The sequence below is a fragment of the Alnus glutinosa genome, chromosome 9 (genome assembly GCF_958979055.1).
Source record: "Alnus glutinosa chromosome 9, dhAlnGlut1.1, whole genome shotgun sequence".
NCBI classification, from domain to species: domain Eukaryota; kingdom Viridiplantae; phylum Streptophyta; class Magnoliopsida; order Fagales; family Betulaceae; genus Alnus; species Alnus glutinosa.
The window spans coordinates 28,879,228-29,138,115 of record NC_084894.1 but is presented as its reverse complement, the minus strand read 5'-3'; the positions used below and the strand labels follow the sequence as shown (position 1 = coordinate 29,138,115).

General features: G+C 37.6%; 18 protein-coding genes and 1 long non-coding RNA gene across 30 annotated transcripts; 9 read left to right on the top strand and 10 right to left on the bottom strand.

Moving 5' to 3' along the window:
• Positions 1-9,823: 9,823 nt before the first annotated feature.
• Positions 9,824-23,164, bottom strand: LOC133877344 (CBS domain-containing protein CBSX3, mitochondrial). Its single transcript, XM_062315609.1, has 6 exons — positions 23,008-23,164; positions 22,204-22,466; positions 21,952-22,033; positions 10,474-10,547; positions 10,282-10,342; positions 9,824-10,181 (listed from the first exon to the last, which is right to left on the bottom strand). Exons 2-6 carry the CDS (start codon positions 22,459-22,461, stop codon positions 10,039-10,041), a joined length of 618 nt encoding a protein of 205 aa, XP_062171593.1. The 5' UTR covers positions 22,462-22,466; positions 23,008-23,164; the 3' UTR covers positions 9,824-10,038.
• Positions 23,165-27,450: 4,286 nt separating this feature from the next.
• On the top strand, positions 27,451-45,265 carry LOC133878170 (uncharacterized). Its single transcript, XM_062316679.1, has 20 exons — positions 27,451-27,627; positions 27,935-28,047; positions 28,183-28,258; positions 28,389-28,531; positions 29,377-29,463; positions 30,817-30,900; positions 33,822-34,029; positions 34,778-34,863; positions 35,020-35,251; positions 36,113-36,236; positions 36,784-36,920; positions 37,556-37,664; positions 39,943-39,985; positions 40,180-40,351; positions 40,934-41,004; positions 41,131-41,224; positions 42,360-42,572; positions 43,723-43,932; positions 44,120-44,518; positions 45,002-45,265. The coding sequence occupies exons 1-20, from the start codon at positions 27,610-27,612 to the stop codon at positions 45,125-45,127; spliced, it is 2,745 nt and encodes a 914-aa protein (XP_062172663.1). The 5' UTR covers positions 27,451-27,609; the 3' UTR covers positions 45,128-45,265.
• Positions 45,266-56,980: 11,715 nt separating this feature from the next.
• Positions 56,981-67,541, bottom strand: LOC133878068 (calcium uniporter protein 6, mitochondrial-like). The gene is made up of 2 exons (XM_062316558.1): positions 66,935-67,541; positions 56,981-57,666 (listed from the first exon to the last, which is right to left on the bottom strand). The coding sequence occupies exons 1-2, from the start codon at positions 67,370-67,372 to the stop codon at positions 57,181-57,183; spliced, it is 924 nt and encodes a 307-aa protein (XP_062172542.1). The 5' UTR covers positions 67,373-67,541; the 3' UTR covers positions 56,981-57,180.
• Positions 67,542-70,153: 2,612 nt separating this feature from the next.
• Positions 70,154-91,959, bottom strand: LOC133877394 (bifunctional bis(5'-adenosyl)-triphosphatase/adenylylsulfatase FHIT). Of its 2 annotated transcripts, none has more exons than XM_062315675.1 (5): positions 91,787-91,959; positions 91,569-91,679; positions 75,953-76,099; positions 70,589-70,687; positions 70,154-70,488 (listed from the first exon to the last, which is right to left on the bottom strand). In XM_062315675.1, the coding sequence occupies exons 1-5, from the start codon at positions 91,916-91,918 to the stop codon at positions 70,468-70,470; spliced, it is 510 nt and encodes a 169-aa protein (XP_062171659.1). In that variant the 5' UTR covers positions 91,919-91,959; the 3' UTR covers positions 70,154-70,467. The 2 variants fall into 2 exon arrangements, with proteins under 2 accessions (XP_062171659.1, XP_062171658.1); XM_062315674.1 differs by having other exon boundaries at positions 70,154-70,492; positions 91,787-91,954.
• Positions 91,960-94,596: 2,637 nt separating this feature from the next.
• Positions 94,597-96,916, top strand: LOC133876995 (uncharacterized). Its single transcript, XM_062315226.1, has 3 exons — positions 94,597-94,948; positions 95,506-95,738; positions 96,496-96,916. Exons 1-3 carry the CDS (start codon positions 94,676-94,678, stop codon positions 96,689-96,691), a joined length of 702 nt encoding a protein of 233 aa, XP_062171210.1. The 5' UTR covers positions 94,597-94,675; the 3' UTR covers positions 96,692-96,916.
• Positions 96,917-98,064: 1,148 nt separating this feature from the next.
• LOC133877266 (sister chromatid cohesion protein SCC4) lies at positions 98,065-114,228 on the top strand. The gene is made up of 12 exons (XM_062315507.1): positions 98,065-98,463; positions 98,646-98,787; positions 98,871-98,987; positions 99,319-99,820; positions 100,163-100,201; positions 100,347-100,468; positions 111,285-111,431; positions 111,710-111,799; positions 111,899-112,023; positions 112,892-113,097; positions 113,566-113,690; positions 113,811-114,228. The coding sequence occupies exons 1-12, from the start codon at positions 98,087-98,089 to the stop codon at positions 113,994-113,996; spliced, it is 2,178 nt and encodes a 725-aa protein (XP_062171491.1). The 5' UTR covers positions 98,065-98,086; the 3' UTR covers positions 113,997-114,228.
• A 129-nt stretch (positions 114,229-114,357) lies between these two features.
• Positions 114,358-115,668, bottom strand: LOC133877267 (NAD(P)H-quinone oxidoreductase subunit N, chloroplastic). The gene is made up of 4 exons (XM_062315508.1): positions 115,135-115,668; positions 114,909-115,025; positions 114,742-114,827; positions 114,358-114,592 (listed from the first exon to the last, which is right to left on the bottom strand). Exons 1-4 carry the CDS (start codon positions 115,597-115,599, stop codon positions 114,529-114,531), a joined length of 732 nt encoding a protein of 243 aa, XP_062171492.1. The 5' UTR covers positions 115,600-115,668; the 3' UTR covers positions 114,358-114,528.
• Positions 115,669-118,857: 3,189 nt separating this feature from the next.
• LOC133877523 (ABC transporter B family member 25, mitochondrial) lies at positions 118,858-146,975 on the top strand. The gene is made up of 20 exons (XM_062315858.1): positions 118,858-119,520; positions 119,625-119,831; positions 119,916-120,102; positions 120,304-120,365; positions 120,585-120,628; positions 121,100-121,202; positions 121,430-121,537; positions 121,912-121,995; positions 122,119-122,179; positions 123,683-123,828; positions 123,928-124,044; positions 124,574-124,659; positions 126,003-126,091; positions 133,783-133,838; positions 134,544-134,624; positions 134,739-134,804; positions 134,912-135,004; positions 141,075-141,139; positions 145,869-146,004; positions 146,433-146,975. The coding sequence occupies exons 1-20, from the start codon at positions 119,176-119,178 to the stop codon at positions 146,574-146,576; spliced, it is 2,280 nt and encodes a 759-aa protein (XP_062171842.1). The 5' UTR covers positions 118,858-119,175; the 3' UTR covers positions 146,577-146,975.
• Positions 146,976-148,406: 1,431 nt separating this feature from the next.
• LOC133876966 (uncharacterized) lies at positions 148,407-152,221 on the top strand. The gene is made up of 9 exons (XM_062315186.1): positions 148,407-148,754; positions 149,165-149,207; positions 149,336-149,414; positions 149,714-149,759; positions 149,854-149,952; positions 150,255-150,323; positions 150,414-150,660; positions 150,862-150,980; positions 151,175-152,221. The coding sequence occupies exons 1-9, from the start codon at positions 148,407-148,409 to the stop codon at positions 152,219-152,221; spliced, it is 2,097 nt and encodes a 698-aa protein (XP_062171170.1).
• A 6,089-nt stretch (positions 152,222-158,310) lies between these two features.
• LOC133877157 (uncharacterized) lies at positions 158,311-161,070 on the bottom strand. The gene is made up of 3 exons (XR_009901667.1): positions 160,551-161,070; positions 159,880-160,135; positions 158,311-158,640 (listed from the first exon to the last, which is right to left on the bottom strand). It is a non-coding gene; the product is annotated as an uncharacterized LOC133877157 (long non-coding RNA).
• Positions 161,071-171,666: 10,596 nt separating this feature from the next.
• On the top strand, positions 171,667-175,925 carry LOC133878628 (uncharacterized). The gene is made up of 6 exons (XM_062317204.1): positions 171,667-172,164; positions 172,291-172,467; positions 172,738-172,869; positions 173,141-173,317; positions 173,806-173,970; positions 175,392-175,925. The coding sequence occupies exons 1-6, from the start codon at positions 171,862-171,864 to the stop codon at positions 175,659-175,661; spliced, it is 1,224 nt and encodes a 407-aa protein (XP_062173188.1). The 5' UTR covers positions 171,667-171,861; the 3' UTR covers positions 175,662-175,925.
• A 235-nt stretch (positions 175,926-176,160) lies between these two features.
• On the bottom strand, positions 176,161-180,035 carry LOC133878627 (uncharacterized). 2 transcript variants are annotated; one of them, XM_062317202.1, is made up of 8 exons: positions 179,311-180,035; positions 179,150-179,226; positions 178,894-179,062; positions 178,703-178,791; positions 178,447-178,611; positions 178,247-178,324; positions 177,278-177,392; positions 176,161-176,693 (listed from the first exon to the last, which is right to left on the bottom strand). In XM_062317202.1, exons 1-8 carry the CDS (start codon positions 179,819-179,821, stop codon positions 176,650-176,652), a joined length of 1,248 nt encoding a protein of 415 aa, XP_062173186.1. In that variant the 5' UTR covers positions 179,822-180,035; the 3' UTR covers positions 176,161-176,649. The 2 variants fall into 2 exon arrangements, with proteins under 2 accessions (XP_062173186.1, XP_062173185.1); XM_062317201.1 differs by having other exon boundaries at positions 177,278-177,381; positions 179,311-180,032.
• A 7,135-nt stretch (positions 180,036-187,170) lies between these two features.
• Positions 187,171-191,099, top strand: LOC133878221 (uncharacterized). Its single transcript, XM_062316754.1, has 2 exons — positions 187,171-188,329; positions 190,949-191,099. Exon 1 carries the CDS (start codon positions 187,381-187,383, stop codon positions 188,320-188,322), a length of 942 nt encoding a protein of 313 aa, XP_062172738.1. The 5' UTR covers positions 187,171-187,380; the 3' UTR covers positions 188,323-188,329; positions 190,949-191,099.
• Positions 191,100-191,985: 886 nt separating this feature from the next.
• LOC133878614 (KH domain-containing protein At3g08620-like) lies at positions 191,986-197,176 on the top strand. The gene is made up of 7 exons (XM_062317179.1): positions 191,986-192,436; positions 192,551-192,639; positions 192,945-193,096; positions 195,034-195,150; positions 195,360-195,476; positions 195,640-195,783; positions 196,735-197,176. Exons 1-7 carry the CDS (start codon positions 192,357-192,359, stop codon positions 196,879-196,881), a joined length of 846 nt encoding a protein of 281 aa, XP_062173163.1. The 5' UTR covers positions 191,986-192,356; the 3' UTR covers positions 196,882-197,176.
• Positions 197,177-198,680: 1,504 nt separating this feature from the next.
• On the top strand, positions 198,681-202,478 carry LOC133878227 (putative B3 domain-containing protein At5g58280). The gene is made up of 8 exons (XM_062316761.1): positions 198,681-198,856; positions 198,950-199,085; positions 199,242-199,307; positions 199,400-199,495; positions 200,227-200,285; positions 200,369-200,528; positions 200,709-200,915; positions 201,809-202,478. The coding sequence occupies exons 2-8, from the start codon at positions 199,011-199,013 to the stop codon at positions 202,196-202,198; spliced, it is 1,053 nt and encodes a 350-aa protein (XP_062172745.1). The 5' UTR covers positions 198,681-198,856; positions 198,950-199,010; the 3' UTR covers positions 202,199-202,478.
• Positions 202,479-203,446: 968 nt separating this feature from the next.
• LOC133878629 (large ribosomal subunit protein uL16) lies at positions 203,447-205,869 on the bottom strand. The gene is made up of 4 exons (XM_062317205.1): positions 205,754-205,869; positions 204,357-204,858; positions 203,860-203,941; positions 203,447-203,715 (listed from the first exon to the last, which is right to left on the bottom strand). The coding sequence occupies exons 1-4, from the start codon at positions 205,761-205,763 to the stop codon at positions 203,647-203,649; spliced, it is 663 nt and encodes a 220-aa protein (XP_062173189.1). The 5' UTR covers positions 205,764-205,869; the 3' UTR covers positions 203,447-203,646.
• A 1,237-nt stretch (positions 205,870-207,106) lies between these two features.
• Positions 207,107-218,136, bottom strand: LOC133877437 (probable LRR receptor-like serine/threonine-protein kinase At1g06840). 4 transcript variants are annotated; one of them, XM_062315741.1, is made up of 21 exons: positions 217,862-218,136; positions 217,426-217,576; positions 216,879-217,032; positions 216,231-216,302; positions 215,987-216,058; positions 215,617-215,760; positions 215,431-215,502; positions 215,268-215,339; positions 215,018-215,092; positions 214,376-214,444; positions 214,134-214,202; positions 213,889-213,960; positions 213,599-213,685; positions 213,273-213,341; positions 212,583-213,082; positions 211,806-211,964; positions 210,514-210,797; positions 209,388-209,439; positions 208,491-208,741; positions 208,144-208,278; positions 207,107-207,585 (listed from the first exon to the last, which is right to left on the bottom strand). In XM_062315741.1, exons 2-21 carry the CDS (start codon positions 217,532-217,534, stop codon positions 207,241-207,243), a joined length of 2,862 nt encoding a protein of 953 aa, XP_062171725.1. In that variant the 5' UTR covers positions 217,535-217,576; positions 217,862-218,136; the 3' UTR covers positions 207,107-207,240. The 4 variants fall into 4 exon arrangements, 3 of the variants coding, with proteins under 3 accessions (XP_062171725.1, XP_062171724.1, XP_062171723.1); XM_062315740.1 differs by having other exon boundaries at positions 217,924-218,136; XM_062315739.1 differs by lacking the exon at positions 217,862-218,136 and adding an exon at positions 217,703-217,853.
• Positions 218,137-237,790: 19,654 nt separating this feature from the next.
• Positions 237,791-248,412, bottom strand: LOC133876975 (probable LRR receptor-like serine/threonine-protein kinase At1g06840). Of its 7 annotated transcripts, none has more exons than XM_062315196.1 (22): positions 248,016-248,409; positions 247,568-247,757; positions 247,030-247,183; positions 246,383-246,454; positions 246,145-246,216; positions 245,775-245,918; positions 245,593-245,664; positions 245,427-245,498; positions 245,177-245,251; positions 244,550-244,618; positions 244,310-244,378; positions 244,065-244,136; positions 243,775-243,861; positions 243,451-243,519; positions 242,758-243,260; positions 241,973-242,131; positions 240,794-241,077; positions 240,196-240,247; positions 239,272-239,522; positions 238,904-239,038; positions 238,455-238,532; positions 237,791-238,329 (listed from the first exon to the last, which is right to left on the bottom strand). In XM_062315196.1, the coding sequence occupies exons 1-22, from the start codon at positions 248,151-248,153 to the stop codon at positions 237,985-237,987; spliced, it is 3,162 nt and encodes a 1,053-aa protein (XP_062171180.1). In that variant the 5' UTR covers positions 248,154-248,409; the 3' UTR covers positions 237,791-237,984. The 7 variants fall into 7 exon arrangements, with proteins under 7 accessions (XP_062171180.1, XP_062171182.1, XP_062171183.1 ...); XM_062315198.1 differs by having other exon boundaries at positions 247,997-248,407; XM_062315199.1 differs by having other exon boundaries at positions 248,059-248,407.
• An 8,672-nt stretch (positions 248,413-257,084) lies between these two features.
• Positions 257,085-257,726, bottom strand: LOC133876964 (uncharacterized). Its single transcript, XM_062315185.1, has 2 exons — positions 257,495-257,726; positions 257,085-257,407 (listed from the first exon to the last, which is right to left on the bottom strand). The coding sequence occupies exons 1-2, from the start codon at positions 257,724-257,726 to the stop codon at positions 257,085-257,087; spliced, it is 555 nt and encodes a 184-aa protein (XP_062171169.1).
• Between the last annotated feature and the right edge of the window lie 1,162 nt (positions 257,727-258,888).

Here is a 258,888-nt window from a genome sequence, read left to right as displayed (position 1 = left end):
TAAACCCTAAACCCTAAACCCTAAACCCTAAACCCTAAACCCTAAACCCTAAACCCTAAACCCTAAACCCTAAACCCTAAACCCTAAACCCTAAACCCTAAACCCTAAACCCTAAACCCTAAACCCTAAACCCTAAACCCTAAACCCTAAACCCTAAACCCTAAACCCTAAACCCTAAACCCTAAACCCTAAACCCTAAACCCTAAACCCTAAACCCTAAACCCTAAACCCTAAACCCTAAACCCTAAACCCTAAACCCTAAACCCTAAACCCTAAACCCTAAACCCTAAACCCTAAACCCTAAACCCTAAACCCTAAACCCTAAACCCTAAACCCTAAACCCTAAACCCTAAACCCTAAACCCTAAACCCTAAACCCTAAACCCTAAACCCTAAACCCTAAACCCTAAACCCTAAACCCTAAACCCTAAACCCTAAACCCTAAACCCTAAACCCTAAACCCTAAACCCTAAACCCTAAACCCTAAACCCTAAACCCTAAACCCTAAACCCTAAACCCTAAACCCTAAACCCTAAACCCTAAACCCTAAACCCTAAACCCTAAACCCTAAACCCTAAACCCTAAACCCTAAACCCTAAACCCTAAACCCTAAACCCTAAACCCTAAACCCTAAACCCTAAACCCTAAACCCTAAACCCTAAACCCTAAACCCTAAACCCTAAACCCTAAACCCTAAACCCTAAACCCTAAACCCTAAACCCTAAACCCTAAACCCTAAACCCTAAACCCTAAACCCTAAACCCTAAACCCTAAACCCTAAACCCTAAACCCTAAACCCTAAACCCTAAACCCTAAACCCTAAACCCTAAACCCTAAACCCTAAACCCTAAACCCTAAACCCTAAACCCTAAACCCTAAACCCTAAACCCTAAACCCTAAACCCTAAACCCTAAACCCTAAACCCTAAACCCTAAACCCTAAACCCTAAACCCTAAACCCTAAACCCTAAACCCTAAACCCTAAACCCTAAACCCTAAACCCTAAACCCTAAACCCTAAACCCTAAACCCTAAACCCTAAACCCTAAACCCTAAACCCTAAACCCTAAACCCTAAACCCTAAACCCTAAACCCTAAACCCTAAACCCTAAACCCTAAACCCTAAACCCTAAACCCTAAACCCTAAACCCTAAACCCTAAACCCTAAACCCTAAACCCTAAACCCTAAACCCTAAACCCTAAACCCTAAACCCTAAACCCTAAACCCTAAACCCTAAACCCTAAACCCTAAACCCTAAACCCTAAACCCTAAACCCTAAACCCTAAACCCTAAACCCTAAACCCTAAACCCTAAACCCTAAACCCTAAACCCTAAACCCTAAACCCTAAACCCTAAACCCTAAACCCTAAACCCTAAACCCTAAACCCTAAACCCTAAACCCTAAACCCTAAACCCTAAACCCTAAACCCTAAACCCTAAACCCTAAACCCTAAACCCTAAACCCTAAACCCTAAACCCTAAACCCTAAACCCTAAACCCTAAACCCTAAACCCTAAACCCTAAACCCTAAACCCTAAACCCTAAACCCTAAACCCTAAACCCTAAACCCTAAACCCTAAACCCTAAACCCTAAACCCTAAACCCTAAACCCTAAACCCTAAACCCTAAACCCTAAACCCTAAACCCTAAACCCTAAACCCTAAACCCTAAACCCTAAACCCTAAACCCTAAACCCTAAACCCTAAACCCTAAACCCTAAACCCTAAACCCTAAACCCTAAACCCTAAACCCTAAACCCTAAACCCTAAACCCTAAACCCTAAACCCTAAACCCTAAACCCTAAACCCTAAACCCTAAACCCTAAACCCTAAACCCTAAACCCTAAACCCTAAACCCTAAACCCTAAACCCTAAACCCTAAACCCTAAACCCTAAACCCTAAACCCTAAACCCTAAACCCTAAACCCTAAACCCTAAACCCTAAACCCTAAACCCTAAACCCTAAACCCTAAACCCTAAACCCTAAACCCTAAACCCTAAACCCTAAACCCTAAACCCTAAACCCTAAACCCTAAACCCTAAACCCTAAACCCTAAACCCTAAACCCTAAACCCTAAACCCTAAACCCTAAACCCTAAACCCTAAACCCTAAACCCTAAACCCTAAACCCTAAACCCTAAACCCTAAACCCTAAACCCTAAACCCTAAACCCTAAACCCTAAACCCTAAACCCTAAACCCTAAACCCTAAACCCTAAACCCTAAACCCTAAACCCTAAACCCTAAACCCTAAACCCTAAACCCTAAACCCTAAACCCTAAACCCTAAACCCTAAACCCTAAACCCTAAACCCTAAACCCTAAACCCTAAACCCTAAACCCTAAACCCTAAACCCTAAACCCTAAACCCTAAACCCTAAACCCTAAACCCTAAACCCTAAACCCTAAACCCTAAACCCTAAACCCTAAACCCTAAACCCTAAACCCTAAACCCTAAACCCTAAACCCTAAACCCTAAACCCTAAACCCTAAACCCTAAACCCTAAACCCTAAACCCTAAACCCTAAACCCTAAACCCTAAACCCTAAACCCTAAACCCTAAACCCTAAACCCTAAACCCTAAACCCTAAACCCTAAACCCTAAACCCTAAACCCTAAACCCTAAACCCTAAACCCTAAACCCTAAACCCTAAACCCTAAACCCTAAACCCTAAACCCTAAACCCTAAACCCTAAACCCTAAACCCTAAACCCTAAACCCTAAACCCTAAACCCTAAACCCTAAACCCTAAACCCTAAACCCTAAACCCTAAACCCTAAACCCTAAACCCTAAACCCTAAACCCTAAACCCTAAACCCTAAACCCTAAACCCTAAACCCTAAACCCTAAACCCTAAACCCTAAACCCTAAACCCTAAACCCTAAACCCTAAACCCTAAACCCTAAACCCTAAACCCTAAACCCTAAACCCTAAACCCTAAACCCTAAACCCTAAACCCTAAACCCTAAACCCTAAACCCTAAACCCTAAACCCTAAACCCTAAACCCTAAACCCTAAACCCTAAACCCTAAACCCTAAACCCTAAACCCTAAACCCTAAACCCTAAACCCTAAACCCTAAACCCTAAACCCTAAACCCTAAACCCTAAACCCTAAACCCTAAACCCTAAACCCTAAACCCTAAACCCTAAACCCTAAACCCTAAACCCTAAACCCTAAACCCTAAACCCTAAACCCTAAACCCTAAACCCTAAACCCTAAACCCTAAACCCTAAACCCTAAACCCTAAACCCTAAACCCTAAACCCTAAACCCTAAACCCTAAACCCTAAACCCTAAACCCTAAACCCTAAACCCTAAACCCTAAACCCTAAACCCTAAACCCTAAACCCTAAACCCTAAACCCTAAACCCTAAACCCTAAACCCTAAACCCTAAACCCTAAACCCTAAACCCTAAACCCTAAACCCTAAACCCTAAACCCTAAACCCTAAACCCTAAACCCTAAACCCTAAACCCTAAACCCTAAACCCTAAACCCTAAACCCTAAACCCTAAACCCTAAACCCTAAACCCTAAACCCTAAACCCTAAACCCTAAACCCTAAACCCTAAACCCTAAACCCTAAACCCTAAACCCTAAACCCTAAACCCTAAACCCTAAACCCTAAACCCTAAACCCTAAACCCTAAACCCTAAACCCTAAACCCTAAACCCTAAACCCTAAACCCTAAACCCTAAACCCTAAACCCTAAACCCTAAACCCTAAACCCTAAACCCTAAACCCTAAACCCTAAACCCTAAACCCTAAACCCTAAACCCTAAACCCTAAACCCTAAACCCTAAACCCTAAACCCTAAACCCTAAACCCTAAACCCTAAACCCTAAACCCTAAACCCTCAACCCTAAACCCTAAACCCTAAACCCTAAACCCTAAACCCTAAACCCTAAACCCTAAACCCTAAACCCTAAACCCTAAACCCTAAACCCTAAACCCTAAACCCTAAACCCTAAACCCTAAACCCTAAACCCTAAACCCTAAACCCTAAACCCTAAACCCTAAACCCTAAACCCTAAACCCTAAACCCTAAACCCTAAACCCTAAACCCTAAACCCTAAACCCTAAACCCTAAACCCTAAACCCTAAACCCTAAACCCTAAACCCTAAACCCTAAACCCTAAACCCTAAACCCTAAACCCTAAACCCTAAACCCTAAACCCTAAACCCTAAACCCTAAACCCTAAACCCTAAACCCTAAACCCTAAACCCTAAACCCTAAACCCTAAACCCTAAACCCTAAACCCTAAACCCTAAACCCTAAACCCTAAACCCTAAACCCTAAACCCTAAACCCTAAACCCTAAACCCTAAACCCTAAACCCTAAACCCTAAACCCTAAACCCTAAACCCTAAACCCTAAACCCTAAACCCTAAACCCTAAACCCTAAACCCTAAACCCTAAACCCTAAACCCTAAACCCTAAACCCTAAACCCTAAACCCTAAACCCTAAACCCTAAACCCTAAACCCTAAACCCTAAACCCTAAACCCTAAACCCTAAACCCTAAACCCTAAACCCTAAACCCTAAACCCTAAACCCTAAACCCTAAACCCTAAACCCTAAACCCTAAACCCTAAACCCTAAACCCTAAACCCTAAACCCTAAACCCTAAACCCTAAACCCTAAACCCTAAACCCTAAACCCTAAACCCTAAACCCTAAACCCTAAACCCTAAACCCTAAACCCTAAACCCTAAACCCTAAACCCTAAACCCTAAACCCTAAACCCTAAACCCTAAACCCTAAACCCTAAACCCTAAACCCTAAACCCTAAACCCTAAACCCTAAACCCTAAACCCTAAACCCTAAACCCTAAACCCTAAACCCTAAACCCTAAACCCTAAACCCTAAACCCTAAACCCTAAACCCTAAACCCTAAACCCTAAACCCTAAACCCTAAACCCTAAACCCTAAACCCTAAACCCTAAACCCTAAACCCTAAACCCTAAACCCTAAACCCTAAACCCTAAACCCTAAACCCTAAACCCTAAACCCTAAACCCTAAACCCTAAACCCTAAACCCTAAACCCTAAACCCTAAACCCTAAACCCTAAACCCTAAACCCTAAACCCTAAACCCTAAACCCTAAACCCTAAACCCTAAACCCTAAACCCTAAACCCTAAACCCTAAACCCTAAACCCTAAACCCTAAACCCTAAACCCTAAACCCTAAACCCTAAACCCTAAACCCTAAACCCTAAACCCTAAACCCTAAACCCTAAACCCTAAACCCTAAACCCTAAACCCTAAACCCTAAACCCTAAACCCTAAACCCTAAACCCTAAACCCTAAACCCTAAACCCTAAACCCTAAACCCTAAACCCTAAACCCTAAACCCTAAACCCTAAACCCTAAACCCTAAACCCTAAACCCTAAACCCTAAACCCTAAACCCTAAACCCTAAACCCTAAACCCTAAACCCTAAACCCTAAACCCTAAACCCTAAACCCTAAACCCTAAACCCTAAACCCTAAACCCTAAACCCTAAACCCTAAACCCTAAACCCTAAACCCTAAACCCTAAACCCTAAACCCTAAACCCTAAACCCTAAACCCTAAACCCTAAACCCTAAACCCTAAACCCTAAACCCTAAACCCTAAACCCTAAACCCTAAACCCTAAACCCTAAACCCTAAACCCTAAACCCTAAACCCTAAACCCTAAACCCTAAACCCTAAACCCTAAACCCTAAACCCTAAAACCCTAAACCCTAAACCCTAAACCCTAAACCCTAAAACCCTAAACCCTAAAACCCTAAACCCTAAACCCTAAACCCTAAACCCTAAACCCTAAACCCTAAACCCTCTAACCCTTAACCCTAAACCCTCTAACCCTAAACCCTCTAACCCTAAACCCTCTAACCCTAAACCCTAAACCCTAAACCCTAAACCCTAAACCCTAAACCCTAACCCTAAACCCTAAACCCTAAACCCTAAACCCTAAACCCTAAACCCTAAACCCTAAACCCTAAACCCTAAACCCTAAAACCCTTAACCCTAAACCCTTAACCCTAAAACCCTAAACCCTTAACCCTAAACCCTTAACCCTAAACCCTAAACCCTAAAACCTAAACCCTAAACCCTAAACCCTTAAACCCTAAACCCTAAAACCCTAAACCCTAAACCCTTAAACCCTAAACCCTTAACCCTTAACCCTTAAACCCTTAACCCTAAACCCTAAACCCTAAACCCTAAACCCTAAACCCTAAACCCTAAACCCTAAACCCTAAACCCTAAACCCTAAAACCCTAAACCCTAAACCCTAAACCCTAAACCCTAAACCCTAAACCCTAAAACCCTAAACCCTAAAACCCTAAACCCTAAAACCCTAAACCCTAAACCCTAAAACCCTAAACCCTAAACCCTAAACCCTAAACCCTAAACCCTAAAACCCTAAACCCTAAACCCTAAACCCTAAACCCTAAACCCTAACCCCTTAACCCTAAACCCTAAACCCTAAACCCTAAACCATAACCCCTAACCCTAAATCCTAAACCCTAAACCCTAAAACAATTGCGTTTTGCGTAGTACGTTTGTGTATCTGATTTTGGAGGACCAAAAAGCTTTTAAACTCTGATCTCTGCATCTTCCAAAATTGCAAACTCTTAGGTCGTCGTGATTTTGTTTCGTTTGACGAAACAAAAACCTATATCAGCCAATTTATTGACACCCAAACACAAACTAACGTTCAATTGCGTTTTGCGTAGTACGTTTGTGTATTAGATTTTGGAGGACAAAAAACTTTTAAATTCTGATCTCTTCATCTTCCAATATTGCAAACTCTTAGGGCGTCGTGTTTTTGTTTCGTTTGACGAAAAAAAAATCTATATTAGCAAATTTGTTGATGCCCGAGCACAAACTCACGTTCAAATGCGTTTTGCGTGATACGTTTGTGTATCAGATTTTGTAGGACCAAAAAGTTTTTAAAATCTTGCATCTCCATCTTCCAATATTGCAAACTCTTTGGGCGTCATGATTTTGTTTCGTTTGACGAAAAAAAAAAACTTATATAAGCTAATTTATTTACGCCCGAACATAAACTCACGTTCAATTGCGTTTTGCGTGGTACATTTGTGTATCAAATTTTGGAGGAGCAACAAGCTTTTAAAATCCAATCTCTCCATCTTCCAATATTGCAAACTCTTAGGGCGTCGTGATTTTGTTTCGTTTGACAAAAAAAAAAAACCCTATATCAACCAATTTATTTACGCCCGAACACAAACTCACGTTCAATTGCATTTTGCGTGGTACATTTGTGTATCTAATTTTGGAGGACCAAAAAGCTTTTAAATTCTGATCTCTCCATCTTCCAATATTGCAAACTCTTACGGCGTCGTTATTTTGTTTCGTTTGATAAAAAAAAAAAAACCTATATCAGCCAATTTATTTACGCCCGAACACAAACTCACGTTCAATTGCGTTTAGCGTTGTACGTTTGTGTATCAGCATTTTTATCTTTACACATTTTGCTCCCTTCCGTCAGTCAGACCCGTTAACATGGACGAAATATGCTGGTTTTGGACGTTAATTTTGATTAAAAGATAAAATGCCCTCAATTGATCCAAAAAAAATGGTTTATTAATTTGGTTTAAATTTATTAATAAAAAATATTAAAACTAATATATTTAATTAAAAAAAAAAAAAAAGCAAAAAAAAGAAATGGGGTGGCTGCCGGAGGGGGTGGCATGCGATCCACCCCCAGAGGTGGGTCCGGGCACCTCTGGGGTGGCTCACAGCCACCCCAGCTTTTCTCTAGGGTGGCCGCACGGCCACCCTAGGTATTTCCAGAGGTGGCTACGAGCCACCTTTAGGGGTGGTTCGCAGGCCACCCCAAAAAAACCGCTTTTCTCTAGGGTGGCCGTGTGGCCACCCTAGGATTTTCCAAGGGTGACCGTGCGGCCACCCCGGCCTAAGGGGTGGCGGTTCGGCCACCCCAGTTTTTCTCTAAGGTGGCCACGCGACCCCCCAGGTTGCGAGGTGGCTCGTAAGCCTCCCCCTTCGGCAGCCCCCAATATTCTGCCCTCAATTGATTTTTTTTTTTTCTTTTTAAGTTGAGGGCATTTAGGTCATTTTTAAAATTGAGTGAAGGTATTTAAGTATTTTCACGAGTTAGGCTAACAGAAAGAGGCAAAATATGTAACTATGGTGGTTGGATACTCTTTTTTGGTTAAGTTGGTAGTTCATGGGGAAAAAAGTAATTACCCATTTTCTTTTCCTTTTTTTTTAACTTCATGCTCCTTTTGAGAATAAGATTTGTTTGGTGTCATTTTCTTGCTTATCTTTTGTGCATCTCTTTTGCAAATCTATCATTAAAAATTTGCACATCTCTTATACAAAGATTGAATTTGCACATTTTTTGTACGAAGACGGACAAGAGATGTTCAGACAAGAGATGTGCAAGAAAATTAAACCAAAATAAGACATGGAGTCAATGATTTCTAAAAGGATATGAAGAATTTTAAAACTTCATAGCATTCTATACACTTATTCACTATAGTATGTTGATTAAGGCATCGTTCGGCAACCCCCTCCCTTTCCATTTTCTTTCTTTTCACTTCTCCCAAAAAAACATTATCACATCAACAATTTTTAATTACTATTTAAATAAAAAAACCACTACAATAGAAACTTTTTTTCCACTTTTCCATAGAAATTTTTTCTACTTTATATCACATGAATCACTTCTTACGACCACTCAAAAAAAAAAAAAAAAATTCCCCTCATACTTGAGGGGAGAGGGTTACCGAACGGGGCTTAAGATTTTTTTTTTTTTTTTTCAAATTTATAGAATCTTTGTATACTTCAATGAAAATGGAAATCCAAATTCAAACATTGGATAAAAACACTCACTACTCAACTCCAAAATTGAAACTACGAACGAGAATACACGGGGCAATGCTTCTGGAGATGCGGGCCCAATAGTTTCAGGCACAGATGTCACAAAATCAATATCACCAGTGAAGATGATTTGAGGTGTGTATTGAGTCACAAGGACTCAAACGTCATTACAGGGGTGAACAGAGGGAGGAAGATGCAACAGAAAAGCCTCAAAACATACACAAATAAAATACAGAGAAGCAGAAAATAACCCTAAAATACACCATCGATGGCGGCCAAACCACCGTTAGAAATTGGTCAAAACGGAGGAGGTTGGTGGAGAGCAGCAGCAACAAAGAGAACCTACAGCGGTGCGTGAAGATCCGAAGTTGAAGCCGTTGCCGGAGGATCGAATCTGGAGGGCCATGGAACCTGGTGGAGTGGATGTTTGTGTGAAAAGTCCTCCTAAAGCTAGTAGATCTGATTTGAAAAAAATCAGATCTAAAAACTTCAAAATACCGAGAAAACCATGACTTGGAACGGGAGGAAGAAGGAAAGACCAATCCAATGAGAGAGGCCGTCACCAATGATGTAGAGGGCAGATAATTGCTCCTATGCTAGCCGAAGAAATAGTTTGACGGGGTGGTTTCTACGGGAGAAAACTCCCAGTAGGTGTTGTTTGTTTAGTGGAGAAAAAACGTGGTTCCTCCCATGGCTAAAGAACCAGCAAAGGGGAATCAGTGAGAGGAATATTCTAGAGAGATGGGAGAGCATTTTTAGAGAGGGCAAATCCAAGCGTCCTTTCTCTCTCTCTCTCTCTCACACACCAAAAAAAAAAACTTTTTTTGTACAGAATAAGATAGAGATGGACAAATAAAAAACTAAAACAGTTTCCTAAGATGATGTGCGGAGTTGGGACTCCGCTGCCTCGGAAATCAAACTACCAAAAAGCATCTACCGAATCATTCGCACCATGTGCTACGTTATCACAACAGAAATTTCAAGCAACATTCGAGGGCTTATTATTAGCTTGTAGACCTTATGCTGGTATTTGGTATCATCCGTACATCCACATCTGAAACACAACCAGAAAACAGAAATTGCACACAGCACACCATATTCACAAAGGTACTCAAGCCTTTTACTGCTCAAGGAGCAGGTAATATTTGACAAAGCCAACGCGAGAGTGTTTCATCACCATTGTCATCATCATCTAGTAACCTCCTTGAATATAAGCATTCAAGCGGTCTAGCTCCTCCCGATGCTCACTCACCACAGCACGGACCACATCTCCTATGGACACCATGCCTATCATCCCCTTTCCATCAATGACAGGGATGTGCCTGATCCGATTATCTGCCACCCAAATTGAGTTCCAGGCTCATATTATCTTGATATGAGAGAGAGAGAGAGAGAGAGAGAGTATCCATCAATAATGAGAAGCAGTATAGAGTACCTGTCATCAGTTGCATTGCCCGCAGAACTTTGGTGTCAGGTGTGACTGTGATAAGCTTGTTCTGCGGTCACCGTATATAGCATATGCCATCAAAAATCGTTTGACAACAGGAAAATGTAAAAGAACTTTGATAGGCACTGGACAAAAACCCAAGAATGATGTTTTCTAACGGAGGGGCGAGAAGACTTATACCTCTTCAGTCATGATATCCCCAACCTTGGTTGACTTGGATGATCTTCCCTGTACTATGATTTTCCTTAGGTAATCTGAAAATCACCAAATAAAGGACACGATTAACTAAACAAGTACAAATATATACCTTCCAATCATTGTCCACACGGTATGTGCAGCCACTTGTGCTTTTTGCATTACATTTAAGGGTAACGTATATGTTCCAGCAATAAATAATTGAATAACCATGATAGCACATGAATTACCAAGCCCAGGAAGTAGCTCTGCACATCCAATTCTTTCCCTTTTTATTTTTATTTTTTTTTCTATTCAAATATGGGAAAAAGGGAACATCCAATTCTTTCCCCTTGTTTGGCAGTGAACATGGTAGTTTTTGGAAAGATTCCAGTGAAATCACAGATATCCCTCATGGCACCAGCCATTGTACTATGGAGTCAATTTTGGACTTAGATGAGATATGCAAGTCATCTCAACTAAGCCTGACAATTGATCACAGCCATGGGAAATCTGACATCTCACACTGAAGGTTTTCGAGAGATATAGAAAGAGCTCATTATCTTAAAATCCTTTGAATACCCAATCATTCCTACTTAGCTGCAAGCTAAGTTGACTATTACACAAACATTTTCATTGTTAGGTTACACAGGCACCATGATGTAGGACAACGGCAATGACCATTTATTGAATTACAAAAATGACTCATAAAAATTAAATAAAACATAAACTAATAACCCAATAAAAACTTAAATAAAATTAGAGGACCCTATTACCACGTGCTTGTAGAATTATATCACTCACCACACCGTCGTCAGGTGTATATTTAATTTAGGAAAAAATACATATAACTCCCTCAAATTACCACTACATTGTCACTGTGCTCTCCAAACTACTAAATTTGTCAATGTCCCCCATGACAAAATACCCTTCATAAATTTTTACTTAATAAAATAAAAACCAAGGGGGTGGCTCAACATGGAATACAGTGCCTTTACACCCAACTCTACCACGAAAGGAAACTTCGGTACTGACACCGCCATGGAAATGGATTTCATGGATGAACTTTTGTTTGAAGGATGCTGGTTGGAGACCACTAGTGTCTTCAACCATTTGCCTCCGGGTTCCATGACTTCCATGCTCTCAATGACCCTTCACCTTATTATTTGCCTACTTTGGACTCTAACAGTACTGGCCATCTTAATATCAACCATCATCAGCAAATATTTCAAGAAACGAAGGAATGAGCTTTTCCTGAATTTGAAAGTATTCTAGGTGAGGGAGGGTTTGGCCAAACGGCCAATCTAAAAGTATTCCGGTGGCCTAAGCCCCAAATGGCCTAGGGGTGGTTCAGCCACCCCTAGGCCGGCTAGAAGGGGTGGTCGAGCCACCCCCTTGGTTTTTTCATTATTTTCATTTTCGCTTTTATTTTATAAGGGTATTTTTGTCATATTGAAAAAAAAATTTACGTTCATTTTTATCGTTCTACTGGCCTTAGAGGGGACATTGACAGATTTTGGTAATTTGGGGGCGACATTGACTCAATTAATAGTTTTTTTTTTTTTTTTGGAGGGGGGACATTGACAGTATAGTAGTAGTTTAAAAGGTATGTGTAATTTTCCCTCTTAATTTATAATCAATGTACAAATTACAAGATAGATATAAAATGAATAGGGATTGAGTTTTAATGAAATACAAAATACAATTGTTGTTTAGTTCCTTGTGAATGAATAACTCTATCTTGGTATAAAGTTTTATCTTCATCTCCTCTTCTGGTGTTATCCTTCAATGACATTTGGTGATGATGTTTGTGATTATCTCTATCATAATCTCCAATACACCCCGCAAGCTTAATTGTGGGGAATGCTCATTAAGCTTGTCATGTAGTAAGTGAAAATGATGGGAAACAAGTAGTTTAGTAAATGTGTCATCTAGTTGGTCTTTGGATGAAAGATACTAAACCATCAATGCACGAGAAGTGACTTTGTCACAAACAAAATGAAAATCGATTTCTATATAAAACGCCCGGTTGGTGGTGAAATATGTTGCCCCGATGTTATCACACCAAAGAATAGGTGGTTGTGGAAGGAAAATGCCATGTTCTAGTAACAGTGATTGGAGCCAGATAATTTCTGTAGTGGCGTTTGCTAGTTCATGGATTGGCATACTTCATTTACTGCAAAAGAGATCTCGGGCTTAATGAAGGATAATGGTGACTTTATGGATGACCCAACACTTTATCGAAGTACTGTTGGGCCCCTTCAATACTTATCCTTCTTTATGGGTTGTTGACATGGGTGAGGTGACAGGCTTGCCATTGAGCATATTTGTGCGGCCCAACAAGCCAATTACATACCACTTCCTAGGAAAAAATGCAGAGGACCAAGGTCTTTAACAGCAAAGTCCACATGAAGCAACTGGAGAAAGGAATCCACTGCCTTCGGCTTTGTGTTGATGATCAAAATATTGTCTACATAAATCAGCACATTAGTGACCTTAGTAGAAGTCCGAAGGATGAAGAGTGAAGAATCTGATCGTGAACCCACAAATTTGAGCTCTAGAAGTCGACTGCCCACTCGTGAAAACTAGCCACGAGGGCCTTATTTCAAGCCATATAGAGCTTTATGTAGTTTGCACACGTGTAGGAAATCGAAGCTGGATAAATCCAGGAAGCTGAAACATGAAAACTTCCTCTCTGTCAAAACACCATGGAGGAAGGCGTTTCGTATGTCAATTTGCCGGATTTCCCAACCTGAAGAGACTACAAGTGAAAGAACCATACGGATGGTAGTGGTTTGGTCACTAGATTGTAGGTTTCCCCAAAATCCAATCTACGCTATTAAAGAAAGTTCTTGGCCAGTAATTGGGCTTTATGCTTTTCAATCAAACTATTGGCCTAGCGTTTTACATGAAAAACCCATTTGCATCCCACCATGTTTTGAGCTCCAGAGGCTGGAACGAGAGTCCATGATCTATTTTTTAGCAAGGCATCGAACTCTACATTCACGGCATTATGCCATTCTTGGTGCTTGAAAGTAGAGGAGAAAGATGTCAGTTCTATGAGAGTTGTAGAAGATTTCGTTAGTAGTGCTCTGGGGGGTGGATATCTCATCATTCCGTTTGTGAAGTTTTTGGGTTTGTGAATGTCGTTTTTGGACCTTGAAACCATGGGGTGAGTCGAAGAGAGTGCATCCGATTGATATATTGAGGATGGCACAATGACTAGTGGGTGTTCGGTAAAATGTTGTAGAGAAGGATTTGAGCTATTTGGGGAAGATGAAGTGGGTGAGATAGTTGAAGGACACGTGGATGTTGACTGCTAAGGAAGGGGGCAGAGGTAGTATCGCTAGGAAATAGGGTAACGAAGCAATGTTGGAGATAGGTCATGGGTGGGCTTATAAGTTGGATTGGTTTCAAAAGGGAATAGTCTCATTAAACATAGCATATCTAGAGACATAGACACGACAAAGGACCATGTAAACACTGATAAACTTTGTGAGACAAAGTTGTACCCAAGGAACATGCACTGGGTTGAACGAAAGTCCACATTGTGCTTGTTGTAGGGCCGCTTGTAAGGCAAACGAGCGCAATCAAAAACTTCTAAAAAGAAATAATCAAGCCTAATGTTGTATAATTTTTCAGGTAAGGATGGTTCATTCCCTTGGAAAAGTATTTGGAAGGTTATGGCCCCTCCTCGCATTGCTTTCTTCTTATGGACAACAGCAATCGGTAGAATCCTCACCGCAGATAACCTCAAAAGGTGGGGTTTCAATCTAGCTAACTGGTGTTGCCTTTGTAAAAAGAATGAGGAAACTATTAATCATCTTCTCATCCACTACGAGTATACTGTTGATCTCTAGCACTTGGTTCTTAACATTTTCGGGGTTTCTTGGGTCATGCCTAGTAACATCCTAGAGATTCTTCATTGCTAAAAATTTCAAGGGCAGGAAAACCCCAAAGAGGCAATCTGAAAAGTTATTCCTGCTTTTTTAATGTGAAGCGTTTGGAGAAAAATGAATCGGCGTCTCTTTAAGAAAAGTGAGTCCAATGTGCTTTCTAAAAATCATCATTTCTGAGATATCTTTTGGATTGGGTTATTGTAAATGTTCCTAATTTTGACTTAGAGAATCTGGTAGATTTAATTTGTTTTTCTTTTTAAGTACATTCAAAAGAAATTACAAACAATAGAAACAAATACAAGAAACATAAAATAAATACAAACTTAACAACTGCAAAACCCAAGCTAGACAGACAACGAGAACCTCTAAGTACGGAAAGGAAACCAGAAAGATTGAAGTCACTTGCGAATAGAGCCAATGAAAGCCGCGGCGCACTATGATGAGTAAAACCATTGGGAGTAAGAGAACCCTAAAAACTCAAATCTAAACTAGTTTCCAAGGAAACCAAGTAGACTAAGAATCAGAACAACGGAAGAGATATCTCCTACACAGACAAAGAGTCTAAATCCCAACAGGTTTGGATTAAGCAAAAACACAAAGACAACAACAATAAATAATAGAAAAACAAAATAAATAGCAGGAAAAAAAAAATCTCCAAGCCTGAAAATCAGCAGCACCAGAAGCGGAAGTGGCGAAGATGTGGAGTCGTGTGAGATTAATGTGTTGTCGAGTGAAGACCAACAAGTTGAGCGAGAGGCAGCAACAGGGTGTGGGGAGACCGGAGACAACGGTGGAGAGGCAAATGGGTTGGCAAGGCTGCCAAAGGGAGGCAGATCGAGCTTCAAAGAAGCTCCATGACAGATCCAAATGGAGGAGGTGTCCCGGCGGATTGGGGAAAGTGGTAGTGCGTCGGTGAAGGGGCTAAGACTGCGATTTCTAGAGGAGATTGTTTAAATTGTAGTAGCCTTTAGGGTATTCGATTCTCTTGTATACTTTTTCGTGTACAAGAGCTTTGTCCTTTTCTGTTAATAAAATTATTATTATTCAACAAAAAATAAAAAAGAGAAATGCTATTTAGTATTGGTGTGGGAAGATGATTTATTAAATAACATGCAATTAGAAAAGCATAGTCAACAAATTTGAAAGGAATGGAGGAATGGGTGAAAAGAGAAAGGATCGCATCCACTATGTGGCGATGTCATTGTTCTACAAACCCATTTTGCTAATGGGTATGGGGACAGGTTATTCTATGATTAATGCCCAATTATAAGAAAAGAGATTTTAATTTGAAAAATTCTCCCTCGCCATCGGTTTGAGTGAATTTGGTTTTAAGATCAAAGAAACATTCAACATGTGCACGAAAATGTTCAAAAAAAAGTAACTATAGCACATTTTCAAGGAATGTGAAAAACCCACATGAATTTTGTAAAACCATCAACAAATACAACGTAGTAATAATTTCCAGAAATTGACGAAATTGGGGATGGACCCCATGAATAAGAAAATAACAACTCTTAAGGACGCATAGACCTAGAATTGGAACAAATGAAATGGGAATTGGTGGCTTTTTCCCTGCTGACATGCAGGAAAAATCACCAAAGCATTTTTATTTTATTTATTTTTTTATAAGTAATAAACTGGTATTATTAAAAGCGTAAGACGCCCCTAAGTATACCAGAAGTATACAAGAGAAAGTACCTAGCTAGAAAGCGAAAAAAAAAAAATGGCCAAAAAAAAAAAAAAAACCACCAAACAAACCCACAGGGACCTAGGCCCTAAAGCACAAAACCCACAAAGAGCATTCAAAGCAACAAAAGAAAAGCTCAAACAAACCCACAAAGACCTACCCTAAAACTTGAAACCAACAAGGAGCATTCAACGCTACAGAACTTGAGCCTTTCCTTTTCTACTCCTAGGGGCACGCTTGCGTCGCCATAGTTGATGAAGCTCTCTAGATTCTGCAACTCTCTCCTCCCTTTAATCTTAAGACGCTTACCCTTATTAACCCAATGGAAATCCTCTTGAATGGCATCCAACAACGCGAAGGACGTATCTTCATCCTTAACACCATCCGACACCCAATCCAAGGGCATGTCAGGAGGAAAAACACCCAAGGGGTAAGGAGAATCTCCTTTCTCCCCAACCCAACCTTTAGCCCCCTGATCCCACACAACAATCTCCTCAGAGGTGCCAAAACCTACCGGTCACTCCTGAGATTGGATCAAGCCATCCAATCTGAAGATTACACCCTTATCAACGATTGAAGAAGTGCAGCCACTCAAGGGGGAGGGAACACTCAAGAGCAGAAATCCTTACTAAAGAAAGCTAGACAGAGGAGACTTACCCACCCCCCCACCTAGCTTAAGCGAGGACCGTACCACTGTCCCGCCCAAAGCCTGAGAAGAAGCACCCAAACAAGATGTCGTCGGAGCATTGATAGCTATCACCGCCTCATCAAACAAAGAAACATCCATCTGAGTAGTTTTTTTTCTATCTCCAGTGATATGTCATGACCAATTTGGACTCAGACATGTAGATGGGAGCCCCAATCTCCAACATCACCGGAAGAGAAAAGCGAATCCTTTCTCCCAACACAGCCACCCCCAAAGAAGATAACTCAAACCCCTTAGAATCCAAAACCGAACCCCAAAAGGGAGCACTCACATCTGCTGGAGGCAAGGCAGCCACCTCCGGCTAAAGCCCATCTTTTTTTTTTTATAAGTATATTCAAAAAGTGCAAAGGAGCGCAATCTATAGTAGACAGGACGTATACATGAAGCCCCTAATTCAAAGAAAAAAGAGAGCACCTATCTATAAATTCAAAATAAGAACACTCATGCATAAATTGAATTTTCTCTCTCCACATAAACAGCCTAGCATCATTTTCTTCAAGTTCATCAAATCAGTCTCACAATTTTCAAAACAGCGTGCATTTCGTTCCCTCCATACACACCACATCAAATACAATGGAGCCATGCGCCAAATCAGTATCAAATTCCGATTACCCTTTTGCCCCCTCCAACTCCCCAACATATCTTTCACCGATCGCGGCATTACCCACTCCACCCCAAACATTTGCAGAAGCGTCCTCCACAATTCTATAGCAACCATACAATGCAGAAACAAATGGTCAATAGACTATCCAGAAATCTTACACATATAGCACCACTCCATCACAATAATGTTTCTCTTTCGTAAATTATCCAAAGTTAAGATTTTCCCTAAAGTTGCCGTCCACACAAAGAATGCCACTCTCGGGGGGACCTTAACTTTCCAAATACTTTTTCACGGAAAAGAAGACTGAATAGGACTAGATAAAACCTTATAGTAAGACTTTACCTGAAAAGATTTCTTTCGCGCTGGAATCCAACACATTTTATCCTCTCCCTCACTTCTAAGTTTAAGAGTGTACAACATCTCAAAAAATCTACTAACCGCTTCCACCTCCCAATCATGAACTGGGCGAGAAAACAAAATATTCTACAGAATTGTGCCATTTTGTCTCTGCATATTCTCCTCCACCCAAGCATCCTTGCCTCTAGCAATTAGAAACAATTCTGGAAAAAGAGTCTTCAAAGGAATCTCTCCACACCACACATCATGCCAAAATAGAACTTTCGAACCATTCCCGATCTCATATCTCACATGAGCTGCAAAAGCATCCCATCCCCTCCTAATACTCTTCCAAACTCCAAACCCAAAAGAACCCCCAACCTCCTTAGAGCACCAAGCACCCCCCATACTTCAATATTTGGAATCCACCACCTTTCTCCACAGAGCATCCCTCTCCAAAGCATATCTCCATAACCATTTACCCATCAAAGCTTTATTGAACATAACCATATTTCTCACTCCTAGTCCCCTCAAAACCTTTGAAGAACAAATCGTATGCCAATTAACCAAATGAAATTTAAATTCATCTCCAATTCCTCCCCAAAGGAAGTCTCTCTGAAGTTTTTCCAAACGATTTGCCACACCCACTGGAATAGGGAAGAGAGACAGAAAATATGTAGGTAAACTTGAAAGAGTACTATTAATCAAAGTTAACCTCCCACCCTTAGATAAATACAACCTATTCCACCCCGCTAATCTAACTTCCATCTTCTCAATAACGCTATTCCACATATGAGCGTCTTTATACTTAGCACCCTACGGCAGACCCAAATACTTTAACAGAAGTGAGGCCACACCACACCTAAGAATACTAGCCAACTCCTCCACATCCCCTACCTCACCTACCGGAACCATCTCAGATTTAGACAAATTAATTCTCAAGCCCGAAGCTGCTTCAAAACAAAGCAGCAAACACCTCAAGTCTCGGATTTGGTCAACAATAGGATCACAAAAGATCAACGTATCATCTGCAAATAAAAGATGGGATACCATCATAGCATCTTGCGTACTCAATCCCACTGAGAACCCCGATAGGCGCCCACTATCCACCATCGCATATATCATCCGACTAAAAGCCTCCATCACCAACACAAACAAAAGCAAAGACAAAGGATCCCTTTGTCGAAAACCCCGTGAGCTACGAAAAAACCCTGAAGGTGACCCATTGATATTTATGAAAAAACAAACAGTAAAAATACAATGAGCAATCCAGCCACGCCATCTCTCCTTAAATCCGCATCTCTTCAAAACAGAAAGCAAAAACTCCCAACTTACATGATCATACGCCTTCTCCAAATCCAACTTACAAATAATGCCCGCCCATCTTGCTGAACCAAAGCCCATCATTTTTATTTGTTGAAGGTAGAAGAACTAGGATAGGACAGATTGCACTGTACGAAGAGTTCGATAGCCCAACCAAGAGTGCCAAACTGCCTTGGACACACGTTTACTGGATGAAACTTCTTGAGATGGGCTATATGGAGCCTTATTGGAAAAGATGAGTGGGTACGACCCATGTTCACTCTAGGACCAGCACGACTCGCGAGCCCAACTTGAAATTAGTGGGTTAAGGTTTAGTACACTAGAATTCATGTCAAGATAGGTCGAATTGATTGAACTAGATACATTGGAACACGTCTATTAGTGTGGAGAGTGAGAAAAATAGGCCAAAGCCTAAGAATAAATGAGATAGTTGAAAATTTTAAATTTGATTGTTGTTGCTTTAGAGTTATTTATGGTGTTTGGGATACTCCTATTGTGGTTAGTTTGGTATGTATTGTTAATTTGTATAACTCAATTTCTCTTAGTTTGGTTTGTATTGTAAATTTGTATAATTCATTTACTTTTTTGATAAGTAAATCAAGTCTTATTGATAACATCATGCGCCCTTTAAGTACACCAGAAAGTATGAAAAAACAAAGCTAAAATATTCTGCATGGAACTCTCCAAGTCCTCAAAACACCTATTATTTCTTTCCTTCCAAACACACCAAAAAATGCAAATCGGCACCATCTTCCAAATTGTAGCACACCTCGGCCTTCCAAATTTCCACTAACAAGCAAGCAAGTCGATAACTCTTCTAGACATAACCCAAGACAAGCCAGATCGAGTAAAGAGAGCATTTCACAGAGCGAAAGCCACATTGCGGTGAAGCAGAATGTTACGGGCCTATGTTTGGGAACAGGTGATAGGTTTCGAGTGAAGGTTTGGTGAGGGGCAAAGCCGCAGGATCAGTTTTCCTGAGCTTACCTATGGTGAGTGTAAATGATGTGATAATAAAGTATTCGACGTACCCTTGCCTCCTAAAACAACTACAAGAGTTGAATAATAATTTTCTGCATATTGTTTTATTCCTCAATACCCCTATTTATAGGGTTACATTGCTGAATATAAAATACGGAACGATAAATAAATATTGCTAAACCTAATGGGATATAATAATTCCCTTATTAGGTAGGCCAATATGACATGCCACGTCAGCCACTTGCTCTGAGGCGATTGTGCGAGGGTAAGCTATGCAAACTTTGCAAGGCGTGTGAGAGATTATCCACGTCAGCCACGTCTCGTTCGGACTTGCCGGCCGAAGCTTAGGGATCGGATTATCCAGGCTCTCTCTTTCTCATTCTCATTCTTGTTTGAATGATTCTCTCTCCTGGGTAATTGCGGGGTGGAGCAAGGTGTGGCGAAAAAACCTGGTCAAGGGCGTGGTAGGAGACGAGGGATATTAAGTGGTGCTATAGGGCAACGGGATCAAAATGAGATTCTGGAGTCTCAGCAATCAATTGTGTTTTATCGGGCTTGGGAGATCAGGCTTGTTCTGATATACAAGCAGTGAATGCGCCTGGTTCTAATACCAGAATTTCTGATTTGGAGGCTGAGGAGTTGAATGTTGAACAATTGGATGGAGATGGAATTGAACCCACGGTTCAAAGTGATCTAGGGCTTAATCTCCCTTCGTCTGAACATCCTGCTGGAAAGGAGGGTTCGGATGAGGAATTCCCTATGTTTGGCTGTCCTGCGAGGGATCTTCATCTTGGTTCTCCTTCTAAGGAGGCAGGGCCAGATTGGAGTAAGTTGTTTTCTTCTGACAGAACTGTGGAGAATCTCCAGTTCTTTGCTCCAAAGAAATCCGATGAGAAGATCATTGTGTCGCCTCCTGTGGAAGATGTTAAGGAAGGTATTGGTAAGTGGCACCCAAGTCTTGTGGGGCAGTTCCTTGATAAGCCACTGCCTTTCTTTTTGGTGAAGAAAGCCGTTATTGCTATGTGGAAGCAATATGGGGAGATTGAGGTCTATGCTCTGGAAAATGGACTTTATCTTTTTCGGTTCCAAGATGAGCTTCACTGTAAGGAAATCTTGGATACCAAAATCTAGCGTATAGCTAATAGGCCTTTAATCCTACGGAAATGGAGACCTGGAATGCAGATGATGAAGATAGCACTTTCATCCATTCCAGTGAGGATTAAGTTGTTGAATCTGCCGTGGAATACTGGTCCCCTAAGGAGGTGAGGCACGACTTGGGCCTCCCACAAGAGGTAATTTTCACAGGTTAACTTAATTGTGACAAGGTGTTGCAAATTGAAGAGGCTGGTGAGGGATGAACGAACTAGGTTTTGTGTTTCGGTGGTGTGGGTGGGAGAGGAAGAAGACAATGTGTTGAGACCTGTGATTATGGAGGGATGACATGAGTATTAGATGCTCCGATACCATAAAACGAAACAAGCACACTAGGTGTTTGGAGAATTTTATATCGTTGGGTGTATATTTAATTTATAATCAATGTACAGATTGCAAGATAGATACAAAATGAACAGATGTTGAGTAAAACACATCAGGAAACCTTTTACCAAATACACTTAAATCCTAGAAGAGGAATGCCTTAGATATGACACTGGAGAATAATATCAATGAAACCTAATGAAATATCAGCATCGCAGTTCAAAAAGGTTAAATCAATCGAGAAGATAAAATTTTAATAGAATCCAGAATATCTGAAAATTTTTACCTACTATATTCAAATCCTAGTAAAATTCACCTACTTCAGGCACAAGTGGACCATACTATATATTCTGTTATACCATATAAGAGAACAACCTCCAAAGGCAACCCTTCATATCATAATCTCTGATCACCAATATAGATCATCACATATCAAGTAAATGAGCTGAACAATGTTTTAAGAATCACAAACCCCTTTCCGTTATGATTCCTGCAATTGATTTCTGCTCTCCAGGTTTCACTACCACCAAGGCTCCAACATTGTGATGTGTCATCTGCAAAGGAAAATAACTTATTTAGTCTAGACATCTATCCTCTATGACAAAGCCCGTCAAATCATTTCAATACTTTTTTTTTTTTTTTTTTTTTTTACTTATCAAAAAAAATACTTGTCACCTTAAAAATAAAAATAAAAAGATTTGTCATAAAGCTCAAAGATACATACCGACTTAACCGCATCGTAAACTGTGTCATCCATAGTGCACCAAAGCCAAGAGCCATCAGCACTTCTACCTTTTGCTTTCAAGACGTCCGCAATGGTAGTGCTTTCAAAACCTTGCTCTTCTATTCGGGCAGATGTAACCGACTCGAAGCGTGAAAAGAAAACAGGACGCATCAGGGGATTCACCAGACGGAAGTGTTGCAAAACTGCATTTTTTACGACATTTCCATGTGATAAAAATGACTGAAGAGCTCCTTGCATTTTTCCTGTTTAAGGAGATATGTCATGCTTCATAAATGATCAATTTTATTTCAATCAAGCATGCCGGTGGTGGTTCTTAACAAATCTACGGTTAGGTAGAATGTTTTCGACCCTAGATACATTAAATTAAAATTTTGAAAAAGTAAAACAGAGATCTCGAATCTACCCGGGAGGTAAAGAGTATTTACACTCGTAAATCAGATATAACTTGGTCAAAGCTACTCAGCGATTACGAGTCACACCCCGGTTAACTAGAAATATGGGTAAACAAAATCTAGGGACATTTATTATTAGATACATGACAGGACGAGAAAGATGTAAGAAATAAACCTGTTAATTAGTTTATAATAAGTGAATTGAGACGACGAAATAACCATTCAAGATAGATTTCCTAAATGCGAGAAAACGAACATATGCAGCACGGGAGCCCAAAGAAGATTGATAGTTTTAAAAGTCAAGAAACATCTGCTGAACAACTCTCACAAATCGCAATAATAAGACAAAGAAAATGGGAAAAAAAAAAAAAAAAAAAAAAAAAAAACATACCTCAGGAGGCGATCCCACCAGAACTACTAAGTCCCACTTCTAAGTGAAGGTGCAGCAGCGGCCAATTCGGCTACAGATAATGAATGAGCCCTAGAATAAATACCGAATTTTACGTCTTTTGTTACCCGAAACCATTTCTCACTTCACACGTGCAACCCGTGGAAGCCGTTTGGCTTTACCCTGCTCCATTTGCATTATTTTAAGAAATAAAACATGTTTTCGGTGGACAAAATTTGCAAAAATTACATTTAAGCCCTTAAACTACCAGTCGTTTTGAAAATAACGACCAAACTATCAACCTTTGGACTATAACCCCCAAACTTTCAAAAAAAACCAATTTTATCGAAATATGTCTGTAATAACCCTACCATGTGTCATTATTCAATTATAAAAATTAAAAATTAAATTAAAAAATCTAAAAACTAAAAAAAATATATATATATATGCCTTGAGCCACCCCGTTTGGCTTAAGAGTGGGTTCGGCCACTCCAATAGCCCATGAGGATGATTCAGCCATCCCCAATGGCAAAAAAAAAAAAAAAAGGAGTTAGGATTTAGCCTTGAGAATGGTTGAACTACTCTCAATGGTCATGGGGGTGGTTCGGCCACCCTTAGACTGACCGATCTGGGGTGGCTGAACCCACCTTAAAGCCAAACAGGGGTGGTTTTGCCCTCGCAAGGACTAAAAACAAAACAAAACAAAACAAAATAAAACAAAAACAAAGACAAAGACCAAAAACAAAAATTTAAAAAAAAAATGTTAGGGTTTAGCCCTAGGGGTGGCCGAAACCACCTATAAAAACCTTAGGGTGGCTTAAGGCACCCCCATTTTGCTAATTGGGGGTGGCCAAACCACCTCCAAGGGCTATGGGATGATTCAGTCGCGCCCAAACCGACCTTGGGGGTAGCTGAGTCATCCCCATATATATATATATATATATATATATATATATATATATATATATATATATATTTAGTTTTTTTTTATATATACATTTTTTATTATTTTAAAATTTAATTTTATTATTTTTTATTTAAAAATGACGAATAATAGGGGTATTATAACTATATTTCAACAAAATTGGTCTTTTTGAAACTTTTTGATAGTTTAGAGGGCCACAATATAATGGTTAGTAGTTTAAGGGGCTACTTTCAAAACGGCTGATAGTTTTGAGGGTTAAAATGTAATTTTCCCATCAAATTTTAAGGGTTTAATACACTTTTGCGTAGTTTAAAGACTTTATTTTTTTTTTTTTGTTTCTATGTTTTATTTTGTATAACAGATGGTACCTCGTTTATGGAAAGTACTTTCATCCAAAAATTGATAGAAGTCCATATCAACCCTCTTAATAAACTAACACGTGTCCTATGTCATTTTAAAAATAAAATTAAACGATAAAACAATTCAAATATTAAAAAACTAGGAAAAAATTACTTTTAGAACAAAAAAAAAAAAAAAAAAATTGTGGCTCAAGCCACCCCATTGCTGGTAGGAGTCCGAACTAACCTCAATAACAAAATGAGGGTTACTGAAACTACCCCACAAGAGCCTTGGGGGCCACCCTTGTTTAATTTAAGAAAACAAAAAAAAATTAAACAATAAAACAATTAAAATATTAAAAATCTTGAAAAAAAAAAAAAAAAAAAAAAAACCTTTTAGACAAGAAAAAAAAAATGGTGGCTTGAGCCACCCCATGACTAGTAGGGGGTGGCTGGACCAACCCCAACGACAAAATGAGGATTACTGAAACCACCCGCAAGAGTCTTAAGAGCCACCCTTGTTTGAGTTGAGGGTGGGCGAATAGCCAAACCCTAAACAATTTTTTTTTTTTTTTTTTTTTTTTTGGGGCCTTGTTGGGATGGCTGCCATGGGATGGTTCGCTTACTCCTATGGCTTTTGGGGTTGGTTTCGACTACCTCAATTTTGCTCTTTAGGGTGGCCAAACCACCCGCGAGGGCCATGGGATGGTTCGTCCATCCCCAGTCCTGCTATGAGTTAACAGTTTTTTGAATAACTTCACTTAAGGGTACCAAAATTTCACCATTTTTGAAATAAGATACCTAAACTTCAAATTGTCTCAATTTAGGGCATTAATTTTTTGAAAAGTCTCGATTAGGGCTTATCCGTTAAAATTTTCCGTTAAATCCTATCAAAATTTCAAAATACCTATAATATTTTTAGGAAAAAAAAAAAGGAGAAAAAATTGAAGTGTTGGTTAGAATTTAACTAAATTTACAAAAATACCTATGCCTAAATCTTTGAAAGTTTTTATAATTTTTTTTTTTAAAAAATAAACACAACAGTATTTTGGGAATTTTGATAGGATTTAACGGAAAATCCTAACAGAGGATCTTCTAATTGAAACTTTTTGAAAAATGGATAACCTAAATTGAGACGTTTTGAAATTCAGGTATCTTCTCTCAAACATAGTAAAAGTTCGGTAGTCTTAAGTGAAGTTATCCTAGAGTTTTTTTTTTATTATTATTTTAATAAAAAAAATTAATTTTTTTAATTAGGCAATGGACACAAGTCAATTTTTAAAGGTCAGTGACTTGGACTTCCGTCAATTTTTTAACGGAAGTTAGATGAAAGTACCATATCTGTCTTTAGACATAAATGAGGTATCATCTATGATACAAAATGAAGCATAGGAGTCAAAAAAATAAAGTATTTAAATCACATGAAGCAAAAGGTTTTTTAACCCAAATTTTAATTCGCAGCTCCTTTTACGTAATTTGCTTGTTTAATGGTTTATTCATTTATTTTATTTCTTTGGATAAACTTTACTTATAACCCTTCATATTTCATCACTTTTGAAAAAAGGTACCCAAACTTTAAAAAATATCAATTTATGGTATTAATCTTTCAATTTTTTTTCAATTTTAACATTCCGTTTGAATTTTTTGTTAAATTCTATCAAAATTCTCAAAATACCATGTGTTTTGTTTTTTAAAAAAAAGTTATAAAAAAATTTCAAACATTTAGGCATGAGTATTTTTGCAAATTCCGTTAAATTCTGACTAATATCTAAATCATTACAATTTTTTTCCCTAAAAAAATTAAGGATATTTTGAAAATTTTGACAGGATTTAACGGAAAATTATTACGGAGGGTTGAAATTGAAAAAAATTGAAAGATGAATACACTAAATTGACACTTTTTAAAATTTGGGTATCTTATTTTAAAAGTGATAAATTGTAAGTAAAATTCTTCATTTTTATGTGAATCCTTCGCCAACAACTCGATTTTGTGTAGCTATTAGCTAAAGAAGATTGGTAAAACTTGAGCGTTGGTTGAATAAGTTAAACTCGTATTTTTGGGTCCAAACTTGATTAATTAATGGGATTAATGGTCTGTTTGAGTTTGCGATTTTAAAAAGTGCGATTTAAAATAATGATTTTAAAATGTGTGATTTGAAAAAAGTGATTTTTAAAAACGCAGTTAAGTGTTTGGCAAAATCGCAGTTTAGCCTTTACAATTATAAATTAGCCTTTAAAATTATGCGTTTTCAAAAAAGTACCATATTATCTGTGATTTGAAAAAGCAAATTTTATGCGTTTTCAAATCATAATTTTTAAAAACGCAGTTTCCAAAATATTTATGTTCTGCTATTTGATTTAAAATTCTATTTATTGTTTATAAAATCGCAATTCCAAACGCACCCTAATATAACCATAACAATTTAGGACCAATTAATACGCAGGGGCTTAAGAGTTTAATGATTTTCACAAATTAGTTGCTTTGAACAACACAATAAAATGAAATAAATGCAACAAGAAGATATTGCCATGATTGAGGGAGGACCCGAAACTTGTGCAACCCAGGCTCTCTTTCGTCAACAGACAAGCAGCTTTAAAGCCATGGGTAGAACCGTAGAACATCAGTTTCAGGTTAGAGAGACCCTATCTCGATGAAATCAATTAAGCCTAAAGCCATTTCTCTTTCCTTTTCAAGTTCCCCTACTACCGTATTAGAGTTAATATATATAGAGAGAACGCTTTAGCTACTACATCAAAGATGTTTAGCATGATTTTTCTGGCTATCAATAATTGCATGTGTTAGTTTAGCTCAATCTCAACCTTAGGTCTGGATAGAAGTGATTGGTACACAACAATATTGCATAACTTATGCACAACACAACATACATAGAATGAAATTCATATAGTAGGTCTAACACAAGTTATGCAATACTGCTGTACAAGAATATTTTTCAATGTCCGAAACCTCGGCGTATACTCAGCACATTGGTCGTGGGGCTGGGGCTACACGGCTAGTTCAAGGCAGCCAGTATATTATATGGGCATAACTGCATAACCCCAATTGTTAGCTGTAAATGTACTATATTGTAGGCCCAATTAAAATTCAGCCCAATTAGTGCTGCCAAGGCCCAGAGATGTCCTTAGCGAGCGTGAAGGGCTTCCAAGAAAAGGGCGGGAAAGCATGCAATTTTTAGCTCTGCTAATTACTACAAATGTCTCAGAAAAAAGAAAATGACTACCATTAAATGACCTTCTTTGGCTCGCCCTAATGTCCTACACCGATTGATTGACTGACCGACCGTCTCAACGGAAAAAGAAGAAGCAAAAAGAGACGCATGTAAAATGGAGTCTGTCCTCAAGGTAGTATACTCAACACTCGCCACACCCCTTTTCTCTATCGCTATTAACGATTGTTATCAAGATTCAATTTCGCTTCCCTGTTTCGTACATTTGGAATGATCATCTGGAGCAGTGGTCCATTGGAACTGAGTTCTCTAAAGCCCCATGTCCAATCCCACACCTTGTCTATTATGTTTTTTTTTTTTTTAATTTTTATTTGCTTAATTAAAAATTTGATGTCATTAATCGCATCTATGAATGTAAATGATTATGTCTTGTACCATTACTGAAGTCTGAAGTCATAGTACGGATCTCTCGGTTACTGCAGAAATATTTTGGGTACTCTGCCTTCCGCGAGTATCAGGAGGAGGTCATTGAGAAAATTCTACAGAAGAGGGATTGCTTGGTGGTCATGGCCACTGGCAGCGGAAAGTCCTTGTGGTAAGCCGCCCTCTTCTCTCCTTTCTACAAATTTCCCTTCCGTTTCATAGTGTTAAGTGTTCTTCATTGTTTTTTGTTTCAAAAGAAGATATTCATTGAGAGAGTTATGAATAAACTAGTTTGTTAACATGACAGCTATCAGGTCCCTCCTTTAGTTGTAAGAAAGACTGGCATAGTAATCAGCCCTCTCATATCTTTAATGCAAGATCAGGTAATCGACGAATCAATTTTTGTAAATTTTCATTTGCACTAGTCTCTATCACTCTATGCCTTCGCAGTTCTTCATACTTGATTACTATTATTCTTAACCAACGTATCTGTTTTGTAATAATTATAAACAGGTAATGACTTTGAAACAACGGGGCATCAGAGCAGAGTATCTTGGAAGTAATCAGACAAATCCCACTGTCCAAATCAAAGCTGAGAGCGGTCAATTTGATATTTTATTCATGACTCCCGAGAAGGCATGCTTAATTCCTACCAGGTGCTATTTTCTTAGCACAAATCAATTGGTTGTTATTATATTCATCTTTTTTTTTTTTTAACTAGGGGGGTTAATTGTAAATTATGTATATAACTCTTTTATTATAATTCACTATATCTTATATGATATGAGATCAAAAAGAAGAAATGAGAACATAATAATCTTGTGTGACTTGCTTCTTCCTCACAGATATAATTAGAGTGCACTATTTCATCCTTGTTGCACACTTTAACATATTCTCCGTGGGTTTTGAAGTTGCTTTTCTTGCTTTTGGCGTCCAAGATGGTCTCAAATTTTGGTTTATGTTCTCAAGAGTCAGGATTGAGAAATTACTACTAAAATCCTAACCAAAATAGTAGCCAAGTAAATGCATGATTATTTCAAGAATGTGATTTGTCCTACAAAGACTTTAAATTGTTTGCAGTCCCTCTTTCTGATAGAAACATTAGTACATGGATTGTTTTTGCTATGCTGAAAATCTTATGGCAATGACTTGGAGTTCAGAATTTGCTAGAGTAATTGTTTATCCTCTCACTTATTTCTTCCCTGGGTTTATTTTTCTTATTCTTCTCTTTATCCTTCTGCTGTAATCTTTATTATGGCTTGCCATTATGTTTTCTGAAATTGTAAGTGTATGTGCGTGTATTGTTGACATTGATTTTCTGGCTTGTCTTCTGGCGATTGAGAACCTAAGGTAAAGTTTATTCATGGTGGTGTGAGTTGATTTTGCATGGAAACTTGTAATCTATTCAAGTATTTATAGTTCTTGATAGATGGATATAGATTTATTAAGTGGCTAATTTCTTCTATTTATTGTCTTATAGAATTTTATTTCATTTTTGCAGCTTCTGGTCAAAATTGCTGAAGGTGGGAATTTCTTTGTTTGCTGTTGATGAATCACATTGCATATCAGAGTGGGGCCATAATTTCAGGTCATTAGTATTTTTGTTGTTATTTTTCTTCTTTTGAACTTGGTTCTTAGAGTCCTAGATTCTGAAATTTGTGAACCTCTAGCCTATAAGACTTGTTTTGTTCTAATATAATCTAGATACATAAAGGTAAGCAAGGGGGCTTGGGAGGTGTTTACACATGGTCTTGCTTGTGCTTAAAGATAGTTTAGGACTAACTTTCATGTGCTCATCATACTACCGTTTCCCCCTATCTTTATATATGACACATTGAGGGCGGGTACAAGTGGTAAATTAAGATAGTTTGAGGACTCATGTGACCAATGTTGTAGTACTTGGGTGTTCAAAGATTTCCATGGAAAGTACAAGGAGGTAAATCATAAGAGTAATTATACACTTCACACCCATTTATCACACCCATGTCACACTGGCTAACATGGTGTGTTATAAGTGGCTTACACTTTTGTTTTTTTAAAGTAATGTGATAAATTGGTGTGAAGTATGACATTATTCAAATCATAATCTAATTTTACTAAGCATCTTAGTGTCTTCTTACCTTTTTCGTTATCTTTCTTTCTTGTTATCTGTTCGCACAGTTGACCGCACAACAGTAGTCCGGCCAAAAATACTTGCAAAGACAAGAAACAAACATAGATGACTCACCAGAGGTATCGGCGGGGATCACTTTGATGCCTAAGTTAGTAGGATATTTTTGAGGGAAAATAGGAGGCAAGAGAGTGAGGGGGAAAGTGTGCATACTTCAGAATAGAGTTCGTCACCTTTACTTATAAGATTGCCTCCATTGTGGCAAGTGGGTTTAATATAGCAATGATTAGAGGTCAATGGTCTGATATGGAAAGTGGTGTATTTGCATGAATAACTTTCCTTCTAGAGATGCTCAAGCGAATCATTCCCTTATAGAGTCAACCTTCCTTTATTGGACCAAGTCCAAATAGGCAAGGCATTAATGCGGGGATACCTTTCCCTCTATGGTTTTCTTACCATATATCTATCGGGCAGGCGATTGACGGTCAAGGGGCCGTTGGTAAGTGAATCCCCTTGGGGGCCAACCGGTAGTCGGGGGTTCATTAGTCGATGAAGCTCCTAAGGGGCTGATTGGTGGTTTGGGAACTGTCGGTCAGTGATCTACCTTGGGGGAGGGCGTTTCGTTGGGCACTTGGTCCATCTTGAAGGTGGATAGGCCTTCCTGGGTCCGTCGGGTAACAACCTTTGTTGGGTTTGAGTACGCCCTTAGGACCTCTAGTAAATGGTATCACCATTATCTAACTTTAAAATATCATTTTTTTTAGTCTTTCTTTCTTCCCTATTTCTTTTTTTATCACCATATCTGAGGAATTATCATTTGTGGCTTATCAGGGTCGAATACAAGCAGTTAGACAAGTTACGTAATATTCTCTTAGATGTCCCATTTGTTGCACTCACTGCAACTGCTACTAAAAAGTAAGTATCTTCTCATTTGTTCTAAGTTGATGTTGTCATTTATATAACTATAATTATACTTTTCTTGTGGATTTGGCTGTCTTAGAATTTATGTAACTACTAGCAATTGTCTTTCTATTACTTTTGTTTGCTTGATCCACTCTATGTTCAACCGATAGGTTCTACATGTGGTATCACCATATTTAGTTTATGCTCACCATGCCTTGATGCTTCTATTGGACTCAAAATCTCTCTCTCTCTCTCTCTCTCTCTCCCCCCCTCCCTCTCCCCCTTAGAACTGGAATCAGAACTTGTAAGTTGATCCTTAATATTAGTTCGAATCACTATTTTCAAAAGTGTAAGTACAATGAGGAACAAGCATAACTTTTTCGGATCCGAGATTATAAAATGTTGGTAAGTAACATTAAAAATACTAATTAAAAAATTAATAAATAGCGAATAAGTCCATTAAAAATTTCTTAATAAATAGCAAATAAGTCCATTAAAAAAATAAGTATGAGGGAGGGAGGGAACATTGGCTGGCTGGATGGCAAAAGCTTTATTTATCTTAGGGTGGTAGACTGACTTCCTCTTGTATACTTTTGGTGTATTTAGGGGCGCCTTACGCTTTTAATAAGACCAATTTATTACTTATAAAAAAGAGAGTACGCTTTCCAATTTACCTACTTATTATTTGTCTCTTTTCCCTATTCCTGTGGATGTGGCTAATAGGCTTGAGAAACTTCATAAGGATTTTTTATGGGGTGGAATTGGAGATGAGTTTAAATTTCATTTAGTGAATTGGTCAAGAATTTGCATTCCGATGAAATCATGTGGTTTGGGAATTAGAAATTTAATTTAGTTTAATTGAGCTCTTCTGGGAAAATAGTTGTGGCGGTATGCTATGGAGAGAGAGGCATTATGGAGATTGGTGATAGAGACTAAATATGATAGTCTAAGGGTAGGTTGGTGCTCTAAGGAGGTAACAAGGCCATTTGGAGTGGGAGTATGAAAATTTATAAGAAGGGTTGGGAAATGTTTTCAAAATTTGTTAGATATGAGGTGGGTGATGGGTCAAAGGTTGGTTTTTTTTGCATGATGCGTGGTGTGGGGATAATCCATTAAAGATATCTTATCTGGACTTGTTCAGTATTGTACGTAGCAAGGATGCGTGGTGGAGGGTAATTTGTAGTTTCGAGATGGGAATATTCATTGGAATGTAATTTTTACTAGACCAGTTTAGGATTGAGAGGTGGAGGCGGTCTTTTCTTTCTTTGAGATGTTGTATTCTTTCAGAGTAAGACAAAGAGGTGTGGAAAGAATAGGTTGGAGGCCTTCTAAAAGGAGCAAGTTTGAAGTGAAGTCGTTTTATCAAGTGTTAAATAGTCCGTATGGATCCCCTTTTTCTTGGAAGAGTATTTAGAGAGTCAAGGCTCTCTCGCGGGTGACTTTCTTGTGTGGACAACGGATTTAGGGAAAATAGTGACGCTAGATAATTTGAGAAGGAGGAATGTTGTGGTGGTGGAGTGGTGTTGCATGTGCCAAAAGAGTGAGGAGTCCATTGATCACTTGCTGATTCATTGTGAAGTATCAAGAGAGTTATGGAGCTCTATTTTTAGTTTGTTTGGTGTAGATTGGGCTATGCCTAGATGGGTGAAAAATTTATTAGTGAGTTTGGGAGGTCAGTTAGGGTGTGGTAATATTATGAAAGTATGAAGGTTGGCTCCATTGTGCTTAGTGTGGTACCTTGGGGGAAAGTGGAATGCTTGGAGCTTTGAAAATATAGAGACTTCTGTGCTAGAGCTGCAGAGGATCATGTTCAACACTCTATATAGTTAGATATCAGCACATCATAGCTTGCTTGTTTCTAGTTTTAGAGATTTTTATTTTTATTTTATTTTATATTTTTTTTAAAAAAAAAAAAAAAAAAACTTTTATCCATCTTTTTCTTTTGATTACGGAGTTTTCTTATATACTTCCTATGTACTAGGGTTGCACCCCACTGCACTTATTTAATAACATTGAATTACTTATGAAAAAAAGTATATTATATCATGGTAGAATTAAATATTATAGCCTGAAGGATGGTACTCGGAGTGATTGTTATGCTTCTATTTCATTACTTGACCTTATTCTAATATTCTTTGATTTTCCGCCCATATGTTAGTTTAGCAATTTGCTTCTAATCATTATATACTGTCAGCAGTCCCAAGGGGCTGTACATTTTTCAAATGGCTCCACATAGTCTATAAATTATCAAATTGCTCTTTAATGTAATCTCCGTTATTAAATAATTTTCTCCATACACATTCTGTTTCGGTCTTTAATGGAGAATCGTGGCATGTAGGCGTAAGGCAGCATCAATGCCCGTATTTTCTCGACACATGTACTGAGCGTTAAGTTAGCTCCAATCACTTTCACCATATCATTTTAAAAAATCCCATATAATGTAAAAACTATCATGTTAGGAAGAAGAAAAAAAAGGTGGTTGGGAGGGGCCAAACACCCTCTCAAGCCTTTGGCGATGGTTCTCAACCTCCCCCAAAAAGTGGCTTTGGGATGACTGAACCATTCTAAAATTAGCCTTTGGAGGTGGCCAAACCACCCCCTTAAGCCTTGGGGGTGGTTTGGCTTAATGCCCAAGTGGCGGAGAGGGGAGACCCAACCCCTTTGCCACACTTTTTTTTTTTTGGCTCTTTGTTTTCTTGTTTTTTTGATGTAGCACTTTTTAAATGGCGTGTTCAAGGAAATGTTAGCATTAATGTTGTCTCAAACCTACATGTCATGTTTCTCCATTAAAAATCCTAATAAAATGATACGGAGAGAGTGATTTGATAACTAAGATTGCTTCAAAGAGCAATTTGATAATTTTTAAACCTTAATGGGCTATTTGAAAAAATCCTAAACTCCTGGAATCTTTACAATTTTTTGCATTGTGATAGGGTTCAAATTGACATCATCAGTTCCCTGAAGATGAAAGATCCCTATATTACAATTGGCTCATTTGATCGTGGAAATCTCTTCTATGGTGTCAAGCATTTGAATCGAGGTCAATTATTTATCAACGAGCTTGTGAGAGAAGTTTCGAAGTTCGTAGCTAGCACTGGTTCAACAATAATTTACTGCACAACAATTAAAGATGTTGAGCAGGTATCTTTTTTACCTGCCTAATGTTATAATTCAGTTGTGCTTAAAATCAAGAAAGGTGTATCTCAAGACAGTCTAGATTCACTACAATTTTGAACTCCCGATTTCTGTTACTCTAGAACTCCAATTAATTAACCGCTAAAGAAAAACAACATTTCTCTTTTGCTTTCATGAAAATGAAATAAATTTGTTTTACGGATCTTTGAAGACAAAGTCAAGACTCTTGATGTCCACCTGCGCTCTGTCCGACGGACATGACTTTGATCAGGCCTGTGTTACTGGGCACAACAAACTTTGTGAAGTGCTCTTATAATCTTATTTGAAGCACATTATACCAGTATTTATGTGACATGATTATGTATTGGACGTGTAACCAACAATGCGGGTCCAATGCAAGGCGAATATCAATTCATTGTTGTCTTAAGAATACTTTTCTTCATATGTTCCTGTTCTACATACTTTTTTAGCAATTAGCCATGTTTTCTTGTCCTAAGAAATCATGGCTAAGGGAATCTGACATCTATGCATGTGCCACATACTTGATGTCTGTATACTGGCATCAATGTAGCATAAGGATCGCACCGTCCTGTTTCTTTATTTCTTTACGAGGAAAGTGGTGATTTATTGCATACTTGTCTTTCTAGTTTGGGTCTTGGTAGAATTTAGCAGACTCTTGTTTTGTTAGTTAATGTATTTATTAATGAGTTTGGCTCAAGTCTTGTAATGTTTTCATGATCTTACTTTCCTTTAGATATTCAAGTCACTTCAGGAGGCAGGAATGATGGTTGGAATCTATCATGGTCAACTGGATAATAAAACTCGTGAGGAGAACCACAGGTTCTCAGCTCTATCTCATGTATATGTGGAGTAGCATATTTAGTTGGCTTGTGTGATCAATATGGTTGTTTAGTATTGCGCCTTCTCCTCTTTACCTTGGATTATCATGATTTGAGTCGATACATCTCATCCCTAGCCTTTTATTCTTTTTGTCAGATTATTTATACGAGACGAATTGCAAGTCATGGTTGCCACTATTGCTTTTGGCATGGGGATTGATAAGCCAAACATAAGACAGGTGATACACTATGGTTGCCCAAAGAGTCTAGAATCTTATTACCAGGAAAGTGGACGCTGTGGTAGGGATGGTATCGCTTCTGTTTGCTGGCTTTATTATACAAGAAGTGACTTTGCAAAGGCTGATTTCTATTGTGGAGAATCCCAAACAGTATGTAAATTTGTGTCTGTATTTATGAATTTCCCAAGCTTTAATCCTGTCAATTCCCAATATTATTTTGCCAGTATACTGGATATATTTTAGGTTATTTTTTAGTGAGGCTCCGTTTGTTTCGACGTAGAACATTTTTTTGTAAAGCATTTTTAGTATTTTCTGATGTTTGGTTGCACTTGGAAAACTTGGTCAACCATAAAACATTTTCGATCAACTGTTTACCACCCTATTATTTTCAGTAAAATGGTTTATTTTTTCTAGGGATATATTATTCCTACATCACATTATCCTACATCAATCCTACACCAAGATACATTAGATGTGAGACTCATGTATATGGGACCCACATATATGGGACCTATATGCATGGGTCCCACACCTTATGTGTCTTGGTGTAGGATTGATGTAGGGTAATGTGATGTAGAAAAATCATTTCCCTTTTTTTTAAGGCGTAAAACATTTTTTATACATAGTTCATCTCTTTAAATCCCCCTCCCAACGAACATCCACACCACGGTACTACACCCCAAAGGCCACCCCCTCTCTCGCCTGCACCAACCCCACCGCCCCCCCCCCCCCCCCCCACCAGAGCCACCCCTGCCAGCGGAAAATGTTTTCCTGGAAAATATTTTTACTGTGAACCAAACAGTGGAATCAAGGTGACAGCCAAATACAGAAAAATCAGTATTTTTCCCTGAAAATGTTTACAGCTGAAAATGTTTTATGTCAGAAAACGTTTTACGTTGAAACAAACAGAGCCTGAATTTTTTTGCTTTCTAAGCTTGCATTTTCTTCCAGACAATCCATTGTGAATTCTTTCTTTGTCTTACGAGTACTTTTTGGGCTGCCATTCACCAGGCAAATCACAGAAGAGCTGTTATGGAGTCACTCATGGCTGCACAACGGTATTGCTTGGCTACAACTTGCAGAAGAAAATTCTTGCTCGACCACTTTGGAGAAAAATCTGCAGCCGATAGATGTGGTTTGCCTTTTTGCTTGAAGAACTAGTTTATTGATATGCTGTATATCTTAAAGGCATATGCTTCTGCTAGTACGTTAAAGTTTTCTTTATTGTTTCCATTTGTGACCACTATCAAACTTTTGCCCACAACATGACCTCCACAGTGTCCATTTAGTTTTAGGCTAAATAATGAATCGGTCCCTGGAGTTTGGACTTTGAGCCACGTTTGGTAACAACTAAAGTTACAGCTATCTTATGATTGTAATAATTGGAAATAGGATGGTGCTGGTGGTGATAATGATCCTTGTGATAATGATATTATTTTGTATCTCTTAGCACCTATTGAACTAATTGGATTGAACTAATATTATTGTCAAGATAGTCGAAATTTTATATATATATTTCACTTTTTTTTGTGTCTAAAATAGTATGAATCAGAAAGAATAATCAAATGTAACTAATTCACAGCCTTAGCATCTTCTCTTCTACCTGAACAAATTGTCCATAACTCATGACTTTCTTAAAATTTTATCAATCATTCATTAGTTGATTTTCCTTGTGTTTGTAGGGAATTGTGATAACTGCACTGTGTCAAAGAAGGAGTGTGATATGTCTAGAGAAGCATTTCTTCTAATGGCTTGCATTCAATCGTGTAGGAGCAAAAGGGGCCTGAATATGTACATAGACATTCTTCGAGGTTCTCGAGTAAGTTCTTATGCGTTGAGAATAATCAGTGTGCTTTGGTAATTATCTACAGCACGTTTTTTCTTTTTCTTGCTTTCTTAATCTTAATTATCTCCTTGCAGACTCTATTCATGAGCAAAATTTTAAATTCTGTGCTTGTCCCAGACACTAAAATGAATGATTAGTTCATTTTGTGGCTTTCCTTGTGTGCAAATGGCTTTTAGGTCGTTGGATTTTGGCAAACAATAAATGCAAGTAGATGTTTGTATTTTCTGGTCAAGCAATGAATGTAAGCACTTTTAAGTGCATTGCTATATAGTTCTACATCATTGAAAGTATCCTCACCTGCCAATTTCTCCACATAATGCAAAGAGGAACTGCCCTCCAAATCTTACCAAGTTCTCGTCTTGCCATAGTCCAGTTCATTGTCATGATTTTAACATGTTGTCTGTCTCTGTCCTTCCAGTGGAGCCTCTTTTCCTTTAGCAGGTTAATCTATTGTTTGCATCTTGATGTTGGCAAGTATTTTGCAACACTGCAAAGGAAGTTTTTGGATCATGGATTCATGGGGTTCTCTGTCAAAACTATAACATTTGCTTCTCAATTTTTATACAGCTGTTTCTACTGATTTGATGTCTTTCCATTGTGGTTTACAGTCAAGAAAAATTCTTGATGCTCAATTCGACAAGCTTCCGCTTCATGGACTTGGAAAAGATTACTCATCAAATTGGTGGAAAGCACTAGCTTCCCAATTAATTTCTTATGGTACTTGAAGAGACACATTTTCTATTGATTATGGAGTATATATGTTGAGATTCTTGAGTTATGCATATCCTTTTCATATTCATGTAACCTACATTTGCATTTCAAAAACTTATTATTTATGCTCAAGTTAAATCAACTAAGCCATAAATTTGGTTCAGCTTTAGGGGTCTTCATCAATTAATCGGGTTGGTCACATGTATTCTCTAAAACCTAATTTTTCTTTTGGTATTAATTTTCAAAGTTCTTGACCATGGAAGGAAGGAAAAAAGAAAATAAAAATGATGGGACAAGAAGAGTAAAATATGTAGAAAATATCCCCTCCCTCACAACTTTTAACAAATTTTGTTTGTGAAGCTCAAACATACCGCGCTCACCTAAATGGCCAAGCCGCATATACCACAAAACTGTATCATCATTATTAGATTCTGCCAAAGTGGATGCTGCAACTCCACCTATAACTGTGTTCCTGAGTAACTTATACAAATTGACAAATTTTTTACCCTTCATTACCACTAAAGCACCTTTAGATGTTTTCATAACTCCACTAGAGTATCTTTCTCATAGAATAATGTCGTAACCAGGTGATCATACAAAGGGGGAAGCGATGCCAACAAAAGTATCACTTTATCTTCTTCTTTAATCTTCACTCCAAAGTTTAACAACTGTGTCTTCAACATGTTAAACTTGTTGAGATGCTCTAGCAAATCTGTATTTTCCTCCATCTGTAAACCATATAACTAACTTTTCACATACAACTTATTCGTTATTTTTTCCACCATATATAGACTGTCTAATTTCTGCGAAATTATCTATGCCTTCTCTTCATTAACCACATTATGAATAACTTCATCTGACAAATTAAAACGGATCGCACTAGCAGCCTTCACACCCATCTTCTGGGATTTCTTTACCTTCCCAATAACGCCTTGTAGACTCCTTGTTGAATCAAAAGATTTTCATCCTTCTTTGCCAAAGAGAGAAATTGTTTCTGCCATTAAACTTATCTACTTTATACTCAGTGCTCGCCATATTTACCGTAATCGCCAATCTAACTACCGAACCTAGCTCTGATACCACCTGTTGTACAAAAGACCACAATTATGGTAAATAAGACACCAATCACACAAGAACACCAAGATTTACGAGGATCCCTCAATGCGAGGTACATCCATAGGCGGAAGCAATTATAAAGAAATTCACTATCAAAGATGGAATATAAAATAGTAAAGAGAAAATCACTTAGAATCCAAAGCCTCAATACACCCAAATCCCACTATCACATAAAAGAGATTCTTCCCCAAATGAGAAAACAGAAGGACAAACTTCTCTTTTGCTAGGACAAATGGCAGTTGGTCTCTATCTTTTTCTCTCACCGTCACCAAGCAGCTCACTCTCAATTCTTTCTTTTCCTTGATAAAGAAAGAACAAAACTTGCATCGCTCCAAGAAGATAGAAAAAAAGGGCTTTCTATCTCTCTTGTGATCCCGCTATTTCAGTTCATGTAATTGACAACTAAGAGTGAGGCTCTTTTTCTTCTCTCTGCACAACTGAGACTTGGCTCCTCATTTTATATGATACTATGTTGGCGCACACTCCAATTCCAAGTAGGATACAAAGTAGAAAACATTTCCTTCTTATAGAAGGACAAAACACTGTGGGCCCACTGTGCCTTGATGCGGATGAAAGTCACACATCCAACACGACCAAATGAGGAAACTACCATTTTATTCATTCACAAATTTTTCCAATTAAATGGAGTGTTAATATGTTTCCTCCCCCCCTCCCCCACTAGCGACTGAAGTGTATTGAATCTGACGCATTTGATAAAAATATAGGGTGGGCCCATAGGTTAATTTTTTCCTCATTCTCCCCTACAATGAGGCAACATGGGAACAACAGTGCTGTTTTGACTTGGAAATGCTGCAACCTTGCAATTTCTATTCATGTTGCCGGTCAATATCTGATTCACTTTTGCAGATTTGATGGCTCTGAGATATATAAGATCCGTTATGCATCTGTACTCAATGCTGAGAAAGAAATACAACAATCTTGAAGAATAGTTTAAAAGGAGAAGGGTGTAAGAAAAATGTAATTGTAGACTATAGTGGTTTGTATGTCATATAGTGGCACATTTTGTAAGTTTAGTAATTTTTTTCTTCCCTTAAACTAGTTCTTCCCTTCTTGTCTGTTACATAGGCAAAAGCTACGCTGTTTTCTCTCTTGAATAATAATAAACTAATTGAGCAGCTAATAATGAAAAGTTACAACTATTCTACAGGTTACTTGATGGAGACCGTATTTGATATATATGTGACTGTAAGGTAGATTGCTTTCATTTATTCAGTTAGAGTGCAACCTACTCGATAAAGTTTCTAATTTTTCCATCTATTCAATTCCCAACATCTGCTTGTTATATGCCATCAGTTCTGAAGCCTTCCCTGTTGTACCTTATTAGTCAACCCCTTTTTTTTGGAACCTTCAAAGAGATGATTAAATCTATTTCTTCATGCATCAGTGTCAGTACAAAAGGAGAGCAATTTCTTAGTTCTGCTAGACCTGATTATCAACCACCCCTCTTTTTGCCGGTAACCGGTGAGATGGTTGATGATGAGGAACATACAAGCACATCTAGTGAAGTTGAAGAATTCAAAAGTTTGGCTACTTTGGAATTTGAGGGACTTTCACAGGTTGGTAAATTAATTGTTGTCCATTTTTTCATCCTCACTGATCGTGCTACTGCATTGTTGAATCGGCGACCAACAACCAGAGGTGGCAAAAAATTGGACTGAGTTTGGCCCAATGAAGGGATACCACTCATTTGGCATGCAATGATCTGATTGCTCATAGGCCTGATTTGACACTTTACTGTCGTGTGTGTGTGTGTGTGTGTGTGTAGCATTGCAACTGCTCAAGACCTCAAGTATTATTTAACCTCCACTTATGCACAGCGGGGATCCTGCTGTACGACAGCAGCACAAAACATTTCAAATTTATGGTTATGTGTAGTTGGTCACTCACTCTTAGTTTTTCATTTGGATCGGAACATCTTTCAGTGCGATTTAAATTCTTTTGCTTTTCTGCCTTTTTGGTTGCTTCCTTTGATAAAAAAGCCATTCTGACCTGAAAGTATTTGAAGTTGTACTGTACAAGATGACAACCTAGAAGAAGTTTGACACATCCCTGGCCTGAAGTCCTTCACATTCTTATTCTGCATTCATGGCCATTGATTGTTTTATATATAGTTTGCGAATGTGTTTTGTTCTATTCAGGTTGAGGCACAACTCTACCAAATGCTTTTAGAAGAGAGACTGAAACTTGCAAGAGGCATAGGAACTGCACCGTAGGTGTTTGTTTTATTCTTCAGGCTACCAATTCTTAGAAGTTTCTTTAATCTATAATTGTCGGGAAGTATTTATTATAGGGAATAATTTTATGTCACGTCTGTCATATACATTCCTCTTTGCAGATATGCTATATGTGGTGATCAAACAATAAAAAAAATTGCTGTAACAAGGCCATCTACCAAAGCAAGGCTGGCAAACATTGATGGTGTCAACCAGGTATGTCTTAACAATGGGGACAATAATGTATGTTTCTATGTGTTGGTTTATTTACTTTCAGCCAGTGAGTAAGGTTATGACAATTTGCAGATCTCTACTTGTATGATACTCCTTTGGCAGGACAAACACTGAGTAATGGCTTTTAGGATTATTTATAATGTTCCCACTTCCCAGTGGTTAAGATTCTAGTTTATGTCTTCATTGTAGACACCTTTATCTTAGTAATGGTGTAATGTCTTATAAATTTTCCTGCGAGTTCATACATTCATGATCAATCTTTCACTATAGTTCATGTTAATTTATGTAAATAAAGTATTAGACTACTGTCCACACTCCCAATTCAGACCAAGCATATCCTGGCTGTAGTTCTAATGTCCTGCTACCCCAAGACGATAGAATTGAGTCTTTTACTTGCTGGATGATCTTTAAGTGTACTCCTTTATCCCCTAGTGGCTTCTGGCCTAAATACATGTCAGAAGTTAGTTACAGAGCTGTGCCAATGCAAAATATAAGGAAATTTTGCCAGAATTTGTGATGTCATGATCAGTCAGGGCACAAGATAATTGCAAAATTACAAGATAGGTTTACCAGAGTTTGTGATGTCATGCAACAATCAGGGCACAAGACAATCATGTGTTCCTTTTTTCCCTCATATTATGTAGTTTATGTATTCTTTATGTTGTTTCTCGGACTTCTTTTGGTATGTTTATTTGCTAACTAATTGGAGTAAAATGGGGTTTCAACACATGATATAATTCATAACTGAAACAGAAGCATTCTTGGCTAGAATTTTCAATTTCATGAATGTTTGTCTGTCTCTTTACATGGCTAAAGGGATCAGAATCTATATAGGAGAGTGCAAACAAGCATGAGACTCCTGTCTGAGACTATTTGATCTGCACTACATGTTTATGGTCCTTCAGAATATTGTGTATATGCTTTTTCTCCACTGAAGTAACAAACAATTGCCTAAAGTCTGAATTCAATTCATTGGCAATGACATCTTTGTTGATACTGCAAGTTTATATGCATTTGATGAATTCAAGGGAATTTGTTAGAAAAGAGATTCTCAATTCAAATTATCTTTTTCCCTTTTGGTGTGGAAGGCTAAATCTGAACTTCAATAATTTTGCAGCACCTACTAGCGACACATGGAGATCATTTTCTTCAAGTTATTAGGAATATATCACAAGGACTAAACCTTTCGTTGGATGGGGGAGCAGACTTGCAGACTGCTGGTACAAAAAAAGTGTATTCACTACCCAACCCGCAGAAGAAGTTAACACCGGCAAAGGTTGAAGCTTGGAAAATGTGGTATGAAGATGGTCTCTGCATTCAGAAAATTGCAGTAAGTATTTAAATGACCATCTCTCTCTCTCTCTCTCTCTCTCTCTCTCTCTGTACTTGGAAAATGTGGCATGAAGACGGTCTCTCCATTCAGAAAATTGCCGTATGTATTTAAAGGACCATCTCTCTCTCTCTCTCACTGCTTGGAAAATGTGGCATAAATGATCATCTCTCTCTCTCTCTCTCAAAGTCAACGTTTCCTGGTTGTTAGCCACCGCCGAGGCGGTGGTTCTAGAGGAGGGGACAAAGGAGTTTTGGAGACAAAGTGCTGGTAACGGATTTTTAGTGGTGGTTCTTGGTGGTGACGTAATTTTAGGGAAGGTAGACGGAGGGGCCTCATCTTGGTGCTAGAAGGGATATATATGGTGGGGGCTGGAAGTCCTTCGCCACAAAGCTACAAGTGGTTTTGCAAATCTTCCGGTCACGACATGGTCGTGGGTCAGCTGGGCGTCATTGCGGCATTCCTTTAGCGTCGGCTGTCGGGCATGGGTCAAACAAAGTGGCACTGAGATCTCTGTTGGGGGGAGGGGGGGGGGGGTGGTATTTGTCATATGTGGATTGTGGAGACACTTGCGGGACCGAGGAAGTTTACGGCCTTGCCCTTGTCGTTGAAGGGCTCATCTAGTAATTTTGAGGTGCGTGCACCGATGGGACAAGATGTAGTTGGGATGTCTTCCCCCCCACCTTTTTTTTTTGAGCATTCCGAAAGAGAGCCATTTTCACATTTAGGTTAAAATGGCTAACCAAAACCTTAAAAACGTCACTCCATTAGATTATGCATTGTATGCTTGTTGGTGGACTATTGGTAGCACTCGGAATGTTGCTGTGTGGAAGATAATGTCTTTGTGCCTTTAGTGATGTCTATGGAAACTGGAAAGAAAGGAATAACAGTAGTCTTTAGGATTGTGAGAGGACATTGTGAAGGAGCTAAAGTCTTTTTTCTTCAACACTTTGTATTTTTGGACAACTGAATTTGTTTCTCCTTATGATTTCCTTTTCTTTCTTTCTTTTTTCTCCTTCTAGTTAGGTGTTTTTTCTTATATACTTCCCATGTACATGGGACGCCTTTTACTTTTAATAATATCTCGATTATTTATTAAAAAAAAAAATGCTTCAATCCTTATTATAACTTTCTATTTTTCCAATCATAGAACTTCCCTGGAAGATCAGCTCCTATCAGAGAACAAACTGTTTCAGACTATCTCCTAGATGCTGCCCAAGAAGGATTTCCAATTGATTGGAGCAGATATTGTGACGAAGTTGGACTGACACGTGAAATATCCTCAGTCATTCAGGGAGCCATTTCAAAGGTTGGCTCTACGGAGAAGTTGAAGCCCATTAAAAATGAATTGCCAGAAGACGTGAGTTTAATGTCCTTAAAATTTTGCATTTTTTTTAAAAATTATTTCTGAACTATTTTTATGATCAACATGAACATGTATTTGCAACGTATTTGAATATTGTGGCCGAGGCCTATAAATAGTTGTTGGTGAATTAAATATCACTTCATTGAGTTTTAAATTGACGAAATTTACTTCATAATTCCAGGTGAGTTATGCACACATCAAGACTTGTCTGATAATGCAAAACCTTGGGATCTCTTCAGAACTGATTACACCCAGCTGCCATAACACATGGAATGGGAATGAACTTCAGGACAAGGTGTCAGAATGCTCACTGATTCCCACCAGTACATGCCTCATGGAAGGACCATGTGAAGTTAAAACCTCATTCAAGAATTCAGTTGCTCATTGTTGCTTTGGAAAAAATGAAGAAACAGCTTCTGTTCCCTTCACTGGTGGCCAGGGACCAAAGCTATCCCTAGTCCATGATGAAGATCCACTCTTAACAAAACGCCAAAAAGTTAGTAGTCCGAAGGAAGTAAGTTTCATCTCACTGAAGGCAACGGAGAGTGCAATAGTAGACTGGCTTAAGAACTATGATGGAGTGAGTAATTTTTTATAAAGTTTTCTTGTGCTGTCTCCTTTTGTGTTATTTGTTATAGGAATAATTGCACCACTGGTTCTTGGGGTTGGCCTAAATTATGAATCAGTCCTTGTGGTATAAAAAATTCATGGAGGGTCCTTGTGGTAAACCATAATTACAAATTACTCCCTAAACTCGTTTTCCGTCCACTAAATTAACAGAGTCCGTTAGTGAATTACAATATAAATGATATTTAGAGGTTATTTTACTATTTATATAACGTGGTTAACTAACAAATTCTGTTAATTTGATAGACGGAAAACGAGTTCAATGAGTGATTCGTAATTATAGTTTACCATAAGGACTCTTCATGAACTTTTTGTACCACAGAGAGTGATTCATAATTTAAATTAACTTCAGGGACCAACTTCAGGGACCAGTGGTGCAATTATCCCTTTGCTATATTGCAAGACAAAAAACAATACTGATATGGGTGTATTGCAGGTTACTCTATCCGATATTCTTGATCACTTCAATGGATCAAAAGAAGAATCCATGGTTGATTTACTCGGTTGCCTTGAAGGCAACTTTGTTATATATAAAAAAAACAACGTTTACAGGATTATGTAACCAAGAGATGCATCAAATTTCTGAGATGAACTCTGTCTGTGAAATGTTATTGATAACTTGACATAGGGTTTCAATGAGCACTATATGCATGTGTTTGTGATATTCAAAATACAGCTCTTCATGGACGAATGGCTGAAATTTGCCAATAACTTATATAAATTTTCAGAGTAATTCTACTCGGTACTCATTCATCCCTCGTGTCTACCTTTGGGAAAAAAATAAAAAATAAAAACCTTCGTTTATACGAACCCAATTTCATTTCAATTTCTCCCAAAATATTTTTGCCCCCAAAAGCTTTCCGCCTTTCCCTCCCTCCCTCCACCCCATCGACAGCCACCCACTAGCTACCAATGCACCGGTTTGTCCATCTCCGGCCAAAGGGTACAGTGCGTTCTCTATTCACCATATAGCTCTGATGACTCCAATGACCCATCGACCGTTCCGCCACGACGTGCCCAGCTGAGCCACCACCATCGCTGAAGAGCCAAGCCAAATCACCACCACTGCAGACGACTCCGACAACCTATCTACCGCAAGGTCTTCTCTGTTTTGTTTTGATTTTCCTTCTGATTTTCTCTTTATATAGATCTGATTTTTTGAGTTGTTTTTGGATCTTGTTTTTTGAGTTGCTTGATTTGCGTTGGGTCTGAAATTTTTATCTATATAAGAGTAGTGATATAGATTTGAAAATTTTGATGGTTTTTTAAGTAACTTGAGAGATTTTCCATTGTTCCCTCCATTGCTATGGCCGATGGCTACTCGATGTGTTAATGTTGAGAGAGAGAGAGTCCTTGTGCTTTAGATTGTTTATCTACCATTTCTACCCATTTATAATATTTTGTACGCCATAGTTCCACATCAATTGAAAAAACACCAGAGATGGAGGGCTTTTATTTTCGTTTGGGATGAAAAAATATAAGGGAATATACAGGCTACTGATTTTCGGTTTAAAGATGAGGTGAATGGGTAGAGTAGGTCTCTTGCTTTGGCCAAATGGCCAAGCTAGGCTTGAATTTGGAGTTTTTTATTTTGGTTGTCTCAAATTTGCATGTGATGGTGACAATCATTTTCTAGTAGTTGATGTGTTTGGTGATTTGCTTGTATTTTTATTTTGGTTGTCTTAAATTTTTATTTTGGTTGTTGTTTTACATGTTTGTTTGTGTAGCTGATCTGTTTGATGATTTGCTTGTATTTTTTGCTTTTGGGTTTCTTCTATAGACAGTGGTTTGGGTTGTTGGTTTTGTTTAATTTGGAGACTATCTAATTTGCTATTTGACTTATTTTTGGTTTTGAAGAAACTTGTATTGCTTCATTCAAATGTATTTGGAATATGTGCCTGTTTTTCGATGAGTGGAATGGAATTAGTAACATTTATAGAGTTATTATTTTTTTCCTTAGCTTGTAGGACATGATAGTCACTTGTTCTCCAACGTGTTCTTTTTACTTGTGATGGCAAAAACAATAAATTTATTATAGTAAAGAAACAAAATGTGAACATGAATAAGAGAAAGAATTGTAATGATTATATTTCCTACATTAGAGATATTTGCTAATATAGCATCTATAAAACCTTCAGTTTCTCACATTTTCACAAACCCTATGACTTGCCCTAGCTACCTTTGTCCTTCTCTCTCATTGTTTAGACCAATCTTCAACCATAGTAGTATCCTCTACAATTTTTTTTTTTTTTAAATATTCTATTTTAGATTCTCAAATTATATGAATTTAAGTTATTTTATGCATTGAACGACATTAAAAATGCTATATATGAAAAATGTGACATGTTACTAATGAAAATTGAGTATATTTTTATCATATTCTTACACTTTATGTTGTACAAAGGTTTTGAGCAAAAAAATGTCTTTTGGTTTAGTAAAGAAGAAGTGTCTCTTCAAAAGCGAAGAAAAAAATCTTTTGGAATGATTTTTTTTTTTTTTTTTTTCCTTGGTAACATGTCATATCTTTAATAGATAGCATTTTTTACACCGTTCTATGTAAAAAAAAAAATTGCTTGAATTTACGTAATTTGTGAATCTAAAATTTGAAAATGTAGAGGATCCTAATCCTAACCTACTAGTCCTTCGCTTTCTCCTAGGCCTAAGGTTATACAGCCACTCATCAACGCTTTTTCAAAAAAGAAAATTACGCTTCTCTTCGTTGAAAACCCACGTCTCAGGTTACACTTTGCCACATTTTTGGTCCCAGATCTAGGATGAAGACGAGTTCTGATGCCTCTGCCAGTAGTCTACCTGATTCCTCCAATGTTTGGGACACGGAGGCGAGCAAAAATTACCTCTATTAGAAAGAGGTCGGTCATGATTTTGGGACCTGGATCCTCTCCAGTTGAGTTCAATTGGTGAGGATCCTATTGCGTGATTTTGACTTTCCAATAGGGGCAGATCGAGGTAGAAAGCAGAAAGCTCATTTCGACCCCCACTTCCAATGCCCAACCCTAAATAACCGAAAATGTGCTGGTCGGTGCATATGTCACATAGTTCCAACTTAAACCATTATTGTAACGCCCCGTTGGGGTATTATTACAATTATGAATTGCGAAACCAAAACTGTAATTGGTCATTCGCAAGCCAGTCTCCTCCCTTATACAATATTACAATGTATAGTGCGAGATTCTTCATTATAATTTAATTTTAGAATTTAAATACATTTTCATTGTATTTTTTATTATAGGTTAAAAAATGCTTGTCAAAAAAAAAAATTATCATACATCTTTCAATAAAAAGACAATAAAGGTTAAGACCCTTAATTTTATTTTAACCCAAAAAAAAGTAAATTTTTTTTTTTTTTTTTAAATATTTGTTCATATAGGTGTAGTTTATAACGAAAAGAAGTATAAAAAAAAGAAAAAAGAAATAGCAAAAAGAAAATCTAAATTCCAAATATTATTAGAACATAGGTGTTGTAGTTTTTTCAATGGTCAAAATGGTGCTGTAATTTTTTTATTTTTTATTATTATTTTTTTTACAGCAGTTAAGCCAAATCTTACAAAATAAAACAAAAATTTTCACTCAACATTTAATGCAATCAAATAAATCCTCTCACATACATGTTAAAATCTCCATTCTCATATCAGTAGTTTAAAATGAAAATAAGTATAGAGAAAAAAAAAAAAAAAAAAAAAAAAAAAGTAGAGCAAGAAGAACACCTATAGATTATGATTATCAAAATATTAATAAAACAATTTGCAGGAGTTTATAATATTATTGGTGTGATACATATTACATTGGGTTAAATACAATTCATCCCCCTTGAAGTTGTCGGCCATTTTCAATTTGGCTACCAAAGTTTAAAAAATTGCAATGTACCACCCCAAAGTTGTAAAAATTTTCAATTCAGGCACTCCGTCTGGTTTGACCGTCAAACCAGACGGAATTTTGACCGCTCCAAAACGACGTCGTTTTGGTGAGGGCAAAACAACGCCGTTTTGGTGAGGGCAAAACAATGTCGTTTTGCCCTTTTAAGAGGTGAATTAAAATCTTTAGAAACTTTGTGGGGGTAAATTACAAATTTTTAAAAATAATTGTTTTTTTTTTTAAAAAAAAAACCTTTAGGGGTGGCTGGCCACCCCCAGAGGTTGCCTGGGTTGGCCGCGCGCCACCCCTAAATTCCTTTTAGGGCTGGCCGAAGGCCACCCCCAGTCATAGTGGGTAGCCGCCCACCACCTCTAGCCACCTCTGGGGGTGGCTGTCAGTTGTGTAGCCACCCCTTAGTATTTTTCTTCCTTTTCTTTTTGATTTTATTTTTTAAATAAATATCTTTGTTTTATTTTTTTTATTAGATTTTATAATTTTTTATTTTTAATGGATACGTGTCAGCTTTCCATTGGATGTCCCCAAAAGCGCAAAATGACGTTGTTTTGGAGTGGTCAAAATTTCGTCTGGTTTGACGGTCAAACCAGACGGAGTGTTTGAATTGAAATTTTTTGCAACTTTGGGGGGGTACATTGCAATTTTTTAAATTTTGGTAGCCAAATTGAAAATGACCGACAACTTCATGGGGGTGAATTGTATTTAATCCCATTACATTTCGATACAAATAAAACCCATATAATTCTGAATATTCTAAAAAAAATACATAACAAACTAAACAAAATGGCTAAAAATCGAGTAAATCGTATAAACAAAATCAAAAAAATTCCATAAAACATTCAAATGAACTAAAAAATAAGACACTTAATTTTAGTTTAATCCATATAAATTAAAACATGTTAAAATTTTTGTGCCCATATGAATATTTTATAACGAAAAAAGAAGTATAAAGAAAAAAAAATAGCAAGAAGAAAACATGGTTTAATCTAATTATCAAAGTATTAATAAAAAATTAGCAAGAATCTATGATATTGTTAGTGAAAATACTTATTATATTTAAATACAAATAAAACCCATGTAATTATAAACATTTAAAAAAAAAATACTAAAAAAACTAAACAAAATATTTTTTTACGAATACAAAATAAAACATAATCTTTCATTAAACATTTAACGCAATCAAATAAATCCCCATGTCATGTTCAAGGCTTAATATCTCTTTGGTATTTCAAAAGTATTTATATTTCTTTTGTGGCACAACAATTAAATAAATTTTTGCCTTGTTTTGCTTTCACAAGCATAAAAACAATTTCAAAAAATAGCTAAAAATAGAGTAAATCACATAAATGAAAAAAAAAAAATTCTGAAAAAACATAAGAATCTTTATCTTAGGTTAATCCATATAGATTAAAACATGTTTAAATCTTTATTCTCATAGGTATACATGGTTTCAAATGAAAAGTATGAAGAAGAAAAATATCAAGAAGAATACATATATAGTTTAATCTAAATATCAAAGTATTAATACAAATTGTAGGAATTTTTGTGTGATACCTATTAAATTTTAATACAAATAAAACACAAATAATTCTAAACATTAGGAAAAAAAGATACAGAGAAAAATAAACATTTTTTATGAAAATTTATTCTCATAGGTAGACATGGTTGAAAACGGAAAGTATAAAGAAAAAAAAATAGTAAGAAGAATATCTAGATTCTAATTAAAAAAATGCATAAACACGAAATCCTTCAACCTCCACAAAAAATAATAATAATAATAATAATAATAAAAATGAAGAAGAAGAAGAAAGCAATGTCCTTCAAAAAAACAAAACAAAATTATGCACTTCAACACTTTGTTCTTCTCTTGAATGTCGCTGCTAGATGCTCTTGATTTCACAATTCAATATGTTTCAAACTCTAAAGAGAGATAAATGTATAAATAACCAATCTAATAGAGTAATATGATTTTTAAGCTTACTTCTACGGTTTCTTTAGAATTAATGCATACAATATCTGTATGGTTAATTATTGGTAGTTAATGTAGTACGTTCTTAGTTTTAAATTTTTTCTCTCTATAATTTTGGAGAGTAGTAAATTCTGAAACCATAATATTGTACATTAAAGTTTTAAACTTAATTAAATCCCATATAAGGAAATTTTTTGAAACAAGATTTTGGAGAAAAAAAAAAACTGACCACTTAGAATTAAAACCTTCATTTTTTTAACAATGTTATTGGTCCATGTAGACAAGGGTGGGATAGGAGTGGGATGAGAGTGTATAGCCAAGCATTTCTCATTAATTAATGTATATTTTTAATTTTATTTTTTTAAAAAAATCTCACAACTTAATGCGGTTATAATGACACTTAATGATATAATGCGACAAATTCCTTATTTTGGTCTCATGAAGATTAATACCCATGAAGATTAATGAAGATTATCTTTGTAGTTTGCAGGTGTTCTGGACCCAGGTTTTTGTGCTGCCTAAAAAGATTATTCATCTTTTAGAGCAAAAGCTTAATAGATTTCTTTGGTATGGCTTGGATGTTAAGGCTAAAGCAAAGGTTTCTTGGGAAAAAATATGTGTCCCTAAGAAGGAAGGGGGGCTGGGGCATCAAGAGGCTTGAGGTTTGGAACAAAGCTTCTATGATGATCCATATCTGGAATTTATTTGTTAGGGCTGGCTCTCTTTGGGTTGCTTGGGTGGAAGAAGTGTGGTTGAAAGGGAGAAGCTTTTGGCAGATTCCTATTCCCCACACTTGCTCTTGGAGTTGGAAGAAGATATTGAAACTTAAGGGTGATGCTAAAGACATTCTTAGTTTCAAAGTTGGGGATGACAGGAAAATTTTCCTATGGTTTGATTCTTGGCATCCAGCAGGGTATCTTCTTGATTAGTATGGTTACCGAACTGTTTATGATGCTGGTAGAGATATTGGTCCTAAGCTATCTTCCATTATTAGGAATGGTGAATGGTATTGGCCAAGTGCTCGTTCGGACAACCTTGTAGAGATTCAAAGTAGGCTGCCGGAGGTTGTTATTGGTGGAGATGATCTTCCTGTTTGGAAAGGCAGCAAAGGGGTCTACTCTTGTGCAGAAACTTGGGATCAACTTAGGGTAAAACTTCCTGTTGTGGAGTGGCACAAAGTGGTGTGATTTTCCCAAGCCATTCCTAGGCATGCTTTTATCCTATGGTTGGCTCTAAGGGATGCTCTAGTTACAAAGGAGAAGATGTGTTCTTGGGGTTTCTCTGGTCCTAGTGTGTGTATGTTTTGTTATGGCTGCATCGAAAGCAGGGGACATCTCTTCTTTGCTTGTAGTTTTAGTAGACGGATATGGCGGGCATTGATGTCTATTTGTCTCATTCCAAACCCTCTTGTAGATTGGGAAGAGGTGATTCGGTGGGTTGTTAAAGATTTGCAAGGTACAAGCTTGAAAGCTAATGCTTGCAGGCTAAGCCTTGCAGCAGTTGTATATCACCTATGGTGGCAGAGAAATGCCCTTCTGCATGGCAACACTCCTAGAATAGAGGAAGATATAGTGAGCCAAGTCAAAAGGCAAGTTGGGTCTAGGCTCCTGGCAAAGGGATCAAAGCAAAGTGTTGGAAAGAATCTTGCTCTTGCTTATAACTGGAATTTATAGGGACTCTTTGATTATTAGTTCTCTTGGGGCTGTTTCTTTGTTTGGTACAACAATTTGTCTTGCTGTTGTTTGAGGGGTTTTGTCCCTGAGTCTTGTTTTCTCTGTTGTCTTTGTGCAGCAATCGTTGTTTTTTTTGTGTGTTTTGTTGGTCTTAGCTAGGAGGTATGTTCCTAACTAGTTGACTTTTTCATCCAGATTTTTCTGGAGTGTACTTTTTTTTTTTTTTGGAGTGTTTGGTTTATAAATGTTTAGTTCATCCAAAAAAAAAAAAAAAAGAAGATTAATACCCATGCTCTTTTTTATTAAAGTACAATAAATTTATTAAAATTATAACAAAACTGGTTCAACCTTTAAAATTCACCAGTTTTTTTTTTTTTTTTTTACTTACAAAACCGATTCAGTGTTCAAAAGTTATGGGTTCACGCCACGTGTCATAATTCTCCATGGCACAAAGAACATTGCATGAATATATAAATCACATAAAATTTTACTATCAAAAGAACCATAATTTTAGTTTTAATCCATAAAAATTAAAACATTTAAAATATTCTCATGTGTGTAGTTTAAAACGGAAAGAAGTATAAAGAAAAAAGAAAAATTGTAAGAAAAAAACTTGGATTTTGATTATGAAAGCATTAATAGTAAGATTAATAGTAGTTCTATATATGATATTGTTTGTGTGATGCGTATCTATTATGTTTCAATAAAAATAAAATTCATATAATTTTTAACATTAAAAAAAAAAATGCATTTCAAATTTAATGCTTAATTAACTCTGTAGTGTTTTAAAAGCATTGCTATTCCTTTTGCGCACAATAATCAAATAAAATTTTACATTTTTTGGCTTTCAAAAGCAGAATAATACTTCCTAAAAATAAGTGAAAATCGTATAAATCACATAAAAAAAAAATATCCCATAAAACATTCAAATGAATTAAAACATAAGACCCTTATATTTTAGTTTAATCCATATAAATTAAAACATGTTAAAATCTTTGTTCCCATAGGTGTAGTTTAGAATAAAAATAAGTATGAAGAAGAAAAATAGCAAGAAAAAAACCATGATTTTGATTATGAAAAAATAAAATAGAAAATTAGCAGAAATTTTTTATATTGCCGATGTCATATCTATTATATTTCAATCCTATATAATTTCAAACATTCGAGAAAGCAAATGAACAAAAAATTAAATAAATAAATAATTAAAAAATCTCATAAACATTCAAATTAAAAATTTCTCAACCAAAAATTTCACAAATAAAATGGAAACATATTTAGATTTCAACCAAAAATATAAAATACTAAAGAAACATTTGTCTCCACAAAAGAGTCATACTTGTATCATTAATATATATATATATATATATATATATATATAAAACCGGTTCAATACTTAAAGAACCGGTTTAGTTACTAAAAACTATAGGTTCATGCCACGTGTCATCATTCTATGTCATTTTAAGGAAAAACTCGGCTTTTATATATATATATATATAATTACAATGGGGTCCAAAACCTAGTCTAAATGTCGAACAATCGTGAGCTGATCAAGGTTGTGCGTCAAGTACAATTCCTTTTCTAGGAGCAGATTTAGCATTATACGTTAGATTTGAATACATTTTCTAGCTGATACCCTGTAATTGGTTGGATTCTATTTCAAACCCAATCTATTTACTCCATGTGTCCACATAAGAGGATGTAAAAGTCCACATAAGCAGATTTAGCATTATACGTTAGATTTGAATACATTTTTTAGCTAATACCCTGTAATTGGTTGGATTCTATTTCAAACCTGATCTATTTACTCCATGTGTCCACGTAAGAGAATGTAAAAGTTTATGGGCCTTACTCACTCTCAAAAGACACCTTAAGAAATGAAAGTTGTCCATAACTTATAAACTTCCTAGGTCAATAATCTCTTGGTGATGTGAGATATTTTAACACGCCTCTTTACGAGTGGTATCTTTGGCCAAACATGTGCTCAACAACGGGAGGAAAATGCTCCAACATCGTCCAAGAAACCTGCTTTGATACCATGTAAAAGTCCATTGAGCCTAACTCGCCATCAAAAGACGCTTTGAGAGATGAGGGTTATCTATGACTTATAAACTTCCCAATTCAATAATCTCTTGGCAATGTATGACACTTTAACAAAGGAATCCCTATTAAAATGGCATACCGGTATGACAATTAGACAACATATTTAGAACTTGGGGAATAACATTCATATTGTTGAGAGAAAAATACATATACCCTCAAATTATTACTTCATGTTTTAAACATCTCATTTAATTTGTTTCCGTCTCTCTTGTGCCTCTCTAGGAAGAGTACAGAGGTGAGAAATATAGTTTTACTGCAAGCAAATAGTAATTAAGCAGATGCAGGGTGAGATGGAATTCAAGGCTGTTAGTATTTTGGACTCATTCTGTGTTTGGACAAAATCACTTAAGTGTAAAGATGCTGTAAACATGAATTCCACTATTTGACCTCTGCATGTTCATACAACGTGTTCATTCTGGAGGTGGTCGGCCTTGATCTTAGACATGATCTTAGACAAAATTCCGGAATCTATCTCGGACATGATCTCGGCTAAATACTGCGAGGAGCCAAAAGGCTCACCTAGTGTTGTTCGTGAAACATCATCACTCTTATAGCTGAAGAGTAAAACAGAGCTGTGACCATCTGATGGTGGGACCCAACGGATTTCCGGGCAAGTTCAACTCCCATGCGGGGAGGTCGACGAGCAAAGTGTGCAATTTGCATTCTGCATGCATTGTATTCGTGCTTGGTCCATTCAGTGACCTCCCCGGCCAAAGGCAGAAGAGTGTACAACTTTGGCCAATTCCTTTTTGGATACTCAACCCCAAGCCTTTAATAGCCACTCACACGCATCCACCTTTGGGTTCCGGGGTCTAATCCAAGGTCTCCGGACCCCAAACTAGCGATTTATCTTGAACACGAGTTTCCTGCCATCATACGCGCGCACCGTTTCATGGTGAGGTGCAATTCAGCCATATCTACATCCCTCTTCCTTCTTAAGAACACTGGACTCTTCACTCCCCAAACATCAAAAGGCCGGAATAATACAAAGTGACCGAAAGAGAAGGTCGGTCGATGCTCAAGAATGAGTATCACCACAGGTCCGAGGTCCAACCCCCCAATTCCAAGCCTTCGATCACCATGGAGCACACCGAACTAAATTTCCTTTCCGCACTGTGAAGAATGTTTCGGAACAACGTATGGAAGCGGGCCTTAGAGCTGCTTTCCACGGGACCCAAAGATCTTTCTTTTCCCCAACCCCACTGAGGGGGTCGTCATTTTCACTCGTGTGAGTATGGACAGAGATTTATCCGACCTCGACATGAGGGGCACTTCTTTTTTTTTCGGAGCATGGTCTCTCCTCAACCTTTCCAGACCGCCTGATGGACGGCCCACGATTCTCTGATTAATCTAAGTCAACAGAAGGCATAAACCGTTTATTAGTACGATGAAACAGGCTCTTTGGTCAAAGAAGATGTACAATTTCTGACAACCCACTCCTTGCTACGGGGGAAAGTGCTCATCCCTATTTTTCATCTTCAAACTCAAACCTTTATGAGTTAAGAACTGGCTACAGAACCATGTCCGGAGTGAAACGTTGCTTCGTAACCCATCTCCTTTCCTTTGTCATAAATGATGTTGTCAGAAAAACATCATTTTCCATAAAAACCGATAAAGCAAGACCCACTCTTCTCCACGATTTTTCCTTTTCAGTAATAATGCTTCTCACAACTTCTTTTCAATCTGAAAGGTGGCCATCTCTCAACCTTATGATTCTTGACAAAGTCACTTTCAAGACAAATAAATAAAATGCAAAGTACTTTTTCTTTCACACATGCGGAGCTAAACATCAATGGCACTTGGTACATAACTCATGTGAATTAAAGAGAGTTTTTCATCTCTTTCCAGGAAGTTGTTTCTTTCTACAAAGGTTATCGAAAATTCAAATGCAAATTTCTACATCCAAACCATAATGAAAAATAGGAGACTCATCTCCCATCATATGTGGTCGACCGTCAGCTGACGCTGATGAATCCAGGTTTTCAAGCCCGTTGCTACACATACGCATACTTGGCGAAAGTCGACTTTGCTTTTGGTTTGGTTGCTAATAGGAGGCCACATTAGCTTAGATCTTCGTAAAACCACAACATGCGAGTACAGATATGTTGCTCTTGAGTTCAGATCTATCACATGTGGATCCAGATCTGCTCCACTCGCCCTCTCTCAATGAAGGAGGCCTCTTACCATCCGTCACCATTCTGAGGTTTTGTTTTTGTATGAACGACCACATCGTTCCCACAGACGGCGCCAATTGTTGATACAAATTTTTGTCCGATAACGTGGCATCATCAGAGACGTCCCTTCGCCTGTGTCTTGGCCTGCAAAACAGTAAAGACTCGCTGGGGTTGGCCGGCAGAGCCTCCTCCGACGGTCAAGTCAGTCAAGTGTCTAAAGAAGGGCGAGAGAGAGAAAGAGAGAGAGCTGGAAAAAGAAGTCCGTCTCAAATAGATTCTTATACCCACTTTTATACCCCTATATGCTATATGTTCATTTTGTCCCTGTCAAGCACAATGCTCCATGTAGACGTCTAATATCGTCTCTGACTTCACTTGACTTGGTCTAATAAATACTGAAGGCTGCTAGTGACACAGGCTCAAGATCCAAGATTCAATCCGGAGTCCGGGGTCCGAAGACTAATTTGAAGAGCAAACCTGGCCCCACTTTAAATAGGGGACAAATATTCCCCAACGTATGTGTACTTTTCCATATTATTAATTGGACTAAGTTTTTCTCCAAACTGTGTTAGAGGAAGCTCCTCCAATCTAATCTATAAAAATTGACAAAGTTAAAAGAACAAATACATTTTTAATAAAATTTCTTTTAACTTTGTTATGCAATTAAAAAAGAGGAAGGGGAACAGATTACACGAAAAAAGAGAAAGTAAAATGTTGGTCCCCTGCATACATGAAAACAAGAGGGGCCAGATTACAGAGAAAAAACTCCAAAGATGTCAACAACCCCCCCTTAAAAAAAAAAAAAAAAATGCTAGTCCCCATGTAAAGCATCCTCTAGTTTTTCCAGTCCCACCCGATTTTTAACGGAGGCAGTGGCATCAAGAGGTGTTATGCATTTATTTTGTAACTCTTTGAATCTTTCAATATCAAAATTTTGCTTCTGAAGCAGCTTCCTCTGCCTTGAGAGAAACAGTCTCTTCATCAGGTCTTGGTAAGTTGGGTCTCTTGAAGTAACTAGAAAGTAGGCATAACTTATGACTATGCCAGTGGTTGTTCCGAAAAATGCAATGGGTTCCATTATGTCCCATGAAAATTCCCAGAATGTAAGACGGAAGAAGAGCCCAACCAGTACCAAAGCAAACCCTAACCCAGACCAGAGGATGCGCCGGACCTGTTTATGTGCCAGCACATCAATATCTTCCTTCTTCTCCTGCAACCTCTTTAACTCATCCCTCACGGGGTCATCATCTTCAGAAGTCAGAGAAAGGGGCACTGCTCTTCTGACCAGATCCACCACCTGAACAAATAAGGATGACGTGGAGTAACACCAGTTAGTATGATATGGAGGCTTAATAATCCAAGGCATTAAATATAGATAACTAAAATGTATGTTGACAAAACCCTTATCACTTGCTCAAATTCTAAATCCATTTCTTTTTCAAAACCCACACCCACAACAGGGACCTGCTAATAAGAAAAAGGAGCAAACACCTGAAAATTGACAATTCAGGTTGCTTCTGGCTCACACAGGTTAGAGCACTAGCAGCAGATTCCCAACCATTTTCTCTATATTTAGGGAATAAAACTACTTTTTGCTTCCCTATAAAAAAATACCCCACAATAGATTCCCTTACATTTCCCTATATCAATTAAAAAAAAAAATTTTTACTCTTATTTTATTTTTTCTCTCTTTCCTACTTTTTCTCTCTTCCATATATCAATTAATTATACTTCTTTTATATTAAAATAATACATAGGGAATGAATAGTAGACATGTATACATAGGAAATTACTATTCATTCCCAACCCCCTCATCTAAATATAGGGTATCTGCTGTGGGACGTTTTTTGATGTTTTTCATGAAATTTTCCCTAAATATAGGGAAGGGAACCATTATAGGATAACTGTTACTAGTGCTCTTATGGTTGAACCAGCAACCTGGGGAAACGTGTATTCAATTTGACTAACAATTTCCATCCCCTTGTGTAGGAGCTAAGCATAGTCTACAGCTCAGAAGCTCAACCCACAGGTAGCACTCAATATGCAAATCCCTGGTATGTATTCCACCAATACATCAAGACCAACTCCAGATTGGTGTCAATCTGAAAATGAGGCAGCACAAGAAAATATTCTGGACTAGGCAAAAGCAGTACGCATGCTAGGAGACCAAAACAGTGTCAAACACTGCTTGGTAGTTCATCAATAATTCTCTCTAGGAAACTAAAAATGACCTCCCAGTGCTAAGCTAGATTCACAGCTTTAAGAAGAGCTCTTCTCTGCTAAAGAACCTTTAGATATACCCCAAAATTTGGAGTGGAACAACTTTGTTGCAGTAAGGATAAAGCCCATCCTCATACCAATTTGATGTAGGCTGCAGCCTGCATGAAAGCCCAAATTTTGGTATGCAGCTCGGTCTGGTTGGGTTGTTTTGGGCATTTTTGAAACCAAAGAAACCTTGGTTCAGTTGCAAAAAAAATAAGACCCAGAACCAAAGCAACCTTCCATCCTTTCTTACATTCTCATGCCTCTGCCTAATATACAAGTACACATATAGATATGGTCCCATTTGATTTCAAAAGGCACGTATATTAGGAAATGAGTCATACAAATAAAACTCTACAAATTAGTAAGTTCAAATAGGAAGTGAGTCATACAAATCAACAACGAAGGATTTTAATTAAGTGAAATACATCAAGCTCAACTTTAAATGAAGACCATTTTTTTTTCCTTCCTTTCTTTTCAAACCTTCCAATTTTATGCTTGGCTTGGAATATTGTGTAGATACCCAATCTTTTGTTTTATACACATCTCATGATATATATGAACAAGTTCCCAATCTAAATTTTTAAGAGGTAAGTTTGGCATTGATGCACTAAATAATTGGCAATTCTTGAATAAAGAAAAGCAGCCAGGCGTTGAGGTATGATCAAATAAACAACAAGCATATAATTCTTTTGGCCCCGTATAAAGCTAAAGAAAAATATATAGTATTACATGTAAGCTGATAAGCAATGATTTTATGGAAAGGCAATGCGCAAAAAAGCAGAAGTCCTAAACTACAAAAGTGCATTCCTGTTACGTATATATGTAATTTCAAATAAATGACAAGCATATAATTTCACATAAATTTTGCCCCAATATAAAGCTAAGAAAATGAGTGTTTTAATAAATACAATAAACATAAAAAAGAGAAATCTGCAACCCTCTCTCTCTCCCAAACACCCCTAGGTCTCTTTTCTGATTTTGTCTAGAGGGAGGGAGGGCTCCCTCCCTCCTCTCCTCCTCCTCTTCCGGTTCTCTTCCTGTTTAGATCTAATGGTTTCTCTTCTTCCTTTTGGTCTTTTTGTTTTGGGTTGCCCTGCTTTTGGGTTAGATCTACGGTGGTTAGGTCTTCGTCTACGCTCACGCATCCTGTCAGAGGCCTCACCGGCTTACTCCGGTCTGTTCCTTCGTCGATGTTTCTGTGGTTGGCCGCCGCGCTGGTGTGCGTGGCTTTTGCTTCTTGGGGTGTAGATCTACGGCTTTTGGGCCCTCCTACCGTGCACGCGCCTCACCAATGGAATCTCCGTCGTCATCCGGCTCTTCCCCACCAGAGGCGCTGCCGCGGGTGGCTGCCACGCACCGTTCCAGCACGCGTGGCCGAGTGTGTTCCAGAAGATGTGGTGGTAGATCTACGGCGTTTGGGTCCTTTTCTCCACACCCGCGCCACTCCGTAGGCTTCATTGGCAGAATCCGCGTCTCTCCGATGTTGTCTCCGACGGTTTCCGTGCCGTGCCAGTGCATGGCGCCACTGCAGTTTTTTTTTTCCTTTTCTTTTTTCCTTGTAGTTCTGGCTTTTCTTATGTATTTTGGACTTGCTTTGTATCTCGGCTTCAGTCAGCTAGGGTTCTTGGGTGTTTCTCGTGGGCTTGGGTTTGTGGGTTTTTTTTTTTTAAAGGTTGTTTGGGTTTTCTTGTGGGCTTTGGGGGGTTTGATGGGTTGGGGTGCCTTAGGTGTTGGGCGTTTGTTTGGGGCTTTAACTGTTTTTTGGGTTTGTTGTGAGTCTTGGGTGTTGTGGGTTTTTAAGTCCTTTTGGGCTTTTTGGGTTCTGTTTTGTGGGCTGGTTGGGTTGTTCCTGTGTACTTAGGGGCGCCTTATGTTTTTTTATAAAATTCTACTTATAAAAAAAAATAAAGCTAAGAAAGATATAGTATTACATGTTAGCCGACAAACAATGATTTTATTAAAAAGGCAATCCCCACAAAAGCAGAAGTTCTTAACTACAAAAGTACATTCCTATTACGTTTATGTGTTTATGTATGTATTACAAATGAAGCCTCTGACTTCAAATAAAGTACTAATAAACCATAGAAAGAAAATGTGCCTCATAATGCATAGCAAATGACTTATGAAAATAAAGAAAGAGGGTGCAAGGTCTTCTCACTGATTTCCACCCTACTAAGCCAAGTTTCCAACCGCCTTACTGTTACGTGCCTACGTAACGTGGGATGAAAAATTAACGAGAGAATATATATATATTTTTTGTATTGGTAATAAACGAAATAGCATTAAAAAAGCGTAAAGGCGCCCTAAGTATACAGGGAGTAAACAAAAAGAGCACCAAAAAAAAAAAAAAAAAAAAAAAAAAGAAACCCGAACAAACCCAAGAAAGACTACATTAAACCCCCAATCTCTTGCCTCGCCCTGCTAGAACCCACACCCCCAGCATCGAAATTGATCGAGCATTCTAGATTCTTGACCTTTCTATTCCCTTTTTTCTTAGGAGTAGAGACCACGTTCTGCCCCTCATCCACCAAAGTCAAGAAATCCATAAAACCCTCCTCAGACCCCATGAAAGAAAACTCCATCGTGCGAAAACACGACCTAGCAACTTGCATTGCCTTGGAGAGAACAACAACCCCTCCCTCATGACCATCCCCCTTCGAAGTAACACGCAACTTGCACCACTAATCCCTCCAAGACATCCCAGGTAAAAACTTGAGAGAACATCCACCCAAACACTGAGGAGAATGGTCTTGGAGGAGACAAAGCCCAATTAAACCCACCAAAAGGCCTCACCAAGGTAGAGGCAGCCGAAGTATCACCCAACACACAGCCAACATCCAGCTCCAACCCACCGGGTCAGATGAGAAGGGATGAGCCCCACCAAACCCTGCAAGATTCGAGCCATTCAAAGCAAAACCCGGAGACTGATAAACCTCCTCCATCGGAACAGAAGAGTATACTTGCGCAAGAGACACCGGAGAAACGAATTTTAGTAGGATAATTCGAGGAATCCTAGGCCTCCATAATTTAGGGTAGTTTAAGGAACCCTAAGCCTACCAACAACAAATGTAAACATTTGATAAATTGACTCCTTGATTCCTTTATTAACTTTACGGTGTCTTTTAAATAGACACTAACAATAAGATAAGATAAATAATAACCAACTAATGATAAACCAAATTTTAAAATAAAACTAAGTTTAATCCTAATTGATAACTAATAATCCTTATTAACTAGAATTCTACTTCAACAAATTCTAATCCTCCTAATTCCATAGGTAACACTAAGATTCAACCCCTCTTAAATGGACCTTGCCCTCAAGAAGTTGAGCTTGACTTGAACTTCTCTTGCAGATACCCGCATATCTTTTCTTGAACAAATCATATTATCAAACTTGTCTCACTTGCATGTGATATATGGTGAGCACTTTTTTTTTTTTTTTTTAAGTAATAAACTGGTCTTTTTAAAAGTGTAAGGTGCCCCTAATAGTGTGTTTGTTTCGAATAATATTCTACTTTTTTCAAAAATAAATCATATTTTATTCAACTTTTTCAAAAAATTTCAAATTTTATCTCACAAAGTCAAACCTCGTAATTCGCGTAGTGAGTTCGAATAATATTCGGATTCAACACCCAAACAGACCATAAGCACACCGGAAGTATACAAGAGGAAGCACCTAACCAGAAAGCGAAAAACGAAATAGCCCACAAAAAGAAAGAAACCCAACAAACCCTCAACAGCCAAAAGCCTTCAAACCCGAACCTTCAAACTCGAAACCCACAAAAGGCACTCAAAGCTACAAGAACGAAACCCAAACAAACCTACAAACCAAAGCCCTTAAACCCAAATCCCACAAGGAACACTCAACGCTCCAGCACCTAAGCCTATCCTTTCCTTTGCACCTCTCTCTTCCCTTTGATCGTCAGATGTACGCCAGGTTGACAGACACTCAAGGAGTAAAAAACCATCTCCCCAGACGAGCCAAAACCAACCGGCCACTTCTGAGATTGAGTCATTCCATCCGACCTAACATTCGCCCCCTTTTTAGCAAAAGGAGCAACGCAACCATTCCAAAGGGAAGGAGCAGAACCATCAGAAAACCCCTTGGATACCAAATCTAAACACCCAGAAGCAGAGGAATGGGGCCCAGAAAGTGCCAAACCAAGACCAGAGGAAGGTGGTTTTCCAGGTCCCTCTAAGACAAATAGATCAGCGGCCAACAACATGGAGCCGACGTCTTTATGATGGACACCACTCGCAGACTCAACCACTGTAAGAGCAACAGGCACTGAGCTAAAAGAACTCGACTTGAGAAACCCCCGCCTGAGAAAGCCCACAACAGCTTGTTCGCCTTGACCCACAGCCAGATTCGACTTCATCAAGTGATCCCTTCCTTCCAGCAAGGCCAAGTCTGAGCACCCAAGGGGAACACTCACTTCAGAAGAAGAGGCAAATGCAAGGGACCCATAAAACGCCGTACAAAGGGAAGAGGAAGAGATTGCCGGCAGCAACTCACCTTGAGCTGTAGAAGCAGATGCCAGAACAGAAGCGTTCGGCCTAGAACAGTTAGTAGATCCCTCGAAAACAGAGAGATTGGCGGCCATCAAGTAGGAACCAGCGCCTTCAAGAGGACCGGAGCGCTCATAGCTGGTCGAAAAGTTGACTATAGTCGTCCCCTCCGGCTGTTCAAGACCCGAAGAAGAAGAAGGAAAAAAAAAAACTCCTAGCCTTCTCTACTTCGTTTAGAGAGGACCCTCCCTCCTCCTCTTCTGGTTCCCTTCCGGTGTTGGTTCTTTGGTGTTCTTCTTCTTTTCTTAGGTCTTTTAGTTTTGGGGTTCTCTTCTTGTTGGGTGTCGATCTGCAGTGTTTGGGTCTTCTTCGGCACGCATGCGTCCCGCTCTAGCCTCGCCAGCTTGTTCCGGTCCTTACCATCGATGCCGATTCTATGTTTGGTTGCCGCGTCGTTGTGTGTGGTTGTTTGGTTCTTGCGCTTCTTGATTTGTAGATCTACGGTGTTTGGGGCCTCCTACCTGTGCACTTGCCTCACCGGAGGACTCTCCAACGTGGTCCGGCTCTTCCCCGCCGTCAGCGCTGCTGCAAGTGGCTGCCACGTGCTGTTCTAGTGCGCGTGGCCGAGGGAGTTTCTGAATTTTGGGTGCTAGATCTACACCGGACCTCTTCTCCACACACGCGCCTCTCCGGTGGCTTCTCTGTCGGATTCCGCTTCTTCTAGTGGTATTTCTGGTCGGTTACACGCCATGGTAGTGGTGCATGGTTGGCGCCGGAGTCTCAGCTTTTTATTTTATTTTATTTCCCTGTAATTTTGGCCATTACTCTGTTTTTTGTTTTTTCACTGTAGCTCTGGATTTTTTTTTGTATTTCGGGTTTGCTTTCTTGTTTGTCGGGTTTGCTTTGTATTTTGGGTTGTGGGGGTTTTTTTGGGACGGTTGTTCGGGATTCTTGTGGGTTTTGGGGGGTTTGTTGGGTTGGGTGCTTTCGGGGCAGGTTTGGGTGCTTGATGGGGGCTTCTTCTGTATTTTGGGCTTTGGGTGTTATGGGTGCTCCTCGTGGGTTTCAGGTTTTAGGGTTGATCCTTGGGGGTTTGTTTGGGTTTTTCTTTTTGTGAGCTAGTTTTAGTTGTTCCAATGTATACTCCCAGTATACTTAGGGGCGCCTTACAATTTTCAATAAAATTTTCTTACTTATCAAAAAAAAAAGAGGAAGCCCTTGACCTGAGACCTCACTCGTCTTCTTAGACTTGGGCTTCGCCACCCGGCCCAAACGGAAGCCCTTAGAAATGTGATTGGGTTTAAAGCCCAGCCCAAAACCAAACGAGCGGCCCATCAATGACCCGACCCACCAATCTCACTAGAAAGTTCTTCCACGTCCGCAAATTCAAACGAAGCAAAGACTTCCTTGTTGATCCTTGAACGCCTTGGGCAGAGGGAGAACGTGCTAAGTGACCCTTGCTTTGCAAACCCAGCACCAAGTCCTTACCCGACGTTGTCTTCTCCAACACTGAGCAGTACAAAGCCAGCGTCACCTCCTCCGAAGCTACTAGTCTCACTACCAAGAGAAAATCAAGTTCACGCCTCTCAATCGGCGAAAACTGCAACGTGATAGAACCCTTTGACCTCACCACCTCCGCGAACGACGGAAAAGCACCACCCAAAGAGGGCCAAGCCCCACCCGAGCCCTACCCATCATTCTTCTCCACCGGAGACAGCACACCAACGGGAGAAGACCCAAACATGGTTTCCAGGAAGACCAACACCTTGCACAATTCATCAGCCACTCTGTTCCATCCCTGCCCTCCTTGTCCCTTCGGGAACAAGATGAACCCTCTCTAACGTCCCACTGCATAAACTGCCAGCTCCATAAGTTGGCCATCCTTTTTTCTTTTTATTGTTTTTTATAAGAAAATTCTATTAAAAAAGCGTAAGGCGCCCTAAGTACAAAGGTAGTATACACAGGAACAACCCAGCTAACCCACAATAGAGAACCCAAGAAAACCCACAAGCACCTATGCACCCATAACTCCCAAAACCCACAAGAAACCCAAAATACAGTAGAACCCCCATCAAACGCCCAAAAGACAGTAGAAACCCCCCTCTCCCCCCCCCCCCCCCCCCCCTTCTTTCCTCCAAAAAAAAAAAAATACAATAGAAATCCCCAATTAAACTCCCAAACCAGTCCCGAAGCACCCCAATCCAACAAACCCCCCAAAACCCACCAAAAACCCTGAACAACCCTAAAAAAAAAACCCCACCAACAAACCCAAAACCCAAGAGAGGCACCCAAAACCCGAGCCAACAACAAACCCACAATACAAAGGAAATGCTAGAAATACAGGGAATTTTTTTTTCCCGAAAGGATTTGACAAAATCCTCGACCCCCTAAGACTGCAACGCCTCCTTCACCATTGCTAAAACCCAAGCAGTACACTACAAACCCAATCGCACAACCCCTAAGAGAAGAGGAAGGTTTTGGCCTCCACGGAGAAACACCTCTCCAAAGCCATCCCCTAGAGAACTCAAGAGAATGGAACCCTATCGTGACGCGCCTGCACGCACCACCTCTGGAGTGAAAAGAGTCTAGAAAAGTTGAGAGAAGAGAGAGAGATTGTAGCGCTTATTTCCCATGGCAAGACCACCTCTTTTCAATCTCAACAACAGGTTTTCTCTCCCATTAATACCAACGTTTTTTCTTCTTCCTAATAGCTCCTTATTTCCACCTCTCTTTTTTTTTCCATATCATTGTTTGTTGGAGAGAGTGAAACAAAACCTAAGTGTGAAACCCAAAGAACCTTTCTCCGTAGACACCAGCGCAAAGACCCGTGCTCGATGAATTGATCCTTCCAGATCCAGAACTCTGCCTAAATCTCTTTTCGTAAAGCTTGTTGCTCTGCACTCAAGGACACTCTGACATTCATGGCTGACTATGTGGTGATGGGCAAACTTGCCTTTGATACCAATTGGGTAGTTCAAGGAACCTTAAGCATCCCAACAACAAACTAAACGTTTGATAAATTAACTCCTTGAGTCCTTTATTAACTTTCCGGTGTCTTTAAATAGACACTTACAATAAGATAAGGTAATTAATAACCAACTAATGATAAACCTAATTTTATAAAAAAACTAATCTTAATCCTAATTGATAATTAATAATCCTTATTAACTAAAATTCTGCTTCAACACAAATTCTAATCCCCTACTAAGTCCATCCGTAATACTTGCTTCGGATATCCGGCCAAGGTAAGAACAAAGGGATCTTCTTAAATCTCAGTCTGACCAAGTGAGCACAGCCCTCTGCTCCAACCAATTGAACCCACCCTTAACGCACCCAGTAAGGAAATAAAACTTGTATATGCAGTCATAAAAAGAGGTAGACTAAGAATGAAAAACAACAGTTTTAACATCAACAGTCGATGTAAGGAAATCTAGTAAAGTTTGGGATGATATCAATCAATAGAAAATGAGGCAAAGATTCATTGTGGAGGTACGGTTAAGACTAAATACCAGAGGCCATACACTGGTACATGGGTTGGAGAAGGGAACGATAACATCAAAGTGGACAAAAGATGGATTGGAATATGCAATGATTTGTTCCAAATCTAAACACTTTCCTCCCTTTTAGGATATTGATGGAAAGCAGAAAGCAGGAAAAGAAAAGAAGAAGCATAATTAGTGGGAGCCCCGGCCTACACATTATCAGCCCCACAAGAGCACAAGTAAGTATTAGATTAGGCTGATTAGCTCGGGAAGCAGCGTAATAAAGAAGAAAGATAGAAGTGATCTTACTTTATCGGGATGAAGGTAGACCTTGTCGCGGAAGAGAAGGACGACACCTGCCTCGTCAAGGACTCGGGCGAACGCAACGGCCTCCTCGGGGGATCTGGCCACACCCATGCTCTTGCAGGCTTCGAGAAGCTCCGAGTATCCGATCACCTCCTTCCCCTCAATACCAAGCTTCGTCTTCAGCGCCTCCACGTTCACCAGTCTCAATAGCCTCTTCGCCTCGGCGAATGATATGCTATTGCCACTGCCAGATTTAGAGTCAGCACAAGACGATGATGATAGATATCTCAGCCATACGAATGATGATGATGCAGGAATAATAGCCCTCAGTCCCAAAATATGATGAGCATGAGGCTTCCTCTTCCTCCCATGGACTTGGCTGAAAACCGCCAACACGCTCTGCTTCACTGCACCTCCACCGCTACACCATCGCCTCCACATGGTTTTTTCGGTATTAAGATACAATTTCTTCTCAAACCTATTTTGCCACTGAAACTAAAATTAATTACTTTATCTATCTCTAAGGAAAGAAAAACACAAAAGATCGAGACGATCTCATCAGATTTCCAGTGAAATTGAGGAAAAGATGAAAGTGTTTTTCTTTATTTGCAACTACTTATTTACTGTTTTTCTTTTTCTTTTTCTATTTCTATTTCTAAGCTACTTTTTTTTATTTTTTTATTTTTTTTGTTTGACATTCTAAGCTACTAATTTAGTTATATTTAAATATACTGAAAAGTGAAAAGTGAGGCTTAACCGCTGCGCTCGGGCAACGCAAGGACCAAAGGAAGCAGCAAAGGCCGCACGGAGGGACCGCCAAGTCCGTTTTTACATTCTTCTTATTTAACTTTAACCCCGCCTTAAACACTTTTTAACCGTACGGGTTTCCTATCAATGCGTGTCTCTAAGTTCCAACCTACCACTAGTTCTCCGAGTAATTTTACAAAGTATATTAAGTATTTATCAAAAAATAAAATAAAATAAAATAAAATAGCTTTTAAAATTATCATTAAACGTGTGATCGATCAAATTATAATTTTAAAAGTCACTTAACTTTTTATGGACACTTAATATACTCTTAGAATTACTCTTAATTCTCGAGCGTAATAGATGTTCTATCCCAAAAGCTTCCTAAACGAAACAGAACCTGATAGGGACGAGGGAAATCCCCTCTCCCCCTCTTTCCCTATTGTCTCCACCTTCAGTCTCTTTTGTGTTTATCTTCTGTGTCTTTTTGCTTTGGATTTTGGATATCAGATTTGCATCCATTCATTCACCAGGCCTATGGCTCCGGTCCTAACGGGTGTACCACAAATGTCTCCTTTTAGTGTGGACAACACGAGTCACTGCTATAATAGATCTTATACCGTAGATCCATGATCTCTTGACTCTTTTACCTTTAGGTCTTTCATCAAATCTCTTATAATCTGATCTGGTTAGCTCCGACTTAGTACCCTTAAAATAGGTTTTGGTGGTATATGTTCAGTTCTTTTGTTGTACTTACAAAATAGAAAATAAAATAAATACCTACCTACCTACCTACCTACCTACCAGTAGAAAATGAGGGTCTATCTCATCTCTTAAAAAAAAAAAAAAAAAAACATCCCTACCTACAAAACTAAAGACAGTAAAGTCTAGGTTGAAGTGTCTTTTAATCTGAATCTATCGTTGATTTTTTTTTTTTTTTTAAAAAAAAAAAAAATTTGTTAAAATATGCATTTTGATAATTACATTGTCTAAAATCAAAATAATAGACTAAATTTGAGGAATTAAAAAAAAAATAAATAAATAAATAAAATACCTTTATCCTAAAAGCAATTCTCCGTATATTATTTATTTATCTTCTTTTTTTTTCTTTCTTCTATCCTATGGGCCCAAGTCGGTGGACTTGAAAAAAATCTTTTTTTTCAGAAATGATATGATGGTTAAGTTATTACCTTACCTACCTAAAAAGAGGGATCGCATTCACATTCACATTCAATACGGAGATCTCTTGAATATCTTACATGTCCCTATTATTGCATTCATATCTTCCTCCCACGCCAAATGCACAATAATCTATTAATTTGTAAATAATTGATGTCAGATAGAGGCCAACCTCTATCTGGCTTCTAGTCCTTGATTCGCACCAGTGCAACAAAATGCAAAATTAAAACTTGAATATCAAGAGACGAGTGGCTAGCAGAATTTCTCGAAATGTGGCATAAAAGCCCCACTAACCACTAAATCTGAATATATATAGTTAGATGTATCAATTTTAAATTTTGACTATAAAATAAAGAAAATCCCTCAACATAAAATAAAAAAAAAATAAAAAAATAAAAACTAGATAAAAGCATCAAATCTCCATAAATGGCAACTAGAAGAAAATGTATCTTATGCTCCGTTTGTTTCGGCGTAAAATGATTTCTGGAAAATGGTTTCGGTATTTTCCGGTGTTTGGTAGGGGCGAAAATAATGATCAACTGAAAAATGATTTTCGTTTGACTAAAAATGCTTAATAAATTTTGGAAAATGATTTACGCTTTTTAAAAGAGTAAATCATTTTCCGTAAATGGTAGATGCAGTTGATTCTTTTTTAAACAACGCAATCGACCTTTACATTCAAGCAGTTGACTATTGCCAAATTTCGACAAGTCAGATTCCGACTCCGGTCGATGCCGGGATTCGACAAATTAAGCCGGAATCCGGAGACGTCCGACAGATGTCGCCGAATTCCGGCCAGACTGGCCGGAACGGCCGTCTGGCCGGGATACTAGCCGAAGAGGCCGGATCCGGCTGTTTTGGCCGAATCTCCGGCCAGCTGGCCGGAAACTGGCCAGGACGACCTGTTCCCGGTCAACTGGCCGGGATCCAGCCGTTTTGTGCCGGATTCCGGCAAAGTTTGCCGGAATCCGGCGAAAATGGCTGGATTCCGGCAACTTTTGCCGGAATTTGTATATGCCAAATTTAAAAAAATATTTTTTATTATTTTATATTAATATTTTTTATTTTGTGAATAAAATTTAATTTTTTTAAATTAATATAATTAAATTAAAATATAAAAAAATATTTGTAATTTTCCTTACGCGCCAAACACCAAAAAATGATTTCGACGAAAAATATTTTTCTGAAAAATGACTTCCCCAAAACTATTTTACAACGGAAACCATTTTACGCCGAAACAAACGGGGCTTTATATGCAAAGGCATCCCAATCTTCATCCATCATAAAAAAATCAGATAGAAAATTAAAAATGTATATGCTGTAAAAGCTTTGGTCTTAAAATTCAAATAAGGTCCAATGGAAGTTGCCACAATACTGATGCATAATTTTTTTTGTTTTTGGATAAGTAATAGTAAACATCAAAGTTTATCTGGCAAACATTACAATTAGTTGTCAAACCAGATTGGAGATAACCTGGAAAAATTCAAACACACATTGCACTGCGAGTCGAGACTGAAATATTTACAAGAGCTTTCTTAATTCATCTGCCTCTTGTGACATCTCCTCAGGGCTTCTGTCCCTTCTTTCCTTATCTAAGTCAAGCTTTTGCTTCAAGTCTTTCTCCTTTTCATCTATCTAAACCATGGATAATAAGCAGCGAAAGGTAAGCATTCAAGTCAAGTTTAAAGCATTCGAATCAAGAGTAAGCACTGAAGCAAGTTTCCATCTTACAGCATCATATATCTCATCATTCCTCTCGAAGTCACCGCCTTTCCGCGGCAGGATATGTATGTGAACATGGGGTACTGTCTGTCCAGCCTGGGGCCCATCCTAAGTTTAAACAAAGATCGTGCACTTAATTTCAAAAGACAAATAATACATCATTACGTCAGTAGCGGTGATTGCAGGTAGGGAAACATCAAACATGAAGCACTTAGTTTAAACAAAGTTTTATGCTGTCCCCATCAAACACAATATAAAGCAGGGGATATCTGCTGTCATAGATACAGATTGTAACATAAATTACTGAACAATTGGAAACTGAAAAAGGTTTGAACATCTAAGGCCATGCCATCATACGAAGTTGTACCCTAGCTAGAGACAGATTTTGGAGAAGCAATCAACAGCACCAAGATGGTTTGAGCATTATGTACATTCTCGAGTGGTAAACAAGATCTAGTATATGCTTATAAGAAGTCAAGTAATCACATGGTCAACCAATGCTTCTAGTCCAGGATTTCCAGTGGAATGAGGAAAAAAAAAAAAAGAGGGAGAAAATACAGGTAGCCCCCAAACTTACACCCCTGTAGTACTTAAACCTACAAACTTTAAAAAGTGATACTCGACCCCCTCCCACTACCATTTTGTTACGGTTTTTTTTTTTTTTACATAAAGTAATGCATTCCATTAATAAGTTGAGAGGAGCGCAATCCTAGTACATAGGATATATACAAAAGATAACTCCTACTAATTGTGGAAAAAAAAAAAGAAGAAGAAAATCCACAAATTCAGAAAAATTAAAAAATTTAGAGAAATTTTACGCCTCTGTCCAAATATAAAACGTTTTGACCAAGATGTTCTTGAGCTCTTCCACCGCCGTCTCACGATCTTCAAAACATCTTACATTCTGCTCTCTCCATATGTTCCACATTAAGCACAAAGGGAACATCCTCCAACAGCTAAACTGACAGACTTCCTGATTGGCCTTACCAACAATCTAAGGCATAACTCAAATCGTATTCCATAATTCTCTTGCCACTTCACAATGGAAAAGAAGATATATAGATTCTCCGCTCCTTTTACACATGCAACACCATTCCACCACTATTACTTTTCTTTTCCTAAGATTACTCAAAGTCGAATCTTTTCAAGAGCTGCCCTCCACACAAAGAAACTCACTCTCAATGGAACATAGGCTCTCCAAATTCTCTTCCAAGGAAAAGGTGAACCCACCGAACTAGATAATACCTGATAAAACGACTTTACTTCAAACTTTCCCTTCTACCCACCAAATATGATCCTCACCACCTTGTCTCAATCTACAAGAAGACAACAAATCATAAAATGCAATCACCAAATTGACCTCTCAATCCTGTACAGATTTAATAAAATATTAGTTTTACTGAAGATTACCATCAGAAACCTGCATATTAACCGCAACGCATGCCTACTTACACAACAAACAATACTAAACAACTCCTGAAAAGATTCTTTCAATGTCTGATCCCCACACCATAGGTCATGCCAGAACCTAATCTTAGTTCCATCTCCTACTTCATATCTAACCAAACTTGAAAAAACTCTCAAGCCCCTCCTAATGTGTTTCCACACTCCAACTCCAAAAGGTCCCTCTATCTACTTAGAACACCAACCTCCGCTCATTCTATCATATCTTGTTTCCACGACCAATGTCCACAAAGCCTACCTCTCTGTTGCATAACGCCATAACCACTTACCTAGCAATGCTTGATTAAACTGAATTAAGTTTCTTACACCCAATCCACCAATTAGCTTCGAAGAACATATCTTTGACCAATTAACTAAATGGAACTTAAAGTCCTCGCTAATACCTCCTCATAGAAAGTCTCGTTGAAGTTTCTCAAGCCTATTAGCCACACCAATAGGAATAGGAAACAACGACAAATAGTATGTGGGCAAATTGGACAAAGTACTTTTGATCAAGGTCAACCTACCACCATTCAACAAATGGAGCTTCTTCCAACCAAACAACCGTCTTTCCATTTTTTCTACAATGCCGCTCCATATTGAAATAGACTTGGGGTCCGTTTGGGTTTGCGATTTCAAAAAGTGCGATTTAAAATAACGATTTTAAAATGTGCGATTTGAAAAAAGTGATTTTTAAAAACGCAGTTAAACGTTTGACAAAATCACAGTTTAGCCTTTAAAATCGCGAATTTACCTTTTAAAATTCTGCGTTTTCAAAAAAAATCATCTTATTTGCGATTTGAAAAAGCAGATTTTCTGCGTTTTCAAATCGCAATTTTTAAAAACGCAATTCCCAAACGATCTATGTTCTGCGATTTGGTTTAAAATCGCACTTATTGTCTACGAAATCGCAATCCCAAACGCACCCTTATATGGTGCACCCAAAGGAAGAACCAAGTATTTTATCGGTAACAAAGCCACCCTACACCCCATAATACTTGCCAAACTTTCTACATCTTCCACCTTACCAACTAGAATTATCTTTGATTTTGATAAATTAATCTTCAACCCCGATACCGCTTAGAAGCATGAAAATAGACATTGCAAATTACAAAGATGTTCACAATTAGCTTTGCAAAAGATCAACGTGGCATCTGCAAACAAAAGATGAGACAACCAATGTTGCATTATCTCTTGACCCCACCGAAAAAGAGATAAAAGACCCATGTTCACTGTAGCTGATATCATCATACTTGGAGCCTCCATAACAACTACAAAAGGAAAAGAAGATAACGGATTCCCCCTATCTTAACCCACGAAAACTACTAAGAAACCAGAGGGAGCTCCATTTATTATAACGGAAAATAAAATCGCACCATAAATAAACAATATGCAATCCACGCCCACCATTTCTCTCCAAAACCACTTCTCTTCAACAAATACAACAAGAACTCCCAATTCACACAATCATATGCTTTCTCCAGATCCAATTTGCATAACAAGCCAGGAACCCCTAATCTAAGGACCTCCCAACAAATCTAGAAAAAATTCCGAAGAAAACCCATCAGAACCCAAAGCCTTATCACCATTTAGTGTTTTGACCACCTCAAAAACCTCACTCTCCTCAAACTCTCTTTCCAACCAAGAGCCCTCCTCATCACCAATGAAATGGAAAGAAAGACCATCTAGCTTTGGCCTACAACTATATTGTTCTGAATATAGATGCGTATAAAATTGCACAATGTGCTCCCTTATTTCTGTAAGATCTAAAGATAAAGAGCCATTCACAATTAATGAATCCACAGTGTTATTTCTTCTATTTGAATTCGACAACCAACGAAAAAACTGTATTTTTATCTCCCTCTCTCAACCAGAGAGCCCTACATTTCTTCCTCAAACCCACTTCTTCATAAAGAAGCAATCTCTCCAACTCCCTATCAAGGTCCTCCATTTTCACCTATTCCTCTTCAATTAATATTCTCCCTTTTGCAGTGACATCAAGCACTCGAATACCATCCATTAAATCCTTCTTCCACTTCCCTACATTGCCAAAGATATCGTCATTCCATTTCTTCAAATGAGCTTTTAAAGCTTTCAACTTACTTGCCAAAACAAAACAAAACTAGGGGAACCTTGAAACTGATAAGACTTTCACCATACTTTTACTTGATCCACGAAGCCCTCAAACTTTAGCCACATATTTTCAAACTTGAAATACCTAGTTCTCCTACTCGAAACCCCACAATTCAGCATCAACGTAAAATGATCAAACAAGAGTCGAGGAAGTCTCCTCTGAACTACATCCAGAAAATGTTCTTCCCAATCAGGATAAAGTATAAATCTATCAATTCTTTACCAACACTGATCATCATGATTATTAGACCAAGTGAATTTGCTGTCCGCAAGAGGCCTGTCCATGAGCTCCTGTTCAAATATGAAATCTGGAAACTCCCTCATAGCTGGGGATAAACGGGTATCTTCTTATCTCTCACTCGGATAATGAATGGCATTAAAATCTCCCCTTATGCACCATGGAATCTCCCACCAGCACAAAACTCCAACCAATTCCGTTACGATTAACACCCTCCGTCAACATTTTCCATCAAATTGGACATAAATTGAGTCACGTGACCTGCACTTGACTTTTTTCAACAAAAACTCCCCAAAATACCCCTTTTGCTGAATTTGCTTTGCTGAAATTGCCCCTAAAAACTTTTAGAAAAATAAAACAACTGAAAAACAAAAATTGCAGGGTCACCCTAGAAAACGAAACAAGGGGTGGTGCTATGGGGGTGGTTCGGCCACCCTCGAAAATGGAAAGGGGGTGGCCGACTACTCCCACAACCCGAACTACTCCGAAAATGGAAAGGGTGGTTCGGCCACCCTTCATATTTTTTCCGTTATTTTTTTTTTTTAATAATGTTTAAGGGCATTTTGGGAAGTTTAAGTCAAAATAATTCACGTTATCCATCCAATTTGATAGAAATTGTTGACGGAGGGTGTTGACGATAACAGAGTGGTAGTTTGAGGGGGTGGAGCATCACTTATAAAGTTTGGAGGGGCTTCAGTGAATTTTCCCCAAAAAAAAAATCTAGAGGTCAAATGATTCTATTTAGGCTTGGAGGAAAACATAATGGTGAGCACAAGGATACAAGTTTCATAATTTTTGATAATGGTGGGCAGAATGTACTGTTAAGGCCCTTCATTTCCGTGGAAGAATATATGGTGTGCTAAGGCTCCGACAAGGGTGGCATTCTTTGTATGGTCTGCAACTTTAGAAAAAATACTGACCAATGACAATCTGCGAAAGAGGAATATTGTGGTTATTGAGTGGTGTTGTATGTGTAAAAAGAAGGGGGAGGCTATTGATCATCTGTTACTTCACTGCGACACCGCCCGTGAGCTTTGGAGCTTTATGTTTTCTTTATTTGGAGTTGAGTGGGTCATGCCACAATCGGTGTTAGATTTGTTGACTACTTGGGGTGCATCTTTTGGGCATGGCCTAGCTAAAAAAGCTTGGCGGTTAGTTCCTCACTGTGTTTTGTGGAGCATTTGGCGGGAGCAGAATGCGAGGCTTTTTGAAGATGTACAGACTGTAATGGTAGTGTTAAGGAAGCGTGTGCTTAACACGCTATTTCTTTGGTTAGCGTCCAGTCTTTGCCATCTAGGTGTTTTTACTTTTGTAGACTTTCTAAATTTATTACATGTTCCTCCCTTTTAGGGGCGCTCTTGTATACTTCCCGTGTATTAGGGTTGCGTCCCTCTGCGCTTTATTGATGAATTTGAAATTACTTATCAAAAAAAAGAATGTACTGTTAAACTGACACATTGTGTCGCAAAAATCCAACACCAACAAAAGAGAGGAAAGAGAAAGAATAGCTGATATTCAAATACAAATACGTGCACCAATTCTACTAGCAATTGTCTTACTTGGATAGTAAATGTGAGAGACGATGCTTTGTGGTAGTGCTCAAGCTGACTACCAACTTTCTGTGCTGTGAGCCACAAATCACTAATCTCATCAGCAGTGAGATCGACAAAGCGCTTAACTTCACGCCTTGGGCAGACAAGCACATGTACATAATGTTAAGTCAACCTTTGAATATTGGACTGCAATAAGATTATAAATCCACAAGAAAGTAGATTAAAATTCCAAATATATTGACATACAAGAATCTTGACCTTAATTCTGGAGGCATATCAGCATGAGCATGTACAAGGTCAACATGCATAATAGTTGGTGATGCTGTTCTACCAGCACTGTAAGGATGCAGATGCACGTAAATGCATGGACGGATCCAGCCGCCCACCCCGACCCCCTCCAAAGAAATTTGTTAAAAAATATATATTAGGGATTTTTTTTACTTTATTAATAATGCCCCCCACCCCCCCCCCCCCCCCCCCCAAAAAAAAAAAAAAAAAAAGTTAATGCAGTCCGGTCCCCCCCCCAAAATGAAATCTCTAGTTCCCACGTGTGCCTGTGATAAATCATATGCAGTGTACAGGTAGGGAGTGCCCAAGGATTCTGGTCAATATCCTATAGCAACAGATGTACATTGAACTATATGCTCCACTACTAGTACTTGTGCTTGCTCATATATGGAAGACGATCAACTTCTATTTTGAGCAGCTGAGTGCACATGCTAGAGAATGGAAAAATTCTAGACCTGAAAATATCAAGATAAAGAGTGGCGGGGCGGTGTTTTCTTCTAAAATCCTGTTGTTCATATTGATCGGTGTGCATGCAATGGCAGTCACATTAAATGTTTCAGAAAAAATTCTGAAGACAACTCCTTATGTATATAAATTTTCATATGCAAACTTACAAAGAAGTTCCTATCAATCAATTTGCTGAAACCATTGTGCAGGAGAACAATGGTTTGCATATCCCATCCTTAAATGCATTTATTGCGGAATGGCACATGATAACAAATTGCTTCAAATCCAGCATGGATGTGCCTTATTTTCCAAACAAAATAAATGCACTACAAGTAATTTACCTAATCTAAATCCATTCATGAACATTTAACAATGCTTGAATCAATCCCAACATAAAATTCTAATGTTGCGAAAGAAAGGATATGACCTGCAAAGGAAAAGAGAAACAAATCACAATGGGAAGACAGTGAGTATTTGAACAAGGAAACATAAGAACAGTGCAAAAAGCAATTAACCAAAAGTAATCCATGTTATATCAATAAGATATCAGGAGAGAAGAGCATTATATATTTTCAAAATAAGCAATGGATAAAATGGGGCAAAAACCACTTGGACAAGTTATAAGCAAATAAAGCATCGTTCATTAATAACAATCAAATTGACAAGGAGGGACAAAAGAGATATTAAGAAGAAAAAACACACTAGGGTTGGGTGTATCAGATGAAATCAGATAAGAATCTTACTGAAGATTGACTGCACTGTGGAGGAATGATCTCACACATCACTGTATGACGCACCTCTTATTGATATATCCATTCGCTTGACTCAAAGTAACGGCCTTGTGTTGTGTTTTGCTTGGAGTTTAGTGGGTGTTTCCAACTTCTTTATCTCATAGTAATTTCCAAGGTAGTAGTATTTAGGTTTAGAGGTGGCAACTGAATGGTATTCGGCACTACTTATCAGAAAGTAAAAGAATTAAGAGAAAAAGTGCTTGCCAAAAAACAAACATCCAAAAATGGACTTAAGAAAAACCCAGTTTTTTGGAATAGTGGCAGAAAGAAAAGTTTGAGAAGAGCTTAAGAAGATTATTTTCACTGCTCTTTCCCTAGTGGTGGCGCGTGGAGGCGCGTCACGCTAGGGCTTTGAGGGATGGATAGACGATTTTTGGTGGAGGTAAAAGCGTTTGTCTTCTCGGTTATTGAAGGGGCGTCAGTGCTAAGGGTGGAAGAAAAGCGGAAATTTTATTCCGGTGCGGTACTCCTTAGCAACCAGTGCATCGAATGGCTGGTTTCGACTATGGAGGTGCTGATGGGTGGTCATGGTCTGTCTGATTTTGTCAAATCGTTCAGGGAGGGGGCGAAGGTGACGATAGTTCGTATTGGAGGTAACACTAATGGCCGGTTTGTGGAGGCAACGGTCTATGGGGTGGGCGTTCAGAGAGGGTTTCTTCGTATTCCTGAGGGGCGGGGTGGATGGGGTTGGCTCAAGTTTATTAGTGAGCTGCATAAGGCTTTAGAATTTTTTGGTTCTTCGGTACGGTGCGGGTTCGGTGTTTCCTCACCGGATGAGAAGTTAAGGGGGAAGAAGGTGGGGGTTTGTTTGGGAAAGGCAGCGGGACCACTGTCTTTCGCGGAGGCGGTTCGCTCGACGCCAACCATCCCTGCTTTTGGTGGCCGGAATCTGGTCTCGCAGGAGGAGGTGGCCTGGTGCAAGGAGGAGCAGTTCCTGATAAAGGAGCGGTCTTGCGAGATTGTCCGGCAGGCGGTGGACTGTTCCGCCTGGGAGAAAAGCCTTTTGAATCCGGTGGGTAAAGACCACTGTGGCGATGGCTCCAATGTTCAAAAAGGCAGAGAGAGTGTAGTACAAGGGACTGCGACGTCTTAGTCTGCATAAAGATCCTCGAACAGGTTGGAGTTTGGCTGGATTGGGTGAGTGGGTCTAACGTGGGCTGGAGCATGATTTCTTCTGTTGGGCTGAAACTGGGCCGATGCAGGATCTCTTCGGCTGTGCTTAGAAGGCCACACTGCAGGGATGGTTCTAGGAAGTTGGGCTTTAAGCCCAATCCCAAGAAGGCTAAGAGGTTTTTCCCGGATTAGGTTTGTGGTCTCGACGAAGCGAGGTTAGACTCTGGAATGTCGGGTTTGGGCTCTTCGGCGCCGGAAGCCTTGGACAGGTTGACTTCTACTCTTCCGGTGTTCAAGTCAGGCTCGTTGTGGATGGGGGGTTCTTCTCCGGTGGAGAATCCGGCTTTCTCCGCTCAACCTGGTTTGGCCCGGCAAGATGGGTCTAGGTCGGAGGTGAAGACGACGACTGGCATGGGTGGAGGGCTGTCGGATACTGGCGAGTTCTCCAGCGCAAGTCCTAGCTTGTGCACGGCGGTGGTTGAAGATCCTTTTGCCTCAGTGTGTGCGGCAAAGCCCAACCTGCAAGCGGAAGTGTCTGTTTGTGACTCAACCCTGTGTCTGCTTGGGGGGCTGGATTCGGACTCTAAAGGATTTGAGTTTCCCTCTTTGGGGGCGGATGCGTTGGGAGAGAGGTTTCGTTTGTCTCTTCCGGTGATGGCGGGCAATGGGGCTCCCATTTACCCGTCCGAAACAAAATCAGTCATGAGGTATCAACGAAAATTGAAGGCAAAAGCGAGTAAGTTGGATATGTCCCTGATTGATGAGGCAGTGACAGCTTTGAGTTCGCCGATGACGAAGTGTTTGGGTACTTCTTCTCAGGCTATGGACGGGTCTGTGGCTCAGAAGTCAGAACCTGCCGATGCCAAGTGGGGGAGTGGGGCTACGGCGCGGGTTCCTTCTCCCGAGAGTTCCCTCCCCCTTGAGCGGCTGCAAATCGATGACCATTGACAAGGGTGAGACTCCCAACTCAAATGGATTGATCCAATCTCAGGAGTGGCCGGTAGGGTTTAGCCCATCTGGGGAGATTGTTTTGTGGGATCAGGGAGAGGAAGGAGACTTTCCTCACCCATTGGGCGTTATTCCTCCCGGCTTACATTTGGAGTGGGAGTCGGATGGTGCTGAGGATGAAGATTCGGCCCTAGCTTTGTTGGATGCCATTGAGGAAGATTTTCATCGGGGTAGTATGGGGAAGCGGTATAAGATCAAAGGAAGGAGAGAACTGCAGAATCTGAAGAGCTCCATAAACTACGACGGTGCGAGTGTGCCTTCTAGGAGTAGAAGAGGAAAGGCTCAGGTTCTGTAGTTTGTGGGTTGTTTGTGGGCTACGGGTGTTGTGTTTTAGGGTGGGTTTCTTGTGTGTTCCTTGAAGGTTGGGTTGGGGTTCTGTGTTCTTGTAGGTTTAGGTTCTCGTGGGTTTGTTTGGTGGGCTTCTTTCTTTCTTTTTTTGGGCTGTTTTTTTTCGATTTCCAGCTTTGCGTTTTCTCTTGTGTACTGCCGATGTACTAAGGGGCGCCTGACACTTTTAATAAAGTCAGTTTATTACTTATCAAAAAAAAAAAAAAAGGTTTAGACCCTTAAGGAAGACGTGCTTTGGAAGCCAGAGTACTAACACAAACAAACAAGCACATCGACTCTTTATCTCTTTTTCCACTCTAATTGGGACGAGTTAATCGATCGAAGCGGATAAAAAGGGAAAGAGTGTTAAAGTGTCATCTAAAGTGGACAGCAAGAGGGAGTTACAAAAGCCATCTCATGCAGAGACAAAGCATCTACTGAAGTTCAAAAACAGAGAATTGCAGATAACTCAACCTCTATCTGCTCTGGGACTTAGATCAGATACGAGAATGCTGCATTTGAATTGTTTATCCATTTGTTACTTCAGAATGTAGTTAGTCATTTGAATTTCTTTTACTTATCAGTATGTACAGCCTGTGTATGACTATCAGGTTCATCTTTGAGTGTTGTATATCACAATTGTAACAAAAAATTTGTATCAGTTGAATATAAATACAATAGCCACAGCTCTGTTTTCGATATCAACCAAAACAGTTTTCTCAAAACTTTCATGGTATCAGAGCCTTCCTAAAAGCCAACACTTTCCTATTCTCTACCATGGCAGTGTCAACTACTCCTTCTTCCTCACAAACTGTCACGTCCACCATTGAAGCTACCTGTATTCAATCTATCTTACCAAATTTTGCTCAGCTTGTGTCCATCAAACTTGATGGCAAAAATTACCTTGCCTAATTCTGTGAAGTCATGAGTTGTTGGGGATTGTAGATGGTTCTGAACCATGTCCTCCCAAGTACCAAACTGACAAAAATTCCTCTACCAGGAACTTCAATTCTGCCTGTGGTTTGGCAGAAGAAATACCAACATTTATTAAGTTGGATTATTTGCTCCCTTTTGCCCTCACTGGTTTCATCCATGTATAGGCTTTAAACTTCTAGACAGGCATGGACTACACTGTCCACACGGTATGCCTCTTAGTCTCGCTCATGAGTCTCTCACCCGAAGGGACAATTGCAAAGTTTGCAACAAGGCAGCAAAACATGCACCAAGTATCTCAATCAGGCAAACTTTGGGCAGAACAGCTTTCAGCAGTTGGACGACCTGTTGAAGAGGATGATCTCATCTCCTTCGTGATCAGCAGTCTTAGTCCATCCTATAGGCTATAACTCGTTTGTAATAGCATTTTCTTTTGCTGTTAGAAACCAAGAAATGATGTTTGCTGATTTTCAAGCTGAATTGCTCAGTGATGAAATTCTTCTTGAAAGTCAGCAACATCAAATTGCTCTACCAGAAGCTGGTTCCTTCGCCGTTTATACCAACTGACCTGCACCTTCAAATTTTTCACCTAGTCCTGCCAGAAAGCCTTGCTTCAACCAGAATTTTAAAGGCAACACTCGTAGTACACCTACAGCACCGAAATAGAACCCCTCACCAACTACTTCCTTCAAGCAGTCATCCAACAGCTCAAATGGAACTCCTTGAGGAGCTTGTTCCCCATGTCAAATTTGTGGGAAAAATAATCACAAAACTCTTGATTGTTATCATAGGATGGATTACTCCTATCAAGGACATCATCCACCTACACAACTTGCTGCTATGGTGGCTCAAATAAATGCAGAATTTGAGAATCAAGAATCAGTCTGGGAGAGGAAGCAGTTAAAGTAGGGATCATACTGCTAGTGAATGATTGTTCCATTGCTTTACCGGCAGATGCATGAGTTGGGACATAATAGCTAGGACCGTCATGAAACAAGAATCAGTGTTCACTATCTATGGAGTGGAGTAACCATCCTTAATCTCCTCTTCCCTATTTCCCCCCCTTTTTGCCTTTTTTTCCTTTCTCTCCAGCAGGAGAATCCATTTATTTTCTTGTATTGTTTATTATGATTGAGCATTTCAACACTGTGGCCATGAAGGGAAATTTCTCGACGACAGTTTGCCAATAGTGGTACCAATGCTCACATCACCTCTAATGCTGAGAATATCACAGCACCGAAGCTGTTTGCAAGTGATGACACGATTGGAGTGGAGTGACTATCCTTAATCTCCTCTTCCCTATTTCCCCCCCTTTTTGCCTTTTTTTTCCTTTCTCTCCAGCAGGAGAATCCATTTATTTTCTTGTATTGTTTATTATGATTGAGCATTTCAACACTGTGGCCATGAAGGGAAGTTTCTCGATGACAGTTTGCCGATAGCGGTGCCAATGCTCACATCACCTCTAATGCTGAGAATATCACAGCCCCGAAGCTGTTTGCAAGTGATGACACCATTAGAGTAGGTAGTGGTTCAGGTCTGTCCATTCAAAACACTGGGTCCTCTATTCTATATTCTAAAAAAAAAACATATTTCTTCTTAAAAATATTCTCCATTGTCCAGATGCTTCAGCAAATCTTATTTCCATTAACAAAAATTCTGCATTGATAATGATTGTTTCTTTGAACTAACCAGCAATGACTTTACTACGAAGGACAATCAAACGGGAGCGTGCTCCTACAGGGACCAAGTGAAAATGTCTTGTATCCTTTCCATCTTCATTATACTTTAAAAAAACATTTGGCTTCTTTGGTTGGGGTCAAGACTACCAGTTCCATTTGGCATCTTCGCCTTGGTCGTCCTTCAGATTTTATTTTCCAACTCCAATGAGCCTACAACAATTATCTCGTGTTGGCTCTATCAATAAAAGTCATGTATGCATGTCTTGTCAGTTGGGAAAGTCTAAGCAATTACCATTTTCCAATTCAACCAGGATCTCCACTTCGCCATTAGAATTAATTCACTCGTATGTGTGGACAGATATGTAACGACCCAGGGAAAAACTAAAGACACATCTGCGCTATCACCCCAAAATGACTAGTTAATTTGAAGCTTCCCTAGAATCACTTATAAAACCCAATTTCACCTAGTAAATAAGCGATGTGGAACTTAGCACTCATAAGTGAAAGAAATCTAAATCTAAAAGAAATAAAATGCGGAATAATAAAATAAAAGAGACAAGAGATTTACGTTGTTCGGTCTATGACCTACATCCACAAGATAAAGCCCAAAGGGCTACATTATGCTTTTATTGAATGAGTTGAATACAATGAGTGCTCCCTTATTTATAGAGACTAGAATAGAAATGAGTATTCTATCTTAGCAATGTGGGACAAGAGGATGAAGCTTTTATATAAGCCAATGGCCAAAGCTTCTCCTCACTTAGGCAATGTGGGACAACCAACATATTATCTCTAACATTCCCCCTCAAACTCAAGGTGGAAACTTGTGAAATCTTGAGTTTGCTTCTTGATGACGTCAGATTTGGAAGCATCGGCAGCTCTTGAACAGCAGCAACTTTTGGGCCGGAACGGGCCAACTATGACCTTACATGGAAGCCAACTAAGGGCTGAAATGACATAGGTTTAAAACAATACCACAAATGCCAAATTACAAATAATAGGCCAACTATGGGCTGAAATAGGCCTCGGTTTGAAACAATACCGCAAAGGCCAAATACAAATAATGGGCCAACAAAGGGCCAACAGAGTGAAAGGAGAAGAAAGATGGGGCCAACTATGGGCCAAAAAGAAGTGAGCCAACAATGGGCTAAATAAGGCATGGGTTTTAAAGAGTACCTCAAATGCCAAAAGAAAAGAGAGATGGGGCCAACTATGAGCCAAAAGAGAATGAGTCAACTATGGGTAAGAATAATATGAGCAATTTGGCCTCTTTTGATTTTGATTTTTTTTTTTTTTTTTTTTTGAAATCCACTGGATGGGTGAAGATCTGGTGCATGCAGGAGCACCTTAAACCTGTGAGCCCTCACGGCTGTGATTCGGTGTGGTGCAATTCAGGTGGAACCTCGGGCTGGGTTCCGGAGATCCGGCTGTATAGTAGCTGTCACAAGGAGACTTCTATCATAGACTTGTCACAAGGAGATCCGGCTGTATAGTAGCTGTTGCTCAAATACTGGAAGAGAGGAGAAGATGCAGGAAACATGGAGCGTGAATCAAGGGAGACAAGGCAAAACAAAGAAAGAGATTAGACGAAATAAGAGTGAGTGAGAAAGAGAGGAAGACTTCAAGCATTTTTTGTGCTTCTGACTTTGAGGAGATACTGACCAAAAATAAAACAAAGAAAAAGAGGAGATCAAAAGAATGAAGAAAAGATAGAAAAGAAGAGGGGCACTGAGCTGCCGACAGGAAAATAAAGGAGAGGAAGACGTGTTGGGCACGGGAGGGAGGGAGAACTGAAAAATTTTGGAGAGGGAGACTGGCATTGAGGGCTGGAAGGCATGGAAAGGTGGCAGAAATGAGACCAAGAAAAAAAAGAGGACGGTAATGGCTGCAGATGAGATAATGAAGAAAGAAGGTAACAAAGGAGGAAAGAAGAAATAAGTATTAGAAAACAAGAGGGAATGGCCTTCCTCTTTTTTTTTTTTTTTTTTTTTTTACTGTAACCGAGAAAGAGAAAGAGAAGAGATCTGGCAGCTTAGAAAAACAAGGAAAAGAGTGAAGACACAGAAGAGAGAGAAGAAAAGACAAGAGACTGGCTTCTGTAATTTTTTAATGAGAGAAAATATAAGAGGACAGCAAGAGAGAGAGAGAATCAGAACAGAGAATAAAAAAAAATGAAATTAGACAGAGAGGGAGAGAGTCTCAGATGGGGGGCCGAGAACAAAGAGAAAGGGCTTGTTGGCTGTTGAAAGCCGATACGCAGAGACGAGAGACTGAGAAAAGAAGAGACTTTGAGGAAGAGCTGGGTTTTTTTGATTTTTTTTGATTTTTTTTTAAATGGAGATTGAAAAGAAGAGAGGCTGAGAAAGAGGGATTACGTGTAAAGAAGAGAAGGAGACGTGAAGACTGAAAAGCAGACAACAGACATGACGCAGAGGAGAAGATAGTCGAGACGGTTGCTGCAGTGACTTGCATCTAGAGAAAAACTGAGTGAAATGGCGTTGGCCATATTACAGAACCAGATTGATTTTCAGAGATTTTTTGTTCTGAGCGGAAGGGAACACTTGAGGGCATATTTGGGACGAACGGAGGAAGATCTGTCTGATGGAGGGACTTTCGATGTGGTTGGAGGACTGTGGTGGTGCGTGGCTAAACGGACAGAATTTTTTTTTTTTGTTGTTGTTGGGTTCCTCTGATTGAACAGCAACATAAAAGACATTAGTAGCATGGGTTGGAGGAAAGTTTATCTCCAACTCATGCACACCACTATTTGACAAAACAAAAGAAAGAACAGAAGAAAAACAGAGAATGAAAATAAAAGAAATAGAGGGCATTGATCGATGAATGATATGGTGAACCATAAGAAAGAGAGAGTAAGAAGCCATGACTCAAAGAGACATGGGCAATACAGTACTAAAAAAATCCAAAAAAGAAATAAATAAAAGAAATTACAGAAAAATAAAAGAAAATGAGGGTTTCATGATTGTAAAACAATCTGAACCAAAACAAAAGAAAAATAAAAATAAAAGAACTAAAGAAAAGTAAATAAATTACAAAAAAAAAAAAAAATATAAAGGAAGAAAAAGACTTAACCCAGAATCTAATAATTGGCGTTAGCCTATTAGCTCTGATACCATGAAAGAAATCTAAATCTAAAAGAAATAAAATGCGGAATAATAAAATAAAAGAGACAAGAGATTTACGTTGTTCGGTCTATGACCTACATCCACAAGATAAAGCCCAAAGGGCTACATTATGCTTTTATTGAATGAGTTGAATACAATGAGTGCTCCCTTATTTATAGAGACTAGAATAGAAATGAGTATTCTATCTTAGCAATGTGGGACAAGAGGATGAAGCTTTTATATAAGCCAATGGCCAAAGCTTCTCCTCACTTAGGCAATGTGGGACAACCAACATATTATCTCTAACAATAAGTATATCTTATAAACCACACATACTTTATGTGGGCTACTCATCTTCCAAATATGGGACCGGAGTGTTATAGGACATCTCTTATACCCTCTCTAAGTGGTTGTCGTTTCTATGTAATCTTTATTGACAATTTTTTTTTTTTTTTTTGATAAGTAATGTCAATTATATTAAAAAGCGCAAAGGGGCGCAACCCTTATACACGGGAAGTATACAAGAGAGCTCCTAAAAGGGTCGGACAGGAAATACATTTAGAAACTCTACAAAAGTAAAGACACTCAAACTATGATGTAGCGCTATCCAAGAATATAAAGTAGTTAGCCACCCCTTCCGTAGCTCCACCATAGTCGTCTCTACATCTTCAAATAGACGAGCATTCCGCTCCCTCCATAGTCGTCTCTACATCTTATTGACAATTATAGTCAATTTGCTTTGTTGTGTCCTCTCATTCGCAAGTTTAAAGTTTTTCAATGTCTTGTGAAAGTTAAATTACTATAGGAGAAACAATTTTCCAGTATTGCTTGAATGATTTTACTTATGTAGACTTCTTAAATTTATTCTCTTCTCGTCCCATTTAAGAGCTTTCTTGTATAGTTCCTGTGTATAAGGGTTGCGCCCATCTGCGCTTTTATTGAATTGAATTACAATTACTTATCAAAAAAATTAAAAAATAAAAAAGAATTTCCCAATATGATTAAGCAACTTCAGACTGATAATGGGGTGAGTATGTCCCCAATCATTTTAAAGCCTATATGAGTCAAAATGGCATTTTTCACAAATTAACTTGTCCACATACCTCTCAGTAAAAAGGGGTTGCTGAGAGGAAACACAGATATATAATGGTAATGGCGTTAACATTGCTATCACAACCAGGTCTTCCTTCCAAATTCTGGGTTGACTGGACCAAGCACGACAATTGGACAACGTGGATCTCTCCCCGATCATTGGAATATCTATAAGACCATGTTCAAAAATAAAATCAGAAAACTCCACCATTGCCTGTGATGACCTTGCTTCCCCCCCCCCCCCCCCCCCCTCTTTCGCATGGAGACCGAGCTATGTTAAAATCCCCCCCTCGCATACACCAAGGCATCTCCTATATATTCATCAAACCAGCCAACTCATCCCAAAGCCTTCTTCTTTCACCATCATCATTAGGCCCATAAACACTCTCAAACGCCCAATCAAAATTCGTCGTCACACTTTGGAACGCACATGCTACCACATACCTCCCCACACACTCCTCAATCTTCTCGACCACTCTCCTGTCTCACATTAACAAGATACCTCCTAATGCCCCTCTCGAACCCAAATACACCCAATCCACATGAATACACTCCCAAACATTACGAACCTCCTCCCTAATAATTACCTCCACTTTAGTCTCTTGCAAGCACACAATATCAGCCTTCCATTCTCTCAACAACCTCCTAATCTTCGTTTTTTTCTCGAGCTCATTCATGCCTCGCACATTCCAAGAAATTATCTTGGGCTTCATAATTAATATTTACCATCCCTCCCCTTTCTAGCCAACCTAGACGACTGACCTCATTTCCCAGTGTAATTTACCGAACATTCCAATCTCTTCACTTCACGTTGTCCTTGATTCCCAAATTTTGCACTCAAATTAGTATCATGCCCCACTCCATTGGAATAATGATGTGATTCAATATCACTGAACAAAGCCAGCAATTTATCTTCAAAACCCACACAAGACAGACCTACAACATGACAAAGGCTGAAAGGCCTTTAACCCTCTCTACCACCCACTCTGTAGACACAGAGTTATCCCCTAATTGCTCCCCCAAAACTGCCAATGAATGGATATCCAGCATCTCGCTTCCCCCATTAGTGTCTTATGTACATATCACCACTGCTAAAGAATCATACCCCTCAACCACACCCTGTAAATCATCTTCACAATCCACATAACCCCTTGAATCTTGATCAAACTCCACAAATTTCAAAACAATACCAGTATTTTTATACCCTTCTAACCCCTTGCGTACATACAGTGAATCCATCTCTCCCAAACCAAATAATCCCACCCCGACATCTGCCTCCCTCGGACTCTCACTCCCCTGATCACCCTCATCCCTGTCATCACCTACACCAACACTCAAATCAAAAACCAACTAATACTCACCATCAAATCCGGCCTCACCTCCACTGGGAAACTGTTTCTCCATATTCTCTGTTTCCGCCACTCCATGCCTGCGCATATAGACTCCTGAAACCCAGGCAATGCAAGCTCCTCACTGGTCTTCCTCATGCCCACAGAGACACCATCTGTTCCCTCCGGCTCAAACCCGCTCTTGCCCAATGGCATCTCCTGTCGCATAGCAATAACACCCAGTGATCCAGAGCCTATATCGGTGGTCTCTGGATCTGTATCAGCCTCCGTCGTCGTCATCTCCACCCTCTAGATATGCTCTGCTGTCTAGCCCGGCACCCCGCCCCTCACTCTAGACTGGACCGGCTGCTTTAACTGAATCCAACGACTGTAGACTGTTATCGCTGGACTCCCATTGTTTAGTGGTGGGCTTCAATGATTTCTTTTCCTTTAGCCTTCTGCAAGCCTAAGGCCTACTCCTTCAGATGACCCAATCCCTTATTCACTCCCTCTCCCAACAAAGCCACTTCATTGTTTGCTGGACCTTGTCTTGGGCCTGCAGTAAACATAGCCTCATCCCTCAATAGGCAAAAAATCGATTAGACCCAGCCACCTCGCAACTTCATCTCTAATTGATATCAGCATCTGCTTTAAATTTTCCAGCTGTAATTTTCCTTCCACAAAACCATTTGGCGTGATTTTCACACCAACATTAACCAGGCGATCTCTTTTCACCAATAACGTCTCCTTTTTTGCTCTTGCCAAAATTGACAATGTTTGCTCTCTAGATATTCCTAAATTGCCCAGCTCGACTCTCCTTTTTCCAGATCATGACCCTGCCCTATCAGCATTGCCACAAATGTTCGGCCTAAATGGTTCGCCGGCTTCATCACCATCGTCAAGGCAGTTTGTAGCTTCCCATCTCCAGTAGAATCACAAATGTCCGACAACCACCATTGCCATATTCTGACAACTCCAAAAATCTTCCATGAGTATTACCTCGTCCTTGCAAAATATGCACTATAGAACCCACCTGGAAGGTTCTGCAAAACTCTCGCATCTCTCCACCCTGCCTCAATTCCTCCATCGATCTCCTAAACCATCCTACACTCAACTTATTCGAGAACGCTGCCCTGAAGAGACCTTTACTCCTCTCTACTAATCTTATGACATCCCCTACACAAAACTTAAATCGAAGCTCACAAGATTTAGCTTCTACGTAGAAAAATCCCACATAACCCATCAGAATTCGGATAATAGACCTACATTACACTCTTCACGCGCCACCCCTATCCTCACGCACTACTCATGAGAGAGAGTTTTGAAGTTGACTTTTTCAAAAAAAATATAGAGTGGTTTGCCAAACATGGCATAATAAGGAACAAGTGTTCCAAGTGTTCTAAGTCAAGTCCATTCTAATATCTCTTAAAGAGTTAGAATCCCAGTAAGAGTTATAGTCTTATTAGTAAGCCAGTTAGTCATAGTCATTGATAAGGAGATTAGTTAGACGTAGTTGGTGATAAAGAGATTAGTTAGACTTCTATTTGTATTTATATTCTCCTATTGTAATCGATGTCTTATTGTTCTCCTATATTAAAGGAAGAACTATCAATGAAGTGGTATGTTGAATATTATTAAGTATAGTACAGTTCTCTGTATTTGGGAGTTCATGTCTCACTCGAAATAACCAATTATCTTTTCATGTGTTTTGTACTAGTTGGTTCGCATCAATTGGTATCAGAGCCAGGTTTCCTCTTATTAACAAGAAATTTGTTAACCATAGAGGCCCGGTTTCCCTCAAAAGAAATTAGAGAAACCAAAAAAAATCATACAAGCACCATAGGCAAGTCCAAGAACAAAACTTGGGCACACCGAGATTTCTCACTAGAATCTCGTCCAGCAACACTTTCAGTCACAGCAGGAAGGCAACAAGAGGTGATGGAAGAACGTATGGGCCAGATGGAACAGACACCCAACAGGCCACGACAGATCGAATGACATAAATCTACGAACTTATGTGTAACCAACAGAGGGCACCACATTACATGGGAGAAAATTCACAAGGAAAAGACCAAGAGACAGAAGGAGAGAACTCAACGAATGGGGAAAGGCAGCAGCTAATCAAACACCCACATGTCAAATTCGATTTCCCACAATTTAATGGTGAAGAAGACCCAACTATTTGGATCTATCAAGCGGAACAGTTTTTCAGATTTCAGGGGACCCCTGAAGATGAGAAGACAACTCTAGCCTCTTTTCACCTAGAAGGATAAGCTCATATGTGGTTCCAAATCCTGCTACGTGAAGGGCGAGACTCGAGAGGTTAGGTGGGCAGAATTCATGGAAGAGTTGTTTACCCGCCTCAAGCCCAACCAATTTTATGATCCCTTTGGGGAACTAACCAGGCTGTAGCAAGATGGAAGTGTGAGAGAATATCAAGCCCGTTTTGAGTCCTTACTCTCCAATATTGGGAATTTACCCCAAAATCAATAGGTTAGTTATTTTATCAGTGGCTTGGAGGAGGTGATCAAATCTGATGTTATGGCGGGAAAACCTCTCACTCTAAAGTCTGCTAGTAGTCTAGCTCGACTATATGAAGCCCGGAATAGGGCCATTAGGAAGAGTAACCCATCGGAGGTCAAACCACTGGACAACCTGCAACTAGTATGCGCCATTTGGAAGAGTAACCCATCAGAGGTCAAACCATTGGACAACCTGCAACTAGTATGCGCCATTTGGAAGAGTAACCCATCGGAGGTCAAACCACTGGACAACCTGTAACTAGTAGGCCAATCAATACTCCCCATCAAGAGATTGACACCAACAGAATTAAAGGAAAGACTAGAGAAAGGCTTGTGCTTCAAATGTAATGACAAATATGGACCAAGACATCAGTGTAAACGGTTGTTTATGATTGAAGCTCACTTAAGAGAAGACGAAGATGGAGATGTGGTATAGGATGATGGGTATCCGCAAGAAATTTCCTTGAGGCCAAGGAAAAGTTAAGGGGGGAAGAATGATACGTTCATGACCCATGGAGTCTTGGAGTCCAATAAGGAAGTGTTCTAAGTCAAGTCCATTCTAATATCTCTTAAAGAGTTAGAATCCTAGTAAGAGTTATAGTCTTATTAGCAAGCCAGTTAGTCATAGTTGTTGATAAGGATATTAGTTAGACTTGGTGATAAGGATTTAGTTAGACTTCTATTTGTATTTCTATTCTTCTATTGTAATCGACGTCTTATTGTTCTCCTATATAAAAGGAAGAACTATCAATGAAGTGGTATGTTGAATATTATTAAGTATAGTACATTTCTCTGTATTTGGGAGTTCATGGCTCAGTCGAAACAACCAATTATCTTTTCCTGTGTCTTGTACTAGTTGGTTGGCATCACAAAACAGTTTTCTCAAACCTTTCAAAGAAGATTTAGAGAATAGAGAGGAAATGGACATTCTTTTTTCTACATAAAAATCAAAGAAGAGGTGGGAAGGCATATACCAGGGACGACAGGACGTAGATTAACCATAGCAAACGAAAGCTGGGTTGAGTAGAATACTTCATCGTGGCGTATCTTGTAAGGGCCGAACGTGTAGTGCTCCGAAGACATCTGAGTCCATTTCGCAGATTAATGCTATATAAATTGAATTGGACGTTGACGAAACAGCAAAACATTAAAGGAATAAAGCCGATTGCTTCGTTGATTATTCTACTTGCCTTGGTGGTGGTGGTGGTGGTGGTGATGGATGATGAGGATACTGGTCGGAGCCCTTTTGATATGCGTGTAATGAACCAGCCGGGTCTGGAAGCAAGAGAGGGCAACAGCGGCAGCAGCATGTGTTTTACCATATTATGCCTGGGTATTTAGAGGAATTACCTTTTCTCCCCTTCTTTCTTTCTTTTTAGGAAAAAAAAATTAAAATAAATAAATAAAGAGAGAGAGAAAGAAAGAAAGAAAGAAAGAAAGAAGCATAATCAACTAACCGCCAATATTAAAAGGGAAAATTGCACCGTTGGTCCCTGTGGTATTCCATAATTATTTTTTACTCCCTGTGGTTTAAAAAATTACTGGGAGATCCTTGTGGTAGACAATAATTACAAATCGATCCCTGGCGTCAAATTCTGTTAAATTTTTTAACAGATTCCGTCAAATGCCACGTCAGCGACACGTGTCATCATCTTATGGCGACACGTGTCCATCTTAATAAAAAAAAAATTATTAAAAAATAAATAAAAATACTTTTTTTTAAAAAAAAAAAAAAATCAAAAATCAAAAAAAAAAAAAGTGAACGGTTGGCCACCCATTTGGGGGTGGCCTGGCCGCCCCCAGCCACTGGGGGTGGCCGCGCGCCACCCCCAGAGGCCGCAAGGGGTGGCGCGCGGCCACCCCCAGTGGCCGGGGGTGGCGCGCGGCCACCCCCAAGCCACAGGGGGTGGCCCGATGGCCACCCCAGGCAACTGGGGGTGGCCGCGCGCCACCCCGGAGTTGTCTGGGGGTGGCGCGCGGCCACCCCCGGATCTTCCAGGGGGCCCCGAAGGCCACCCCCTGTGGCTTGGGGGTGGCTGGGGGCGGCCAGGCCACCCCCAAATGGGTGGCCAACCGTTCAGTTTTTTTTTTTTTTTTTTTGATTTTTTTTTTATAAGTATTTTTATTTATTTTTTAATAAATTTATATTTTTTTTATTAAGATGGACACGTGTCGTCATAAGATGGCGACACGTGTCGCTGACGTGGCATTTGACAGAATCTGTTAAAAAATTTAACAGAATTTGACGTCAGGGATCGATTTGTAATTATTGTCTACCACAAGGATCTCCCAGTAATTTTTTAAACCACAGGGAGTAAAAAATAATTATGGAATACCACAGGGACCAACGGTGCAATTTTCCCATATTAAAATAGTCCTATAAGTTTCAAAGTATACTAAACTGGCCCATCAATCTAATGATGTGCGACAAAAATGTTACTTTTTTCAATAATATTCTTATTCTCTTCAAATTAAAATAAAATAAAAAATTAATAAAAATTCAATTTTTTAAGCAAACAAAAAAATGTGAATTAGTACAAATATAATATATATATATATATATATATATAGTTTTCGGATAAATGCAAAATCAGCCATTATAATTAGCCTAAATCACAAATCGTTCATTGCAGTATAAAAATAATTTAGACGTCATCATAGTAGACCATAATAACAATTTAGTCACTATAGTCAAGACACTCGACATATTCCGTTAATGTTTATGTCAGCACAAATCAAATGATAACAAGTGTCACTCTTAGTAAAAAAAAATGCAAAATTAGTTCATGTGGTTTACCTGATTTACAATTAACTCTCTATGATATCAAAATAAACTCATAAGTTATTGTGGTATGCAAAAAATACAAATCACTCCCTCCTATCAAATTATGTAAAAAACACTTTATGGATTCTATTAGTGTGTCACGCCAACGCTAATAAAATGACGACTATATAAAACTAAAAGGTTAAAGAAAATGAAAAATGCAATAACAATCCCTGTAATTGGCCTAATTTACAAATAGCTCATTGTGGTATCAAAGTTAATTCAGAGGTTTTTGTAGTTGGTCTAATTTACAAATCGTTCACTATAGTCAAATTCTGTTTGCTGACACATTTTTTGAGGCTCCTATCCTACTAGAGTTTTTTTTAACTTATCCGCCTTTTTTTTTGGCCCCTTGTATGTTTTTATTATCATCAACCTAGCTTTCATCAGCCATTTACCTCATCCACCATGTCTTATGTTGAATCTATATAGGATCTTTAGTCGGATTTTTCAAAACTATATATACATTTCTTAGCCAGATTCAACATAACATGCGCCTCTCCATCATGTTTCCCGTCATCTTTTGCCTCTGTCGACACTAGTCGTGACTTCTCCAGACATTCACGCACCGGAGCTTGGCTTGCACGCATTATTGAGTTAATCTCACTCACCGATGTATGGTGGCTACGTTCTTCCTCCTAGCCTTCCCCCAATTTTGCTGTTAGTTGTTTGCGATAGCCCTCGATGTCCTTTGCTGGAGAGAGGTCTTCAAGTGCTGGCGCGAGGACTTCACGCGTTGACACTAGTGACATTCAACCATGCTTGTGGCCTCAATTCATCAATTCTGATGCTGTGATGATTTTGTTTTGCTATTTTTGTATTTATAGGCTTTTTGTTATTATGTTATTTTTTATTTTTCGTATCTTTTCAGTGCTTCCTACCGTTGTTATCCGACAGGTGTTTTGGTAGGGTTTGTCAGGACCCTATCCACATCTTGTTTAGCCACCTTTACTGGCAGCCTCGGTTATTGGCATTTGTACTAAGAATCGATAGGGTCACACAATTCATTAAACGCATTATCTCATAATTTATGTTTTATCTTATGCTTATTGTTGGATTATCCAGACTTAATTTATTGTTTTTAGTTGTAATTTTTATTCACTTGCCTATTAAAAAATAAAAAATAAAAAACGTAGATAACTGGATAAGATAGATTCTGTGTTATCCTATGTCTCTGCCGATTGGTCGTCTTTGTTGGCCTTTGGTAGGTAATTTTACTTGAGCGTCGGAAACTGTAAAGGAGAAGACGAGAAATATGTTTGGTTTGGCGACTCCCACTCTGGGATCTTGGTCTTCCATGATAATTCAGGTGTCCACTCGGACACAAACCCAATATGGTGGTGGTGGTGGTGGTGGTGGTGGTGCTGCTGCTATTGCTATTGGCAAAGGCTGTAGAAGCAGGAGCTCTTTTGGTAATTGCAATAAATGCAGGGGATTTTTCTCCTCCTCCTCCTCGTCTTCCTCTGTTAAGACAGCTGTCGCCGCCTTTGATTCCGACCACCTCAGTTCCTCCAATTCCGCGGACAAGGTTTCTTCTTCTACCCATCCTGCCTCTTACATGTATGGCTAATGGCCTAGTTCGCGTGTTAATATATTGGTACCTCTATTAGCTTTTTGTCAGCTCTGCTACCAACTGGCTAGTTTCTAGCTTTTTCATACATATACCTGTGGTGTCCGCAATGCTCGATCCAACAATAATTTCTCCCCCCTCATCAACTGCAATTAACACATGCTCTTTTGGGCACTAATGCCGCTTCCATTGCCTGTCTCGCTTATAATGCAAGTTTGCAACCTTTGTCATCAAACGAAGATGGCAACCTCAGGAAAAGAAAAGAAAAGAAAAGAAAAGAAAAAGGGATAAACGCTAACTTTTCATGACCCAAGATTGCAATGCTTGATGGGCAACTTTCATGTATTTGCCCTTCAAAAAATTCCAATCTTTTGATATTCTTGTATAGTTTGGCGAATTATTGTTCAATCTGCAGATCTGTTGAGCACCATACCATCTTACTCAACACGTGATTAATTTTGCTGCCTTTAATTTAGTTTTGCATTCTAATCTCAGTTGCTTATCTTTCCATACAGCAACAAGCCAACAAATATTATTTTGTTGTTGCAAACGCAAAATTCATGCTGGATGAAGAGGAGCATTTCCAGGAGCTCTTGTCTGAGCGGCTTCGTCTCTATGGAGAGCGTAACAAAGAGCAGGACTTCTGGCTTGTGATTGAACCCAAGTTCTTGGATAAATTCCCTAGCATTACTAAGAGATTACGAAGACCTGCTGTCGCTCTGGTTTCAACCAATGGTCCCTGGATCACGTAAGAACTCCACTGCTCAAACGTCTGCAAACTATTAGTTATGTTTTTCGGTTCTCTTTTCCCTGCCTTTTATTGTACTATTCTAAAAGTCTGAACTCACATCTATGGTTGACAATGCTAAATTTCCAGAATTGTATCACTGTAATGCTGTTTAACCCAAACTTAGCAAATATAGAGGTGCTTCAAACTCCAAGGGCTATTACAAACTAGAAACAGTGGGCTCTGAGTTTGTTTACCTGTGTTAGACCTTGGACTCGAGATAATTTTGATGTTCTATGCTCTTGCAGCATAAAAAATTCTTGGTTCTAATCTCCAGCATGCATATCTATACCTTTTTTCTTCTTTTTCCTTTTTGGCAGGACAGCAATTGACAATTTTGTTAATGCTTTTTCAGACTTGTTTTTTGTTTGATAAAGTGTTACAAAGGTCAAGAGTAGTTTTTGAGTGTTTAATGCTTTTGTGTTGTTTGTTAATGTTTTTGTTTTGAAAAGAGAAAATAAAAGGGAGAAGAAAAAAGTATTATCAAACAAAGCCATAGATTTCATGTTATTCTCAACCTTTTTCATTTGTTTTGCTGATGAAAGTTGGAGACTCCATTTTTCCAAACTATATATGCAATGATAAAATTGAATAACTGTGTTCAGTTTTATTTATAGATAAAACAAGTGCATTAAAAATGGACACACCCTTCAATGAAATAAAGGCAATATCTTTGTTGACCCACCACTATCTCTGCCCCTAATTGTTGGTTTGGCAGGTTCATGAAGTTAAGACTGGACCGAGTTTTATCGGAAAGCTTCGAAGCTGACAGTCCTGAAGAAGCATTAGCCTCTAATCCTACCAATCTAGAATTTGAAAAGCCAGAAAAATGGGTGGCACCTTACCCAAAGTATGAATCTGGATGGTGGGAGCCCTTCTTGCACCCTGGATCGAGAGAGGGGGTCAAAGTATAAAACATTTTTCCCTTTCTGCTAAGCCTTGTCTATTTTCCTTATCAATCTGGATTGTATTGCTAACTAGCATTTGAAATTGGTGAGGTTTGCAAACAACTTTGTAAGATAGTGCAGGCAGTTCATAATTTTATTTTGAAGGTTGGCAGCTCAGGAAGTAAGATCTAGGAGTTGCATTTGAGAATGTGAAGAGTGTTTAGTATAAATAATATGATGAAATTAGCATTATGTATGTTGAATCAATGTTCTGTATGTTGGAAATTGGCCTCAGGTGACAGGTCCTTTAGGTTCTACAATTATAAGGCCGCTCTAAATATGTGGCCTGCACTAAAAGCATCGAAGAGAATAATTGGCTTGAATACTTGATGCATTGTATTAAGTTGTAGAGTAATGTTTATTGCACAACTTTTACACAATTTTCAGTAGAGAAGATAGGAGCTCGAGTCTTATAACTTATCATGCCTACAAGGATGAGGAGATAAGTTGGCTGGATTAGATCAGGACCAAAGGTTTGAACCTACTTGAGATAGCTGCAGAGTCCACAATGGCTGGAATATTGAGTGAGACATAGGCAGTGGGTCACTTACTCTAACAGTCCCCCGGAAGCTCACGAGAGGGGCTGTCACCAGACAGTTGTAAGAGTACGTTTAACACTGCGATTTTAAACTAAATCGCAAAAAATATATTATTTAGGAGTGTGTTTATAAACAATTGTGATTTGAAAACAACGAAAAATTTGTGTTTTCAAATCACATACAAGGAGGTGTCTTTTTTTTTTTTAAAAAAAAAATCACAGTTTTAAAGGATAAACTGTTTTTTTAAAGGTCGAATTATAATTTCCAAATACTTAACTATGTTTTTAAAATTGCGTTTTTCGATCGCACATTGTAAAATCGCTATTTTTTTATCGCACATTTTGAAATTGCAAATCCAAACATATCCTAAATGTCGAGTGTCAGATTAAAGATTTAGGTAGTGTTGATACATATATGTATAAGACTATATATGTTAATTTTAACCCGACCCATTGAATTAAACAGATCAAATCCTTTAGCTATAATCCACTAAATTTATGTTGGGTTCGTGTCGAATATGTATGGGTTGTGTTTCATATCTTATAATATGCTGGGCCCACATCACATGGCCTAATGATCTTGCATCGATCGAACTTTTTTTCCAACCCACGAAAGATTAAAAGCCCAGTTGCTTACTTCACCACAGATTCGGAAAGAGGACATTATCATTATGGGTTAGACAGAACTCAGCCTGCCCCAGGTAGTGGGCTCTATGGGCAGAGTAACAAAGTGTAAGTCGGCCCAACTAAACTTGTGTAATAAGTTAATAACATAACAAAACAAAAACTCCTTCCGGAGGCCCGAGAGGGAGAGAGAGAGAGAAATGGAAGCAGTGGCGGAGGGACTCTGGGGGCTGGCGGATTACCACGAGAACACAGGGGAGATAGGAAAGGCGGTGAAGTGCCTGGAAGCCATATGTCAGAGCCACGTTTCATTCTTCCCCATCGTGGAGGTGAAGACTCGGCTTCGCATCGCCACACTCCTCCTGAAGCACTCCCACAACGTGACTCACGCCAAATCCCACCTGGAGCGTTCGCAACTGCTCTTGAAGTCTATTCCATCCTGCTTCGACTTGAAGTGCCGAGCCTATAGCTTACTCAGCCAGTGTTACCATCTCGTCGGGGCTATTCCTCCTCAGAAACACATCCTCAACAAGGCTCTTGACCTTACGGCTTCTGCTGCCGCCGCCAATCATGATCAGTTCAGCCCCTCCCTCTTTTGCTTGCTTTCTCCTTTTGGTCTCTTAATACTCATCAATCTATGGCGTTTCGATCTCATTTCAAATTTTGTTTTACCCTTTTCACTTATTTGATTTGAATTTGGTCTGATAGAGGTTCATTTTCAAATGGTTCACTTGACTTTCTATTCTCTTTTTATCGAAGGGTTTCAGTGAAGCTGTGGTCCTGTAACTTTAGTGCCCAGCTTGCAAATGCCTTGATTATTGAAGGAGACTACCAGAGTTCAATAGCTGCCTTAGAGTGCGGTTATGTCTGTGCAACCCAAATTTCTTATCCCGAGTTACAGGTTTTTTTTTTTTTTCCTACGACTACAAGTATTTATATTTTGGTCGCTGTTGTTCCACTCATCTTCCTGTTGCTGTGCATCAGATGTTCTTTGCAACTTCCGTCCTGCATGTGCACCTCATGCAATGGGACGATGAGAATTTGGTTGAGCAAGCCGTTAATAGATGTGATCACGTCTGGGAATCAATTGACCCCAATAAAGTAAGTGCCATCTTCTTTATTGTTGTATGTTACTTCTTCTAACTTCCTTATGCAGTAATGCACTTGAGAAAGATTTGGGCCCGTTTTGTTGCGTTCTTGAGACAATAGTTTTGACAGATAGTTTTTAGAGAACGGGATGAAATTTTGGGTACATACACAATTTCATTCACTTTTTTATTTTAAAAGTCATATGCAGAGGTATTTTCGCTTTGTTTTTTTTAATGACTGAAACTTTTTTTTTATGTCTCTTTGGACCATGTATCTCCTATTGACTTCTCATGATGCTAATACTTGTTTTTATTACTACACTCTTGCCTCCTTACACATAAAGATACAACAATGCCTTGGTTTACTCTTCTACAATGAGCTGCTGCACATATTCTACCGATTTCGTATATGTGACTACAAGAATGTTCAACAACATGTGGACAAATTGGATGCTGCTATGAAGGCTGATTTGCAGCAAACACGGCATATACAGGAGCTGTCAGAGGAACTAAATGCCTTAAACCAAAGTCTCTCCCGCTCTGACCTACACTACAGGGATAGGTCAGCTTTGTCTGAAAAGCAAGTACGCCTTCAAGCGCGGCTTAAAAGTATGACCAGATTGAGCTCAACTGGCAAACATTATCTGGAGCCGGCACATTTTGGAAATATGAGAGGGAAGTGGGAAGATAAGCTTGAGCTGGCACCGCCTCCTATAGATGGGGAGTGGCTACCAAAAAGTGCTGTCTATGTGCTAGTTGATCTTATGGTGGTCATTTTTGGACGTCCAAAGGGACTTTTTAAGGAGTGTGGAAAGAGGATACAATCTGGAATGCATACCATTCAAGGTTTGGTTTTTTGGACTACGATGCAGATCATATTTCTTTTCTTTGGTCTCGTATTTTTCACTTTATTATAATTTATGAATGCTGATATTAGCTGCATCTTTTTCTTGTTACCTACAAGGCCACTCAACCCGGATCAAGGCTCATATTGTAATTTGATTTCACTATTAGGGCATCTCTTTTTAAGTTAAATTGCTCTCTTCTAATAGTTATTTATATTTGAAGCATCAATTGTTTGCGTGTTGTTTAACTGAATTTAGCATTGTCTGGTAAATCTTTGTAAAACAAATTTCATAGTTGTTGGCAAACAATGCTTAGAAACTCGAATGATTATGTTTCCTGCAGAGGAGCTGGTGAAGCTTGGAATAACTGAAAGTGTGAGAGGTGAGCTTTATGTTTTGACAATGCCCAAAACAACATTATTTCAGTTCCTCTTTAACAGTAACTTATCAAAAAGAAAAAGAAAAAAGAAGTTCCTCTTTAACAGTAAAGTTACTTGTGCAATCATTGTGAAATATTTTTTGTGCAGAAGTGGATTTGCAACACTCTGCCATTTGGATGGCTGGTGTGTACTTAATGCTGCTAATGCAGTTCCTTGAAAATAAAGTGGCTATTGAACTTACACGGTCTGAATTTGTTGAAGCACAAGAGGTAGGAAATTTTCCTCCATTATTGCTATGATTAATTTGGTTGCTTCTCTTCTTTTGAAATTTTGCAATTTTATTATGAAGGGGAATGGTCTCTCTTGCGCATGCTATTTTTGAGCTTCTATTCAAATGCTGATGTGCCCTCTAGCAGGCATTCTTTGAGTTTGATAGTATAGGTATTCAAATACTTAATCTTGTGTTCTTGGGTTGCGCTTTGCGCTTTTTAATGATAATTCGCTTACTTATCATAAAAAAAGTATAGATATAATCACATCATCAGGTTAACCTAATTAATGTACTATAGTAGCAGAAAGTTTATGCCATAGTTTTCAATTTTATCTTCATTAAGCCTAATTATTGCTAATTTTAACACTAGCCATGGTTTATGCCACACACTATTGGGGTGTACTCATTGAGTTGACAGTGCAACTCTTATTATTAGGTCGTGTTCTTCAAATAATATTTTAGTGCTTGCACTTTTTGAACATTTGAATTTATTTTTTGTACTAACCCCAAGGGGTAGCTCTATCGGCTAAGGATCATGCTTCATGAGTCTATAATTGCTGGTGGGCAATTTTTTCTGGGTTGACAACTTATAATTTTAACTGTTATCTAAGTTGTTTGTTATACTAGTAACTTTTCGAAAACTTGTTTGCTACTAGCCTTTTATTTAATATGCACTATGTATTCTCTTCTAAAATGCAACCATTATGACATGTTCAGTTGAGAAAGAAGAAGAGAATGCCAATTACAATCAATTAAGTTATGGAAAGAAATCACAATCTCCAACATTAAGGAAACAAATCATAATCTTCAACACCCCCTCAAGTTGAGGCAAATATGTCTTGCATGCCTAACTTGCACAAGACTGAATGAAGAACACTACTAGACACTCCATTTGTCAAAATATCCGCAAGGTGTTCATTTGTCTTCATACATGGTGTGCAGATTATACATGCTTGAAGTTTTTCTTTAATAAAGTGCCGGTCAATTTGGGGTTCGATGTAACTTTTCTTCAGTCTTTTGGGTTTTTCGGGTGTTCTTCTTTTCTTTTTCTTTTTTTTCTTCTTTTGTTTTGGTGTCCTTTTTGTATACTCCATGTATGCTTAGGGGCGCCTTTTCGCTTTTTTAATGCATTTTGTTTACCTATCAAAAAAAAAAAGTGGCGGTCAATTTCGACTTGTTTGGTTCATTCATGTTGGATTGGATTGTGAGCAATATTTATTGTAGCTTTATTGTCACAATTTAGTCTCATGGAATCCATGGAGTCAAACTCAAGCTCTTTCAAAAAGGATCTTCAACCATAACATTTCACACAATCCATGAGCCATGGCTCTAAATTCTGCTTTTGCACTGGATTCGACAATTATTAAATGACAACTTATCCCAAAAGCTTATGTTTTTAGGAAGAGGTGTATTTAATTGTTTAATAAATATTTTAACACTCCCCTCACATGTAGGACCAAACAACACGTGCAATATTTTAATTGAAATGCAAGGTAAACTGTGGGAGTCAGGGTTTGAACTTATGACTTGTGCTCTGATACTAAGTTAAAAAAGGAGAAGAAGAATTTGGAGAAAGAAGAGAAAATTGGTAGAGAATATTGTCTTATTCTCCTCCATGATTTCACTGATACAACCACTGATTATTTTTTGCTACACCATGTAACCAAATTACCTCCCACAAATGTACAATAACTTGACATGGACTGCCGACCCGTAATTGATTTAGGCTAATCTGCATCTATATAGGCTTCTATGTTCAAATGATCATATTGAGAAAACAACAGTCCCTTACCTGGTGAGGATTTCAAGTAGTGAAGGATTTGATAAACCGCTTCCATATGAGGCTCTCGTGGCCAATGCATAAACTGACTCACCACACTTACCAATATATGCAATGTTAGGACGAGTGTGAGACGAATAGATCAATCGGTCAACCAATCGCTGATATCTACCTTTATCCACCAGATGACTATCATTACTTTCTCCCACCTTAACATTTACCTCCAGTGGATTATCAAGAGCTTTACATTCGAGCATTCTTGTTTCCTTGAAAAGATCAAGAATATATTTCCGTTGGGAAATCAATCTACCATGTTTTGACCTTGCTACCTCAATGCCCAAAAAATACTTCAAATTACCTGAGTCTTTTATTTCAAATCGAAGAACGCCGTTGCCTAGAGGAGGATGAAAAAGTTCAAAAGGTAGATATGGCGAGAGAGATGGAGAAGTCCTTTCTTTTTGAGAAAATGAGCCGGAGGCAAAAGTCTAGAGCTTTGTGGTTAAAGGAGGGGGATAAGAACACAATTTTTTTTCATAGGGTGGCCAACTCACACCGTAAATTCAATCAAGTGGATTCTCTGAATATTAACGGTATAATTTCCAGAAATCCTGCGGAGATTAAGGAGCACTTAGTTCATTTTTACAAAAATCTGTACTTGGAGAATTGTTCTTGGCGGCCTAGGGTGGAGGGTCTATCTTTTTTATCCATTGATGCGGATGGGAGCATCTGGCTAGAAAGAGCGTTTGAGGAGAAGGAGGTGTGGGATGTAATCAGGGATTTGAATGGAGATAAGACGCCGGGTCCTGATGGATTCACTGCGGCTTTCTTTCAGAAGTGTTGGGATTTTTTAAAAACTGACGTTATGGATGTTTTTGCAGAATTTCATGCTCGATGCAAGTTTGAAAAGAGTTTGAATGCTAATTTTGTCTCTTTGATTCCTAAGAAGACTGGTGCCATGGATGTGAGAGATTTTCGCCCTATTAGTTTGGTAGGGGGGATTTACAAGATTATTTCAAAGGTTCTTGCAAACAGATTTAAGTCCGTTGTGGGCAAGATTATTTCCAACACTCAGAATGCGTTTATTGGTGGTCGACAAATATTAGACTCTGTGCTTATTGCAAATGAATGTGTGGATAGTCATATTCGATCGGGGGAACCTGGACTCCTGTGTAAGCTAGATTTGGAGAAGGCTTATGATCATGTGAACTGAGAATTCTTGCTTTATTTGCTGCAGAGATGTGGTTTGGGGGAGAAATGGAGGGATTAGATACGTTTTTGTATTTCTACGGTGAGATTTTCTATTCTTGTAAATGGAACCCCGTCGGGTTTTTTTAGTAGCTCTCGTGGTTTGCGACAAGGAGATCCTCTTTCTCCTCTGTTGTTTGTGGTGGTTATGGAGGCTTTGAGTCGGATGCTGACTGCCGCATTGGAGCAGGTTAATTTGACAGGGTTCTCAGTGGGTTCCAGGGATTCTGAGGCCTTAGTTGTGAATCACCTGTTGTTTGCTGATGACACATTGATCTTTTGTGGTGCTCAAGAAGAACAAATTTGACATCTGAGATGTATCGTCTTAGGCTTTGAGGCAGCTTCTGGTTTGAGAATTAATTTAGGAAAATCAGAAATTGTTCCAATTGGTGGAGTAGAGGATGTCGAAAGGTTGGCTAATCTTCTTGGATGTCGGGTTGCTTCTTTGCCTATGACTTACTTGGGTTTGCCGTTGGGTGCTTCTTACAAGTCCACCTCTATTTGGAATGGTGTTATTGAAAAAATGGAAGGAGGTTGGCGGGTTGGAAGCGGATGTATTTGTTGAAGGATGCCCGGTTGACTCTTATTAATAGTACGCTCTCCAACATCCCCACATATTACTTATCTTTGTTTCCTATTCCAGTGAGGGTGGCTAATCGTCTTGATAAAATTCAAAAGGGTTTTCTTTGGGGTGGCATTGGTGACGAGACCAAATTTCATCTAGTGAATTGGAACAAGATTTGTACACCTTTGCATGCCGGTGGGTTGGGAGTTCACAATTTCATCCAGTTCAATCAAGCACTCTTGGGTAAGTGGTTGTGGAGATATGGTAGGGAGAGAGAGGCTTTATGGCGTTTGGTGATTGATACCAAATTTGAGAGTTTAAAGGGTGGGTGATGCTCGAAAGAGGTATTGGGTTCTTTTGGAGTGGGTGTATGGAAACATATAAGGAGGGGGTGGAAGAAATTTCGCAACTTTGTTCGTTTTGAAGTGGGGAATGGATCAAATATTAGTTTTTGGCAAGATTGGTGGTGTGGGGATAGATCCTTGAAACAATTCTTTCCAGCTCTTTTTAGTATAGTAAGGAACAAAGATGCAATGGTGGCGGATAATTTGGTGGTTCATAATGGTGTAATTCAGTGGAATGTTCTCTTCACGCGACAAATCCAGGATTGGGAGATGGATATGGTCTTTTCTTTCTTCGATCGACTATACTCCACTTCGGCTCTACATGGAGAGGGTGACAGGTTAGTGTGGAATCCCTCTAAAAAATGTGTGTTTGAGATGAGATCCTTCTACGAAGAGCTTATTAGGAAAGATGGCCCATGTGTTCCATATTTTCCTTGGTCTTACTCCTCTTCCAGACTCTCTCGTTCCGCTCCTTTCAAAAAACCCTTAGCCTACTCTGCTTCGCTTGTGAGGGAGGGAAGATGGATCCCATCCTCCCTCCCTCCTCCTCTTCTGGTTCCTCTCCGGTCTAGGTTCTCTTAGCTTTTCTTCTTCGCTTGGGTCTTTTAGTTTTGGGGTTTTCTTTTGATGGGGGTAGTTCTTAGTGGTTGGGTTTTCCGGCGCGGTCGCGCCCCGCTCGTGACCTCATCGGCTTGTTCCGGTCGTTGCCGATGTCGCCATCCCTATGGTTGCCACCTTGCCATTATGGGTGGCTGTTTTTGTTCATGCGCTTCTTGGGTTGTAGATCTACGGGTTTTGGGGCCTCCTCGCCGTCCACGTGCCTCTCCGGAGGACTCTCTGTCGTGGTCCGGCTCTTCTCCTCCGTCGGCACTGCTGCGGGTGGCCGCCACGCGCTGTTCCGGTGCGCATGGCCGTGAGTGTTTCTGTTTTTTGGGTGCTAGATCTGCGGCGTATGGGACCTCTCCTGCACACACGCGCCTCTCCGATGGCTTCTCCGGCAATTTCCGCTTCTTCCGGTGGTCCTTCCGGCTGGTTTCGCGCCGCTCCGGTTGCGCGTGTCTACACGCGCCGATGGCGCACAGGTGCACGTGGCTCCACGCGCCACTTTTTTTTTTCCTCTTGTAGCTCTGGCTTTTCTTTTTATTTTGGGTTTGCTTTCTTGTATTTGGGGTATTGTTGTGTGTTGGTTTTGGGGGTATTGTTTGGGGGTTTTCTTGGGTTTGGGGGTTTTTTTGTATGAGGGGGGGTTACTTTGTATCTTGGGTTTTATTGTATCATGGGGGGTTCTTTTGTATCTTGGGTGTTTGATGGGGGGTTTCTTTTGAATCTTGGGTTTTATTGTATTATGGGGGATTACTTTGTATCTTGGGTGTTGGATGGGGGGTTCTATTGGGTTTTATTTTATTATGGGGGTTACTTTGTATCTTGGGTGTTTGTTGGAGGGTTTCTATTGTATCTTAGGTTTCATGTGGGTTTTGGGTGTTGTGGGTATGTAGTTTCTTATGGGTTTTTCATGTGGGCTAGCTGAGTTGCTTCTGTGTATACTTCCTGTGTACTTAGGGGCGCCTTAAGCTTTTTTTAATGAAATTTTCTTATTTATCAAAAAAAGGCTCTAACAAGGGTGGCTTTCTTCGTATGGTCAGCTGCTTTGGGCAAAATGTTGATGCATGATAACTTGCGTAAGAGGAATGTTATAGTAATTGAGTGGTGTTGTTTATTTAAGAAGAATGGGGAGTTTATTGATCACTTGTTGCTTCACTGCGAGGTCGCCCGGGATATTTGGAGCTACGTTCTTATTTTATTTGGGGTTGAGTGGGTTATGCCACGAACGGTGTTGGAGTTGTTGAATAGTTGGGGGGCGGCGATTGGGTGTGGTCATGCTAAAGAGGCTTGGCGGTTAGCTCCTCTGTGCTTGCTGTGGTGTATTTGGAGGGAGCGGAATGCTCGACTGTTTGATGATGTAGAGACATCTATGGTGGAGCTACGGAAGCGGTTGTGCAATACATTTTTTTTTGGATAGCGCCCCATCATAGTTTGAGTGTTTTTACTTATGTAGACTTTTTAAATTTATTCTCTGTTCGTCCCTTTTAGGGGTTCTCTTGTATACTTCCCATGTATAAGGGTTGTGCCCCTTTGCGTTTTTTAATAAATTGCAATTACTTATCAAAAAAAAAAAAAAAATTCGTTGGCAAGAGAGTTTTTCAAGTTTTGTATCTACTTAGCATTGTTTCCTGTTATGACAATATTATCAACATACACAATTAAAGTGTTACCTTTCCTTGAGTGAAATGTTTGATAAAAAGTGTGTGATCAGCTTGACTTTGTTTGTAGCCTAATCTTTGCATACCATGGAAAAACTACTCAAACCATGCTCTTAGAGATTGTTTTAGGCCATACAAAACCTTCTTCAGTTTGCACAGTTTACCCGTAGAGGATGAATCTTCAAGTCCAGGAGGAACTTCCATGTATATTTCTTCTTATAGAACTACATGAAGGAATACATTTTTCACATCAAATTGATGCAGAGGCCAATCCAGATTTGTTGCTACAGAAAGTCGGACTCTAATTGAATTCATTTTTGCTATCGGAGCAAGTGTTTCTTCGTAGCCAATTTTGTAGGAGCCTTTTGCAACTAGTCTGGCTTTGTATCGTTCCACTAAACCATCGACCATATGCTTGACGGTGAACACCCACTTACATCCAGCTGCCTTCTTCCCATTAGGCAATTTAACAAGATTCCAAGTATTATTTTTATGAAAGGCTTTCATCTCTTCTTGCATCACTTTCCTCCTCTTTGGATCGCCAAGTAACTCCTATAGATTTCTAGGGATAGACCAAACAACAATTTGGGCATAAAGGAAAGATATGATGGTGAAGGGTGTGATAGGAAACAAAATGAGATATGGGATGGTGAGTGCAGGATCTAACTCCTTTGCGTTGTTCAATAGGAAGCTTCATATCATCGACAGATATTGAAGAGTTGAGAGCATGAATAGTTACTCATTACCTGTGCCAGGATCAGATGTTTGACAAGTAGTATCAGGGATAGTCTTACTTTTCTAGCGTCTGGGGTAAACTCTCAACTCTTCCATAGGCGGCGCATATGACTTATTAGTTGGAAACTCATTAGTAAGCGATTGTTGGTTCTCCTTCTCTAACACAAGAGCAGGAACAAGTAACAGACTAGAAAACTTTTCTTCACGCGGACTCTCCCCTTGAAAAGGAGGTTGGGTTTAGGAGAAATATGGTTGTGTTTCAAAAAAGTAAAATCCATAGAATCAAAATGTCTCTGCTACGGGGCATGATAACATTTATTCCCCTTCTGCATAGGAGAATAACCCACAAAGACACATTTGAGGGCATGAGGCTCTAGCCTCCCTGAGTTGGATCATGAATAGGGACAAAAAAAAATAAAATCCAAACACACTAGGAGAGACACCTTTTGAAGTAGAGAAAGGTGGGGACAACACCTCAAGGAGTGTTTTGAAATCTAAGACACGAGAATGCATCCTATTGATGAGGTATGCAACGGTGAGTAAAGCGTACCCCCAATAAGAGTTTAGAACATGCATAGCAAGCAATAACAAATGAGTTACCTCTAGAAGATGGCGATTTTTCCTCTCAGCAATACCGTTTTGTTGGGGAGTATCGACACAAGTGGTTTGATGGAAAATGCCATGTTATAGAAAATACGTATTGAGATTACCCGACATATACTTACCTCTGTTGTTAGAGCGGACAATTTTGATAGAAGTATTAAACTGGGTTTGAAACATTTTGTGAAATATCTTTTTTTTGATAAGTAAAAAATTCATTAAAAAGTACAGAGGGACGCAACCCTAGTCACAGAGAGTATACATAAGTGTCCCTAATCAGAGGAAAGAAACGAACAAAAAAGTAAAAAATTAGCAAACGACATACTACATAGGCTATGCGCCAACACCCAAACATATAACATATGAATCACATTTCTATAAAGAGCCCCAATTGGTACCTCCACATCCTCAAAAGGCCTAGAATTTCTCTCACGCCACAAACCCCACAAAACACATAAAGGAACCTGCTTCCAAATACGGTTAATAGTACCACGACCCAACAAAGTACCCCACCTACTCAATAAGTCCAAGACACTACTAGCCATAACCCACTCCACCCCGAACAAGCTATAAAAAGAACTCAAAAAAACCCGAGCCATGTCACAACGAAGAAAAAGGTGATCAACGGATTCCCAATGCTTCTTACACATAACACACCACTCTACCACCACAATACCACGCCTACGTAAATTGTCATGAGTTAAAATCTTTTCTAAAGCCGCAGTCCATTTTGTGAAATATCTTAGACACAAAGTACATCACTTTTATCCTTTTAACAAATAGGCTCAGGTGGTCCGAGAAAAATCATTAATAAAAGAAATAAACCACCGAGAACCAGATAATGAAACACATGTGAAGGGCCCCACACATAAGTATGAACAAGATGAAAAGGCTCAGCACTTTTATTGATGCTAGGAGAAAAAGACACACAATGGTCTTTAGCAAGTTCACAAGTTTCACTGAAACTTAGAAACATTATTATGCAAAAATAAAGAGGGAAACATGCGGTGCAATAACAAAAAAGAAGGATGTCCTAATTGCTAATGCCAATGCCAAAGCCAAATTCTTGCTACAGATTCATCCGCTCGAACAATGTGATAAGCCCGTGTGAGCCAACCTTGTGTCTTGGGCTGAGAATCCAAGTGGTACAAACCATCCCTCAACCACCACTGCCAATCATCCTCCCCGTGAGTAGGTCCTGAAAGAAACAATAATGAGAATAGAAAATGACATGACAATTCAACTCATAGGTAATATGCACAATGGATAATAAACTAGAGGCAAAATCAAGTACATGAAGGACATAAGACAATGTCATATATGGTGTGACAGAAATGGAGCTTTTACTAGACATTGGTGACAGAGAACCATAAGCCATTCTAACATTTTATTTGTTGAAACAAGGATTATACGAGCAGGCATTCAGAGTAGTGGCTAAATTGCCTGTATGAGTGAAGGAGGAAGATGCAGGAGCCGATATTTCCAATCGAGATAAGCCAGCGAAGTGTTTCTACCTCTTCCTTATTGAAGCCCTCGTATTAGCAGAAGGAGAACTAGCCTCTGGTGTGGAACCAGCTGCCTCTACAAAGAAGTATGATTGGCACAGGGCCTCTTTCCTCCACCTGAACAACCCCCACGACCTCGTGTACGGCGACCATGAAGTCTCCAACATGTTTCCCAAGTATGCTGAGACCTATTGCAGGTTATAAAAAGTTTGTCCTTGTCGTCTTATGTTGCATTGGTTACTTTGCCACCATCTCGACTCTTGAAAGCGCTTTCGAATTGTGTTGAGATGCACGTACTAGAGCTGATTGTGCATGTGAACTGGAATGGAGCATTGTTCTACGACGACTCTCCTTATTCTGAACATATGAAAATACCTCACTCAGTGACAGAAGAGAATCCTTGCCCAAAATCTAAACGCGAATGGGATCATACTTTGAGTTCAAACCAGCTAAGAACTCATAAATACGTTCCTCGTCTATCATCTTCTTAATCTTGATTGCATCTGTTGCACACTCCGTCTACAAATTCTGATAATGATCCAACTCCTACTACAAACCACAAAGTTTATGAAAATAAGTAGTTACGGACCAGTCACCTTGGATTGCTCCATGTATCTGTTGCTTCAATTCATAAATTTGTCTTGCATTTTCCATTTTTGAGTAAGTATGAGTTGTTGCATCCCAAACCTCTCTTGCCATACAAAAAAACAAATATCCTTGACTAATCTCCGGTAGCATAGAGTGTAATAACCAGGTTAGAATCATCGAATTCTCGGCCTCCCACTTGTCATAAGAAGGATCACCTTAGGTTTGGATGCTTTCCCATTCAGGTATATCCCATCTTTCCTCAACTCTTAAGGCTGGCTACGACCAACAAAATTAATTCAGCCCATCCAACTTCACAGTTCTGATTTGTAGAGTTTGATTTTCATTATAGGTCACCTGACTCTCTACCCCTTTCTTGTGAATTTTCAAGGTTTGATTTATCTCCGACATTTTAAAACCAGACATCCAACCAAAATTGCTCCACTAAACAACTGGGCTCAGCAAAATATTTAAACTAAACTACACAACACATATCATGTAATCAAAAAAGAGTGCAGCCTCTTTTTGTATATATTTTTTTAGGCCTACTCTAAACGACCCATCATTTATGGAGACTTACCTGTTGTGTGCTTCCATTTGAACGACCTGTCGTTTGGTTCTAAACTGAATGACATGTTTTTTCCATGCTATACGACTCATTCTGTTCTTACAAAACAACCTGTTGTGTTGTATTTCCTCTACCACCGTCGCACAAGTCTGCCGGAAAAACTCACCACTGCATCAGAAATTCACGTTTTCTTTAGAGATTGACTCATATTAGACCGCTGAGTCTCCTCACAGACTCACCCAAGATGCTTCAGGTTTTTCCAGAGAATCTCAAAAGTGGGTCTTTTGTGGCAACCAGCACATACCCAAGACCCAACGCCGGTAACGTTGCTATGGGCGACACATGCACAAAACAAAACAATCACAAAATAAAAAATAAAAGAAGAAGAAGAGAAGGCTGATTTATTTATTTATTTACTGTCATACGCATCATACATTTACAGAGAGGTTAGTATAGAAGAGAGATACACACTATTAAGGAAAGAAAGTAATGGCCAATTACAATCAAATAAGTTGAGGAAAGAAATCATAATCTTCAACATTTTCTTACTTATAAAAAAAAAACATTAAAGAAACAAATCAAGGAGTATCAAATCATAATGTTCAACATGTTCTCTCTGCTTGCAGGCTTTGGTGCAGATGAAAAATTGGTACATACGCTTTCCAACAATCTTACAAGCTTGTGAAAGCATTATTCAGATGCTTAGGGGGCAATATGCTCATTATGTAGGCTGTTATAGCGAAGCAGCTTATCATTATTTTGAAGCAGCAAAGGTACACTTTTAAATCTACAAGTTCCGTGGACCTCAATAGGTAATTCATTCGGCTAGAGACCACGTATCATGAAGCGAAGGTCAATAGTTCGAATCTCCACTTCCCCCTGCCCCTTATAAATAAATAAAAAAAAAAAGTCTACAAGTTCCGTGGTTTTGGTAAAGTTTAAAGCAGGCTGTGTCTATTGGTGTTTATTTGTTTTAGCTGGTGCTTGAAATCACAGATGAATCTTATTTAATAAGAAGTCCAAACTAAATGCTCCATTTGTATTTATTCAGCTCACAGAGAGCAAATCAATGCAAGCTATGTGCCAAGTATATGCAGCTGTCTCTTACATCTGCATTGGTGATGCTGAATCATATTCACAGGTGAAATATTTGGTGTAATTGCAATGTTGTTAATTTGATTGGTAACTTGAAATTTAATTTTGCAGTGGACCATTTTTTAACACTGAATGGTATGGGCAGGCACTTGATTTGATAGGACCAGTTTACAGAATGATGGATTCTTTTGTTGGAGTTCGAGAGAAAACTGGTGTGCTTTTTGCTTATGGCCTTTTATTGATGAAACAGCATGATCTACAGGAATCAAGGTAAATATTTGTACCATTAATTAACACCTGCCCCCAACAGAGTGGTTATCATTTTGCTATAAATCCGGAATACTTTTGACTTCCATATGGAGATACATCAATTTTTTGTTTTGTTTCCCATGGCATCTGAAATGAGTCAAATTCTAAGAATTCACCATGTGCTTGCGTAATATCTATGGAATATTCACACAATAATTTGACATGGTTTCAAACTTTTGTCAGTAAGTTTGTCTTAGTCTCTGTTTGTCAGACTGCTCTTTTTTTCTCTCATTGTCCAGAGAATCGGTTTACACCTCCAAATGCCATGAAGACCAAGGGGAACGAGTAATTCTAAATGTCATATAAGTGTCCATCAAGTATTCATAAAAAAATGAGGTGACTTTTAAAATTACCATTTGATCAAAATCACTATTTGGTCAATCACACGCTCCATGATGATTTTAAAAGCCACCTCATTTTTTTATGGACACTTATATGACATTTAGAATTACTCAAGGGGAACAAGCTTCCTTGGAGTGAATCCTCCAATGCCCTTGCTGGCTATCTAATGACATTGTTGGTTTTAACTTGTGGGTGAAAACACAATCATTTTCATAAAGAAATGATACAGAAAATAGAAATAATATAAAAGGATTGACCACTGTGCCTTGGTGATTACAACAATTTGTATGACAAATACTGGAATCCTCCTCCTTTTTCTATTTTGTTTTCCATAAAAACATTTCAATCTCTTTAGATCCTGGAGATAAGTCAGACACAAATCTATAAATTAATCTCACAGTTGTAGCTCTTGACATCAGCCAATATGTAATCAACTCTACCAACCACAATCCCCTCTCTCTACATTAAGATAACAACTATGGTGCAGAAATCGACTGGCCAAAGGACTGCAGTTGACTCATAATCATTTGGGGAATCTTCAACTTGTATCTCAGTATTTGACAATCCTTGGGAGTTTGGCGCTTGTCCTGCATGACACTGTACAGTCTAGAGATATCTTGAGATCATCTCTAACATTGGCAAAGAAGCTTTATGATATCCCAACCCAGATCTGGGTGCTTTCTGTTTTGACAGGTATATCCCATTCCTTATAATCTCTCACATTATTATTAAAACCAGTAAGCTAGTTATTTTCTGAATGCAACAAAGGCTCTCCTATCTTGTAAAATGCACATTTGGTACTGATTGTTGCTGGGTTTATGATGGTATCATCATTGTATGAAGGTTTTCTACTTTTTCAGCCTATAGTGAGCTGCCCGAAAGATCACCACAACTCCACATGCTTGTGCATATTTAAAAATGGCAATTCCATGACCTCCTCATCCTCCTAATTGATACATTAATGTGATTGGAATAGTATAATGGTAGAACAGGGCCAAAGAAGTATTAGAAGGGTCATATTCACTATTCTAACTCATCATGCAACATCTGAAAGTATTTTGTAGATCTTTAGTACCTGAACCATTAAGTTGATATAAAATCTTTGGATTGGCACGTTTATTTCATTTCTCTGTTCTTTGTTACTATTTACCGTTCTTGCAGCCTTGTATCGAGAATTAGATGAGAGGGGAAATGAAATGGAAAATGCTGAATATCAAAGGAAAAAGGTAGATGATCTGCAAAGGAGACTTGCTGATGCACATTCATCCATTCATCACATTGAACTAGTAAGGGCAGTCGTCTACTTTTGTGCTTTTAATCTCCTCCTAAGTATAGCTGACATATGACCAATGTTTTAGACCAGCGTACACTTGCTGCTTATTTTTTGTTATATACTTAATGAGCAGATTGACAGAGTAAGACTTGAAGTTCAGCAGTTTCAAGAACTTGACATCAAACATACAACCGGCCCTTCCATGAGAGTCAATCTTGACATCCCAGAGTCTATCGGTCTGTCTACCCCTTTACCTGCTCCATCATCATCAAGGCTAGTGGATTTAGACACTGGAAGACGTGGGAAGAGGAAAATCTAGTAAAGGTGATATATATATATATATATTTTTTTTCAAATGTTAGTGTTTTAGTTTTAATTTTATTTTTCAAAGGAAAAAGAACGACTAGTAGATTAGATTAAAGGAGGTGCACATGAGCACTCCCACCTCTAGATTGTAAAGTAGACAGGTGCAGCACGATGCAACATCCTTTACACTATTTGGGAGGATGATGTACAGTTATTAGATATAATGATGTTTGCTAATTTTACCATCTCTTGTAATCTTTTCCCTTGGAATAGATAGTGGCGTTCTTAGCTTTGTGCGCTTACAAATAAGCAACCATGCAAATATTTGTGTGTTTTGACTCGGCTGTTGCAAAAATGTACTCCAACAAGATCGGTTTGGGTGAAATTTGTGATTGATTTCTCTTGGATGAAATTTATTCTGTACTTTTTGCAACATTTGTTCAAGAAAAATAGAGCTTAGGGGCCTTTTCAGCTGAGAGGAAGATCAGAGTGAAGCTTGAAGGAGGATAAATGTGTTCTGACTTCGTCTATGTTGACTTGTGTTGTCACTCTCCCTCATTTATAGTTAGTCCCGCAATTTCTTTGAGTGGCTTCCACACAAACTTTCTCCTGCGAATAGATTGAGTTGTTGTCATAAACATAACATTCTCTGCTTTCATGCAGTAGGAAGAAGGTAGCAAAAGTATGGTGCCGTGGATAGGCTTAGGTTTTATTAACTTGTCTGTACGTGCAAAACAAACGAGTTTTGGATGACCTACCAGTTACCACATTCAGCAATGACCCTGACTCTAGGGCGCAGCGTGGGAAGCAAAGCGAGAAACTGCAATTCCGACTTGGAAAGAACCTGTGCAAAGGTATGCAGGACAGTAAGACTTGGTTGCAGCCTTGTAGGGTATATACTGAGGTTTTTGTTAATCATGATTACCTTGGCTTCAATTATCCAGACCACAAGTCCCTTGGCATCAGAAGGCAGTGCAGCGAGCCTATAATCAACCTCTGGTGGGAAATACCACCTTACAATGGGCTGTTTCCCTAAATGGGCCTACACTTTAACAAAGCAAATAGCAAAACTAGATATTTCAAGAGGACAAAAAGGAGATCGAAAGAAATTGTATGGATATAGTAAGGCTTTGGGCGCATAATGAACTCACAGGGCAAACGGGGTGAATCTTGGTGAGGGTGGTCTCAGGATCTCCAAGGCCTCGAGCAGAGAGGTCCAGGAAATAGTAGCCCTGGTATCTGAGTCGGTTAAGGTAGCGGCCCTCGTAGCCTCCCTCGTGTGGGGTGTATATGGCAATGGCTTTGTGCTCTTCAACGTCCGACAGCCAACGGCCCAGATCAAATTTCAACAAATCCCCTCCTATGAAGTCCCCAATGCCTCTGCCATTACATCTCACCATCCCAATCCTTCTCTTTGCCTTAACATATCCTCCTTTCAGTCCAATCGTCTTAATGTTTCTCTTTCCCAAAATCGTTATATCTATCAAGCAGTTCTTTCTTAGTCCTTGCTGCTTCTGCTGGAGATTGAGCGTGGCCGGCGCTCCATAGTTCAAACAAGCTGCAGTTGCCATTCCCTCGCTTTTGCGTTCTAGTGTGTCTAATCCAGAGACAAACATTGATAGTAGGGTAGAAGGATGGTCATCACATGAAATGAAATGGAAAATCAGAGTGTATGGTGGAGAAACGAGATAAGAAGTCAACACTCTTTCATATATATGTGGATCTGTAGGACTGTTGTGACATTTAAATGACTGTTGTGACACTTAAATGAAGGAAGCCGTACTATTGAAGTCTAAGCAAAGGCGGGGTAGTTGTAACTTATAGGCCCAAGTTCATTTTTACGGGATCAATTTGAGAAATAATCAAATTGGACATCTTGCTTTTCAAAAATATAGTTTAATCCATCAAGTGTAAACTTCCAACCCACCACTCAAAAAAAGAAAAAAAAAAAAAAGTTAAACACCTTTTTAGTACTTGTAATTTAAAGTTTTTATTTTTTGTCCCCTACGCTTCAATTCGTATTACAGATGGTATCTGTGCTATGAGAAAAGACAGAGATGATACCTCCGCTCAAATTTCCGTCCAAAAACTAATGGTTGTCCACGTGTCTACTCTCAGGTGTTGACACATGCCCCATGCATTAAAAAATTAAAAATAAAAAGCTTTAAAATTTAAAGAAAAAATTAAAAAACTAAAAAAAAAAAAAAAAAGCATTCAAATTTCTTTCTTTTTTATTTATTTATTTATTTCTTTAAAAGAAGAAGAAGAAGAAGAGGGGTAGAGCCACCCCCCTTGGCCAAAATGGGGGTGGCCTAACCACTCCCAAGGGTCAAATCCCTTTATTTTTTTTTCTTGCTCTTTTGCCCTTGAGGGTGGCCGAACCACCCCCGCCACGGGATGGTTCGGCCACCCCAGAGGGCCAAAGCCCATTATTTTTATTTTTATTTTTCTTGCACTTGTGCCTTTAGGAGTGGCCAAACCACCCCAGCCACACTCAAACCGGCCAAGAGGGTGGCTCCTCATTTTGATTTTTTTTTTTTTTTTTAAAGCTTTTAATTTTTTAAATTTTTTAATGCATAGAATATGTGTTAGTACATGAGAGTAGACACGTGTCAATACATGTTAATACCGTTAGTTTTTGGACAGAGGTATCATCTCCGTCTTTTCTCATAGCCTAGGTATCATTTGTGATACGAATTGAAACACATGGGACAAAAAATAAAAACTTGGGGAAACTTCACAAAAGGGTATCAAACTATCAAGCGTTTTCAATTAAGGGTACTGAAGTAGCAAAACTGTCGATTGAGTGTATGCATTTATCAAATCCGTGCAATGTCGGGTATTCCGTCAGGCTCCGCTGTTAGTTCCTGACGGCACCCATCACGTGCCTGTCACGTTATTTTTTAAGCAAATTTTCCCTTTATGCTCCTCTATTAAAAAAATATATTCATTTAAATCTATTAAAAAAATATATTCATTAATCTTTTATTAATCAATTAAAAACTGATCGAAAAAAAAACTGATCAGAACAGACCGTGATTAGGGATTTTGCCGTCAAAATCTTCGTTAAGAAGAGAGGGAGAGATCGTGATCGTGATTTTTGCTATCAATATCTCCGAGTTTTTGTTTTGGGCCATTTAGGGATTAGGGATTTTGTTGTTTAGGAATTGGGTAGTGGTTTATTAGGGATTTTTGCCGTCAAAACCTCCGGCCAATGATGTCTTTCAGCCACAAGGAAGACCCTGTTAATTTCCGTTGTTCAACATGAAATATTCTTCCAATTCTTAATTTCCGTTGTATATACTCTGTTAATTTGGTTGCTTTAAGAATGGGGTATATTCTTCCAACTCTTCTTTGGACGAGAATTAATAGATCATGTCTTTAAGCCATGAGGAAGACTTGTCCAACCTCGCCGGACCCAAAAAGCCCTTTCTGGTGGAGGAGTACACGTCAAATAAGCCAGATTGGGAAGCTTTGACCGGAGATTTCAAGTTCAAGCTTGAAGTTCCGGTCGCTATGCTCCCGGCTGAAATCTTCGGCACGGACCCATACCTGTTCTGTCCAAAAGTCCCGAGATGTTCAAGTGGTTGGAAGAAGCTTATGGGGTTGAAGAAGCTGTACCAGAACACTAACCCCAAAACTGAGAGCCACAAAACGATGTCGTGGTTGTTGTCTTCGAGCACGAACCCTAAGTCCCTGAAGTATTTCCTCCATAGGAGCTCGAAATCTTCATCATCATCATCCTCTGATGCTTCGTCGTCATCGTTCTCTGACCCTTCACAGATCTTCGTCGTCGTCGAAATCTTCGTCGTCATGGAAGGGTGTTCCACTGAAGAGGGCTTTTTGGGTCCGGCGGCTTGGATGGGTCGACAAGGGGCATCAAGTCTGATACCTTTAGTAAAGTTTGATACGATGATGTATTGAACGTGGGATATCTTTTTGTAGTTTTGTGTATTTGAGCATTTTGTTAAGGGGCATAATAGGAAGAACGCCCTTAAAAATCACGTGGAAGTCACGTGGCTCCACTTCTGTCAAGATTTAACATCGAAGCCTGGCGAAATATCCAACATTGCACGGTTTTGATAAATGCATACACTCAATCGATAGTTTTACTACTTTGGTACCATTAATTGAAAACGCGCGATAGTTTGATACCCTTATGTGAAGTTATCCTTAAAAACTGTAAACCACATGCACCAATGCCTTATTTAACCAAAAAAGAAAAAAAAATTTGAAATACAACCATTTCAAGTACAATGACACAGCCATTCTCTTATAGCCATACGTGATACATCTTATCTGTTTGCTAAATTAAACATAAAAAAATTCTCCCACAGACAACGTCGGACAAGGTTCCGGTTGTCTATATACATTTTTTTTTTAACGAGTAATGTTTCTTATATAATTTTTATACAACTATAACAATTTTTTTTTAAGATCAACTATTGAATATTTAGAGTTTATATGTAGAAAAACAAATATAATAATTGATCATAAAAAAAGAAGTTAAAATTGTGTAAAAATTATGTAAAAATTATATAAGAAACATTACTCTTTTGTTTAATAGGCTCTTGTTGACAAAGTTTAACCGTGTGTGTGATCATCTGCACGATTTCATCGCTTATACATTAATAGGCTTAAGCATGGTCGTATGTTATGGCGTCCACGTCGACGTATATACAGCCCAGCCCATAGGGTTGAGTTAGGCGGTCATATATATATATAGCCCAGCCCATAGGGTTGAGTTAGGCGGTCTATAGTCTATACATTAATGCATTTTCTTGGTAAAACTGTTTTTTTTTTTTTTTTTTTTTTTTTTTTTTTTTTTTTTAAAAAAAATTTAAAAAATTATAAAAGCATAGTTTGATTTCGTTGAAATTTGCAACCAGAAGCAGAAGCAAGAGAGTGTTTCGGGCGTCCAAAGGTTAATTATAACCCCCCGCCCTGGCGCCTATCCAGCCGAGGACTTACCAGGCTGTAGCCTGTGCCCTCTCTGCAGCACAGCACAGCGTGGGAAGCGCTGGGAAATGCTTTTATATATAAATAAATAAATAGTCCAGCTTCCGTTCTTTCTCTCTTTCTGCCTCCGTGTATCTGCTTGCGATTGAAATTTGGGGTTCACTGTCTTCTTATATCTACGAATTGGGAAGTGGTGGACTCAGTTGAATAAAAATCCCATAGAAGAAAAAAGAATGCTCGGTGCCGCTGCATCGCGGAGCTGCCTTAGGGCTCCTGGGCTCCTCCTCCAATGCAAGATTCTGTCGTCTTCGAGTGCTAGTGCTGCCACTCTCTTACGCTCCTACCGCCCTCCTCCTATTCCTCTTCTTCGTAATTCAACAATCAACAAACCAACTATCTCTGTCGATGCCACTGCTGGTGGTGGCCCGCGTCCTCTCTACAGCAACGCCATCTGGAATATTAGAAGACGAACTCATCCCAATCTCCTCAAGGCCTTCCTTTCCGATTCACCTTCGCCTTCTTCTGCTTCTTTTTCTTCGTCCCCCAGCAGAGCAGCCAGACCTTACCCTCAACATCCTGTTAGTCATCGTATCCAGCTTTTTTATTATTTCATCTCAACATTTCATGATGCTCAGCTAATTAATTATTACTGTATTGGGTACTCTATTTACTTGCCAAACAGAGTTCCATGCTGAATGGGCGCCTTCTGTTCTCAACCAAAACTGACACTACCGATTCGAATAAGCTTGAGAAAGCCAAGGGACCTCCCCAGAACGAAGTTGCCGACACGAAAATCTTCCGTACTCTTGCCAGTTACCTATGGATGAAAGATAACCTCGAGTTCCGGCTCAGGGTCGTCACTGCCTTGGCTTTTCTCGTTGGTGCTAAGGTTAGTGGTCAGTAATCACTACTCACTACTGTTTCACCCCGTTCCCTTCTTCACTGGGTCTAATTTTATTTGTCTCTTTTTCAGGTTTTGAACGTTCAGGTGCCCTTCCTCTTCAAGCTTGCCGTTGATTGGCTAACAACAGCTACTGGAAATGCTACTGCTCTAGCTTCCTTTACTACCGCCAATTCAACTGCGTTAGCTTTTTTTGCCACCCCAGCTGCTGTTTTGATTGGATACGGGATTGCACGCACGTGTGCTTCTGCTTTCAACGGTACTACCACATGAAGTAATTGCTGATTCTTGTCTACATGTCACTGTTCTATTACTACTTCCATCTTTAACAATATATGCATTCCCATTCCATGATATTAGAAATCATCTTCTGCAATTTCTTCTGTGATTTTCTTGGTGATTTCTCATCATCCATTCATTTCATTCTTTCTTGTAACTGGATGCAACTCTCTTGTGGCAGAACTGCGGACTGCCGTGTTTTCTAAGGTGGCTTTGCGAACAATTCGATCAGTATCGAGGAGAGTATGTCTCTGCAAAAGCTTTTTCATTTATTCATTGGAGTTTACAACATCATTGCATTATGCATGTCCAACGCTTTATTGCCCAATATACCATTGGCATTTATACATCTCTCTCGTTCTTCTTTTTCGTCATTTCATGTTTCCTACTAGTAAGATGCTTCAATAAACCCCAGCTAATTCCTTCAACATGACTGATGTAATCGTATCTAACTTTCTGCAGGTGTTTTCACATTTGCATGATCTTGACCTTCAATATCATCTTAGGTATTGCATCTAACTCATAGAGAATTTTGTTGTTTTTGTTCCTTTCTAGAAGTCTCTAGTTGTTTCTATGAACCAGCACCCTTGTGCATAATTAAGTGGATGCAATTTTTAATCTCCCCCAGTGAACTAGGTCATTTCTCGGTTATGTATTAGTCTGTTTTTGGAGTGAAAAAAAGATGCTCTACTTTAAATTTGCATTTGTTCAGTATGTTGTGCCAATACTCAAGTGCTCCAATAGTTTCAAAGTTATATCTCTACGCAATATCAATGAATAAATATAGGGTGACCGCCCTTATGCAATAGAAATGTTTGTGGTGATAGTTTTTTTGCAATAGAAACACTATGAGCAGCTAAGTCACATATGTTTCTTTCTCTCACTTGGTCACTTTATTTCCAGTTGAGAAATGGGTGTGTTAAATTGAATTCTTGTAACATATGTTTCTTTTTCTCACTTGGCTACTGTATTTCCAGTCGAGAAACGGGTGCATTAAATAGAATCATTGATCGTGGTAGCCGTGCAATAAATTTCATTCTCTCATCTATGGTGTTCAATGTTGTACCCACCATCTTAGAGGTAAGAGGATGTGGATTTGATTGTTATATAGCTACATAACATTTATGATGACACTGGATTTTGTACATCTGAATGCTTCTGTATGAATGGAATAGTGACACATGGATGTTTATAGCGGGCTACATTATGGCCTTTTTATTGGTTACATTTTCTTATTACGTTATCTTCCTCGCTTCTGCTTCTTTCTTCCTGAACAACTTCTACAGATTTAACATGTATCCTTCCAGATATCTATGGTATCAGGTATACTGGCATACAAGTTTGGAGCACCTTTTGCATGGATTACTTCACTATCAGTCGCTGCATATGTTATTTTTACATTAACCGTGACACAGGTATCATTTCTCATGCCAGGTCTTTATCAATAACATGTGGATATGGTTCCAAGAAATGGAACTTATTGTACCTTCATTTCCTTTCTTTTGCATGGATATATTAGTTCATTTTTGTAGGCATTGCAAAAACATCTTAAGCCATTTCACAATGTTTAAAAGTGTATGTGCTATTGTCTCCTGATGGTCCTATGAGCTTGAATTTATAAAATACTTTTTCAAGAATTTTTTAGGTTTTTTTTTTTTTTGGTTTGGGGGGGGGGGTTGTTGTTGGGGAGTGGAGTTTGGAATGGGAGTTCCCCCTCTCTCTCTGTCTCTCAAGAAGGTGAAACTTTCGGGCTTACCATTCTGAATTAGGGTTTCTTTGTCTTTTCCAGTGGAGGACTAAGTTTAGAAAGGCCATGAATAAAGCTGATAATGATGCAAGTTCAAGGGCAATTGACTCACTTATTAATTATGAGGTGAGGCTCTGATGAACTTTGTATGCCTGCATTTCTCCTTATCCGTTATTTGATGCCTTATTTTCTCCCATTCTAGCATTTTTTCTTTTATGTTTTCACGTTATGCTGTGTTCTTTTTTTCAGACCGTCAAATATTTTAACAATGAAGCTTTTGAAGTTGACAAATATGATGAGTACTTAAAAAGTAAGTTGTCTTGGTGTCACAGTAGTTTCTACTTTAAATTATTAAAGTAATTTAATAATTGGGGTTGCTGCCAAGCCCTTGTAAGCACTAGCAAGGGATGGGATAGTGTCTACGCCTGCTCGAGACGAGGTCTGTTAGCCTCTTCTTCGGCGTGGCTTCCTTCTCCCAACCAGCGCGGTCCTTCCTTCATCAGATGTGGGTGGGTCTTCGCTCTCTTCAGTCCAGTCTGTGCTTGGGTGCCCTCCTCTGTTGTCTTTCTCAGAGATGGGTGAATCTTCGAGGGGAGGTGGTTTTGAAGAGATTGGTGGTCCTCCCGGGGTAGTGATTGATCTTAGCTTCCATTTTCTAACTTTGGGGGTCTCCCACGAGGGGAATGTGAAGGGATTTTTAGACTTTATGGCTTAAATTGATGCGGAGTAGCGTCAAGAGGCTCCAGTCTCCACTTCTAAATTTAAAAGGAGTCGTGAAGTGAAGAACTTAGAGTGCACGATTAATTATGATGCCAGGGGTTTTGGTTCTAGCCGGGGCAAGGCAAGAGGGGCTCTAATGTGATGTAATAGTCTATGGGTTTTGTGGGCTGGTTATGTTGGGGTGTTTGGGTTTCCTCCTATTTTTGGTTTCACGGGTGTTTTTCCTCTCTTCCCTCTTTTATTTATTTATTTATTTATTTTTATTTTTTTCCCTGTTTTATTGTCCTTTTTGTATACTTCCTGTATGCTTAGGGGCGCCTTTACGCTTTTTATATACTTCTTTGCTTATAAAAAAAAATTATTAACACAATTGTATTGGGTATAAAGAGATGAAGCCCACTCGGTTCTGTGATAGTGAGGGGTGGATAGGCCTAGTTGCTGTGCCACCTCATTGAGAAGACATTTTTTCCTTCTTCATTCTTGGTTCTAATGCATGAAATAATTGGGGCCTTCAATGTGGACCACAGCCCTTATCATTAGGACAATTGACAAATTTTAATGAAAAACTACCATACCAGATTTCTCTCTCTCTCTCTCTCTCTCTCTCTCTCTCTCTCAAATGGACAATTGCCCACCTTATAGGCTGTCTTTTGTGTGCACAATACCCAGCTAATTGGGTGGGGTAGGCTGGGTTTGGTTCCCAATTTCGGAGCCTGTCTGGTTTTTGATGATTGAACACAAGGTTGCCCTTGTGGGGTTTAGGTTTAAGAAGCCCTGTCCTAATTCTGCTCTGTTGTCACTTCTATCCTTATATGGACTTGGAAATTGCTCCTGCTTCATGCTTCTAAGAGTTTAAAAGATGATCTTCTGTGACCAACCAATCGATTTCAATATGTGTCAGATTTTCTTTTTCTATCTAGCACTAATGTAGTTCAAGGGCCTTTTTAATCTTTAGCGTTTCCAGTTGTTTTTCTTCCTGATAGTAAGGCAAAAATGCAAGTTATATCCTTTCATTTAAACTATTATCATCAGAAATTTATCCTAATTGAATCTCAATGCTCTTTCTGTTGTTGTTGGGGATTCTATTGCTCAGGGTATGAGGATGCTGCTTTAAAAACGCAGCGTAGCCTTGCATTTTTGAACTTTGGCCAAAATGTAATATTTAGCACGGCTCTGTCAATAGCGATGGTGTTATGTTCACATGGAATAATGAATGGCGAGATGACAGTTGGTGATTTGGTAAAATATGTTCTTATGCACTTCCTTGTAATGAACTTTGTATGTTACTAAGTGATTGAGTGGTGGTCACACAAATTGTGGGTTAATGTCATGATACAGGTCATGGTGAATGGGCTTCTCTTCCAATTATCTCTTCCACTGAATTTTCTTGGCAGTGTCTATCGTGAGACCATACAGAGTCTTGTTGACATGAAGTCCATGTTTCAGTTACTGGAGGTATTTCTCAAGGGACTTCCTACAATTCTCGTGTAGTTTAATTTTCAATGGCTGTTATGGTTTGTTTTGGTTGTGTAATTTGTCTATTACATTGGACCTTCTTTCATATTAGTTGTGTTTATACCTTGTGATTTATTTTATAGGAGTTAAGATCCAGGATAAAATTGCTTTTGCGGCGACAAATGCTGGGAAAAAAGATTTCTGCTTATTTTGGCTACAAATGTTTTTCTTTACTCATTTCACTTTCACAAAGGCTTTGCACATCTGTTGTAACAAGACAGCAAAGACATATTTCATCAACTCTTCTAATGAAGACAGGAAAAGGAAATACATACTCTATTGTTAATTTATATTTGTATAATATGATGCTCATTATTCTTTTAAAGATAGATGGACTTTTTTCTCGCTTTACAAAAGGTTTTTTTTTTTTGTTTTTTTTGTTACTGTTCTTTGTAGTCTAAATTTTATTTCTCAATGTCTGTTTCAAAGTTTTCCCATGGCATTTTTTTTCTTACTATGTTTAATGCAGGAGAAGCCTGAAATTAGAGATAAAGATGACGCAAAGCCTCTTAAGTTGGATGGAGGGAGCATTCAGTTTGACAATGTACACTTTAGGTAGCTGATTTTATATTTTATTTTTCTGTTTTCCAGTTATATGGGAAGAGTTTTTTTTTTTTGATAGCTATATGGGAAGAATTTTACCTAGCTATTAATCCAATATATTGGTTTCTAGGCATAATGATTGAAATAGTTGCATAATTTGATGGTGTAACAAGAAGCAGAAGGTGGTCATCAGTTGGGATTTGTCCTATTTGAAAAATTATCACGTCACATATTTCAGACCTTCTCCTTTAAGCCATCTATTTCATACCTCTATCCCAAAAGTCCAAGCTAGATAGGAAGTAGGCTAAAAATATATATATCAAGCACTCACACTAACATCCCAAGACGAGCATACCTCACCTAATAACTGTTAAGAAATATGGCCCTTGCACATGGGTAATAGAAGAGATTATGGGAGTAAGTTGGGGTCACCGAAGCCTCATAGTCCACCAAGCTCTGGTTTTGTGTTGGTGATCATCATTGCCAAAAAAATTGTTGGGAAGTGTGCTAAGAATGCACATCAAGCACAAACTAACACTATCAAATGTTGGGTTGTGGATCTTGACTTGCAAGCACATGTACGAGATATTGGTAACCTTGAAGACTTTCTTCTGTGTCATGTTGTATATTCAGCCTTAACATTTAACAACTCTTTTATTTGTTACAAATAGACAGTCATAAATAAGCTCTTCCATTTACCTATTCAATATCTGCAATGTCTTTGGGCTGGATAATAGGTTAGTATTCTGCTTAAAGAGTGTATTTGTGTAATTTCTCAAGAGTTATCCTGTATAAGTTTTTTTTTTTTTGATAAGTAATTTCAAATTCATCAATAAAGCGCAGAGGGACACAACCCTAATACACGAGAAGTATACAAGAGCGCCCCTAAAAGGGAGGAGTAGGTAATAAATTTAGAAAGTCTACAAAAGTAAAAACACCTAGGTGGCAAAGACTGGACGCTAACCAAAGAAATAGCGTGTTTATAATTTGTAAGTTCTGCTTTGGGTTCTAAATATCCCTCCCACTCTTGGATTCATTATTGAGGTAAATTTTTTACTGATACTTATTTGTATCAACCTACAATGTTCTGCCTATTCCTGGATAACTCTGATAAGTAGAAGTGTTTAGATCTCTCTCTCTCTCTCTGACTCTGACTCTTGTTCATCATAAAGTACCATGGAATTTTCAACGTTGTCTATAAACAGTGTGCATGTTTCTGGTCTTTATGGACTACAAATGTGATGCATGATTACCATGGAATTCGATTGGAGATTTCATTTACTGTATTAATCTTATCGATAAGCTTACTGCATTACTGATTGCTAATGCATTTCAATTGTTTTACTTAAATGCAGCTACCTTAAAGAAAGAAAGATTCTTGATGGGATATCTTTTGTTGTACCGGCTGGGAAAAGTGTGGCTATTGTTGGAACCAGTGGTAGTGGTAAGGATTTAATGTGTCAGAACTCGTCATTTCTCCTGATTATCTGCTATAATTTTGAAATTATTAAGTAAGGATAAATTACAGTGAAATGTCTCATACCATGAATTGAAAATAGATAGCACTCGATTTCTAGTTTGTAAATGAACCCACGGGCTTTCATAATATGCTCATAGATCTTGGTTCAGACACTCGTTAAGGAAAGTAGATGGAAATTCTTTTCACTGCTGTCCCATGACCAGTTAATAGGTATTTACTTTTTTCTTTTTTTCTTCTTCCTATTTTCCAAATATATGTATCTGATTAACATAATAATGCCACTGACCCTACGAAAAGCAAAAAGGGAAAAAAATGAGGGAGAGAGAAACTCACCACTCTTCCTTCCCTCTCCACCAAGAAATAAAAAATCATGTGGATTTCCGAAACATCATAATCTTTTTCATGATTCACCAGATCCTGCCTCTTTAGTCTCACAACCTCTATTTTCTCTTTTTTCTTTCGATGATGATCTGGAACTATTTTTTTCACTATAAATTTCGAGGTTGTCCTTGAAAAATGCCTTGCTAAGTCAAGTGCAGGTATTTATTCTAGTTGCAACCAATGTAGGCTAGAGGGCTGGGGAATTAAGCCAACTGTCTTAGGCCTCCGAAGAAACAAGGCCCCCTAAAAAATAGCATAAAAAACCCCTTAAGATATAAAGTACCTTAAAAATAGCATTAAAAGACCCCTAAAAAAATAGCGTCTTTTTATTAATGGTGGCAAATAAAAATTAATTACCTTATAAGGTTAGATCATAAGTGTTGGCTCGATAAATTTTGAGGCCTAAGACAATAAATTTAAGTGAGGCCTTTTACTATATTTAAATATTAATTAAATAATCTTTATTTTGAATATATTATATTTTTTATCCAAAAAATATTTTTCTCAATTTTTGGAAACTAAAATTACTAATTAACTTTTTATATTCAAGTTTTTATTTTTTTTTCCTAACATCTACTTTTCAAATATAATCTGGCTAATTTACTTAAATTTTCTTGTGACATTGTCGATCTTTGGTAAGACTTTAACAATTTTAATTTTGAAAAACTTCTTTTTCCAAAAGCAACTATAACAAGTATTCTCAATAAAATTTTGCAAGTGATACATGAAGTTGGAAAAGAATCTAGTATGTTTATGTAATTTAATGTGTCAATTGGAGTACTTCCTTCTATTTGTAAAAATTCTTTTAAAACTTTTTATTCTGAAAATCCAAACCATCAAATAAATATCATGTTTGAGAAAACTTTCAAGATTAGGACAATTTTTTTGCAAACTATCATCGTCTAATGATTTTATCTCTTGAATTAAATAATTTAACCATAATTGGGTGCTTAATTAGAGATTATTGACTAACATTTTTACCATAATTGGGGACTTACTCTATCTTTGTGATTTTTCATTTTTCTTGCTCTTTCTCCCTTTAAAGCCTTACTTTCTTGCACCTTGAATTCTTTCAATCTTACAATTGGTAATTGTTTTGTTTTGTTTTTTGTTTTTTTTTTTTAATTTTTTTTTTTTAAAATTTTAAATTTTTTTTTTTTATCATAACGGGGCCTTAATTAGAGAGCATTGACTAATATTAAATAAAAAAAAGCCAAAGATATCTTCATATGTTGTAAAATTTTTAAACTTACATTGAATTGAAGAGATACCATGAAAGTAAAGAAGGAATATTTTTATGAAAATTATGCTAAATTTAATGTTTTGCTGTTTCACTTTTAAAGAAAGAATGATTTCTTATACTAAAGCTTTTAGGAAAAGAAAAAGAACAAAAAACTATTTCATTTAAAAGAAATTTTCTTCATGAAATGAAAGGATTTTTATAACAGATTTCAGGGCTCACTTTACACTATTTTTGAATTGATGTTTACTTACTGATTTGTGGACTCATCCTTCCACCTTTAAAATTTATTTACAGAGAAAATGAATAATGTCACCAACTATCAGGCAGTACTAGAATAGAAGCTTTGACTTGATGTCCTAGATGTCAATAAATTTTAATATGGTTGAAAGTTACATATTATTACATATAATTGAGATTTAGTGCTCTGGTGGATTGTACAAGGTGACAACAAGTTTTAAATTTTCTGCTGCTCTAGCTTTGTGAAATGTTTATTTGACTATTATTCTGCTGTGAAATAAGTACAAGTATACTTTACACCCTTGGGTTTTCTATTTATTTGGGATTAGAAGTCTGGGCGTGACAGAACCACCCCGTAGCCTTGAGAGAGTGTTCATCCACCCTAAAAGCCTTCAAGGGGTGGTTGCTCACCTCCAAAATGCTTAAGGGTGGTTGACTACCAACTCAAGGTTGAAGGGGCGGTTTGGCCACCCCCAAAATAGAGGGGGTGGTTGGCCATCCCAAATGCCTTCAAGAGGTGGAAGACCACCCCTCAACCCTTCAACTCTGTTTTTTTTTTTTACCTCCAAATTCAGAGCAATTTGGTATTCCAACTCTAAAATATGCACATGTAAGTCACATACGCTATTTTTAGTCATTTTTAATGCCAACATCTAAATGGATGGGCCAAATCACAATGAAATGGTATGGTAGTGTGGGGTTGTTTTTGCAAATAGTAGTTTAGGGCAATTTGGCATTTTGAGTCCAAAATATTCATGTATAGGTTGTGTGCTTCATTTTTCCTCCATTTTGACATCAACAACTAACATAAGCAGCCTTTTGCAACAACATGGTAGTTAAGGGGGTCAAGTGTCACAAATTGCAGCGTCGTGGTGTCTTTGCAAAATAAATGTCAATTTGAGGATGGTTAAGTATATTTTTCCTAATTTTAATTGAGAATATATCTAGACCATCAATATCATAATATACGCCATGTTTTAGAAAATTCTCATGATTAAGACAATATTTTCTAAAACTATATTTGAGGAGGGGGATGGTTCCAAAATTAGATTTTGGCATGACGTGTGGTGTGGGGAGCAAACCCTTAAGATAGCAATTCCAAAGTGATTCAGTATTGCTCGCTTCAAAGATGCTTCCATGGCAGATCACTTATAGTTTTCTAGCGACTATCATCAATGGAACGTTAGTTTTATCAGAGCGGCACGGGACTAAGAGGTGGATATAATTTCTTCACCATGTTTTTTCAAAATGTTGTATTCAATCAGATAAGACGGGGTGATGAAGACAAGTTTTGTTAGGCCCTTCCAATAGAGGATTGTTTGATATTGGATCGTTGTACAAGTTCCTCATTCCCCATAATAGTAACCCTTTCCCTTGGTGTATTTGGCATAATAAGGTTCTCTCAAGAGTTGTGTTCTTTGCTTGGTCGGCTGCTTTAAGGAAGATCCTCACTGTGGGTAACTTATGGGAACGACATCTCATAGTGGTAGATTGGTGTTGTATGCGCAAGAAGAGTAGGGAATCTATAGAGTAGGGATCTCTTTGCATGTTGGAGAGTGTAGTGCGGTACTTGTCAAAGTGTAGCAATGTGGAAGATGATCCTGTATTGCTTAATGTGGTGTATCTAGAGAGATAGAAATGATTTAGTGTTGAGGATTGCGAGAGAACGGTGGTGGAATTCAAGGCCTTCAAAACCCTATACCACTGGACAATTGCCTATGATTATCTTCATATCACTAGTTTTCATGATTTTCTTGATCTTTTTTCTTTTTCTAATTAGATGTCTCTCTTGAATACTTCCTGTGTATTTGGGTTGCACCCTTTCTTTCTTGTTTTCTTTATCTTCTTCTTTTTTTTTGTTTTTTTTTTATAAAAAAAAATTCAACATGGGACAATTTCTGTGTTCTATTCTCTGTCTTCCAATTTGTATCTATTTATGTAAGTTATACAATGCTTATATACCTATGTGGTTGTTGTGATTGATGCTTGAAAAAGCAATGCTTGCATCAGGCTCATAACTTCAAGTGGTGATCTTTTGGTCTCTCTCTCTCTCTCTCTCTGTGTAACGCCCCGCTTTTACAAAAAGCGTAAGTGAAAATTTTTCGAATTTCCACAAGACATTACTAACTTATCAGAGGTAATTATTGGCAACGGAATAAATGTAATATAAATTGAGAATAGGTTGACACCTCAGAGCTACTACTGAAATACCTCAAAATATATAATAAGCCAGTCAGCATAATTATACAAACAGTAATACCAGTCATGCCTCACAGGGCTAGATAATTATACAAGCCAAATATCTACATATAATTGGAGAATTATAAGTACTGTCTTAAGTTAGGCTAATGAACTACAACAGGGTAGTCCCAAAAGGTAGGCTATCCAGCCTTACAAAAACTGAACTAGGAACCATCTATGTGTCGGGATAGTCCTGATAATCCCCTTCTTCTTTATAGCCTGAACCATTACAAATACCATACAAAGAGAAGAAAACAACATAAACACTAAAGTGAGTCCGCTGTTTCCAATAATAATATGAGTGCTGATTTATTTAATTAATGCAACACAATGCAATGGCCATATAATCACATGTATATACAAAATATAATCTATGATCGCGAATCATAGACATAAAGTGAACATAAACGTAATCATAAGGCAATGACAGCTTTAAGTGTAGAGTTTTAAGTATTTCCCTTGGTTTCCTCACTTAACTTTTAATTATAATCTTTGGGAGCCTTGGCTCCTGGAAACCTTGGTTTCCCTGGTGACCTTGGTACACCAGTTTTTGTATTTATTATTCTTTTCAGGTACCTCCTCATTCACTGAGAACCTTGGAACTCATGTGAAGCCTCGCGTACCCACCGTGGATCTTGATCCAACAGCTTGTTATTAGACAGGTTATTAAAAATAATAAAATATGCAAAATCACATGCGCAAACAAGTAAATAAAACAGTAAACATAATATTATAGGAAAAGTCAACCAGCTTCGTCCCCAGTAAGTATAGAGATACTTACTAGTTTCTGCTCCAAAGTCTTTCTCTATAACTGCATAATTCCAATCATATAGTAATACTAAATTAGTGAAAAGATGCTACAATATGTTTACTATATTTATCCTTAAAGTATCATTTTAACCGTTGTCCTAATACTTCCGTTTTTGGTTCTCTTAATCAAGATATTGAATGCCATCTTAGGTTATTGAATAATGAAACTAAGACATCCTCTTTTACTAGCCATTAACTCCAACTAGTATGTTGATATATAACTCCCATTTATACCCATATGTAGCCAAAATAATACTTTCTACACACACACACATTAGCCATATACCCATATACACTCCCTTGCTTGTTTAAAGCTTCATGAGTGTAATTCTTTTAAGAGGAGAAACTATCCATGATCCTAGGGAACACATACTGAATTTTAAAGAGTAGAAATGAAGATTTACTTACCAAAATTCGCACCCAACAGGTTGGATAGAAGGGAGGGGTCTAACTCCAAAACAAAGTGCTTGAAATGAGTTGGAAGTTGCTGGTTTTTGAGCTAGAATCAGAGAGAGATTTCAGATGTTGATTTCTGGTGTTTTGTTGAGAAACAAGAGGAGATTTAAGGCTTCATTTCTGGCTATAAGTGCTGGCTTTCACAGAAGAATGAGAGAGATTTTCCATGGGAGATTCAGCACCAAAACAGTGAAGGGAAGAGGAGCTTACGTGAGTGGTATGGGGAGAGCTTAGGCTGGTTTTTTGATGTCCCATGCATGCTATATATAATAACTTCGAATGGCTGAGATCAATCCAGCACAAATTCTTCCAATGGTCGGATCTTTGACAGCAAGAGAGAGAAATATCCATGCAAGATCATCTAATATCCAAGATTAGATTTTCTTCCATATCTAGTGTCATGATTAAATTTTACCACCATATCTAGTTCAATTTCAACCAAACTAAGCTAACTTAGGCTAACTAAATAAGTTTCAATCATTTGGAGCCGTCCATAAGCAATGGGTTCAAAATCAAAGGTAGAAAATCACTTCTCTGCTGTTTACCCGTAAGCTGCGTCGCACTGGATAAAATTGCTATATCGAAACTTAGTCGATCGATCGACATCGACCTATAATCGCTCGATCGACCAGAAAGTCGCTCGATCGATTTCAACTTTACTGATCTATTTCTTTACATGCATAAATACATAATTTTTATTAGACTATATGGCAATTTTTAAGCCTTGTACTCATGCACATATCTTAATAACTTAAGTAGGGTGTCTTTCCCGGGTATTACACTCTCTCTCTGCGTTTGTGCATGTGCCATGTGCAAAAAAATGAATTGTTTAATTGCACTAAAGAAAGGAGTATTCACAAAACTATTGCATGATTGTTGGGCAAGGCACTTCAAAGTTGGAGAGAAACTTTGGAATTAGATACAAACACTGTTTGAGGAACAGCACTTATTCTAGCTCTTTGCAGCTAATGTCTTGGACCTCATTTGGCTTACCAGGAATCAAGCCATGTGACCCGTCCAATGCTTACCACCTTGCGGGGAGAATAAAAAAAGTCAATCTTGAACAAGTTAATGCATGGAAAAATCTGCATCCCTCCACTCGTGAATCTTGGATCTCTCCCCCCACGGCACACTCTAAAAATCAATTTTGATGTAGCTATTAGAGATAATTCTCTTTACTTGCTGCTGTTTGCCGTGATTTTAAGGGTTGCCCTCTCTATGCTTGGACTAAGATTTGCTCCCCTTGTGACCCCAGCACTGGAGAGGCTCTTTCAGGTCTTACGACTGTTTAACCACCTCTCTCGCTTCGGCTGACTGATATTATTTTGGAAGGTGATTCTCTCATTGCAGTCTTTGTGCTCTAAAATAGCAAACTCACAACGGATTGGAGAATCTCTTCCATCACTGCGGACACCCTTAAGCTGCTTTCTGCTCTGCCCAAGTGGTTGGTAGTGAAAGTTCATAGAAGTGCAAAATCTTATGCCCACGTCTTGCTAAATGAGTCACTCCTGTTCTTGTCTCTGAAAGCATTCCCTTGGACTCTCCCTTTATTTTGGATCTTTGGCTTGACTGCGTCAAAAATCCCCCATTGTAACTTTTCCCTTATCCACCAAAAAAGAAAGAAAGATGCAAACATTGTTTCGATTTCATCTCCTTTAGGAACTTTATTTATGTGGAGAACTCATGTCACGATCTAGGGAAAACATAGCCACATCTGTGCTTATACTCCAAGAAGATTAATCAATGTTATAATTGGAGTTCCCTAGAATCACTTACATAGCCCAATCTTACCTAATAAGGAACCAATGTAAGACTTAGCATCTATGCAACACCCTCATAATCCACCCACTCAATGTTAGATTTCTTTTTGGGGTTCACAAATCATTAATGTTTGAAAATTAGTGATGGAATTGTGTTTCTTATCAAATGTTTTTAATAAGTTAATAGGCCTTTTTTAAGCTTTGCATGTAATAACTGTTCAACTTCTTTCAAGTTTTTGTTCTCTTCAGTCCACATGTAGGATCTTATGCAAAAGTACTAATCTATTCACAATCATCATGTGTATGATCATTTACTTTGATTTTCATGATATACCTGAACAAGTGTTTCGTCTTTATTTATGAATGTAGCTTCGTGATTCTTCTAAATATTTTGAAGCCATTGGTTGGTGGATGTCTTTCAATTTTGTTTGTATTAGACCATGAACCATGTTATTGCACCATAGAATGCCTTTGTACTCTATCCCCTTGCAGCATCACTAAGTATCAGAACTGGTATCTGCTTGCAGGCAAATCAACCATTCTTAGATTGCTCTTCAGGTTTTTCGACGCCCAATCTGGAAGTGTAAGAACTGATGCTGCCATTCTCTGTATTTGTTTGCTATCGGCACAATATGGCTTAATAAATTGGCATCTTCCTCGTGAAGTACAATACTAATATAACTGATTCTTGAATGATATGTATAACATAGGTTTGCATTTGTTACATGCATCAGTACTGAATTCATTGAACTGTTTGCAAATTCTGATTAGTTAGACAAAATTGAAAATAGTTATGTAGTTTACCCCTTAATATAAATAATTAGGAAAGAAAAAAAAAAGATATTGGTAAATATTATAAAAGTAGACAGTTCTATTTTTAAGTACATGAAGTGAGGAGTAGACCTACACAATTGATATACAAGTAGATGATCACCTTTGTAGAATTCTATGTATTCTTAAAGCTTCAAAGGACACCTTTTGCTGGGTGCCAATTATTGCAGCTATCAGTAACTGATTCCTTTTTCAACCTAGAAACTTGTTGTGCAGGTATTTTGGAGGGTTTTGTCTTATCTAGCTTTATCTCTAGCATTGTGAAATTTGTTCAATTCTTTTTTCTCGTTCTTGTAATATACTTTGGTGGATGAAGACTTCAGAGGTTGCTTCAATGTGATTTGACAAATAATATTTTGTTCTCAGTTACATTCAAACTGGAAGTCATCTTTATAATCTACGATGAAATTTCAATCATTGTCTTGCTTCACCTCATGACCACTGAATTTGTTGACAGATAAGGATAGATGGTCAAGATATTCGTGAGGTAAATCTTGAGAGTATACGGAAATCTATTGGTGTTGTGCCCCAAGATACGGTTAGTTCAATTAAGCGATTTGGCTTTTGTTTGTCTAATTCTACTCTTATCTATATATATAAATAAGTAAATAGGTAACCCTTTTAAGACAAGCAACTTGTGTTTGATGGACAGGTACTTTTCAATGATACAATATTCCATAACATCCATTATGGTCGTCTTTCGGCAATGAAAGAAGAGGTATGTGATGAAATTGTGTTACTTCTTTATTTGTTTATTTGCTCTGCAAATTGTACACTGTTGAATGTTTGAGGTTGTTTTTATAGCCTAGTACTTTTTCTGTTAAGGTGTATGATGCCGCTCGACGTGCAGCTATTCATGACACTATCATGAAATTCCCTGAGAAATATTCTACTGTTGTGGGGGAACGAGGGCTGAAGGTGAGAGGACTACTTCAGTAATACATTTTTCTAACTATGGTGGTAACTGGTAAGACACCCCTCTTTGCCGGCTGGGCTGCTGGATAGAGTAGGGGGCTGGCTGTCCAAACATATGACTACTCCAGTGAATGCCAGCACCAGCTCTCAATAAGAAATGTGTCTGTGTATGTTGATAATAAGATTGTCTTTTTATTACTTTAAGCTGTATAGGAGTTTCTTTGTACTTGGCATAAAGATCCATCGTGTACACGGTGACATAGCTTTGAAAACTATTGTCAACATGTTTTTATAAAGTTTTTTTTTTCATAAGTAATGTCAATTCATTAATAAAGCGCAGAGGGACGCAACCCTAATACACAGGAAGTATACAAGAGTACCCCTAATAGGAACGAACGAAAAATAAATTTAAAAAATCTGCATAAGTAAAAACACTTAAGCTATGATGAGCCGCTATCCAAATATATAACGTGTTAAGCAAACGCTTTCGTAGCTCCAACATCGATGTTTTTACATCTTCAAAATGCCACGCATTCTACTCCCGCCAAATACACCACATTAAATACAACGGAACTAACTGCCAAACTTCCTTAGCTGGACCATACCTAAACGACGCGCCCCAGTTTGTCAACAATTCCAGCACCTTTCGTGGCATAACCCACTCTACTCCAAGTAAAGTTAGAATGTAACTCCATAGATCGCGAGCAACTTCGCAATGAAGTAGCAGATGTTCAATGGACTCCTTTTTCTATTTACACATACAACACCACTCAATCACCACGACACTCCTCTTTTGCAGATTGTCATGCGTCAAAATTTTACCTAAAATTGATGTCCATTCAAAGAAAGCCACCATTGTCGGAGCCTTAAGACGCCAGATACTCTTCCAAGGAAATGAAGGGCCATCTTTCCTATTTAACACTTCATAATAGGACTTCACTTCAAATAGACCCCGTTTGGAGAGGCTCCAAACTAATCTATCGTCCTCTCCATGTCGAATCGAAATAGAATAAAGCTGAGCGAAGAAAGAAAGTACCATCTCCATCTCCCACTCCGGGACTGGACGCGTAAAAATAACATTCAACTGAATAACTCCATTTTGAACAACCAAGTTATTTGCCACCATCGCATCTTTATTCCTCACAATACTAAATAATACTGGAAAAATTGTTTCAAAGATCTATCCCTACACCACCAATTATGCCAGAAACTTACATGTGACCCAACCGCAACCTCAAAACAAAGAAAGTTACGAAACTTATCCCACCCCCTCCAAATATGTTTCCACACTCCCACTCCAAAAGTACCCAACACTTCTTTAGAAAACCACCCACCCCTTAGACTCTCAACCACAACCATTTCCCCAGAAGAGTTCAATTAAATCGGATGAAATTGTGAACTCTCAACCCACCTCATTGTAATGGAGTACAAATCCTGTTCTAATTCACTAAATGAAATTTTGCCTCATCTCCAATGCTACCCCATAAAAAATCCATTTGAAGTTTATTAAGTCTATTAGCCACGCCCACTGGAATAGGGAACAACGACAAGTGATACATAGGAATGTTGGAAATAGTACTTTTAAGGAGAGTCAGCCGACCACCCTTCGACAAATACATCCGCTTCCATCTAGCCAACCGTCATCCCATTTTCTCAATGGCACCATTCCAAATAGAAACAGCTTTATAAGAAGCACCCAACGGCAAACCCAAGTATGTCATTGGCAAAAATGTGACCTGACATCCAAGGAGTTGAGCCAACCCTTCGACATCCTCCACCTCACCGATATGAACAATTTTTGATTTTCCTAAATTAATCTTCAATTCTGAAGCTGCTTCAAAGCATAAGAAGATACAACGCATATGTCGAATTTGTTCTGCTTGTGCACCACAAAAAATTAGCGTGTCATCGGCAAACAGTTAATGATTCACATCTAAAGCATAAGAATCCCTAGGTCCCATTGAAAACCTTGTCAAGTTACCTTGATCCATTGCCGCAATTAGCATTCGGTTCAATGCCTCCATAACCACCATAAACAATAAAGGTGAAAATGGGTCCCCTTGTTGCAACCCACGAGTGCTATTAAAAAAACCAGACGGGGTTCCATTCACAAGAATAGAAAATCTCACAATAGAAATACAAAATCGTATCCAAGCTCTCCATTTCTCCCCAAAACCACAACGCTGCAGCAAATAGAGCAAGAAGTCCCAATTAACATGAACATATGCCTTTTCCAAATCCAACTTACACAACAACCCAGATTCCCTCGATCGAATTTGACTATCCAAGCATTTATTAGCAATAAGCACTGAATCCAAAATTTGTCAACCGCAAATAAAAGCATTCCGTGTGTTGGAGATAATCTTGCCCAATACTGACTTAAACCTGTTCACGAGAACCTTGGAAATAATCTTATACATCCCCCCCCGCCAAACTAATAGGGCGAAAATCTTTCACATCCGTAGCACAAGTCTTCTTTGGAATCAAAGAAACAAAAGTAGCATTAAGACTCTTCTCAAACTGACCTCAATTATGGAATTCTACAAATACAGTCATAAGATCCTTTTTCAATATTTCCCAACGCTTCTGAAAGAAAGCCATTGTGAAGCCGTCTGGACCCGGTGCCTTATCTCCATTCATAACCTTACCACATCCCACACCTCCTCCTCAAACTCTCTTTCTAACCAAATACTCTCATCCGCATCAATGGATAGGAAAGATAGACCATCCACCCTTGGCCTTCAAGAACACTGCTCAAAATACAATTTGTTGTACTAATGTACTATATGCTCTTGTATCTTCACATGATTCTTGGACGTTGCACCATTTATATTCAAAGAGTCCACATGATTGAATTTACGATGTGAGTTGGCCATCCTGTGAAAAAAATTTGTATTCTTGTCCCCCTCCTTCAGCCACAAAGCTCGTGATTTTTGTCTCCTGTTCATTTCTTCAAAAAGGAGAGTTTTCTCCATCTCTCTTGACATATCTTTCTAACCCTTTCCTCCTCCTCTAAGCAACGGCACTCTTCAATTAAATTCAGCTCTCAAATACTCTCCAATAATTCATTCCTTTTCTTCCCTACATCACCAAACACTTCCTCATTCCATTTCTTCAGGTCCGTCTTCAAAGCTTTCAACTTATTAGCCAAAACGTAACTTGGTAATCCATAAAACTCATAGAACATCCACCAAGTTTTAACCTGATCAACAAAACCATCCGATTTCAACCACATGTTTTCAAATTTAAAATACTTGCTCCCTCCTCTTGGCGCCCCACAATCCAACAACAAAGGAAAGTGATCGGATAGAAGTCTCGGCAATCTCCTCTGTGTCACTTCAGGAAAAAGGTCTTCCCACTCTGGAGAATTAGAAATCTATCAATTCTAGACCATGTTTGATCTTCCTGATTATTTGACCAAGTAAAATGACCACTTTCAAGCGGAAGATCCACCAAACTCTGCATGAATATGAAGTCAAAAAACTCTTCCATTGCTGGAGAATAGCCGGCAACACCTCACCTCTCGCTTGGAAATCGAACCACATTAAAGTCTCTCCCAATAAACCATGGTATCTCCCACCAACTCATCAACCCAGCTAACTCATCCCACAGTTACCTCCTATGCCTGTCATCATTCGGACCGTAAACCCCCTCAAATGTCCATACAACTTTACCACCAGTATTGCACAGAGAACAAGCAACTGTATATCTTCCCATACACTCCTCAACCTTCTCCACCACCCGTCTATCCCACATTAACAAAATCCCGCCCGATGCTCCACATGCTCCCATATAGCACCAATCCACATAATGGCAGCCCCATAGACTCTGCACAACCTCCCTTGAGATAATTGTCATCTTCGTCTCCACCAAACATACAATATCCGCCTTCCAATCCCTTAGTAGCCCTCTAATCCGCAACCTTTTATTAATCTCATTTAGCCCTCTGACGTTCCACATTCAGATTTTAGGCTTCATAAAAAACGAGATGAGCCCCTTCCCCTATGTCGGCCTCTAATAGATTGTACCCCCTTCTTCTCATAATTAAGGGACCAAGCGGCTATTTAATTCCCGCTAACCTTTTGCCCCTGTAGACGGAATAATATTCGTATATTCTGCCATTGATTGATCTCGGGCAGCTTCAATGTCCTCAAATAATGCCAACAGTTTATCCTCATAACCTTCACAAGATAACCCTACAACTTGATAAAATCCCTTAACTCTTTCCACCACCCACCTAGGTGACACGCTAGGATGATGCCCATCTCCCACATCCACTACCAGAGGTGTGAGTAACAATGGTTCACAACCCTCCAAATCCCCCTTATATCATCTTCTTCATACTGTAACAAAAGGTCTTTAGGTAGATACTCCTGCATGTCCAAAGAATACTGATACAGTACTCCCTCCTTTCCCACCTCACCCTTGGATGTAGACCCAATCTCCATTCTACCACCACCGCTCTCCCGGAAAAAGCTCTCCACTTGCTTCCCCACTGAAATGACTTCTTCTGTGTTGCCTCCCACCTTGACCTCTACCAACGAACTATTGACTAGCTTGAGTTCTGGGACTCCACCAACGTCCAAATTTTCTTCTGCAAGCCTCTGATCGACAAACTCTGAACCAGACCAAGAAGATTCTGTCACAGCAATCAACGATGAACATCTGGAGAGCTGTGTAGCTTGTGGTAGTCCTCCACCAGCTTTCAACATCTCTTGGGCAGGTCCCTCTTCGACAACAGAACCAAACCCAAACATACCGGTGGCCTCATCAACTTCGTCTAAGCCAAACCCAAACTGGCGAGACGCTACTGCGGAACATTCTGAGTCCGACCCATTCTTTCCAACCACCAACTCCTCCGGCGATCTTCTGACTAACAACGAGACATTCTGTTCTCTTCCTCCATCACGCAATGCACCCTTAGGTACATGAACAATGGTCTCTGCCCCAACTATAGAGTGAACCATAGCTTTCTCCAAGCTCCGACTCGTTCCTGCTCCGGTATTGTTCATCCCCTGCAACATTGATAAACCAGGCCCGAAAATCCTGGCTTTTGACGATGTGCCAACTCATCCTGTCCCAACTTGGACTGTGAAATTGAAACATCCCCACACGGGCCTTTACCTTTAACCCCAAAAGGCCCATAATTTTTAGTCCCCTCTTCCGGTTCCAGATCAAATGCAAACTGGCCCAGTCCGAGATGCTCCATACACCTGTCCACATCCTTCCTGAGTGATAATAACAGATTTTGTAACGCTTGCGCAGTGAATGCTCCTTCAGCAAACTTCAACGTCTCAGACCATAATCGATCAGCGTGGTCTCCGGGCGCACATCTCTCATTCTTTCCAATCTCGTTCGAAACGCTACCAGGCTGGATGACGATCCTTCGCATGCTACCCTTGGTAAGTGACTTGTTTTCCTTTTCTACCCTCTGCCTTGCCACCACTTTTGCGAAAGTCCGATGGTCCTCCACCGGCCGCAGTTGCCCCTGAATAAGCCTACATTGCTGACCTGTAATTCCTGCCGGTGCAAAGTGTTTCACCAACCTCCTCAACTGCGAAATACATCTCCCCCATCCACAGCTTTCTCGTTCTTCTAGTATGAGTATATGGCTACGTCTCCATTCCTTGCCATATTCTGTAATCTCCAAAAATTGCTCCATTCAGCAAGACGAAAGCCCCCGTTCCCAACTCCCGATCGTAACTCAAAGGACTTCGATTCAACATAGAAATAACCCAAATAACCCATAGATAAAACTTACAAGACCAGTCTAATGATAGTTTTTGGATTGAAACATGATGAACTTTCAAAAACAGAAATGTACCCCAAATATTTATAAATACATTTGGTTAGTTTTTATAAAGTTCTAGGTGAGACACCACATAAGTAAATATTTGGTGAGCTCTTATGGAGTTTTACATCTACATGTGGCAAAGGCAATGCTCAGTGCAGACCTTTAAGGTTTCTAGAGAATTATGATCAAATAACTGCAATGCAAAAAAAAAAAAAAAAGTTTGGAGAGCTTGTCAGTCAACTATTGAATTTTCAGTGATTGGGTGCTTTTTCCATACAGTTAAGTGGTGGTGAGAAGCAACGCGTGGCGCTAGCTCGTGCATTTCTGAAATCCCCTGCAATTATGTGAGCATTTCCATTTATCTTTTCTTCTTGATTAAGAAGGACATTTGTATTAATGTATGTGTGCATGTTTAAGTACATATGAATGCATATTCAGTTACATAAATGCTTATTCTATAAATAAAATCTTGAGACTCATTCATTCTATGTACTCACCGGAGACCCATGCATTCTATGTGCTACCTGGAGAACTCATCTTTGATGATTCTATTAACCTATTGATTTTTTTGGAATTTTCCATTTTCCTTTATCATTCTTTGGAGACTGTTTTACAATACAATTTTTTTTAATGGTATAATCAAGTTATTTTGTTATGGTCTCTTTTATGGATATTGTTCAATTACCTCTGCCGATAGATCATTTTAAATTTTTGTTTTTCTTCCATCAAAGCTACTTTTCCTTATGGCCAATAAGCTTAGCGGCGCCCCCCCTCTCCCCCCCCTTTCAAGGCCCCCAAAATAAAAATGGGGGGGAGGGTGTGGTGATTTAAAATCCATTATATAATTTACCAATAAAAAATGTCATATTTTTCCGTATGGAATAAACACGACACTATATTATGTAGTGAAAGGTTAGGAGAAGCTCGTTTATGCCAAGCTATGATGGAGTTCTCTAACTTCATTTTTTATCAGGGCTTGATGGACCTCCCTTTTGTTGGCGGAAGTTTTACTTGGTCGAATAATCGGGATTCTTTCGCTTGGTCCAGAATTGATAGATTCCTTGTCTCTCCGGCGTGGGAAGCCCAGTTTCCTGGTGTACCCAGAGGAGGCTTCCTAGACTTTGTTTGGATCATTTCCCAATCCTCGTTGATTTTGGTGACTTTCTAAGGGTTAGTAGGTCCTTCAAATTTGAAATCATGTGGCTAACGTCTGAAGGTTTTGTGGACAAGTTGAAATAGTGGTGGGACACTTATCATTTCTAGGCCCTCCGAGCTTCGTTTTAGCCAGAAAGCTCGAGGCTTTGAATTTTTTTTTTTTTTGATAAGGCTTTGAAAATTGATTTAAAGAGATGGAATGATGAGGTGTTTGGCAGTGTAGAAAGGAAGAAGATCCTTTTGGAAGAGTTACGTGTTTTTGATGTCCTTGAAGAAGAAAGGACCTTAGGCGTTGAGGAGAAAATGAAGAAGGCATATATTGCAACTTCATTGACTCTTTGTTGATTGATGGTACAATTTCTACCAACCGGGCAAAGATCAGCGAGCGCATTGTCCAGTTTTATAAAATGTTATACACCAGACAATTTATTTGGAGGCCGTTGTTGGATGGTCTTTCCTTTGATTCCATTGATGAGGTTGAAGCGAGTTGGTTGGAGAGAAATTTTGAGGAAGAGGAGGTGATGGAGGTAGTGAAAGCTATGAATGGTGACAAGACGCGGAGCTCTGACGACTTTATGACGTTCTTTCAAGCTTGCTGGGTTGTTTTAAAAGAGGAAGTCATGAAGGTTTTTCATGACTTCCATGCTAAAGGTAAGTTTGAGAGAAGCCTTAATGCTACATTTATCGCCCTCATTCCGAAGATTCTAGGGGTGTTAACCTCAAGGACTTTTGCTCGATTAGACTTGTGGAGGGTATTTACAAAAAAAAAAAAAAAAAAAAAGGCCATTAGCAATTTTTTTTTTTTGGGCCATTAGCAAAAATTATTGCTAAGATTCTAGCAAACAAGCTTAAGGTGGTATTGGAGAAGATTATCTGTAAGTTGCAAAATGCATTAATTTGAGGTAGGCAAGTCCTAAATCATGTTAATATTGCCAATGAATGCCTTGATAGTAGATTAAGATTTGGAGAGTTGTCTGTTATCTGCAAAATGGATTTAAAAAAAGCTTATGATCAGGTTAATTGAAGCTTTTTGTTTTATATGCTAAGGAGGTGCAGCTTTTTTTTTTTTTTGGGGGGGGGGGGGGGGGGGGGAATGGTGCTACTGTATAGTTCATTATTTTTCATTGGTACGATTCTTGGTTTTGGTGAACGGCACTCCAACGGGTTTTTCTAGTAGTTCTTGTGGCTTGAGACAAGGGGACCCTCAGTCCCCTTTGCTGTTTGTCATTGTGATGTAGGCATTGGGTAAATGATTTTTACTGTTGTGAGTGGGGGTTTGCTGTTTGGCTTCTCTGTGGGTAATGTTGGTGGGATTGATTTCTCTCCCCTTCTATTTGCTGATAATACTTTGATCTTTTATGGGGCTAATCTAGATCATCAACGTCATATGCGTTGCTTATTCTTATGTTTTGAAGCTGTTTCGGGTTTAAAGATTAACTTGGTTAAGTCAAAACCGGCTCCTGTGGGAAATGTTGATCATGTGGAAGGGTTGGCTGGTATTCTAGGTTGTGGGGTTTTCGTCTTTGCCTTTGAAGTTTTTCGGCTCCTAGAAGTCCAAACATATTTGGGACGATGTTATTGAGAAGATAGAGCGTCGGTTGGCTAGTTGAAAAATGATATACTTGTCCAAGGGTAGTAGGGTTACTCTTGTTAAGAGCACATTCCCCAATTTGCCTACGTACTTCATGTCCATTTCTCTCCCTGGGAGTGTTGCAAACCGTATTGAGAAGATTCAATGTCTTATGGGGTGTGCTAGGCGAAGAGTTCAAATATCACATGGTTAGCTAGTCTAAGGTTTGTTCGCCGCTCTCTTGAGTGAGGGTTGGGGGTCGGAACTTGTTGATGTTCAATCGTGCTCTCTTAGGTAAATGGTTATGGCGTTGTGTATGAGAGAGTTTTGGTGGAGAGTTGTGGTGGATTCTAAATTTCGCAGTTCGTGGGGTAAGTGGTGTTTTAATAAGCCTTCTAGAGCATTTAGGGTGGGGTTATGGAAGAATATTGGGAGGGGTTGTGGGAAATTTTTGAGTCACACCAAAGTTGAGGTGGGAGATGGTCCCAAAGATAAGATTCTAACATGATCAGTGGTATGGGGATGTAGCCTTTGTTAAAGACATATCTAGCCTTCAGCTAGATATGCGTTCTATAGTTAAATCTCGTACTCCTATATGTTCTCAAGATAAAGATAAGACCTAAAAGATAGGAGCTAGTGATAAGATCCCTAGTTTAAATTCAAATACTAGATCTGTTTGTAACTGATTAAATCACATTGATTAATCAAATTGTAGTCTTCTATTCCTATTACGATTGTACTCTCCTAAACACATGTAACTACTTTCTAGTTTTCTATATATACAAAGAGCCTATACCAACATTTGGTAAGGTAGCACAAAATATACACTTAGTCTTCTAGTTTTTATAGCCTTGAAGGAAGCCTTTTTCCAAATTTATTCGGTATTGCTTGAGCAAAAGATGCCTCTGTTACGGCTCACTTGGATCTTTATGGTGGTTCCAATCAATGGAACATAAGCTTTGTATAGCGGCTCATGATTAGACAAAGATTTCCCCTAAATTGGATTGGAGGAACTTCCTCCAACCTAATCTTTAAATATGACGTCTCTTAACATGTGAGGATCACGTGCTTTTTTAATAGCATGTGAAATGCAGATGTTTTTTTAATAATTTGTTTTCCAACTTTTTCCCTGGTACGACAAAAAAATGTTTTTCACATGCTTAAGAGACAAATGTAATTTTTATAGATTAGGTTGGAGGAAAATTTGGAGGAAAACTTTGCCCATTGGGAGGTGTATGTCTTTGCCTCATTCTTCATGGTGTTGTATTCAGCTAAAGTGAGACGAGGGTTGTTTAAGGCCTGTTGTATTAAGCTAAAGTTGTGGTGGGTTTGCTCCAAAAGAGGGTTGTTTAAGGTTAGATCCTTCTATTGTGCCTTGGTTTGTAATGAAGGCTGTCGTTTTCCTTGGAAGAGTGTTTGTCGGACTAAGGTTCCCTTGAAGAGCAGCCTTTTTTGCTTGATTGACGGCTCTAGGTAAGATCCTTACCATAGATAACCTCAGGAGGCGGCACATTATTGTGGTGGACATATGTTGCATTTGTAAGAGGAATGGGGAATCTGTGGACCGGACCATCCTCTTCGTTATTTTGACGTGGCTTATGTCATTTGGATTGCCTTTTTCAGTTGTTTTGGACTATCTTGGGTTATGCCTAGACGTGTAGTCGACTTTTATGCTGGTTGGTGGAATGCCGGCAGTATGCGGAGTGTTGCTGTGTGAAAGATAGTGCCTACGTGCCTTTTATGATGTATACGGAGGGAAAAGAATGACAGAAATTTTGAGAACCGTGAGAGGACATTGAAGGAGATTAAGTACTTATTCTTCAAAACTTTTTTTTTTTGAACAACTGTTTATGTTTCTCATTTAACGAGTTATATTGATTTCCTTTGTTCTTTTTGCTCTTTCTAGCTAGATGCTTTTTCTTGTTTATTTCATGTGTGACGAGGAGCGCCTTACACTCTTAATGATATATTTTGATTACTTATCAAAAAAAAAAAATTATATGTACAAATATCCACGCTGCTGAGGAAAGGAAGGGCGATTATGTCATCCAAATTTGTTAGGTTTTAAATTTCTCTTGTTGCTATACTAGATGGTTTTTTGTGGAGCTTGCAGTAAATTTCTAGGCTGTGGCATTATATGCTATCACTGATTTTGCTTACATTCTAGCCATCAATAATTAACTTTAAGGCCTAATGAAGGATAATCATTGCATTTGATAGGGGGGCTATAACATAAAATCTTGGCCGAAATCTTTATTAACATGCTTCTCTCAATATAGAAAGGAGAAAAAGAAGTGGCATTTTTTTGTTTGTTTTTCAATAACATGAATTTCATTTGATGTCTTCAGGTTATGTGATGAAGCTACAAGTGCATTGGACAGCACAACAGAAGCGGAGATTTTAAGTGCATTGAAGTCCCTAGCAAATAATCGAACTTCTGTCTTCATCGCTCATAGGCTCACCACTGCAATGCAATGTGATGAGGTAAGCATTCTTTGTAAAAATTATGAGCAAAACATATGGCGCTGAATTTTCAAGGTTTTGTGTTGGAGATCTAGCTCTTTTAATGGCGTAGAGAAGGGTGGTACTTTATTAGAATATGTCCCACAAGTCATAGTAGTTTAGTTGCTTCTGTTGTCTTGTTACTTGGAAAATCATGCATTCTCATGAGCAGAGAGCATTGTTTCGCTAACTGTTTTTAGTGAAATTAATACGTTTTGCCTTTATTATACCCGTAGACTTGAAGGATAGCAGCGCTATTGGTCAGTCATGCCTCAATAAAGAAAAAAAAAATGGCACTTTTAGCATGCTACAAAGTTTTCTATTCATTCCCTCTTTGCCATATTGTTTCTTTCTATAGTCTTATATGTTCCTAAATGTTACTCATCCATCTTCCAAAAATGTAATATCAGATCATAGTTCTGGAAAATGGGAAGGTCATTGAACAGGGACACCATGAAGTTCTACTGTCGAAGGCAGGAAGATATGCACAGCTGTGGGGACAGCAAAATAACACTGTGGATGCACTTGATACAGCCATCAAATCTGAGGCATGATTGTCCCTCTTCTCCCCCTCTTCAGTTTTCTCAGGGTGAAAAAATGAGAGACATTGTAAAACGAAATGGAATTTATGTAGTTTCTTCTTTTGTCAATCTTACCCCTTGACTTCAATTCTTCATAAACAACGTTCAAGTTTGATATATGGTAAAGAAAATGCCTATTCTTTTGCATAGAAGGGGGAAGAAATTAACATTTTATGACGATTTACATCGAAGCAGGAAAGATTGGCACACTGGTTTCCGGTATGCACATGCAAGCAGGCTTAGCCGAAATGTTACCTTGAGGTATAATGGTGCCACTATATGCGTGTACATATATGTTTCTCGACTTTATAGTAAACTTGTTCAATCTTGTTATTCAACATTGAACAATCTTGAATAACATTGGCGAACAGATATCATGCCTGACCTTGTTGTTCAACATTGGGGATGCCAGATATGTTCAATCTTTATTGCAGTTTATCATAATAGTTTTGTCGTATCGATAACGACGCCACCATATGCATTGGCATTATACCAAATATGGCGTAATAATTTCGCATCGAACCAAAATGGAAGTTATTAGCATCTTTGGAGAGTTAATTCAACAACCATACATTTGTCAAATCGGTCGTTCCACGTAACGGCAAACCCTAGCATGGACTTGACTACCCGGGCGTTACTATTTAAAACCATTCTTAAGGAGCAAGAGTTGATCCAAGTATCCTCTTGAGTTTAGCCAATTTTAAGAGAGGTTCTGGCATGCGAAAGAGTGCGCTGGTTCTGCCTTCTTGTTGATTAGAGTTGATTTGGTAATTTGCCTTGCCTTCTTTTGCCTTTGCTTGTACCATGTACATTAATTACATGATGCATCGTTTATTTAACAAAAAGCTAAGCTCTCTCCCTAATAGTTGTTCCTCGTATTCCTTGTTGAAGTTGATCGTGTTTTTCCTATTTGTTCCCAGGAAAAGTCTTGATTAGGACACCCTGGCATAGTTTTGTATTTCAATCAAAATCAGTATATAAGTCTCAAAGCAGAGGCCACATCATTCATTATTCTAAATCACCTTGTCTAGAGCCTAGTTGTGCATACCAAAATTGGAGGTTTCTTTCTAATTTGAAGTTAATTCCCTTCTATAGATTTTGAAGAGAGCATTGTAGTTCATTATGATATAGTTTGCATGTGGAATTGCATTGAGGGATCGGACTACTTGTAAGAAAAATGTAAATGTGGCGCGTGCTTAGATTCTTCATGCTCAATACAAGCTAGATCAGAATAATATATATATATATAAGATACCCTCCTCATCATCAAAAACTGGTTTTTGTTTTTATTTTTTTTTAAAAAAAAAATTAGAAAATCTGTCTGCAAATAACCCTTTACACGCTGACATAGCACTGCGGCATCATCCGAACAACCAAATCTGGTTGTAATCACCAAATCAGACGTCGGGAGTGGTAGCGACCACCTCGAGGCCTTTAGGGGTAGTGACCACTTACATGTTAACGTGTAAAATGCGTGTAAGACTAGCATCCTTTTTTTGGAAGGTAACTTGTCTCTGAAAAAACATTTATAAAGTGAAGTTGTACTTTCCTGGTGTAGAGTAATAGGGCGTGCGGCCGTTACAACTGAATAGTGCATGTCTTAATTTTCTAATTAATTAGGAGCATCGTTTTGTCCGTACCTCTGGCTAGAGGTTTTAGGACATATACGTACATATTACATAGTAAAGAGAGCAATTTTTCTTTTTAAATGTTCTGTTAATTACCCTTAAAATACTCGATCTGGCAAACGTGAAAGTGTGTATGAATTGTGTTAAGTACTGATTATTTTGCAGTACTAGGTAGATGGGTGAGGAGGGAGGAGAAATAGTAGAAATGAGGAGGAGGAGTGCCCGAATATGGGCATTGGAAGAGGAGAAGGAGATGAAGAAGAAGAAGAAGACGAAGGAGGAGGAAGAGCAAAAGGCATGCGCCACCCAATCGAATCATGATGAGATGACGATATTGATAGGGACCGTCGACACTCTGGCATCAAGTGCAGGGGTCCCGCATTCTGAGCATTGCGAAGTAGAAGAGCATCGGGAGGAGCATGGTCTTACACTTACCCGAACACCCACTGTCAGGCAATACGACCGGAGGAGGGTCCGCAAGCGCAAAAGACTTGAAGACGTCGTCGTTACTTCTCAACAACAGGTCTCCCTCTCTCTTTCTCTTTCGCTGCGCTTTTCTCATCAAGATACTCTCATTATATAATTCTATACTTTCCGTGCACATCTTCGATATATATATACGTATGCAAACCTTTTATTTGTATGGTTAACTTTTTAATGGCGCCAATAACAAGTGTAAGTTTGGACACCCTACAACTTAATTGGTATCACTTCGATCCCTTAATTTATGCCATCATATATATATATATATTTCCAGTCCTTTCTTGCATTTTTTTTTTTTTTTTTTTTAAAAAAGAATTTCATTGATTGATTTTATTGACCTTTCCATGGAATCTGATAGCTAGATAGGAGGAGTAGTTGTTCTTTTTGGTAAATGATCAAATGCATTAATTACTTTCTCCTTTCTCATTTCTCATTTCCTATTGCATGCAGGAAGGAGAAAGCCAAAAACATGAAATTACTTCAATAAAAAATGGTGAGCCTGTTATTAATTTATAAAGTAGCTAGCTAGCTTATGTTCTGATCCTGTACGTTGTTCATTAAGCGGTTTACTTATATAAATTTAACTATGCTGCATGTACTTATATGTACGTATTATATTAGACCAAATCCCAATTTCTTCATCTCTGCAACGAATACCAGAAGTGCGGGCACTTGAGTTTGCGCTTGATATACTACAAAGGTGAACACTTTACCGTGCTCCTTTTTTTTTTTTTTTTGGGTGTGTGTTTGGTTCGAATAATATTCGGAATAATATTTTACTTTTTTCAAAAATAAATTATATTTTATTCAACTTTTTCAAATTTTATCTCATAAAGTCAAACTTCGTAATTCGAACAGTGAACTCGAATAATATTCGGATTCAACACCCAAACGAACCCCGCGCGGAAATAACCTCAAAACAATTTAAATATCATGCGGATATATTCTTCTCCTGGGACATGGTTTTCTCATATTGATTATTCTTCCCTGTTTAATTAGGAGAGACACACAAGAAATATTTGCCCAGCCAGTTGACCCTCAAGAGGTTCGTGCATGTTAACTATGATTCCTTTCTAACCTAGCTAGCTACGTGCATTAATGATATATATATAATGGATATTATTTCATGCTTTTCGAAGGTGGAGGGCTACTATAGAATTATTAAAGAGCCAATGGATTTTGGCACAATGAGGGCTAAACTTCAGGAAGGAATGTATACAACCTTAGAGCAATTTGAGGTTTGCTCTTAATTAATTAGCCACAATTAATTGTTGCCTTTTATATATGTTTCTTGTTTTATTTAATTTCCATGCCTTGTGCTTTCATTTTATGGATATAACTGTCCAAGTATGTAAGCATTAGGCAGGTACGTTGGTGCGTTGATGCGTTGATGCAGGCATCTATATATCTTTATATATCTTGAGGGAAAGAAATCAAGCGTACCTAGCTACTTTTCAAATTTGTAATATCTGATTATCGTATATATGAACTGTATACTAATTAACTGATCATCATTAATCTTTGAATTATGTACGTACAGCATGATGTGTTTCTCATCTCCAACAATGCATTGCATTTTAATTCATCGACTACCATATATTATAGAGAGGTACGTAGTACTTGACATAGTTGTTAATATATTAATTAGAAAGTAGATATATATATATAATCTGGTATATATATATATATATACATCCAGGCTCGTGCTATACAAGAACTGGCCCAGCGGGTTTTTCATGCTCTGAGAAGTGATCCGCAGAATTTTGAGTTGGAGTTCTCTCAAACAAGAAGATGCCCTGGTAGGAAACCCCACGGTGAAGCCACTAAGCTTGTTAGATGTGGAAGGGTCAATTCTGGCGTTTCACCAAAGAGAAACACCAAAACAGACCGACCATTTACTTCCACCCCTCATTTTTACCAAAGAGAGAAGAAGAAAGTTCCTTCTGGTAATTAAGAAATTAAGTCATTTTTTTTTCTTCTATTTGTTTCTTTTGCACTACTTAATTAATTTCTTATGCGTGATTAAATTAAATTAATTAATTATATTGAACCTCTCTTTCTCATCGATTCTTTTCCAAAACATTAACAGCACTGCGTGGAGGAGAAACAAGTAAGAATATTACTAAATTTTCCCTTGCTTTGAACAGGCTCTGGAGGTGGCTTCGAAACAGAGAGGCGCCGAACATATAGGCCTTGGACTTGTTATTCCAGTGAGAATGAGTCAATAGTTTCATCACTCTACAGCGCCCCAAAACCACTTATTCATGTAAGTACGTTTATTATGAAAAAAACAAACACATATGTAGGAGTTGGGAAGGGAGGGGAGAGAAAAAGAGAAAAATCGTCATGCAAAGAAAGTCTCAACTCTGAACTTGGGCATGTTATCTGCATACTGACAATTTTGCACTTCTTTTTCATTTCTTATTTTAGCTGATTTATATACGTCCACGTACGTTGTAGATTAATCATGGGGATCTTGGATACAAAGAAAGTCTGATGCGATTTGTTAAAGATTTGGGACCAACGGCGCAAATGGTTGCCAATAAGAAATTAGCACAATATCTGCAGATTGAAGCTTCAAATAGTCAGTCCCAGACTCCAAACCAGTTGGCAAACACTCCAAATTGTCTAGTTCCTGCACCATCTCTCACGCGGGCACCTGCTTATCTGGATGGTGCCTACAGAGGAAAGATGGCTTGCATCGATAGCACTTCCCTAAGAGACATGGTACCCTCTTCCGACATAATGGGATTTTGCGGCAATCTACAACGGGAAAAAAACGCTCACTTCAATAACATAAAAGATGTTAAGATTGGTTCTTCGGGAGAATTAGCTGCCAACACGCGCGCAAATATGGACATGTATGGTCGTTCTAAAGGAAAAATGATTTGCACTGATGACAATATGGACCTTCATGGGAATGGTCGACCGATTTGGTTAGGCGCACATTACCCCCTTATTGGAAATGAAAATATCAGTAGTCCAGCTGGGAATGGGAGCACAAACATGTGCAGCAAGTATAAGAGTACGGATATGATGGCAGAATCTAGGCAGCTATGTCAGCAGGTGCAGCCTGTTCAACTGGCCGCCGAATTAGAGTCGAGGCTGCTTGAGTTGATGTGTAGAAGCAACAATTATTCGAACACATCGTTCTTGCCTCTACAAGCCGCAAAGTTGTTGGGTCAGGCCACCACTTCCATGCATGGCTTAGGCTCACAGAATGAGGGTGGAGCTAACTCTGGACAGCCAGGTCAATCCCTGAAATGGAGCCGACCCACAATCCAGATGCAGCTTAACAAAGACAAACTCTTCGGCCAAGGTACGGCATTGCAGCAAGCATCACACCTTGTAACAGCTCATAACATGGCCCTGTTACATGCAATGAGTTTCTATGAAAGAGCTACTCCTGAAAGCCACCAAGCAGAGGCTAGTGCACAATGTTTTCGGGGTGTTCAAGGACAGTCCTTAACTGATACCAAACAGCTTGATTTGGCTCTTCAGCTGTGAGTCGAGCACAAATGACTCGTACTTTGAAACTTCAGATGAGAAGGACGAGACACACACATATATATGTGTATGTGTGTGTGTTTGTGTATCTTATAGCCTTTTTCCCTCTGTCAATGTAAAATTTCAGTCTCCCTTTGTTTCTGTCCAAATATCCTCTGCTTGCTTGCTTGCTGAGCGCACGGACACTCCAATTAAAAGGGTAGGTAGTATCTGAGAAGCTAAAACTGGAATGGGACAAATTTATCTGCCAGAAAAATTGTTCATTATGAATATATATCATCACATACACCCATACAAAATATGTTAGTTGTAAGTCAAAATATGCTAATTCAATGTCAAAACTAAGTTGGTTGTAAGTCTAAGTTTAGTGGTTAAAAATCGGGACTTTAATTAGTGTTCAATTGCACACTAAAAAGTAAAGAACATAAGTTGTCATTCCCAAGCCGATCAATAGCCGTTTGAATGTGGTCTTCAAGGCACTTCAAGAGCTGAGATCCAAGATAGCTCCGGTCACAGTTTTGATTGCAGGAAAATTGAATGGTGTCCTTCATGTTGTTGAAGTTCAAGTTCCCGAAAGGCTCGGTCGCAAAGGCGATCACAGCATAATCGAAAAGAGGTGTTTCACAAAAGCTACAGAGATGTCTGATTGCAAGCCCGGTCGAAGAGTGCTCGAACGCAATGTTCAGTTAAGTAGATTCGAGATGCTCGGTCACAACCGCAGTTGATGAGAGTTCAAATGCCACCAGAAAGAACCCTAGCTCGCATTCGAATGTGCCACTAACCCATTCAAATGTCGCTGCCTCTAATGGTGTTTTTTAGAAACCAACTTTCACCTAAACTTAATTGCAGTTCACTGTTTTAAACCTTACTGGCTTAGCCTTAAAACTTAAGTTTTCACCCATCTATATAAACTTAATTGACCCTGAGGTCAATTATTTTGTGGTCTTGGCAAGAACTTTAGCATCTTATGCTTTCGTTCTAAAACCTCTCCTAGACTTTGTTAAATCACACAAACAATCAAACCTCCAATCACCACCAGAGATTCGGGTTTCAGAGGAGACTTAATAGAAGATTTGCCAAAGTTCTGGAGCTACTGTATTATGAAACAAACGGGTTGTTTGTTGGGGTACACATAAGGTTTTTACTATAAATGTTTTGTAAGTGTAAACTAATTATAATTTAATCTTCTATAGTGAAAATTTTTTCTAGGGTTTGCTGCTTCCAGAGTGGTTTTACTTTTGAAGATCTCTTCAAAAGGTTTCCAATTCATCAACTTCGTGGCTGTAGGAAGTGCACAACATACCACGTATTTTAGATGGCTTGCATTGGATGGCTCACTCAATCTAAGATACCCATCATGGTACCCCCCACACTCTAAACAATGGTCGCGCCAGCTTCTATATATATATATATTGAATACCACCACACGGATCTAGTGTAAATCTATTATGTTGTAGGGTCAAGCTCAGGGGCGGAGTAAGCATCTGCAACTTAGGGGGCCAAATTGAAGAAAAAAATTTTTGGGAGGGCAAAATTTAAAAAAAAAAAAAAAAATTAGGGGTAAATTTTATTTATTTATTTATTTTTTGGAAAGCCTTGGGATTGAGAGCAAAATTGAAGGGAAAAAAAAAATTGGGAGGGGGGGGGGGGGTTGGGGTTGAGGAGCTTGACCCCTGGTCAAGCTTGTATATTATAAATGCACATGTTCATGCAAAAAAATTAAAAACATCGTCTTTTATTTTATAGTAACAATTTCAACGTTCAGTGAACATGTAATTTTTTTTTTTTTTTTTTGGATGAATTAAAGCTTTATAACCCAAACACAAAGTTTTACAACTCTCCAGTAAACATTAGATTCAGCATCCTAGCAAGGAACAAACCCCCAAGTAGGATAACAAACTCCGTTACTATCAAAACAACAAACCACCATCACCCAAATAAGCCCCACAAGCTAGAAACAACCGAAAAGGCCCTCCCAACATAAAGGTAGACTCTCCAGCAACCTTTCGTCCGGGAGGAGCATCTCAGCAAACGGAACTGGCATGCCCAATATGCTGATGGTTACCACCACCATGATTTTTATTCATAATATATCATAGTAAAGTCTTTCATATGCATATGACATTTGTATTCAAATTAAAACATGTGATTTCCACAAAGGAATTTAGAGAATATGTTCTTTCATTTAAATACTAGGGCTCACAATATATAAAAAACAATATTTTTTTCATGATTTATAAATATTCCTGCAACAAAATTTTCATTTGTCACTTTCACATGTGTTTACTTACCTTGCACATTAAAATCCTAGTACTCTGCTCTTTTGTCTGTAAATTTTGCCCTATCATTAGTCGGGTCCTTAATTATAAACCTAATCTATCCTTCCTAATCCCCAAGATTCGCCTAATTAAGTCCTTGTAAGTCTCATTAGTGTAATGCCTAAGGTGTAAAGGTGTATCCTTTGAATGACCTTCGACCGAGCCTCCGAACGGCACGCTCTGTTCAAGTTTCGTTCAAACGGGAATGATGTTCATGGTCTTCTTCCATTTTTTTCCTCATCCAAACTTCAAATTTTCTTACGTTTTTTGCCTCTCCAAGATTCCATAACACTAAAACCACCTTCGATCTGTTAACTCCCTAAGACCGTTTTAAGCCTAAAAATTTGAACCTTTTACATTCTAACTTCAAAGGTCCAAACTTTATCCTTCTCTCTTCATTTCCTTCAATAAAGTACTCACTTCCCAACAACCCATAATCTCAACACCTCGACTCACATGACACAAAAAAGCTCACCCACTTCGTACTCCACCAACTCCCTACAGTTCGTTTGTCAACCCAACCTTTTAAAGACTCGAGAGCTTTCATGGAAAAGCCTCACCTTTTCTCCATTTCTACCCCAACCATCACATAATCCACACACACGCCATTATCTCGAACACAAGTCCATGCATTCCAAAAATCATTTCAACTTCGTGAAAGGAAAAAGAGAAATGCTAGAATCTTATCCTTGAACTTTGCTCCAAGAAGTGGGACGGCACAAATGAGCCCCAAACTCTAAAGCCCCCTTTTTATTTCTCATTTTGTGGCCTATTCCGCTCTTCCAAACCATCTCATCTGAACGGGCTCGGGCTCATTCAAACAGGACCTCACTTAACGCATTACATGCCCTACACGTGCCTCAATTCTCATCTTGTTTGAACGAAGACTGAGCTCTATTCGAACACGGTTCCCAAGTGTGTACATCAAGGACAATATCGCACAATGTGCAGTAAAATAGATATAACATTTTATGACTATTAGACTTGCACATATAACACCAATCTAAAAAGGTTCTTTCTGAAGCGCACGACGTGAATACTTAGTGAAGCTTAATGAGTGCCGTTTTCATGCTCAAAATCTATTGTTTTCCTTTCCAAAACATTGTTTCTAGTGTTTTTCTGCCATTTTTAGGGAATACATCTTTACTTTGATACCTTAATTGCTCCAATAATCATTTGGCCAAGTATTTCCCTTTGGATACAACGTGTTTTTACCGGATTTATCATCATTATACTTGTTTTTACATTTTTAATTTAGGTTTTTGAAGCGGGGCGTTACAGTAGTGGCGTTGAATCCCTTGCTTTGTTGGCGGGCTGATGCTGTTATCTGATGCCGTGTAGCAGTACTATATGCTCATCGAAAGAGTAAAAAGTGTTGCATGATTCCTTAACGAGAATAATGGCACAATTGAGATGAAGTGGCAAGGTAATTATCCTTTGCACCACATCTCCCGTTGTTAAGCTCGGCCCTTCGGATCTGTTGTTTGGACCCAACTACCTGGCTTAGGTCTGCATTCTCAGCTTGGAGCTGGTCGAGTTGATGCTCAATACATCAATATGAATAGGTGAGGATTGTGAGTAGCAGCGAAGACACCCATAGGGCCCTTGCCCAAGCCTCAAAAAAAATAAAAAAAAAAACTTTTTAAGCCCAACCCCAAGTTAACCACCCCCCCCCCCCCCCCCCAAAAAAAAAAAAAAAAAGAACTCCCAAAAAATTTAATAGTAATTCGGCCTCCCAAAAATATTATATTGAAAATGTCTCACTACATAATTTTTTAAATAAATAAATAAATATATATATATATATATATATATATATATATATATATATATATATATATGAATTTTTTAAGCTTGAACTCAAAAGCTATTAGGCTAGCCACCAAAATTTCCAGAAAATAAATACATATGACGGTCCAATACCCTGAAAAAAAAAAAATTATATAGAATGGCCTCTCAAAATATGGTATGCTACGTTTTCACACTTTTCGCCTACTCATTATTGCTCTTCAAAGCTTCCTTCCATCTTTGGCAGCTCGGTTCTTCCCTTTCTTTTCAGTTCTCTCTTCGTGCCCCCACTTTCTTCCTTTTCTGTACGTGTTCTTTCTTTTCTCTGCAAGCAAAAAATGTAAAGCCCTAAAAAAATACATATTTTAGAGGACTAGAGCGCGGAGAAGACTCGGTATTCAACAAATCCGTTTCTTTTCTAATTCTAATCTTCTTCTTCTCTTAGCTAATCTTATTGTGTATATTATTTTCGCTAGATTATAGTTAGCTTTAACTACTTTAACTGTTAGCATGTAGCTATTAGACCCCCACATAGACCACGCCCATATGGACAGACAGCACAAAACTTAATTACTAAATTGCTAAGCTGGCTAAGTGTTTTATTATTTTGGTATATGCATGTGATTAATTAAAAGCAAATGTCAAGTAGTCCCGCTAATGATACTATCTTTTATGCGGTTGATTTTTATTTTTTTTTCAAAGCATATTATGTTTATCAAAATCGTATATATTTTATTATACTTTTGTATACTACAACATATTACGTTCTCACCATTTTTTCCTCAACAAGTTATGTTCCCGCATGAGTAGATATTAATTAATACCTTGGCAACGGGTTATATCATACAAAGGTTGAAAGGACCACATAATATAAAGTTGTTTCAGTCTGCTCAGAAATAATAGTATAATCCAGTCACTTTTGAGTTGTCTCAGGTGCCCATACTTTCTTTAGAAAATATGAAAAAAGTCGTCTAATTAACTTCTTCTTTCTCCTACGGAAAAGCATTTTAATCTCTTTTTATTTTAAAGAAATTTGACGTTCAAAGTTAAGCCGGCCAGAACACGTACATGAGAGATTTTACTTTCCATAATGATCAATTATCATGCCATGGGTTCCGTTCATCTCCGGCTGTGGGTCTAAATCTGATAGCATGCAACCAATTATCAAGAAAAAACCTCTTTGTATTTTAGACCAAGCGTTTTGTCTTGGCACCGAGAGTACTACAAATTACCACATGCAGTTAATATGAAGGCATCGGAGGAATGCAACGTTTTTAATAAGTGAATAAATTGTCATTCTCCTAACCCAGAAAAAACAACAGAAAACGAAAATGATAAGGGCAGGAGGCTTCATGCATTAAAATGACATCAACAACAGATTAAAAAAAGGCGTTTAAAGGCAGCACAAGATTTAAGTCCCATTAGATGGAATAGAAATAAAGAAACATTTCAAAGACAAGTCCTGCTTAATTGAACAAAACACATGCCCATTACTCGAGAAAAAGAATAAAAAAACCAGTTCAAGTGTACTTACATTCTTGATCCACCACAAGGAACCGGCTTATACTATACTTTAAAGCTGGTTTAAAGTAGTTCAGTTCTTTATGCACACGCACAGTCACTAAACAAATGCGCTTTTAAGAATTTAGCAAGGGGTTTAGCCCAAGAAAAGCACTGCTATTTATAATCACCACAAAACATATTGTTTATCGTTCACACATCAGGGGTTTGTCCATATAAAATGATATGTTCTATTAATTTCATACAAAATAGTGTGCTTTTTTTAACAAAAAAATAGCCCATGTAGAATAATAGACCTCACGAATGTCAACAAACCGGAGCTCCAGAGCTCCAAGTTCCAACCTCTGATTTAGATCTCTGCATTTTTAGCCCCACTGGACAAGAGGCGGGTTTATATATGATGTCAACACACCCCCACATATTTAATACCATGCGCTTGCAAGTTACAAATTAAACCTGGCCAAAAGAATAAAGACAAGCAGCTCCCATTCTCACAGATACTTTTTCTCCGAAAAATAAACAAATAAATATTCTTAATAATAGAGACAGGGTGATCTTTCATCAGCTTTTTTCACGGTGAGATACATAATTAAGTTCTCACTTCTCACAACATTTGACAAGATGTTACCTTTTTCCAGTGTTCAGGCCAGTCCCAGAGTTACTTTTGCAGAATTATATTGGTTGGAAATGAATCTCTTACGTAACTGATTTGACATATCACTTCTCCCCGGCCAAACACCAAAACCAACTTTGTCTGGGTAAGAAATGGGACTGGAAACCTCTTTTATTTTTCTGGACAGGAGCCATTCAAACACATTATTATATATTTTGCTTAATTCTTTTACCAAAAATGACCATAACCCAAATATTTGAAAGAGAGAAAAATTCATCATTCATGGCATAAAAAGATAGAAAAATTCTAGTCCACTCGGACTACTACCATTTTGCAGGGAAGGAAAACAGTTGAAAGGACAATTTTTTTTTTTTTTTTTTTTTTTTCAAGTAAAGGACAACTAACTAGATGTGCGAAAAACAAACAAGAAGTTAAAAAAGATGAACTGGAAACCACTCCTAGAACAGAAGAATTCCACCTACCAGCAAAAAGCTTTCATCAAGAGTTAGGCAACAAACTGTATTGGTGACAAGCCATGTTTATGGACCCAAATTAAACACTTGATTAACACAGAAACGAAACTAAATTGTAAAAACCATATCAAATGAACACAAGGATGAAATTTTTATCAATATTCTTAAGCAAATGGACCAAGTTAAGCTAATGAAGAAAACAGTGGAAGGGAGCTCCCTTCAGTCCAAGCACAGAAAAGAAAAGGATGAATTTTATCTCCCGCATCATTCACACATCCATAGTAGAAATATCCATTCCCTCTCTACTGTGTTTGAATGAATGAGTCGGCAGCTAATCCAAACCCTTCACCCATCCATGAGTGGACTGAAGAAAGCTCTCTTAAACCGCCCATAAACAGTACATTTAAACATTAATCTTCAACCCATCAACAGAAAAAACTGAAATTAGGTATTTTACGCTAATTCAGAATGAAAAAGAAAAATGTAATATAGTATTGTTATCAAGGACTCAAAATATATATATATATATATATATATATATATATATATATATATATATATATATATATATATACACACATAATAGATTAAGCCAGACACCATTCTATAATTGTAATATCTATCACAATTTATATGCTCTAATTTATACTGTAGTTTATGATCTGGGACAATCTGTATGCTTAATCAACTTTTCAATTAAAAGTACAAACAAAATCAGCTATAATGTTTGCTCCATTAGGCACTAAATTTATATCAGCCATTAGTGTTCATGCTTCTCGTCTAATCAAAGTAATAAAATAATTAAACGATCTGTTAATATGTTTGATTGAGAAGGCGATGCAATTGGTAGATTGAAATTATTAGGGTATGACGAGTATTGCCGATACTTACAGGAGAAAAGAATGCTTCATTTTATCAAAACCTGATACTTCCAATAAACAGTACCTTCTTTTGGGGAACACAACGCCTCTTCATGTGGCCTATCATGTAGTAGCATTAGCTCATTTTCACCTTTGTTGTGTTCCTCAATACCCTCTGAGATATCAAGAAAAAAGTGCACAACTTAGCAAATACCGGAAAGTAACACCAATTTCCCGGAAGTCCAAAAAGCCAAAGCCCTTGACCTAATTAAGAATCACGCTTTTGTTAAGTAAAGGAAAAATGCCTGCATGAACACTAACCCTAAGTATCAAAGCTTTACCTGCGTAAGAGAGAAATTTAACAACGATGTTAAAAGAAAGATACAACGCCATTTAACCTAACCAGCGCCGCTCAACACAAATCAGATCAAGCAGTACAGATCTAAAAAAGTAACCAACCCACGTATGATCATGCTTTCTCAATCCTAATTAACCGTTTATTTACAAGGCTACACTAAAGATTTTGGAATAGTGTCAGTGAGGACTCGTACTAATAATTAAGAACATGTCTTGAATTTTTTGCTCCCCCAAAACCTAAAATAAGATTATTTTCTTGAAGCAAAACAGAGGGATTATGAAGATTCAAAACAAAGGAAGGAGACATTCAGATTAAGTTATGTTCTCATGTATTAATCAAGGAACAAAGAATGAAAGAGCAAACCAGGAGGGTGATTACTACACAAGTACACAACTTACACTGCGGAACAGCTCCATTGACGCTTCTTTGCTTCTTCTTTTTGGGTGTTGCTTCTTCACTAACCCTAAATCCGATGCACTCTTAAATAAAAAGGAAAATGAAAAACACCCAAAGGATAATGACGATGCTGATCAGCTGCACTAGTTCTAATCTTCTTCTTCCTTACTATCTCAAACGGAAAAGGAAAATAAAAAACACCCAAAAGACAACTATACACAGAAGCAAAGAGCTCATAAATCATACGAGTAATAGGATACGAGGAAAAAAAAACAGTACATAATAATCTGCAAAAGAAAGGAGTTAAAAATTTCATTTGGGGGAGAGAGCTGCAGAAATTGCGAAGAGTAGTTTCAGGGAGAGGATATGTCGCTGTCCTCATGAGAGTCAGGGAAGGGAAAGCGATTGTGAATCTCTAATCTACAAATCTGGTAAAGCGCTACTGCTACTATATACATAGTAAAACAAGAGAACAAAAATAATAATAATAATAAAGTGGGATTTTTCTTTCCTTTCCTTTTCTTTTCTCTTTCACAGGAGAGTTTTTAGAATACTAACATAAGAGAAGGAATACGTGCATTTATCGTTGATTTGGATACCAAGCGCTAGCTCTTTCACACCACCACACAACGCGAGAATATCCAACAAATCTTGACTGTAGAGAAAGAAGGTGGTGGTGGGGTTTCTTTGACCATTAAGCTGCCTCTCTCTCTCTCTCTCCCTCTCCCCCCTTTACCTAGCAGTAGCGAGCAGGTAATCTACTGTGCTGCACTACTCAGTAGTCTCTGCCTCTCCGGTATTTGTAGAAAGAAGTACAACACTATATATAGGGTTTGAAGTCACTCTGAGTCATGAGGTAGCGAGACCGTGACACTGTGACAGCCTTGATCCTTGTGCTGATAATTTTTTCCTCAATTACTTATATACCCTAGCTATATTTTTTTCCATTTATACCAATTACACATGTCCCACGATTTTTTGAGCGCTAATTATTAGGGTAAGTCATTCGTGTTCGTGTGTGGTTTTACTTACGTGAGTAATAGATATAATAGTAAATTTCAATTCTATACGTCTAATTAAATAGGCAAGACTCTTTAATCTAAGTTTGATAATTTTTTTATTAGGTTTATTGTTCGTGTAAAAAATTATCATTTTTAAATATCATATGTCGAATTCGAATCGTGTCGAGACATGTCTATAAAATTATATAAATCAATTCTAATTTAATTTATTTAATTAAATGAATTAAATTTCTTAATCATAACTCATTATTTCATTTTGAATTCATATAAAAAACGCAAATCGTGTCAAAATTTGTCTGACTATATTGAATACTATTTACTTGGACTACTATTATTTACAACCTCGTACGACTATTATCACTTACACAACGAATCAAAATAGAAATTAACAAGCAGTTTTTTTTTTTTTTTTTTTTTTGAATAGACAAGCAGTTAACAATGCATTGAAAAACTTAGTTAAAAATATTAAAGAATGAGTAAATGGGAATTATTATTTTCAGCAATTTTTTCTAACCATTATTATTTTCAGCATATGAAATGACTGCATAAATGCTCCGGGTCACATAACACTCTTTAACTCTTAAAACACCATTAGCATTAACTTCATTAACAACATAAAATCATCACTCTGAAATGATAATTTCGATCAAATATGAAAATAAAAAAGATAATATTGTTTACTTTGATTAGTGATAATATATATGGTGATCAAAAGAACGGTAATTAATTTATTTGCAACATTTTGCACTTGGGAAAAATTTACTCATTGACAAATTAGGGCAAGCAAAAGTAAAAGTTTAGAATGCCACAGCGAATATACAATAATGGACCACAGTTGGCTTTCCTGAAATCACGAGAGCTCCTCAGAAGTAGCCCTCTGCAAGCTTACGCCAAGTGCAGAAATCCTTACAGACTGCTGCAGCATGTCTTCAAACCACTAAAACTGGACTAATGTCTCAACTGTTGGCCATCAAATGGGCTCGTTGTCAATAGCTCTAAAGAACAAAACAACTCGAGAATAGTTTTTAGGGATCTGCTTTTCGTTGTCTCCGATCCCTTGGCTGCTATTCATCATTAGCCATACATAGATGCGAAAGGAAAGAGAAAGACAAAAATAAAGGAAAGAAGATGGTAGTGTATAGGAAATCGAAGACTTCAATTTCTTGTCACACTCGAGAATAAGTGTTCCGATCCTATGATTAGATATTCCTAAAACAATGTAAGTTTTTTTTTGGTCAAATAAGTTACTATTTGAGGATGATTGATTTTAGGTTATTACCTAAGTTAAGTTTAATTACGGTGCTTGAGGGATTAAAATAGTGTTGGTAAATTCACATTATATTCACCATTTAATGGGAGGATAGCCGAACCCATTCTTTGAATCGTGCGCGTTGAAGCCGAATGTATAGAACTAGAATGTTTTTGGCAGCGTTAAGTTAGTAATTTGAAGTTGCCCATTGAAGTAGTAAGAGACCTCGAGAAGAGATAAAAACAACAAAGAAGATTAGAGAAACCCTAGACAAAGGGGAAAACAATAAGTTTGAGTCCCCCCAAAAAAAAAAAAAGAAGCCCAGTGCGGTGGTCACGACGGCTTAAAAGAGTTTCCGGATTGGGGTCTTATGCACAATTATGATAGTTCTTATAGCTAGCCAAAGTTATGTCTGAATTAATTACTGTCATTGCGTTGTATTGTCCAAATTACACATGCTTTTACTGATTCTTGCAATTCTTACGATGATATTTTCTATCAAGATATTTCAATGCCATATAACATTTATTCAGTATCTGACAATGTAACATCCACCAATTCTCTTGAATCGGGTTCTTACTTCCTTTGGTAAAAGGTAATCATGCCTCTTCCGCTTGTTTTTTGTAGACTTTAGATCGAGAAGGGAAACAATTAAGGCAATGTTGGCATAGGGAGCTGAGGCCCAACGAGCGAGATCCTTAATTGTTATAATGAGAAATGTTACATTATAAATTTTTTCTTCAAACGTTGATTCTCAAGTAATGTGTCATTATCTAATGAGATTTATCATTTTAAAAATATGTTATAATCTCATAAGATGATAATACATCACTTAAAAAAATTTGTGAAGTGTAGCATTTCTCTATTATAATTTCCAATGTGAGTAATTTCGTTCAATACCAAACCCAATTTTTTTAAAAAAAAATAAAAAATAAAAAAATAAGCATACGCAACTTGCGGTTGATAGTAAAACACTAGCTCCTCGGTTAAGGCCTAATTCGATAGTCATTGATTTCTCAAAATAGTTTTTCACAAAATTTCGTTATACCATTAACATACTTTAGTTTAGATAGGCATAAAGGAATTGTCTTGGTAGCAACCACCAAACCAATAGAACCAAATGCCAAACCCATAGCCAATGGTTGGATTATTTAGTTATGGGTAGCAATAACATTAATGTTTCTTTTCAAAGGATAGAACCAAAAATACGTAACTCACTTCAGCTTGTCAGAGATATTTCTTCTCTAATTTCATAAATTTTTAACAATATAATCATATATATATCTTGATAAAAATTAAACATGAGTATCAAAACTAATATTAAATATTTGTAATCATATTTTATCATAGTTCCATTTATTAGTTCTTAGATTCCACGTTATCCGTTGTGTCTAATAATAATTAAGACTTGATGAAGGTAGCTAGGTATATATATATATATATATGTACTTACCAGTTGGATGATTTGTTTGTTTAATATATAGCTTAAACTTTTAGAACAAATAATAATTTATCATAATTAATTTACTTTTGTAGAAATATATAGTAACTGGTCATCAATCAACTTGCACTATATATATATAGTTTTTGATCAAATGGCTTCAATATATATATACTAAAAATATTTTAATTGAAACGATATTTTTGCCATGTTTTATCCCTCTGGATCATCTTTTTGTGTACGATCAAATAAAGCGTGTGTCTACCTGTTTGATTGGGAGACCCACCTCCAGGGTTTCCTAAGAATCTAATTGTCTCATGTCTTTGGAAAGAAATTGATAATAAAGGCAGGGAATCATGTGTATGTGTCTTTGTGCGTATACATGTACCAACACCATGTTTCATCCTACTATTGATGCCAAACCTTTTTTGCTTATAGTTTACATCAAAATGATGAAGTTGCCACCGCCGTCAGAGCTATCCCATGTTTCTTTGTCTGGGAAAGAGGTGGCCACCACCATGCGCTCTACCTACCATTTTCTATTTACTTCTCTTACAATTTTCCCATAAAGTTGTGTAAACGCAATCATAATTAATACCACTTTATTCAATTAGCCAACTTATACAAAACCATGCAAATTTTATTTAGTACTGTATGCTTTTCATAATATATATATTTATATATATATATAGTCGCATTCAGCATTTAGAAGTCTATTCTGTCATGCTGTTGCGTGTGACTTTGGGCTTAATTAATCACACTGACGCGTACAAAAAAGTGAGTCAAATTAAGTTGGCTTCTAATTAGGTTAGTTTGGGTTTGCGTCTTATTCAAAAGGTGTTATAATTTGGTCTCTAAAATTGTAATAACACACCTTCTTACCTACCATTTGAAAACTTATATTTTTTTTCCTTCTCAAACAATAATTTTTTAAAAACAAACTCTCAAACGAGACATTTTTTATGATTTTGTTTAAAAATAAACTTTTGACCTACGAAATCGGAGGGTCAAACAAACTCTTACTCATGTTCTGTAACGACTCAACAAAAATGTTTGTAATGTGTACCTCATTATTTCAAAAGAATTAGTCAAAATTATAATTTTGGTTTTTAAAAATCACTTTTAAAGTTCAATCCTACCTAATAAATAATTAATGTAGGAGTTAGCATACATGCAACACCCAATAAGAAATTAATGTAGGATTTAGCACTTACGTGAGACTGGACTTTTGGGATGTCACAATTTTCACCTCAGAAAGAAGACTTATATTGAATGAGTGAATTATAAAAGTGTTGCATAAGTTTTAAGTCTCATATTGGTTCTTTAATGTGAGATTGGGGTTTATAAGAGTGATTATACAAAGCTCCAATTGTAACTAAGCTAATCATTTTGGAGTGATAGTACAAATGTTGTTATGGTTCTCCTGGGTCATGACAAATGGTATCAAAACAACCTAATAATATCATGCGGTGTTGTGATACAATAACTTGACTAATAATTTTAGAGTGATAATTCAGATGTAGCTAGCATTTTTCCTGAATCGTGACAAATGGGAACAACGCAACCTAGTAACACTATATGATAATGGAGTGTTGTATTGTGTGTTAGCCTTGACGAGGATGATGCAAAGGATTTGAGTAGAGTAGATTGTGACAATATAGAAAGTTAAGTCCTACGTTGAGTGAGTAAATTACGATGATGTTATATGGGTATCAAGTCCCACATTTGTAACACATTGATCCCTATATTAAGAAGAGATGAATAGCTCACATAGAGTGAGTGGTTTATAAAGATACTTATGGATGCTAAGTCTCACATTGCCTAGTTATTAGGTGAAACTGAAATTTATAATGAATTCTAAGGAAGTTTCAAATTGACTAGTCCTTTTGAGGTGATAGCACAGATATGGCTAACGTTTTTCTCTTAGTCGTTACAACATTAGTTCCTTACTAAGTGAGACTAAGCTTTATAAGTAATTTCGGAAAGCTTCAATTATAACATTGACTAGTTCTTTATAACAGGTTTTTTGGGGTTTTAGGGATTTTAGGGAGTGAATAGCGAATTGTAAGAGAGAGGATTGAATGTAATGAATCTGAGAAGGGAAATTGATACTGAATTTTTACTGAATATAAGGATAAATTGGCAAATTCGAGGATGCCAGAGCCTCCAATACACAATCAACTGATTATCCAAAAGCTGCCTTAATCTATTACCCGCTGGACTTATATACTGTCCATTAGGTATTACAAAACGCATAAGAAATGGAATAAAACGGCTAACCCTTACTGAAAGCATAAACGACATTACAATAGCATAAAACGCAGGAGGGTTGGACTCCTCAAAACGCCACCGTTTGAGCTTGGGGAAGGTTGAATCCAGATGGCACGCACCTCCTCTAAGCTCACTCTCTTGCTGCCACGTACCCCCTTATCTTCTGAACTCAACTATCACTTCCTCACCTTCTCTCTTCAATCTCGATCAAACTTCAAGCTTCCACCTTCAGACTCCATCCTCAAAGCTCCACCGGCCGTTTCAAGGAACAACGGTGACATTCTTTTAAAGTAATAACGCAAATGTGACTAGTGTATTTTTCTTAGGTCTTAATAATTATGGCACCCTGAAAAGAAGTCCCACATTAAATAAGCGAATTGTGAAGGTGTTGCATAGGTGCCAAACCTCATTCAATACGTGAGAATGATTTTAGGAAATTATAATTGTAATTTTGATTAGTCTTATGAAATTATAGCATAAATGTGGTTAGCTTTTCGTAAGTCGTAATTTCTCAAATTGATACCATAAAGCGAAAGAACACTTTATAAAGTATACTTCTACATGATTAGTTGCAGAAAAAACATGCAATTTTTTTTAAGTCAGGTGGCAAATTGCTGACGAGTTTGGTCGAAATTCAAGAATTTTTATTATTCATTGTTAATTTACCAAAATTGATGATTTGGTTATGTTAACAGATATTAGAATCACATGTTGGATCATTCAAATTATAGTGGCGGGTTATGATCAATTTGAGATAATTTGGTTGGTTATGCATGAAAATTAAGGTTTTAGGTTCTTAGCTTAATTAATTGTTTCAAATTGATAGTTTCATTCTATAAATGGAGGATCAAACTACTTGAATGAATATTTATCTTAGCTTATATATTATTAATTTGAATATAATGGGTATTTAGGGTTTCGGTTTTAGGTAAATTAAAGCTTAGGGATTTTGTAAAGGTGAGTGTGATTTACCAAAATTGATAATTTACACACGAATGGAAACCCTTAGTTGATGATTTAGTGCATCAAAAGAAACTAATCTAAAGCGATTTAGAATTAATTAGAGAAACCATATTGTGTGGGAAATTATGTAAAAAATACTTATTTGCATTATGATATTGATGTTGACTATGTCTTGATTTGGACATGGAAGATCAAGTTGATTTGACAGAGAAATTGTTTATTTATTGTACACACTCAGGAGGTAATTAAGTTGAATTAGTTAATCTAAAATTTTGGTTCAAATTACCTGAATACAAACTTTTGAAATGATACTATATATGAAAAAGAAAGGTATACTTGAGTACTTATATGTTTTCGTTATGTTTTAAGAAGCCAATCTATCTCATCCAACGAATAACACATATCTATCTTGCACCCTCTTCACTTGTTTATATCTCCCTTGAAAGGGATAGTGAAATCATGTTGTGTTCAAGAAGGAACAACATTTGCCAGGAGTTCTAAGAGAGAACTCCATTATTAATGGCTTCAAAGATCGAGGAAGATGCCCCTTCTTAGCGCAAAGAAGGGGTCATCGTCCTAGCTAGGTGACTGGACAACCCAATAATATGTGACGAAAATGTATGATAATGAGTATCATGTTCTAAGGATGTGATTTTAATGATATCAAAGCAACCTATTAACACCACGTAATGCTAAAGCACAACGTCATAGATTGTGACACTCCAAAAGTTTAAAGTCTCATATTAGGTGAGTAGATTGTTAAAGTGATCCATGGATGCTAAATTAATCTCATATTAATTTCTTACTAGGTAATATTGAAATTTGTTAGTGCTTCTAATGAGCTCCCATTATATATAACTTCAACTAGTCATTTTAGAAGAATAATTCAAATATTGCTAGTGTTTTCTTCAATAGTGATATAGTTGGTTCAACTAACACCATTCCCAGCTTGATTTAACTAGCTTTTTACTAACAAGAGCGATATAAAATGGGAAAATAAATATTAATTGATCATGCATTTATGTATTAATTTGCTTTTGCGGCGAAGGAATTGCGAGGAGCCTTTCATCTGTTATTAATTAAAGTTCGAGAATGCTTAGAAGAAAAACAAATCAATGTGTATTGCACGCATAATTTAATTTACATATGATTGGAAATTACGATCAAGCATACACTTAATTCATCATAAAATTATCTTCGGAAGAAATGATAGAATATCAAATCTCCAACTAGTGGTTGCTTGCTAAGAACTCCCAACACTTATATTAACTTATAATAATTTAGGGATATATGTCTTTTTACAGTTTTGTTTTTTTTTTTTTAAAAAAAAAAAAACTTTTAGGCTTTCATTAAACTCAATATATAAGAAACATCTCGAATACAATGCTTTGAATAAAATCAAGACACTTGCCCCTCCACACTTGTGCTAGAGATTGGTGAAGGCTAGGGCTTATTTTGCTAAATAATGAGCTGCTTCATTAGCTTCCCTTCTAGTATGCCCCACAAACCATGACATGAAATCATTCAACATAGTTTTTACATCTTCAATCCTCCAACAACATCCTTCATGATGCAAATCATGCACAATTTTCAAAACATCTCTCTTTACAGAATTTACCGCCTTCCATACTGCCATTGCCTTAGTTAGGTTAATAATAAAATGCATTGTGGTACAAATAGTTGCCAATACATTCCTTTCATAGTCTCTGGCTATAACACTCACACCCATATTTTTTTCCAATTTATGTAAATGCATCCCAATTTATTTATTATAAGCACTCTAGCATGTGGTTTTGTCCATCTCTACTTCTATTTTTTTTTTCTTCCAAATTATTCCCAAAGACATGTACTGTTTGATCAAATTCCTCCACTTAATCCTTAGCGTTTTTGACTAACTAGAATAAGATTGCCTCCATAGACTACAAAATTTCCACATTATCCTTCTAGCTATTGTTGCCACCAACTTCAATTCTTCTTCATCTAATCTCTCCATCAGTTTTCCATAAAGGCACATCAAATCATATCTTTTGATATTTTCTGAATTTTTCTATTACATTTCGTCCATACATATGTAAACAACAAGCAACTTCAAATGATATGACTAATAGTTTGTACTACCATACCACAAATGGGACAAAGGAAATCATGCACTATCTATTTTTTAAATATATTTTATTTGGTGGGTAATAAGTTGTTAGAAGCACTATCCATCTTCACCATCGGAATTGTCATCTTCCAAATTTTCTTCCACAAATCGTTGGAAATTGAAACTTTTGAACATTCTCCTTTATCTTGCATGCTTCTCTCCCTTTTGAAATGGTAAGCATTTTTTACTAAAAAATTCTCATTCAAAGCGCCTATCCACAGTAGTTGATATTTTTTCCCACAAGGACTTATGGCCAAATTGCATATTCTCGTCACTTCATCTGCATTGAAAATTTATTTTATTAGAGTAATATTCCACCACTTTATATCTTCGTCTAATTATTCCTTTACCCTTGTGTCTTTGCCAAGAATCCTAATTGATGAATATTGGACCGCATATGATATGGGACTCATAATCCATTTATACTACTCAATTTTAATTGTCTCCATTTCCCACTCTCCACACTAAACCTGCTCTTAAAATATTTCAAAAATTCTATATACTCCTCCATACATTAGGCTGCATGTAGCCCATATTTGCCTCCAAAAAATCCCTTTGTAGATAGTGTTTCTCCTTAAAAATTATACCCACCGATGTGTCAAGATGATGAAGCAAGTCTCCACCCTTTGTTCCGCCAACAAAATAAAGACAAAATAATTCCACCAAATTTGTATTTTGCTCAATTCCACCAAATTTGCTTTACAAAGCAACATATTGTCATCTACAAAAAAAATAAAAAAAAATAAATCAAATTAAATTAAATGGCTCAATGTTGTCCCACCCCTTGTAATAGGAACTTATCTTATTTTTCTGTCTTGTTTTGCCTTTTGAATAAGTGAGCTCAGTCATTCTGTACACAATATAAATGAATAAGGAGAAAAATAATCTCTTTGTCTAAGTCCCCTTGTTAAAATAATTCTCTCCTAAAGTTTTTCATTTATAATAACAAAATAAGTGAGTGACTTGACGCACATCATAATTTAATGAACACACCGCTCTGCAAAGCCAATCTTTTGGATTAATGTTTTCAAAATATCTCACTCTACCATATCATAAGCTTTATTCATATCCAACTTAAGCCACACACACACACACACACACACACACACACACACACACATATATATATATATATATCTCTTATTCCCCTTCGTTCTCGCATGATCGCATCTATAGCCCTTTATAAGAGTTAGAATTCGCATCACATGTAGAAGAAGTAGAAATGCTAGAGCTCACACACACACACACACACATATATATATCTTATTTCCCTTCGTCCTCGCATGATCGCATCCATAGCCCTTTATAAGAGTTAGAATTTGCATCACATGTAAAAGAAGTAGAAATGTTAGAGCTCATTCTAGTGTTCTTTTGGTGTTCATCTAGAATGACATAGTCATATAAATGTAATAAAAAAAAATTAAAAAATTGTATCCATATCATCTAGAATGACATAAATATAATTTTTTTATTACATTTATGTTATTCTAAATAAATACTAAAATAACACTATAAATAACACTAGAAGAAAATCTAAAATTCCTTCTCGAAGAAGTAATAGGGGACACCATTTCTTTAAGTAGTTGTTCCTTGCTAACTGCTAAGAAATTCAACGGCAGGAAACAACCTCAAGAACATATCAAAAAAACTGCCACGTGTAAAGACATTTATCCCTAAATTCATTATAATTTAATATCTATTATGTAAGTGTTAATTTAATGTGGTTCCATAATATGATAATAATAGTGAATATTTTTTCTTCATTAATATCAAAGACAACGAATTGAAGGGCCATGCTTTTTGATTAGTAGATGATGAAGTGGAGCATGGCCCGGCCCGACTCATGATTGATGAAGATCATCGAAACTGGTATGGTTTTCTTTTGGGCTTTCAGATATATAAAAACCCGACCCATCGAAGAGTGAAACGGCCCAAGAAAGCATTGATGGAGGACTCCAATGGGGGCAATAGGCCCAATGGAGGAGTGTCAAAATTCACTTTCATAAAATGATAAAAATGGGTCAACGGATCCCCAATGGAAAGGGAAGGGAAGCGGAAGGCGTCGGCGAGGCGCCGTGAGAGAGCAGCAATAAGCAAAGCGTGTAGGAAGAAGAAGAATCTCTAGATATTTTTAGTTAGTGATTTAGAAGAAGCGAAGCCGAAGGACGCCGCCGGCTGGGAGTGGGAGGGGGAGGTGTGGGGGGGTTAAATCATAGTAAAAATGTCGTATAGAAGGGGGCAGCAGGGTTCAATATCAAGGCATTCCGCCATCTTAGTGGACGAGGATGATGGTGACGATGAAGAAGAAGAAGAGGAAGAAGAAGCAAAACAAGGAATTGAGAAGCCTCAGGCTCTTCGTCCTTCATCATCGCTGGCGGCCAAGGCCATAAGAGCATCTTCCGCCCATCGCGACTCCTCCCTCTCCTCTGCTTACGGCCACTCTGCTCTCTCTCCCTCCTCCTCCTCCTCTTCCCGCTCTCTCAACCCAACTATCGGATCTTCTTCTCCCTCAGTCTCTCTCCAGGTTCTTTTCTTTTTTCTTTTTTCATCTGTGCTAATACATATCTTTCTACGGAGTAGAATACGATTTCATTTTATTATCTGATGGAGTTTCGTTCTATGCCAATTGGTGTGTCGTTTCTGACTGTAGGATTCAAAACCCTATGAGTACACATCAATGAAAAGTTTGAATGAATCCAAGCATGGGTTTTGGGGTGTTCTCGCTAGAAAAGCTAAAGCGATTCTTGACGAAGATAATGTACCTCAAGAAATTCAAACACCTGAAAGGACAAGGCCACACATACATGGTACAGAGACAATGGGCGAGGTGCGAATTCAAGATTGTATGTCAAAGTTGACTTTGTAAAAATAAGATCTTCAAAAGCAGTCCAAAAGTTCCTTGTTTTTTTTTCTCCTTTTTAAGGATGAATTAGCTTCATACATATGAAAGCTTAACATCACTATATCTTGTAGATTATTGTAGTTTCCCAAAACCTTGGTTTTAGTTTGATGTGTTGGTTGCATTGTGGTCAAATTCCTGTATCTCTGCTCACCTGTAATATGTGATGCCATTTGTGTTTGTGTCTCCTATTCGCAGTACCAAAATTCCAATCACTCAGACGAGAGCCGTCGAAAAATGGACAGTCCTAAACTACAACAGAAGAAGGGGTTGGGTGCCATTGCATCTTCTCTTAATTATATTGGTGGCACCATTGGTAATGCCTTAGAGGTTAGCATCTGTGGCAACTTTTTTCCAAATACTATTGAGTTTTTAATGTTTCATATTTTTTCTTATAATGGTCAAAGTTCCTGCTATTGATTGCCTTTCTTAAATATGAATACCATCTGTATGTTTGTTTGGTGATTATGAATATATTTCTCCAGGCAAACATTCGTCGTTTATGAATACCTCCTCCACTTGAACATGCAGTTTCCATTTATACATGTATATTTTCACTCCAGGAGACTATAGTTGTATCAATGATGTTTCTATTTTTTAGGAGGGTCTTACTATAATGGAGAGCCGGACTGCAGACATAATTCAAGAAACTCGCAAGCATATCAAGAAAAAGCCCAGTGGTTCTGAGGTACCGAGTCAGGCGCCAAATCATTCTAGTACATGGCAACAACCCCAGATGCAAACTGATCAAGAACTTCAGCTGAAGGCATCTCGCGACGTAAGGTGGCAGCTTTGTATCACTGGTTCATACAATAGAGTGCATGGATTGCTTTAAATTTGTGTATTTTTTTTTCTAGCTTAGAAGCAAGTCCACAGATTGGCTTTTCTACAGAAAACACCTGACCTTGATTTGTTCAGTCAACATGTAACAATTCCTCTTTATCTCGTATTATGTTTTCTGAATGTTGTGTACCTCCTCTGCATAGAAGTAATCAGTGAGCAGAAAGTATAGAATGACTCTAGAACCCAATGAACTGCTCTATTGAGTTTAATCATATGGGCTTGCCTCACTCCCCTAGATCTCGTGCCTTAGCTGTCTGTGACCTTAATGACATTGGCAAAGGAGAAACGAAGAAGGAAATGGAGGGAGGGGGTCGGGGACTTTGGAATTATTTCCAGAATAGCAGGGACATCCTAGTTGTTCTGATGTGAGAACTTGCTCTTTATGATAAGATTCATAATTTTACTTTTTGGGTTTCATAACAGGTTGCAATGGCCATGGCTGCGAAAGCAAAGCTTCTTCTTCGGGAGTTGAAGACTGTCAAATCAGATCTGGCTTTTGCTAAGGAGCGATGTGCTCAGCTGGAGGAAGAAAATAAAATTCTTCGGGAGAACCGTGAAAGGGGAAGCAACCCAGAAGATGATGATTTGGTATGAACTTTTTCTCTATTTTAGATTTTCATATTTCCTTTTTGATTTTGTAGCAATCTTGAAGACGATGATCTAAAACCGTTTTCTCCATTTCCTATGCTTTCTTTGTCTTTTGAAAAATTATATACAACTACCTCATTGAAGTATATTTTCAAAGAACCACTGAAAGATTTAGATATTGCAAGTTGCCGCTCCATTACTAACATTTATCATCACCTGTGAAGTTCCCTAGCAATGCCCAAAATCCAAAATTATTACATTGACATCTAAAAGTTAATATCATAATTCATTATTTAATGATTGCTTTGTTTAAGATTTTATAGAACCCAAAATTTTCTTATAAAAAAAAAAGATTTTATAGAACCCAAAAACCTAAAAGTGTTGATTTTGGTCCGTTTGATTTCTTTAAGTTTCTCTGTATCATAATAGGTTAGAATTCTTTACCTTTCACAGAATAAATAAAATCAAATGGTCTAACTAGTAAAAAGTACTCGTCAAGGGCTAATGAAGAAAGACAGGCGCCCTTAGTATGAGGCCAGAATAGTTTAGAACAGGTATTGGGCACTGCGGAGGCGTATAAAAAGCACAAACTCCTAGGTGAATACAACAGAGTCAGTCCCCACAACCGATTTGGGCACAAGAACCTGTCACCAAAAAATTTTGGAAGAGTTCCTACTGCCTTTCACAGAATAAATAAAATCAAATGGTTGAAATCAAGGATTTAAGTTGACTACTGTCTAGCAGAACCTTAGACAAACAAGTCATCAAGGTACAAGTTGTAATCGTATTTCTCTAACATCAAAGTGATGCTCTAGGATTTTGTAAATTTTTGAAAAGGCATACCTTAAAATTCATATTATCAGGAGAAAGAATATGTATTTTTTTACATCTGTAGGCTGTGTTTTTTAAGGCATATATTAGGAGGATGCATGTGACTATTCCCCCATTTTTTCAGGAAAAAGATAACACTACCATTTTACTGGCTTAAAGCGTATTCTCCTTTACTTATAGTTTGCAGTGCTTTAGAATCTTAGATATTAACACGCGTCTGTCTATAATCATCATGATAATGTTGAAACCTATTTATCAAAAGAAAAAAAAAAAAAGGGAATTGATTGCAACTATAGTGATGGCCCATAAGTGTCTTTAGCTAATTTGATTCTATGGAGATATAAACCAGTTATTCTTTCCATTTTGAAACCAAGATGTGGGCAATATATTTGCTTATGCAGCCTTCTTGATTTTGCTTCTACATCGGGCAAATTTGGTGAATTTTTTTTTTGATACTAAAAAAAATCATATGTTTTGCAGTTTTCCAATTTTAGATGTTATTTTCTATCAACAAGCAACATTGTGTTGACGCATTTCTATCATGTTGCATGTAATAACTCTAAACTCCGATGCCAATGATTCTGTGCCAGATTCGGCTTCAACTTGAAACACTTTTGGCAGAGAAGGCCAGATTGGCACATGAAAACTCAATTTTTGCACGGGAAAATCGCTTCCTGAGGGAGGTCGTTGAATACCACCAGCTCACCATGCAGGATGTTGTCTACTTGAATGAGGGCACTGAAGAGGTCACTGAAGTCTACCCCATCATGGCTTCCTCAGGATCGAATCTAAACTCTGTTTCCTCATCATCATCTCCACAACTACACTCTTCACTTCCTCCTGGGGTTGTCCGCAAGTGATGGAGGACATTGCCCATTGCACACAAAAGTTGAGGAGGTCTCATGAAATGTCACCCAAACTAGCTCTTGAAACCCCATTAGGGTGGCAAAAGATACACAAAGACACTAGGAATGCTTCTCTTTGATTGGAGATGTCCTGTATTCTATGTTTCAAACAAAGATTTGAAATGTAACAATATGATTTTCTTGGTTATTATTATTATTATTGTTATTATTATTATTATTAACTATTGTTATTGTATGATATTTTTGTTATTTGTGTTAGTCTTCCTCACTGTTAGCTGATATAAGATGTAATTTTATTTCTTTCACCATGTATTTTAAGCTCTTTGGCTGTCACCAATGATTGTTACTTAAGTAGTTCTTTCTGAAAGCTTATGCTTTTGTATCAAGTTGAATTGTTGATTCATGCGAGTGTTCCAACTACAGATGCTTTGTAGACAGTTTCTAGAAGTAAAGACAGATATACAAGGAAAATGCTTGTTCAAATGGAGAGAGATGCATTAATTTGTATGTTTGTATAAAGCTCTATATACAAGATGAGAAATGCTTGGTTGTACACTTCTATCTCATCACTATCTCACCCTTGTTTACGTGGACCAATAATGTAAGAGATAGTATAAAGAGTGTAGTGGGACCCTGATTTTTTTAACAATAATATTGGTCCATGTAGACGAGTAGAATAGGAGTGGGATGAGAATGTACAACCAAGCAATTCTCAAACAAGATATATAGACAAAACTCGTATGTGGTTTAAACATATAATGAATGGCCATGAGAATTTATACACCTCATGGGTACAACATAATAACAAACAGCAGTGGTGGAAACAAAGGGATTGTAAGTCAGAGCCTTCAACAACTTCTTAGAGCAAAATAATGTTTGGTTTCAGATGCAGATCCGGTCTCTTTATCAAGTAGAAGATCTTAAAATAGCTGCAAAAACAAACTGGTTGATCCATCACCATAAGATTTGATATCGGCTGGTTTTACCAAGGCCCGGCACAACGGGCACGTTCTTTCTCGCTCAAACCTGAAAACATGGTGCAGTAAACTCCCGTAAGAAACCAGCCAAAAACCAACATATGAAAAGAATAACACTAGAAAGATTAACAAGAGAACTCAAGGCTAAGCTTTTCAGCAAAGGCAGTGAAAACAAATCTTTTTTCTTCCTTTTTTTTTTTGGGTCTAAATCTTCACTTAAATATACCTGGTTCAGCTCAAACTTAGGTTTAAATCATTGAATAGAAACCAGATTCAACTCCCTCTAAATCCTCCAAATACAAGACATGTAGCTTGTTGTGAACTAAACAAATGTATTTCAGATGACTAAGAAATCTACCGCCTTGACCCTGAGATTTCAGACACTGAATTCTAATTACCCCAACGTTGTATAATACCACAAATAAGTTATTATGGTTCAGCAAATTTCTCCAGTCCAATCAGCATATTGTGTACATCAAAGTGAAAACAAGGAAGCAGATACAGAAATCAAAAATCAAAGGTGATGAATAGTCAAATTAACATCTAAACGCATGGAACATCAATATTATATAGAAGTATGGCGTAACAATAATATAGTCATCTGCAAAGAGAGAGCGGAGTGAAAGGTATGACCATTCTGATACGCAGTCTTCGCAGAATATGTGTTTACAGCGAAGCAAAATCGGAGCATGCATCTTCTCCTGGCAGATAGCACAGAGATCCCCTGCTGCATTGACCTGTAGTTCAACTGCTGACAACTTAGAATGTGTTGATACATCATATAAAAACAAACCAAAGAAACATCAGAAAATGATGGCACCATGCACTATGTCAATGTACTTCTTCATTCATTGAAGCAATCAAAGTCTCTCAAGAACGTATAAGAATAAAAGAACATGAACTATACAAGAATATTATCTATCTAATGTAGCTTATCAATTTGCGTTTCAAGTTCCAAATTCTTACTTCTAACTTCTTTGGGGGTATGCTTACTGGTCTCTTACTTTCTAAAGAACTTTTTGTAATTATTTTAAAAGATTAAAATGGGAACATCCATCTTGCATCCCTCCTATTCTTGGAGCATCCACCCACCCCCCCTCCCCCAAAAGCAGCTCTATTTGGTTTGGATCATCCCTCCTCCCCCAAGAAAAAAAAAAAAAGCACTAGCCAAGTATGTTTAGTTCCATGGCCCATACCAGCAGCACAAATTGGTGACAACATGAGGGGCTGTGTAGCCTGTGTAAGAAGGTTTGCTAATGTTGTTAGGTTTTTAGTGTTCGCCTATTCGGTGGTGTTCAAAACATGGGTTTTCACTTCATCAAACAAATTGTTGTGTTGATAGGTGACGAGTATTCTGATTGATCATTATTTGCTTCTGCATATTTATTCATAAAATTGCTGCATAATTGTTTTGTGTGCCTCGGGGTCAGAACTTGCGCCCTTTCAAATGTGAACGAGAAAACTACGAAACAGTTCAAATGTGATGGATTGGAAAAATCTATATTCATCATAGAAGTAATCCTAATAATCAGCTTCCACAGTGACCTCAGAGAGAGAGAGAGAGCAATTAGGAATCTTTTAACTCATAGCAGACCAACTGACCTGTTCAGACGTGGCATAAGACCCGAAATGCACCTCCTTATGTGACATGTCCCTCAATGCAGCAAAAAAGGATTGGACCTTCAGAACCATATATATCATAAAGTAATAAAATTAGAATAATACTAAGAGAAGCCAGCGCTCTTTTGAGGTGAATTCAGAAAACCAGAAGAAAGCATGAAAGTTCATATAGATGGGATTACCTTCTCCACAAGTGACGTAAGCTTGAAGGTTAAATATAACCCTGTAGTTAACGAAGAAAAAAGGCTTCCATATTCTTTGTTTAAAAAGAACTTATACCAAACAGGTATTGGCAACAAAGCACGGTAGAGTAGCAAGAGATACTCAACAAGAGTCAGCATTTGACCCTGGATAGACAGAGGCCTTCAACACATTAAAGGAAGAAAATAGAGAACAATTAGAACATGTAGAGCTCTGACTAACTGTAACATAAGCAACCTGTTTACGGTAATCCCGGCCTCTACCATTCTTGTAATGTATCAAAAGTAAACATTTGAAGGCCATTGCTGCATGTCGCACCATAATGTCTGAAAAGACAACCATTATATATTGAGACATCAGATTCAAAAGATATCCAATTCAAACATTTGTTAGGCAAAGAGCAAGAAAAGGCTGTGTTGGGTACTAACCATTTATCGTGATGATGAACACAGCATGCCAAAAGGGAGGAATTGCTTTAGGGGGAAGCAATAGGAACGGGTAGAGCAGGTTATTGCCCCGGTACCGCCAATAAACACAAACGAAATGAATCATAAACACCAGAGAAATGCTTAGGAGAACAGAGATTTTCCTCTCCTCCTGCGGGGCCAGCAATTTGGATGCTCAAAAGACCAATTAAGCAAGAATTCAGGGAATGGAAAAAGGAACCAGGAAATGAAAGGGAACCTTAAGAGCGGTCTGCTTCCGTAGAATATCATTAGATTTGAACATGACGGCAGCGATCCAAAGAGCGACAGAAAAACCTGAAGTTGATGGAGTACTGGGGTGGGTAATTATGACATTATGGAGGAAGAAGAAAAGAAAGAAGCGGAGGAGAAGAGGAATACCTTGGAGATGTTGACGAATGAAGACGAGCAAAAGAAGCAAAGAGAAAGGGAGAATCTGCTCTAACCAGCGGACGAAGCGCTGGACATCGTAGCTTCTGGTGGTGCTCGCAGAATTAGTGAGATCCGATACATGTGCTGGATTTGCCGGAATGTGTTGATGAGCACTGAAATGCTCGTGCTCTGCACCAATAATCCTGATGGAGACCTCCTCCTCCACCACCTCCTCGGGATTGCTTCCCGGGAGAATTGGTTCATTACTACTACTATTATTATTGTTATTATTATTATTATTATTATTATTATCAACAGTTTCCGGAGAATTGGACCTGCCTGCAGCTCTTCCTCCTCCTCCCAGAATACCCGAATACTCCAACAGGCCACTCAGTGGCCCCTGTATGATATTGGAAGCTACCGCTTGAATTCCGTAACTTGCAGAATTACTACTAATATTGTAGGAAGAAGAAGAAGAAGAAGAAGAAGAAGCATTGGTGGGTGTTGCGGACGTCTCCATTCACATCAAAGTTTCAACATTTTTGCTCAATCCGTGGATAGTAAGTAAGAGATACAGTAGTACGTTAGAAGGAGAAGCAACCATAAAATAAATCACTTCTCCCACTAAACTACAACCATAATAAATACAGCGTCACTATCTCTCTCTGTCGCTGCTTTCGGCTAATACTTACACGCGCTTTCCCTTCCAACACCCACTCTTTTCTTTACACCAAATATCTCTTCGTTTTTTCTTTAATTTCTACAGCAATGGGATACCAACTTTCTATAATTATCTTAGCTGGACACGTGCCGTTACCAGGATTTATTAATTTCTTGCCGACACAATTTTTCACTGTAGATCAAAATACAGAATTACCATTGGTCGACTCATCATGAGCTATGCATATAAAAATATAAAAAAAATTAATTTTAATCTTACACATTTAATTAAATTAAATAGGCTAAACATTTCATCCCTAACCTCCACCTTAAGTGATCAATATCTTATATCTGACACAAAAATCTTAACCAACGTCCATAAAGCACACATTTGACATTTCAACCACAAAATCCTTCCCCTTGCAAAATAATATATATATATATATATATATATATATATATATATATATATATATATATATATATATATATATATATATATATATATATATATATTCTCTTTTGGCGATTTTCTTCATATCGAAAATCTTTCTATAAAGAAGGCAAGTCGAGATCATTAAAACTTCGGTGGGTGAAAAAGATGCTTGAAGAGCAGAGACATACTCTGTTTTTCGACTTTCTTCAAAAGGTTAAACTTGGTGTTTTAAATGTTGTTAAAAAACCTTTTGTTTTGGCTGAAGACAACACTGTTGTTAAAGCCTCTCATCCTCCTGTTGAAACCCTCCGAGTAAAGGGAAAAGATGACACTATTGTCATTGCTTCTCCTTATAAAACTTCTAAGAATGATCCTACTCATTCTAAGACTCGGAAGATTATTGAACAAAATAATTTTTCTAATCAATCTCTTCACATAATAAGTCAACAACTTGATCGTATCGAAGAAAAGATTGATTCCTCTTCTGATAAAATTATTGAAAAACCTATTCCTTTGGCTGTTAAGAAAGATGTTGAAAAACCCTTGATTTCTTTACCAGAAGAAAGAAGAGGAATTAGTTTAAAAACTAGTAGCCAAAAGAATTTGAAAAAAATTGAAGAAATGCTATTGGAGATAAGCCTTCGCAAGGCTGCCCTAGAGACTGCCCAAGTCCCTGAAACCAGTTCTTCAAATATTTCTTCAAGTATTAACAAAGCCTACGCCATTAACCATGACAAAGGCAAAAATGTGTTAAATGTTTTCAAACATTCTGAAAATGAGTCTGAAAAATCAGAGGAATCCAGTTCTTCTGAATCTAACTCATCCACTGATGAAGACATTAAAATTCTTGAACAAAATTTTGAGAAAATTGACATTTCTCCAAAAATCCAAAGAATTTTTAAATCCAAACCTGTTAACCTTACCAAGAATTGGTATAATAAACCCACTCCTCCCGATTTGCAGTTTGAAGAAAGGGTTTTTCAAAACCAGTTTTCTGTTTCTGTTGATAAATTATATGAGTGGAATATTGATGGTTTGTCTGAACATGAAATCCTTAATAAGATGAATCATATGTTTATGGTTGCTAATGCTTACATGACTAACCATGACATTTCTGACTTTAATATTGTTGAATTATTAACCATTGGTTTTTCTGGCACCCTCAATGCTTGGTGGGACAAGCATCTTTCCCAAGATGCTAAAATCAGGATTAAAACCGCTGTTAAGACCAATGATGATGGGACTCCTGTCCTTAATGATGGCAAGCAATTGCCTGATGGTGTCAATACCTTGATATATACCATTGTTAAACATTTTGTTGGGACTTCGTCCAATATTACTTCTCGTATTTCTGATTATTTGAATAATCTTAGATGCCCTACTATGTCTGATTATAGATGGTATCAAGATGTTTTTGTTTCTCGTGTTATGCTTAGAACTGATAGTTTTAAGCCCTATTGGAAAGAAAAGTTCATTGATGGATTACCTTCATTATTTGCTCACAAAGTAAAAGATGAACTTGTTAATTCCACTACAGGATCCATTGATTATGAAAACTTAACCTATGGTGATCTGTTTTCAATTATTAAAAAACTTGGCATTAAAATGTGTGTCGATCAGAAGATGATAAGACAACAATTAAAAAATGCTAAGAAAGCTAAGTATGAGATGGGTAATTTCTGTGAACAATTTGGTTTACCTCTCATTGCTCCAAGTAGGAGACACAAGAAGAAACCAGATAAGTTCACTAAAAAATACCATCATACTAAAAGACGAACTGTTAAGCCTGAAGGGCCTAGTAAAATCTTTAGAAAGCATAAGCGTTCTAAAACTGTTAAGATTTCTAAAGGAAGATGTTTTAATTGTGGTAAAAATGGACATTATGCTGATAACTGTCCAAACCCACCTAATAAATTAAAAAATAAAATTAATTCTTTAAAAATTGATGAAGATGACAGGAATGATCTTTTCAAGATTTTACAATTCCAAGATTACTCCGACTCTGACTCATCTTACGACGATGAAGCCATTTCTTCTGATGATTCTCACTACCATTCTGCTCGCGAATCATCCAGTAAAGATGTTTTCAAAATTGGCTGCAGTAAATCCTGCTGTGAAAGTAAATTTTGTAACGTTACTTCTAAAGAAGAAGAACAAGAAAATTTACTAATCACTCTAATTTCAAAAATTGAAAATGATGAGTTAAAAGATGAATATCTTAAAAAACTAAAAAAAACAATGAAGCATGATTTTGGAAAATCTGTTAAAACCAAAATCTCTCTTGATGAAACTTTGGAAAGATTTTCAAAACAAAAATTCAAAGCTATTACTATCTCAGATTTGCAGCATGAGATAAGTAATATCAAGAAAGACATTGTTGATTTAAAAAATGATGTGCATCATATTAAAACTGATAATCAAGATTTAAAAAGTCAACTGTTAATAACCAATCTTCATAAAAAATTTCAAATGGAAAATGAAGAATTAAGAATTGAAGACATCACTGGTAACCAACATGAGCATTCTAATGATCCTGAATCCAGCAATGTAACTGTCTGTTCCAGTAGTGATTTGAAATTTGTTAAACTCGTCAAGAGTTTCATACCACCCAAATGGTATGCAAAAATTACTGTTATTGTTGCAAAAGATTATTCTTTTAATGCTATTGCTTTGATTGATTCTGGATCTGACATGAACTGTATCGAGGAGGGATTAGTCCCTAGTAAATATTTTGAGAAATCTACTGAAAGATTAAACTCTGCCAATGGTGATTCTCTCCATATTAAATATGAGCTTAGTAAGGCTTATGTTTGCCAAAGTGATGTTTGTTTTCCCATTCCTTCTGTGCTTGTTAAAAACATGAAGAGTGATAAAGTAATTTTAGGAAATCCTTTCCTCTACTTACTTTACCCCATCTCTTCTATTGATGAAACCGGGATAATAACTGTTAAGATAGGAACAGAAGTGAAATTCACTTTTGCATCCAGACTGGATATTGAGCTGGACTGGCTCAACCTAGTCACTGCTAAAACCAGACACCTGAGTTCCTTAAAACAGGAACTCAAGTATAAGAGAATTGCCCAGGAACTCTCTGACAAATTGCTACAATCAAAAATTGTTGCTTTTAATAACAAACTAGTTGACATTGTTTGTTCTGACCTACCCAATGCTTTCTGGCACTGGAAGAAGCACATTGTGGCTTTACCTTATACTAAGGACTTCTCCGAAAGAAAGATTCCTACTAAAGCTAGGCCCATTCAAATGAATGCCGAAACTTTAGGGGCTAGTTTGGCAAACAATTATCATTCTCCCTCTATTTCTTTTACTTCTTTCAAAAATATCAAATCAAAAACATTCTAACTTTTTTACACTTTTTATATCACATCAATAATTTTTTTTTATTATTCAAATAAAAAAATTCACTACAAAACAAAACTTTTTCACTTTTCTATAAAACATTCTCAAATTTTATATCACATCAATCACTTTTTACTATACAATACACAAATATTCTCCTATCCAATTACTTATCAAACAAGCCCTTAGATTTTTGCCAAAAGGAAATTGCTAATTTACTTGCAAAAAATATTATCCGAAAAAGCAATTAGTCCCCTTGGTCTTGTGCTGCCTTTTATGTTATGAAAAATGCTGAACTTGAAAGAGGTTCTCCTAGGTTGGTTATTAATTACAAACCTTTGAATGATGTGCTAGAATATATATATATATATATATATATATATATATATATATATATATAAACATAAGATTTCGATTACAGATTACATAGTTTATAATTAATGATCCTCTATCATAAGCACTCTCGGGAATCAGAGACCCTGCATAAACAGTTAACCACGAAGAATTGAAGATTTTAGGCCTCGTTTGGTTTGCGGATTAGACCCATGGAAAGGAATAACTATTCCTACTGAATAGCTATTCCTTTGTTTGGTAGTATATTATTTAAGGGAATAGTTATTCCCACGGAATAGCTATTCCCTTACGAAGAGGAATAGGTATTCCACTCAAAAAGGAGTGGAATACCTATTCCTTTCCTGTGGGAATAAATAAAATTCGTCTTTTTCCCAAAAACCTCAACCCTCTCAACACCCAAGTCTCTTATCCCTCTCTCTCTGTGTTTCTCAACTCATGGTGTATTTGGATACGAAATTTTGAAAATAAAATATAATTCTGATTCTACTTTTTTCAAAAATAAATCATATTTTATTCAACTTTTTCAAAAACAAATCATATTTTATTCAACTTTTTATAAACAAATCATATTTTATTCAATTTTTTTTTTTTTTTTTTTTTTTTCTAAAAAGTCAAATCTCAAAATTCGCAAACAGAATAAGAATTTAATTCTGATTTCAAAAATTCATTACTCAAATGCACCATCAGTATCTCTCTCTATCTTTGCAATTATATTATCATCCCCCTTTCTCTGTTTCTCAACCCAACTTAATTTGTTGTGGGTTAGTCTTTTTTTTTTTTTTTTTTTTCTCCTATGATTTAGCCTACAGAATGCACTTAGACGTAGCAAAACGAGTACCTCTTAATATCGGGAGGACTCCAATTGCCTGGCAGAGGTTTGAGAAAAACTTTGTAAGCAAAGAACAAATGTTTGTTGCTGAAAAACAAATAAAAAATAATAAAATAAAAAGGGCTTTGCAGATGATTTTTTTTTTTTATGATGATTATGTTTTTTTTTTTTTTTTTTTTTTTTTTTTTTTTTTTCTTATAAATCATTTTACTTTGTAAGCAAAGAATGAATGTTTGTTGTTGGAAAACAAATAAAAAATAATAAAATAAAAAGGGCTTTGCAGATGATCTATTTTTTTTATTTTTATTTTTTTATGATGGTGATATGATGATTATATGTGTGTGCGTGTTTTTTTTTTTTTCTTACAAATTATTTTGTAGCGTAATTGTATATGAAAAAAAAAAAAAAAAAAAAAGAAGCCATGAACTCTATGAAATTTTAAAAAAAAAAAAAAAAGAAAAAAAGAAAAAAGGTTATAGTATGATTGTTTATGTTTCTAAAATAAAGAAAAAAAAATGTCCTTAAGAATATAAATTATATTTTTATTATAAGGGTGTTTTAGAAAATTTGATTATAATATGATTCCATTCACCGATATATTGCATTGTACCAAACAAAAGAATACATATGCAATGTTCTATTCCACCGTTACAACCAAACAAAAGAATATGAATAGTTATTCCATTCCACCTTCATCTATTCTCAGGAATAGTTATTCCTTTTCCTAATGGAATAGACATTCCGCAAACCAAACGAGGCCTTATTTCGTAATGAATCCCCCAATAAGGTAACCAACTTGTTGCTGCTTGTTTGTTGTGGAGCATTGATGGCTTTCATCGTACTATTATTTGTCTAGCAAGTTTTATTGTGAGTGCAACCGTGGCAATTTATAGTTTTCAATTAGACTAATGTAGAGTTACTTTTTTTTTTATCTAATTATTATTTTATTATATTGATGTGGTAGTGTCAATCCATTTGGGTTTAGTAGTCATTGAATTAACCATTGTTAAAAAGAAAAAAAAATGTAATTTTATTGAGTAGACTGTTATATAATTGTGATTATATGATAGTAAAAATCAATAACTTTTTTTTTTTTTTTTTTACAAGTACTAGGGCAAATTTTCAGTGCTACATCATCAAGTTGTATGGCAGTCGTACGACAGTCTACTAAATAAATTCCTAAAATATATATCCAATGGCTAATAAACTCGGCCTCGTTAGCATAATGGGATAAATGTGGGATAAAGATGTGATGTGTAGCATTAACAAGGCCAAGAAATGCTATATAATACACCCTTATCTTACTGAGATGATGTGAAAGTATCCATTAGTCATTGAATGATTTTTTTCTTAACAAAGGCTGATTCAAGGGCTGATGAACACTGCCACATCATTCTATTATGATGAGAGTGTAGTATATAACATCACTCTAACAATTGATGATCTAATGGTGAATTTGCTAACTACTTCAGCATATAGTATGATAGCCATGAAATAAAATTATGATTTTTAGCCTTACTCTTTCCCATTATTAAGCTAATATATATGCAGAGAAGGGGTCAGACATGTCACATGCCACACACTTTGAATAACATATATTTTTGTGTTTATCATGCCTAACTAATCATTATTTCTTTTTTACAGTACAAGAAAATAAATAAATAAATCAACCTATTTTTACACAATAGGAGATGATCTTCTCGTGTACTCTTGGATGTTGTTAATATTCACTCTCATGTTAATTATATTAATTAAGCTAGTTCATATATATGTTTGCATATAAAATAATTAAAGATAAATAGGAGCTTCTATATAATAGATTTGAGTGTTATTTTTTAAGCAAATTTTAATTTTAGTTGCATTCATATCAGGCGTTACAAATCATGCCACATCTCACAGCAAATCCCATCGTAACCGGGTCTCCATCGCAGTGATTGAATATTTGAATGTGGAGCATGTTGTTATACTTTCCCAACCAAACCGGGCAGTTTAGATATTCTTAACTTATATTAAGGATATTAATTTTTAGATTTTTATCTTTTTCTTTAATTAAGGATAACCGATATCTCAAAAAATCGAAACCCCCGATCTTGTGGAAATAACGTGATACAGAGGGTAAGAGGTGGGGAAGAACTCATAAATTAAGAAGCTATTCTTGAGGCGTTACACTAACTTCCAATGCCATACGGCAACGCTGCATTTACTCCTATTTACAGCGAGCTTTTCCTTTTCTTTTTTGGTTTTTTTTTCCTGAGAAGAAAAAAGTATATGGAGATGGAGAATCAAAGGGAAAGCGGTCTACAAGTCGCTTAATTTGCTACTGCATTTTGCTGATAAATTAAGCACAGTTACTTTCAAGAAAAATGCGCACGACAATCCTGTCGCTTGTAGAATCCAAACTTATCGACAACTTACAGGCCTTTTGGTTTGAGGAGATCTGGTGATGAGGATCGAACAGACTAGTGTTTTGATACTTGCCTCCTTGCTATGCCTTCTCAGCAGCTGGCCGCCACTCCTCGACGCTCAGCTAAGCGGAATCTCGGCACGCTCGCTAGATGCGCTTCTTCAAGATTATGCTTTCAGGGCCTTCGCTCAACACCCAAGAACGGGCACTCCTTATGCCGCCCGCCTTCCCAGCAATCTTTCAGGACTTCAAGCCACAGCAATGAGGCTTCGGAGCGGAAGCCTCAAAAACAGAGGCGTTCGCAGCTACAACGAGTTTCAGATCCCAGTAGGCATTACTGAGCAGCCTTATGTGGAGAGGCTTGGTTTGGTATACCACAACCTCGCAAACTGGTCTTCTATTTTTTACCCTTTACCTGGGTTTACTTATTTAGCTCCTGTCCTGGGTCTGCTGGCCTATGATGCTTCTGATTTATCTGCTTCAAGTTTACCTGAATTGTACATAAGAGCATCATACAAGCCCATCTTGATCAGCTTCCCAAATTTGACTTCAGCTCCAGCAGATGGGTTGTCGCCCAAGTGTGTATATTTTGATTTGGACGGTTCAGTGCAGTTCGACAATGTGCTATCCGGAAATGTATGTTCAGCAACTCAACAGGGACACTTCTCCATAGCTGTCGAGTCTACTGCTCCCTCTCCTGCTCCCAATGCGGCGGCTCCGCCTCCTAATTCTGGCAGAAAGGGCAACTCGAGGGTGTGGACAGTTGTTGGATCTTTGGTTGGTGGGTTTGCCTTATTGGCTTTATTGGGTATATTAGTCGTGTTGTTGAGAAGGTGTAAAAACGGGAAGAAGGTGCAGCAAATGGAATGGGCAGCGGATGGGGGTGAAACCTTGCAGAGAACTTCCGTTGGGAATACCAAGGCGCCACTGGCAATGGGGACTCGGACACGACCGGTATTGGAGAATGAATATGTGCCTTAGCCCTTAGGTAACACTCGCACAAATTTTTGTTTCTTCTTTCTTAATCATTTCGATTCCTTAAAATTCAGCCTTTTTTCTTTTCTTTTGAATTTATTTAAATCCATCTTGGCTTCAATTGGTTTCATGGTTATAATAAATACTCTCCGGCCTATATTATCACTCATGAACCTCAATGGCACGGTGCCATTGATTGTGGGCTTTAACCCAAAACAATTTAAAAGGAAAATAATTGTAAGGGTACCTATTTGTCACATTCATTTTATATAATTAGTTAGCATGGTTCTATTTCAGCCATTTAAAAAGAAAATCATTTAAATACATTATGTCGGTTCATATAAAATAGGTGCGAAGATTACTATTACTTGCATATCGTTAAAAATACATAAAAAAAAAAAAAAAAAAAACAACCCACCACTTCAATGCAGAGGATCAGCCGTATCCCGTTTCCTGTGCAGCTTGAGATTAAACAAAAAAAAATTAAAAATTACTTATATGATGTTTAGATTTGTAGTGATATCAAACTCATCCTTAAAATATAGAAAATATCACAAAGAAAGATCGATGTACATGTGAATCCCAAGTCACAATCCAATATTCACATAACATTAATTTTGTTTTTTCTTTTTTGATTAAAGCATGACGTAGCTCATGTTTACATCTAACAGTTTTCTTGATACGGGCTTGATGGCTGGAATTATTTTGGACAAATTGCTTTCATAAAGATCTTTAGAATATTTTTTTATATCAAGGTATCGACAGATTTGTACAACTACAAATCTCAATAATTAGATAAATAATTATCCCAACAAAAAATTACTAGTGTAAATTTAACCAACAAAGACGAGAAAAAATGATGAACAACAATATTATCCTTCTGTTTGGAATATACGGGATTTTTATCACCTAGTACGAACCAAAATGAATTGTTATGGACTATCCTTTTGTTTTTGTTTTTCTAAACAGTTATTAGCTAACTTTTATAAGAGAGTTTACTTGGGATTCAAGTGTTCGGCGTGTATAAATGGGGCGGTTGTAATCGCTAACGGCTTATAACCGTTAACCGCGTAAACATTTTTAAAGGCAGTTATAAAAAATATTGAACCGTCTAGAGCAAAGCTGTTAGCGATTTTAGTTAGGGGTAGGTTATATATAAATAATATAAATATTTATATTATATATTTAATATAAAAAATAACATCAAAATGACTCCGATTTGGTGTTTAATGTACACCAGAACGGCATTGTTTTACGTAGGTTTTACAATAATAAGCCCTTATTAATTTATTTATTTTAAGCCCAAAAGCCCATCAATAGGTCCGAAAGGCCAATTATAAAAAGCAATCATCAACCTTTGGTTATAATTTTTAATAGTTGCTAACCGCCTAAGTGGAACGATTGCAATTAGTGTAGGGATTTGATTATTGCACAACAACCTCTCACATGAAGGTGGGCTCCAGTGTGTGGGACCACCCTCATGTAAGGGGTTGTTGTGCAGTTGTTGTATTAATGTTGTAAATCTAACATTTTTCATTAGTGTAACCTCTTGTACATGCCTAGCTAGTTCGATTAGGTGATTAGGCTGCTCAAAATTTATTTGAACAGTTAAATTTTATATGAACTTTTTCACAATAACTAACTAAATTGCTAATAATTAGAACAATTAATTACCTTGGATTCCCATTCTCCGGACAGTACAATAGGATAGACAAATAGACATTTGTTATCGCATGACATACGCGCGCTATAAACACAGCATATATTTGCAAGATGGTGTGTCGTTTTAATAATTGGGGGCTTCCCCAGGATTTGTTTTGATCCATACATTGTTGTCCCTGTCCCAACGTGCACTGCTATCTACTTTTTCAGGCACAGCTCGTAGGAAATGGGAATCCTATGCTTCATGATGCTCACCTATGGTATTCTTAATTTTACTTAAACTTAAGTTTCTTGCTTGTCATGCAACGTCATCTCATACATTATTATTATTATTATTATATAGTTTAATAATTTTTTGTATCCCTAATTAATCAAGGAAATCTGTCTGTTTCTTACAATAGAATTTTAGGTGGGAAAGGCCAATAATTTGGTGTAGGAGAGGTTTCGTTGGTTTATATCAGATCTGAACCAATGGCACCACTTCCACAAAGTTGTAGATCACATATATATATATAGATGTACGATTTATGTGAGATGGAAAAGGTTGACTGGATCAATGTTTTCCATTATTTTGTAGAATTAATGGAGTATAATATTAACCAAAGCTCATTATTTCCTTTAGCAAGTCACTTTTCCTTTTCTTACATCTTTTTTATTTATTTTTTATTATTATTAAAAGTAAGGAAAAGTGATTTTCCTTTCCATCATTTCACCTTTCTATTATCCTCGTCAAACAATACACTCTCTATCTTAGCTACAACATCACTTTTTTTCATTTTAGTTATATATTTTTTTTTAAATCACTTAGATCCGACTTAATATTTTAGCTATTCATTTTCATTATTTCACTTCAATATTATTTTTTTTTTTTAAAAAAAATTTCTTTATTCTTCCTCCAACAATATTTTTAAAAATTTGCCTCTAGGAAACATGGTTGTTTTGTGATTGTTATTTTTCTACTTTCTGTTAGGTTTTAACCCACGCCACCAGATTTCAACCAGAACGCCAAGCTATCTACCCGAGGAAGCGGTGTTGATCAGTACGTACGTACCATTGCTTCAGAAGCACTAAAGTCTCTCTCGGCATGCACTTCAAAAGCACTCAATTAAGTCTCTCCTGCGCCACCCACGCTCGTAGTATTATAAGCATATGAAAATGAAGTTTGGTGTCTTTTTATCACTGTCGGGTTCGATTTCGACCGGAGATCTAAAGACTTGATCGAAGGTGTTGAGGATTTGTAACCCAAAGGGAGAGAGGATGCGAGAGAAAGAAAGAGAGAGGAGATCGAGAAGATAAGATAACGAAATAGAAAAATGAAAATTGAGATGAGAGAATGTTTCGTATTAATACATACATACATAGGCTGTAAAAAATTGTAAACTCTTCTATAAATACATACATAGGCCGGATTTTGTTCGTTGCTCCAACCCTTCGAATTCAGCATATAACATATAAAAGGATTCAAACACATCCAATATTAATTGCAACGACACATAATAAAAAGTACAAATTTTAAGGCTTCAAAATACCGAACTAAATACACGGTTGAGACACGTCTAGGCTAAAAAAAAAAAGGTTTTCTAGATCCGTTGCCGGTGGACTATGCAGCCGTCTTGACCTTTCGCATTCAGAAACGGACGAGCTGATGGAAGCCGGAGATGGGAGCCTCCCTCCCCCCTTCAAACGCCAACCCCATGCACCCGCCAGGGAGCGTGAGGCCACCTCATTTCCAAATTCCAATCACATGCCTGATGGGATGTGGTTTAGTATGTTTAGTATAGAGAAGCATAGAAGACCCCACATTGCATGGCCTTATTTAGAATACTATGAATCATGATTGAGAGCGTATCTGCACGCGCTCTGGCGGGAACTGTACAATTATTTGGGTATTTGCCGTATTGGAGCTGTTGCTGTCAGCGTCAAGGTGTCAAATCTTAAATCTTACAGCAACCTTAATGAGAAAGCCCTCTGCCTTTAGCTGTCGCCTGTTTGGCTTGGCTCACATTTCCTTCTTCAGGGCTTCAGCCTTCAGCTCACCCCTATCTCTCTCTCTCTCTCTCTCTCTCTCTGTTTCACACACAGATACACAAAACACCTGTGAAAACTTTCACCGCATTCGGCCCAACACAAGTTAAAAGTTAAAACCCTCCCCCCTATTTAAAACCCCACAAATAAAAGGAGCACTCTTTAGCCTTTATTGTACTCCGTCTCTTCTTCCCCACCATTACTATCTAAGGGTGGTTTTGGTTTGGCTCCCCAGACAGGCCTTTGGAGTTGCTGCACCACCTCCCCCAACTTTTGCTTTCTTCTCCTCTCTACAAAGCAAAGCTTCCTGTTTTGGTTTGGTGTGCCGTGTGTGTATATTCTCGGTAAAATTCATGTCAGGTTTATACGCTCAAAGTTTCTCGCCCGCCAGAACTCTATCTCCACGTATAAGAAGCAACCCGGATGTCGACAGGCAAGCACTCAATTCCACAACTTGATAAGAAATTTCACTTTCATGTCTACCTTCCAATAGCTTCTGTGTTAATCTCTGGATTTTTTGTTTGTTATATACCCTCTTCTTTTCTAGTCAGTATTTGACAGAGTTGTTAGCAGAGCACCAAAAACTTGGACCCTTCATGCAAGTCCTTCCTATCTGTAGCCGACTCTTGAATCAAGGTTGGCTTTTCGGATCTATACTCTTCTTCTCTTTTCCTGCTTCGAATTGGTTTACGTGATCCTTCTAGGATGGTTCTTTAATACTTGATAAAATTCCTATCAATAAATATCCATGGTGTTATAGGAAGACTTTTGAAGCCATTATCTATATATAATGCTTAAAACATACATAAGAGGGACTGCATATTGTCTGTTATAATCTTATGAACATTATTAGGGAAATAGTTCCACTTGCCATTTTCGTGATTTGTATTCTACATATTGGAAAGCAAAATCTTTCATTTCTGTACTCTATTACGTGACAGAGATATTACGGATTTCTGGAATGATCCCCAATAATGGATTTGGCGACTTCAACAGAGTGCAGCATGGAAGCCCTAGCCCTATGGCTTCATTTGATATAATGCAAAATTCTAGAGGAACCGGTTCCAGTGGTTGGAATGGCGTGCCACACGAAGTGAGTATTTGCAATTCTGTCCCATCTCAGTGTAGTACCTTCAGTTTGCCATTCCAGTCTCCAGTTCTTACATTCTTATTCTATCCCACAATAATATATGATCAAATATGTATATCCCTATGTTATTTATAATCCAATGTTTAGAAACATGACATGCTTGGGATACAAACGGAAAACAATATAAAGGGTATTATCCTATTTATCCTTAACCAAGTATAGCGAAAAATGTTAATGTAGTGCACTTCTTGATTTGGACAAGAAGTGTTAATTGTAAACTAGTTACACATGTTTAAGAGGCCAGTTGGCTTGATGTTTCTGCTTTCCATCATCAACTTATTCTTTGGCAGTTCAACAATGTTTGATTTCTGCTCTATACAAGTGCCGTCTTTTGCTGGTGAATCATCAGTTAGCTCAAAATTATCAGTAATATTTTTGTTTGGCGATTCTAGAATATCTGATTTTGCCCCATTTAATAATTGCAGCAAGCTCACAGGGTCAGATTGACTTATTTCCAATAGTTCAACATTAGTTGTGACATTGATGCCTCCCATGTTGCATATGTAGCCGACATATTAGTATATCTTCTAACTCCATCTGTTTTGATTGGCATTTTCTTATAAAAGTTAGTGAGGGAGTGGAGAGAATATGCCCTGGAATATGGCAAGAAGTGATTAGATTTGTAATTGGCATTGGTTGCATTCAGGTGTTCGTTGGTGTCGTACACACTAATTCCTAAATTAGATTATAATAATTAATGAAGCTGGATTTCTCGCACAAATAAGCAGTAACAATACCTTAAGCTGTGTCCTTTGTTGTGATGCCTTATACATGTTAGGGATCATCCTTAACCCGAGGATGGGGAGTGGATGAGCGTGATGATCGGATGAGTAGTATCACGTGCATGGTCAGAGTCTTAGTTAATTTGATAATTAGTTATTCTTATTCCTTATCATGATGCATATGATCAATAAGTTATCTCCAAGATAACGTACAAGTTGTTAGACGTTTAACATTTGTTAGGAGGTTTAGGGTTCCTCGAATGCAAGGAGCTAGGATTCCTCAAAATATCCTACCATTATTTTCTGTTTCCAATGAAATATCAGATTTGTTACATGAGCATAAGCGTACCAGATGGTGAATGTTCCCCTGATTTTAGCAAAGAAAAAAAAAATCAGATTGTTATTGATTAGTACAAATAACAGCCATGGAGATGGGGTAATTTTTGGTATCCAATTATTGTTATGTAGTCTGCTTCACGAAGTCCTCCCACCCAACAACACTTCTCCCAGTTCGTGTTGAGACAATAAGTTAGAGATGCATGCACCCTAGGTCCATATGGTGTGAAGGTATTAAGGGGGTTGTGAAGGCGAATTTCATAGAGCCGAGATATGGGAACTGCTTACCACAAGCTAGTCTTGTGATGGGGACCATTAATAGTTGCAAGCGGCACTGTTTAAGAATCTGCGAACCTAATTAGTGCTTGAACTTGACCATGGCCATGTATAATTTAACAAGAAGGAAAGGACAGTATCAAATCTTGTGGAATGTCCAATAGCATCCTAGGGACCTTGAAGAGTTGAACTCCTCCCAGACTTGAATCAAAATGTATGATGTTCCATAACATCCTTAGGCAATGTATGTCATCAAATTCCTTCATAGGTGGCAAAAGATTATTATCAATTTCTATCTTCGTAAGACGATTAAGGTTTTTTTTTTGGCCTATTGCCTGTGTCTACTCCCATGAACTGCCACATAAATGTTAAATTAACTGTTTTCTGTCTCTCAATTTAATGTACTGTCAATCACTTGAATTGATTTCTCTGCTTCTTTCAAATATCAATATCCTATTTTATTTTTCCTTTATATTCTTCCTTTTCTGAACTCAGTAAGTGTTGTTCTTATTATAGTACTAAGGGGTTAGGTTCATGATGTAACAGAGATTAGGAGGACTACAAGGGATGAATATGGGCTGGCAAGCAGCACCAGCAAGCCCAAGTTCCTATACTGTTAAGAGAGTTTTGCGCTTGGATATTCCTGCGGATAGCTATCCGAATGTAAGCAATTTGTGCAATGCTTAAGTGCATTATGTGATATTGATATCTAAATTCCTAGATTTGTATTTTGGAACACTTTGAAATTTGAGAAAATGTATGTATATATGTTCTCTGGACATTTCTTACATATTTGTAAGGTCAAAGGGTACTAAAAAATTACACCCCCATCTCTCCCCCCCGGGGTGGGTGTAAACTTCTACATGTTTCAGTTCAACTTTGTTGGCCGGCTGCTGGGCCCTAGAGGCAATTCACTAAAGCGGGTGGAAGCTTTTACAGGTTGCCGTGTGTTTATTCGAGGAAAAGGTTCGATAAAAGACCCAGACAAGGTATTATTTTTCTTACAACATACTTTTGCAAGTTTACTAAGCACAGCCTTAATTCTAGCTAGGTGGAGTGGCTACTTTAATCCTTTACCATTTCCATATTCATTCCACCATCTTTCTTTTTGTGTCTCTTTCTAAATCATCTTCTTTGCTTTTCACCCTCAAGGAGGAGTCGTTAAGGGGAAGACCAGGTTTTGAGCATCTGAATGATCCGCTGCACATTTTAATTGAGGCTGAATTACCTCCCAATGTAATTGATATACGGTTGAGACAAGCACAAGATATTTTAGAAGAACTTCTCAAACCTGTGGTATAATCTCTTAGCTTATTCCTTCTTTGGAGTGTTCAAAAACAATAATAGCAATGCTACATTTTTCATATCAAACCTGTATTATAATAATTTGCACCTGGTCCATGCTATAGTATAGGGTGACAAAGATAAAAAAGACAAATTATCATTTGTAGTGTGATATTCTCAGAATTGATCGAAGACAAATGAACAAACCTGTGGTATAATAATTTTCACCTGGTCCATTCAGTAGTATAGGGTGACAGAGATCAAAACGACCAATGAACATTTTTAGTGTGACATTCTCAGCATTGTTCTATGATGTTTTTACTTTCTTCATCACGTTCAGAATGCAATTGTGTCTTTTGAAATACAAGCGTAATAGATTCTCCTCCCTTTCAGTCTTCAATTGTGTCTTTACTTGTTCTGTTACAATATCTCACACTAAATCAATCAACACTTTTCTTCCCCCAACATAGCAGAATGTAGCAAGTCCAAAGTGAACTGTACGAAGTGAGATATCCTTTAAATTGGACTAGCTAAATTAGTTTTTAGCCAATATTTGACTAGAACCCTTAAAATCACCCCTACATTGGACTAGCCATCGTTACAACGATTTTTAAGTTTGCTACAGTTGCTCTCCAGAGATAAGAGAGACAAGCGGTGCAGGCGCGGTGGTCAAGTCTCTGCGTGGTTCGCGAGAGAGATCTATTACAATAAAAAATGAATATAAATTTTTTAAATAGAGTATAGAAAGATTTAGAGAGTGGGGATGTATAGTATTTTTGAAAAGTGTGTAGTTTTTTTTAAAAAAAAAGAGTTTTTCAGCTAAACTTTGGCTAGTCACATGCTAATGCTCTTCGCATCATATGTGTGAATGTGTCATTTGCAAAGATTCTTGCACTTACATGATTATAATGTCTATCATGTCCTTATTATACACTAAGACTTTTCTCTATTTTTCACATACAGGATGAATCACAGGATTTCTATAAGACACAACAATTGAGGGAACTGGCTTTGCTAAATTCCAATTTTAGAGAAGAGAGCCCTCAACTGAGTGGTAGCATATCTCCATTCACTTCCAGTGGAATGAAACGGGCCAAAACTGGTCAATAATGAATTATTTAGTTTAACCTCCTATTTTGTTCCTCTAGTACACAGTCCCAAATATTCTTCTCGATTCATGGCCCTGGTTGTATCTCACTTCTGTATGGCACAAAGAGAGGACCTTGCTGTCTGCTGGTATCTCTGAAGCTTTAAGATGGTGTATTTTTCTGTAACATAATCTTTAACAGGGGAGATGGGAAAGAGAAATTCTTTCAGCTTTTGTCTTGGGGGTTGTTTGCACTTGTAAGGTAAAACTTTTAACGTTGACCCGTTTATATCAGTATAGCCGTATAGGTTTAGTGAACTTTAGACCATTTTGCAGAGAAAATAGCATGCAGGAATTCCACCTTGCTTATAATTTAGTGTGGATGTGTATAAATAATGACATGTTTCTTTTCTCGAAGCTGTGTCAAAACCCTACACAAAAATGACATGACAGAGGAGAAACGACAAACAATTAATCAAGAGGAACTATAGAAAGTTTTCTGATTCTCCTTACATTTCAGGTTTTAGCTTATTCAGGGCTGGTTTTTTTAACAAGGCGAGTGAGGCGGTCGCCAAAGGTTCACCGTGTAAAAAGACCCCCAAATAGTACTAAGGGATAATTGCACTGTTGGTCCCTGTGGTATGCCATAATTATTTTTCACTCCCTATGGTTTAAAAAATTTATGGGAAGTCTCTGTGCTATGCAATAATTACGTTTTACTCTCTGGGTCAATTTTTCGTCCACCATTTTGATGGAATATGTTAACTCTACACGTCAGCGTCACGTGTCGCCATCTTATTGGCGACACGTGTCAATATTAATAAAAAAAATTAAAAATTAAATAAAAATACTTATTTAAAAAAAAAAAAACAAAAAAAAAAAGAAAAACGGGCCACCCTTTGCTTCTTTTTTTTTTTTTTTGTTTGAATTTGAATTTGATTTTTTTTTTTTTTTTAAAAAATAAGTATATTTATTTATTTTATAATAAATTTATATTTTTTATTAAGATGGACACGTGTGGCGCTGACGTGACATTTGACAGAATCTGTTAAAAAATTTAACAGAATTTGACGCTAGGGATCGATTTGTAATTATTACTTACCACATGGACTTCCCATTAACTTTTTAAACCATAGGGAGTAAAAAATAATTATGGATACCACAGGGACCAACGGTGCAATTATCCATAGTAATAATAGTCTCTAGTAAAAAGAAATAGGAAAATGTTATTTACACATCATGGACACATGGCACAATAGGGGTACAACAGCCCCTCACATGGGGGGTAGACCCCACACATTGGGACCCACCCCTATGTAAGGGCCTGTTGTGCCCCTGTTGTACTCCTGATGTGTAAGTAACAAGCCCCAAAAAAATATATATGCTATTAATCTTTAAGGTTTGTAAGAAAACAATTAAAACCCCTTCAATTTTTTTTTTAATATTTTTTTCCTCTTTTGAAAAAAATTAGTCAATGCCCAGTAGGCCTCTCTTCTTTCTATATATTGGTTTTGTGTGTGGAAGAATTTTAGAGTCTTTCACACACACAAACATAAATTTTAAAATTAAAAAATTTAACCACACACTTTATCTCTCTCTCAAATTACCAAACTCAAATAAAAAACGAGAAAAATAATTTTTAAATAAAAATATAATATAATATAAAAATAAAAATTAATATTAAAATATATAAGAAAAGAAGCCTCAAAACCTATATATATATGGGCAACTATTTGATTTGTTTGTTAATAGATGGCATTTTTACAAGAGGCCCGACTTACCTAAAAGAAATGAGCTGATTTTGAGTGGTAATACTAATAACTAAGATTTAAACGGTGTCGTTGTAGGAGAAAATAAACAAAAGAAAGAATAAAGCTGTATTCGAAAATTCAAACGGGCGCCTTTTTGCTTGAGAGTTGAGAGGCAAAGAGCTCAAACGGCCCTCTCATCTCTCTCTCTCTGAGTCTCTTCCTTTGCTGGGCCGATCGAGGGTTCCAGGTGAGTCTTCTTCGAATTTGTTTACATTTGAATATATTTGGATGAATTTCCTCGTACATTAGCGATCTTTGCTCTTTGTATGTGATTCCTCAGGACTCCAAAGGCAGCAGATTTTTCCAAAAGCTCCGGTTTTTCTCAACCCTCGCTACCAAACATGGCTACTTGCATCTCCAACACGTACGAAGCAGCTCGCAACCAACAAGTTGAACTCAACAAAAAGAAATTTGAGGTCTTTCCTTACCAGTCTTTCATTTCGTCACTTTCATGCCCTCGTTTTTTAATTTTCTTTTGATGCGTTCACGCTTCTACCAGTAATCATGATTGAAAATATAGCTCTCAATATTTTATTTTTTATTTTATTTATTATTTCTATTTTTTCCTTAAGGATATGGGAATTTTGAAGATCTCAAAAAGCTTGGCTGAACTACCAAGTCCTGAGAAGAAGTCCCAGGTAAACCTGGTTTTTTTTTTTTTTCCTCTTTCAGTCATATGCAATTGAATCTTGTTCATTTATCATTGGCTCTAACACTTTGTATGGTGCAGCAACGTCCTCCAAAACCCAAATTGAAGACCACCTGTTTATCGGAACCAAGACGATCTACCCGTTCACGTAACCCGGTCCCTTCATATCGTGATGATGTAAGTAATGATCTCTTTAATTCGCTTGTGACCAACAGTCACATCAAAGAATAGTGGATGCACTTTGGTTTTACAATTTAATGATTAGTATTACAGAAACGCTCCAATTTGTCTCTGCTTAACAGAAGCCCCTGTTCTGTAGAAAAGAACAAAGAATAAAAAAGATAGAAAAACTAGAAAAGTAGATGAAGAAGAAAATATTTATGTACTGCAATCCTATGTGTAAAGAGAGTTGAATATGATTTTTTTTTAGCTCTACCACTGAAATTTGTATCTTCAAAGCTTCGTGCATTCCGCTCTCTTCAAAGACATCACACTAAACATAAAATAGTCAACTTCCAAGCTTCCAAAATGTTACAACACTCCACCTGTCCTCCCTATCTCATCGACAACTCTCTCATCCTTCTAGGAATAAACACAAACAAGTTAAATAGCACGTTCCCCCCAATCCACCACAATAATGTTCCGATGACATCAATGTTTTCCCTAGCGCTTAAGCAATAGCGCTCTATCGGGAAGCATTAGACATGGTAATGGGTTATACGATGGGTAACATCATCTATCAATATCATGTGCTGTTTCACATCATAATGATTGGTTCCCCTGCAGCCTGCGCCCACTTGTCTATTAATCCTTTTTTCTTCTTTTTCTCTTACGCTAATGGTTTTTTGTATGTGTTAATCTAACATGACGTATGAACAAAAAAAAGGTTCTTTTTGTTGCCATTTCAGATTGACATAGGCCTTCCAGCTTTGCGGAAGAGGTCAAGGTCGTCAAACTCATGGGGAAGGTGCATTTCATAATTTTGAGGAACTCATCTTTAATTTTCTACATTCCATTAAAAATGTTGGTAGTAACTTTGGGGGATTTCAGCTATCTTGCAAGGCCACTAGATGAAGTCAGAGAAGCTTCTCAAAAAGAAAGAGAACGTGCTTTTGAGGCTGCAGCGGAGCTCCAAAGCAATCTGAAGTCTGGAAATCCATCTTTTGTCAAATCGATGGTTCGGTCTCATGTTTATAGTTGTTTTTGGTTGGTATGTTTCAATGGAGGAAATCTTCATTCTAGCTTTTTGTCTTCATATCTTAACTATGCTTTATCTAATTTATATCCCATATATGCAAAGAAGGCGTTCATTTGCTGCTGACGCGATAGCTTCTAGCTAGTTCAGTGGATGTGTGCGTGGTTGAACCGTACATTTTGTCTTTATGATTAGGGCCTTCCTTCTACATTCTGTGAGGCTCATCTTCCCAAAACATTGTTGGGTATGGTATTAGAGGATGAAGATGGCGTGGAATTCCCGGCAACATACATTGGTAAAAGAGTTGGGCTTAGTGGGGGATGGAGAGCTTTTGCATTGGAGCATAAGTTGGACGATGGTGATGCACTGGTTTTCGAGTTGACTGAGCCAACGAGATTTAAGGTAGGCCTCAAAATTAGTGATGTTAATCTTGTAAGGGGACATGCATGCATTTTACAATCATGACCTGATTTGTGTATTTAAGCAGCTCTACAATACATTGATAAGGTAATATTTCAGCATGATTTTGTGCTTTTTCAGTATCTGGTTGATCAGTTTATGACTTAATTCTTTTTCTTTCCATATCATACATCCATTGTCCAAATTTTTTCTTTGTACGCAATGTCTGCATTATATATAATATGCATATGTATATTAGAACTAAATCGCTCCCATTTCTTGGTTGCCACTTGACTCGCCGAAAAGCTTTGCTCAGCATCTGACTGGCTTTAACCTAGAAGTTTTCGAGCGAAGTATGTTCATATATAGTCGGCATGTCCCATTTTAGTTTGTGTAAGAGGCTATATCAGAGCGCTCTTTTTCTTTTTTTATTTTTTTTTTATTTTTAACTTAAACTTTAAAAAGTGTCAATTTAAAATATTCATATTTCAATTTCAATCATTCGTTAGAACTATTAATTAAATTCTATCAAAATTCTCAAAATACCCTTTTTTTTTTCTTCTTAAAAATTATAAAAATTTTCAAAGATTTAGATTTGGGTATTTTTGCAAATTCTGATCAATACCTAAATCCTTGTAATTATTATTATTATTTTTTTTCGTAAATAAATAGGAGTATTTTGGAAATTTTGACAAAACTTAACGGAAAATTCTAACGGAGGGTTGAAATTGAAAAAAATTAAAATATGGATGCCCGATTGACACTTTTTAAAGTTTGATTATTTAATTGCAAAAATGATGAAAAATCATGAGTTATAATTGAAGTTTTTATTATTATTCTTATTATATTGTTCGTTTTAAAGACTAAATAATAAAATATATGTAAAACTACTGCAGATACACATAATTAAAGCATTTCCACTTACCATTCAAGAGCATAGTGAGGATTACGAGGACAAAGAAGAAATTTCTGCTAAAACAACATCAAAGGCAGGCATGAAGCTTAAATCGCAACCAAATAAGAAACAAGGGTCTAGGAAAGCTGCAGTTCATGCAAGTGATGACTTGGAAGATCCTCAAAAGCTTGAGGCAGAGAGTGAAGACAAATCACGAGATGAAAATCCAACTAAGACGAATGGAAGGGCTTCTCAAAGATTTCAAAAGAAAGGTAAATCAGTTGGTACTGGTGAATTAAAGGTGGAAATAGTCGAGAATAGTGATAGATGTGCTTCTCAGAAACCTAGAAAGAAACCTGCTCCAAAACTTTTCAGAAAGAGGGCATTTTAGGAGAGGGTAAAAACAGGCTTCACCATTTTCTTCTGGTATGCGAAAGTCAGAACTTTTAAACTATCAACAGGAAGAAAAGTTGGCTGTTCTTTTTGCCTAGTAATATGACAGCCATCCCTCAATGATTTTTGACTGTTGTGAACATCTTGGCCTTATGCCAGAATTCCCCCTAAGGCTCAAGTTGAACATTTTGCCTTGCTAAAAGTTGATAACAAATGCTAATATTGATGGAATCATGTTCTTAGCAATTAGCATACGGAATGAAATTTCTAAGGCTCAATGCTTTAGAAGACTCAGAAGTCAGAACTATGCACTGTTTACCATTCCATTCAACAAATCGCGAATGTGTTCTATCAATATATGATTTGTCTTGTTTGTCTATTTTAGTTCCTGAATGTAAGAATATATTTTAAAGACCTTCCTTTTAATTTCTTATTTAACTTGAATTCCACTATACTTTTTTTTTTTGGTTAATCATGTTTTTGGGATCTGTATTTTAAAAACATCAACGCTAATTTAGATGGGTAAAACTTAGATTATTCCAAACAACTTTTGAGTCTTATGTCCTCTAGAAAAGAGTCAAGGCCCGATTCATCTCACTTGCCTCCAAAACAACTCTTGAAAAAATAGTTGGGTTATAAAGTTAAGTGCAACATACTACTTTATCTTGCTTTGTTGATATAATATTGCACCATACTACTTCGTCTTACCCCATAAAAAATTGTTTAGAAGCCTCCCCTCCGTTGGATCACTTGTGTTAAATGGATTATATATGGAGGTGCAAACTGTATAACACCTATTTTCTTGTATTATGAGTACAAAGAATAAATTTCAGATGCTTAAACATGGAAGGCAAATTGGTTATGCTGATCACAGTATTCGTGAAAAAGTACGCTGAACCAGGTTGGTACAAATTAAACGTGTGGAGCTTATTGCTCAAAACCACGTCAGGGGTTGGGGTAGTACCTTGAGATCGTCCCCCCTCTGCATATTAATATTCTACAACCAATATGATAAAAAGGACTTTACATTAGAAATTAAATCTATAATTGAAAATATAAAATGGTATTGGCATTCTTTCAAGAAGTTTATAGTTTAAAGGCTAACAAAGAGTTTTAAGTTTTCTGATCAGATAGAGGTAGCTCCGAGCCTGCCTACCCCCTCGGAAATTTAGCCTCCCTTGCTTCCATAACCCATTAGTTGTTAAGGAGGATAATTATACTTTACTTCCATATCTAAAAATTGAACTTGAGCAAAAATAAGAAACTAAATAATTTCAAAGATGACAAAATTGTTCCAAACATTAAACAGAATATGAAAATCCACCAAACAACCATCTTGAAAAATCTTTAACACCTGATCCATTACAAAAGCAAAGAGCCACTTAAGGTGGTAACTGCTAAAACAGTAATCAAAACACAAATGCCGAGAATAGTATTATCCAAATATTAAGCAATAGCATCCAAAAATGCTCTTCCAGGTTGACGCCTAGCCAAAGGTCCATGGCATCCAAGAAGCTGCAAGATTTGAAAAAATTCTCGTTGGTTTGAGTACCATGATATTTACAAATATCGAAATTAACTTGGTCTGAATACCATGTCAACAAAACTCAATTTTTCTAGTAAAAAATAGATGCAGTGATTTCATCAGCAAAGACAAACCTTGGCATTGACACCATCTGGCACAATTCGGTTCTCTGATTTGAACCTCTGATAATCAGTTCGGCTGAACTTTGTGAAACCCCTGAAAATACCACCATATAAAGAATAAGGTATAACTGTGGAGTTCTATGGCAGCAAAGTGGGTGTTGATTAAGCTATCTGATGAGAGAGAAAGAGACCATCTACTTGCATAGCAATTTTATATTACCAAACACTAGAGGATTCGTGACATTATGATATTAAGAAAAAAATGTACTTTACTACTCCTAGGAACAGGCCTATACAGTCGCCAATAAAGGCTTGATCAAAAGAAGAACGAAATTGGGCAAGTGCAAAAAATAAATAAATAAAAAATCTATTACTGTAAACTACAGCCTATAAAATAAAACACGACATTTATCTAGGTGATCAAAGTGACATAATTCCACAAGTCCAAAAGGACCCGATAAAGGCACTTAAATAATGACTATTCAAAAAAAAAAAATGAATATACATACCACTTCCTGCTGACAATGATCTTCTGACGGCCAGGAAACTTAAATTTGGCACGGCGTAGGGCCTCCTGTGCGTGATGGCTGTTGCTGTCCTTGCAACGAACAGACAGAAGAACTTGGCCAATGCTCACCCTCGCGCAAGTTCCCTGAGGTTTCCCAAAAGCACCCCTCATCCCAGTCTGAAGCCTATCAGCTCCAGCACATGAAAGCATCTTGTTGATACGCAGGACATGGAAAGGGTGCACCCTGACTCGCAAATGGAACGCATCTTTCCCAGCAAATTTGGCCATATATTTGTTGCAAGCAATACGTGCAGCCTCAAGAGCTTCACTCGAAACATTTTCCTTCTCCCATGACACCAAATGAACACAGAAAGGAAACTCATCCACTCCTTTCTTTTTCATTCCTACATCATAAATCCTGATCTTGGGGTCAGGTACACCACGGCAATACCGTGATTTTGGGTATGGCTTGTTCTTAATCTGACGATAACACCTGGCAGGTCCTGCAAGACAAAAATACATTAATACCAAAACGAGTGAAACAGGAAACCCCTGTTACCTTGCCAAACACAAGCTCCTAGAAAAAGTTTGAAACTCTAGAACCAATCAGATTTGAAAGCATGGCAATAATTCTATGAAGAATTAAAAAACATAACACTACTAAATATTTTTAAACTGTCATGCAGAGAAAACATATTGAACTGTTAAATAAGTGAAACAGGAATTGAGAAAGAAAATTACAAAAACGATGCTCAGAGTAGAAAGAAGCACAAAGAGCAGAAGCCCAACCCACATCACATAAATCCAATAATCTTACGGACCATAGATACTTGAGGTGAAAATAGGCACAAACAGCTGAAAACAGGTCCTTTCCTCCTATAAGGAATCCATGGACAATTTCTACTTCAGTAGACTTTTATTTAGATTTTCTTCCTTTACAACATACATATAATAAATAACTTCTGAGCAGAAATAATCTACTGTGTTCATTTTCAACAAAATTCATGTTTTAAAGTGATGAGAAAACTACATCCAAAAGTTTCCATTCTTTATCTATCCCTTGGAACTTATTACACTTTGAGAAACCATGTAAGGGCTATGCGCTGGGCAACTAAAAATTCTTTCACAGCCAATCATATGAACACAATTTTGCAGCATCAACAAAATTAAAAAGCCATTAAATTCATCAATTCAAATGGATTCCACAAAATCGCAACGACGATCCAACAACCCAGGCATCTCCACAAGTGAAAGAGCAAATAGAACCAAAGCTTAACGAAACATTGTTTGAGTTAACAACATAATAAGAAAAATGCAACCGAACAGATCTGTCTGTCAACAAATACATAAATCAACCATTTCCAACCAAAAATCGAGAGGGGAAGAGAGGAAACGTACTTCTCCCCATGGCGTGCGACTTCTCTGGCTCCCTCTGCGGCTGCAACCCAAAGAACCCTAAGGAATAAGAAGAGAAGAGGATGGGGTGGGGCGTTATATATAGAGACGTGGTGGTACCAAAATGAACCCTAATACGTGTGCGAGTGCGTCATGGGGTTAGCCCACCTTCGTCACGGTCCAATCCATAATTACTAGCCCAGCCCACAAAATCTTCACGGGTTGGTTACCTTCTTGGACCCGGCTCTTCTTTTAATTTTCTATGACAATTTTTTCTTTTCGTATCTCTTTCGGTCACACTGCTTTTGTGCATAAAAAAAAGGGTAGATTTATAATTATCTTATAACTTATTAATTAATACCTGTCAATACGTGATTAGAGAGTGTTAAAAAAAAAAATTAATGCCTTAAAAAAAATAAAAATAATAATTAATGGCTATCATAACTCAAAGTCACGTGCTGACACGTGTCAACCAGTTGTAAAAGAATTGTAAGTGTAGCATTACTTTTTGTGCATTACGACCGTGAAGAAAAATGTAAGGCTTACAATTATTTTAAAACGTTTTTACATGTGTTAGCATGTGATTTGAGGGTGTAAATTTTTTTTTTAGTAACTAACGTAATTTTAATCACGTACTAATACATATTAACAAGTTGTAAAAAAATTATAAAAAAGTTGAACGTGTAGCATTTGTGATACCCCTAAGTTGTGATTACCTAATAATAGGATTTTTTTTAGAATACTAATTAGGAATGAAATCTTTGGGTCAAGAACCATAATCAATGAAACATTTATTAATGGTCTTAGTAAAATATACTATCGGCCTAAGTTTATCTTTAGAGCAACAGCAACAAACACCCTAATAATTCATTCTCTTTCTTATATATACGAAAAATCTAAAAAAAAAAAACCCACAAAAAACCATCCAATCAGTTCTTATATTTTTCCTAAACTTTAGCACTGTAGCTACCCAATGCCTGATTAAAATCTCGCTCTCTCCCTGAGCTCAAGCCATCTTTACTTTAAGTTAGCTAGATTCTTCTAAGACCTTGTCTTCCTTTTCTTTTTAAGTACAATCCTCTGCTATTCGTCGTGAACGCTTCCAACTCCGAACTCCAAGATCTTAGCAATGGGGTTCTGGTGTAACAGAAGCCTCCCTTGCTAAGTACTTATAATCTCCATTCCTAAGACTGCAAAAGATCTTTTATTGTTCAATTGCAAGCCTTCACATGCCATGATATCCTCTATTGAAGAAATGATATTGATGGAGAGGTGAACAGTTTTGAGGACTATGTTTTGTTAAGACCAGCAACAGTTCAAGAAACGACATAAATGCAGAAAAATAAGATTTTCAAGTGGTTCCTTAAAGACAACTCCTCCATACTAAAACTCTTTCGATGTCATAATACATATACACTCTTATAGAGCATCTATTTTTATCTCATAAGGTTTCTTGAAAAACTGAATCCCAGTTGCCGCTAAAGTGTCCTCTATCTAGGCGGGATGCTTGAACTGTCTCCACTAAGAAGGTTGCTCCCAGATGCATCTGACCACATAGAAGAATTGTTCAGTCTAGAGGATGATGATGGTGAAGTCACTACTTTTTCAGCATCAATTCCCATGGGGTCTGCTATTTTGATGTCGGACTCGGGCATCATAAGCCATATACGTTCAAGTTCTCGGACCACCTCTGCCATTGAAGGTCGTGCATCTGCCTCATTTTGGCAACACTTGAGGGCCAAAGTTGCGAATATCACCAAACATTCAGAAGGACAAGATCCCATTCCCTCATCAATAACCGAAAAGATCTTACCAGATTGATATGCAACATTAACCTGAAATGGACGAAAACTATAGTAAATTACAGGACACTACTTTATTGGATAACATTTCCGCTAGTGTATCTAAAGAATTAAAATAATACAAAATGATCTTAAATTTATAAAAGATAAATACTAACTGTATGCAAGGAGTTCTGACTTTGGCTCAACTTAGTAAGGCACTTTTTTTATTTGCAAGGCATGCTTTTACTTGAATCTAATACATAAGAGGTCAATTGTGTGGCTAGGTCTCACTCAAGAGTAGAGTCGAAGATTATCAAGAAAACATTAACTGTCTACACTGATTTATTAAAATTAAAACTGAAACTTGAGGAGATCTCTCTTGACTATAATACACAAGGTAAAAAATGACATGGCAGGAGGAAGAGAGACAAAGAGACAGACTAAAAGTTGTTTTCATTATTCTTGAACAACAATGTAACACTAAAAGCATGAAAATCCTTTCTAGTCCAATCAGCTCAAGATAGTATTGCCCCCCCCTCCCCCCCCCTCGCGGGGGGCACCCAGTAAAAGAAAAGAAAAAAATCTAAAAAGCTCTATAAAGAGTTTTACCTCTCTAACAATGTTTTTGCCATGTGTGATTGGCCGCATCCCAGTTAGGAGTTCGAGAAATACAACACCAAGACTATAAACATCACTTTTGTTTGTGAGATTATGAGTTAAGAAGTACTCCGGATCTAGGTAACCCTGCAAAGTTAATACAAAAATTGAGAGGAAAAAATAGATATCAATTATATCTCTTACAACATTTTATAAGTCTATTTCTTTCGGTTTGAGTTTTATTTACTTATTTTTAAAATATTTTTTTATGATAAGTAAAAAAAAAAAAAAAAAACTTAAAATTGAAACTCGTGAAGTCTATAATTCTTTTAGGTAAACATAAACTATAAAAGTCTTACTGGTGTCCCCTTTACAACAGTGGATATATGAGCAGGCACAATCCCTTCAATATCTGGAATTGGGGCAAGTCGCGAAAGTCCAAAATCGGCAACTTTTGCCGTATACCTAGAGTCCAATAATATGTTGCTGGCCTTGATATCCCGGTGAAATATTGGAGGGTTAGCTTCCGTATGTAAGTAGAGGATGCCCTTAGCTGATCCCAAGGAAATTCTCAATCTCATAGCAAAACTAAGAGGTTCTTTAGACTTGGCTGTATTATTACATATGTGAACCACCAATAAGCTCATTAGAATGCAATGCAGAATTTGAAAGGAAAAATTATTCTGTTCAGCTCCTTGAAAAGACTTTTTTTTTTTTTTTGGGGAGAGAGAGAGAGAGAAACTGTACTTTTGCAAATTATAGATTACAATTTTTCGCTTCCATTCATATGCAGTGATGAAAACACTCAGAATATATATATATATATTTTTTTAAAAAAAAAAATTAGTGAGATCAATAGAAGGAAAACTTAAAGGATAGATATAAGGTGTGTTAAATTATTGATTAATGACTAAAATTTATCACTTTTTATGAGCTTAAGCTTTTAAGACAAGTGATAATTAACATGGCATCAGAGTCAAAGCTCTTGAATTTGAACCTTGATTCCGTCATTCACCTCTCATTTCAATTAAATATTTCACGCGTTGGGCCTTACTAATTAAGGGGGAGTTTGATACCACACGTAAAGGAATGCTAGAATATAAAATAAATGATTAAATTCATATCTTCCTATCAGTTTAAGCTTTTGGGATAATTGTGTGATTTAACATAACAAAATGAAACCTTAAAGTACGGAAAAAAAAAAGTTGTAGTAAGATCAATAAAAAGAAAACTTAAAGGACGAATATAAGGTGTACCAGAAAGGTGATCTCTTAGAGTGCCATTTGACATAAAATCATAGACCAACATCTGCATGCACAACAATACTCACTTGAAGCTTTTGCCAAACAAAAATTTCAACAAATATTCAGCAACAAAGACCAAGAAAAACTAGGCCTTCTCTTGAAAGTGTAACAACTTTGCAAGAAAAAGAAATACTGCTCATGAAAAAGTGAAGAACTGTATTCTCCCAAGTTCATTGAAAGGAGACGTTTGTGCATTTTTTTAATAAAATAATCCTCAACTTACGAAGAACTACATGCCTTTTTCCATTATAACAAACCAGCAACTCATATATATGTAACATCTCTAGATTGGATATGATTTCTTTTATTGTTCGCAGTTATTCAAAAGCAGCTATATATGCGGTTTTAAATCTTTCTCTTTTTTTGCTCTTACAACTTTCATTATCTCTGGTTTTTACTGGAGTAGTTTCCTAAATTGATAAGAATCGTCTCCTCGTGGATTCTTTTTTTTTTTTTTTTTTTCCTGAGCATATGTCCTCATGGATTCAACAACAAGATTGATAGATAATCCAAATGTTCTATTTATTTTATTTTCACATAGAGGGATCCTACACACACCCAAATCCCCACAATCTGATGTGGAATGCCACATCAGATTTTTTTTTTTTTTTTTTTTTTTTGGTTTTCTTTTTCTTCTACGCCTCCTCCCTCCATCTTCCCTCTCCCTCCCACCTCCGGCCACCCATTCTGGCCCTTCCCCGGCCGATCTTGCCTGGGAAGGGCCGGATCCCGGCTAGTCGGCCATGTTCGGGCCTTTCTAGGCGGGAAAGGGCCGGATCCCGGCCGGGGAATGACCAGATCCCAGCCAGCCGATCGGGATCCGGCCGGCACTCTCCATCTTCGGCACTCTTTCCGTCTCCGTCTCCGCTTTCATTTGCCGATCGGAAGAGGGGAGAAGAAGAGCGAGAGAGAAGAAGGAGAGAGAGAGAGAGAGAGAGAGAGTTTTCATTTCAAAAAAGAAAAAAAAAAATCTGATGTGGAATTTTCACGTCAGGTTGTATAAAAATGGTTGTAAGAGTTTGGGTGTGAGTATAGCATTTTCCTTTCATATATATTCAGCTAGGATAAGGAAAAGCACCTGTTCACCACCTTCATCACAATATCCAATCAAAGACACAAGGTTTCTGTGATGTAACCTTGACAACAGTTCTATCTCTGTTAAGAACTCCTTTTCACCCTGTAAGGATCCCTCTTGTGCACGTTTTATGGCAACAACTGTACCATCAGCCAGAATGCCTTTATAAACCTTTCCATACCCTCCTTGGCCAACCTCAGAGGAGCTGTTAAAATTTTTTGTAGCCATAGCCATTTCTCTATAAGTGAAATCCTTCACACCATCAATTTTCATGAAGGCCTTGGATGCTGTATGTTAAATACAGGTTAAATGTTAATAATGAAAGCATAATGATAGAAGCTTCATATAAAGAGGCTGTGCCCATTGGTTTTAAAATAATTGAAAGATATATGCATCTATATTTCCATTCACACTTTCAAATTTCTGCGAAGACAAGTCTAAATACAGGCATGATGACAATGCACACAAAAAAAAAAAACTATAAGAATGTTACAGGCTGAGATTGAAGCTGAATAACGCTGATTCTTTTAAAAATATATATATATTTTTTTTATGATTTGAAGTCAACTGCATTGTTAACATAGTGGCTAACCGGTTGTCCTTTAAAAGATCTTTACTTCGCTTGAATAATATTTCAATCGTGTCTCTATCGGTTGCTATTTACTTGTATTTATAATCAAAAGGATTACAAGAGTTTGTTATGGGTATTACTTCTACCTACGGGAGCTACAGAGAGAGATATACTCTAACTCTGAGATGTACATTAGAGAGATATACCTAACTATGAGATATGCACGAGACAGATATACATAGATATAGATTTGAACTAAATCCTATTCTGTTGCAATTCCAGCTATGTCATCTCTTTATGTTTTGATAAAGAGATATTTGAAGTATTTGATTGTGTGATATTATCTTCTGTTGTTGATAAGAGTCCTTCAATACTTGGACTCTTGGATAAGAGTCCATGTGCTTTAACATTCTTCAACTTAGAGATGGTTTGAGCTAATATGCAACACTTTTCATTGAAGTTTCTCATCTCTTAATAATGTTTCCAATAATGGCGAGTCAAACTTGGCGGAAACTTTACCAACAACATTAGCTGAGATAGGGCTAACAAAGTGACAATTTTGGGCCAGGCTGAGCCTTTCTACCTTGGGTTAAGCTTGGGCAAGCATCAGCCAGCCTAATTGGCAGGCCTAATCAGGATGTATAATAGACACAACTATAGGCATAATGAAAAATCATGAAATATCTACCTAAACATCCTAAAATCATTGACATAAGATACTCACAATGACGTCTTCTAGAAACTGCATGGTACTTCCTCGTATGCGCTCTTACTATCAGGATAGAAACAATTGTAGACAATGCAACTGCTCCTGCAATGGTCCCCAATACTATGCCAACCAATGCACCTGTGCTTAAAGCAGACCTTGGAGGGGTGGTAATCCCTGTGACATTAGTGAGAACTATGAGCATAAACAAAATCACAACTATCTTAAGAATATCCACCTCATATATGAATACATGAAACAAGGTAAGATACGACCAAAGCATAGTTCATCTATGCATGGGGTCAAGCCATGAGTGACATATGGTGTGAGCTTAAAGCTGCCTTCTTGGTCAATATAGAACACAACTTAATTATCCAGCAAGCATAGAATCATGCTGAACTGAGCACTGCAGTTATTCACTTATGTGCTGGATCACATTAGTGCAACCATATCTACCATACCACTTAACATAGCTCTCAGTATGCTCAGTATGGTGAAAGCATTGAACTGCCTACAATTGAGGCCTATCTTCAACAAGATTAGGAAGCAAAAGAACGGGGCGGGGGGGATGGGGCATTACCGTATATGAACACAAACACAAGTAAGCACTACCACAATAAAACAGAGAATGACGCCACATGCCTAAGATTATCTTTTAAGAATAAATTATTTGAAGGTACAGGCCAAATAAATTAGAGAAAAAGTTGCAATATCTTCAAATGGTAAATAAGCATTAATTCCAACCTCAACAAGGCTCACTCAGAAAATATATCAAATAAGGGTTTTGGGACAAACCATCATTATAAACGTCAGTCAAGTTAAGAACTTCATAAGGTCCAAATGTGCCAGGATTATTAATTTTCCATGATATGAACATGTTCATAATTCGCCGAACCTCACTCCCATTGAAGATATGATCAGAATTCTTGACGTTTTCATCAAATACAGGAAATATTTTCAGGTACATTCTCAGTCGAGGTCCTTTTTCCCAAGAAAAGGAATCAATGTACAGTTGATGAAGAAATAATTCAAGTTTAGATGTCAAGAAGTTCTCAAATTCATATCTGTAGGGACGAAAATCTATGAATCCGGGACTTTTCAACCGATATCCAACAAGTAGAGGGGCAGCACAGGAACAAGGTTTATGAGATGTAGGCAAATATTCATAAGGGGGTGGGCACCCTGGACAATTAAAAATGGTATTTGTTGAACTCTGGCTGTTATTTTCATCGTCACTTTTAGATCCACAAAACTGGTCTAGGTTGGTATTAGAGCATACGGGATTCCCTTGAAGCCTGAAAGTAAACGATCAAATGGGTGAGATGATCATTATATCAATGCGCTGTGACTGTAACACTTCATGATTAAAACTACAAGGGGCACATGCATACTCTTTTACCTAGAAGTCATATTAATTTGAAGATGCATTTCATTATACATAAAGTTCTATATGAAACAAATTGGGAAGCAAGTATAGAAGCAAACCAGACAGTCACATTTGGAGGAACACTAGTGCTTCCTGTAATATTGGAAAGCTTATTATTCTGCAACTTCCTGTAATATCAAAGATCCACAAAATCACTTAGAAAATCTGGTATGAAATCCTTGCAAACTTATTAAGTCGACCCAGGAGGTTATAACTTTGACTTTTACAAAGAGCATGCTCCAATCAGAAAGAAAGGAATCAACTTATCTTGTACCAGTACAAGAAGAAGATGCTTGGGGAAATGTGAAAGCACACATGCACACTCACACAACCAGACGTAGACAGTTTAACCAAGGGAACAGTAACATTTTCGTTCAGGTCTTACACTTTAAGGCTTTCCATTCCGTTCAAAATCCGACTTTGCCAAATGGTGGATGGAACGGAACCACTCAATGAATTGTTCTCGATTGACCTGCCATGGGGAATAATTTACCAAATAAAGCCATTTAGTTTGTTAACACTTTAATTTATTGGCTGATATTAACTAGTAACTTAAAAATCTAATGGTTGAGATAAGTGGAACTCAACTTGAGATAAACATGAAATGATTTACAATAACTTTGAACCATAGAAATAAACACAAAACGATGAAACAGCACGTGGGAGCGTACTCACAATATCTGAAGAGGAGGGAGACCCGAAAAGTTGGAAGGAACCGTTCCAGTAAGATTGTTGTTGGATAAATAGCTGAGCATATTGTTCAAATAATAGATTTTCAAAGTCGAGGTAATTGTTGGTGTACATTATCTTAGAAAACTGAAAGACAAGTTTGAAAATATTTTGTAGTATCTGGAAATTAAATTTAAAAGAAAACGATAATAATGCATAGGACATGTCATTTGAAAGATGGAGAATCTTACATGGTTGTGATTTTCTTAGAAAGCCAATTTGGAGGTATGGATCCGTTTAGCTGATTTGAACTGAGATCTCTGGAATTTATATAAAGTAAAACATAATCTAAGTACGAGTAGCTGACTGAGATGTCTTCGACAATGTAAAAGAAAATTTTATTTATCCTGGTGCATTTATTTTTCTGATTTAAAAGCTTATACTTCATTATCATATAATGACATGACAAGGAAAACAAAACAAAGCAACTTACAGATAATAAAGGTTTGGTATTTGGCTCAAATCAGGAATAGGTCCATGCAAGCTACAGTTCCTAAGGCTCCTGGAACAACACAACAAAAAAAAAAAAATACTATAAATCTTGATATGAACATGTGAACATGTGAACATGCGAACATGCATACTTCTTGGTTGCCATCTTGCAAGAAAAGCTTCCAAGAACATGAAAGGTTTGTGATAGCTAATTAAGATAATATTGCTTCTGTACAACCCGCACAGATTATACAAAGTGACATGAATATCAAACAGCAAAGAATAAATCATAGAAAGTGACATGCCACCTTAGTTGGCTTAAGAACCTCCACATCTAAGTTAAGTAACATTCCAATTTCTATTCCTTTTTAATCGATGTCTTTGTGTAATTTATGCATTCTTGACAACAAAGTACCATTCTGCCTTTGTTATATTATTTTCATTTTGCTAGTATTTTCCACTTTGTTTTAGTTTTGCAGTCTAGGAGTAAAAAAAAATAAAAACAAAAAATGAAACCCTCCTATCATTTGGCCAAAAAATAAATAAACAAAGACCTCCGCCTCACACATCAAGGCTGGCACCCTGCTCTTCCTTTACTTTTGAAATACCTAGTTACAAACATAGGATAATAATATCCACTTACAACTTCAGCAATTTAGACATGTTGCTGTAAGAAGAGGGAATTGTTGTCCCATCAAAGTGATTGTTATCAAGTTGACTGCAAAACAAAGATACTGAACACATTAAGAAAGTTAACATAAGAGTACTTAAGTAAAATTTAGAAATCACAATCTAGTTCAAGTTGAGAAGCAAAGAAAAAAGACTACAGAGGTAACATCATTTATGTGATAAAACATATATGTATTTAGGTTCTAGGTACGAAAAACCCATACAGTATCTGTAAATTTGGCAGTTTGGAGAACTCCGGTGGAAGGTAACCTGATAAGTTGTTATTATCAACAAGGCTGCAGGTGCAGAATTGAATAGATCACTAATTCACAGATTGTACTGATGGATAGCATTATGAAATATCAATATGACCAATCACCAACTTACAAGTGAAGAAGTACTGGTAATTTAGATAGTTCAGGCGGAATTTGCCCACTAATTGAATTGTTGTTCATGTGACTGCTCACAAGGGGCAAAAGAAAAAAGAAAAAGATGAAAAAAGAGAGAGAGAAATAGAAGGATTAGTAATCTTAGAACTGATTTTAGAGAATATTGCATCGGAAAACCACTCACAAGTGCATCACTTTGTTCAAGTTTGAAAATGATATAGGTATTGGCCCTGATATGCGATTCTCGTCAATTTGTATTCTGTTCAAGTTTGCGAGAAAACCGAGCTCTTCAGGTAAAGAACCGGTTAATTTGTTTCCATTCAAAAGCCTGAAAACATGGAACATCACATTAAAAGACCAGGTATTCAGAACACTGCCAAACATATGAAGAAAATTAGTTCAGACACATATACAATCTCTTACGTTATTTAGAAATCAAAAGCTTGAATGAAAATGCATGAAATAGTAGCATATTTGTACTTCATAACGGTATCTCATGCAATAACAATACTGAGTATCAAACCTATCCAGCAAAAAATGTCTGTTCAACTTACAAGAGTTCCAAAGACGTAATATTGCCTATCTCCTTTGGTATACTCCCACTTATGTTGTTCCACATAAAATCCCTTTAACGGAGTAAAAAGAAAAATATATCAGTAGGATGAGTAAACCAAATGCCAATGTGGGGAGGAGAACAACAATTTTTGAAAAGATTGAGGAAAGAGGGATCCAGAAACTTCGATCCAGATAAAGATGTTGGCAGCACAAAAAGTAGCTTTCAGGTATGCTTTTGCTTACAATATTGTCATATTCGATATGCGGCCAAGCTGTGGTGATAAACTTCCTGACAGATTCATTTTTAGTAGATTCCTGCAGAAAAGAGGTCCATAGGAAAATTATTAAAGCACTTAATGCGAGTTCTTCTTCTTCATGGAAGCGCCCCACATGCAATTAATACCCAGTTTTATTAAATCTTGATAGTCTTATATCTGAACTTTGGACTAGCATAAATCTTATATAATGCTAGGCATGAGATGGTGATTGAGTCTGTAGGCAATATATTATATGATAAAGCATTACAAATTATTTTTCTGGACAAAAGAAAAGATCATGAACATTTATTTTCAAATTGATTTAAGACATGTTGCTGATCATTTCTAGCAAAATTCAGAAACATGTGGCTGACAGTGACAGACCTTATTCTAATGAAATGAATATAGCCACAATTGTCTGTAATCTTAAATGAATACAGAATAAAGGAAGTCTGTACCCTGGCACAACTAATATGAGCAGTATAGAAGTGGAACACTATACATATCATCATGCAAAGGTACAAAAAGCATAAAGAAAAGAAAAATTATTATAAGTTAAAGGAAGTGTGCAACATGATTCATCCTGATTATGCTACCCAATAGAAATAAAAATCAAGAAAGGTTAAAATCATACAATCGGTCAACATGTAGATAAACATCATCTGAAAATGTAGCAATGTGGCAGACAACCCCTGTCCAATTTGACGTACATGGGTCCCCTTGATCCCAATTATTCAGATTCTTATTTGGATCTATCAAACTTGTCTTGATGGCCCGCAATGCTGTCACTGCAAATTAATACAAATGTTAACCATAATTTCATCAACATGAACATTTAAAAAGTTCATAAGCTTTACTGGTCCTTGTGTATCTCTAGTTCTAGTCTCAGATTTCCACATTAAAGGAAAGCGAAGTTACTCTAAAAATATACATCAACAATGTTAGCAGACCCACGTTTGAGCATATACACTCAAATAATAACTACTGCTCAACTATATGCAACACTATTCACATCCCAGTAGAGGGAGGTGAATATTTGAATTTACAACAAAATCAGTGAAATCACTTGTTATAGGATTCATGAATACGTCAAACAGGTATCCATGTGCTGCGTGTGACCTCTAAACAAGCATCCCCTCAAGAATATGGTAGCCAAAAGGGGCAAACTGAATCAAAATCACCTTCTATAGGGTCGGTAATGAGATTTTGTGCTCCGATAAGTAGTGAAGACAACCAGCACAACCATGAAACAATAAATAATCCATACGTCCAAGCTCTTGACTGATGCATCCCAATAACGCTGGGAATTGTTGTAGTATCTGAGTACTCCACCTGATAACAGGAAATAAATATCAGAACTTACGCAATTGAATTCCAAAGCAATACAGTTGATCTGAAGAAAAAGCAATACTAGCTTATAACAATTTTTAAATAAAATGAGTGATCAAGACTTCAAACCAAGTAGAGCAAAAAGCTCCAACTACGAGGAAATCATGCAAACATTCCAAACTGCGAGCAAATCATGCAAATAAGGTTGACAGGAAAGGAAAACGGAGAAATCGATGTAGTATGGGAGCATTGAATAGTTGAAATTGTGTTAGAATGATCGAAGCTTACACTAGGGTTGAATATTAACTTGGGTTGCAAGGAACAACAAAGAAGAGTTTGAAATTGAGTACCGTGTGAACGGTGGAATCTTTCTTAGGATGACTTCGTCAATAACGCTCACGAATTCGTGGCTGATGCAGATGAGAGCCATCTTTTTCATTCGCTGGGTATTTGATCAAACAAAGAATCGTCAGCAACTTTGGAACGAGCTCTGTAAATAGAAATATATATTTATGTATTTCCATCAATTTTTAGAGCTGATAAAGAAGAAGTTCTCGGATGGCGATTTTGACTTTCTGATACCAATGTTAGAAGATATGAATGGCTAGAATATATAGAAAGTATAATATACTTTCTATATATTCTATATTTGATTGATATTGTAATATTTCATATTTATGGTATGTCGTAATCAAATATAAAATATATGGAAAGTATATTATACTTTCTATATATTCTAGCCCTTCATATCTTCTAACAGTTGGTTGCTGGTCCATGTTTCGAAGCATTGGCCGAATTCCGCAAGCGAAAAAGCCAGCCTTGCTTTTATTGCTGTCGAATCTCATCAATATACCTAATATGCAACTTTGTCCAAGCGAAAAAGCGAAAATGTCACTCTCCCTGTCTCTCTCACCATGACGATCTTTCTGAATCAACCCGTAAAAACCCTTTGATCTCAACCTGCAGAGTATCAATTGCAAGTGGACGTCCCGATTATGAATCAGCTTCCACCACGCGCTTCCAATCCCACCAGGTACGAAAATCTACATCTCTCTCTCTCTCTCTCTCTCTCTCTCTCTCGTGATTGCATGGCAAAGTTGATGAGTTTAGATGAAATTACTAACAAATTTAATCGTCTTTTTCCTTGTAGAAGATGAGCTTGTTTGGTGAAGTCAGGTCTAACCTTCCAAACTGCCAAAGGCTACAGTGGACGATGTTAGAAATAATCAACATATTATTTAATCTAACATGCGCAGCGGAAAACGAATAAACAAGATTCAGGCTTACCTCTAGCCATGTTTGCTCAAGCGTCTCCACGATCCATCTCAAGAACAAGAAAATATTATTTGGGGGATCTTCTAACCTATGCCTATGACTGTATTGCCCGTACTGATGGTGTACACAGGCTGTTTATTTATAGGCTAGGTCAGGGACCCTCAAATATGGTAAGTACCGTATTGTTCCTCCCATCAAGGAAACAATATTATTAATTGATTTTAAATCAATTAAACGATTCCATTACGGTAATCTAAATTAATTAAATTACCTAACCGTAATACCGTATATTATATTTATAATAAATATAATAAACACTGTATATGTGGCATATAGGCCATATATGGAGACAATATCTAACATTCTCCCACTTGGCCTTTATGACACATGACTTTATGGTATTAGGTTCCTTAGTTTGGCCAATCACTTATGGAATCCTCCCACTCAGATAAGAAACGTTTCACACGAATCATGGCGGTAAAACCATTATAAAATTAGGTCGTCCCTTCCATGTATCACGATGCAAAACACTCCTTACATGAGTACCTTATGGATAATCAAGCTTTATGAATGAACTTCCTATAAGTCATTCGGGTCCAACTTTATTTATCCTCATGGATAAAATAACAAAATGTGCACAAAATCTTTATTATTATAACTTTATGTCTATAGACCAAAAAGAGACAAACCAAGCAAAAATTGAATTAATGAGTCTCATATATTCCGCATGACTTTATTCTTTATTTACCGGTAAACTGCAAGTCATGGGATCCGCAATCATTAATTCAGTACTTATATGCTCAATAGACCCTTTATGTCTCTTAATGTTATCTCTCGTACTGAGATACTTGATGTCGATTTACTTCTGCTTCTACTCTTTATTCTTATAAAAGAAGATTATAGTAGAATTACCGCAGAATATCTTTACGGTCTAACTGTAAAATCGACAAGATTGAGACTTTCAACAAATGTCTCAACCATCATGCCTGTGTACTAAATTCATAGCACGCTAGACTTTTAGCTTTCTTGGTAGACGTAGCAACCATAGTCTGCACACTGCATCTTTAAGATATATGTCTCAATAAAAAGATATATACCCTAAAATAGACTTTCTACTATCTACACAATCAGCAAAACTCAAATCTGAACAACTAACCACCTTCAAATGGAAAGTGTATCCTTAGGTTAAGTTGTACTTCTTGGTTCCTTGCATATACCGCAAGACTTTATTTGCAGCACTTTATTGACTCAATATACTTATTGTCAGTCATATGGTTATGTATAATGCAGACTTTTAAAACTTTTCATCTGCCCTTATTCCAATACCTTTGGGACATTAATCTTTATTTAACTGGTCCCTCTTAATTGCTACTGAAGGTACATAATCCTTCATTCTAAATTTTCCCAAAACTTTTCAATGTAGGCCTTCCGAGACAATGTTAATATTCTTTATGTCTCTGTGAATCTCTATGTCAAAAGACATAAGAGGTTTCACCTAAATCCTTCATTTCAAAGTTTTGTGAATTTTATGTAGCAAACCTAAATCACCACTTGCAAAAATAATATCTACATATAGGACTAGAAAGATTACTGTACTCCCACTGACCTTAAGATATATATACTAATCAAGGTTTTCAATTACCTTGTAAAAAGTATATCATCGATGAGAGATCTATCATAGCCCATAAATAGAATTCTTTAATTTGCAAGCTTTCTGACTGTTATTTATAAAACCTTTTGATTGTTTCATGTAAACCTCGTCTTTAAGATCCCCATTCAGAAAAGTCGTTTTCGCATCCACTTGATGTAGCTCTAGATCAAAAATGAGCTACTAATGCTATGATCATCTTGATGAACCATCCTTAGACACTGGAGAGAATGTTTCACGATAATCAATGCCTTCCTTATGAGTAAAACCATTGGCTACGAGTCTAGCTAGACTGTTGAGCAATGGATTTAACTCTTACTTCATGGCACTGAATCTCAATGTGGAGTTTTCTCCACTCATAGCATGTGAAAACAAACATGGATCAGACTCTGGGAGATATACAACATGATCACTAAGACTTGTTGATCTCCTTATTCTATAGGATTTTCTTAATTCTACTTCCTCTGCATTTTTGCAATGGGAGAATAGACTTTTGAACCTGTTTTGTATGAGTTGGTTGTTCTAGAAATGATTGTGGCTCAGGATAATCAATCTGATTTTCCCTGAATACAATCAATCATCCTCTATGAGAAGGAGATTTGGCCAACTCTAGTGCTTACTCAAATTCCAATTTGTGTGAATGAGCACTCCCACTAGGTTCTGCATCCTCTAGAAATTTTACAATCAACAACTCTATAATCATATGAAGGATAATTAAACATTATAACCCCTTAAAGTTTACTAGATAGCTTATAAAGATCCGCTGGTTGTCCTTGAATCTAATTTTCTAAAGTGAGGATTATAAATCCTCTCTTTAGCAAGGCAACCCCATATGTGTAAATAATGTAAACAAGCTTCCATCTATTTCATATTTTAAAAGGTGTCATAAAGACAACCTTAGATGAAATCCTGTTTAACATATACACAACGGTCTTCAAAGCTTTACTCTATAAGGGTAATAGCAGATTAGTATTACTAATCATTTCCCCTTGGTGTGTACCTACCTTAATACTCTATGCCTATATTAGATCTAATGATCTTCACATTGTTTCTCTTCTTCTTCCTTATAGATATTGAAAGCATTCAATACCCCACCTTTAATATTTAGAAGATAGAGATACATAAACTTTATATGGTCATCACTAAAAGAGATCAAAATATCTCTGACCATTTAGGCAATGAGTATGAAAAGGTCAACACATTTCAATGTACATGATCTCAAGAATCTCAAAATGCTCTCTTTGGCACCTCTAGTGGTCTTGTTGGTATGCTTTCCCTTATGCAGCCCACACAAGAACCAAAGTCAGTGAATTACCGACTTTTATTTACTGTATGGAGATATATTTCAATCTCCAAAGCCATAACCAGAGCATTTTAAATTCTCAAAGACTCTACTTTACGTCAACATCAGTATGCAGAAATAAACAAATAATTTTGTTTCAAAAATTGGGATGTAGGTCAATTTTAAATAGACTTTAAATAAATCCCAACCAATATTCCACCAAAAATAAGAAAAATTTCAAGTTTAAAATAAAAATTGAAATTTTTCATAAGCCAAACTAGAAAATATATTTCAAAAGGATTATGGAATATAAATCATTTTTGAGGTCAAAATTATAACTGAATTTTAAAATTAACCTATAGATCCCAACAAGCTCAAATTATAAACACGTGTTATTCATTTTAAAAAAGACTTTGCATTTGTGTTGACAACATGAATTGTTAAACCATAATCAATCCACAATATATTTGAATGAGTCACTAAAAGAGATTCACGACATACTAGATATATGAGATTATCTTTATTTTAAGTCATTTCTTATACTTCATGCAATCTTTCTTTATATGCCCTTAATTTTCCTTATTTCATGAGAAATATGTATCTTGATTGCCATAATACTTTATTGGCACCTTATTCTCATGCTTTAAGTGTTGGACATGATTGCATTTATTGGTCCTTCCTTTGACATGAATAATCATGTGAACACTTTATAAATTCTCTCATATCCTTGAACACACATGGTTAGAAGTTTATTTACTAACCATTTATCCTTACGTGTGTTACAAGATAAAATTCTACACTTAGAAGAGAGAATTCAAAAAATTGAAATAGACCAATAATGACTTAAAAATCTCAATCTTTAGGGACTTAAGCTAAACTACAATATCCTTCATTCCCATAATGGAATTAGAAACGCTCAAATGAAAAAGTATATTAATCTTTTTCCAGTCAGAAAAATATTACCATAATGTATTGGAATATAAAACCACAAAAGTAGAGTAATAGGAATAGCTGCAATAACCCAAAATTAAAATAAATACTTTAATGCTATGAAGTAACTTTATTTTAAATTAGCCAATGCCAATTTAAATAGTAAATTTCAACCTACCTTTGGGCAAAGGTTGCATCACGCATGAAATTTACTCTTTATTGATAAGACTAATAAATTTAAATATTAATAAATAAAATTCTTCGTACCTTTGGGCAACCGAAAGAAATTTTACTTTTAATACTAAATTTGTTATCTCATTCTAATTAAGTCATAAAAGTAAAAACTTCCCTTTGGGGATAGGTAATTAAATTTATGAGTTAATTACAATACGATGTTAATTTTTCTATATGAAGTTCATGTGTACGATCCTTATGCAATTATTACAAAATTAGGATGCTTTGGCTCTCCCAAAATCATAATAATCACGCTGTAATTCATGAACATCTAATAAATCTTTATGAGGTTCATGCGTGTGATCCTGATGTAATTATCATACAAAAAATGGGATGCTTTGGCTCTCCCATAATTATTATGATAATTACGTGTGTGTAATCTTGATGCAATTGTCATTCAAAATTGGGATGCTGTGGCTCTCCCAAAATTATCATGATAATTGCTACTTCATTAACATCTAACAACTTTATAGATGTCCCCTTAATGGCCTTAGGAATATAACAAACCAATACTTAAATGGGGTAAACAGCATTTTCCAAGGTGCAAGCAGATGAGCTCCCAGGAAAGTGAGGGGGGTCACACCGGACACACTTAAATCCCAAGACTTTCCTTGCCAGAACTTTCCCCGACATTGCATTCTTAGATATTACTGTAAACACACCAGTATATATGGTATTGTTAATTATTCTTAGGTCTAGGCATCAAACAATTTATATTTAAACAATATAAATTTAAAATATATATTCCTCAATTCATGTATTAAATAAACAATAATTTTAATACACAGTACTGTAAATAATAAAGGGAATAAAACTTTAATATGAAGACATAATAAAACACATGGCCTAATGGTTTAGTAAGTGGCCAAGGCTCTTTACACCTGGTGAACCCAGGTTCTAAACACCATAAAGCTTAAATTCCCATTTTAAAAAGAACTTGATGGGTTACTGAAAAGGGTTGCTGTATTGGGCTGACCCAATTGGGTTAACCCACTTAATTTGGGTTGGGTATCTGTATTGGGCTACTATATTGGGTTGGGCTTTTGGGTCACAAGACTCCAAATGGGCTACTGTATTTGGCAATTAGGTCAACCCACTTAATCGGGTCAGGCCTCTGGGTCTATGTATAGTGCTGGCCCAAACTAGGTCAGCCCACTTAAATGGCCCAAAACTGCATGGGTTTTAAAAAACCCGACCCGAAAATATATCAAACCCAAAAACTTTAATGGGTCGAAACCCTACCCAGTCACCAACCAACCCGACCCGTAATGTTCCAGATGGGTTGAAAACCCTAAAAATGGAACCCTAGCCGCCACCCCTTTATGAAAATACCCATATCAAGATTACAACAACTCAAAATTAGGCAGTATATCACAATACACAGAATAGTGATAAAACAAAAAATAGTTATATCAAATTTATGGGTTTTCACAAACAGTACGTGAACAACAAATATTCACAAAATAATCGCTAATGCGTTTCTATCATGTCACAAAAGACGAAATATTGCTCAAACAATATTGACAAACAGAAGTGAACAATACCAAATAGAATATACTTGATTCAATATTGATAACCAATAAAAAATACTTGATTCAATATTGATAACGCATAGTAAAATTATATGCTGAGCAAAATAGCACAGAACCTGGCTCTGATACCACATGTTAGAAATAATCAACATATTATTTAATCTAACATGCGCAGCGGAAAACGAATAAACAAGATTCAGGCTTACCTCTAGCCATGTTTGCTCAAGCGTCTCCACGATCCATCTCAAGAACAAGAAAATATTATTTGGGGGATCTTCTAACCTATGCCTATGACTGTATTGCCCGTACTGATGGTGTACACAGGCTGTTTATTTATAGGCTAGGTCAGGGACCCTCAAATATGGTAAGTACCGTATTGTTCCTCCCATCAAGGAAACAATATTATTAATTGATTTTAAATCAATTAAACGATTCCATTACGGTAATCTAAATTAATTAAATTACCTAACCGTAATACCGTATATTATATTTATAATAAATATAATAAACACTGTATATGTGGCATATAGGCCATATATGGAGACAATATCTAACAGACGAACCTTCCAACTGCCAAAAGAATGAAGAAATATATTTAAATGAAGCAGATAAAAATTAGGGTTAAATACCTTATTTGTACCTGCGTTTTAAGCTTTTTTAAATTTAGTATTTGAGTTTTCATTTGTTTTATAGGTGATACCTGAGTTTATGGGTAAAAAATACTTTGGTACTTCTGTTACATTTTCGATCTAAATATTAACGATCTTTTATGTGTCAACCGTAACACTATATAAATAAAAAATTTAAAATTTAAAAATAAAAATCTTTAAAAATTATATATAAAAAAAAAATAATACAATTTAAAAAAATAAAATTGGCCGAACAGCGCTGTTGCCCTTGGGGGTGGTTCGGCCATCCCCAAGGGCCAAAACCCATCAAACAATTTTTATATAGTGCCACGTGTCAACCTCTGAGGTTGACACGTAGCAAACCGATAATATTAAAACGAAAAATGTAACAGAAGTATTAAAGTGGTTTTTACTCCTAAACTCAGGTATCACCTATGAAACAAACGAAAACTTAGATATTAAATTTAAAAAAGTCTAAAACTCATGTATCAATAAGGTATTTAACCCTAAAAATTATAGCATCTAGTTCAGATTTAATTTTGTTTTCTTGCTCCTTTCTCGTATAACACTTAAAAATTAAATCTGAACCCTTTAAAAAACTACAACCTAATTGTTGTAGTTTTATTTATTTATTTGGGTTAAATAGAAACTTGCCCCTTGTGGTTTGCCAACTTTATTTTTTGCCCCCTGAGTTTTACTTTTTATCATAGGTGGTACCTATAGTATGTGAAAAGACGGAAATGGTACTTCCGTCCATTTTTCCATCCAAAACTAATGTCTGACAATGTCTGTGAACACGTGTTAATTGGACGGTGCGACACTTGTCACCACGCCACATCAGATATGAAACATGAGCCACATAACTCACTCCATTGCCATGTCATTTAAAATTAGTTTCTCCGAAATTTTTCAAAAGAAAATTAAGAGCAGTGTAGTTAACTGTTTCGAATTGTTTCCGATCCCTTCTTCTTCCCAACTTCACGATTATTCCCAGCCCTAATTTCTCAAAGTTCGTCGACCTCCCCCCAAATCTCTTCCGTCCGTTGCAACGCCCCGTCCATTTCGGCCTCCCCAAGCTAAAGTTACAACGTTTAGGCCGGATCTGTTAAATCGGAGGCTTAGAAGCAGATTTCCGGTTATATTTCCCGGAACCCACTCGGCCATCCTTCCCGGAACCCACTCGGACATCCTTTGACGGAGTAGCAGCGAAAAAACAGTAGGTATTTCTGAGACCCAAAAGTTGTTTTTCATGATACTTTGTGTGAAGTTTCTTTGTGAGCTGCGGAAGGACTTGACCCAATAAGCTTTATATACATTTTTTGTCTTAGGGTTGGGCAAAACAATATTATATGAGTTTGGTTTAGTGGGCAAAGCATAAAGTCCCCAACTTTATGTAGGGTCTCCAATGCACTACGTTTTGTATGTTTTTATTGGTTGTAGCTTTTGGCATCTTCTGACATGTTGTTTTCGGTTGGTTGTTGGAATTACTGCATTATTTAGTTCTGTGTTTGAGTTGGGTGAGTAGTAATTTTTAGGTATTCGCATGTCATTGGTCCCCACTCTTTAGTGCTTATTCTGACAATGTGGGTGTACTTAACTGAGGTTCCACAGTGTAAGTGCAATTATAAAACATCTAATTGGTCCAATTTGTACATATGAGTTTCCAATTTGTACATATGAGTTTCCAATTTGTACATATGCACATCCACATATTCAATACTAAGCAAGACTTGTTAAATAATGATACCGTTATTATGGAATTATGTAGCATAAATTTGGGAAACTTGTACAAATAACGTAGAAGTTATAGGTAGTAGTTATGCTTTCTGTTATTATTTGTCGTAATATTGTTTCAAAAATTGTTATGCTATATAAATAATATGTTCAGAGTGACATGATGTAGGCTGTATACATAATATAAGATGTGATGTGTCCATTGTGTCTTGGCTATGCTCACAAGTGAATTTGTCACATCTCACAATGTGCACACATTCTATAACATATTATTAGATATGTGCACATTGACACTCCAGCCTAATACAGATATGCGACAATCTAGGCTTATTAAGTAGGCTTATGTGATATGATTTCTGTTTATTGAAAGAAGTAGCCTTATAAAGTATGTGCTTGGTTTGGTTGTGTATGTGAGTTTGATTTTTGTCATAATTGTGCAGAAATAGACCCAATATTTGATCTAGTCATTTGCCACTATGGGTCCCTGTCCGGACATAGGATGGAGTACATAGGAGGAGATTGTATGAAGGTTAATAGACTGGATGCAGACAAGTTCTGTTTTTGGGACCTTACAAATATCCTAGAGTCGTACATGGGGTACAGATACAATGAAATTCCGGCAATGTATTACAAGTTTGACGATGAAAGCAACAAAAATATAAACAGTCTTAATTCAAACCAAGATTTCTTGAAAATGATCAACGGGATCATAAAAGATGGCAAGATGAAATTGCATGTGTTTGTTGACCATGAAGAGGAGGAACTAGCTGAACCAGTCCCAATTGAAGTGGTGGCCCCAATGCTGCTTCTCTCTCAGACTCCATCAGAGGTGGAAATTCAGTATTCCGAAGAGGATTTGCCACAACACACATCACAACCTTCAATAGATGAGCCACGATCTGATGAGCCAGTAGAGTAAGCTGCTGTGTAGCCACCACAGCAGGCTGCCCGAAAGTCAACTTGGCAGCCTCGACGGCAAACTGCCAGGCAACCTCGGAAGTAGTCATTTCGGAAGCCTCCGCAACAGTCAGAACAGCAGCCTCAGGATGATGATGAGAAGGTTGATGAGGAATATCTTGAGATGAGTGACTTTGAGGTCACAGACGGCAAAGAAGAAGACATTTTTACAGAAAAATGAGATAATGTTATACGTGAAGTAAGAGAAGAAACAAACAAATGGTTTTGGACGTGGGACAAGGCATCTACATCAAAGGATGGAGGTGATCCAATAAATGACCCCGATGCAAAGTCTGATTATAGTGAAACATTTCACAGTATGGATAGTGAGGAGGAGGATGAAGGTGAGGGTCCTCGTAGACGAGTGAGGAGGTATCCCGAATGGAGGCCCAAGCAGGACCTGAAAGACATAATTACATTGACAGCAGGGTTGAAGTTCAGCAACGCCACTGAGTTCAAGGAAACGTTGGAAGTTTTTGCAATGCAAAATTCCTTTGACTATATGTACAAGCACAATGAGAAGATGCGGGTCTCCGCGGAGTGCAAGAAAAAATGTGACTGGAGAATACACGCAAGTTGGTCGAACTGTAGAAAATTTTTCCAGATCAAAACTTTTCAACTAGTTCATAATTGTGGCAGTCACCACGATAACAAGCGGACAACAGTTAGGTGGGCTGTTAATAGATATATAAACAGCTTTCGAGACCAAAGAAAGCTCAAACTGACAACTTTGAGGGAGATGATCCGGAGGGACTACCATGTTGAGTTCAAAATGTTGAGCTGTCATTGTGCAAAAAGAATGGCATTGGAGATATTGAATGGTATAGATGGTGAACAGTACAAGCACACCAAGGAGTATGCCAATGCATTACTGCAATGGAATCCGGGTTCCTCAGCGTTCATTCAGAGGGATGGAGTGTTCTTTCAAAGGATGTATGTTTTGTTGGCGGTCTGCAAGGAAGGTTTCTTGGCTGCCTGTAGGCCAATGATATGCGTAGATGCATGTTTTATGAAGGGGAAGTGGAGTGGTCAACTGAATGCAGCAGTTGCTCAGGATGCAAACGATGACATTTACCCGATAGCATATGCTATATACGAAGTTGAAACTAGGGACACATGGACCTGGTTCTTGAAAATACTTTTGGATGATATTGGGTATGATCGGGAGCATATGTGGTCGTTCATGTCCGTCCGTCAAAAGGTAATATTTAATGTACATTGACATGTGTTCTTAAACTTTTATTATCAAACATATTTTTACATGTTTGCTTTTAACATTATCAAACAGGGATTGGTTAATGCTTTAGAAGATTTGATGCCTGGCGCCGAGCACAGGTACTGTGTTAAACATCTGCATGCCAATATCAAGAGTAAAGGCTTTAAAGGGAAAGAGTTCAAAGATGCTCTCTGGGGTGCAGCAAGGGCTTCCAATGAAATACAATTCAAGTATTACCTCGAGGTGATTAAGGGTATGGACCAAAGCGCATACAACTACCTCGAGAAGATAAACCCTAAGATGTGGTCCCGCCATGCATTCTCCACTACAAGTTGCGGTGACATTTTACTAAACAACATTGCATAGAGCTTTAATGCATGGGTGTTGGAGGCTAGGGATCAGTCGATTCTATCTTGTATGGAGACAATAAAGAGGCAGTTGATGAACCGGTTTGATAAGAAGAGGGTTGGAGCAGCAACTTCAACCAAGGTGATTTGCCCTAAGATTATAAAGAAGCTTGACCGAAACAAGAAAGAGGCTGATGCTTACATATGTCACTGGAGTAATGGACTCCAGTATGAGGTTGATCATAGCCATGAGCCTAGGAGAGTTGTTAATCTTGAGGCAAGAACTTGTGGATGTGGCAGGTGGCAACTGAACGGTATTCCCTGCCCTCATACAATTTGTGCAATGTATAGAAATAGACGTCTCCCTGAAGATTACATCAGCAAATGGTACTTAAGGGATACGTATAGACTGTCATATGCCCCTAATATTAATCTAATGCCTATACCCAATGACTGGCCCATTGACCGTGATGTAGACCCTATAGAGCCACCGATTCTAAAGACACAATGCGGTAGGCCAAAAAAGCTCAGAAGAAGAGGAGATGATGAGACAGTTCCAGATGAAAATACATGGGTCACTCGAAAGGGGTATGATGTATTTTGTGGGAATTGTGGTAAAAAAGGCCATAATGCCAGAAGTTGCAAACAACCTAAAAACCCAAACAGAAAGAAGTATCTCAAAAGGGATAGGAGGAAGTCGAAGCCAACAGATGTGAGTTGGCTTTTTTTTGTTCAATAACATTATTATAATTTAATGTTATCTTGTATGTCGTTGAGGTGTTTGTGTTATCTTATATGTGTGACAGGGATCACCCTCGGGAACAGCAGCCAGTGTTGGTCAACAATCAGGGGACAACCCTCCTCAGGACAGTCCCCTTCAACCAACAGGCCTCAACCCTTAAAGTACAACTGAACCGCTCAGGCATAGACAAAGGCGTGTCTCTGACTTATATAGGAGGATGGAACATGTGAGTTTCTTATAACTTTTAGTAATGTTTTATTGTGGAAATTGTGGATTTTCGTCTAATGTCTTACGTTAATTTGTTACCTATTACCTTGCAGCTTCGGGGGGAGACATCAAACACAATGCAGTTCAGGAAAAGAGGATCACAGCTAGATTGAAAATTTTGACACATTGACAATTGGTCATTTTTTAAAACAGGATTGATTGTGTTATGTTATGATGGATGGATAATTTGTACATTGACAGTTGGTCATTTTTTGAAACAGGATGGGAAGTGTTATGTTATGTTATGGTGGATTTGTACATTGACAAATGGTTTTGGTTTTAGTGGACATGTAGTGGTGTATTTCTGATGTAAAGTGTTATTTGGATGGATAATTTGTACATTGTCAATTTGAAACAGGATTAATTGTGTTCATTTTTTGGAACAGGATTGATTTTTTGGTTTGGACAAATTGTTTTGGTTTTGGTCATTTTTTGACACATGATTGATTGTGTTCATTTTTTTTTTAACATGATTGATTTTTTGGTTTGGACAAATTGTTTTGATTTTGGTCATTTTATGTGGTCATTTTTTGAAACAGGATTGGTTCAAACAGGTATCATTTAGGACATATTTACAAAACCAAGGTACTAGTTATGATATACTTACAAAACTAAGGTACCATTGGTGATACATTTATAAACAACAGGGGACACATAATGAAAAACATTTCGTCATATTTTTACTTGTAATTCGATAGTATTATATTTGGACATTTTTTAGGTGTAGTTTTATAGTAATACATTTGGCTAGTCAGATTTTTTATATTGTGTTCCAAAAAATCTTATTGGTAAAGAGGTACCTTTTATGTTACATTGACAAAACCAAGGTACTACCTATGATATGTTTACAAAATCAATGTACCATTTACGATATATTTATAAAACCAAAGTACCATTGGTGATCTATTTATAAACCAAAGTACCATTGGTGTTAGAGACACATTTGGGCATTTTTTGGTTATTTTGGGTTGCTACATCACAAATGACACTACATCAAAATGTCAAATAAATAATTCACATACATTATTGCATCATAACCACATTTGGCATATAATGAAAACAAATGTGGGTTAGAGACATACGTTTAGAAATTTTTTGTTCACTACATCACAACCACGGTGGGCAAAATGTTAAATTAATTATTCACATACATTACTCCAAGCTTACAATTTTGACATACATGTGTCAAACTATAAACTCACTTAACAAGTGCAATACAAGCAACCAACAACATTGTGAACCATGACAACAACAAAACATACATATAAAATTTTTCCTTAGCCCTATACATGTCATTTTCCCTCTCCAGGCACTTGATGATTTCCATGTGTTTCTCACTCTTCTTCTCCAATTGCTTAACCCTTTCCATGCAACTTTCCTTTTCATTCTCTAAGTCTTTCACCCTTACCATCAAGGTACCATTTTCATCCTTTAGTTCATTAGCTTGCTTCATAATTTGTTTGAAGACCTCCACAGATGTTGCACAGGTTGGTTTGTCCACCCATTTGAAAAATTTGCAGGCATAAGATTTTGTCTGTATTTTGAAGTATAGGCAGTCAATAAGAAATCGTTCAAATTATCTAGTGGAAGTGATTCAACCATAAAACTGCTTACTCTCGAGTTGTAGGAGGCACAACCCCAAAATTTTCTCCCAGGATTGTCCTCAGTCCAGGAGGTCTTTATAGGTGCTAGTAAACCGCAAAAACATAGGTAGGACTTCACAGCACGCCCCACAAAGGAAGATCCAGATGATAACTTCGTTTGATTCAAATGTGAAAAAAACAGAACAAAAAATAAACTTTTTAATCGGCTGATTCAAAAAAAAAAAAATTCACTCATAACTCAATAACAAAACAATAGATTAAGAACACACCTTCTCTGAAGAATGGGAAACTTCTTTCCCTGCTGAATCTTGTACGAGATTTGATGATGACATTTGTCCGATTGTGAGATACATACTGGGAGAAACGGTCGTGCTGAAGCTGTGGGACGCCACTGAAATCTATTGTCGGTTTTATCTGATTCAGTTGCTAAGATTGGTTTGGGGAGATTTGTTGAACCGGAGCTGTCGGTAGGGTTAGGGTTCTATGGTTTTCGGAGGAAGACGACATTTTTATTTGTTTAATTTCAATTCTTGAAATTTTATGTGATTATCTGGATTTGCATTAATAATAGGTGGCATTACATAATATTAGGTGGCATTACATAAACACGTAGGATTTATCTGAGGTGGCGTGGTGACAAGTATTGCACCATCCAATTAACACGTGTTCACTGACATTGTTAAACGTTTTTTTTGGATGGAAAAATGGATGGAGGTACTTTTTCGTCTTTTCACATACCACAGGTACCACCTAATAATAGGGCTGGCAAAACGGGTACCCGACACGACCCATTAAGACCCGCGATCCGTTTAAGCTAGACCCAAACATGACCTGTTTATGTTAACGGGTCGGGGCTCCAGACACGACACGAACACGATAATTTCACGGGTCACCCGACATGACCCGTGAAACTCGTTTAACATAATGGGTCGTATCGAGTCGGCACGACCCGACACGACCCGTTTGAACATTCAAAGCTAAGGGCAAGCCATTATCTCAAAACCAAATCAAAATCAACAATCAGCACCTTAAATTTCAACTAAATGTTTCACTTTCAGCAGTCAAAACAAAATCAAATGATTCAAATGGACAATCAGGTTGCAAAATCCATCAAAAACTTCACTTGCTTCTTGTAAAACCCAATCATAATGCTCTTAGATCTCACTTTCTCCCCCTAACAAGCAACACCCAATTCCACACACAAACACGACCAAACAAAGGAATTCACAGAGAGATTGAGAGTTTTGTGTGTGTATAAAAAGAATGCCTACCTTGCAGAAATTCAAGGTCCTAGCGATGCAGTGCGCCCTGGTGGCCACAAGTCCGACGTGGAGTCCAACAATGAGCCCGGTCATCCACCTCCGCCGCCGCAAGACTCTCCTCATGCAATCATGCTCCTCAACCTCACCGACCGCCGAGGCCGGTTCTCCTGCCGGGACGAATCGTCGGAGGTCCGCGGCATGGACGCTGATCCTAATCGCACGCCTCCAGAGAAGGCGAAGAAGAAAGAAAATGGAAAAAGAAGAAGAAGAAGAGGGGGCGGAGTTGAAGACTTGAAGGAAAAAGAAAAGAAGAAGTTAGGTTTTTTTTTATTTATTTATTATTATTATTATTATTTTATTATTTTTGTGTTTTTACTGTTCAGCTAATAATAAATAATTAATTAATGAAAAAATAATAATTAAAAATAAAAAAATAATCGTGTCTAGTGGGTCACCCGCGAGTGACCCGTGACATGACCCACCAAGCCAAGATAAACGAGCCGACCCGTTTATGACTCAAACCCGTTTAAGGTAAACCCAAACCCGCTAATTTTGTATCGTGTTCGTGTCAAATTATCGGGTCGTGTCAAAATTGCCAGCCCTATCACCTATGATAAAAAGTAAAACCCATGGAGCAAAAAATAAAGTTAGTAAATCACATGGGGCAATAATACATTTAACCCTATTTATTTTTACGACACCTAAGTCTAATCCCCTAAACTCTAGTCAAAATAGAATCGTTCGATAAAAGTTAAAATCAATAGATTAGAATTTATTGCAATTGAATCATAACAAAATCGTCTATACAAGGTGTCAGAAATTTTAAAAAATTATTCTATTTGGTTGCATTTTCGATTTATATCAACTTTATGCACTTGAAAAAAGAAATAATAAGGGACTTGTTTGGTAAGTGGTTGTGTTGTGGAATATTTGTGTGTTATATAGTAAAAAGTGATTGATGTGATATAAAATTTGAGAATATTTTATAGAAAAGTAAAAAAATTTTGTTTTGTAGTGAATTTTTTTATTTGAATAATAATAAAATATGATTGATGTGATATAAAAAGTGCAAAAAAGTTGGAATGTTTTTGAATTGATGTTTTTGAGAGAAGTGAAAAGAAAAAGAGGAAGAATTGGAAGTAGTTTGTCAAACATGCCCAAGAATATTTTGAAAATGATGTGCGTTTGGCTATTGAATTTTGAGAATTAGAATTGAATTCTAATTCTATTTACAAATATCGAGGTAAACAATTGTGTTTGGATGTTGAATTTTGAGATTGAAAAATATTATATTTTAATGGTAAAAAATGATTGAAAGTTTAAAAAGTTGTGTATAATGATTGGTATTTTGAAAAGTTGTGTAAAATAATAATTTAAATAATAATAATTTATTATATATTGATTATCTAATTAAAAAATAAATAAATAATTTTTTTTTTAAAAAAATAAAAATAAAATTAAAAAAAAAAATGATGCAGGGGTGGCTGCCATGGCCGGGGGAGGCCGCGCGGCCATCCCCGCTGGCCGGGGGTGACCGCGCGGACACCCCCGCTGTTCGGGGGTGACCGCGCGGACACCCCTGCTGGTCGGGGGAGGCCGCGTGGCCACCCCTTGTGTTTTTAATTAATTTCTTTTATTTTTTTTTATTTAAATTTGTATTGTTTTATTATTTATATGTGGGACCCACGCGCTTTTTGGGAGACAGTTTGTCCTGCGCGTAGGGCCAGCCATTACTCAAAATGTCAACTTAAAATTCAAACGAAATTCAAGTCAAATTCGGGTATTCGGACGGGTGGACGGGTTTTAGAAAAAACCCGAGTAGAATAATTATTCCACTCTCTGCCAAACACAAAATGATTTATACATGAGTTTGAAATTGAGTGCCGACACCGTACGAACGGTGGAATCTTTCTTAGGATGACTTCGTCAATGACGCTCACGAATTCGTGGCTGATGCAGATGAGAGCCAATCTTTTTCAGCCGCCGGAAAAAATAATGGGTATTTTGATAAGACAAAGACTCGTCAGCAACTTTGGAAGGAGCTCTGTAAATAGAAATATATATATTTATGTATTTCCATCTATTTTTTGAGCTGATAAAGAAGAAGTTCTCGGATGGCGATTTTTACTTTCTGGGAGGGTGGTTGGTTGCTGGTCCATGTTTTGGAGCATTGGTCGAATTCCGCAAGGGAAAAAGCCAGCCTTGCTTTTATTGCTGTCGAATCTTTTCAATAAACCTAACATGCAACTCTGTCCAAGCGAAAATGCCACTCTCCCTGTCTCTCTCACCATGACTATCTTTCTGAATCAGCCCGTAAAAACCCTTTGATCTCAACCTGCAGAGCTTCAATTGCAAGTGGACGTTCCGATTATGAATCTGCTTCCACCACGCGCTTCCAAACTGCCAAAGGCTACAGTGGACGAACCTTCCAACTGCCAAAAGAATGAAGAAATATATTTAAATGAACCAAATAAAAATTAGGGTTAAATATCTTATTTGTAATTGTGTTTTGAGATTTTTTAAATTTAGTACTTGAGTTTTTATTTTTTTCATAGGTGATACTTGAGTTTATGGGTAAAAAGTACTTTAGTATTTCTGTTACATTTTCGGTCTAAATATTAACGGTCTGCAATGTGTCAACCGTAGCACTATATAAAAAAAAAATAAAAAAATAAAAATCTTTAAAAATTATATAAAAAAATAATACAATTTAAAAAAATAAAATTGGCCGAACAACCCTGTGACCCTCGGGGGTGGTTCGGCCATCCCCAAGGGCCAAAACCCATCAAACAATTTTTATATAGTGCCACGTGTAAACCTCAGCAGTTGACACATGACAAACCATTAATATTAAGACGAAAAATGTAACAGAAGTATCAAAGTGGTTTTTACATCTAAACTCAAGTATCACCTATGAAACAAATGAAAACTTATATACTAAATTTAAAAAAGTTTAAAACTCATGTATCAATAAAGTATTTAACCCTAAAAATTATGACAACTGGTTCAGATTTAATTTTGTTTTCACGCTCCTTTCTCGTATAACACTTAAAAATTAAATCTGAACCCTTTAAAAAATTACAACCTAATTGTTGTAGTTTTATTTATTTATTTTGAAGGCACCAAAGTCTAATCCCCTAAACTCTAGTCAAAATAGAATCGTTCGATAAAAGTTAAAATCAGTAGATTAGAATTTATTGCAATTGAATCATAACAAAATCGTCTATAACCTGCTAAGATATTTATGTCTAACCTGCTGAGATATCTGTCTTTACAAGGTGTCAGAAATTTTAAAAAATTATTCCACTCGTTTGCATATTCGATTTATGTCAACTTTATGCACTTGAAAAGAGAAATGATAAGAATATTTTGAAAATGATAAATGATTTATACATGATGCCTATCCAGGGAGGAGCTAGCATTTGCAATGGGGGAGGAGGGGGGTGGGGGGGATTTTTTTTTTTTAAAAAAAAATAGGGGTAAATTTTTAATTTTTTAATTTTAGACTTTTTTAGGAAAAGCCTTGGGGCTTGAGGGCTAAATTGAAGGGAAAAAAAAAAATAAAATTACGGGGCCAAATAAAAATAAAATAAAATTAAGGATAAATTTATAATTTTTTTTTTTTTTAATTTTTTGAAAAAATCTCGAGGATGGGGAGGCCCCAAGCTCCTGAATGGCTTTGCCCCTTATGCCTAATAATAAATTAAACACTTGAATCTCAAAAATTAGATGAGATTCCTAATTATTCCAAAATGTAGGTTTATTCACATTCCAGATGTGAATTAATTGAATAATAAATAGAAAAAAAAAAGAGAAAAGAAATGCAAATTATTTCAAACATAGGACTTTGAATAGTCCAGATGTGAATTAATTGAATATAAACTATCTGGTAATAGGAAATTCAAACCGCTAACTCCCATGAGCTAAAATACAACGGAAACAAATAACGCAAAATTGTTCGACCCATACCAGCCACAAAATGCTGAATGTAGATTTTTTGATTTTTTCCATGTCATTAATTATTTATGAATTTTGAATATATGGTAGAACAGTTTTTATTCAATACAAAGAAAGATTCACCATTTTATCTTTTTGTCAAGGAGTAGCGTGCTATATATATATATATATATATATATATATATAAGCTGTTTGTGAAAACGAAAACTGGGCCGGCTATGTTTGTGATAAATTGTACCCGTTTGATTTGAACCATACGTATCTTTCCACCGACACAATTTCTCATTTATGTCACGTTATAATACATTTTTCAAATAAAAAGCATCAACAACCTAAGCACTTATCCCTCAGGTGAAGAATTCAAAAGGCCAAGATCTAGAATTGGTGTCGGCAAGTGATGATGGCCCCTGAGCATTTGAGACAAGCATCCCTAAGCAAAATGTGTATACCCCTTCACAACAATATTGCATTGTTAAAAAGAATCACTGGCGATCATTTCCAATCTGTGTATATGAAGCCAAATTTCAAAACTAGTGCTTCAACCAAACCCTTTTCGCCATAGACTCGTAGCTTCAGGATTTTCAACACTCTTTCTGTCAAATCAGACAACATATACTCCATAAACTTATATATATCCTATCAATTGTACTTTACTATCAATAGCTCTGTTTACTTCAAAGTTCAATATCGGTTTCTATAGCAACATTATCATATCATCTACAATAACTTTTCCAAAACAAAGAGTGAGAAGACTACAAACAAAATCAAAAACCAAGTTCACAATGAAAATGTTTTCTATCTAGGCGTGATACTTGAAATGTCTCCACTAACAAGGTTGCTCCCAGATGCATCTGACCACATAGAAGAATTCTTCAGTCCAGAAGATGATGATAGTGGAGTCGCTACTTTTTCAGCATCAATGCCCATGGGGTCTGCTATTCTGATGTCGGACTCGGGCATCATAAGCCATATACGTTCAAGTTCTCGGACCACCTCTGCCATTGAAGGTCGTTCATCTGCCTCATTTTGGCAACACTTGAGGGCCAAAGTTGCGAATATCACCAAACATTCAGAAGGACAAGATCCCATTCCCTCATCAATAACCGAAAAGATCTTACCAGATTGATATGCGACATTAACCTGAAATGGACGAAAACTATAGCAAATTACAGGACATTACTTTATTGGATAACATTTCCGCTAGTGTGTCAAAAGAATTAAAATAATACAAAATGATCTTAAATTTATAAAAGATAAATACTAACTGTATGCAAGGAGTTCCAACTTTGGCTTGACTTAATGGGGCACTTTTTTTTGTTTGCAAAGTATGCTTTTACTTGAATCTAATACATAAGAGGTCAATGATTGGATTGTGTGGTTAGGTCTCACTCAAGAGTAGAGATGAAGATTATAAAGAAAACATCAACTGTCTACACTGATTTATTAAAATTAAAACTGAAACTTGAGGAGATCTCTCGACTATTAACACATGGTCTAAAATGACATGGCAGGAGGAAGAGAGACAAAGAGAGAGACTAAAAGTTGTTTTCATTATTCATGAACAACAATGTAACACTAAAAAGTATGAAAATCCTTTCTAGTCCAATCAGCTCATGATAGTATTGTCCCCCTCCCACCCCCCCCCCCCCCCTCCCCCCCCCCCCCCCCAAAAAAAAAAAAAAAATTGAATCTAAAAAGCTTTATAAAGTTTTACCTCTCTAACAATGTTTTTGCCATGTGTGATCGGCCGCATCCCAGTTAGGAGTTCGAGAAATACAACACCAAGACTATAAACATCACTTTTGTTCGTGAGTTTATGAGTTAAGAAGTAGTCCGGATCTAGGTAACCCTACAAAGTTAATACAAAAAATGAGAGGAAAAAATAGACATCAATTATATCTCTTACAACATCTTATAAGTCTATTTCTTCCGGTTTGAGTTTTATTACTTATTTTTAAAATATTTTTTTTTTATGATAAGTGAAAAAAAAAAAAAATTGTCATAAAAAAAAATATAAACTTAAAATTGAAACTCGTGAAGTCTATAATTCTTTTAGGAAAACATCAACTATAAGAGTCTTACTGGAGTTCCCTTTACAACGGTAGATATATGAGCAGGCACAATCCCTTCAATATTTGGAATTGGGGCAAGTCGCGAAAGTCCAAAATCGGCAACTTTAGCCGTATACTTAGAGTCCAATAATATGTTGCTGGCCTTGATATCCCGGTGAAATATTGGAGGGTTAGCTTCCGTATGTAGGTAGAGGATGCCCTTAGCAGATCCCAAGGAAATTCTCAATCTCATAGCAAAACTAAGAGGTTCTTTAGACTTGGCTGTATTATTACATACGTAAACCACCAATAAGCTCATTAGAATGTAATACAGAATTTGAAAGGAAAAATTATTCTATTCAGCACCTTGAAAAGACTTGGGGGTGGGGGGTAGGGAAGAGAGAGAGAGAGAAACTGTACTTTAGCAAATTATAGATTACAATTTTTCACTTGCATTCATATGCAGTGAAAAACACCCAGATTTTTTTATTTTTTTATTTTTTTTATTTTTTATTTTTTATTTTTTTAAAAAAAGATTTAGTGAGATCAATAAAAGGAAAACTTTAAGGATGGATATAAAGTGTCTTAAAGTATTGATTAATGACTAAAACTTACCTCTTCCTATGAGCTTAAGCTTTTAGGATAAGTGATAATTTAACATGGTATCAGAACCAAAGGTCTTGAGTTTGAACCTTGACTCGGTCATTCACATCCCATTTCAATTAAATATTTAACGCGTTGGGTTTCACTAATTAAGGGGGAGTTTGAGCCCACACGTAAAGGAATGCTAGAATATAAAATAAATGATTAAATTCATCTCTTCCTATCTTGGATAAGTGTGTGATTTAATATAACAAGGTGTACCAGAAAGGTGATACCTTAAAGTACCAAAAAGAAAAAAAAATTGTAGTAAGATCAATAAAAGAAAAACTTAAAGGATGAATATAAGGTGTACCAGAAAGGTGATCCCTTAGAGTACCATTTGACATAAAATCATAGACCAACATCTGCATGCACAACAATACTCACTTGAAGCTTTTCCCAAACAAAAATTTCAACAAATATTCAGCAACAAAGACCAAGAAAAACTAGGCCTTCTCTTGAAAGTGTAACAACTTTGCAAGAAAAAGAAATACTGCTCATGAAAGAGTGAAGAACTGTATTCTCCCAAGTTCATTGAAAGGAGACGTTTGTGCATTTTTTTAATCAAATAATCCTCAACTTACGAAGAACTACATGCTTTTCCATTATTAACAAACCAGCACCTCATGTGTAACGTCTCTAGATTGGATATGATTTCTTCTATTGTTCGCAGTTATTCAAAAGCAGCTAAATATGCAGTTTTAAATCTTTCATTTTTTTGCACAGCTTTCATTATCTCTGGTTTTTACTGCAGCAATTTCCTAAGTTGATAGGAATCGTCTCCTCGTGGATTCTTTTTTATTTTTTCCTGAGCATATGTCCTCATGGATTCAGCGACAAGATTGATAGATAATCCAAATGTTTTATTTATTTTATTTTCACATATATTCAATTAGGATAAGAAAAAGCACCTGTTCACCACCTTCATCACAATATCCAATCAAAGATACAAGGTTTCGATGATGTAACCTTGACAACAGTTCTATCTCTGTTAAGAACTCCTTTTCACCCTGTAAGGATCCCTCTTGGGCACGTTTTATGGCAACAACTGTACCATCAGCCAGAATGCCTTTATAAACCTTTCCATACCCTCCTTGGCCAATCTCAGAGGAGCTGTTAAAATTTTTTGTAGCCATAGCCATTTCTCTATAAGTGAAATCCTTCACACCATCAATTTTCATGAAGGCCTTGGATGCTGTATGTTAAATACAGGTTCAATGTTAATAATGAAAGCATAATGATAGAAGCTTCATATAAAGAGGCTGTGCCCATTGGTTTTAAAATAATTGAAAGAATTATGCATCTATATTTTCATTCACACTTCCAAATTTCTGATATTTCGAATACAAGTCTAAATACAGGCATTATGACAATGCACACAAAAAAATCTATAAGCATGTTACAGGCTGAGATTGAAGCTGAATAACACTAATTCTTTTAAAAATGTTTTTTATGATTTGAAGTCAACTGCATTGTTAACATAGTGGCTAACTGGTTGTTATTTAAAAGATCTTTACTTCACTTGAATAATATTTCAAGTGTCTCTATCGGTTGCTATGTACTTGTATTTATAATCAAAAGGATTACAAGAGTTTGTCATGGGTATTACTTCTACCCACAGGAGCTACAGAGAGAGATATACTCTAATTCTGAGATATACATGAGAGAGATATACCTAACTATTAGATATACACGAGAGAGATATACATAGGTATAGATTTGAACTAAATCATATTCTGTTACAATTCCAGCTATGTTATCTCTTTATGTTTTGATAAGAGTCTGTGTGCTTTAACATTCTTCGACTTAGAGATGGTTTGAGCTAATATGCAACACTTTTCACTGAAGTTTCTCATCTCTAAATAATGTTTCCATTAACGGCGAGTCAAACTTGGCGGAAACTTTACCAACAACATTAGCTGAGATAGGGCTAACAAAGTGACAATTTTGGGCCAGGCTAAGCCTTTCTACCTTGGGTTAAGCTTGGGCAAGCATCAGCCAGCCTGTATAATAGACACAACTATACGCATAATGAAAAATCATGAAATATCTGCCTAAACATCCTAAAATCATAGACATAAGATACTCACCAGGACGTCTTCTAGAAACTGCATGGTACTTCCTCGTATGCGCTCTTAGTATCAGGAGAGAAACAATTGCAGACAATGCAACTGCACCTGCAATGGTCCCCAATACTATGCCAGCCAATGCACCCGTGCTTAAAGCAGACCTTGGAGGGGTGGTAATCACTGTCACATTAGTGAGAACTGTGAGCATAAACAAAATCACGACTATCTTAAGAATATCCACCTCATATATGAATACATGAAAGAAGGTAAGATACGACCAAAGCATAGTTCCTCTATGCAATGGGTCAAGATATGAGTGACATATGGTGTGAGCTTAAAGCTGCCTTCTTGGTCAATATAGAACACGACTTAATTATCCAGCAAACATAGAATCATGCTGAACTGAGCACTGCAGTTATTCACTTATGTGCTGGATCACATTAGTGCAACCATATCTGCCACACCACTTAACATAGCTCTCAGTATGCTCAGTATGGTGAAAGCATTGAACTGCCTACAAATGAGGCCTATCTTCAACAAGATTTGGAAGCAAAAGAATGAGGGGGGGGGGGGGGGGGGGGGTTGTGGGGTGATCAATGAACACAAACACAAGTAAGCACTACCACAATAAAACAGAGAATGATGCCACATGCCTAAGATTATCTTTTAAGAATAAATGATTTGAAGGTACAGGCCAAATAAATTAGAGAAAAAGTTGCACTTTCTTCAAATGGTAAACAAGCATTAATTCCAACCTCAACAAGGCTCACTCACAAAATATATCAAATAAGGGTTTTGAGACAAACCATCGTTATAAACGTCCAGTAGAGTGAAGTTAAGAACTTCATAAGGTCCAAATGCGTCAGGATCATGAATTTTCCAGGATATGAACAATTTCCTAATTCGCCAAACCTCACTCCCATTGAAGATATGAGAATTCTTGACATTTTCATCAAACACAGGAAATATTTTCAGGTACATTCTCAGTCGAGGTCCTTCTTCCCAGGAAAAGGAATCAATGTACAGTTGATAAGGAAATAACTCAAGTGCAGATGTCAAGAAGTTCTCAAATGCATATCTGTAGGGACGAAAATCTATGAATCCAGGACTTTTCAACCGATATCCAACAAGTAGAGGGGCAGCACAGAAACAAGGTACAGGAGATGTAGGCAAATATTCATAAGGGGGTGGGCACCCTGGACAATTAAAAATGGCATTTGTTGAATTCTGGCTGTAATTTTCATCCTCACTTTCAGATCCACAAAACTGTTCTAGGTTGGTATTTGAGCATAAGGGATTCCCTTGAAGCCTGAAAGTAAACGATCAAATGGGTGAGATAATCATTATATCAATGCGCTGTGACTGTAACACCTCATGATTAAAATTACAAGGAGCACATGCATACTCTTTTACCAAGAAGTCATATTAATTTGAAGATACATTTCATTATACATAAAGTTCTATATGAAACAAATTGGGAAGCAAGTATAGAAACAAACCAGACAGTCACATTTGGAGGAACACTAGTGCTTCCTGTAATATTGGAAAGCTTATTATTCTGCAGCTTCCTGTAATATCAAAGATTCACAAAATCACTTAGAAAATCTGGTATGAAATCCTTGCAAACTTATTAAGTTGACCCAGGAGGTTATAACTTTGACTTTTACAAAGAGCATGCTCCAATCAGAAAGAAAGGAATCAACTTATCTTGTACCAGTACAAGAACAAGATGCTTGGAAATGTGAAAGCACACATGCACACTCACACAACCAGACATAGACAGTTTAACCAAGGGAACAGTGACATTTTCGTTCAGGTCTTACACTTTAAGGCTTTCCATTCCGCTCAAAGTCCGATTTTGCCAAATGGTGGATGGAACAGAACCACTCAATGCATTGTTCGCGATTGACCTGCCATGGGGAATAATTTACCAAATAAAGCCATTTAGTTTGTTAACACGTTAATTTATTGGATGATATTACCTAGTAACTTAAAAATCTAATGGTTGAGATAAGTGGAACTCAACTTGAGATAAACATGAAATGATTTACAATAACATTGAACCATAGAGATAAACACAAAATGATAAAAGAGCACGAGGCAGCGTACTCACAGTTTCTGAAGACGAAGGAGACCCGAAAAGTTGGAAGGAACCGTTCCAGTAAGATTGTTGTTGGATAAATAGCTGAGCATATTGTTCAAAAAATAGATTTTCAAAGTCGAGGTAATTGTTGGTGTAAATTATCTTAGAAAACTGAAAGACAAGTTTGAAAATATTTTGTAGTATCTGGAAATTAAATTTAAACGAAAACATAAAAGATGTATGGGACATCTCATTTGAAAGATGGAGAATCTTACATGGTTGTGATATTCTCAGAAAGCCAATTTTGAGGTATGGATCCGTTTAGCTGATTTGAACTGAGATCTCTGGAATTTATATAAAGTAAAATATAATCAAGTACAAGTAGCTAACTGAGATGTCTTTGACTATGTAAAAAAAAAATTATTTAGCCTGGTGCATTTATTTTTCTGATTTAAAAGCTTATACTTCATTATCATATAATGACATGACAAGGAAAACAAAACAAAGCAACTTACAGATAATAAAGGTTTGGTATTTGGCTCAAATCAGGAATAGGTCCATGCAAGTTGCAGTTCCTAAGGCTCCTGAAACAAGACAACCAAAACACAAAATTATAAATCTTCACGTGAATATGTGAAAATGCATACTTCTTGGTTGCCATCTTGCAGGAAAAGCTTCCAAGAACATGAATGGTTTGTGATAGCTAATTAAGATAATATTGCTTCTGTACAACTCGCACAGATTATACAAAGTGACATAAATATCAAACAGCAAAGAATAAATCATAGAAAGTGACATGCCACCTTAGTTGGCTTAAGAACCTCCACATCTAAGTTAAGTAACATTGCAATTTCTATTCCTTTTTAATCGATGTCTTCTAGTAATTTATGTATTCTTGACAACAAAGTACCATTCTGCCTTTCTTATATTATTTTCATTTTGCTAGTATTTTCCACTTTGTTTTAGTTTTGCAGTATAGGAGGAAAAGAAAAAGAGAGAAGAAAAAAAAGAAGCCCCCTCTATCATTTGGCCAAAAAATAAATAAATAAAGACCTCCGCCTCACACATCAAGGCTGTCCCCCTGCTCTTCCTTTACTTTTGAAATACCTAGTTACAAACAGAGGACAATAATATCCACTTACAACTTCAGCAATTTAGACATGTTGCTGTAAGAAGAGGGAATTGTAGTCCTATCAAAGTGATTGTTATCAAGTTGACTGCAAAACAAAGATACTGAACACATTAAGAAAGTTAACATAAGAGTACAGAAGTAAAATTTAGAAATCACAACCTAGTTCAAGTTGAGAAGCAAAGAAAAAAGACTACAGAGGTAACGTCATTTATGTGATAAAACATATATGTATTTACGTTCTAGGAACGAAGAACCCATACAGTATCAGTAAATTTGGCAGTTTGGAGAACTCCGGTGGAAGGTAACCTGATAAGTTGTTATTATCAACAAGGCTGCAGGTGCAGAATTGAACATGATCACTAATTCACAGATTGTACTGATAGATAACTCATTATGAAATATGAATATGACCAATTACCAGCTTACAAGTGAACAAGTCTTGGTAATTTAGATAGTTCAGGCGGAATTTGCCCACTAATTGAATTGTTGTTCATGTGACTGCTCACAAGGGGCAAAAGCAAAAAGAAAAAGAAAGATAGAAAGAGAAATAGAAGGATTAGTAATCTTAGAACTGATTTTAGAGAATATAGCTTCGGAAAAACACTCACAAGTGCATCGCTTTGGTCAAGTTTGAAAATGATATAGGTATTGGTCCTGATATGCGATTCTGGTCAATTTGTATTCTGTTCAAGTTTGCAAGAGATCCGAGCTCTTCAGGTAAAGGACCGGTTAATTGGTTTCCATTCAAAAGCCTGAAAACATGGAATATCACATTAAAAGACCAGGTATTCAGAACACTGCCGAACATATAAAGTAAATTAGTTCAGACACAAGTACTATCTCTTACATTATTTAGAAATCAAAAGCTTGAATGAAAATGCATGAAATAGTAGCATATTTGTACTTCATAACGGTATCTCATGCAATAACAATACTGAGTATCAAACCTATCCAGCAAAAAAAGTCTGTTCAACTTACAAGAGTTCCAAAGACGTAATATTGCCTATCTCCTTTGGTATACTCCCACTTATGTTGTTCCACATAAAATCCCTTTAATGGAGTAAAAAGAGAAATATATCAGTAGGATGAGTAAACCAAATGCGAATGTGGGGAGGAGAATAACAATGTTTCATGAGGAAAGAGGGATCCAAAAACTTAGATCCAGATAAAGATGTTGGCAGCACAAAAAGCAGTTTTCAGGTATGCTTTTCCTTACAATATTGTCATATACGATATGCGGCCAAGCTCTGGTGATAAACTTCCTGACAAATTCATTTTTAGTAGTTGCCTGCAGAAAAGAGGTCCACAGGAAAATTATTAAAGCACCTAATGTGAGTTCTTCTTCTTCATGGAAGCGCCCCACATGCGATTAATACCCAGTTTTATTAAAGCTTGATAGTCTTATATCTGAACTTTGGACTAGCATAAATCTTATATAATGCTAGGCATGAGATGATGATTGAGTCTGTAGGCAATAAATTATATGATAAAGCATTACAAATTAATTTTCTGGACAAAAGAAAAGATCATGAATATACATTTTCAAATTGATTTAAGACATGTTGCTGATCTTTTCTAGCAAAATTCAGAAACATGTGTCTGACAGTGACAGGCCTTATCCTAATGAAATGAATATAGCCACCATTGTCTTTAATCTTAAATGAATACAGAATAAAGGAAGTCTGTACCCTGGCACAACTAATATGAGCAGTATAGAAGTGGAATACTATACATATCATCATGCAAGGGTACAAAAAACATTAAGAAAGAAAGATTATTCTAAGTTTAAGGAAGTGTGCAACATGATTCATCCTGATTATGCTACCCAATAGAAATAAAAATCAAGAAAGTTTAAAATCTTACAATCGGTCAACATGTAGATGACCATCATCTGAAAATGTAGCATTGTGGCAGACAACCCCTGTCCAATTTGATGTACATGGGTCTCCTTGATCCCAATTATTCAGATTCTTATTTGGATCAATCAAACTTGTCTTGATGGCCCGCAATGCTGTCACTGCAAATTAATACAAATGTTAACTATAATTTCATCAACATGAACATTTAAAAAGTTCATAAGCTTTACTGGTCCTTGTGTATCTCTAGTTCTAGTATCAGGTTTCCACATTAAAGGAAAGCGAAGTTACTTTAAAAATATACATCAACAATGTTAGCAGACCCACGTTTGAGCATATACACTCAAATAATAACTACTGCTCAACTATATGCAACACTATTCACATCCCAGTAGAGGGAAGTGAATATTTGAATTTACAACAAAATCACTTGTTATAGGATTCATGAATAAATAAAACAGGTCTCCATGTGCTGCGTGTGACCTTTAAACAAGTATCCCCTCAAGAATATGGAAGCCAAAAGGGGCAAACTGAATCAAAATCACCTTCTATAGGGTTGGTAACGAGATGCTGTGCTCCGATTAGTCCGATAAGTAGTGAAGACCATGAAACAATAAAAAATCCATACGCCCAAGCTCTTGACGGATACATCCCAATAACGCAAACAACATCAGAAGTCTCAAATTTTTCCGTGTACCCAACACTGGGAATTGTTGTAGTATCCGAGTACTCCACCTGATAACAGGAAATAAATATCAGAACTTACGCAATTGAATTCCAAAGCAATTCAATTGATCTGGAGAAGAAGCAATACTAGCTTATAACAATTTTTAAATAAAATGAGTGATCAAGACTTCAAACCAAGTAGAGCAAAAAGCTCCAACTACGTGGAAATCATGCAAACATACCAAACTGCGAGCAAATCATGCAAATTAAGGTTGACAGAAAAAAAAAACGGAGAAATCGAAGCTTACAGTAGGGTTGAATATTAACTTGGGTTGCAAGAAGCAATAAAGAAGAGTTTGAAATTGAGTACCGACACCGTGTGAACGGTGGTATCTTTCTTAGGATGACTTCGTCAATAACGCTCACGATTTCGTGGCTGATGCAGATGAGAGCCATCTCTTTCATTCGCTGGATAAAAATAATGGGTATTTGATCAAACAAAGTATTAGAATATATATTTATGTATTTGATAAAACAAAATATCGCCAGCAACTTTGGAACGAGCTCTGTAAATAGAAATATATATTTATGTATTTTTAGAGATGATAAAGAAGAAGTTCTCGGACGGCAATGTTGACTTTCTGAGAGGGTGGTTGGTTGCTAGGCCATGTTTTGGAGCATTGGCCAAATTCCGCAGTGCACTTTGTCTAAGCGAAAAAGCCAGCCTAGCTTTTATTGCTGTCGAATCTCATCAATATATATATATATATATATATATATATATATATATATATATATATATATAAAGATACCAAAAATGCAACTTTGTCCAAGCGAAAAAGTCACTCTCCCTGTCTCTCTCACCAAGACAATCTTTCTGAAACATCCCGTAAAAACCCTTTGATCTCAACCTGCAGAGCTTCTTGCAAAAGGACGTTCCGATTATGAACATCATCACCACGCGCTTCCAATCCCTCCAGGTATGAACATCTACAGCTTTCTCTTTGACTCTCGAAAAGGTACCTCTCTCTCTCTCTCTCTCTCTATATATATATATATATCCGTGCTTGTGGACGAACCTTCCAACTGCCAAAAGAATGAAGAAAAAATATTTAAATGGAGTAAATAAAAATTAGATTAATGATACACATCATCCTCTTGTCTTTTTTTTGTCACTCCAAAATTGATGTGGCTCTTAAAATCATCATTGGATCAAAATCCAAAAGTGATATATCAAAAATTCAATGGTGATTTTAAGAGCCACATCAATTTTGGGGTGACAAAAGGAGGAATGATGTGTAGCATTACTCTAAAAATTATAGCACCTGGTTTAATTTTAGAAAAATGATAAAATTGCAATTCTCACACAACTTCCTCTCACATTATGTGTGGAATTCACATGCATAAAATCCACGAGAAGTGATCATTGCACTCCTCCAGCACAACTTGTGCACTCACAGCAAGCACAAAGAAGTGGAACCTATAGTGCACAAGTTGTGTAGCATGAGTATTTGTATCATTTTCCTAAAATTCACACAATGTGAGAGGTACTATCTTACAATACTTGAAATTAAATTTGAAAGGGAAATGATATATGCACTCATGGTGCACAATAAGTGCATTATCTCAAGGCACAATGAAGTGGGTCTTATTATGTGAGGCCCACACTATTATACCTTATCGTAGTGTACTTGTTGTACAAAATGTGTAATTTGAACATTTCTCTAATCTGAATCTTTAAAAAAATTACCACGTAAACATTGTACTTTATTTTTTTGTTTATTTATTTATTTTTTTACGGCATATAAGCCTAATCCCTTAAACTCTAGTCAAAATAGAACCGTTTGATAAAAGTTAAAATCAATAGACGAGAATTTATTGCAATTGAATCATAACAAAATCGTCAATAATCTACCAAGAATGTCTTTGAAAGCCGTCAGGAATTTTAAAAAATTATTCCGTTTGGTTGCATTTTCGATTTATATACAGTTTTTCTTTATTGTTGTTTTCAGTTTAACTTTTAAATACTTTTGTATATATCAAAGAAGCTTATGCACGTAGAAAGAGAAATAAGGATATTTTGAAAATAATAAATGATTTAAACATGATAAGCCAAAACATGTGAATTTAAAAAATGAGATTCCTATCATTCTCACAAATCCAAATTATCATGCATCATTATGGGTGCTAAATATTGAATATTTAAACCTTTTAATTCACATTAGTTAATCCTTTAACTTTGTTATTTTTTAATGTTTTTAATTAGTTTTAGTGTTTTAAGTGTTTTGCAGGAGTATTTTTTGTGAATTTACAAAGAAAAAAAATATTGTGGAGAATATAATATAAATGGAGAAAGAAATAATTGCTTAACGGAAGATTTTGTCTTGACATAGAGATGCAAGAAAATAATTATTTTTCCTTCTTCAACAGCTGGTGGAAGCTTTGGGACTGTAGGAGGTACAAACACAGTCTTTGAGGAAGAAGGAACATCAGAAGAGAAAGCTACATACCCGAGACCAGTCTTGTCATGTGGGCTCTTCTGGATGGACAGCATACGAGTCAACTTCTCATCAGTGACTCTCTCTAGTTGGAGCTGTGTCTCAAGTAGCTTTCCTCAAGCTCCTGTATCTTGAGCAGCAATGAACTCTTCTCAGTATGTAGACTGTTCAGATCATTAATGTGCTGCTTTCAGCCTTCCCTCAGCTTCTCAAACTCCTTGTAGAGAGTTTTGTATGCTTCCTTGAGCTCTTCCTCATTCTCACTATGCTCTGAGTAGTATGAGTCTTCTTCTTCAATAAATGGGGCCATAAAAGCCAGAAATTTGTCAGACTTTGGAGCATCTTCTTTGGACTCATCACTCAGAGTCACATTGTAGGCCTTCCCCTTTCCTTTCTTGAAATTCCTGCAATCGGCCCGGATATGCCCATAGCCGGAGCATTCAAAACATCGGGGTCCTCTGGGATATTTCTTCTCTTCATCCTCTGGTTCAGCTTCTCTGAGAGGTTTCTTAGCTTTTTCAGAAAACTTATTCTTGAACCGATCGTCTTTCATTAGTCTTCTGAAATTTTTGGCTAGCATTGCCAAAGCTTTTTCTTCATCCTCAGATTCTTCTTTAGAGGAGGGTTCTACTTTCTTCTTGGAAGCCTTTAGAGCAATGGTCTTTAATTTCTTGACCGGAGGCAGAGACAGCTCGTATGTTTGAAGAGATCCAACCAGCTCTTCAATCTTCATCTCTTCAAGATCCTTGCTTTCCTCAATAGTCGTTACCTTAATCCTAAAACGTTCGGGCAATGATCTGAGAATTTTTCGGATGAGTTTTACATCCAAAATAGGTTTCCTAAGACTCACCATGGAGTTTCTTAGGTCACTAATTTTGGAGTAAAACTCTCCAAATGTCTCTTCTTCTAACATCTTAATTTCTTCAAATTTTGAAATCAACATTTGAAGTTTGGTAGATTTTACAAGTTTAATGCCTTCATATGTTGTTTCCAAAATTTGCCATGCTTCTTTGGCTGATTCGTAATTTGAAATTTTGGCAAATTCAGATGGAGAAAGTGCTTGGCATAGAGCATGGAGGGCTTTGTCATTTGAAAGACGAGCGTTCTTTTGAGGGACTAGCTCAGATGTTGCATCCTCTGGTTTAGTCCAACCAGTTTCAACAATACCCCAACAGTCAATGGATTTCAAAAAGAAACGCATACGTGCCTTCCAATAGCCATAATTCGAGCCATCAAAGGCAGGAACAGAATTAAGAGTTTGAGACATAATGAAAAACAGAAGTCAAATATAATAATCACTCAAGAAATTAATCTTCTCAGAGTGTACCAAGCTCTGATACCAATTGAAAAATTGAATTGACTTCTAAAAATAAAGTGTGTGCATAAGTGTCAACAAAAATTAAGGCACAGCGGAAAGTAAATGACACACAGTTTTTTGTTGACGAAGTGGAAACTCAGTTAAGAGAAAAACCACTCCGGGGCAGCCAAACCCAGGAATTCCACTATTCAGAAGACAAAGCTAGATACAAGATAGTAACACTCACATACCGATGCAGTGGTCGTACCTTGATCTCTGACGTGTAACCCAACACGAACGCTTCCCAACCAGGTTCACCTACCTGAAGGGGTCTGATGAGTACCAAATATTGTGTATTTGGACCCCTTAATTTACATTAGTTAAACCTTTAGCTTTGTTATTTTCTAATGCTTTGGTTAGTTTTAGTGTTTTTATATTTTGTAGGACAATAAGAGAGAAATGATACAATTCAAGCAAAATACAAGGAAATTCGGATGCAGCAGACCACTACATTTAGACTGATCATAACAGGACCAAACGATATCCGTTTTGGGAGTTTCTTAGGTCTAAATTGAATTTCAAGATGTCAGCTTTCCAACGCAACAAGTTTCAGCCAATTTGGAGATGCGTGGAAAAAGATATGGCTGTTTGAATTTCAGTCGTCGGATCATCCCGAAAATCCGGAACCATCTCTCTTATTATTTTTCTTTTGCTTCATTCCTTGTCTCCCCAAAGCTAGAGCCAATACACGTTTTTCTCCACATTCTCAGCCACTTAATCACTTTTTTTTCCACTCAACATCATTCCATAAAACACTCACCACTCATTCCATAAAACACTCATCACTCATCTCTCCACTCATACACCCACTCACCCATTCCACACAAACCACTTGGCTATAAAAGGAGACCAAGGCTGGAAATCAAAAGGGGAGAAGAGGCATGAGCCTCTTTGTACATAACTTCTTGCTTCTCTTCTTCTTGTAGCTTATTTCTTTCCTTTTGCAACTCTTTGATTTTTATGCTTTTAATTTAATGTTTTAAGTTGTAGTTATTTTATCATGTGTAGCTAATATTTTCGTTTAGGGTTGAGGATGAAACCTCACCATTGAAGAGAAACTGAGTTTCATGCTTGTTCATGCTATTTGAGTTTATGGGTTTGATTTCTCATTGTTCTACTTCGATTTTTCTGAGATGATGTTTTGATATCTCTTGTGGTTTCCGGATACAAGTGATGATGTGGAATAAGTTTCATTAAATCGGTTGCTTGGTTTTTCATCTATCAAAACATTGGACATTCATTGTGCGTCGTTTGACTAATACATTGTTTTATCGGTTTGAATGAAGATATCCATTGTGATTGAATGATACATTGGATGTTTGGATTTCAATTGGTACTCTTTGTGATTTGTGCTATGAACGAAATCATTGAATGATCTAAATGATTTTTGAAGCAATGTAGAGCATACCTAAGATTTATACGTGACAACCTCGAATAAGTGTGATGAGCATGAGATTAGGTTGATATGATTTGGTGAGTGTGGATTCCAAAACCCTAGACCCCTTTATTTTCGTTATTTTTGTTTATATTATCTTTTATTACAAAACCCTAAATTTGGAACTAGGTTAAAATAGGATTAGTTTGAATAGAGATTAATTTTTGCAACGCAATTCCCTGTGGATACGATCTCGCACTTGCACATACACTATATTGCAAACGATTCGTGCGCTTGCGAGTTATTAAAATTTGCACATCAGGGTCTTCAATGGAACTCCTTACCTTAGAGCCGACCTCTAAGAAAGACTTCAATTTGTAGCGCAGCACACTTAAAAAACGGCTTCAGATGAGATATCACGTCTCTGAGATCTAATGAAATTCACACCTAATTCTTGCAGCTCTAAGTGCCCAAGGACCCCTATTTATAGTCTGGGGGTTAGAATGAGTGTCAGGCAAAATTTGCCTAGGAGCCGTCTGGACGGTGGACCATGGACGTCCAGACGGACAACTGTGAGACAGGATTTTTTCTAAAATTTTCGCGGAGAAATCTTTTCTGTATAAGAACATCGTCCGGACGGGATGGCTCGATCGTCCGGATGGACGCACGTCCGCTGCAAGTAATTTCCATAACAGGCTTCGTACGTCCGGACCATGGGGCAGGAGCGTCCGGACGGCTAAACTTCAACACGCAATTTCCATATCTGATGCGCGTGCGTCCGGACCATGAGGGGGAGACGTCTGGACGGTTGAAGTCGAATCGGCAGTTACCATATACGATGCACCAGCGTCCGGACCACAGCTGTTAGACGTCCGGACGGTCAATTTTGAACTGCGATTCTTGCCTTATCGAGACACGCGTCCAGATGGGATACCACGTCATCCGGACGGTTGATTGATCTTCCCTTTCTTGGAACTTGGAAAGAATCAGAGACTGATCAAGTACTGAGGGGCATCTGGACGTGCTGCTGAAACGTCCGGAAGGAGCAAGATGGAACAGAAACTTCTGCATACAGTGTGGGGGTCCGGACGGGATGACACGTCGTCCGGACGGATGGAGCAGTCGACAGTTTGGCGTCCGAATGGGATGACACATCATCCTGACGGCTGACAGGGAACTTGAATTTCTTGACATCACTCTGAAAGTGGAATCCCTGTTTATTGCATCTTTACACATAAGTGATTTTGTCCAAACACAGAATAAGGCCAAAATATTAACATAGTATTTTTTGAGGTGGTCTACATTCCAAGCCTTCGGTACTGCTTTTCCTTGTCCTGTGGCCAAGCGGTAGGCCCCGTTCTTGCCGGAGCCAACAATTCTGTAGGGCCCCTCCCATTTTGGGCCCAGCTTACCATCGGCGGGTTCTCAAGTCATCAGATTGACCTTTCGTAGGACCCAATCACCAACTTTAAGTTCCCTAGGTTTAACCTTCTTGTCATAATACTTGGCCACGCGGCGTTGATAGGCTATACAAGCTGCGCGGGCGTCCTCACGTCGTTCCTGCAATAAATTCAAGTGCAGATTTACCCCTTCTTTGTTCAACCCTGGATTATAGTGGGCCACTCTAAAGTTTGGCGATCCCACTTCCACAGGTATTATTACTTCCATTCCATAAGTTAGAGCAAACGGAGTTTCCCCTGTAGCAGTTCTGGCCGTAGTGCGGTAGGACCAGAGCACTTCTGGGAGATATTCAACCCAGGCTCCCTTTTTTCCGGCCGAGTTTCTTCTTTAACATCTGGATCAATGTCTTGTTAGTGGCCTCTACCTGGCCGTTGGACATTAGGAAAGACAGGAGTTGAAAAACTTTTCCGTATGCCCAGTTCGGTACACCATTCCCAGAAACGGTCACAATCAAACTACTTTCCATTGTCGGTCACCATGGCGTACGGTATACCAAACCTGCACACTATCGACTTCCACAGGAATTTGATGACATTTTCAGTTGTGATCGCGGCATGTGCCTCGGCCTCGGCCCATTTAGTGAAATAATCGATTGCAACCACAACAAACCTCCGATTACCTTTGCCTGCTGGCATCGGGCCGACGATGTCAACCCCCCATTTAGCGAACGGCCAAGGCGATTTAATTGAGTGAAGATATTCCGGGGGATTTTTTGGGATACGGGCAAATCTTTGGCACACATCACAAGCCCTTACCATCTCAGCAACGTCCTTAATCATCGTCGACCAATAGTACCCCGCTCTTATAACCTTGTTCGCCAGTGCTTTAGCTCCTGAATGATTTCTGCATACTCCATGGTGTATTTCCCTCAAAACATAATCTGCGCCTTCATTCGACAGACACTTCAGCAGGGGAAGAGAATACCCACGCCTATACAGGATTCCTCCTACCAGAACATAACGGGACAAGTGTCGAATGACCCTTTGAGCTTCCTCCTTGGCCGAGAGGAGCTCACCCATTTTCAAATACCGTATAACCCCAGTAGCCCACTCAGGCTCCACTTCGCTTATCTGCATCACCTCTTCGATCGACGATACTGTCAGGCGAGCTTTGATTAGGACTCTGCAGCCACCAACTGACACGGTCCGGTTTGTCCTTGAACCAACACACAAAAGAGCATCTGCCAGACCATTCTTATCCCTGGGACCTTTAGTTATAGCAACTCTATCAAAGTAAGAGTAGAATTGGTGTACCTTTTCAAGGTACTGAGAAATTCTCGCCTCCTGTGCGGCGTAACTTCCATTTACCTGCTCAACGACGACTCATGAATCGCTTCGAATCTCCATATTCATTATTCTCATTTCCCGTGCGATCTCCATGGTCGAAAGCACGGCTTCATACTCGGCTTCATTGTTAGTAGCAGCGAAATCAAATTTAAGGGAGTACCTGAATTCCTTTCAATTAGGACCCCAAAACACCATTCCAGCTCCACTTCTTCCACCCGCCGAAGAACCATCGACATAGACAATCCAAGTCAACCCCTTTGGGAGCTCTTCCGCGTTCGGACTTTCATTCATTTCTACTACAAAATCGGTTAGGGTTTGCCCCTTTACAGCCGTCCGAGGGTGGTACTCAATATCGTTCTGCCCCAACTCGATCGCCCAATTGACTAGCCTTCCCGATAAATCTGGCTTTTGCAGTATTTTTCGGAGAGGGTATTCAGTGAGTACCCGCACCGCGTGCGCTTGGAAGTAGGGTCTTAATCTTCGCGCCGAAATCACCAGAGCATATGCCAATTTCTCTATGCGTGGATATCGTTTCTCTGCCCCATGCAACACCTTACTAGTGAAATACACTGGCCTTTGCTTGCTTGACTCCTCTCTTATTAATACTGAACTAACCACGGTTCGGGATACCGCAAGATACAAATAGAGGATTTTCCCTTCTATCGGGCGACTCAGAAGTGGAGGGTTGGCCAAGTAGGTTTTCAACTCTTCGAAGGCTCTCTCACACTCTTCGGTCCAACTAAAGGCTTTCTTCAAAACCTTAAAGAAAGGTAGGCACTTGTCCGAGGATCGGGAAACAAAGCGATTCAACGCAGCTAACCTTCCTGTCAACTGTTGTAGCTGTTTCGTTGTCCGAGGGGGTGGCATTTCTAGGATAGCCCTAACCTTGTCAGGATTCACTTCGATTCCACTCTGTGACACCATAAATTCTAAGAACTTTCTAGAGTCGACGCCAAAAGCACACTTTTGCGGGTTTAGTTTCATTTGGTATTTTCTCAGGGTCTCGAATGCCTCCGCTAAATCTACAACATGACCGCCTGAGGTCAGGCTTTTAATGAGCATGTCATCAACATATACCTCCATATTTCGCCCGATTTGGGTCTGGAACATCTTGTTCACGAGCCTCTGATAAGTGGCGTCAGCGTTCTTCAGTCCGAATGGCATCACTGTATAACAATATAGTCCACGATCAGTCGTGAATGACGTTTTCTCCTGGTCGGACTCCGCCATACGTATTTGATTATAACCGGAGAATGCATCCATAAAACTCAACACCTCGTGCCCCGCTGTCGAATCAACAAGCTGATCTATCCAGGGAAGAGGAAAGCAGTCTTTCGGACAAGCTTTGTTAAGGTCCGTGAAGTCCACACACATCCTCCATTTCCCGTTCGCTTTCTTTACCAACACTACATTAGCCAATCATTCCGGGTAGTCAACTTCCCGAATAAATCCAGCTTTAAGTAATTTTCGTACCTTGTCAGCAATCGCTTGATTGCGCTCAGGGGCGAAAGTTCTCTTCCGCTGCTTCACTGGCCTGCAATTCCGATCAACGTTTAACTGGTGTTCGATAACTGAGGGGTCTATTCCGGGCATCTCATTGTGCTCCCAAGCGAAGACATCAATGTGATCCCACAGATACTCTACCAACTTCTTCTTTTCTGTTGTCGGAAGCTGTGCACTAACCCGAAGCTTTCGATTTTGGGGTCCGATCACCACATCTTCTAGGTCCCCAGTCGGACTCCCTGTCTGTGGTTGCTATTTGTCTGCAGGGCCCGCCCCTTTGTCGGGGAGTGCTTGCAGGGAGGGATTCCCTAAAGAAATATTGTAACACTTGCGAGCTGCCTTTTGTTCTCCTCGGACCACTCCTACTCCATTCTCCGTTGGAAATTTCATGCTAAGGTGGGGTATCGATGTTACCACCTTCAACTCAGCTTGCGCTGTCCTTCCGAAAATAGCGTTGTAAGCTAATGGTTGATCAACGATGAGGAACTTCACTAGAATCATCTTCTGCGCCGGGGGACTTCCTACGGTAACTTGCAACTCGATCGACCCCAGAGGCATCACCTACTCTCCTGTGAATCCCACGAGAGGAAATCGGAAGGCAGAAACTTTTTCTCTACTAATTTTCATCAAGTCAAAGGCCGACTTATACAGAATATCTGTCGAACTGCCGTTGTCCACCAAGACCCGATGTATCTTGTGATTCGTTATCACCATGGTCACTACCAAGGTATCTGAGTGGGGCAGATAGACCCCTTCGTAATCCTCGTCCGAGAATGTGATGGCCAACTTTTCTCGCTTTACAGTTTTCAATGGCCTTGTGACCGCATAGATGGATACTTCCCTCATCTCTTTCGTATAAGATTTGCGAGCCGAATAGGTTTCGCCCCCTCCTTCAAAGCCTCCTACAATGGTCTGAATCTCGGGGAAGTCCCCCGAATCATCTTGTTGCCCACAGCTCCTACTTCGTTCTCGTTGGGGTGCCTTCTCTGCCTGGACGTCGCCCCCGGGTTGGCGAGCCGTCCTCCTCTCCCGATGGTATTGTTGCCTCCCCGGACGCACACCTCATCCGAACGAACTTTGATCTCCGGTTACCCTGTCTGGCGGGTGTTTACCCGTCGAATCTTCGCGCTTTCCCAAAAAGTGCGTCAGTTTGCCATTAGCTATATACTTCTCGATCATCTCCTTCAGGGCGATGCAAGTATTGGTCCAGTGGCCATAAGAGTCATGGTAATGGCAGTATTTGTGACAATTATGAGGAAGTGGTCTGTTTTTTATTAAGGACGGGTCCTTCTAGCCTGGATCTTTCCTGATTTCCATAAGAATTTCCTTTGCTGGGGCATTAACAGGCGTCCAGTTGTAATTCTCCACCCTCTTGACGGGTCTACGTTCCGTGATCTCCTTCCTCAATAGGGTTGTTCTCTACTTTGGCTTCCCTCCAGTCGTGAAATTCTCTTTCGTAACTTCTTCCGTCTCTCGAAACGCACGAAGAGTTTCTTCCTGGTTTACAAACTCTTCCGCCCAGTTGTAAAATTCTTACAACCTCTCAGCTGGCCTCCTCGCTAAATCTGCCATAAGGGCGCCATCCTTCCTTATGCCCTGGTATACGGCACAATGGATGAACTGTTCGCTTTGACTCTCTGCAGCCAACCTTGCTTGATTGAAGCGGAGCAAATAACTTCTCAACAACTCCTGAGGGCCCTGTTTAATAGTCATCAACTGT

Coding starts and splice junctions, on each gene's coding strand:
- LOC133877344 (XM_062315609.1), bottom strand. CDS start 22,461: ATGCAAGGAGCTCTTCAGTCATTTTTATCACATGGAAATGTCGTAAAA. Junction 10,343..10,473: donor GGGATATCATGACTGAAGAG/GTATAAGTCTTC, acceptor CGGTGACCGCAG/AACAAGCTTATCACAGTCAC. Junction 10,182..10,281: donor GGCAATGCAACTGATGACAG/GTACTCTATACT, acceptor TTTGGGTGGCAG/ATAATCGGATCAGGCACATC.
- LOC133878170 (XM_062316679.1), top strand. Junction 43,933..44,119: donor AAAATGAATTGCCAGAAGAC/GTGAGTTTAATG, acceptor TCATAATTCCAG/GTGAGTTATGCACACATCAA. Junction 44,519..45,001: donor GGCTTAAGAACTATGATGGA/GTGAGTAATTTT, acceptor GGTGTATTGCAG/GTTACTCTATCCGATATTCT.
- LOC133878068 (XM_062316558.1), bottom strand. CDS start 67,372: ATGTGGAGGCGATGGTGTAGCGGTGGAGGTGCAGTGAAGCAGAGCGTG. Junction 57,667..66,934: donor TCTACCTTCATCCCGATAAA/GTAAGATCACTT, acceptor TTATTTGTTCAG/GTGGTGGATCTGGTCAGAAG.
- LOC133877394 (XM_062315674.1), bottom strand. CDS start 91,918: ATGGTAAAACACATGCTGCTGCCGCTGTTGCCCTCTCTTGCTTCCAGA. Junction 70,688..75,952: donor CTCTCACATTTACTATCCAA/GTAAGACAATTG, acceptor GTTTAAACTTAG/GATGGGCCCCAGGCTGGACA. Junction 70,493..70,588: donor ATGATGAGATATATGATGCT/GTAAGATGGAAA, acceptor TCCATGGTTTAG/ATAGATGAAAAGGAGAAAGA.
- LOC133876995 (XM_062315226.1), top strand. CDS start 94,676: ATGTTTGGTTTGGCGACTCCCACTCTGGGATCTTGGTCTTCCATGATA. Junction 94,949..95,505: donor CCTCCAATTCCGCGGACAAG/GTTTCTTCTTCT, acceptor CTTTCCATACAG/CAACAAGCCAACAAATATTA. Junction 95,739..96,495: donor ACCAATGGTCCCTGGATCAC/GTAAGAACTCCA, acceptor TTGGTTTGGCAG/GTTCATGAAGTTAAGACTGG.
- LOC133877266 (XM_062315507.1), top strand. CDS start 98,087: ATGGAAGCAGTGGCGGAGGGACTCTGGGGGCTGGCGGATTACCACGAG. Junction 99,821..100,162: donor TGGAATGCATACCATTCAAG/GTTTGGTTTTTT, acceptor TGTTTCCTGCAG/AGGAGCTGGTGAAGCTTGGA. Junction 113,098..113,565: donor GGTGCTTTCTGTTTTGACAG/GTATATCCCATT, acceptor CCGTTCTTGCAG/CCTTGTATCGAGAATTAGAT.
- LOC133877267 (XM_062315508.1), bottom strand. CDS start 115,599: ATGTTTGTCTCTGGATTAGACACACTAGAACGCAAAAGCGAGGGAATG. Junction 114,828..114,908: donor TCTGGATAATTGAAGCCAAG/GTAATCATGATT, acceptor ACCTTTGCACAG/GTTCTTTCCAAGTCGGAATT. Junction 114,593..114,741: donor ATTGCTGAATGTGGTAACTG/GTAGGTCATCCA, acceptor ATCTATTCGCAG/GAGAAAGTTTGTGTGGAAGC.
- LOC133877523 (XM_062315858.1), top strand. CDS start 119,176: ATGCTCGGTGCCGCTGCATCGCGGAGCTGCCTTAGGGCTCCTGGGCTC. Junction 120,103..120,303: donor GTGTGCTTCTGCTTTCAACG/GTACTACCACAT, acceptor CTCTTGTGGCAG/AACTGCGGACTGCCGTGTTT. Junction 134,805..134,911: donor TTTCGGCAATGAAAGAAGAG/GTATGTGATGAA, acceptor TTTTCTGTTAAG/GTGTATGATGCCGCTCGACG.
- LOC133876966 (XM_062315186.1), top strand. CDS start 148,407: ATGGGTGAGGAGGGAGGAGAAATAGTAGAAATGAGGAGGAGGAGTGCC. Junction 150,661..150,861: donor GAAGAAGAAAGTTCCTTCTG/GTAATTAAGAAA, acceptor TGCTTTGAACAG/GCTCTGGAGGTGGCTTCGAA. Junction 150,981..151,174: donor CCCCAAAACCACTTATTCAT/GTAAGTACGTTT, acceptor CGTACGTTGTAG/ATTAATCATGGGGATCTTGG.
- LOC133878628 (XM_062317204.1), top strand. CDS start 171,862: ATGTCGTATAGAAGGGGGCAGCAGGGTTCAATATCAAGGCATTCCGCC. Junction 172,468..172,737: donor GTACAGAGACAATGGGCGAG/GTGCGAATTCAA, acceptor TCCTATTCGCAG/TACCAAAATTCCAATCACTC. Junction 173,318..173,805: donor AGCTGAAGGCATCTCGCGAC/GTAAGGTGGCAG, acceptor GTTTCATAACAG/GTTGCAATGGCCATGGCTGC.
- LOC133878627 (XM_062317201.1), bottom strand. CDS start 179,821: ATGGAGACGTCCGCAACACCCACCAATGCTTCTTCTTCTTCTTCTTCT. Junction 179,063..179,149: donor GGAAGCAGACCGCTCTTAAG/GTTCCCTTTCAT, acceptor CTGGCCCCGCAG/GAGGAGAGGAAAATCTCTGT. Junction 177,382..178,246: donor CTTATGCCACGTCTGAACAG/GTCAGTTGGTCT, acceptor GTTGAACTACAG/GTCAATGCAGCAGGGGATCT.
- LOC133878221 (XM_062316754.1), top strand. CDS start 187,381: ATGAGGATCGAACAGACTAGTGTTTTGATACTTGCCTCCTTGCTATGC.
- LOC133878614 (XM_062317179.1), top strand. CDS start 192,357: ATGTCAGGTTTATACGCTCAAAGTTTCTCGCCCGCCAGAACTCTATCT. Junction 192,640..192,944: donor TAGCCGACTCTTGAATCAAG/GTTGGCTTTTCG, acceptor ATTACGTGACAG/AGATATTACGGATTTCTGGA. Junction 195,477..195,639: donor CGATAAAAGACCCAGACAAG/GTATTATTTTTC, acceptor TTCACCCTCAAG/GAGGAGTCGTTAAGGGGAAG.
- LOC133878227 (XM_062316761.1), top strand. CDS start 199,011: ATGGCTACTTGCATCTCCAACACGTACGAAGCAGCTCGCAACCAACAA. Junction 199,496..200,226: donor TCCCTTCATATCGTGATGAT/GTAAGTAATGAT, acceptor TTGCCATTTCAG/ATTGACATAGGCCTTCCAGC. Junction 200,916..201,808: donor CTGAGCCAACGAGATTTAAG/GTAGGCCTCAAA, acceptor AAACTACTGCAG/ATACACATAATTAAAGCATT.
- LOC133878629 (XM_062317205.1), bottom strand. Junction 203,942..204,356: donor ATCATTGTCAGCAGGAAGTG/GTATGTATATTC, acceptor TGGTATTTTCAG/GGGTTTCACAAAGTTCAGCC. Junction 203,716..203,859: donor CAGATGGTGTCAATGCCAAG/GTTTGTCTTTGC, acceptor CAAATCTTGCAG/CTTCTTGGATGCCATGGACC.
- LOC133877437 (XM_062315741.1), bottom strand. CDS start 217,534: ATGCATCAGTCAAGAGCTTGGACGTATGGATTATTTATTGTTTCATGG. Junction 211,965..212,582: donor GACTGACGTTTATAATGATG/GTTTGTCCCAAA, acceptor CTAATGTCACAG/GGATTACCACCCCTCCAAGG. Junction 208,279..208,490: donor CTGTTGTAAAGGGGACACCA/GTAAGACTTTTA, acceptor TTAACTTTGCAG/GGTTACCTAGATCCGGAGTA.
- LOC133876975 (XM_062315196.1), bottom strand. CDS start 248,153: ATGAAAGAGATGGCTCTCATCTGCATCAGCCACGAAATCGTGAGCGTT. Junction 243,520..243,774: donor GGAATGGAAAGCCTTAAAGT/GTAAGACCTGAA, acceptor TTGATATTACAG/GAAGCTGCAGAATAATAAGC. Junction 242,132..242,757: donor ACTGGACGTTTATAACGATG/GTTTGTCTCAAA, acceptor CTAATGTGACAG/TGATTACCACCCCTCCAAGG.
- LOC133876964 (XM_062315185.1), bottom strand. CDS start 257,726: ATGCCTCTGGGGTCGATCGAGTTGCAAGTTACCGTAGGAAGTCCCCCG. Junction 257,408..257,494: donor ACAAAAGGCAGCTCGCAAGT/GTTACAATATTT, acceptor AACCACAGACAG/GGAGTCCGACTGGGGACCTA.